Source organism: Molossus molossus, unplaced genomic scaffold (assembly GCF_014108415.1).
Source record: "Molossus molossus isolate mMolMol1 unplaced genomic scaffold, mMolMol1.p scaffold_m16_p_6, whole genome shotgun sequence".
NCBI lineage: Eukaryota > Metazoa > Chordata > Mammalia > Chiroptera > Molossidae > Molossus > Molossus molossus.
The window spans coordinates 73,210,572-73,498,502 of NW_023425399.1; the positions used below are offsets into that span (position 1 = coordinate 73,210,572).

Here is a 287,931-nt window from a genome sequence, read left to right on the forward strand (position 1 = left end):
CAGAATTGATGGAATTTGAGAGAAAGCAATATTCGAAGAATAAACAGTTGAGAATTTTCCAGAAGAGAGGCAAGACATGAGTTCTTACATTGAAAGTAAACTGCTGGTACCAAGCAGATAAATACAAACCACAGAATCTCAAGGATGAAGAGAAAATCCTAAGAACTTGTCAGAAAATACAAAGCAAAGGCAAAGAAATAGCAATTAGACTGATATCAAACTTCTTTTCAGCAACAATATATGTTAGAAGTTAAATTGTTGATAACTCCATCAATGGCAAAAAATTATAAATGATTTAGTATTCAACTCACAAGCCTGGAAAAACATAGTTAAACCAAAGAAAGAGAAAGAAGAAAGTAATAAAGGTAAGAGCAGATGCAGAATAGAGAAAGAAAACAAAAAAATATATAGATGAGTAATGCCAAAGCTGTTTCTCTGAATTAGGCAAACTTCTAGCAGATAGAAGGTACCAATAATACCAGGAATAAGAAGAGATATAAACACAGATGAATTTTTTTTTTTTTTTAAATCCTCACCGGAGGACATTTTCCCATTTTTTGTTCAGATAGAATGGGAGGGAAAGAGAGGAAGAGAGAGAGAGAGAAACATTGACGTGAAAGGGACACATCTAGTGGCTGCCTCCCGCACGATCCAACCAGGGCTGGGGACAAACTGCAACCAAGGTACGTGCCCTTAGCGGGAACCGAAACCGGGTCTCTCTGGACCGCAGGCGATGCTCTGTAACTGCTGAGCGAAACCGGCCAGGGCCAGAGATAAAATTTTTAAAAATCATAAGCGACTACTATGAACTTCATGCCAGTAAATTTGAAAGGGAAAGGTTTTGAAATATCTGTTAAGCAACTGTATATTTGTGTCTTGAACTTATAAAAGTCCAGTCTTGGAAGCAGAGGCGGTGGCAGAATTCTTAGTAGCATCATTATTTTGAAATAGGGCATATAAGTGGGAGGAGTCGCAATAAAGACAAAGAGTAAAGAGTGTCACAGTTAGTGGTAGAATCAGAGAGACCTGATGATACCTATCAGAAGGAGGAGAGATGATTGGACAGTTGAGGGGTCAACAGAAGAGAAGTTAGATGAATCAAGAAGGGAGTGCAAAGTACCCATTGAATTTGGAGGTTTGAATGGCTTAAATGACCTTTGTTATAGCAGGGCCAGCGCCACCGTGTGGCAGCAGACGTGTAGCGGATGTTTAAAGAGAAAATATGTCAGGCACTGCAAGCATAGAGGACTTCTGGAGCTTGGCTTTGATGAAGAGTGTAGGAAGTTAAACAGGAATCTACAGGGAGAGAGAGAAGGAAGAAAGAGAAGCAATCATAATAGATGGGGTGTGGTGTGAGAGTGGAGGAAGGCAGGATTTGAGAACAGGTGAAAGGGGAGCCCTGAATGGCAGATACGATACTGGGTCCTACAAAACCAGGGGGAAATGGTGAGGCCAGGTGCTGAGAGAGATAAGTTGCAGCGGGCACAGGAACAGGGGAGTGTGCAGGAACATGGAGGGGATTCCTGCCAGATAACCTCTGTTTTTCTGTAGAGAAGGAGATAAGGTCATCTGCTGAAGGCAAGAGAGTGAGTGTCAAGCAGGGTCTTTGAGAAAAAGGTCAGAAGTAGCTGCTAAAAAAGGGGGAAGAGGGGCTGCCCAGAGCATGTATGAAGATCTTGAGGGACTTGTTAGGTCCCAGCAGAGCAGTGATCTGTTCTGGGACCAGGACAGTTGTGGGCATTTTCTTTACAGCACATTAAAGTCTAGGATTCTAATATTTTGTAAAGACTTAATTAGTCATACTTTCTCCATAGAAGAGATTAAATAGAATTTAGTTATAAAATTCAGTCTCAACTTTTTCATTCAGCCAAACTGCAGTTATTGAAAAATCATATTTGATTTCAGATGTGCTTGTTTTGAATACATTCAATAGGAATCTTAATGGAAAATTATTCTTGATTGTCTTGGGCTTTAAAGTTGTGGAACTCTTCTGTGCTTTAGCTTCCATTATATGGAATATACTAAATATTTTTATTGTGTGTGATTGGAAAGCCACAACTTTTAAAATATATAGAGCTGATCAACTTAGTGGGCCATGTGAGAATTCACTACTGCATAGGAGCAATAAAAAATGAACAGTTTTCAAATTCAGAAAAAAAGTCTATGAAAATAGATCTTATTTAATAAATTATTTGTAGTTCTAGTGCTCTTTATTTTTTTATTTATTAATCCTCACCCGAGGGGATATGTTTATTGATTTTGGAGAGAGAGAGAGAGAGAGAGAGAGAGAGAGAGAGAGAGAGAGAGAGAGAAACATCACTCCGACTGGGGATTGAACCTGCAACATTTTTGGTGTATGGGACGATGCTCCAACCAGCTGAGCCACCCAGCCAAGGCCTGGTGCTCTTTACTTTTAAGTAAATATTTTAGGATATTGATGTACACTATTCATGTTTTATAAGAAAGCACATTCAAGGTAAAGAAAAATTTAAGCTCAAGAATAATGTATTGTCTCAATGAAAGGTATAAATAACTAAAGTGGAAAGAATGACTGGATCTTAACCTTAAATAAAAATGTAGTGTAAGTTATTTATAGGAGTCAAAAACTCCAATGAAAATGGCTAGTTATTTATAACAAGTAAGGAGTAAAATTAAATTCTGCCAGCTTTCAAAGACTATAATATCAACAGATAATACCACATAGGAATAAAACTGTACTGTGAAACCTCACCAATCTTGATCCACTTATTTGGAATTTGTAACAATTTTGACAAAAGCTTAACAGCAGTTTACCTTTTCACCATTATTAATCAAATTATAGTATAAACAATATTTATAAAGTTAATGTTTAAATTACTTTAGAGAACAAATTATGTTCAAGCACCATACTTAGTAACAATGTAAATGTGAATTATAAACATTTAAATTTATCCTTAAGGTAGTTTTCTTTATGATATCTACTATTTTTGTTCTTCTTTGCTTTTAAAAATAAAACTGTCTCTTTAAATTAATTTTACTACTCTTCCCTACCCAGCCAAATGGTTATTTCCAATAAAGTAATTGAAAAAAAAAATATTTTACCTATGTTCAATTTGGTCTTCTATTTTACTTTAAAAAGCAAAATATAAGATAATAAATTAACTAATTAGGAGAAAATTTTTACTGAGCGTCTTTTAAGTGACAGGTAATATGTGAGGTATTTTAAACTATCACCTCTAATCTCTCCCAAAATATTGTAAGATAGATATTTTTGCCCTCATTCCTCAGATGAAGAAATTGGTACTCAAAGCTAAGTGATTTTTCTGAAGTCTCAAGTATTTTCTGAACCTGATAAATAAGATAATGGGTATCAGGGCTAAGTTTAGGGTCTAGAACATAGAAAACAATAAGTGTCAGCTATTGCTATTCTTATTACTATAAAGAAGAGGCTCATTTTAAAGGTAGGTGAGAATTGATGGACACATTAAACAGCTCCTCTATCTTTTGGATTTGTTTCAATTGCATTTGAATATTCACTCATTTATTCATTCATCAAACATTTACTGAATGCTTACTATGTACCAGGAATCCAGCATGAAACAAAGACAAAGATGTATTTCTGAGGTAGATCAATATTTTTAAAAATGATCAACCACAAATATATATATTTGTCTGAATTTCCAACTTTCAGAGTGATCAGCTACAAATACATATATACAAAAATATATATGTATACAAAAATATATTTGTAACTGATCACTGATTTGTATATATACTTATATATATAAATGTATATTTATAACTAATCACTATGAAAGTTGAAAATTCAGACATAGCTCTATTCAAAATGTGTCTGAATTTCCAACGTCCACATTTTCTATATGTTTGTTCTGTACTCAAATAGTATTTATATGTATTTCATGTTAGAGATTTTGAGCTGAAAAAGACCTTGGAAATGATCTAGTCTAAAACTTTTCATTTTACAGCAAGAATACTTAGGTCTAGAGATGTTAGAAGCCTACCCTAAATCAAACAGATACCTAATAAGAGAGTCAGATTCTACTGATCACCAGACTGTGGCTTTGCTCACATCCACCCACTTCATTTTCACCAGAACAAATGAGTGAGGAGAAAAAGAAGATACATTAAACTAAAAAGCTTCTGCATAGCAAAAGAAACCAGCATCAAAATGAAAAGGGAACCCACTGTAGGGGGGGAAATATTTGCAAATGATATGTCAGATAAGGGGTTAATTTCCGAAATATATAAAGTACTCATACAGCTCAACAAAAGGAAGATATACAATCCAATTAAAAAATGAGAAGAGGGCCCTGGCCGGTTTGGCTCAGCGGTTAGAGGATCCACCTGTGGTCCGGAGAGACCCGGGTTCGGTTCCCGCTAAGGGTATGTACCTCGGTTGCAGTTTGTCCCTGGCCCTGGTTGGTCGTGCAGGTGGCAGCCACTCAATGTGCCCCTTTCACATCGATGTTTCCCTCTCTCTCTCTCTTCCTCTCTCTCCCTCCCACTCTGTGCAAAAAAATGGAAAAATGTCCTCGGGTGAGGATTAAAAAAAAAAAAATGGGCAGAGGACCTGAATAGACACTTCTCCAAAAAGGACATGCAAATGGCCAAGAAACATATAAAAAACGCTCAGTGTCACTAATCATCAGAGAGATGCAAATTAAAATGACTATGAGGCATCGCCTCACACCTGCCAGAATGGCTGCCATCAACAAATCATCAAACAACAAGTGCTGTTGAGGATGTAGAGAACAGGGGACTCTGGTACATTGCTGGTAGGAATGCAGACTGGTGCAGTCACTATGGAAAACAGTATGGTATTTCCTAAAAAAAAATGAAAAAAGGAACTGCCATTTGACCCAGTGATCCCACTTCTAGGAATATATCCTAAGAAGCCAGAAACAACAATCAGAAAGAATATACGCACCCCTATGTTCATAGTAGTACTATTTACAATAACTGAGATCTGGAAACAGCCCAAGTGTCCATCAGTAGATGAGTGGATAAAAAAGCTGTGGTACATTTACACCATGGAATTCTATGTAGCTGTAAGAAAGAAAGATCTCTTATTTTTATTTATTTTTTTTATCCTCACTCAAGGACATTTGGAAAAATGTCCATTTTTTGTTCAGATAGAGTGGGAGGGAGGGAGAGAGAGAGAGAGAGAGAGAGAGAGAGAGAAACATCAATGTGAAAGGAACACATCAAGTGGTTGCCACCTGCAGGATCCATCCAGGGCCGGGGACAAACTGCAACCTAAGTACGCGCCCTTAGTGGGAACCGAACCCTGGTCTCTCTGGACTGCAGGCCGACGCTCTAACTGCTGAGCCAAACTGGCCAGGGCAGATCTCTCATCTTTTGAGACAACACGGCGGGATCTAGATAGTATTATGGTATGTGACATAAGCCAATCAGGGAAAGACAAGTATCACATGATCTCACTTATTTGTGGAACAAAAGAAGCTGACGAACAAAATAGATCCAGAGACATGGAAGTAGGGAACAGACTGACGAGCCTCATAGGGAAGGGGTATTGGGGGTTGGGAAGAGATAATCCAAAGAATGTACATGCATAACCAATGGACACAAACAATAGTGTGGTGAAGGTAGGGGGGAGTGTCAGAAGCCTGCAGGAGGGTGTCAATCGCGGGGGGCGGGGTGTGCATTTGTAATATTTTCAACAATAAAGATAAATTTAAAAAACAACAAACAAATGAAAGATCACACCAAAGTAAATCTCTCTTATCTATGTTACTGCAAAAGACACACATTAAGGACAAAACTAAATCATAAAAACCTTTCAAATGTAGGTCAACAGTCTGAAATGTCCAGGTGTAATATATTGAAGCCTGATAGAAAAACAATCATGGACATTTTGGAGTTGGAACAGAACAACTGGTCATCTTCCCAGGTCATGATGGGAAATTTTTGGTTTACCCATTGACTTGCCCAGGTCCCCAGACTGAGACTCAGGGGCCACATCTCCATTTTTCTTGGCCCCTGCCTTTTCACTGACCTGAAGATGAGGCTCTAGAAACAGTCCTGAGGTTGGTGGCCTTGTAGTGGATGAGGGGGAAACAGTTTGGCACTCCAAAATATGCCTTTGGGGATACTGATTATTTTAAGCTAGTTATTTTTAAGAAAAGAAAGACTCAGGAAAAACCTTTGACCTTTCCTGTAACTGCCTAAAAGGAATTTAGATAGAGGACCTGCTGCCAGAAGGGATTTATCATCATAGATAACTATAGTATAATATGAAGTAATGTGTGATAGACAGGGAGGAACCTAGCAAGGCCCACTTGATCGAAGTTCTCTGTGTCCCGTTGTTAAAGATGGCCCAGCAAACATTAATTTACCATACATTTGCTCTTCTATCTCCATGTGACATGCCTTCCTGCTCTTTTAAGTTCCAAACCACAATCCCCTCCACCCCCCGCCCCCTCCTTAGCTCAAGAAGGCATATAAGCTTTAACTTCCCAATTTATTGCCAGGTCTCATATTCTTATAGAACCCCTGAATGTACATATATAAAACAATTTGGTTATTTTCTCCTGATAATCTGTCTTATATCAATTTGATTTTTAGTCTAGCCAGAAAAACTTAGAAAGGTGGAAGAAAATTTTATTTTCCCACCCCCACATGGACTAGAGGAGAAATTTCAGACTGATGCTCTGAATTGTGAAACATTAAATGGAATAAAATACTGGCGTTTGGGACAAACAAAAAAAGCAGCTCTCAATCAAGGACCTCTTTCAAAAAGTTTGTTTAAAAACTAAAGAAATAGAAACACTGACAAGACCTATCAGCTTTTAAAGACCTAAAAGCTATTTCTTTATCCAAAGCCAAAAACAAACCAAAAAAACCTCTTACAGCTCAGAGAATGGAGACATAGCACCTGGTGTCCATTACAAAACCATTAGTCTCGTTATGGGATCATAACATTTATTGGACTTGCTTAACAGCAATGGCTACTCTGGCAAAGCAGGTTTATTCTTTGTCAAGTATAGAAGAGAAGATGAAGTGACTCAGATGACCAAGCTGTAGAAGCCAATATCCTTCTCAAAAAACAAGTAGGTAGCCCTGGCCAGTTTGGCTCAGTGGTTAGAGCATAGGCCTGCGGTCCAGAGAGACCCGGGTTCGGTTCCCACTAAGGGCACATACCTCGGTTGCAGTTTGTCCCTGGCCCTGGTTGGGTCGTGCGGGCTGGTTGGGTCGTGCGGGCTGGTTGGGTCGTGCGGGCTGGTTGGGTCGTGCGGGCTGGTTGGGTCGTGCGGGTGGTAACCACTTGATGTGTCCCTTTCACGTCGATGTTTCTCTCTCTCATCCTCCCTCCCTCCCTCCCGCTCTATCTGAACAAAATATTGAAAAAATGTCCTTGGGTGAGGATTAAAAAAAAGCAAAAACACAAGTAGGCAAAGGCTTGATTTTCAGAGCACGGAGTATCATCTATGGATGGCTACCCTAAGGGAGTGTTCTGTTCTATGCATTTCACTTTCCCTACTCTGCATCTAGGCACTTCCCCCCGTTGTTAATCCAGTTTCCATTTATTCAGTCTTCCATTGAGTGTTACTTGCTAGAAGCTGTGGTTACAAAGATGAAGACAGTGTCCTTCTCTTAAGAAGCTCATAGTCTACTGTGATGATTTCCAAATTTAGTGAGCACAAAAATCAGCTGAGGAATCACCCCTGGCCTCTCCCTGAAAGATTCTGAGTTGGACCTCTGAGGTGAAGCCTAGCAATCTTCACTTTCTGAAGACACCCATGAGTGATTCTGATGTAAATGGCTCCCAGATCTCATTGTTCAACCCACTGGTCTGAAGGGAAAGCAAGCATTTCTCATGTTTATTGGAATCTCAAACATCCTTCAGGGCCCAGTCTGAATGAAGATTTCCACATTGCCTTAGTTAGAAGTCATCACCTTCTTTCCTTCTCTAGCACTTTATCTGTATCTCTCTTATTCCATCGTTATACATCCTCTCTGAAATGTCTTGTCTCACCTCCCAGACTCCTGGATGGAGAACTGTCTGACTCATTCTGTGGGTTGCCTTTTCACTCTGTTGATAGTGGCCATTCATGCACAAAAGTGTTTAATTTTTATGAAATCCAATGTGTCTATGTTTATCTTGTTGACTGTGTTTTTGGTGTCATATTTTTGGGTGGCAAACACTGCACCCCTTCAGGATTAGGACTGAGGGAAAGGGAGGAGGCAAGGGCAACTGGGCTTTCTCATCAGTAAAAAGGCAGTATTAGCACAGGGTAGGGGTGAGGATTAAATGAGACTATGCCTTCTCCAGGTTTAAAAGTGTAATGTGAATATTATTGACTATATTCCCTAGACTGTACTTTATATCCTCATGACCATTCTGTAATAAGCAATTTGTACGTTTTAACCCCTACACCTTTTTGCCCATCCTCCCAACTCCCCTCCGATCTGGCAACCAACAAAAAGTTCTCTGTATCTATGACTCTGTTTCTGTTCTGCTTGTACATTTTGTTTGTAGATTCCATTGTAGGCAATCACTTATTAAATTATGTAATGTCTGGTCACTGAAGTTACATCTGAAACTAATATAATGATGTATGTAAACTATAATTGAAAGTAAAAACGATTTTTGAAAAATAATGTGAACACAGGGCATGGCTCCTGTTGCTGGAACCCAGAGCTCTTGACCTGAGAAATTTTGGTTAGCTGATGATCTGCAAGTAACCACATCCTTCAGCCCTTGTATACTCCAGAGCTGGCTCAGAGGAGATGCCAGGCTGTTACCTATGGGAGTCACCTGTGGGGTTCAATCCACTCTGTGCTGAAGATGGTGGGGCTGGAGGGAGAAGGCAATTTTCCAGAAGTTCTCCATAGAATTGTTCTCTAAAGAGTTGTTGAGTCTGCTTTCTCATCAGCAGGTCTGTGAGTCTGGCTCATTAGAGCTACCATGATAGGTTTAGATTTTTGTGGGATTTTTTCCAACCTCATAATTCTTCAGTTAGAAAAAAATTTTTATTTTGTAAAATGCACATAACATAAAACTTATCATCCTAATAATTTTTTAAAAATATGTTTTAATCCTGGCTGGTGAGGCTCAACTGGTGGTTGAGTGTCGACCCATGCACCAAGAGGTTGCCGGTTTGATTCCCAGTCAGGGCACATGCCCAGGTTGTGGGTCCGATCCCCAGGAGGCGGCCAATCGATGTTCTCTCTCATTAATGTTTCTCTCTCTCCCCCCTCCCTTCCTCTCTCTCTCTATAAAAAAAAAAAAATCAATAAAAAAAAGTTTTAATTTTTTAGAGAGAGAGATAGAAACATCCATGTGAGAGAGAAACACTGATCAGCTGCCCCCACAGAGGACAGAGCCTGCAACCTGGGCATATGTCCTGACCAGGAATCAAACTGGTGACCTCTTGGTGCATGGGACGATGCTCAATCCACTGAGCCACATTGGCTGGGCCTAATCATTTTTAAGTGTGAAGTTCAGTGGCATTAAATACCTTCACATTATTGCACAACCATCAATACCATCCAGAACTCTTTTCATCTTGCAAACATGAAAATCTGTACCTATTAAACACTAACTTCCCATTCCCTCCTCCCCTCAGCCCCTGGCAACTACCATTGTACTGTCTGTCTTTATGAATTTGACTACTTTAGGTAACTCATATAAGTGGAATCATACAATATTGGTCCTTTTGTGATTGGCATATTTCACTAAGTATAATGCCTCCAAGGTCCATCTATGTTGTAACATGTGTCAGAATTGCCTTCCTTTTTAAGGTTTAATAATATTCCATTGTCACTATATGTAATACTTTGTTTATCCAATCATCCATTGGTGGACACTTTGGTTGTCTTCATCAACACATCTTCACCAACACATTATTTTCTGTGTTTTTTTAATTAAAAAAAATTTTTTTTATAACATTCTAGTGGGTGTGAAATGGTATCTCATTGTGGTTTCGATTTGCATTTCTCTAATGATTAGTGATGTTGAGCATTTTCTATATGCTTATTGGCCATTTATCTATCTTCTTTGGAGAAACGTCTATTTCAATCTTTCCCTGTGTTTGGATTGGGTTGTTTGTTTTGTTGTTGTTGAGTTGAGAAGTTCTTTATATATTCTAGATATTATCCTCTTATCAGATATATGGTTTGCAAATATCTTCTGTAGGTTTCTGGGAGTGTTTTCAAACCCCATTCTGTGGGTTGCCTTTTGACTCTGTTGATAGTATCCATTCATGCACAAAAGTTTTTAATTTTGGTAAAAATAGTGTTTTTTTTTTCTTTGTTGGCTGTATTTTTGGTGTAATGGCTATAATTTAGATGTTTTTAAATGATTTTTTTTTTTTCAATTCAAATACTGGAGCCAAAATTCACTCCATTTTTCAGTTGAAGAAACTATTAAAGAAACTGATGGACTTATTTCATCCCAATATTGGTTAGTAAGCTACAGACTGAGAATCTATATCCTAGGATCCCTTCAGGGAGTCTGCAAGGTTAGGCAGGTATCTTGGTGAGAGCTGGAGCAAGTATCCAGAGTAACCTTCGGGGACCCTGTGGTTTCATCAATGGCCAAAGTGAAGAAAAAGAAAAAAAAAAGTGCCAGTGTTTGTATTTTTCTTTGTCAGTCATATACAAGTTTACCCCTAATGTTAAAAAAAGAGAGTTTCTGGAATAGACAGTCTGTGAAATATTTTAGAATGTATTCATTTCTGGGCACTGCCTTTTACTAGAGCAAAGAGTTTCTTGTTTAGAATGAATCAATGTGTTGGTTACACTGCATTACCAAGTCCTCAGGGGAGGAAATCTGTAAAACTGTAGCCATGGCACAGCCAGAATTGTAGAGCTTTTGGTGAGCTAACTGGTCCGTGGTAACCTTTCATTTCTTTCATAGTTGTTGAAGAAAGTTCCTCTGAACCTCCCTTCTCTCAACTCCACTCACCACTTAGTTTATGTTTTAAAGCAATAAAGCAATGGATCTGCATAGGAAGTTTCTAAAAGAAAAGATAACACAGTGGGGCAGCATGATGGGCCACAATGAGAGGAATTTAGTGTAAAGCCAGTCCCCTTTCAGAGTAAAACACAGTCGACCTGATCCGGCGGTGGGTATAAGGGTGACTTTTCCAACCAAGGGGAGTGTGGTGCGTTTTTGGGTCTCTGCCTCTGTCCCTCTCCTGGAAGGTCCAAAAGTTGTAATTCTGCTCCGAGTGCTGCAGGCACAGCGTTTAATGGTGACTTCTGACTTAACGACAGCTCTTCCCAGGTGACAGTGAGCACGCTCCCTTGCTGCCACGTCTCCTTCGGGCGTCAACAAGTGCACTCGGGAAGCTTGGAACCCCGAAGACGTTCTCCAATTTAACTCTCCATGCCCCAAAGCCATTTGGGGAAGGGACAACCATACCCTGCCACCCCCCCACCCGACACTGTTGCTCCCCAACTATGTCACTCCACACTCTAGATTGGGGGTCTAGAAATAAGCTCAGAAGCAGCACCTTTCGCGCACACCGAGGGAGAACACTAGACCGCCCAGGAGACTTCGTTCCGCCGCAAGTCCAAAGGGAAAAAGAACCGGGCAGAGCGAGGGCGAGGAGAAGCAAGGCGAGAAAGCGACTGGGCAGGGGCGAACGCAGGCTCGAGGGCGGGGCGGGCGCGGGAGGGCGCGAGAGGGGCGCGGGCGCGGCGGCCGGCGCGCCCCGGCGGGCCAGGGGGAGGGGCGCTGGCGGGCGCGGCGCCTCCCGCCCCGGGTGAGCGGCGCGCGCGGCAGCCCCGCGGCACAGAGCGCGGAGCAAGGAGCGCGGGCCGGCAGCGGCGAGGGAGGGCTCGAGCGCAGACGGCCGACGCGCGGCTGCCATGGGCGCGCAGTGACCGCTGCTCAGCGCGAACTTCCTTGGCGGCGCGGAGCTCCCAGGCTGGCAGTGCGTACCCTCCGTCACCATGAAAGGTAGGGCAGCGGGGCGAGGCCGGGCGGGCTTCGAGGCGCGCGGGAAGGGGTGAAGGTGCGTTCCTGCGCGAACTTTCTCGGGGTGGGGGGGCCGGAGAAGAGCGGGGGTCGGGAAAGAGCGGGCGCCGGGTTCGTGCGTGCACACTTGGGGCGCTTCGGCCTCCGGGATTGGGGTTTGGAAGCGTGCAAGTATTCCCCTTCTCATCGTGTCTCTGCGAATTAGTTTGAAGCCCCAAGTCGTTGTTTATGGATTCCAGTTCCCAACTTTTTAATTGAAAAAAGATGCCGAGGAGAAGTGGAGGCATCATCATTCCCTAGAGTCCGCTTTCCGCTCTGCGGCGCTTCCGACTCTCCGGGGTCCGTTTTCCTCCCCAGTGTTGCCGTCTCTCCATCCTAGAAATCGATGTGCGGCGGGACGGGTGTTTTCTTCGTGACTCGGGGATGTTCTCCGTGCGCCCTCCCCACATCTGGCAATGATTAGGTGCCCGCGGAGTTCAGCTGGCTCGGGAAGTGCGTTTGGCATCTTTCTCCATTGGACCCACTGACTGGAAAGTAACTGCCCTCGGTTCCGCGTCTTTTCTATGTGCCCACTTGTAGAGTTCAGGAGTGACACAAAACATCCCGTTAATCGTCCCCTAGGCGGTGTCCCCTGCAGGACAGTTTAGCGAAGTGTCAGATGTGATGTACCTTTAATCACAAGGGACAAGGGCTTTGCCGCAGCCTTCAGTTTAGTAGGAATAAGATCTGTCAGCAGAACCCTGATTTATGTGTGAGGTAAATAATTTCAGCGGAGGCATCCCAGAGACTCGTTTGGAGTTAGGCCGGCGTGGTGTATACACAAGACTGGAGTTCCTGGTTTCGTGCTAGGATAACACGTTTCGGTCCCAACGCGGCCCTGGCTGGTGTGAGGGGGCTGGGTGCTAAATGCCATCTGACCCGGGTGACCGAGTTTCCAGCCGCCCGCGACCGCGCGATGCAATCGCTTTGACTTGCCAGGTTGCTGTCTCAGGGAGGCGCCCAGGGAGCCCCACGAGCTTCAAAAGTAACTTTTGGCTCTGAGTTTCTCTGAAAGGCAGTTCTTGCTAAACCCTCCAGAGCGGTGTGTCCTACCAATTACCTCTCCTTCTGTGGCGGTACGTCTCCACGTCAGGAGACCCTGGGAAGAGATTGGGGTAGGGGGAGGGGAGAACGACTGAACGCCAGGTAAAGAGTGGGCCGCCCGACGGAGAGGAAGAGAGACAAAAGATATGATATAATTTTCTGGCTAGAGAATTTCAAAACTCATTGTGTGTTCCTCCTCCCTCATCTCAGTTTCTCTTCTCTCATTTACATTTTAGGAAACACACAGTTTCCTTAGTTAGCACTGATTAAAGGATCATTCCAGGAAGGAAAGAGTACACATGGCTAAAAGTTACTCTAGGGTTCAGTTACTCTCATTTTAGCCGGAAGTTAGACTTTTCATTGCTGGTCACTCTTGGAAAGATAAACCAGCCACTCACTCCATCAGCTCCCATGTGGACTCCTAAACCCTGAAGACCATGTTATGCTTTTGACTGGGTAAATTACTTTTTGCTCTTTGGGTACTTTTCAGTGTAATTTCAAATCTGCAATAGAAAACACCTACAAAGTCTAGACATTTTTGTGAGATTTACAACGCATTCTGGATCAGCTTGCAAATCCCCTGGAGAAGGCTCATTGCTTACTACCTGTGGTCTGGGCATTGCCTAAACAGCCCTACTCACCTGCTGCCCCTTTGCAGGGAGGGTGATCAGAGGCTGGTGAATGCCTAGGTAGACTTGTCACTTTGAAACCCTCTTTTAAAATTAAATGTTCTGTAAGAGGCGTGCTTACCGACTATTGTCATATAGTTTACATTCATTTGTCTATTTGTTGAGGTGGGGAGCAGAGGGGACAATAATAGATTTTTAGTACCTAGGAAGTGCCAGATACTGTACATACCCTCTACAAGCACTCTGTTAACCAATCCTCTCAACAACCTTATGAGGTAGGTATTTTTAACTCCCACATTTTAGATGTGGAAACTGAGTCTAGAAGAAATAGGAACTGGCAATGAGAAGGATGGTAGTAGGCATCTAAAGACAAGCTTTTCCAGTTTCCCCTGTATTGCTTGGAAAGACCTAGAATACCAGATATGATAACCTCTGATGTAGACTAGAAGAGAATCTCAGACAACTAAACAGCCAAGTAACCCGAAATTGGTGCAGCAGCCAGGAAGGGGTAGAGCCAAGAAATTGGACACAAGCATTTAGAAGCCAAGCACAGAGTGCCTTTCTAGCCAAAAGGGAAAGCCACCTTTACCAAGTGGAATTATTTTGACAGTTTGCCATAGGTAAACAACCCAAAAAATTCCCTTTGGTTTGTGATTAATGTCACAACGCATAATTCTTAACTCATTATGCTCCAGAGAGGCAGTGTTTCCTTACACTTTGATTTGCCTAAATGATAGATGTCAATGACAAGCAAATTCTTAAAATTAAAGTTATTAATCTAAAATATTCTTTAGCCAAATAGAAAATTAGTGGGCACCTTAGAAATTATAGAAGTTTGTTTTCCAGAGCAAAAATTTAGTTCCTGTGTGAGTCCGATGCCTGTTTAAGGTACCTATTTGACTTTCTAATTCTGATGTTTAGACCTTAGACATGGCCTTTGTAGTAACCTAGGCTTCTGGAGTGTCCATCCATATGTTGCATTCAGCAAATATCTGTCTCTGTTCTATTTCCTCCATCCCTGGAGTCCCAAGTACCAAAATAATGACATCATTATGTATTTTCCAGAAGAAAATTACTTACCCCTTTGCTGCAATACTTGAAGTCTTCCAAACTGATTAAAACATGTAGTTGGTTTTAACTTACTTCCAATTTTATTTTCAATTAGCTGTACTGCACCATAAATCTCATAGTTTTGGATAAATATTCACATTTTTTATGAAGGAATCTGACTTCTCTGGAGTTAGGTGTGTCATTACTAAATCACATTTTTGGTTCTGAAAGTTGGGAATACTGGTGAGTTTCAGTGCAGCAGCACTTGTTGCCTAAGAGATGTCTGAAAACAACCACCAGCACACAGGACTACAGAAGTCCAAACCACTGTCATAATTTAACAGAGGGAAGAGGTTGGTGCCATCAAAATACAATGTTCAGTTGCTTATTTTTGTGCTTTTCATATAAAAATTTCTGAAACACAGTTTGGCAATAATATTTTTAAAATGCACTAGTAAGCAGTAGACTTCTGCTTCCTGTTGTTTTGGGGGACTCAACAGTCTCCTTGCTTTCCTAGTGTCTCTTTCTAAAATTAAAAAAAAAGTTACAGTTTACATTTAGTGTTCTTTTATATTAGTTTTAGGTATACAGCATAGTGGTTAGACAATCACATACTTTACAAAGTGATCCTCCCAATATTTCCAATACTCACCTGGCACCATACATTATTACAATATTATTTACTATATTCCCTATGCTGTACTTTACATCCCCGTGACTATTTTGTAACTACTAATTTGTACTTCTTAATCCTTTCACCTTTTCACTAACTCCCCCAACTTCCCTCCCTTCCCAGTGTCTCTTTAAGATTTCTTGTCCTTAATTGGGTTAAGCAAACAAGTGTGTAAGGGCTGACTGCATTTACTATGGAAAGATTCATGTTTTCTGAAGGGAAATGAAAACAAAATGAGGCCTTTCCCCCTTCACTGGTTGGGAATTGGGGCTGCCCTTCCTCTGGAAGGCAAATTTACAATCTAATTATACTTTTGACTTTTCATTAGCTTGGGGATGCTTGACATTCTTAATCTGAGGTTTAATTATTGCTAAGTATAGATTCTTTTCTGTGGTTTCCTATGCAGTTTCTCAAGATTGTTCCCATGCCCCCCTTCACCATGTGGCTCATCACTGATAATGGTGTGAATGGGAAAGCTAGCAGATGATAGCTTTCAAGCTATATCATAAGTAGGTGTCTAATTTTCTGATTAATGTTTATTCTCATTAAAATATTATTTTAAAACAGTTGATGCAACTACTGCCAAAGTAAGTTAAATGGTCCCTGAGTATTAATTTTCAAATGGGAAAATAGACATTTAAGTTTTGTGATAGAAAAAGTATGCTTTGCCTTGGGTCAAAAGTATGTTTTGCATGTGGGTAATCTCTCAGGAGGGCAAGTCTGACACACAGGCTCCCATGGTGAAAAGAAGGGGTGGAGCTCCAGGAGAGGAAGCCCAGAGTAGTGGCAGTGCCCAGCCTTCCTGCTGGCAATATATGGGGAGGATGCTCTGGAGCTTCAGCTGGTAAATAAGGCAGTTTGGGGGTAGGGGACAGCATTCTAGGTCTTTTAAGTAATCATTCGTGAAGAGTGTCTACTCCCATCGTGGGTTGGGCTCCACCAGGCTGGTCCTGCTCTTTCCATCTTTTTCTTTTAATCGTCACCTGAGGATATGTTTATTGCTTTTAGGGAGAAAGGAAGGGAGAGAGAGAAAAACATCAGTGTGAGAGAGAAACACTGATCGGTTGTCTTCCATACACGCCCTACTGGGGATTGAACCCAAAACCTAGGTATGTGCCCTGACCAGGAATCGAACCCTCAACATTTTTGTACAGGACGACACTCCAACCACTGAGCCACCTGGCCAGGGCTGCCATTTCCATCTTTTGCTAATCTGCCACTCAGAAGGCACAGCGTCTCTCAACTTCTGGAGTTCCTGTCTATGGCCTTTAGGCAGGGAACAGGGTCATGCGTTGGAAGATAAATGACAGGGATGAGGTTTATCTGTACCGTGGTTTGTGCTTACAAACAACTTTTTAGGTATGACTGATGGGCCACTTAATATCTACACTTATTATTTTTCCCTTTAATAATAGCTAACATTATTGAGTATTTGCCATGCCAGGCTTTATTATTTCCTCTATTTTACACATAGGAAAACTTAGGCTTAGAGAGGTTGAGTTACCTGTCTCAGAGCACCCAGCTAGTCAATAGGGAAATTGACAGTCTGAGTCCAGAATCCACATGTTACACCTCTAGACTAGCCTCCCTCTTAGCCATACCCTAATAATTCACTCAATCGACACATCGTTGCATATCTGCTGTTTGCCACACTCTGCTAGATACTGAGAGAACAAGATAGAGAAGCTCCAACTGTCTGGACTTCGACCTTTAGTAACCTTGCATCGAAGGTCTGAAGAAATTGATGTGCTCTTTAGCCAGTCACTAGATGAGACTTTCTAGATGGGAGTTCTTGCAAAGATAAAGCAGATTCCAGGGCTGCTGCTGGGTGTGTAGCATTAATCTTCTAGAAGGTTTTGTTTACGGCTGATTGAATGAATGTGGATGGCCCACTGAAGCCATCAGCTCTAAAAACAGCCCCTGTAGGACCCTTGCTGACAGGTTTACAATGAGACAAGAAACATTGTCAGAAGTGCCATTTTCAAGAACAGACTGTAACCACCAGTAGGTGATCAGTAAAATAAAATAAAATTAAATTAAATTAAAATAAAATAAATAATAATTATAAATAAATATCTTAAATAAGGGATAGGAAGGTATAGGCCTTCTTCATAAGAAGTCTTTATTTCTTTTTTCTTTTTTTTTTTTTTTATCCTTACCCGAGGACATTTTTCCATTTTTTGTTCGGATAGAGTGGGAGGGAGAGAGAGGAAGAAAGAGAGAGAGAGAGAGAGAAAAACATCGACGTGAAAAGGACACATCGAGTGGCTGCCTCCCGCCCGACCCAACTGGGGTTGGACAAACTGCAACTGGGGTACGTGCCCTTAGCGGGAACTGAACCTGGGTCTCACTGGACCACAGGCCAACGCTCTAACCGCTGAGCCACACCAGCCAGGAAAAAAGTATTTATTTCTTTACTGCTGACAACAATTTCTAAGCACAGCAACCATTCAAAGTTTACGGGAGATAACTGTTCATCAAGCAGTTATTTGATTTCTTTAAGAGAATGATATTTGAAGAACTCAAACCAATATAGTACCTTGAAAAGATCTTGCCAATTGCTTAAGGGAATTTCATAATTATATAGCAGTGAAAGCCAATGTAAACAGAAATTAGTAATCCCAAATTAAGATTTCAAAGAGATCCTAGGAGTTCTTTTAACCCCTGAATTTACCATAAATATTCAATCAACACTCTTAAAAATATATAAGAAATGTGTTTTTCAACATGGGAGAAGATTTAAAAATTTAATAAATTTATTCAACTTGGATATATTAAATATGACTTCCTATTATTCCTGAATGGTTTGGGACAATAGCCTGGTATCACATGAAGTCATATTCAGTAGCCTGAGAAATTGGACTTTTGACATTTTGTGTGAAAAACTAACTTGTCTTTGGTTCTATGGAAGTAGCCAAACTTTTCTGGGCCTCAGTCACTTCCTTGTGACATTGAAATGTTAGGATATTTATATAACAATTTATTATTCAAAGGTAAAAAAAAAAAAAAGCCCAATTTTATAGTTGAAAATATTACTTTAAAATATAACCATTTCATAAAATGTAATTATATGTACTGACCCCAGGAGTTGAATCTGATGATTTTAGTGTGATGGCAAGGAGTGTGGACTCTGAAACCAGAATGCATGGTGACCACATGTAAATTACTTAACCACAGGAGCCCCCAGTGTCCTCATCTGTCAAATGGGAGATAATAATGGCATCTACCAGATAGAATTGTTTGGGGGATTAAATAAGTTAGAGTAGATCAATCGTTTAGAATGGTATCTAGCACTTAATGAGAACTCAAGACATTTTAGTTGTTGTAATACTGTTATTATAACCTGCTGCTTCCTTCAGGCAGTAGTATAATTGCCAATTATGAACCATTTATGGTAAGTTAACCAAATGATATAGTTTATACAATGAAAGCAAAAGTTCAGTTTTGAAATGAAAGTAATTTTCAAATTACAAATGTGTTAAAACTGACCTCAGGGGTAGGAGGGAGCTCTGCTCTCAGTGGGGAACAGTGTTAAATTGGTCCATCTCCAGCTGCCATCACTGGTATTATTGTCATTTTTGTAATATAGTAAAAAATCAGCCCTACCGAAAACACAGGGACCATTTTATAGTTAAGTTTATAATTCTAGTGAAATGGTACAATGTTCTCATTTGTTATGATAGTGGTATAAAATTGGTAAATATGTGTGAATACATTTAATATAGCTAGGAGCACTAATTTTCCAGGAGCACTATTATTCAGGTGCCTACTGATAATGACATAATATTTTTAAAGATTTGTATGTCATACCTAGTGTCCAGTTTTATCCGGTAAGGATATGACATCAAGGAATTAAAACATAAAACAAATTTGTCTTAAATAAACTCTAGGCCAGATTTATGTATATGTATTTATTAACCACTTGACATCATGTCTATTTAGTTGGTAGTGTGAATTTTCCATTAAGCTGTCACATTTCTATTTTATTTATTATTCTTTTTTTTAATCTTTATTGTTGAATGTAAAATGTATTACAGATGTTCCACATTTTTCCCCCATTGACCCCCTCCTTCCCACTCCCGCCCCCCTCCCGCCTTTTCCCACACTATTGTCTGTGTCCATTGGTTATGCATATAAGTTCTTTGTTTTATTTCTTCCCACCCCCCCAACCCCTTTCCCTTTGAGGTTTTCAGTACCTCTTAATCTCTTCACCTTTTTCACCCATTCCCCCAACCCCCCTTCCATCTGGCAACCGACAAAATGTTCTCTGTATCTATGAGAATGTTTCTGTTCTACCTGTTCATTTTATTTGTAGATTCCATTGTCGATAGATATGTATTCATTGCCATTTTGTTTGTTCATATATTTTATCTTTTTCTTCAAAAAGACCCTTCATCATTTCATATAATAACGGTTTGATGAACTCCTTTAACTTTTTCTTGTCTGGGAAAGTCTTTATATGGCCATCGATTCTAAATGACAGCTTTGCAGGATAGAGTAATCTTGGTTGTAGGTTCTTTCTTTTCATCACTCTGAATATTTCTTGCCACTCCCTTCTGGCCTGCCAAGTTTCTTTTGAGAAATCAGCTGACAGCTTATGGGAACTCCCTTGTAGGTAACTAGCTGCCTTTTTCTTGCTGCTTTTAAGATTCTCTCTTTGTCTTGAAACTTTTGCATTTTGATGATGATGTGTCTTGGTGTGGATCTCTTTGGGTTCATCTTGTTTGGGACTCTCTGTGCTTCCTGGACTTGTATGTCTGTTTCCTTCACTAAGTTAGGAAAGTTTTCTGCCATTATTGTTTCAAACAGGTTTTCGATTTCTTGTTCTCGCTCTTCTCCTTCTGGCACCCCCAAGATGCGAATGTTGGCACACTTGAAGATGTCCCAGAGGCTCCTTACACTATTTTTTTTGGATTCTTTTTTCTTTTTGCTGTTCTGATTGGGCGGTTTTTGCTTCCTTGTATTCCAAATCGATGGTTTGCTTCTTGGATTTACGTACTCTACTATTGAAGCTGTGTAAATTATTCTTTATTTCAGTCAGTGCCTCCTTCAATTCTGACTGTGCATCCATCATTTCTGACTGGTCCTTTTTTATGCTCTTGAGGCCCTCACTAAGTTCATTGAGTATCCTTATAAGCAGTATTTTGAACTCAGCATCTGTTAGGTTGCTTATCTCCATTTCGCTTAGTTCTTTTCTTGGGGTTTGGTTCTGTTCTTTCATTTGGGACCTGTTTCTTTGTCTCCTCATTTTGGCTGCCTCCCTGTGTTTGTTTCTGTGTATTACTTAACGAGAGGTGTGGGGCTATCTGAGACCAGATGCTGCTCGTTTGAAAGAATTTAGGAAAAACCTGAAGCAGGATCCAAGACAGGCCAATCCTATGGTTAAGCAAGTGGCAACAGCTTGGGTGGGCCTGAAAGTTGGGTGGGCCTGAAAGTTGGGTGGGTGGGGCGGGGCCTCAGGGAGTCACCAGGACGGGGCTACCAGTATGAGCCAGGTTGCTGGAGTCCCAGAGATGGCGACTGTCTGCTGCCCCCCGGAAGGGCTCACCAAAGGAACAAAGGCCTCTGACAGCACTTTTGTCCCAGAGAAAGCCCCCGCTCCAGCCCTCGCTCCAGTGCTAAACAGCTCAGTTCTTCCCTGTATGTCTCTGGTGTCTCTGGAGCTGCCTCCCCTCCAAGCTTAGAGGGAGTGAGTCTGATAAGTTCGTGCGTGAGTCCGATAAGTTCGTGAGCGGGCCCTTTAAGGAGCTGCCTGGGGCTTCAGCCACTTCAGCTTCCTTTAGCCTCTGTTCCTGCTGGTTTTTCCAGCCAGAAGTTATGGGGACTTCTCTTCCTGGCACTGGAACCCTGAGCGGGGCACCAGGTGTGGGACAGGGACCCCTCAGTCCTCAGGAAGGACCTTCCCAGCCGAGGTGTCTGCCCCTCCGCCTATCCGCCCCTCCGCCCCTCTTACCAGTCTGGATGTGGCTGCTGCTTTAATTCCGTAGTTGTAGGACTTCCATTCAGGATGATTTCAGGCAGTTTTGAATGATGGTTGTTCTATAGTTTAGTTGTAACTTTGATGTGATTGTGGGCAGACGCGATACCGGTTACCTACGCCGCCTTCTTGACCAGAAGTCTATTTTATCATTTACAGTTGGGCCACTGAGCCCATCTAGCTTTCATTTATTCTTTATTTAGTATATTACGTAAGTATCTTCATGTGTTTAATATATGTATAGCTTCTGTCCTGAAAGGGCTTGCAGGCTGGTAGACAGGATAAGATTTTTGCATAAACAACTGGAATCCCCTATTTGAGGTTCAGACAAGTGTGACTGGAGGAACCAGGAGGAGAGAACAACCTTGCTGAAGACAGGGATATTTTGATTTGGAGGAGACATTTGAGCTGACTCATTAACTTGAATTATATTTCATTTTCAGGTTACATTAATAGTAATTTAATAATAGTCATTAAAGAGGCAAATGGTGCATCAGAGCCACACTGAAACTGTCAGGTATGACATTCAGCATGGGAAATGAGAGAAAATCCAATTCACCATTTTCTCAGACTTTGTCTCCTAAGCTCCATTTTGGTCTATCATTTGTAATTAATTACAGTATATTGCTCTGACATATTTGTTTGGATAAACTAAATGTTTACATGTTAAACTAAATGTTAAGTGATTTCAAAACAAAACAGATGTATAGGATTTTTGTTTTTTAACGAAGATCACTTATTTTTTTCTGTACCTCCAGAGAAATGGATGGCATTAATTTTCTTGCCAAATGACCCATGTATTTGAGTCCCTTCCAGGGCCCTTATAAAATTTGAGGTGGGCACTCAAATCCTTATCCTGATTCTCTTGTTATCAACTTGACCAACATGATTGGATGAGAAGGTCCTTCATTGAAGAAAGGGAGGCCCATTCATTATACATGAATGATGGTTGTGGGGGGACAAGGTTTTGAGTGTCATATTTGTTTCTTTTTAAGTTTTTAAGTTGGCTGCTGGGGGAAATCTGGTTTAATGCCCACTACCAATTTGGGAGTAAAAGTAACAAAACATTCTCCTCAATTTTGTGGACTGTAACAGAAAGAAAAAGGTAGTATATCTCTCTTTGTTCTAAAAGCAAGAATAGTCTATTTTTACAAGCATCAGAATTATAAATTGTGCCAGAGTATGGACTCAATTTATGTCTTTATAATTTTGACTTAAAAAAACTATAGCATTGAAGCAAAAAGCGATCCCATTATAAAACATGAAACTCAGAAAGAAGCTGAGTAATCAGAGTAAGTCTTTTGTAATATTTGGAATAATCTGTAAGTATTTAAATTGTTATAGATTCCTTTATCCCTTTGGGGTAGGGTAGGAGGAAGACCTGGAGCTGTTGAATGGCTGACAGATCTAATTACCCTATCAAAAATATCCTGAACCTCAGATATTTACATGCACTGAGATCATTCACTGGCTGAATACTTAACTATGGCCCAGAGATGCCAGTGGGGACACATGAGGTTTTATAATTGTAAAGCTGTAAAACCAGGGCTGATATTATCAGTACTGCTCTTAGGGTTAGATCAAGGTTAAAGTATGTCTGTTTTTAGTGTCTACAGACCCAAATACATTGAGGTACATTTTCCTCACTGTCAAATATATATTTCAGTGTCAGTTAGCTACCGCCCAAATTGAACCCACTCTACATATTTCTCTTCCCTGCTGTTGCATTCCCCCAAATGCTAATTTCAGACTGGGCTCTGTATCTTTTGAAACTAGATGATTAAAGTAGATCCACACAAACCTTACACTATCCTGTATTTCATGAACATTCAAGTCCTGGGATATTTATTTTGGACCTTAAAGTATAGTAGCTGCTATCCCTACCTCTGACCCCTTACTTAAAATAAATAAATAAATAAATAAATAAATAAATAAATAAATAAATCAAACTACAACCCTCATATTTATTAAGTGTCAGTATGTGCGAGGCACTTTTCCTTTACCAGTTCACTTTTCCCTCTCAACAATGTGTGATAGGAATTATCGGTCCTGTCTTATAGGAGACTGAAAGGTAGGTGTGATTTTATGTTGTCAGTACAAAATAGAGCCAATCTTCAAACCCCGGTCTTTCAGTTCCAAAGCCCAAGCTTTACTATTACATCAGCCTCAGGCCTTAGAGAAAAGTCCTCCAAAATAGCGCAGCAGCATCAAAGCAATCCCAAAATATTTAGCAACCTGGTGACACACTGTGGAGGACACAGTTCCTACAGACAGCCACCCAAAAGTGATTCAATGGAGGGTGGCTCTAGACTCAGAGGTCCAAATTACACTGGACATTTGGCCCCAGGGGTACAGGAGACCTGCTTACCTCCTCACCTACAGGCCTGCCACAATAAGTAGTGGTTGTGGAGACAGACAGGGGCAGCTTGCAGGATTGCTCATGGCAGAGGGTGTTCACTGGCTTGGTGGAAGCAGTTTGTTCTTGAGCAGTGGACGGGACTATACTGTTTTGTTCTAACAGTGATGACTATACAAGAGCTGGAAGTGCATCAAGGTAGAAACAGTATAGAGTAGCTGATGGATATGCTCACATGGATGGCAGCACTGAGCTCAGCTTGGAAGAGAAGTCTAAATTCAGTCTAACCTTTGTCCAGGGTCCTTTAGCCTGGATCTTGAAAAAGTCTGAACTTGTTCTGTTCAATTTGGCATTTGTCGGAACCTACTTTGTGCTTGATATTTAAGGCTGCACATCCCAACTTTCTATTCTGTTGCTTCAGGTTGAATTCTGCCCACTGGCCCTTTGGAGAGCAAGGGTGCCTTTTCTGGTCATCAGCATCTATTGGACTGGGTGCTTTTCTTTGTCTACCTCTACCTGACTCTTTTTTTTTTTTGTCTACCCGACTTTTATCTTTCATTTATATTCCTTTGTTTTGTTTGCTTTACTTTATTTTTTTATCAAAGTTAAAGAGATGCACATAGTTTAAAGGGTCAGATTTATTATGGAAAACAGCAGTTTCCTGCCCAGCCCACCATCATTTCATCATTTGCCATTCCCCAGAGACAACCTCTTGAGAACAACTTTAGCTTTTTTTTGGCATTTACTTCTCCTTCAGTTATCTATTGATGCCTAACAAACCATCCCCAAACCCTGTGGCTTAAAACAACAGCTGTTTATTTTTTCATGACTTTTCGATTAGGGTGAGGCTCAGTAACACAGCTGGTCTCTGTTCCCCAAGGCATTGGGCGGGCTGAACGCCTCACTCCCATGGCTGGAGCCATCAGTGGGGTGCACAGAATGACTGAAGGCTCACTAGTTTTTCTCGCGTTCCTTTAAAAGTCCCTCATCCTCCAGGGATCCTCTCTCTTCAGGTGGCTGCTAGCCCAGCAGGGTAGTTGGACCTTTCACATGACAGCTGCCTTTCAAGGGAGTGAAAACAGAAGCCAAAAGGCCACTAAGGCATAGGCTCCAAGGTTACCCACTTCTGGCACATTCTGTCAGCCAAAGCAAGTCACAGGGCCCTTCCAGATGGAAGAGGAGTAGAAAAGGACTTGCAGGTAGAGGGATGGGAAGAATTGTTGGTAGCCCTTTATGCAGACATTATCCCATGACCCATATCATGACCTATTTACCATTACATCATGACATGCTTATGGTACTCTTCCTTATTATTATTATTTGGTTTTAGGCATTATATATTGACTTCCCTTTAGAGAAGATGAGAATTTAGTGCTGTCATCCTCCATCTTAACAACCCTCATGGACACCTGTTGCCCTCCATTGTCCCACTATAGTTTTGTCACAGTCTTTTTTTTTTTTTTTATCCTCACCCGAGGACATTTTCCCATTTTTTTGTTCAGGTAGAGTGGGAGAGAGAGAGAGAGAAACATCGATGTGAAAGGAACACATCGAGTGGCTGCCACCCACACGACCGACCAGGGCCGGGGACAAACCGCAACCGAGGTACACGCCCTTAGCGGGAACCGAACCCGGGTCTCTCAGGACCGCAGGTCGACGCTCTAACTGCTGAGCCAAACCGGCCAGGGCTGTCACAGTCTTGATTAGAGCAATATTCAGTGTTTGCATTATTATAATGATGTAAATACTATTCACAGCTGACTCATATTTCTTTCTTGTGTAACTTTGTTTCCCCTGGAGTTAGTAATCCTCCTATTTTGTTTGCTTAGCTTCCTATGTATGTATATATCATCATTCATCCCCAAAGTCTCTTTCACTTTGCTAAATCTCTGTGCAATGTGTTCAAACATATTAGGTATTCTCTAATTTTCATCTTCTTGAAGAACTCTTTCCTGAAGCCTTCTCACCTCAGGATTAGGGTTAAGGTTAGGTTAGGGTGTATATGTGCATGCGCATGCACACACACACACACACACACACACACACACCCCTTTCTGGATTTGTTCCTATTTTAGTGGAATGCATTTTCCAACAACTTCCTGAAAACAGTGTACATGAGAGGTACATTTTTGGAGAATCTGTAAGCCTGAAAAGGTCTTTTTGTTACCTACTTATTTAATTGAGAGATTTTTATGTTGGAAATAAGTTAGCCTTGGACCTTTGAAGGCACTGATCTATTTTTTTTTTTTTTTTTTAGCTCCAGTTTATTGTTGAGCAGCAAGAAGCTATTCTTTTTGTTTATTTTTATTCTTGTGGCAATCTTTTCTTTTCTTTATTTCTGTCTGGAAGCTTTTAGGATTGTCTTTTCGTCCTCAGTGTTGTGAAATTTTACGATGAAGTGCCTTGGAGTAGATCTCTTTCCTTTTTTTGTGCTGGGAAGTGATGGGCCCTTTCATTCTGGAGACTCCTGTCCTTTAATACTGAAAGATGTTCGATTATTCCAGCGATGGTTTTCTCCCTCTGTTCTTTTTCCTGTTACTTGAATATAGCACCTCCGCCCCCCTGAATTGATTCTCTAATTTTTTCTTGTCTTTACTCTTTTTTATTTATTTGCCTTTTTTTCTACTTTCTGGAATATTTCAGCTTTATCTCCCAACTCTTCTATTTTTTATTTTTGTATTATATTTTTAATTTCTAAAAGTTTTTCTTTTTTTCTGAGAGTTTCTTTTTTATTTTTTAAATATGTTTTTATTGCTTTTTTAGAGAGAGGAAGGGAGAGAGATAGGAACATCGATGTGAGAGAGAAACATTGACCGGCTGTCTCCTGCACGCCCCCTACTGGAGATTGAGCCCGCAACCTGGGCATGTGCCCTTACTGGGAATCAAAACAGGACCTCTCAGTCCATGGGACGATCCTCAATCCACTGAACCACACTGGCCGGGCATCCTTTTTTATTTTTGAAATTAAATTTATTGGGTACATTACTTAGTAAGATTATATTGGTTTCAAGTGTACAGTTCTATGCTACGTCATCTGTATATTGTATTGTGTGCCCACCACCCAAAGTCAAAGATTCTTCTCTTATACGTGGAATATAAAACTGAAAGCAACAAATGAACAAACAAGATAAACAAAAAAGTAAAAACTCAAAAACACAAACAATGGTATGGTAGTTAACAGAAGGATGGGGGCTGGTGGGGATAGTAAAGGGTAGTAAATAGTGATGGATGATGATTCCTTTTTATAGCATCCTGTTATTATGTATATTTTATCTTCTCTTATCTCTATAAGGATATTAATGGTGAGTTTTTTTGAAAATTTTTATCATTCGACATAATGTACATTTCTTCCAAATTGCTTTGTCTGGTTTCTTTCTTTTCTTTTCTTTTTTTATTCTCACCCGAAATCATTTTTCCATTTTTTTTGTTCAGATAGAGTGGGAGGGAGAGAGAGGAAGAGAGAGAGAGAGAGAAACATCGACGTGAAAGGGACACATTGAGTGGCTGCCACCTGTACAACCCAACCAGGGCCAGGGACAAACTGCACCCGAGGTACATGCCCCTAGTGGGAACCGAACCCGAGTCTCTCCGGATCGCAGGCCGATGCTCTAACCGCTGAGCCAAACCAGCCAGGGCTGGTTTCTTTATTTTCATCTTTGTCTTTTCATGTTAGAGATTTTTTTTCTGATGCCTAGTAGTCCTTGGCTTTTTTCTCATATACAAGAGAGGGATATTATAAGGTTAATTAGAACCTCTTTGTTTTGGTGGCTTTTGTGAACTGTGACTGTCAGTGTAGGCTGATCTAGTAGGCCTGTTCCAATGGGGACCTCCTGTAATCAGGATCATTACTTTTTTCTTAACTGGTCGTATTTCCCAGGAAGAACCTTCCAATCTTTAGCATGGAAGGTAGAGTTTGAGTGGAAAAGTGGACCAACTATCTGAACATTCAGTTTGTAAACTTCTGCCTTTTCCCTATTTTTTTTTTTTAGTTTCCATCACCTCAGCTGTTCCTGATGTCCTCTAGATAAGAGACCTTTTGTTTTAACTTCTTTGAGTAATAAACCTTTGATCTTCTGCTGTGAAAAGGGAGGACAGTCACCCAACTCTATGGGGGACCTTGGAAATCCGACTGCTTTTTTTCTTTACATGCCACACAAATCACTCATTTAAAGTGTGCAATTCAGTATTTGTTTGTTTTTTGTATATTCACAGGTTTTTTAGTCATTATTACAGTCAACTTTAGAACAGTGTCATCACTCCAAAAAGAAACCCTATACCAATTAGCAGTCACTCCTCATTTTCTCCCCAAATCCCTAGCCTAGGAAACATTTAATCTGCTGTTGACTCTATGAATCTGCCTAATGTGGAGATTTCATATAAATGGAATCATCTAATATGTGGTCTCTTGTGACTGACCTCTTTCACTTAGCATAATGTTTCCAAGTGTCCTCTATGTTATAGCACATAACAGTATTCCATTCATTGCTAATTGTTGTATAATATTCCATTGTATGGATATATCACAATTAATTTATCCATTCATTAGTTCATGAGCATTTGGGTTGTTTCTACTTTTTTTACAGTTATGAATAATGCTGCTATAAATATTCATGTACAAGTTTTGGCATGAACATATGTTTTCATTTCTCTTTGATGTATACCCTGAAGTGGAGTTCCTGGATCATATGGTATCTCTGTGTTTAACCTTTATGAGGAACTTCCAGACTGTTTTCCAAAGTGGCTACACCATTTTGCATTCCCACAAAAAGCATTTGAGGGCTCTACTAATTTCTCATATCCTCACCAACACTTACCATCTATCTTTTGTTTATTATAGTCAATTCCTTCTTAAATATATGTTCAACCAGTCCTATTTTAGCCTCACTTTTATTCTCCTGTCAGAGTTACTTGGATCACAAATTCCTAAGCCTTTTCAGAATTTTGTGGTATAAATTATTGCTTCCTAGCTTTCTCTGTTGCTAGCAAAGGGTTCAGTTTCTTGGGTCTGTGTGGTCAGTTACCACCACTGTGTGGAGGGACCCACAGGCTGGGCTTCAGTCTTGGCCTGGCTACTCATAAACTGTAAGACCTTGGGTCAAATTATGTAACTTCTCTGGGCTTCAGTTTTCTCATCTGTCAAACAGAGAAACATAATGAATGGGAAGTACCTGACATTTAGTAGTTGTTGACTAAATAAAGTTCTCTTTTCTTCCCCAAACATGATGGACATTCAAAGAGAGAAAGAGTTAATCTCTTTCCATCAAGAATTCTTCAGTGGGAGAGAGTAACACAGGCATAATTCTAATCTGGTTAATTTTCATCAACTATTGATTGAGTGCCTATCATGTTCCATTAATTTATTAGTTGCTGAGGGTTACAATGTGACACATTTCCTGTTTTCAAATGGCTTTCCATCTGGTGGAGTCAAAACCAGAACTGGAATATAAGGCAGACATTAAGTGCTGTCACACTAATAGAAAGGAAGTGTAGGTAGGAGAAGGAGAGGTAATTTCTAACTGTAGGGATATCACACAGCATGGTCCACAGATTGATTAGAACATTTGCTATATATTACTCTCAACTCTCTAAGTCATCTAAACTTCACTTGAACTCATGCTATTCTGAAATAGCAAAGCTCAAAGAATAAATCAACAGCAGAATTCCATTCAATATTTTCTATCACAAAACCTCTGGTGGATGTGGCTTTGTGCCAGTTACCAAGGATAGTAAAAAGCAAAATAAAATGTTGAAATAGGCAAGCAAGAGACATTTGTAGCTCATTGGTTTTTAAGTGAAAATGCTGAAGTATAGCTGTGGAAGCCAAGAAAATTCGTGTTTGTAGATATAACTCAAATTACATACATTTTATTATTTAATATGTGAAGGTTACCTCTTCCCTATAGACAGACTGCTATCAGAGCAGGGATCAAGTTATGGCCATTGCAGAACTTGGAGGCTTCAAACCCAATCCTTGCTCACGTTGAAGTGTAGCAATTATGTGGGGTAGATTGTGTCAGAGACAGATTTTAAATAGTGGCAAGTTGCTAAAATGACTGTATATTCTCTAAGGAGAATATCCTTATTTGGGTATATCACTTTTGCAGGCACCTAATTGTATAAAGACAACCTGGAACACACATAGTGTGAAGAAAAAGGTTTCGAGAACAGAAAATAACATTGCACATAATATCCGGCTATTTGTCTTCCTCACACCTGTCTGTCAGCCTTTTTTGGGCCCTATCATCGCTTTTTGCCTTCTGAAATGTCCAGGCATTAGGAACATCTGACCTCGAATTCTCCCTCTTGTGGCTCTTGTAGCCTGATGTGGGTTCTCCACACAGTTGCAAGTCCCATCAGATCTTGCCTCTTCCTCATTCTCAGTTCCCTAAATGCCCAACTCCATCATCAGCCTGACTTGGCTGTTTATCAACTGAACAGCTGGGAAAATTTGGCAGCGGGGCTCTGGGGGACACCTGTGCTAATGAACTATTATACTAAGTGTTACCTCCCAGCTCTGCAGCTTTTAAGGGTATTAAAAAGGACTCTTAAGGTCAACTTTTGAAAGCATTAAGTAAAACAAAGTTAAACAAGTTTTGTTTCTCTCTCTCTCTCAGCACTTCTCAGAGTCTCTAGTAGTTCAAAATTCATTATGAATGTCTAAGAAAGTTGTAGAGTATGCAGTGTTTCCCAAATTATCTTTTGCTCCAAAGAAAAAATATTAAGAAAGACTGATTTAAGACACTTCTCAGTGAGACCTTCCCAAAAGTCCCAGTCAGACATTATTTGTGGTACTTTACTTGTACCCCTTATGTCTCATATAATTTTCTATCAAATTTTAGAGTTGGATGAGATAGAAACTTGTGTTCTTTTAGCAGCTGCCATAAGAATTCCTAATTCTTTTTGGATGAGGATTAAAACAAGAAGCAGAAGATCCTCCTTGAGTTCTATTAGGGGGTGCCTGTGAGGCCTTTGTTTTCTTGAACCCCCCCTAATGAGTTTGGGCATGTTAATTTGGAAGGCAGAGCTGGAATGCTTTAATAACAAAAATATGAGACATTTGAAGTTCCCAGGGAAATTTCAGGAAGGAGAGAGGAGTCAGTCAGACTAAATGCTGCATGGGAAAAAGATCAAAGAGGAAAAAGAAAACAAACAAACAAACAAACTAATGGTGGGCCTGCTGAAAAGAAGCTTTTGGGGAGAACAGAAATGGGAAATTTTAAGCTATTTTTATTGGGGATGCAGCATAAACTGCTCTTTTGTTTCCACTGTGAAATCTTTAGTGATGCCTCCTTGGCCCACACCGTGTGTGTGAGTAGATTCTTTTGCAGACTTGGCACTGCAGTGGAGGGGCTGAAGCTGGCAGGGGAAGCTGACTTCTGTGTGGCATCGTTACTTATGCTCATGTCATAGACTTCCCCAGGCTGTAAGCATTTATTGAATGAATGAATGAGTAAATGCATGTATTTCTCTAAGCAAATGTCTTTAACTGAGACTAGACCCAGTCACTCAGCCAAAAATATGATAGAATTACTTAGTAAAGCAGGCGCACAGTAGGGGACTAATATGTATTCGTTGAACGAACCAATTACTGAGTCAGGGAGAAAGGTACTATTCTGTTGGTTGTAAGCATGTCCTTCCATGTTAAAAAAACTAAGGTTTTAATCTTTGACATCAGAAGACTACTTTAATTATGAACATCTGGCTTTCTAAATTCCAAACAACATCTCTCCCCTGTTCTCTGAATAAGGAAACAATGGTAAAATACAAAGATATCACACTTCTCCATTCTCTGGTAGAAGTTAATTGCTCTTACATGTGTTTTCATAGCATTTTGTTTTATTTGTATTTATTTTTAACATTTTCCTTTTTTAAAAAAAATCCTCACCCAAGGATAGTTTTCCATTTATTTTTAGACAGAGTGGGAGGGAAGGAGGGAAGGAGGGAGAGAGGGAGAGGGAGAGGGAGAGGGGGAGAGGGGGAGAGAGAGAGAGAGAGAGAGAGAGAGAGAGAGAGAGAGAGAGAGAAACATTGATGTGAGAGAGACACATCAATTGGTTGCCTCCTGCATGACCCCGACCAGGGCCAGGGACTGAACTGCAGCCGAAGTACATGCCTTTGACCGGAGTCGAACGCAAGACTCTTTGGTCCAAGGGCCTACGCTCTAACCTCTGAGCCACACCAGCTAGGGCTATTTTCATAGCATTTTATAACAAACTAGTGTTTTGAGGTTTACCACATTGTATTACAGGTGTCATACATCTTTGGTTTCTCCATACCACTTAAAGGTTCAGATATAGCCGGGTCCTGTGTCATCTGGGGGCTGAAAAGATGATCACAAAGGCTTTATTTTCTCCCTACTTGCCTCTCTTCCTTGAAAGCTTATTCACTTCTTGATGGAAGGGACCATGTCTCACTCCTGAAGCCCCACTGCCTGGCAGTCTGTGGTTCATAGTAAGTGCCAAATCAGTGCTTTTGAACTGAATTGATGCTGTGTGCTGGTTCAGTAATAATTAGTTCTGGAAAGGCCTGGTCTTGACACCTTGTCGTCAAAGTGTCCTTTAATCGTACAAGTAATTGCCAGGACCCACATCTGGTGGAACTGTAAAATGAGACGTTCTTTATTGATGTGAGAAGGAATTGCATCATGTTCACTTTAGAAAGGGGGTTTAGGCTTCTTTGGTAGAAAGCTTGGCTGACATAACTTCTCTCTTGTTTCCACAGTACCTCTAAATTTAGGAATTCCCACAGCAAGTCTGTCTTTTGAAAGTCATTTACTGTGAAACCATTTGTCAGTCCCAGTTATCCAATGGAAGGAGAATAGAGAAGGATGTGGTTGTCATTGCAAGAGCCATGCTAGGCTCCTGAGATGCCACTGTTGGTGAAAGAGATGACCACCATACCCAGCATCTGAAAGGGAGGCTCAATCATGTGAAGATAATTTAACTCTTTGGCTAGTTAATTATTTAGTCATTCATTCAACAAAATTTATGAAGCCCCTGCTCTAATTGCAGAGGACTCATTCTTGAAGCAAGGCAGGAAAAGTGTCTGCTCACAGGACTCATGATCACACACACACACACACACACACACACACACATACATAAATGAAGGTATCAGAGAGTATTATTAAAATGGGGTTGTATGATGGAGTGTTTGGGTGGTGGTTGGGAAAGGCATCTCAAAAGCATCATAGTTTGCTTGAGACCTGAATTAGAAGGAGTTGCATAAAGAACAGGAGGAGGACACTATGGTCTTTCTCAGAAAGCATGGTGTGTTCCAGGAGCAGAAGGAAAGCCACTGTGAAGAAGGGGAGGTAGAGCGGTGCAGATCGCAGCAGCCAAGCCCTGCACTGACCCTGCACTTCTGGCCTCACCAGGGTTAACACTGTCTTTTCTTCTCCTGCAGACGACTTTGCAGAGGAGGAGGAGGTGCAGTCCTTCGGTTACAAGAGGTTTGGTGAGTTCTAACAAAGCTCTTTCCTTCTCCCTGCTTGATCTGGGATACAGTAACAAAACCACTGCCAGATCCTTGATACACATGAATGTGTGTGGCTCTGAGGCCCAGTTTTGGCTGGAAGTTGAGTTTTTGTGTAACAGGTGGATGATTTCTCACAGCGCTGAGGGCAGTGGAGCAGGAGCTGCCCTTAGGCATGGGATGCTTCTGGAGTTCGCTGAGCACAAACCAGAAGGTATAATGTGCAGAACATGGTGGGAGAGGTAATCCTGTGACAAGACAGGAACAAAAACACATGGGATTTCTCTGTTTGATACTTAGGAAACATCTTTCCTTTTTTCTTAGTCAATGTTAATAGACAGTGAGATTTTCTTCGAGAAACCCAACCAGACACAAGTGCTCTGTGGTAGGCTGGATAATGGCTCCCTAAAACGTCCAAGCCCTAATCTCTGGAACCTGAATATTACCTTGTATGGCAACAAGTGCTTGGCAGAAGTGATAAAGTTAAAGAACCTGAGATGGGGACATTATCCTGGGTTATCTGGGTGGACTCTAAATGTAATCACAAATGTCCTTATTAGAGAGATGGAGAGAGAATTTGATTACCTAGAGGAGAAGGCGATGTGGTGATGAAAGCAGAGATTGGAGTGATGTGCTCTGAAGTTGGAGGATGATGTCATAAGCCAAGAAACACCAGTGGCCACTAGAAGCTGAAAAAGGCAAGGAAATGGATTTTCTGTTCAGAGCCTCAGGAGAGAGCACAACCCTGTCAACATCTTCATTTCAGTCAACTGAAGCTGATTTCAGACTTGTGGTCTCTAAAATTGTAGGAGAAAAATTTGTGTTGTTTTAAGCCACCACAGTCCTGGTGATCTGTTGAAGCTGCTCTGGGGAACTAATACGTGCTCCTCTGCCTCCTAATCCGCTGCCACGGGCTCTTCTCTCTTTGACCACGCTTCCCATACTCTGCAACTCGGCTTTGAACTGCCTGTGAACACTGCAAAGTTCCAAAGATAGTTCAAGGGAACTGAAGATTTCTGTCCAACTTGTTTCTGTGCCTTGGCCAGAGAAAATGAAGAAGGAGAAGAAAAGAATGAGTGTGTGTGTGTGTGTGTGTGTGTGTGTGTGTGTGTGTGTGAGAGAGAGAGAGAAGAGAGAGAGAGAGAGAGAGAGAGAGGAGAGAAAGAATATGAAAGAGAATGAATCTACTTCCTGTTGCTTAAAAAACATCCTGGCTGGACTTTGATTAAAGTTAACAACCCCCAGCTGCTCTGGCTCCCGCATAGCTGTAGCATTTTTCCTCCTGGACACACATTTCTTTCTTGGAAAAAATAGGGCTTTAAAATGTGAGTGCAGTGATGCCAAGCCCATAGCTCCTGCATTCATGTGCTGGCAGAGAGGCCTTTGCCTGGTGCTCCCTCCCCTCCTCCACAGCACTGTTCTGCATCTACACAATTACGTGTTTCTGGATGGGTACCCAGTGTTCTGCTTTCTGATGGGGGGTTCACTGAAGGTGGTAGCAGGAGTGAAAATGAAACCAAGAATTACACACGAAAGGAAAACAAAAACAAAAAGGCAGAAATAGAGAGGAAAATCAGGCTTGGCAAAATAAATGTTGACATGCCTACATATTTTGGAAATCAGTAGATTTGAAATCTGCAGCTGGAAATCAGAAGTAAGAAGAACCAAGAGAAAGATTTGCTTTAAAAAGAGTGCCCTTTAGAAAAATTTTATTTAAAATGTGATGACCATCTAACTAGCTAAATGGGTGGGGATTTGGTAAACACACACACACACAAGAGTAAGTTGCTAAAAGAAGTTAATATGTGGTGGTTAAATTATGTGTGGGTGTCTCACAGTGATGACTCAGAGGACATGATAATAACTCACAAATACTGGACAGCAAAAACAGGGAGGAGTGAAGAGAAAGATATCAAGTGGTATCAGTTGGAGAAAGAGATGAAATTAAAATGGGAAACCTTGGGCTAGGCTGTGAAAGAGACGTTCTGATGTTGAGAATTCTTGGATTCAATTTTTAGGCAAAGTGATGGATGTACAGCCTAAGGGTAGAGTAGGATTTTGGAGATGGAAGAACCTTTGAGATGATTTAAATCAGCCTTTAATTTTACAGATAAGGAAGGTGAGGCCCAGAGAGATTAAGTTCTTCTCAAGCAGGCGAACTGGAGCTGGGGTTGGATGCTGGGTCTTCTAACTCCCAGGCTAGAGCAGTTTTGGGGAAGGGTCTAGCAGTAAGGTTGAGGTGACCTCTCAACTCTGTGTCCTGGAAGGGTCCCTGTAGTTTCAGGACTCTTAAAGTGGGCTGGACACCTAATCTGGCCCCACCAGGGAGGCCTTGTCACTTTTGCTGGACCTAGTACTCTGGACCTGGTTTTACAGAAGATAAATATGGGTTTTCAGTTCCTAAGAAGTGGCCAGAGCTGGTCATCAAAAGCAGCAGAACCCAAGAGCCCATTCCTTCAGGTATGGTGAACTCTTAACCATTAAAGGAGGACAAAGTTGGTGTGAGGGTGTGGTGGCAGGCATCCAGATGGGACAGCCCTGCAGGCCCTGCTCTGCTTACTCTCTGACTTGAAACCAGTCATTTCAACAGTGTGGGCCTCAGATGCTGCATATGCCCAGTAAGCAGTGATACCTGCCAAGGTCTACCTTGCAGGCCTTTGGTGAGACTAAAACAGATTCCAGGTGGACACGTGCTTTGAAGGCACAGCACTATTAAAAGAAAGGTGGCATGATCACTCTCCTGAAATTCGGGGCTGTCATCACTCTGGACATTTTGGTACAGCTACTGCTGAACATCAGAGTGTGACAGGTTTGAAACCTCATTCCTGAAGACATGTAAAGGTGTGGTTTACCTCTGAATATAGTAATATTGTTGGCTTTTATTTTTGCAAAAGTAGACTGGATAACGTATAGATTTAGTTATTGTCTCATGTTCAGTATGTCTTGTTTATGCAAATATGAAGACAACCTGAATTTAGGCTCCAGATGAACCAGATGTTAATTATCCATAGGACAAAGGGGCTGTTTTAGCAAGTTGTTACCTGGTGGCTTGTTTCCAAGGTTACTCGTATATAGTTATTTAGAAGCACTTACTACATAAAGTCAAGGATGTTTACATAATAATATTGTGCTTTTTCAAATTCACTACAATATTACAATAAAGAGCAAAACAGGTGATCTTCTACAGTGATCTAGTCTGGTGTGGGATTACTTTAGGACAGTCTTCATTTGTCTGTTCGGGGATTAATTATTGCACTTTGGTGTCAACCAGGTCTTCTCTTTTCCTTCAGCCTCTGTATATGTCATGCTTCTTAACCCCTTTTCCCAAGTTCTGGGCATGTGTCTGAAGAAGAGATAGAGTTAAATCTGATGGGTTTGTCACTTATTTTCTCCTCTGACCAAAGCTTTGATAAGGGGAGATTTTGAAAGGTTAATGAAGTGAGCATTTTCAACATTTAATGAGGCTCTGAGGGTCAGCATTTCTTGTCCTCAGTATGCAGAGCTAATTAATTTGGAATGTAACTATAGTTACAGTGTGGCTGGTGCAGTTCAGCCTCTGGAACATGAGGTGCCAGTGTATTAATTTTTATTTTCTGCAAATAGAATATGATATATACTACAATGATATCCTTCTGCTTATTTCCCAGTTACTGTTTTCTTCAAAATAGCACACATGACTCTGGAAGACTTTATTGTTATAGTTAGCAGGAGGAGAAAGAGAATTAGTTCACATTCTAAGGGATAAATATACATTTATAAAATTGGAACTTGTGATAAATTGACCCAAACATTTGCTGAAACCTTCTGATTAGTCCTATGATTAACATGAATACATTCAAGTTAAAAAAATTTTTATTAAAATGATAGGGAGTAGAAAATGTCATTTCAGTTCCAAGGCGTAAGTGCATCACAGTTCCACAGAAGGGGAAAAGTGTTGGAAGAGGGGTGAGGTCCAGGTTCTGCCCTTTAACCCACGTGGACATGATGATAGCAAATCCAGCTCACGTGTGTATATCACTTTTATCTTCTAAAGGACTTAGAAACGTATTTTTCCTTCACAACAACTCCATGAGGCCAGCAGGCCAGGTGTCATCTTTCCCACTTGACGGCTACTTCTCATCTTTTCGGGGGGCAGTGAGGTGCAGTGGGCTGTAGTGGTTAAGTGAGTGGATGCTGGAACCAGGTATGTGGTTTTGGCTCTGAGTTCCAACACTCAGCAACTCTGTGACCTTGGGCACATTGTTGTTTAAAATTGTAATGTCTCAGTTTCCTTGCTTGTAAAATTTGGGTCATAATAGTCCTACTCCATAGGAGTGTTTGGAATTAAGTGTGATACTGGATTAGCACAGGGCCTGGCACATGTGGGCATCCCATACATGTTGCTCATCCTTGGGTTCTTCCCTCTACAACTATTTGGTCCTGCTGCTCGAACATGTTGTCTAGGTTTTAGTAGGTCCCTAGAACCTTGTGATTTCCAGCAGCCTCATGGACTTTTATCACCTCCCCTGCTTTACTGCTAAGAACTGAGGGAGGCAAGAAGGCCTGGGGACAGTGGCTATCTGCTCCAGGCCCATGGCGGGCAGTGTTGGATATAATGACAAGCACCACCCTGGATGCTCTGGGCCCTCCCTCTGGACTCTCTGCTTTGCCCCTTCCAGTACTGAGGGGGTGGGAAGAGACCATCTTTGTTTCACTGGTCGCACTGGGGTTGGAATGATGGAGGAGCAGGTGATATGTGGTCCAGCCTTTGACAATCATGGGGAGATTTAAGGGTCGACAGTGAGCAACTAGAGGCAGCTGGAAACATTTGTTGTTTGTGTTTGACCAAGTCACTTCCTTGGGGCTCAGCTGTAGGGCGCATTTACAGCTAAGAGAGAAAAAAAGATCTGAAAAATTGCAAACTCTGAAACAGCAACAAAAAGTAAAAGGAAGCATTATCTATGGAGTAGAATTCTTTTTTTTTTTTTTGTAAAATCTAAGTAGGAAAATTGTAAGAGAACTACTAAAAATTTATTTAAGAGGTTACAGCCAGAAAAGGGGTATCCAGTGCCTTTTTCTAAGCATGTCTTTGAATAGTTTTGTTTACTCACAACTTCACAGACCTCCCTGAATCAATAGTTTCCAACAAGCTGGGCTTTTTCTTTTCTCTTTCTTCTGTTGGATAATAATTTCAGATTAGTAAGAATATTTTTCACAGTTTAACATGCACAGTGCTGGGCATATGGAAGCAGCCCGAGAAATCTGTGTGAGTAGAACCCAGCCCTGTTCCAGAACACTGTCCCCCACTACACACACACACACACACACACTCTCTCTCTCTCTCTCTCTCTCTCCTCCCTCTCTCTCTCTCTCTCTCTCTCTCTCTCTCTCTCTCTCTCTCTCTCTCTCTCTCTCTCTCCTTACCTTCTATCCCTTCCTTCCAAACCCATCTCCAAACCACCAACTAGGGTAAAATCATTGAGCTGTTTCTTGCAGAAAGATTTAGAAGAAGTGAATATCTAACAGTGTAGAGGACCACTTGGGCGTCTGAAAAGCAGCAGCACTGATATACTTAGCCAGATAGCCAGAAAGAGAAGTCCTTTGTGAGGCACATGGTGAGTTTCTGCTTTTAGTGCAGAGAGAATCGAAGAGTTTACCAAGAGGATGCTGACTGTCTTCGGGAAGCTGCTCAAGATAAACACTTGGATGCCTCAACTTGTAGTTGTTTGGGCTTGGGGACCAGGCTGCTTGTCTCTTCTCTCCCGGGACCCTTCCCAGAAGGCTGGCTTCATCTCTGGATTTGGATAAGGCGCCGCTTTGAAGTTATCCACCTCCAACTACAAAGGAGAGTTGCACGCATTCCTCTCACTACAGCCCTTCAAGACTGACACCAGCAGAGTTCACCCCTTTCTCTGATAAGAATGCCAGGAATTTCCATCATTTCCTGTGGGGAATGGCTAAGCCCAGCGTGAGGCTGTCCTTTCAGCAGCACCTTTTCCAAACATCTCTAGATGGAAAGGGTACAACGTCAGGCAAAGGACTGACCCTGGGCAGAGGGAGAAGCTAAAGGCAGGGAATGAGAGTCTGACTTGGTGTCCCAATGGGATTTCTTTGACATGTTCAAGCCATTTGCATCATTTAGTGGGAGGGGTTTGTTTATGTGGCTTTTCAAATGTTAATGGAATTGATGTTTCTGACTGTATAAGAATTTCATGTCAGATGGCATGCAGAGAAGTAGACACAAAAGAGATTCTCAGGCAGACTCACCTGGCAGGGGATTTGCAGAAAAGCTCATCTGGCCCCTCTACCCTCTGCTTCCAGTCAAGCAGGCAGGGTTCCTGGGACCTACGAAGGGAAGTTCTCAGCCATCACTTTCTTTTAAATAACTTGAGATTTCCTGATTTTTATCATTATAAATGCTAAAGTGATATTCACAACTTTCCTTGACAACAATGTTTGTTCCTGTTTCATTTTTTTCCTCCATCAAGAACATCTCACTGGTTAGGTCAGATAGTTCTCTGCGTAGTTTTTCTTGCTCATCATTAAAAATTTGTTCAAAACCACATTCCCATGTGATTATGATTTTTTTTTTTTTTTTTTTACTATTTTCATATGGAAGAAACCATTAAGCATCCTTTCTCTACTAGGCAGTTTCTCACTCATTAGTTCATTTCATTCTCCCAGAAATCCTTCAAGGTGGGAATTACCTGCAGTTTGCACGGAAGGGGACTGAAGCTGACCAGGCTAAGTGGCCTGGCCAACATCTGATCCAACTTCACCTCAGTCCCCATTGTTTTTTTCCCCTCAACTCATGACTAAGAAGCACACAGACATGTCCTTCCTCAGAGCTTCCCAAACGTTTGATGGGAAAATAAATGAGTATAGATGTATGTGGATTAACTCAGTAGTTATTTATACATAGTCTAATACTTTATTACTTGAAAATATGTATAGATTGGACACTTGAGCCCTGAATTTTCAACCATTTCAAATATAATCCCCACCCCCACCCCCTGCCTTCCCTGGCTTTTATTCAAGTATGAATCCTGGTAAGAGTTTGGGGAGGGAGAAGAAGGAAAATAGTTTGTTTTTCCTACAATTGGGTTAAACAATGTGGTTTGTTTTTATTTTTGAGAAAATTAAAGAAAAAAACCTCAGCCATCTTCTTGTGACAACAGCATGAAGACATTAGGTTGTTTCCAGCGTTTGGTTGCTGGAGGTAGGGTGGGAAAGAGTGATTCCTTTTGCTAGCAACTCCAAGCAAATTAAAACAGATGCACTTGGAAACTTTCCTTGAAAGAGTTGTTCATTTGGAGGGCCCTGGGAATGGGAAAGTTGTCCTAGAGCCGTGGGTTTTAAGGGAAGACCAGGGTCCTCGGCACAGTGGTAAACTAGAGTCTCCCTTTCTTTCTCACATTGCCTGTTGGTGCCCTTGATGTTAGGATGGTGGCTGGTCAGGAAGCAAGGCTTTGGAATTGGACAGTCCTGGTTCACATGCTGTCTTAGACCTTTACCAGCAAGATATCCATTGTCTCTAAGCTTCACTTTGCTCATCTGTGAAATGGGAATGGCAAGAATACCTTCTGTACAGGGTACATGGATTATAAAACCTATAAATAATATATATGAGGGGCCAGGAATATAGTAGGTCTGCACTAAACTGTGGCTCTCCTTAAACTGCTGACTACTCTCGCTCTTCTCTTCCCTTCCCCAGGCCTCGCATTCCTGGTTTGGTGTTGCCTCAGCTCTTCCTTTGTGAAGCCCACTAGGCCTCATGCTCTCTGATCCTTCCCACCTTTTGTCCTCCCTTCATCAAAATCTTACTGCCCTCACTCCTGTATTCTTTTTCCTGCATCCCGGCCATAATTTGCTCAGGGAATATCAAAGGAGTCTATTTTCTTTCAGGGTCCTCCCTCCTTTCCTTCCTTCCTTCCTTCCTTCCTTCCTTCCTTCCTTCCTTCCTTCCTTCCTTCCTTCCTTCCTTCCTTCCTTCCTTCCAGTTCAAAGTTTGGTGGCCACCAGCAAAAAATACATTTTAAGGAAGGTAGTACATACTGAGGGCTAAGAGCAGCTTTCATGGAGAAGTGGTATAGCATCCTCATAGCTAAGAGAATGTACCCTGAAGCGGGGCTGCCTGGGTTCAGTTTCCAGCTTTACCACTTACTGGCGAGATAGCCTTTAAACCTCTTGGTGCCTCAGTGTTCTCATCTAAAGGATGGGGGTAATTACCTACCTGTATGGATATTGTGAGAACTGAATGAGTTCATACTTAGAGCAGTCCCTTGCACACAGAAAGAACCAAATAAATGTATGTGTTATCAAAAGTGACATACATGCTCACAAGGTGGCTATAGCAGTCCCAGGTACACAAAAGACAGTTTTTGTTTCAGTGTTTTTTTGGGAGCAAGAAAATTTCCCAGAATGCCCTCAAAGGATTTTCCCTCACGTATCATTGGCCAACATTGAGCCTCTGTCTCTTCATAAAACAGTTATGGATAAAAGTTCTGGTTGGCTTGGGCTGTTTGGGGTAGAATATATGGTGAGGAATTAAGCACTCTGGTCACTATTATTATGTGTAATTTAATATCCATAATATATCATATAATATTATAAGTATATATTACATATAATATTATAATACACATATTTATAATTTAATGTTAAATTAAACAATGATTATTAATTAATCATTAAGTAGCAATGTAATTTAATTATAATCAGATATATTTATAATTTGTTCCACTGGTGAAATTATCATGGTTTATATAACATTGTTTATTTACACAATAGTTACAAGTTTACATTGAAATTATTTGTAATTTTGAACCCCTAGTATTTAGTTTTTGACAGTTTATAGAAAGAGAAGATTTCAAAAACAAGAAATCACTGTGATAGTGAAGGGGATGAATACATGAATGGACAAAAGTTATTTTGCTTTCTTGGAACTTAGTATTCTTAATAGTGTTAAGCAGATTTTGAAGAAACAACTTTTTTCAGAAGAGGAACTTAGGAAAAAATGCAGAAAGTCCCAAATCCTAGTGACTACAATTCTTGCTACAGGAAATATTGCAAAATTGGTCTCCTGTTCTGAGTCATAACTATGAACACTTTGCTTCTTCAGATATTTCATTTTTATCTTTTTTATGTTTTTGAAAACTGACATTTGGCCCTGATTGAAACAAGCTTCTCTTTTTATACACTAGGGTCATATTTTGGGGATGTGAGTGTCAATGTTTCTATACAGATCAATTCCTTTCACACACTGCAGAAGATGAGGGACTTTAGACTTGTCAGGAAAAGGAGAGAATGGAACTAGAAGTCTGTAAAATTTCTTTCAGAAATACAGACTGCATTCTTACTCTAAATGCCTAAGGATGCCCTCTGTTCTCTAATATTTGAAATAACCTTTCTAACACATTCTTTTTGTTGTATGAAACAGGAAAATGCATAAAATCATTGCTGACATTTTATTTATTTAGTTATTTTGCAATTGTTATTTATTTTTGTTACAGATGTTTCTCCCCCCCTCCCTTGACACCCTCCTCTGGATCCAGCCCCCCACCCAGCATTGTTGTCTATGTTCATTGGTTACGCATACATGCATATAAGTTCTTTGATTTCTCTCTTCCCTCCCTCATCCCCGTCCCCCTCTTCTGAGGTTTGTCAGTCTGTACCCTACTTCTATGTCTCTGGGTCTGTTTTGTTCTTCAGTTTGTATTGTTCATTATATTTTACAAATAAGTGAGATCATGTGATATTTGTCTTTTTCTGATTGGCTTATTTTGCTTTTATTGCTGACATTTTATTTTATTTTATTTATTATTATTATTTTTTTATTGCTGACATTTTAGAATTTGAGTCTTCAGTCTAAGCTCAGGCATTCAAAGAAGTATAGGTGAGAGAGAATCATATTCTTCCCCTTTGGGTTTTATTTTATTTTGTACTTGTGAGAGGAAGTCCTCATGATATCTCATTTTTAGTACTTTACTAGGACCATTTGATAAGGAATATCAAGATGTTATGATTTTTCTACCTCACATGTTACATAGAAGTCTTACCATTGAATTGCCTTTAGAAATAATTGAGGGGAAATAGGAATACTTACCATTCTGTGAGCCTTCACTGACTGCTTTCCATGTGCCATGAACTGGGTACAAAGATGAATAAAACAAGATCCTTGCTCTTGACTATTTTAATCTATTATTATTTTTATTTTATAAATCAGTTTTTAATATTTTTAGACAGAGAAGAAGGGAGAGATAGAAACATCGATGTGAGAGAGACATCGATTGGCTGCCTCCTGCACACCCTCCCACCAGGGATTGAGCCCACAACCCAGGCATGTGCCCTGACCAGGAAGTGAACTGGGACCTCTCAGTTTATGGGACAATGCTCAATACACTGAGCCACACTGGCTGGGCTTATAATTCATTTTTAAAATACTTCTTGGAAAACAAAGGTGTAAATATCTTTATGAAAAATTTTTTCCTAAAAATGTCCATACTAGGAATAGCCAAGTTCATAAGCCTAGTCAAAAGCTTCCTCAAAAGAGTCATAAAGTATATGTAGAATAGAGGGCTGACATTTTTTGGGGTGGAAGTGACACGAAATAGGGTGTCAGAGTCACATGTAAATTCTGCAGGTGGGAGTGGAAGAGAGTAAAACAGATGGAGAGTAGGGGGGAATTCCATTGGCCCAGGGAAAAGGTGAATGAAGCATTAATGGGAATTTGGGGAAGAGATTCAAGCAAAGAATACCAGCCTTAAATAGTACCTTTTTTTAGAAAATGTATATACTTTGTGAGATTTGCTGAGAAACAAGCAAGATTCATGGGAAAATGTCATTCTTAGTGCAATATGATGTGACATTTATTAACCATCCATAGTGTGTTGGATAACATGCACAATAAAGAAGGGAGGTGTGGCCTTTTGCCTTTGGAAATTTCAAATTTAATGAAAAGCAGACAGTTTTCCCACAGTGATGCATTTGCATAAAAGAAAAATATCAGCCAACCCAACAAATTGCTTCCCCTCCCACCCGCAGAATTTCAAAAGGCACAATAGAGGGCACCACTTGCCAGGTGGAATGTGAGCTGCTTCTTTCTGCCTCCTGTGTGTTGTTAAGTTCAGTATTGAAAAACTTCAATGGTTTTAGATAAGGTTGGGACTCTTCTTTGCACCCTCCTCTCCTGGTCTGTGCAAATGAAGAGGGCATAGATGCATTCCCTTTCCTTTGCCCCACAGAAAGGGTTCAGGATGAGGTGTGAGAATCTGTTTGATATAAGCCTGTGAAAAGAAGGTTGGAAGGTAATTTCCTTCTCCATATGCTGCACATGCTATCAACCACAGCTGTTACTAAACTGTGGCCATGTGAATCTGCTCTACTTATTAACAGCAGCTATGTTCATTTCAAACACAATTCAGAAAGTGTGTAACAAAATAATTTGGTTCAGAAGCCTTCACTCTTTGTTCCACTTTTGATAGACCAAAATGTACTTCCCATAAACAGTGAAGCCTGTCAGTGAGGATCTCGGAGGGCCCGAGTGACCTTAAACGTGTGCATTACACCACCAAGCCTTCATTTGTTTGTCGTGGAAAGACAGACAACAGGACCACCTCTATTATAGGGGCATTGTGAGGATGAATTCATGTAAGTGAAGTGCTTAGCACAGTGCCTGGCACTTAAAAGTACTCCATAAATGCTCATTATTAACCGAGAGAAAAAGATGAAGAAAGAGAACTAAGTTTTTTTTAAATTGAGTTTAGTACTTCATTTGAGCTCTTTACCTCCCTCTTTGACTATAGACACAGACACACATCTATGTGTGTGTATACTGTTTTTGTGGGTATCCCTTCAAACTGGAAGCGTGAAGATCAGAATTGTAGTCTTTCTTTTGCTACGTATTAACTGACTAGCAGTGTTAATTTTTTGTTGTTCTTAATCCTCACTCGAGGATATTTTTCCATTGATTTTTTAGACAGAGTGGAAGGGAGGGATGGAGGGAAAGAGAGAGAAACATTGATGTGAGAGAGACACACCAGTTGGTTGCCTCCTGCAAGACCCAACAGGGGCCAGGGATCAAACCAGAGACCATTCCGTCTGAGGGCTGATGCTCCAACCGCTGAGCCAAACTGGCCAGGGCAGGAAGCAATGTTAATTTTACAAAATGACATAAACTCTAGGTCTCAAAAAAGTTCTGCAAAATAAAGGCGTTAGAGTAGATTATTTCAAGGACTTCTTTAAGCCATGCAGTCTGTAATTTGATTCAAGGCTCTATTCTGCTACTACATTTAATTTTTTTTTTTTTAGTCCTCACACAAGGACATTTTTCCATCGTTGTTCAGATAGAGTGGGAGAGAGAGACAGACAGATTGACAGACAGACAGATGTCAATGTGAGAAGGACCAGGGCCAGGGACGAACCGCAACCAAGGTACATGTTCTTGACTGGAATCTAACCCACAACCTATCAGTTCGCAGGCCAACGCTGTAACTGACCCATCCCTCAGGTCGAGCAACGAGGACTCTAGAGGGGGAGTGAGGATGAGGAGGGACAAGAGACACGATAAATGGAGACAAGACAGGGCTCTGATCAAATCTCGTTTATTCAGGGGGAGTTCACATAATATATAGGGGGAAAACAGGTGAAACAGTTAATGAGTATCCCACCTGAAGCAAATTCCAGTAAATACCCCAGGTGGAACAAATGATAAGCAAAGAATGGAGTAAACAATTATCTAGAGGAATGCAGACACTGTATTCAGAGAGACCCCACCCTGGGGCTGGAGATGGCAGAGCAGACTGCAACAAAAGGGATGCCATGCAAAAGTGTCCCACATGTAACCACCGAGCCAAACTGGCCAAAGCTACTACATTCAATTTTTAAAAATATATATATTTTTTACTCTTTCTCTTACTCTAATAATTTAGAATAAATATTTCAATACCCTTGTTCCAGATATATTTTCCAGGTATCTGATACAAAATTTAGTTGGCAAAAATTGGCAGATGTGGCCCTGGTCAGTTTGGCTCAGCGGTTAGAGCGTCGGCCTGCGGTCCGGAGAGACCCGGGTTCGGTTCCCGCTAAGGGCACGTACTTTGGTTGCAGTTTGTCCCCGGCCCTGGTTGGTCGTGCGGGTGGCAGCCACTCGATGTGTTCCTTTCACATCGATGTTTCTCTCTCTCTCTCCCTTCCTCTCTCTCCCTCCCACTCTATCTGTACAAAAAATGGAAAAATATCCTCGGGTGAGGATAAAAAAAAAAAAAAAAATTGGCAGATGTGTCCGGCCAGTGTGGCTCAGTGGTTGAGCATCGACCCATGCGCCAAGAGGTTGCCAATTTGATTCCTGGTTAGGACACATGCCCAGGTTGTGGGCCTGATCCTTAGTGTGGTGCATGCAGGAGGCGGCCAATTGATGTTCTCTCTCATCGATGTTTCTCTCTCTCTTCCTCACACTTCCTCTCTCTCTAAAATCAGTAAAGAAAAAAAATTTTTTTTAAAAATTGGCAGATGTAAAATTCTCATTAGTTTTGTTCAAGATATTAATGATCTTGTGATTATTGGTTTTCCATTTGGTTATATGTATCTTTTTTCTTGTAACTTTAGAGGAATTGAATGAAGCATTTTCTGGGCTTAAGTGTTTTGAATTCACTTTATTCTAGATTTCTACACTCAAGTATGAAGATTCTGTTCCTTCCAAGCTTTATAAAATCAGTGGGTGATTATTCAAATACACATGTCTGAAAATTTAACAAAAAGCATAATGTTTCCATTAATAATCTCAAGAAAATTTGGCAGTTTCTCTCAATTCAGTGATCTGTTTATATTTATCAGATTATGAAACTTTTCTGTGTTTCTCATGTTAATGCAGGACATATTGAATAAAAATATAAATCCGCTTGTTATCAACAAAGGAAAAAATTACTTTAGCCATGCCCCTTATTGAGAAGACTCACTCATTGGGAGCTGTGATTTTCTCACCCTGGATTCGTTACCAAGTATTAGAATCTACAAAAGAAATAAAATGAAAGAGTACCTGGTGGTCTTCTTTCCTTCCTCCAAGATTGTGGTTATGACAGGTGTGAAGTGATACCTCATTGTTTTTTTTAATTTGCATCTCTCTGATGATTAGTGATGTTGAGCATTTCTTCATATGTCTCTTAGCCATTTGTATGTCCTATTTGGAGAGGTGTCTATTTAGTTCCTCTGCCCATTTTTTAATTGAGTTCTTTGTCTTCCTTTTGTTGAGTTGTATGAGCACTCTATATATTTTGGGGAATCAGTGGGGGGGAAAGGAGAAACATCTGTAACAAAAATAAATAAATTAATTTAAAAAAAAGATTGTAGTTATGTAAAGTGGGAACGCTTTGTTAGCTAGTCCTTTTCCCAGCTGGGAAATTATTAGGCAATTCCTTCCCTCTCTGCCTTTTTGTAAATAGTTAGCCTCACTTTGAAAATTGTGAATGAGTCAGCAGTAGATGAAGGGAAGACCAAAGGAAGGGAAGAAGGAAGAGTATTATGATCAATTGAAAGTTTTTTTTTTTCATCCCTTGCTGAGCACTTGAGTGGATTTAGGTACTCCCACAGTTGGAGAGAGCTGAAAATTTGGAGTTCCTTGGATGCAAAAGGAAGGAAGATGAAAGAAAATAAATAGGGGAGGGAAAGAGAAAGAAGACTGGAGGTGTGAGGCAATCGAATTTAGTTTTCTAGGGCTGGGGAGCACAGGAAGAAAGGCATGAGCAGACCCTTGCATCTTTATAACTACTTACTTTTTAAAAATGTATTTTTCCCTGCCATGGTATAAGTTCAATGCAGAGAGAGACAGTGTCAGTTTTGTTCACCTCTGTACCTAGGACAGTTCCTCAGCTCAACAAACGTTTGAGAAAGGAAGAGAATTATGTTTTGTGTGCTATAATGCCCATTGTCCTCAGGGTCTTTTCTTAAATCTTACCAAAGTTCACAATCTGGTCGGCCTCTCCCCAAAGACTCCTGTGTGTGGTTAAGACCATTTTCTGAAATTGAATTCAAGGGAGGCAGAGACCCAAGCTCCAAATCAGTTAATCAAAGCACAGACTGAAATTCAGGAAAAGTGGAAAAGGCAGGGGGTAGTTCTGAGAAGGAAGAAGATAAACTAGAGCCAACATTGGGGAGGGGGCAGTCCTTGAGAGTTTGCAGTGTGGTTGGTGGGGGGAGGCTAAAGGAGGCAAGGAGCTGCTCTGAAGCGCCTGAAAAATCAACCAGGGTAGGCCCAGGTGCCTGTTTGCTTCTTCAGAAAGACACTGGGAAGGTTTTTTTTTCCTGCTTCAGCTGAAATTACTTTATTTTGTGCTTAAACTTAAGATGATAGGGCTCCAGTGATGTGCAAATACACTAGGGAAGTTTTAGTGAGGATAGTGGTTATTAATAGTCATCTGTAACTCAGGGTGATCTATTTAACCAGATTGCTTCCCTCCTAAAATCTAGCTGCAATCAATGAAGTTGTTTTTAAGAGATTGCCTTTCAGAGATATAAAAGGTTGCCGGAACTGTGGACCTAAGGTACCTGAGATTGGGGAAGAAAAGTTCCTACATGTGGGGCAGGAGCGCAGAAAGGAGAGTGTAAAAAACACAAACTCCATAATTGACAATCTTGTTTAGGTCTGTTCCTCTCTCCCCTCTCTTCCCAGGAAGCAGGTAAGAAGGAGCCATCTTTAAAGGGCTGGAGGGAGAATTTGATCCCAGAGGAAACAGCCTCTAAATGTAGGTTCCCAGAGTAATAGGAGCCTCCAGAATCCTACTCTTAGAGCCAGAGGCTGGAGGGGTCCCGCTGGGCTAAGCCTCTACCCCTCACCTGCTGGGAAGAAGAACTCCTCAGCCACGTTCACTAGGGATAGAAAGTGAGTTATAATTTGTGTGAGCCCTTAGATGAGGGCTCATTGAATAAAATACAACATCTGTTATGAACATATTATATCATGCCCCTCTGCTAGACCCTGGGATTGGACATGACACCAGTATTTATGGTTCTCACAGATCTGACAGGGGTGGAGAGAAATCAACACACTCATACTGTAGTTTGAAAGATGCTTGAAGGAAATATAAGATAAACAGAGGACCAGAGTCTAAAGTCATGAATTCTGCAGAGTGGGGAGGAACCTATGATCTATAGAGAAGGATGAATGTTTAAGGGAGGGGCATTAAAATGAAGAGTCCCCAGGCAGTAAGTAGGCAAGAGCCTCAAGGCAGAAAGAAACAGAATGAAGGTACAGCCTTGGCATTAAGGAGCATGAAGTACCTGTCTTCATGGGGAAGTGGACTGGGGTATGTACCTGGGAGGGAAATGCACATACACCCACAAGCAGAGATGACACCCCAACTCTGGGATCCACTATCCAGTGAGAGTCATTAAATGCTGTGTCTGTTAGGCACCAATATGTGCTGGGTGCTGTGGAGGATTCAGAATAGTAAATCTGGTCCTTACTGTCAGGATGTTACAACCAAGTGAGATGACAGAAGTTACTCACATGAAACAATAGCAAACAATCCAAGTCAGTAGAGCTCTGTGGTGAAAACAAAAAGAAATCAGAGAAAAAAAGGGAAACCATTGAGTGGTATGGGGCTCTGGGTGAGGAGAGATAGAAAAAAGCTCAGAGTGCCTGTGGGGATGGAGAGAAAAGGCCCCCAGGGAAGGAGCCAGGAAACTTTCCCCCTGGAACTGGGGGTATAATGTTAAGTAGTGGGGTGTGAGGCCAGGTTAGGAAGCTGAGAGCTAGGCAAAAGAATTTAGACTTGATTTGATTAAAATAGCTGGTCTTTGAAAGTGTTTTAACAGCAGTCTGTGTGGCAAAGCAGTATTGAGAGCACCTGATGTGGTACAAAATAGTATTATACAGAAGTTAGGGAACAGGAGATGAGAGCTGTAGCTGTCACCAGTGAATAAGCTGATAATGGACTTGTGACAACAGAATGAAGTGAGAGAGATACTGTAATCTGTGACTCCAAGATGTCTCTGACTCTTACTGGGGTCACTGATAGCATCTGCCACTGAGATTCAGAGGTCAGCCAAGGAAGCAGCCGAGCCACAGCGTGGGCCCCTGGCAGCTCTCAGCACCACTGGGAGAGGACTCCTGGTGCACGAAGGTTTGCAACACATGCCTCTGACTTCATTGCATTGAGACTATTAGGCAACTAATTTTTTTTTCCTTTTCTTTTTAAACTTATTTTCACTGTTGAATGTATTATAGATATCCCCCCTTTTTTCTCCCATTTACCCTCTCCTCCCCGCTCCTGCCCCCCTCTCGCCTTCCTCACACTATTGTCTGTGTCCATTGGTCATGCATATATGCATTTGGTTTATCTCTCCCACCCTCCCTCCCCCTTTCCCTTTGAGGTTCATCAGTCTAACAACCAATTTGTACTTAATTCCTTCACCTTTTCACCCATCCCTCCAGCCCCCTCCTATCTGACAGACAACAAAAAATTATCTGTATCTTTGAGTCTGTTTGTGTTCTGCTTGCTCATTTTGTTTGTAGATTCAGTTGTTGGTAGATATGTATTTATTGCGATTTTATTGTTCATATTTTTGTTCTTCTTCTTCAAGAAGACCCGTCAACATTACATATAATACTGGTTTGGCGGTGATGAACTCCTTTAGCTGTTTCTTGTCTAGGAAACTCTTGATATGCCCATTGATTCTAAATGATTGCTTTGCAGGATAGAGTAATCTTGGTTGTAGGTTGTTGCTTTTCATCACTGTGGATATCTCTTGCCACTCCTTTCTGGCCTGCAATGTTTCTTTTGAGAAATCAGCTGACAGTCTTGTGGGAGCTCCTTTGTAGGTAATGAACTGCTCTTCTCTTGCTGCTTTTAAGATTCTCTCTTTGTCTTTAGCCTTTTGCATTTTGATGATGATGTGTCTTGGTGTGGACCTCTTTGGGTTCATCTTGTTTGGGACTCTCTGTGATTCCTGGACTTATCTGTTTCCTTCACCAAGTTAGGGAAGTTTTCTGTCTTTATTTTTCTCAAATGGGTTTTCAATTTCTTACTGTCTTTCTTCTCCTTCTGGTACCCTCATAATGCAAATGTTGGTATACTTGAAGTTGTCCCAGAGGTTCCTTATACTATCCTCATTTTTTTGGAGTCTTTGTTCTGATTGGGTGTTTTTTGCTTCCTTATATTCCAAATGGATGGTTTGCTTCTTAGCTTCACCTACTCTACTATTGATTCCCTGTAAATTATTCTAGGCAACTAATTATTTTTCTGTATGTGTGTGTGGTTAATTACTTTCTCGATTGTAATAGATCTTTTGGTTGTTGGTTATTGCCAAATGTCTTACACCACCGTGTATATAGTCAGGTACACAAAATAGGCACTTCTTACTAAGCAGTTGTCACTTCACAAGTGTGACAATGTGCTGTTGGAACCATTTTTGATTTGGGGGGAAACAAAACCACAACAATCCAAGCTTAAAACAAAACATTGTAAAAGAAGTATGAAACAACAACAAAAAAAATCAATGAGGATAGTACTCTGCCAAGGGTAGGTACATTGCTTCCTGAAAGAACTGATGCTGACAGCCGCTCTGTGGTTGGAAGCTCATTTGGGGAACCATGGAGGAGGAAGTGGTAAGCAGGGCAGTGGGATTGCAGGAGCGAGCGAGGCCTCTCAGTTTGAGCCTGTGCTTTTGCAAACATGCCACTGTCTCCCCAGACTAACTCTTGACCACCCATCCTCCTGAAAGCACAGTTATGGAAAGAGCTGGCTCCTCCACTCTTGCTAGGGAGGGCTTAAATCTGAGATGTTGCATTTTACTTTTCTTAATAAACTCTGGCTAGGGAGAAATTAACCTGGGGCTGCTTTACTTTGCCTTTTCAAATAGAGGAAACATGCAGGCTTCAACATTTCAACCACTATTTGTATATATTGGTTGAAAATGTATATATCCATGTATATGTGGTCACATGCTCAATCTTATATGATCGTTTGCTAAAATGTGTGTGGCATGAGGGTCCTCGGACATCAGACGAAAGTCTTCTCTGTTGTTTTTTTAAATAACAGTTTTATTGAGGTATAATTCACATATCATGCAATTCACCTATTTAAAATATACAATTTGATTAGTTTTTAGCATGTTCAGAGTTGTGCAACCATCACCACAATTAATTCTAGAACATTTTCACCACTCCAGAAAGAAACCTTGTACCCCTTAGCTGTCAATATTTCTTTCCAACTCCCGCTACCTCTCCCCCTTAGCAGTCACTAAGCTGACTTATGCCTTTATGGATTCCCTGTCCTGGACATTGCATATAAATGGAATTATATGACATGTGGTTTTTGTATCTGGCTTGTTTCACTTTGCATAATGTCTTCAGGGTTCATCCATGCTGTAGCATGCGTCAACACTTCATTCCTTTTTATTGCCAAATAATATTACATTGTATGGATATACCACATTTTATTTCTCCATTCATCATTTAATAGGCATTTGGGTTGTTTCTACTTTTGGGCTATTATACATAACACTGCTGTGAATGTTTATGTACCAGTTTTTGTGTGAATGTGTATTTGTACTTCTCTTGGGTATATATGTAGAAGTAGAATTGCTGAGTCATGTACAACTCTGTTTAATCTTTGTGGTACTGCTGGACTATATTCCAAAGTGACTGCACCTCTCCTTCATTATTGAGTGTCCCCATTTCCTTTATTTTAAAAGGGAAAAAAATCAGCTTGAATTATTTTGCTATTACATAAGGATAATGTGTATTAACTAAAAATAGAATTGAAATAACCTGAGAGTGGTTTTTGATATATTTCACTGCACTTCAGTTTGCTGTCATGTGGAAAAGAAGTCCTGGTTAACATTCCGATTCTTCCCCTTTCCCTAAGTTCCCATTTAAGTCAGTGAGTGTGTAGGGCATACTATACCTGGGTTTGCTCGTGTGGCAGCTTCCATCTGTACGTGGCTTCTGAGCCCTTGACAATGGGGCTAGTTCAAGTTGAGATGTGCTAGAAGTCTAAACTCCACTCAGATCTGGAAAACATAGTATGAAAGAAAGAATGTAAAATATCTCATAACAATTTTTATATTGATTACATGTTGAGATGACAGTATTTGAGGCCTATGGGTTAAATAAAATATACTCTTAAAAATAACTTCACGTGTTTTTTTAATGTGGCTGCTAGAAAATTTTAATTATGTATGTGGCTTATATATCTACTAGACAGTGCTGTTATATACTATCTTCAAGATTTGTATGTAGTTATTTGAACTACTGGGAAAGAAAAAATTTAAATGTCCTTTGGGTAAACTCAGATGATTATTATCAAATATTTTTATTTTTATTTTTATTTATTTATTTATTTTTATCCTCACCCGAGGACATTTTTCCATTTTTTGTTCAGGTAGAGTGGGAGGGAGAGAGAGGAACAGAGAGAGAGAAACATCGATGTGAAAGGAACACATCGAGTGGCTGCCACCCGCACAACCGACCAGGGCCGGGGACAAACTACAACCGAGGTATGCGCCCTTAGCAGGAACCAAACCCGGGTCTCTCAGGACCGCACGCCGACGCTCTAACCGCTGAACCAAACTGGCCAGGGCTCAAATATTTTTATAACTGAAGAAAGACACCTTGTTGAGAACAGTAAGTCAAATGAGTGCCAGTCAGCTTTTAGCATCAGGGCCTTGACTGACCAATCATCCTTCTTTCAGAATTAATTCATTACCTACCCAGCAAAATGAGACAAAGCCTTAACAGAAACATGACTGTAAAGACATTAAAGCAAAGGTTAGGGATAATTGGGTACAGGTTCACTGACCCACCAAGTAATGGGCTGGCCTGAGACAATGTCCCTCTCTGCTGTGTAACTTGTGAGAGTGACCAGAGAACACTGCAGACTAAAAAAGAAAAGATGATAGGACATTTGTGGCAAACTGTCTGGAACATGTTGGTGGAGGTTGGTCACTGGATTGTCCTTCAAATAATATGTGAATACAATTTAATCGTAAATAGAGAGAGGTGGCCTTGGGCATCTCACCTGCCCTTTATGTTGAAGGTCAGTGTTCAGGTTACCAGGAAAGCTAGATTGAAGGCATAGCATACTTGGTAATCCTCTTTTGTAAAACACACATTATGTACTGGTGTTTTTCATCTCAAATATCTGGAATTAAGGTTACCACTAGTGGTTTCATGATTCAAAACAGAACAGACCTGTGTTTTGGCAGCATCCCCAGGTAACATAATTTAGCTTGACTCTGGACCTTAAGAAAGATAAATTCCTGAATTCCACTCCAGTGGGAAGAAAACTTCTTTCCCTTTGGCTGAGGCTTTCACTGATGCATAAAATGAAACTTGGGGCAACATTGCGGGGAGCGGGGGAGGTTGGGGGAGAAGGGGAAGGAGCAGGATTCAAAAGGTGAGACAAAGTCCATAAAACCTCAGGGCATGTAGTGAATAAGGAATCCTGACCGCTCCTGTGGCCCATCCCAAGTGACCATAGAAGGAGAAGAATAAAAATAGGTAGGATACAGCCAGGATTTTATTCCCCGATGACAGCAGAGGGACTCTACTTGTGTTTAAATGACATTTCTTGTCAAAAACATTTTTCCTGTTTTACGGGTATTGCCTACTTGAGCTCACTGCCAAATCAAAATAGCTGAGTCTATTTTCTTCTTCTCTTGATGAGTTCTTAAGTAAAAGATTCAGCAGGCTAATCAGTCATCACTCATCACTTGACCATTTTAAAGAAGGAACCTCAGGACAGTCCTTCTGGGAAATACTGAGAGGTCATTATGGTTTACTGAACAACAGGATAATTAAGAGAGAACAATCCAACCAACTAATTTGTGTGTTGAACACGTGTTCTGTTGGATTTCCAGGATGATTTCAGGGCTAACCTTACAAGTAATGATTCTCTTCTGAGATGGTCCTCACATCCTTTTTCCTTCTTACCCTCTTACCTCATGGCTGAGGAACGGGGGACAGTAATGGAATTGTATCCTCCTGGCTCCACTTCCACCAAGAAGCTCCCAGCAGATGGAGAAAGGAGTGAACAAAATTGCCCCAGCACATAGACGATGCTTGGTGCCCTGGGAGTGCAAAGAAAGCTGGTCTGGAGTTTCCTGGCCTGCACCTGACCTTAGCGGAGTTCTAAGGTAGACCAATCTATCTTAAACACCCCTCATGTCTCCACTCAGGTTTTACATGCAGTGCCCCATCTGTCTCTTCCAGGCATCCAGCCCCTTAGCCCCCTTGAGCTCTTGCAGTGAGAAAGCTGTTTGATGTATGATTTCACTTATAAATTCACTCAGCACGTCTGTGCAAGGCATTGTGCATGCTCCCTCTTCCAGGTGGTCACTCATTCAAAAGTAGAGCTTTGAGAAAGGGCGCTGCTCAACCTCAGAGAACACACGAACAGTGACTTTCTAGACTTAGTGCAGCTTGACAGAGTTTTGTTGGCATCCTTCAAATCTCAAGATAAGAAGGAATTTTTTGCCCATACCTAAGAACCATCGTGTTCTTTGGGATGACCCAAGGCTATCGGCCAGTTATTTAGATAGCAAGTAAGCTCTCTGCCCACTGTGTGAAGTGAGAACTCCATCAGGTGCAGTGGAGGAGCAAAGAGAAAATTGGGAGAAATGGAGTCATCTGGAAAAGAGAAGTCTTGGGAATGATCATATGAGGAGAAAATCTGGGATCATAAATTCTGCTGCACAGGAAGTTAGATGGAAAAGGTCCAAAATAAGGAGGGGCTTTTTAACAGGTGGATCTGTCCAACAGTGGTCCAGGCCGTCCCATAAGGGAGTTATCATCAGCTCTGAGGTCCTGAACTGCCAGCCATTCACAGAAGTGAGGGCTTGCCTTGGGAAGTCAGTCTACGTGGTCAAGGAATGGTTGGTGCCTGTGGCTAGAGGAGAGGGTCCTCCTGGATAATTCCCCTCCCTGGACCACATTCACATCTTCTCAAATGTATGGATAATCCCGTAAGCTCAGGTGGAAACAGGAGAATTGCTCTAAATTACCAGAAATGTGTCTTTTTTTTTTTATCCTCACTCGAGGACATTTTTCCATTTTTTGTTCAGGTAGAGTGGGAGGGAGAGAGGAAGAGAGAGAGAGAGAAACATCGACGTGAAAGGGACACATCAAGTGCCTGCCACCCGCACGACCAACCAGGGCCAGGGACAAACTGCAACCGAGGCACGCGCCCTTAGTGGGAACTGAACCCGGGTCTCTCTGGACCACAGGCCGATGCTTTAACCGCTGAGCCAAACCGGCCAGGGCTGACCATTACTTTCTTAACATGAAATAACAAAAACTATGTCTTCAGCCCTGGCTGGTTTGGCTGAGCAGTTAGAGCACTGGCCCATGGACCAAGGTGCGCGGGTTCGATTCCCAGTCAAGGGCACATGCCTAGATTGTAGGTTGGATCCTGGCCCTGGTCAGGGTTGTGCAGGAGGTAACCGATCAATGTTTCTTCTTCTCTCCCACCCTCCCTCCATCCCTTCCACTCTCTTAAAAAAAAAAATGCCTTCAGCCGAATGTCTCAAGGATAAGTTAGGACACTGATGATGGGGTTTGGGTCCTGACAAGGTTGGTTTGGGGTCTTGCCAAGGTTGTCTGAGATCATTCTTTAAAATTATTCATTTTATAGATAAGGGAACTTAGAACAGTAAAATAACTGGACATGAGACACTCTGCCCCCCAAAAGAAGATCACATGTGAGCTGAACATTTTTCTCTTTTTTCAACTCTTAGGCTTGATGTTTATCTGGCATCCATAGTCCTCCTGTTGTCTGAACTCTTTTCTGGCAGGGTCCAGTGGTCTCTTTACCATGGAGAAAATGCAATACCTCTGGCAAATCCATATTTATGTAGCCTTAGACATATTTACATGACTCCGTCAGAAGAACTTTGAAAGATAAATTTTCAGTTCTGCAAACTTTACTGTAACTTTTGAAAAACGACCTATATCCTGCCAGTAAGATATGCCATCCCCTTAATCATAAGCTCTAGAGTCAAGGATCCCATTTTTGTTGGCAGGGATGTTTCAAAATGCTGAATGAGGGAGGCTTGTTTTCATTCTATTCCATTTGGTGTGGAGTGCTGAGAATAGCAAAAAGTAGGAAACAGCTGAGAAAGCCCGCAACTGTAGGGACTGGCAAGGTCTTCGTGAGGGGCCAGGTTGACTTCATTTACACCTTATTTTAAGTAAATAAACACCGGACTTTGTGGGCATCCATTTCCCCACAGTCCAGCAAACTCAACCAAAGGATTTTACAGATTCTAACAGTTGCCCCACCTTGATTTCATAGATGAGGACCTCTAAGCAACATCATTTTAGTCCACTTTCTGAATATGTATGCCTCAATTAAATACTGTACTCGGCTCCATCAGCTTGAGCATGTGACATGGACATTCTTCAAGGCAGGGTTTAAAACATCTGCAGCCTAGCAATCAGCAGAGTTCCCGGGGGGGGGGGGGGGGGAGTTAAATCCAGAGTGTGCTGACCTGTTTCCTGTCTTTGTTATGATTTCTTCCCTGTAACGGAATACCCTTTGGCGCTGCAGTGGCTGGGTGCTCTGGTGCAGCTGTGTCAGCAGGCCAAGGACCGTTGGCTTGGGGGCTCCATTTGCCTTTACATAGCTAGCTTCCATAATCCCAGTAAGGCCTATTAATTTACAGGGTAAGCCACTCCTTGTCTGCAGATCAGCAGGCCTCTGTGCAGCTCATGCTGTTAAATATAATCTAATTAAGGGTCATTAAGAGGAAGAGCAGTCACCTCACTGCACTGATCCTTGCCAAGAGAAAACTCTCGAGGATACTAGCAAACCACCATCCTAACAAAATGCCCATGAAAACACTGCTGAAAGCAGTGAAATATTCAGGAACTTGAATGCGTTTCCAGGCTCATCCTGGGAGAAGCAGAAGGACTAACCACTTGACCAGAGAGCGGGCGAGCTGCAGTCTCAGAATTGTGCTGTATGTAGGCATGCCCATGTCGTTCTTCCCTACCACCTGTATTTTATTTTTACTTTCTGGCTGGAAAGCTGATCTTGCCATCCAACAGCCTTTGATCCTCATGTGTGATCTCTCCAGAAGTAAAATAGTGAGCAGCTGAGGGGTGACCACTGGCCACAGCCCACAGCCCCGTCAGAATCTGCTTTGTTAGAAGAGAAAATGTGCCCTTTGGAAATCTTGAAGATTACATAGTTTATTCTCAAAACACTGCATAAGCCGCCAGTGGGTTTCCAGTAAGCTGTGAGAGCATTTAACCCAGAGTGGGTTTGTGACCTTCTTGAACTGAGGTGTGGGAAGGCTCCAGTGAAGTGTGGAGAACAGCTCATTGGTAACTCAGAAGTCATTCCACTGTTTCCAGCACTGAAAGGAGAGTCCGGGCAATACTGAGTATTTCTCCAGAGGAGGTTTCCGGGCAGCTTTCCTTTCCTTGTGCAAAGCTGTGTTGTGGGCCTGGCTTATAAGTACAAGTTGCTCACCATTGGTTCAAACTCCCCAGTGCTTTCTAGCTATCTTAAACCAGCAAGGGATTTGTGTTTTGTATGAAGAGTGTAGAATGAAATAGTATGCACTATGGAAGTCAATAATGTTTTATTTCATTAAGACTTGAACACAGTGTGACAAAACAGTGTAGTTCTGCATGGAAAATTGGAACTGAGCACAGCTGCACTGTGCCTGCTGTATTCTGATACTGTCATGCCCACCTCTAGGAGACGGGGTAAGTGTGGAAGTCAGATGTTTTTTCTCAATTCTGTGGCTAGTTCAATTCAGAAAAGCAGTAAAATACTCCAGACAATGTATTGCAAGGCCCGTCTTAACCCAGTCATCCTTCAGCCACGTGCTCTGTAATCCTACCTGAGGGCTGACATCTGGTCTCATTTCACACCCTGCATGGGTGTGCCTCATACACTTAAATATTGTGTCATTTAAAATAGTTTGCACAATTTTATAACATTATAGCATCACAGTGCTTTTCATTTCTATTTTTCTTCCATTGTAGCTACCACACAATCATGGAATGGGAAGCAATGATTTTCAACATTGTTTCTGCTGGCTCACAAACACCATCTGAAGGATGTGTAGTCTGTGATCATGAAAGGTAGCCCTGCTGGTTTCTTTATAATAGTGGAAAATGCTTATATACTTTGTAGTACAAGTCTGGCATTATTCTAAGCACTTTAGTCAATCCTTACAATAACCATATGTGGTGAGTATTTTTATTATTACCTTCATTTTTACAGATGGACAGATAAGTGACTTGTCCAAGGTCACATAGGTAGCAAATGTCAGAGATAGGAAATAGACCCAAATTGCCTAGTTCTAGAGGTTTTTTAAATCTTTATACTATATATACTCTTAAATAATATTAATTTAAACCTTAGCTATTGTGGATGAAATAACATACATTGTATGGTTATCTTAAAAAAATTCTAATATCAGTTTAGGGAAACTCTCTTAAGGATTATTTGAACACATTTTTTTCTTAGTTTTATAACATCTCATGTAAAATACTCATGACTTTACATTAATATTGTATTCCACTTTCCCTAGAGAGGAGTGGAACTCCTGTTAGTATATTTTTACACTTTGAACAGCTTTAGCATCTTTACCATGAAGCAAGACTTTATGATCCAACTTTGCTATAATTTATACAAACTAAGGATGGACAGTTACTTAATCACTAAACACTGATGTGGTTTATGTTGTAGTTTGATGGTTTTGTCTTCCAGTATCAATAAATCAATAAAGAGTATCTGAGTTTCTAACTCAAGGAAGTTGTAGTTTTGTTAGGTGGCAGCGGATATGACACTATACAATTGAGGTTTCTTCCCAGTACATTTGAGGTAGTTATAGTTGCTCACATATAACAGGAGTTCAGTGACTATTTGTGGAATTCCATTCAACTGAAAATCTGTTCAAGCATTTAATTCCTTTTTTATTGGTAAAAATTTTAAAGTCAATATGTGTAAAATTCAAATATATGATTGTGTAGTGGGAAAGAAAAGGTAGCCCTGCTGATGGGGAGAGGGAGGATGTTTAGACGTCAGTTAATCAGGAACATTAGTGATCTTCAAGAATGGTTCTAGCCAACATGGATCCTTCATTTCTTTGAAAATAAAGCTCAGAATTCTGGTTATAGGAAGCCCATTCTGGTCAATCTCAATGGCTTAACGTTTACTTATTCAGACATTTCTTGGATATCTGTAGTATGCCAGACTTTTTTAGGCTCTGGGAATACAGTGGCAAACAAGGCAGAAAGTACCTGCCCTCAGATAGGGGAGATAAATAATAAACTTTAAAACATTCTAATAGTAATAGATACTATGGAGAAAAACCAGGACAGGAGAGTAGGGAGTGATGGAGGAGCATGGCTGTGTTAGATAGGATGGATAGAAAGGCCTCTAGGAGGAAGTGACATTGGAACAGAGACAGGAATAAAGTGATGGATGCTGTGACTTGAAGGAAATATTATAACCCGAGGGTACGATAAGTAAAAAGTCCCTGAGTTGGGAATAGCCTGGAGTGTCCTAGGAACAGAACTAAGCCAAATGTTACTAGAATAGAGTGAAGGGGAGGAAATGGGATCAAGAATGGGAAGGGCTAGAACATGTTCAGGCCTGGGGTCCATGGGGAGGAATTTGGAGTCTATGGAAAGTTTTTGTAGGGTTCAAGTAGAGAAGTGCTCTACTTACATCTCTCAATGACTCCTCTATGGGAAAGTGATTATGGGGTATGGAGGGTGAGGAGGCTAGTGTTGAAGGGGGACCCGAAGGAGGCTGTGTCAGTGGACTAGATGGAAAGTGATGGTGTCTTTGACTAGAATGCTAGTCCTGGAGATGGTGAGAAGTAATAGGAGTCGGGGTGTAAGAAGCAGAGCTGACTGGGCCTACTGATATGGGTGTAAGGGGAAGAGTGGAGTCAAGGATGTTTAAGTCTTTGGTCTTAAGCATCTTGGTGAACAGTGGTACATTTACTGACATTGAGAAGCCTAAAGGGGGAGCATAGCTGGAATTTTTTATTAAACATGTCAAATTTTAGATACTTATTATACATCTAGGGGGGTATAGCTTGATGAGTCTGGAATGCAGTGGGGGTGTTGTGACTGCAGATAAAAATTGGGAGCCTTCAGTGTAAAGCCAAGTGATGAGACACAGTTATGCAAGGAAAAGAGCATAGATAGAGAAGATGAAGGCTAAGGACTGAACCCTGGAAATTATTTAGAGGTTGAGAAGATGAGGAAGAAGTTAGCGTTCTATTCTGCAAAGTTCAGCACTGACACTCCTAATACATACTTATTTCCTTATTACTGGCAGACAGCTCTGTGCCGTGTGTGTGTGTGTGTGTGTGTGTGTGTGTGTGTGTGTGTGTGTGTGTAGGGCGTGGAGGAGACAGGGCCTGACAATTTTCTGTGTCCTCCTTCTTACTAATCTTCCGAATTACCCTCTTCTTCCTCCCTCTTTCTTCTCCCTGCTTCCCCCTCCTCTTTCCTTTCTTGATCAATTCCCAAATTCTAGAGCTCCCCAATCTGGCCAGGAGCGGGTCCTATTCTTGTGTCTCTGAGCACATTCCTGCCTTTGCTGATCTCTAGATCAAGTGACATCGATCATATAACAGTAATTCAGAATTCTTGCTTGCAACATTCACTATCACTTCTTAGTAAGGGAAGTTGAACTGGTTGGGGGTGGGGGAGGAGAAAAATAAACCACCAAACCCCGGAAACCTCTTTGTTGTTCAGAAGTTCTGTGTATCAAATGGATTTGGCAGAGTATAATAAAAAAGAACTCTGGTGCCCTGCTGTTTTTCAGGATGATGTCTTTTGCTTACATTCTTTCAACTTGTAGAATATTAACTTCAAATTCCCGTGGGTTGGGACTTCTGACATTGTGTCCCTGTCTGGCAGTTTGGTGGGATAAAGGCAGCATCCTTACCTCCCTCTGCAGCAACCCCATTCTCTGGTTGGAAATGTGTGTTGTCAGGGCCCTTAGGGGCTCATAAGGCAGAAGGAATAGACATAAAGTTCAGTAGAAGAGAAATCCAAGGCAAAAAAAACAAAAACAAAAACCCCACACACACCAAAAAACATATTAGTTAAAACAGTAATTAAAAAAAAAAAAGCAAATCTGCAGGTCAGTCCTGGAGATCCAATCTTTGGGTCCTGGCTTGTATTGGGGAAATACTTGGTTTCATCAGGGGTAATGTTAGCTGGTCTTCTGCACTCCTACATAATTCTGCCAGAGCCAATACCTGGAAGCATAAGATTTTTAAGAAATGTTCTTTGATGGTGGTGGTTGTGAGGAGGAGGAGGAGCATGCTGAAGAGGAGGGTCCTAGAAGCTGTAACCAAAGCTTTAAAGGAATAGAAAATGATAATGATGATGATAATAACCACCACTTAGTGAGCACTTACATATGCCAGGTACTGTGCTATATTTTACCTGCCTACCTCGACTAATCCTTACTATAGTTCATTAAAGGAGGAACTAAAGGGAGGGGTCCAATTTGGTTGATGCGGAAGCTGAGGTTGCAAGAGGTTGTACAAATTGCCCAATGTTATAGGCTAGTAGATGGGAGAAATTTGAAACCAAGTCTGTCTGATTCGCCCAAGCTCCTAAATTAAGTCATATATTGAAAACAATAGTTCACAATTCAAATTATTTTCTAACAGCCTGTGTGAGTGTTGAGGCCAATGAAATTTATTCACTCAATAATATTTATTTTTAACACTATATTATGCATAGTGGAGATGATCAAAGATATGCGACATTATTCTTTTTCTTAAGCAACTTATAATGTAGGTGAGAGAAGACATAATCTTTTTAAAAACTAGAGAAGAGTATAAGGTAGTATGTAGTAAAGTACTTAATCAGATATATAGACAGATACTACAGATGCTCCAGGGAGAGTAAGACACCATGTGTTGCCAAGGTCAAGGTGATTTCTTTCTTATACAGTATAACTATCTTTTAAACTAATGGTGTATAAAACATTATCTTTAAAAAAAATTTGATTAAATTAGCTTTTTTTAATTGTTGAAAGTATTACAGATGTCCTCCTTTTTTCCTCGTTGACGCCCTCTTCCCCACTCCCACTACCCTCCTGCTTTCCCCAACCTAATGTCTATGTCCATTGGTTGTACAGGAGGGGTGGGAAGAGATAAACTAAAACATTATCTTAAGTAATATTTAAGATGTACCCTCTACCAGAATGAAAACGTTGTTGGTAAAATCCCATTCTCAGAAATACTCTTATAACATTTGTTTCAATAAGGAATTTATCTTTAAATCCCATAGAAGAACTCAATTGATAGTGTTTTGCTGTTATGTATATAATGCAATTTCTTGAATGAGTCCAGTAATTAATATTTACTGAGTATCTTCTACATGGCAGGCCATGTGTGAGGCCAGTGGGATTCCAAGATGAATGAGAAGAAGTTCATGTAGTTCAGGAGCTCAGAAAATAGGAGCACATATATGAGAAGGACAAGACTGGATGGTGGGAGACCAGTGAAGAGTCTATTACAGTAGCCCAGAGGATAAGGGCCTAAAGGCTTTAGCTGGAGAGATGGAGAGATTGCTGATAAAATCAATAAGGAGGTAAAATAAACAGGATTGAATGTTGATGGAGTTCAGAGGAAAGTGAAACATCAAAGTAACTCCAAAACTTAGGGGCTTTGCAGAGGATCCAGTTAAGATGAGGTTATTTGGGAAGGCCCTAATCCAATATGAATGCTGTCCTTATAAAGAGGAGAAATTTGGACACAGAGGCCACACACAGGGAGGCCATGTTAAGATGAAGGCAGAGATTGGAGTGATGCTGCAGAAGCCAAGGAATAGCGAAGATTGCCAGCAAACCACAGAAGCCAGGAGGTGAATGGAGGAGGTTCTCTATCACAGCAGTAGGAACCAACCTTGCAGACACTGATGGTGGACTTCTGGCTTCCAGAACTGTGAGAGCATGTTTCTGTTGCATAAGTCACTCAGATTTCGGTACTCTGTTACGGCAGTAGCCCCGGGAAACTAATACATATTTTGGTACCTGGAAGTGTGGTGTGCAGCAGCAAATACCTAAAAACGTGGAAGTGGCTTTGGAATAGGGGGATGGGCAGAGGCTGGAAGAGTTTGGAAGTGCATGCTAGAGAAAGCCTAGATTGCCTTGAGGAGAGCATTGGTAGAAATGCAGACATTAAAGGCAATTTTGGTGACAGCTCAGAAAAAAGAGAGGAGAGCAGCAGAGAAGGCTTCTATCATCTTAGAGAATACATATATCAGGCACAGAATGTTGCTAGACATTAGAATGTTAGAGGCTGTTCTGATGAGGTCTCAGACAGAAATGAGAAACATGCTATTTGAACTGGAGGAAAGGCGATCCTTGTAATGAAGTGGCAGAATTGGCTGACTGTATTCTTGTTGAATGGAAAGTAGAACTTGTAAGTGATAAACTTGGATATTTAGCTGATGAAATTTCTAAGAAAATGTTGAAAGCACAGCCTAGTTTCTCTTTGCTGCTTATAGTCAAATATAAGAGGACAGAAATAAATTGAAGAAAGAATTGTTATGCAAAAAAGAAACAGAACTTGAAGATTTGGGAAAGTGTCAGCCTGTCTACATTGCAAAAAAAGAGAAAGTGTACTCTGGAGAGAACCCCAAGAGTGTGGTTGGACAACTGTTTGCCAAGCACAGGCTTGGGGGTCAGGGCCAACTCCTCAGTTCCAGACGTCTTGGCCACCACTCTGGACTCAGAGAGTGGGCTGCCATCCTGGTGGTTCTGGAAGACAGAACATCAAGCCAAAGAAGATCCTTCCCAACCTTCCCAAGCCTTAAAATCTAATGGCGTTTGCTCTGCTTGCTGGGACACCTAATCTAGCCCCTCCCCCCCCCCCCCCCCGGAATTACTCCCTTTTGGAATAGGAATACCTATCCTATGCCGTTTCTTCCACTGTATTTTGTAAGGAGACAACCTGTTGTCCAGTTTCACAGTTGAAGAGGAATTTTGCTCCAGTATGAATCATATCCCCAGACTCAACCCTATCTGATTTGGATGTTTAAATGACAAGATTTGGGACTTTGAGCTGATGATGTTTAGATAAGATTTTGAATTTAGAGTTGATGCTGGAATAATTAAGACTTCTAGGGATGTAGTGGTGAGGTCAATGTATTTTTGCATGTGAGAAGGACATGAATTTGGGGGAGCCAGAGAATATATTGTTATGAGTTGTGTCCCCCAAAAGATATTGATGTCCTATTCTCCCAGTACCTGTGAATATGACCTTATTTGTAAATGGGGTCTTTGCAGATTAATTTGAAATGAAGTTATTAGGGTGGGCCCTTATCCAATATTACTGTTGTCCTTATAAAGGGGAAATTTGGACACCAAGGACACGCATGCAGGAAGGATGCCATGTAAAGAAGCGAAGTTCAGGGTGATGCAGCAGAGGCCAAGGAATGCCAGAGATTGCTGGAAAACCACCAGAAGCTAGGAGATGCATGGAGGAGATTCTCCATCAGAGCCCTCAGAAGAAACCAACCTTGCTAACACCTTGATCTAGACATCTAGCCTCCACAACCGTGTGAAAACGAATTTCTGTTGTTTGGGTTACCTAGTGTGTGATACTTTGTTATAGCAGCACTAGGAAATTAATGCAGCACTCAGTTTCCTGTGGCTGCTATAACAGAGTAATAAAGGACCATAACTTGGTGGCTTAAAACAACAGAAATTTAGTCTCTTACACTTCTGGAGTCCAGAAATCCAAAATTGGTTTCACTGAGCCAAAATCAAGGTGTCAGCAGGGCTGGTTCCTTAGGGAAGCTCTAGGAGAGAATCCATTGCTTGCCTCTTCCAGCTTCTGCTGGCAGCTGGCATTCCTTGGCTTTTGGCCACAACACTCCACTCTGTGCCCTTGTGGTCACATTGCCTCTCTGTGTTTGTCAGATTTCCTTATACTTCTCTCTCATAAGAACACCTGGGATTGTATTTAGGGGCCATCCAGACAATTCAGGATAATCTCATCTCAAAATCCTTATCTGAATCACCCCTGAAAAGACTCTTTTTCTTTTCTTTTAATTCCAATCCTTTGAATTTTGTTGAAACTTACTTTTTTAAAAAAAAATTTTATTAATTTATTTTTGTTACAGATGTTTCTCCTTTTTTACCCCATTGACACCATCCTCCCCATTCCCCTACCCAGTACCCAGCTCTGTTGTGCTAGTCCATCTGTTATGCATACATGCACATAAGTTCTGTGGTTTATCTCTTCCCTCCCCCCACCATCCCCTCTTCTGAGGGTTGTCAGTCTGTACCCTACTTCCACATCTCTGGGTCTACCCTATTCCTCAGACTGTTATGTTCATTATATTCTACAAATAAGTGAGATGATGTGATATTTGTCCTTCTCTGCTTGGCTTGTTTCACTTAGGATAATACTTTCCAGGACCCTCCTTGTTATCTCAAAAGACAAACTATATAATGGGAAAAAATATTTGCAAACCATATATCTGACAAAGAACTAGTAGAAAATATATATAAAAAATTTTCAAAAGCTCACCAGCAAAAAAGAAATAATCCAATTAGAACATGGGCAAAGACATGAAGGGGCACGGTGACAACAGGCATGCCTCTTTATCTCTTTGCCCATGTTCTAATTGGATCATTTGATAGACAGATGGCAAATAAGCAAATGAAAAGACACCTAACAGCATCAACCATTAGAGTAGTATAAATTAAAACCACTATTTGTAATACAAATAAACTAATTAATTATTTTAAAAAAACACTATACACCTATCAGAATAGCTGAAATAAAAATAGTAACACCACCAAATGCTGGTGAGGATTTGGAGAAACTAGATCACTCATACATTGCTAATGGGAATGTAAAACTGCAGCCACTCTGAAAAATAGTCTGGCAGTTTCTTTTTTTTTTAAATCCTCACCCAAGGACATCTTTGCATTTTTTGTTCAGACAGAGGGGGGGGAGAGAGAGGAAGAGAGAGAGAGAGAAACATCGATGTGAAGGGACACACCGAGTGGTTGCAACCCGCACGACCAACCAGGGCCGGGGACAAACTGCAACCGAGGTACGTACCCTTAGCGGGAACCGAACCCGGATCTCTCAGGACCGCAGGCCGACTCTCTAACCACTGAGCCAAACCGGCCAGGGCTAGTCTGGCAGTTTCTTAAACAACTAAACACAACTATTATATGCCCCAGCAATTGCAGTACTGGGCATTTATCCCAGAGAGGGAAATATATGTTCAAACAAAAATCTGTATACAAATGTTTATAGCAGCTTTACACATAATAGTCCCGAACTGGAAACAACCCAGATATCCTTCAATGGATGAATGGTGAAACAAATTGTGACATATCCATCCCATGCAATACTACTCATCAATAAAAAGGGATGCAGTACTGATACACTCAATCATCTTTTTTATTAATTATTTATTTTTGTTACACATGTTTCTCCTTTTTCCTCCACTGATTCCCCCCCCCCCCTCACTCCCCGCCCTGTCCCCAGCTTTGTTGTCCATGTCCATTGTTCATGCACACATGCATATAAGTTCTGTGGTTTATCTCTCCCCCACCACCCCTTCTTCTGGGGATTGTCAGTTTGTACCCCACTTCCACGTTTCTGGCTGTTATGTTCATTATATTCCACAAAGAAGTGAGATCATATGATACTTGTCTTTCTCTGTTTGGCTTGTTTCGCTTAGGATAATACTTTCCAGGTCCCTCCATGTCGTCTCAAAGGATAAGAGATCTTTCTTTATTACAGCTGCATAGTGCTCCATTGTGTATATGTACCACTGCTTTTTTGTCCATTCGTCTACTGATGGACACTTGAGCTGTTTCCAGATCTTAGCTATTGTAAATAGTGATGCTATGAACATGGGGTACATATATTCTTTTTTTTTTTCTTTTTTTTTTAACTCAGAGCGGGAAGGAGAGAGAGGAAGAGAGAGAAACATCGATGTGAAAGGGACACATCGAGTGGCCACCACCTGCACGACCCAACCAGGGCTGGGGACAAACTGCAGCCAAGCCACATGCCCTTAGCGGGAACCAAACCCGGGTCTCTGTGGACCGCAGGCTGACGCTCTAACCGCTGAGCCAAACCGGCCAGGGCCATATATTCTTTCTGATGGGTGTTTCAGGTTTCTTAGGGTATATTTCTAGAACTGGGATCACTGGGTCAAATGGAAGTTCAATTTTTAACTTTTTGAGGTAACACCATATTGTTTTCCATAGTGGCTGCACCAGTCTGCATTCCCACCAGCAGTGTACTAGAGTCCCCTTTTCTCCACACCCTCACCATGATTTGTTGATGGCGGCCATTCTGACAGGTGTGAGGTGATACCTCATTGTTGTTTTAATTTGCATCTCTCTGATGATTAGTGATGTTGAGCATTTCTTCATATGTCTCTTAGCCATTTGTATGTCCTGTTTGGAGAGGTGTCTATTTAGGTCCTCTGCCCATTTTTTTAATTGGGTTCTTTGTTTTCCTTTTGTTGAGCTGTATGAGCACTCTATATATTTTGGAAATTAACCCCTTATCTGATATATCATTGGCAATTATGCTCTCCCATACACTGGGTTGCCTTTCTATTTTGATTATTGTATCTTTCGCTGTGCAGCTTTTGAGTTTGATGTAGTCCCATGTGCTCATTTTCTCCTTTGTTTCTGTTGCCTTAGGTGATGTATCAGTGAAAATTCTGCTGCGTATTATGTTCGAAATTTTGTTGCCTACATTTTCTTCTAGGATTTTATGGATTCATGGGTCACATTTAAGTCTTTTATCCATTTTGAGTTTATTCTTGTGTAGGGTGTAAGTTGATGGTCTAGTTTCAACTTTTTGCATGTAGCTGTCCAATTTTCCCAACACCATTTATTAAAAGGCTGTCTTTACTCCATTGTATGCTCTTGCCTCCTTTGTCAAATATTAATTGAGCATAATGTCTTGCGTCCATTTTTGGGTTCTCTGTTCTGTTCCACTGGTCTATATGCCTGTTTTTATGACAGTACCAGGCTGTTTAGATTACAGTAGCTTTGTAGTATAACCTGATATCCAGTATTGTGATCCCACCTACTTTGTCCTTCTTTTTCAAGATTGCTGTGGCTATTCAGGGTCTTTTTTGGTTCCATATGAACTTTTGAAGTATTTATTCTAGTTCTGTGAAATATGTTGTTGGTATTTTGATGGGGATTGCATTGAATCTATAGTTTGCTTTGGGTAATATGGACATTTTAATGATGTCAGTTCTTCTAATCCATGAACAAGGTATGTGCTTCCACTTTTTTATATCTTCCTCTATTTTTTTTTCCAATGTCCTGTACTTTCCTGCAAATAGGTACTTTACTTCTTTGGTTAAGTTTATTCCTAGATATCTTAATTTTTTTGCCGCGATGGTAAGTGGGATTGTTTTTTACTTTCTCTTTCTGTGACTTCATCATTGGTGTATAAGAATGCTGTCAGCCCCAGCCAGATTGGCTCAGCGGTTGGAGTGTAGGCCTGTGGACCAGATAGTCCCAGGTTCGGTTCCCGCTAGGAAACACACATACCAAAAAAACCCAACAACAACAACAAAAAGAATGCTGTCAATTTCTTGATGTTAATTTTGTATCCTGCTACTTTGCCAAATTTATTTATTAAGTCGAGTGGATTTTTGATGGAGTCTTTAGGGTTTTCTATGTATAATATGTCATCTGCAAATAATGACAGTTTCACTTTCTCCTTTCCAATTTGGATCCCTTTTATTTTTTCTTCGTGTCTGATTACTGTGGCTAAGACTTCCAGTACTATGTTAAATAAGAGTGGCAAAAGTAGGCATCCCTGTCTTGTTCCTGTTCTTAAGGGAAATGCTTTTAGTTTCTGCTCATTGAGTTTGATGTTGGCTGTAGGTCTTTCCTATATGGCCTTTATTATGTCAAGATATGATCCCTCTATTCCCACATTACTGAGCGTTTTTATCAGAAGTGGGTGCTGGATTTCGTCAAATGCTTTTGCAGCATCTATTGATATGATTATGTGTTTTTTATTCTTCATTTTGTTTATGTGGTGTATTGCATTTATTGATGAGAATATTGTACCAGCCTTGCACCTCTGGGATGATTCCCACTTGGTCATGGTGAATAATTTTTTTGATATATTGCTGGATTCGATTTGCTAGTATTTTGTTCAATATATTGGCATCTATGTTCATCAGGGATATTGGCCTGTAATTTTCTTTCTTTGTAATATCTTTTTCCTGGTTTTGGAATTAGAATTATGCTGGCCTCAATAAACGAGTTTGGAAGTCTTCCTTTTTCTTGAATTTTTTGAAATAGTTTGAGGAGAATGTGTATCAGTTCTTCTTTGAATGTTTGGTAAAATTCCCCTGTGAAGTCATCCGGGCCTGGGTTTATGTTTGCTGGGAGAGTCTTGATTACATCTTCAATTTCCTTAGTTGTTATTAGTATGTTCAAATTTTCTGTCTCTTCCCAGTCCAGTTTTGGGAGACTGCGTGTTTCTAGAAATTTGTCCATTTCACTTAGATTGTCGAATTTGTTGCCATATAATTGTTTATAGTATTTGTTAATGATATTTTGTATTACTGTGGTGTCAGTTGTTACTTCTCCTCTTTCATTTCTGATTTTGTGTATTTGGGTTCTCTCTCTTTGTTTCTTGGTGAGTCTAGCTAAGGGTCCATCAATCTTGTTTATCTTTTTTAAAAACCAGCTCTTTGTTTCATTGATCCTTTGAATTGTTTTTTTGGTCTCTATGTCATTTATTTCTGCTCTGATCTTTACTATTTCCTTCCTTCTACTTGCTCTGGGTTTTTTTGTTGTTGTTGTTTGTTTGCTTTCTAGTTCTTTAAGTTGTGAAGTTAGATAGTCTATTAGAAATTTTTCTTCTTTCTTGAGGTAGGCCTGTAGTGCTATGAACTTCCCTCTCAGAACTGCTTTTGCTGCATCCCATAGATTTTGTGTTGTTTTGTGTTCATTTTCACTGGTTTCCAGGAAATTTTTAATTTCTTCCTTGATCTCCTCGGTAACCCATTCATTGTTTAATAACATGCTATTTAGCCTTCATGTGTTCCAGTATCTTTGCATGTTGTTGTTGCAATTGATTCCTAGTTTCATGCCATTGTGATCTGAGAAGATGCTTGATATGATTCCAATCTTCTTGAACTTGTAGAGACTTAGTTTGTGTCCTAACATGTGGTCTGTCTTTGAGAATGTCCCATGTGCACTTGAGAAGAATGTGAATTCTGCAGTTTGGGGGTGTAATTCTCTGTAGATATCTATTAAATACATTTGGTCTAGTGCTTCATTTAGAGTCTCTGTTTCCTTGCTAACTTTTTGTCTAGAGGAAATATCCAGTGATGTCAGCAGGGTGTTGAAGTCCCCTGCTATTATTGTATTGCTGTTGATTTCTCCTTTGAAGTCCTCCAGAAGATTTTTAGTATATGTTGGTGCTCCTTTATAAGGTGCATATATGTTTACCAAGGTTATATCTTTCTGTTGGATAGATCCTTTCAATATTATGTAGTGGCCTTTATTGTCTCTAGTTATGGCCTTCATTTTGAAATCTATTTTATCAGATAAGAGTATTGTTACACCAGCTTTTTTTTTTTTTTTTTCCTTTTGCCTGAAGATTTTTTTCCGTCCCTTCACTTTCAACCTATGTGAGTCTTTTGTTGTGAGGTGGGTCTCTTGTAAACAACATATATATTTGTCATGCTTTCTTATCCAATCAGCTACTCTGTCTTTTAATCGGAGCATTCAATCCATTTACCTTTATGGTGATTATTGATATGTACTTATTTATTGCCATTTTTGTTTAATGTGGTTCTATTTTTCTTCCTATTCTCCTACTAATTACAGGAATCCTTTTAACATTTCTTACAGTGCTGGTTTGGTGCTAATGTATTCCCTTAGCCTTTTTTTGTCTGGGAAGCTCTTTTATTTTTATTATTATTATTATTATTATTATTATTATTATTATTATTATTATTTTAATCCTCACCCGAGGACATTTTTTCAAATTTATTCAGTAGAGTGGGAGGGAGAGAGAGAGAGAAACATCGATGTGAAAGGGACACATTGAGTGGTTGCCACCCGCACAACCCAACCAGGGCCGGGGACAAACTGCAACCGAGGTACATGCCCTTAGCGGGAACTGAACCCATGTCTCTCTGGACCGCAGGCCGACACTCTAACCGTGAGCTAAACTGGCCAGGGCCTTGGAAGCTCTTTATTTGACCTTCTATTTTGAATGATAGCCTTGCTGGGTAGAGTAGTTTTGGATTCAGATCCTTGTTTTTCATGACCTTGATTACCTCATGCCATTCCCTTCTGGCCTGTAGCCAGAAGTCAGATGGTAGCATTATGGAGTTTCCTTTATAGGTAACCTGTTGCTTATCCTTTGCTGCCTTTAGGATTCTCTCCTTGTCTTTAATTTTTGGCATTTTAATTACTATGTGTGGTAGTAATTGGTGTGGGCCTGTTTGGGTTCTTCTTACTTGGGGCTCTCTATCCTTCTTGAACTTGAATGCCTTCTTTCTTCACCAAATTAGGGAAGATTTCTGTCACTATTTCTTCAAATATATTCTGTAACCCTTGCTCATTTTCTTCTTCTGGGACTCCTATGATGTGAATATTATTACATTTCCAGTTGTCTCACAGTTCTCGGAAGCTGTCTTCCTGTTTTTTTATTTTTTTCCTTCTGGTTTTCTGATTGGTTGATGTTTTTCTACCCTGTCTTCTAATTCACTAATCCAGTCCTCAGCTTCCTCTACTCTGCTGTTTAGACCTTCCAGTGTGTTCTTTCTTTCTGCTATGTCATCTTCATTTCTTCTTGATGGTTTTTAATTTTCAGTTGGTTGATTTTTATTGTTTCTATGTCTTTACTTAGGGTGTTGATGTTCTTTTCATGCTGTTGAGCTTCCTCAAGATCATGCTCTGAATTCTAGCTCTGTTAACTTGCTTAACTGCATTTCATTTATCTCATCTTCAGTAGAGGTCACTTGTTCTTTCATTTGAGATTTGTTTTTTTGTTTCACTATTTTGGTTATCTCAGTGGGTTTGGAGCCTGCCAAATTTTCCCTGTGGGTGTTGGTGTTCTGCTGTTTGTGGCTCCCTCTCCTGGGTTTGGATGAGCGAGGGAGGACCCATGTTAAACACCACTGTCATGACTTACTTTCCTGGGTAGAGTTACAAGCCCAGGAAAGGTTCAGTTATCCTCTAGCTTTTTGCCTGGAGGCTATTAGTCTCAGTTGCTTGAAGAGCCTTGGGTTCTCAGTTGAATAAAAAACTCCCTCAGGTGTTCAGCCTAAGGGGATTTCCTGAGGGTGGGGCAGATAGTGGTTAATGAGCCTCAATTTGCATTTCAATGGCCCACCTGGGTGGGGTTGAATCTCTGAGGGAGGGGCTGCCACCTCTCCCCAGGGAAGGAGTAATAAGACCACAGCCCTGCGTGGCTACAACTCAGCAAAGGCTCTGAGTGCCCTCCTGATCCCAAGTGTCTCCACAGAGTTCCAGTCCAGTCCGTCCTCCCTCTGCCAGAGCTCAAAGCGAGTGGCTGTGGCTATTTTAGCCCTCTGTCCTGCTCTCTGCGCTGTGGAGCGGGCTTGGGAGTTTAACCTCGAGGACACTGCTCACAGCTAAGACTGCTACTGTCTGTGGGCTCCCTACCCCCCTCTCACATCTCTGCAATCCGACCAGGATCAGTTCAATCCTACCAGGATCAATTTGGTGTCCCTGGTTATATGGTCCTTGCAAGCTGCTTTTCTGTTGCTTTTTCGTGAGGATTTGTCTTTATTTTATTTGTAATTCCAGTTTGGTCCTGGCAGATGGTCTGTGTAGCTTCCATTCACTCCACCGCCATTTTACAATCTCAAGACTGTTTTTCTAAGTAGGGTAACACAGGTGCTATGGATTAGGAACTGATATTTTTAAGGGCCATTATCGGCCTACCATAGGTTTCCTGATATCTAGGTGGAAATGTCCAGGGGTCAGTAAGATGTGAATCTGGAGTACACAGGAGGGGAAATGATGAGAACCTATGTGAGACAGGAAAACATGAGAGTGGATATGATCACCTACAGGGAACATGAGGGAGCCAAGGATGGAACTCTGGGGAATGTCCTCCTTAAAAAAGTGGATAGAAGATGATCCAGTGAAATGGGCTAAAGAGACATGTTCTAGAGGTGGTAAGAGAACCAGGAGAGTATGGTGTCATGCAAGCCAAGGGTGGAATTTAAAAAAAGATAAAATCCTTCATATGCTACAGAATAAGGAAACCTTGAGGACATTATGCTAAATGAAATAAGCCAGTCACAAAAGTACAAATTCTGTGTGATTCCACTTATATGAGAGTTATTTAGAGTAGTCAAATTCATGAAGACAGGGAGTAGAATGGTCATTGCCAGTGTCTGGGAAATGGAGATATAAGAAGTTATTGTCTAATGGATAGAGAGTTTCAGTTTTGCAAGATGAAGAGTTTTAGAGATTGATTGCACAACAATGTGAATGTATTTAATACTACTAAACTGTACACTTAAAAATGGCAAAGACAGTAAATTTTATGTGTATTTTACCATTATAATAAAACTGCTACCCGAATAAATCCAATGCTAAGAAGGAAAAAGAAGAAAAGAAAAAAGAGGACGTTCTTGTATTTTAAAATTTTTTTGTTTTGTCTTGTGTATTTTTTTGTTTTTTGGTGGTACGTGCCCCTAGCGGGAACCCAACCCTGGACTCTCTAGTCCGCAGGTCGATGCTCAACCACTGAGCCAAACTGGCCAGGGCTTTTAAAAAAAAAAATTTTTTTTTTGAAGTTCTTGTATTTTAATCAGTAATTTTGTTTAGTGTCATTGTGGTCCCTTCATGCAACTTAAGTGTCTACTAACACAAGGAAAGGCAATCTGCGCCTAATTTCTTTATTAAATAGTCTATTCATTAATGATTTAGCCCCATCTGGGTAGGATAGTTGGAGCATCATCCCGTACAGGGGGAAAAAATGTTGCAAGTTCAATTAGGTGTTGTGGCACTTATGGGAGGCAGCCAATCAATGTTTCTCTCTTATGTGGATCTCTCTCTCTCTCTCTCTCTCTCTCTCTCTCTTTCTCTCTCTCTCATCAGTAAATATAGCCTTGGGTGAAGATTAAAAATAAATAAATGAATAAATAAATACATACATACATTAAAAATAAATGAATACAGACATACAGACATACATAATTTACCTAGCACACATGATTGACATCAGAATAAAGGATGAGATAAAATTTTATAAGTGAAAGGGGTTTTGAAATTATAAGAAATATTTCCATGAAAGTTATTTTTTAATATTATTATAAATAACAATATTATTTTCAAAATGTTAGATAATTTCCAGGCATTTGATTTTTTAAAAAGAAGAACATTCCCTGTTTATAGCTAAACTGGAGTTAATATCAGGGTACTATGAACTACTTCACAGTAGAGAGAGGAAGCCAGGTCTGAGCAGGAGAGTGCAAGGTGATTTGATAAAGCGGCCTAGACATTCCCATTTAAAGATCTGTGTGTTTGCTAAGGGCATTCCAAAGCCAACCCATTTTCCCACAAGAATTGCGTTGGACCCCAGGTGGCTGCATTGGTTTGAGTCCTCCAGAAAGCAGGTGTGTATACAGAATTAGAAGTGCAGCATGAGAAATTTGTTGGTGGAAATGCATGATAAAGATAATAGGGTGAAGGAGCCAAAATAACCAGGGAAAGCCTTCAGACTGTGATGCAGGTCTCACACCTTCAAGAAGAGAAGAGGGAGGAAGGAGAATTGGGTAGTAAGAGCCTCACACCACAGTGCAGCCCTGAGATGGTCTCAATCAGGCTTTGGGGAGCCCCGATCAGACTGTGTTAGAAGTGGGCCATGTCAGGAAGATGTGACCTTAATCCAGTGCCCCTGCCATGCTTAGTCATTGACTGGGAACAGACCTGGGACAGCATGGCTTCAGCAGGAACACTGTGGCAGATTCCAAAGGAGCAGCAGCTGGAGGTCACAGTTTGTTCTCTCTTGAAGGGAAATCTGAGTGGTGCACCTCCAGCGGGGTGTAGTGGTTCTCTCCCCATTCTTCAAAAGCATGTTAGTATGGAAATCGCAGCAAAAGTTTGCTCAGGAAGCATCATTATGGTGGTTCATAGGACAACTAATAGCATTTCTGAATTTCTCTACGTGGCACTGCGGGTCACCTTCAAAACAAGTGCTGGTTCTTTTGATATTTGTCTCCATTTAGAGTATAAACAACAGTAGTAAGAAGAACCAACTCACAATGGAGTTATCATTATTGTCTTTTTTTTTTTATCCTCACCCGAGGACATTTTTCCATTTTTTTGTTTAGATAGAGTGGGAGAGAGAGAGAGAGAAACATCGACGTGAAAGGGATACATTGAGTGGCTGCCACCCGCACCACCAACCAGGGCCGGGGACAAACTGCAACTGAGGTACATGCCCTTAGCGGGAACCGAACCCCATCTCTCTGGACCGCAGGCTGACGCTCTAACCGCTGAACCAAACTGGCCAGGACATTATTGTCATTTTTTATTGATTTGAGAGGAGACATCGATTTGTTGTCCCACCTATTTGTGCATTCATTGGTTGATTCTTGTATGTGCCCTGACCAGGAATTGAACCCCAAACATTGAACCCCTTATTGGGATAACAGTCTAACCAACCAAGCTATCCGGCCAGGGTACACTGGAGTTACTGTTAACATTTTTTCTGATTACTGAAATAATACACAGTTGTAACAATTTAGGTATAGAAATGTATAACTTAGAAAGTTAAAGTTTGCTATAACATTCCACCATCAAAAGACAAAATAGTTTTTTTTAAGATGTATATTCTACATTTTAAAAAAATGTTAATGTTAATACAGGCTTCATTATGATTTCAGTGAAAGAGATGGATTCAAGTAAACAGTATTTATTCCTGCTCATTGGGAGCAGAAAAATGATGTCATTTTGTATATCTGGCCACTAATTCTTCCGATTGTTTGTGAATATACTGAATGTAAAATATTTCTTCAAAGAAAATAGATTTAAAAAAACTATAGAATTTATTCCTCTGTACAATATAATAAGAAGCATCACTTTATTTTTCATTAGGTTTAGGTACAGTATACCTAAATTACAATTAGATATTTTAAAAATCTTTTAAAGTCATTAAAAATGGTATTTGTTCTTATATAATATGAAACAGAATTTGTTAAAAAAGTTTCTTCCCACAAATTATTTTGGTTTTTATTTATCTAATTTTTGTAATTTATGATGATTTTTTGGCCACTAACAACCTAATTGGCCTCACAGACATCTCGTTTATTCAAAGTTCACCAGTAGTTGAGTAATTATCTCCCATTTGGATTTCATAGGAATTTGGACAATAATTGTGAATTTCTGGGCAGGGGAATAGGGGTTGTTGGGCTACCCATATAGTATGAAAAACATATAGAGAAGAGACATTATATTTCAAGTTAGTTTAGTTTTACGTAGCAGAGTCGGCACCTAAGCATTCATTCGCCACATACTCATTGAGGGTTTTAAGAAGTCAGTCTGTTTACACTGTATCTTAAATCACGGGTCCTATTTTTACACAAGGATTGACAAACCGAGTCACACTACAGCGGTGTTCTGCCCACACGAAGATAACAGGGTCAGGCCTTTGTGAGCACTCGTTTGAAAGACACTCGTGTGGGATCTAGACAACCCCCGTCTCCTCAGTTCATTTTGGAAACTTTATTGTGTTTATTCCATGATGACGACAAAGTGGTTAAAAGAAGAAGAAACAAAGGCATTGATACAGACAGGCTTTAGAGAAAGACAGACTTTGTGGCTACCGCTTGGGTGTTTGGAAGCAGCAGAGTTGCTGTTTCCAGTCAAGCACTGCTGCATCCCACACTGAGCCTTTTAGATGTGTATTTTTAGGCACATTATTTCTAAAAATCAGATTCTCCCTATCTGTTCAACCCAAAATTACAGTTTATTTTGACTACTGCCTATTTTTTAAAAGAGTTCTAAAAATACTTAATTATCAATAATGAAGGTTGGAGTTTTTCCTACCTATATGACTACATTATTGGTATCTTTTGCTGGAGGGAAAACAGGGTTCTGTTGCTTCATACTTAATAAAAATCAGAGAGTACAGGACCTGCAGGTATAGTTTTACCTGTGTGTTTACTATATATTAGTAAAAGATGCAAGCACTAGAAGCTGCTTCTTTGTAATGTCAAGTATATGTGGAGGGGTGAGTTTCACAAAAAGAGAAACTGGGAAGAGCCCCTCCCACTTTTGACAGTGGCTGATAAAGAGCAGTCTACCAGATTTTCAGCAGGCGGAGGTTATGGTCGGTTGTTTTTCCTGGAGTGCCTCTATGGTAGGTGGATCTCTTTCACTTGGTCTGGTGAAGTCATCAGATTCTATTAGAGAAGCCAGACTGGGTGGCCTTCATTCAGCATGCCCAGCAAGAACTGTGCGTGAATTTCCAGAAGTAGTAGGCTGCTCTGCTCTGCTTCTACCTCTATGAGAAATGGAGAAAGTTCATGCTGCCCCAGAGGAAGTTGAAGGCATAGCCGATTGCCTTCCGACGAAGTGAGATCCTGCTCAGAGGAGCAAGATCTCACCTCATATAGGAAGGTACCACAAATACAAGTGTCAGATGGTACCACCATGATGGACCCAGAATTATGTGTAGAAAAAGATTTACTAAAAGATACTTTTTTTGTTCTTTAACAAAGACTCTAAGCCAAGGAGAAGACCTGAATGTGTGTGTCATCTGCACAGCGTGAGCAGTTTTTCATAGGGAGGGATTCAGTATGTGATTTCTGACTTCAAGGCCATGTAATTTCCAGGAGAAAGTCACTTCCTCCAATCACATGAGTCGGAGGAATCAATAAATAATCAGCATCTTGAACATGGGAAGATGAACTAGTATAAATGATCAAGAATAACTATGAAGCCCTGGCCATTTTGGCTCAGCGGTTAGAGTGTCTGCCCGAGGACCAAAGGGTTGTGGGTTTGATTCTCAGTCAAGGACATGTACCTGGGTTGCAGGTTCGATCCCTAGCCCTGGTCAGGGTTGTGTGGGAGGCAACCAATCGATATGTCTCTCTTACATCGATGTTTCTCTCTCTCTCTCTCTTCCTCTCTCCCTCCCTCCCTCCTAATCTGTCTAAAGATAAATGGAAAAATATCCTCAGGTGAGGATTAAAAAAAAAAGATATATAATGAACAAAATAAGGTGATGAGCAAAATAGACCCAGAGACATAGAAATAGGGTTCAGAAGGACAAACTTCAGAGGAGGGGGTGGTGGGAAAGGGAAGAGATAAACCAAAGAACTTATGCATATAAGCATAACCAATGAACATAGACAGCAATGCTGAGGGTGGGGCACGGGAATGGGAGGAGGGTGTCAATGGGGGAAAAAGGAGAATCATCTGTAACAAAAATATATTAATTAAATTTTAAAAGAAAGAATAACTATGAAGGTAAACTGTCAAAGACTGACAGCTGTCAGAGGGGAGGGGCTTGGGGGTAGGTGGAGGTGGGCAAAGGGGGGCAAAATGGGAATGGAAAGAGACTTTGCTTGGGGTGAGGGGCGCATGATGCAGTGTGCAGAGAATGCACACTTTAAACCTGTGTGGTTTTGTGAACCAATGTCACCCCAATACATTCAATTTAAAAGAAGGTAAAAAAAAAAAGAACTAGGAAGATAAACTGTCAAAAATGAATGCATAATTTTTTCAGAAGCTTGCTGACGTGCTTATATGCTCTGGGACACTTAGATTCTGAAGATAAATGGGTGAGCCCTGGCCAGTTTGGCTCAGCGGTTAGAGCGTCGGCCTGCGGTCCGGAGAGACCCGGGTTCGGTTCCCGCTAAGGGCATGTACCTCGGTTGCAGTTTGTCCCCGGCCCTGGTTGGTTGTGCGGGTGGCAGCCACTTGATGGGTCCCTTCACGTCGATGTTTCTCTCTCTCTCTCCCTCCCACTCTATCTGTACAAAAAATGGAAAAGTATCCTCGGGTGAGGATAAAAAAATAATAATAATAATTCAGATGATTAAGGAGAAGTCAGATGGAATATGTGAATGAAATAAATGCCTTTCTGATTGTTTTTAGGGGTGTTCAATAATACAAATTAATGGTTGACACAATGTTGTAGTGTACATTAAGATCAACTGGACTTGGTCCGGCTGGTGTGGCTCAATGGTTGAGCATCGACCCATGTACCAAGAGGTCGCTGGTTCGATTCCTGGCATGGACACATGCCCAGGTTGTGGGCCCAATTCCCAGTGGAGGGCATGCAGGAGGCAGCCAGTCAATGTTCTCTCTCATGGATGTTTCTATCTCTCTCTCCCTTTCACTTCCTCTCTCTCTAAAATCAATAAAGGAAAAGACATTTTTTAAAAAATGATCAACTGGACTTGCTCAAACAAGACAGAATAATTTGTAATTAACAGTTTCTGCAGATAGTGCTAAAATTTTGAAAGGCTTGGAAGTTTTTAGAAAAGAGGTGAATATTTTCTTTTTTGCATTTGGCATTTGAATTTTTTCACAAAACTTGTTTACGTGGATAAGAAGATAAATGTCAGAATATTCTGGCAGTTCCTCAAAAGGTTGAACATAGAATTTCCACATGACCCAGCAATAGGTGTGAAATGAAAATGTGTCCACATAAAACTTGCACATGAAATGTCCATAGCAGCATTATTCATAATAGCCAAAAAGTGGAAACAACCCTTGTTATCAATTGATGAAATAGAAAAATAAAATGTAGTATAATCATAAAAAGCAATATTATTCAGCTATAAAAGAAAGTACTGGTGTATGCTTCAACATGGATGAACCTTGAAAGCATGCTAAATGAATGAAACCAAACACTAAATGATTCTATTATAGGAAATGTCAGAACAGGCAAATCTATAGAGACAGAAAGTAGATTAGTGGTTGCTAGGGGCTGGGAGGTACAGCAGCTGGAGGACTGCTAATGGGTGTTTGGTTTCTTCCTGGGGTGATGAAAGTGTCTCAAACTGACTATAGTGATGGCTGTACCACTCTGAATATACTAAACACCAACGAATTGAACACTTTAAATGGGTGAATTGTATGGTATGTGAATACATCTCCATAAAGCAGTTCTGTTAAAAAAAATAAATGTCAGAATTTTCATAAATGTGCATAATTGTCATTCAGATGAATAAGATTTTACAATATAATGAAAGTAGCATCTGAAAGTTAAAAGGATCAAGGTTGAGAAATGGTAGCTATAACTTAGGAGAGACTGATAATGTTTTTTCTAGGGTGCTCTGGAATCCGTCCTAAATGGAACCTGCCGAGGCGTGCTTTGTGCCACATGGAAGAACAAGTGCATGTTACTGTGCTGTCTGGCATGTGTTTCTTTCTGCTCTCCATATGAAAAGTATTGCTCCGGTCAGATTTGATTAGTTTATTATACGTTCACCTCAGAGTGCAAACATCATGTGGGAAAACCATTTCCAACTGGAAGAAATGAACCGTGAATGTCTAAAAAAGAGGGCATTGAGTCAGATTTGGCCTCCGTTTTAAAATAATAAGAACAAATATCTTAATAAACAAAAGCAGCTTAAACTGACAAAGTAAAAACAAAACATAAATCAAGAAGGGGGTATTTTCCTAGATGTGGAAAAGCGCTGTGCACGGTTCCCTTTGTCAAATCTTGCATGCCACTTAGAGAACTGCCGTCACCGTGGGTTTGAGACCCAGTGACAGAATTTCAGGGTATTGTTTCTGACAACTCTAAATTTCTTGCTTAAGTTAATATGGAAATGTTCTGTGTCGATCTCATTTATATATAGGTAAGTATTTTTTAAAATAAAAGTTGTTTTCCCATTGGGAAAATATAGTTTTCTTGTTTTTCATACCTATACTTATATTTTAACCTTTTCTTTCCCCTCTGTATCTCATTCCCCATCCCCATCCCCTCCACACAAAAAAAGAAAGAAACAAAAAATATTGCTCCAAAGAAAGTTGAGAATATTAGGATTGGAAGCCACTTCTCTGAATATCATGTCTCAAAAATAACTTAATTTTATATTAAAACTGCTTCTTACATTTTACATCAAATGTAAATATGGTCTAAAATGTTCTCTCTGCATGGCTTTATTAACTGTACAGATGGTATGTCATTTGTAGGTTTGGCTTCAATTATGTCAACACTTTCACCAGCCACAGCTTTTTCACTGGACCAGCCCCTGGCTGTAGATTCTAGAATCTACCCCAGTGATCTCCATAGTATAGTATAAACATGTTTGCTTGATTTTTATCTGAAAAAGTGAAAGACATTTCAGATATAATACCATTTAACATATGGATAAACACAATGTATATATCTAATTTAGAAATGAAATAACATATACTGAAGGATACGTATTACTTTTTCTTCTGATAAGTGTATTTGATCAAAAGGTTTGATGAGCCCTGGCCAGTGTTGCTCAGTGGTTAGAGCATCGACCCGTGCACTGAAGGGTCACAGATTTAATTTCCAGTCAAGTGGATGTACCTGGGTTGCAGGTTCTATCCCCTGGTCATGTGGAAGGCAACCAATCGATGTGTCTCTCTCACATTGATGTTTTTCTCCCCTCCTTCCCCACTTCCATCCACTCTCTCTAAAAATCAATCCTTGGTTGAGGATTAACAAATAAAAAAAAAAAAAAGGGTTGGCCCTGGCTGGTTTGGTTCAGCGGTTAGAGTGTCGGCCTGCAGTCCTGAGAGACCCGGATTCTGTTCCCGCTAGGGGCGCGTACCTCGGTTGCAGTTTGTCCCCGGCCCTAGTCTGTTGCGTGGGTGGCAGCCACTCGATGTGTTCCTTTCACATCGATGTTTCTCTCTCTCTCTCTGTCCCTCTCTCTCCCTCCCACTCTACCTGAACAAAAAATGGAAAAATGTCCTCGGGTGAGGATAAAAAAAAAAAAAAAAGGGTTGATGCGCACTCTCCTTTCTTCTTTGCCTTTTCTTTCCCATTATAGCCGTCATCCTTATGCTTGAGCTCTGTGATCCATTTTTACTGGCTCCCCTTCCCCTCACCCTGCATCATTAGGGTTAGGGAATACAGGCACATATCTGGAGCCATGGATACCTTAGGGTTCATGAGCAAACACGCATTCCCATGAAAACCTGTGAGGACAGCTACACTTCCCGACCCAACTATTCTTTTTTATAGCTTTTTTTTTTTTTTCTTTATTGATTTTAGAGAGAGAGCAAGGGAGAAGTAGGGAGAGATGGAAATATCGATGAGAGAGAACATCGATTGGCCGCCTCTTGTATGCCCCCTGCTGGGGATTTGGACCTCAACCTGGGCATGTGTGCTGACCAGGAATCGAACCAGCAGCTGTGATGCATAGGTCGACATTCAACCACTGAGCCACACCGGCTGGGCAGAGCCAACTATTCTTAACCACTATTTCAATAGAAGGCCCAAGAGGATATTTGAATAAAAAGTTAGAGTGGTTTCGCTTTACTAACCAAAAGACATGAAAATGAAATAAAAGATAATTGAGTTTCTTTTGGTTTGACCTTTGGTTTCTTTCAGCCATGAGAAAATTGATGTATCTCTTTTTCCAGATTTGGAGATTTTAATCAGTAATTTAACTTCAATCTGAAGATACGGAAAGTCAGTTAAATATTCTACAAGTACACACTATGTTATAGGTGCTATGGGGAAAAAAACAAATGTATTTGTTCTTCAAGAGCTTACAGGTCAATGATGAGAACTCATAAAAAAAGCTTACAAAGTAATTGGAATGAGAATATGCATATACAGAATACATGTACACACACATACATACAGGGTGAGCAAAAGCAGGTTTACAGCTGTTAGTACATGAAACAGTTTATTCTTGTAATATTTATCAATTACTGTATTATTCATATTACAACTGAAAAACCTACTTTTGTGCACCCCTGCATACACACACACACACACACACACACACACACACACACATAGAAAATCACTGAAAAATCAGGATTGTATATGAAAACCTCAATTTATTAGTAAAAAGATTTATTAGTAAAAAGAGATGACACTTCTGCTAGCGAATAATGACAACATGAACTCTTATAGTGACATTCAGCTTTCAGAGAGCTGGCTCTAGGATTGTGTGAAGGAGCTGGTAGTAAAGGTTCCTGGCTTGGAGAAAGCAGTGGTCACTCTGAGCTGGAGCGTTCAGAGAAAGTGTCACAAGCAAGATGAAATTTGAACTCACACAGGAGAAGCAGTATATGTGAAGAGCAGAGGGCAGGAACACACAGACTAGTGAGTAAGCCTTCCTTATTGGAGGGGGCTGAGTGCTGGGTCTGTGCTCAGCATTGGCATCAGTTTTCTCATTCAGTGCTTCCAGGCCTAGTTATTTGCCCAAGGTCATGGCAGTCAGGTCCCAGAGGCATACTCTCTGCCTGTACTCCTATCCATTATGCCAGGATTCTGTCCTTGATAGTGACAAGGGAGTTGCTGGACATCAGCCCAGAAGAAGTCTGGATGCTGTCACATAACAGAAGGCATACTACAACCTCTGTTTTAAGAGCATTCGCTCTGTTTCAATGTATAAAATGGATTCCTGATTCAAATCTCTGCTTCCATTTAATCCATTTTGTATTGAAAGAAAGGAAGGATTTGAATCAGGAATACTTGTGAGATGATCTATTGCTTTTACCTAGTTTGAGGTAAGCAGGGAGAGGTGATGATAAGATTTCCAAGTAGAAGTATCTACAAAGAGTTGGACTCATCTATAAGGAATTCAGGAGCGAAATCGACTGAAGATAAAGATTCAAATGCCTTTTGCATAGACATGATTAAAGATGTGAATTTATAACCCATCTCTAATGGAAATATGTAGAGATGGAAAATCAGGGAGCCACAGTATGAATACAGAAGAAAGAAATGTGAATTTATAACCCATCTCTGATGGAAATATGTAGAGATGGAAAATCAGGGAGCCACAGTATGAATACAGAAGAAAGAAAGTGGCAGCCTACATTTCACTTTGTAATCTTTTCTTCCCCTTCTGCCTCAGTCTCTGACTTACTCCTCAGACATCCCCAGCATTGACGAATACAGCATTGGCATACAGATTCAGAATCCCTTTTCATTCCCCAGTGAGGTCATCAGAAGCAGTAATTTTTAAATTAGATTCTAGAACTTCATTTTAAGAGAATGAAGTGGTAGAAGAAATTAGAATGCTATTGCTGGAAGAGACTTTAGACATTTAACCACTACTCATAGTTTAAGACTCTATTTAAGCATTACATTTCTCTCCCACTTTACCCTCCCTCCCCTACCTCCAGCGGATTTGTGCTCCAGTATTGCCTCCTTTTTGGTGCTCCAGTATCTCTCATTCCATTCTGGCATTCATTGTATCCCATTGTAATGTTTGTTATGCTTGTCTGTTCTGTAGACTCTGTACAATATGGGGGGAGAGATTTTGGTCTTGCTCTTCTTTATCCTCAGTACTTGACACAAAGTAGATGTTTAATAAATGCTTGTTAACTAATTGTTCTTTCAACTCCGTACTGTATTTTATTTTTCTTACACATCTGCATAAGGAACATCCCTAGTTTTAAAACCTGTTGACTGAAATACAGTTGTTTTTCTGAATCTGATATGATTTTTTAGAGCAGTTGACCAGTTACATTAGGCCAAGAGATATTGTTGGCTATTTCCTGTTAAGTTGGGTACAGTTACAGCTATATAAAGAAAAATGTTATTATTATTTGTCCCAAAGTGAGTTTGTATTGGGGCACACTCACTGGCAAAAGGAAAATAAAAACATGAGGAAGAGTAGATACCACTTTGGTTGGTATAGACATATGGGTAGTGTCCTCCTATGTCCATTGCCAGGAATGCCCTAAGCTATAGTCTGTACCCTGCAGAGGGCAAGGACCATGTCTCCTTTGCTCACTGTTATATATACAGAGTCATGTATGACAGACACTTCCAAATGAGCAGTGAATGACTAAGCCCAGTGCTTCCCGAAGTGTGTTCCTTCAAAATAGTCTCCAAAGATGGTCCTTGAAAAAATGCCCTCGATCAGGTCAGTGCAGGAAAATCTGCATGGCATAGCCTTCTGTGGAGATGTACAGCATGCATTGCACATGAACATGTGTGTAGCATTTTAAAATGAAGTCCCACTGTGGGAAGCCTGTTTAACTTGGTCTAACCCAGCATTCCCTAGAATCATATGTAATTGTGATTAGTTTAACATTTCTAAGACTCAGGTACCTGATACATACAATGGTGATGGTAAAATCTATGGTATGTAACTCAAAGAAATTTTGGAAAGATTCAATGCATTAATGTATGTGAAAATGCTTTTATGTAAAACTATTTAAATGAAGGTATTAGTACTGTTTCCTAATTATTATTAGGAACTACAATGTACTGTTCTCCAAAGATGAATGTATGCTATGTGAATTATATCTCAATTAAGATGATAGATAGATAGATAGATAGATAGATAGATAGATAGATAGATAGATAAAATTTGAAAAGTGAAGGAAAAAAAGAATTTATGCATGTGGAGACCATGAGGTTTAGAAAATTTGAATTGTTGTGGCTATTAGAGTATGATTCTCTCCTCTCTGTGTTCCAGGTTTTCTCTCCCTTACTGGCCTAGATACCTCTTTCTACTAATTTATTTATTCACTCATTTATCCAACAAATACTTATTAAGCATTGAAGATGATGTACCATTTTGATTATTATAGAACTATGAACAGTGAATTTGAAGAAAACAAAAAATCTCTTTGTTTTGAGGAAAAGGCAGACATGGAAACAAATAATTATGGAACAGTGAAGAATGTACCATTGTGGAAGTACATACAAAGAACGCTGAGTGAGGGTTACTTTCTCAGAGCAAGGGCATTGTCAGGGGAAGGTAGAGAAGTTTGATTGGGGTCTTGAAAAAGTTTCCCAGATAGACGAGGGTTAAGAGCAGCCAGTTCCTATCCAAAATTATTATTCTGCTTCCTTTATTATTCCTTTCTGCCAGTTGCTCCTTAACTTGCCATAATCATAGCTATATCCCCTAAGTTCAGGTCTGTTCTTTTTTCTTCTGTGGCTATTCAAAGAGATTCAATGAAAGTTTGTAGATGTGGGGTTATTGGGACTTTATGGAATGAGAACTTTTGATCTTCCATTGCATCTCCCTTTTTCCATAAAGTGCAGCTAAAGTTGATATATAAATCTTTAAAGTATTGAAAGTAAAATGACAAATGTTCACTTAAGATTTTAATATGTTTAAAAATAATAAATAGTTGACTGAAATGAAGAGTATATTAAAATTTGGAATGAATTTTAGCTCCATGATATAGTACCACTTTATATTTAGGGCTAAGCTATCAACTTAGAAGAAAAGTTAGGAAAAGTAAGTTATTAATTCATCTATCAGCCCAGGTTGTAATAGCATGAGGTTTCTGCTGGCACTCCAGCTTTACAACATCTGAAACCACTCATGTATGCTTTTTATATCCAATAGTATCTCTATGACCAAATTAATTCCTTTTTACATTTATTTAAGACTATGGCTCTTATATTACAATCTAGCACATATGTCATCTTATCCCCTTTATAATTGTTTTAAAAGTTAAACTCAAAATATATCCAAGAGTTCAAATCTAAAGTATAATTGACTATATACATGTAACATATGTATGTAGAGGATATTTCTTTAGACATATGTGTGCTATGGGATGACAGTTCAAGTTATAAATTCTACTTCTCTTAGTCTATTTTATTAGTCACCAGAGAAATATGGATTTTTAAAAACTCAATTTATAGCTCTAACAATTCGTTAGATGAATTAATAGATGCAGAAGATCTTAGAAAAGCGTCTGGCATCTGGTAAAGGCTCAGTAAATGCAAGCTATTGTCATTACTATTATTTTTACAAAGACTTTTTCTTTAACTCAAATAATGTCACATGAAGTATCACCATCTGGGTTGACTCAAGCCACTTATCCAAATCAGAATAAAACTTTTAGCCCTGGAGTCATTTCCTGTCCTTTCTAATTGTACTTGGGAATATACCAAAGACAGATAACTCAACCAGCTATCAGCTGAGCAAATGATAGCAAGTTCCTCATTCCATGTGTGTGTACATATATATACCACCATCACAATGAAAACCAACTTGAGCATATGAGAGAAAAGAGACTACGGAAATAGACTTGAAAAAGAATCCAATTTAAGTGGAGAGTCACGGGACAGGTCAAAATGGGCAGGGAAAAGAATTTTAGAGAAATGAAAATGCTGTGCAGGTGGCCACCCTGAAGCTAATTTAACTTGGGTCATCTATGATCTCTTCCAGCTGTGAACATGTGCATTGTGACCCAGTGGCCCAGATGTTCTCCCTTGGTCTTTATGTTGCATAGCACATAAATTGAAACAGGATTGGAATTTAATTCTAGGCCTTTCATAGTGTTATCATCAATATTTAATGGGGCTGTTCTCTGAAAATATAGAGTCCTGATAAGAGAGGCCCTGGTTTGGGCCAAGACAGCCTACTGTGTGCTCTGTTTTCTCTGAAGTGACTGCCATCTCCCTTCTTCCACTGCCCCCTAACCCCCATCTCTGATTTTATTCTCCTCAGAAAATTGCTTCTCACTTTAGAAGCTCCTAGGTCATGTAATTGTGTGATTGTTTCTAGTTATGAACTAGAAATCTCTGAAAAACACAAATGTTGTATCACTTACCTTTTTACACCAAAACTAATTGACAGATAGTTATTGAGTAATGTGCTAGGTAGGTCAACATTGGTGACTTTATCAGCATGTGATAAATACATGCTGATACATGTACAAATCAAATATAAAACATAGACTTTGGCCTCAAGAAACTTGCAGATTGTAGAGAAAAGGTGAACACATGCAGGATCATCAGAAAACAATACAAAACTCTTCTGTAGCTGTTTAGAGGAAAACAACATGCCTCCTTGTAATATCTACCTCTGATTGTGACTTTTGGTTCAGGTGACTCCAAGATAGGCTGGAAGTTAGGTCTGAAAAGCCCTGTGGTACACAGAGGAGACCTATGTAAATGTTTAGAGCAAAACTATATTTATAGTGTAGGATCCCATATCTAAATTCTTAAAAGACACCCATTCTTTTTTCCTTTATTACCTGCAAAATAAACATATCTAGTTGACAAAGACCTCTTTCTCTAGTTAGTCCCTGTTAAAGCAGAATTATAATCACTAAGTAGAGCTCTTTTATGCAGTGAAGTAACTTAACCAAGAAGCAGTGTTCTGAGAAAGAGTTGATGGCTAGCTGGAGGTTGCTTGTTTTCTAGCAATAGTCTGGGTGACATACTATCCACATTAGTCATGGATTCTGTCTTAAATTCCCTCCAGAGACAAAACAGACACATAGAAAACCAAAGGGGAAAGGTGAACAGTTATTAAGAATAACTGACTTCCAGAAATCAAATCAGTGTCTTTTGTGGACATTTGTTGTGAGTAGCAGATGAAGAGTCTAAATTTAAGTCCAAATTTCTATTATGTGGTATCAGAAATAAGAGTGGAAAGTTCCAGGAAATTCTTCAGGCAGAACCATCAAAATAATAGTCATTATATTTCAAGAATTTTTGCATTTTGAAAACAAATGAGTTTCTTCAACTTATGTGTTACTCAATATAAGCAATGTCCAGGTTTTGGATAGTTGGGAAGATTTCTCTTAAGTAGGATATATATATATATATATATATATATATATATATATATATATAAAATAAATGAATTTAATTTCTTATCCTTTCTCTAATTAGAAGTTCAGCTCAGCTACATTTTAGTGAACATTAATAGAGTGTTCATCATGTGTGAGAGAGTGTGCCAGGTGCTAGAATCCTTAAGAAGCTCAAAATCCAGCTAGGGAAGTATAAGTAAAGAGAATGATGATATCAGGAATAAGTGCTAAGTCAACATCAAAAAGCTGTTAGTTAAATCAAAACTATAATGAGATACCATCTCACATCTGTTAGAATGGCTGTTGTTCACAAGACAAGTAATAACAAGCGTTGGAGAGGTTGTGGAGAAAAAGGAGCCCTCATTCACTGCTGGTGGGAATGTAAATTGGCACAGCCACTGTGGAAAACAGTATGGAGGTTCCTCAAAAAATTAAGAATAGAGTCACCATATGACCCAGCAACCCTTCTTCTGGGTATCTACCTGAATTCGAAAACATTTATTTATAAAGGCATATGCACCCCTATGTTCATTGTAGTATTACTCACAGCGGCCAAGACATGGAGACAACCAAACTGTCCTTCAATAGAGGATTGGGTAAAGTAGATGTGGTACACATATACAATGGAATACTACTCAGCCATAAGGAAGGATGAAATACTGCCATTTGCAACAACATGGATGGACCTTGAGAATATCATCCTAAATGAAATGTCAGACAGAAAAGGTTAAGAACCATATGATTTCACTCATATGTGGATATAAAACTGAAAGCAACAAATAAACAAACAAGACAAACAAAAACTCATAGACACAGACAGCAGTATGGTGATTACCAGAGGGGAAAAGGGTAGGGTAGTACAGGATAAACGGGGTGAAATATATGGTGATGGAAGATGATTTGACTTTGGGTGTGGCCACACAATGCAATATACCAATCATGTATCATAGAAATGTACACTTGAAACCTATATGATCCTGTTAACCAAAATCACCCCAATAAATTTAATAAAAAGAAAAAGAACTATTTGATATCAGGGAAGTCGAAGAAATAGTAGGCTAGGATGAGGGGATTGGCATTCCAATCTGAGCAAATGATATGGGTACTGGCCTTGGAGGAGGAGCTATAAAGGCACTTCTGAGAGTGGCAAGTGTTTGGGCTCATTTTCGGGATGTGTAGATGGCTAGTATGAGAGATGAAGCAGGAAAACATGGTTTAGGCCAAGTCATAGGGGAGTAGTGGGGATGATATTTGCATTAAAAGCCATCTGTAGAAGTCTGCAGGGAAAGGGTAGCCCCTATGTGACTGTGGGGGACAGTGAGCTTCCAATATAAGCTTTGGGAAGATAATTCTGTTGGCAGTATGAGTAGGGAAGTGATTAGAGAGAGGAGGTATCTGAGATAGGGATTTGAGTTTGACAATACATTGCGTCATACTTGGCAGGAGATGGTGGCAGCTTGAGTTGATCAGGGCAGTGACAAAGACCTGTCTTGAGGTAGATGGCCAAAAGAGGCCTTGTGGAGGAAGAATGGGCCATGTGTGGCTGCTCAGATAATATAGGAACATGGGTAATAGAAACATGGACAGCAAGCCAGATCTAGTTTGTAGTTGATTGTGGAGATTTGTCATAAAAATACTGTGTACTACATTTATATTTCTGAATCATTATCAGCCATTATTGGTTTTCATTTTTTTAAATGTCTGCAATTTTAAATGTTGTGTATGTTCTTTGTTTCTTGCATTTTCAAATGATACTTTGAACCACTTTTCAGTTTTGCTATAATTCACAGTAGTTTGTTATCAGTAGAAAGCATATATTCTCATAATTTATATTTTTTTCTAGCCAATGAGTATAGCTTAATGCTTTATGGATAATATTTCAGTAGTGTTCTATTATTAGTAGTAATAATTATGGCCTCATATTTGTGTAATGACTCCTCTTGGGATATGAGTTTGATTTTTGTAGTAGAGTTTGCAGGGTACTTAACTCTCCTCTTCTTGTTTCTTTTCTCTCTCTCAATATTTAGGAGATTACCAGCTGTCATAAGCAATCTCTTCTTCAGCATTTAGTGAGCAAGACAGACCCAGATTCAGGATTTGACAATCAGACTAGGCTTGTAAAATCTTTTGTTGTCTTTTGTAAGTGGTGACTCCTAGAGCTGATTGGCTTCTGGGCTGAACAACAACTTGACTTCAGGGCCTCTTGGGGATGCCAGACTCTTTTAAGAAACCAAATGTTCAGTTACCACAGGAGTCTCAGGGGAGAAACTGTCAGCAACTCTCAAATAGCCTTCAAACTATATTAAGTTTCTTGGGCCCATATCAATCCTGCCTTAAATGAAGCCCCAAGTATCCTTGGTTGGGGTAGTAAACCAAAGGACAGCCTTTCTAGAGGGCTGAATTTCCAAGTACAAGGAAGAAGGTGATCTTCCCTGGTACTGAATGTTAAATTTGAAAATTATCTGAGTGAACTCAGTTCTGCTGTCATGCAACAAACAGCCTTCCTAATACCACCACACTGTGCAAAATCAAACCATGGGCTTGTGGGAAAAGGGGCATAAAACTCAAAAACGTTGCCAGTAACATGTTTTTATGAGGTTTTAATAAACATGTTGCACAGTTTTACACATGTTAAATGATTGAGCAATATATAAATACTACAATAAACATGGCACTTTACCTTGAAAAGTTTACCTGAGGAGAGAGGCACAGGAAGGGATGCAATTTGTGGGTTTTTGTGAAGGAATGGAAAGAAGGTTACATCTGAAATTAGATGGAAAGTTCTAAAACCAGAGTAGATGGGTGTGGCTCACAGCACACAGTGAACTGAAGTAGCTGGTTGATGATTAAAGAGCGTGTATATATGTGTGTGTGTGTGTGTGTCTTGTGTATTTCAGCATGGCTCAGTTCAGACAGATCAAATTTTCTGCATTCATCGTTTGTGATGGAAGAAATGGTACATAAGCAATAAGTGAAATTCACGTTATGCTCAAATTGTTCCTAATACATCAAATGGGTTGGAAAGAACTTATATTGTCAAAACAAGCAATATAGCAGAACTGACTGTAATCTTATCCTTTTTTTTTTTTTTAATTTATTTTTTTACCCTTTATTTACCCAAAAACCTTGAGACCCAGGCTAAATGAGGTTTGTTGCCAGCATAGTAGCTGAACTGAGCATGGATTCCTGGACACCAGTCTCCTCTTGCAATAGGAATGTCCACCATACTCTGCTGCCTCTTTCACTATATTTTATAAATCCCTGCTATTATTATTGCTATTGCTGATAACATTATTTAGTACTTAATTTTTTAAATATTTTAAAATTGATTTGAGAGAAAGAGAGAGAGAGAGAGAAACATCAATTTGTTATTCTACTTATGTATTCATTGATTGCTCCTTGTATGTGCCCTGACCAGGGATTGAACCCACAACCTTGGCATACCGGGACAACACTCTAACCAACTGAGCTACCAGGGCCAAGTACTTAATTGTTTTAATGTAGATTTCAGAACTAGCTCTTTAATGTAGATGCAAGCACTTAACATAGTATCTGGAACTGAATAAATATTTGTTAGTAAATGAATGAATAAATTAATAATGTTAGTGAATGGATATAATCAAGTCTAGGTTCACTATGGATCCAGTTCCAGATCTGAGTATAGATGGACATACAGAAAAGATATATATTTAATGCCACCCTTTCCTTATGCTCCTCAAGTCTTCTTGGGTTGGTTTGGATTTTAGTAAAATGATTAAGAGTATGGGCTTGTGACAGATCACAGGCAGGTTATCTAACCTCTCTATATAATTCTGGTATCTCATTGGGTTTTTGTAAGAGTTAGATGCACATATATACATACATACATACACACACACACACACACACACACACACACACACACATACACACATCCCCTTAGCACAGTGTCTGGCATATGGCAGTGGTTCAGTAAGTGTTAGCACATCACCATCACCACCACCACCACTACTATTGCTGCTGCTTTTCCCAACATACCCCTCTGTATATTGGAACCATAGACCAGTGAATGTGAAAGGAACTCTGGTACTTCCCTTGAGTTCTGGCTCAGTTTTCATAACCACTTGTTGGACATCTTCACCAAAGTATGTAATAAGACTTCAAATTCAACATGTCCAAAATCAAACTCATTGTCTTGCTCACATTGTGCTCCTCCTGAATTCCCACTGTCATCAATGCCATCACTATTTACCCAAGCTAGAAGCCTCACTTACTTATGTATTCATTGATTACTCTTTGTATGTGCCGACTGGGGATTGAACCCGCAACCTTGGCATATTCCATTCTTTACTTTGCTCTCTCCTTCCTCCTCCAAATTCCATGAGTCATTTATTTATTCAACTATGATTTTATTGAGAATCAACCATGTGCCAGGTAGTCTCCAAAGTGCTTCAAGAAATAAACAGACCTGGCCAGGTGGCTCACTTAGTTGAAGTGTCGTCCCATATACCAAAATGTTGCCAGTTTGATTTCCAGTCAGGGCACATACCTAGGTTGTGGATTCAGTTCCCATTCGGGCATGTGTGGAAGGCAACCAGTGGATGTTTCTTCGTCACATCAGTATTTAGCTCTCTTTCTGTTTCTCTCTCTCACTCTCTTCCTGTCTCCATTTCTTCCTTTCTCTTTCTAAAATCAGTAAAAATGTGTCCTCGGGTGATGATTTAAAAAAACAAACACATAAATAAGACATGATCCTTGTCCTGAATAATCTTCAGTGTATTATAAGACAGATGCAAACTGTGAAGCCACTGATCCCAATCACACATCAGTAGGCCAGTCACAATAAAATATGTTGATCAGCTATAAGAGGCCACATGATATGGCCATAGTCCTATATTCATAGTCCACTAAATTCAAAGTGGACAGCTATTTACATGCAAAATTGATGAAGGTTATAATTAATAGATTATTGTATATTTAAAAATATTTGGCCTCTTAGGTTAACAAAACATATTTGTCAGAAAACTAGTTTTATTACTCATTGTATTATTCATTTTGGGTCCTAAAAATATTCTCTCACATGATAATGACTTTACAGTAAAAGTGTTTCCTGTTTTTTAGAATAGTCCATCCTTCAGTTGGACTTATGTCTGTATGATGATTATTTTTGTAGCACTGTAAAAGTAGGTTGAAAATAATTTAAAATTGACTTTTCAGTTAAAAATTCTTTTTATAAATTTATAAATTTAGCCTAGTTCACTTATAATCATATCCTTAGCTGTTTGTGCAAACAAAACCATAGAGATTTTTTAATTCAGTTACATTTCAAATTTACCATATAAGTGAAAGAGAGGATTCTTTTTCAAAATATACTATTAATAATTAATTGTAATGACTAAATTAATAAAATTTTCATTTAAATACATTTATAATTAATTATAATAAATTTATAGTTAATAAATTAGGAAAGAGCTTTGGAAAATACAATTTTTCAAAATAGAGATAATTAATGGGCACAGTTATCTAGGTACAGAGTCTACAATTCTCCAAAGGATTTATTTATTCTTTCACCAAATATTTATTGAGCAACTTCCATGTGCCAGGCCCTATTCTAGAAGCTGGGGATGCAGCAGTGAGCAAAAAAGAGTCCAGCCCTGAGGCAGTTTCTATTCTACTGGGAGAGACAGAAAACAGAGGAATAAACAATAAACCTGTAATGTCAGGCAATGATAAGAACTTCGAATTAAAATTAGGGCAATAAGGATTCTGGAGTAAAGGGTGCTAGATTGGATAGATGGGGTGGCGGGAATCTCATATAGATTATACCGCTTCTGCCTTCTTGGTTCTTTATCAATATGTCATTAATTCAGCTCTGGCTGGTTTTGCTCAGTGGTTAGAGCGTCAGCCCACAGACCAAAGGGTCTTGGGTTCGATTCCGGTCAAGGGCACGTACCTCGTTGCAGTTTTTCCCAGCCCTGGCCAGGGTCGTGCGGGAGGCAACCAATCAATGTGTCTCTCTCACATCGATGTTTCTCTCTCCCTCTCCCTCCCACTCTATCTGAAGATAAATAGAAAAATGTCCTCAGTTGAGGATTAAAAATAAAAATAAAAAGATGTCATTAATTCACATAGAGCTGGAATTAGACATTGAAATCCACATCAACCATCATGCAGTCTGACCTTCCCTTTCACTCGGGTGCATCTTCTTTGCTGGCTGGTGTTAGTAATGAATTGCATGAGAAAATAGCTTGCATTGTTTACTATCAAATCAGCTAAGTATAGAGATGGACTACTATGGTACACATTGTTCTAACAATAATTAAAACTTTGACATCTGCATCATTACCATGGGGAAGGCAAAATGCTTTTGTTAAGAAAACACACGGACACATACAGAGCATATGGTTAACTAACAGCATCTTGACATGAGCAAATTTCTAGTCTCAAATTCTGTGGCTTCACAATCTCAGAGGGATTTTCCTCCTTACTGTTTAGGAAAAATTACTCCCCACTGCATTTTAAAGAATTAAAAGTCTCACTTGTATGTTAAGAATATTCACTCTGGCCTGTTAAAAAAAATTTATGATTACCTCCAAAAAGGAAGCTTTAATGACCTTTTACATTTTTAAAGTAAAGCTTTCCATCTGGTTAAAACATATCTTTAAAAAAATATATTTTACTGTGTTTGTGTTCCCTAGTAAATGTTGCATTTATTCCTTAGAGAATCTGTTCTAGTGTGAGTTCATTTTGGCCTGATGTAACTTAATCCAAAGGGTGAAAAACATTAAGTTAATGAAATCTTTTTTTTTTAAGTTGTTTTTATTGATTTTATAGAGAGAGATAGGAAGGGGGGAGAGAGAGACACATCTGTGTGAGAGAGAAACATCAATTGGCTGCTTCCTGCATGTCCCCCACTGGGGATCGAGGCCACAACCCAGGCATGTGCCCTGACCGGGAATCTAACCACAACCTCTCAGTTCATGGGACAACTCTCAATTTCACTGAGTCACACTGGCCAGGCAAGTTAATGAAATCTTAATGGAAAGCCATTATATTATATTTGGTATCTTACTTATTATTCTCTCAAATTATGTTGGTTTATAATTTTTAATTTAAGTCTCAAAAGTGATACAGTTTTTAATTATTTAATTAATGCAATGCTGCTTTATTTGGGGAATAATACTTTATTTAAAGTAATTTTAAACGAGTTCCATCAGACATGTGCCTATACATGTCAGTTGTATATAATTTCTAATCAGTTACTTTTTTAGCCATAAGAACAGATTGCTGAGTGATCCATTTGATTCAGTTAACCACTTACTTAGCACTGTAACAAAGAAGTCTGATTTCTCTATTCTCTGAAAATGGGAGATAGCACAGAATCTTATGGAAATCAACCTCTTTGACCATCATTTAACTTGTTCTGGAAAGATATGGAAGTTATGAATTTTATTACTTAGGTAATTTTTTATTTTTAAAATTTCATAGAAGATTTCTAATAATTTTAAAAAGTTTTATAGTGTAGTTTTAATTTTTTTCAGTTTTATTGAGGTATAATTGACAGAATTGTAAAGTATTTAGTATACAATGTGATGATTTGATATAAGTATACATTGAGAAAGGATTCCCCCATTGAGTTAATTAACACATCATCACCTCAAATATTTACCTTTATTTTTTAACTTGATGAGCACATTTAAGTTTTACTCTCTTAGCAAATTTCAGGTATGCAATACTGTATTATCAACTATAGTCACCATGTTTTACATTAGATCCTTAGGCCTTATTTATTCATTTTATAACTGAAAGCTTGTACCTTTTTACTAACCTCTCCCTGTTTCTCCCATTTCCCATGTCTGCTGTGTTTCTAAATTTGATTTTTTTTTTTTTTTTAGATAGAGAGACAGACAGAAACATAGATGTGAGAGAGAAACATTGATAGGTTGCCTCCCACACACATCCTGACCAGGGATCAAACCCAAAATCTGGGTATATGCCCTGACCAGGAATTGAACCCTCCTCCTTTTGGTATACAGGATGACACTTCAACCAACTGAGCCACACTGACCAGGACTGAATTTTACCGTTTTTTTTGTTTGTTTGTTTTTTATTAAGATTCTACATATAAGTGATATCATGCAGTATTTGTCTTTGTCTGGCTTATTTCACTCACCATACTCCCCTCCAGGTTTATCCATATTGTTGTAAATGCCTGGGTTTTCTTCATTTTTAAGGCTAAATAATATTTCATTGTATGTGTGTATATGTAGATATAGCTCATATTTGCTTTACCCAATCATTCATCAACAGACACGTAGGTTGTTTCCATACCTTGGCTCTTGTGAATAATGCCACAAAGAATATGGGAGTTGATATTTCTTTGAGATGATTTTGTTTCCTTTTTATATATACCCAGAAGTGGGATTGTTGGATCAAATAGTAGTTCTATTTTTAATTTCTTGAGAAACCTCCATACTGTTTTCCATAGTGCACCAATTTACACTCCCACCCACAGTGCACAAGGGTTTTCTTTTCTTTGCCAGCACTTATCTCATCTTTTTTATAATAGCCATCCTAGCATGTGTGAGGTGATATGTCACTGTGCCTTTGATTTGCATTTCCCTGATGATTAGTGATGTTGAACATCTTTGCATGTACTTGTTGGCCATTTGTATATTTTCTTTTGAAAAATACCTATTCAGGTCTTATGCCCATTTGTATACTGGGTTATTTTGCTCTTGAGTTGTATAGGCTCCTTGTGTATTTTTAATGTTAATCCCTTATTAGAAATGTGGTTTGCAAATATTTTTTCCCATTCCATAGATTGCCTTTTCATTTTGATGATTTTCTTTGCTGTGAAAAGCATTTTAGTTTGTTGCAGTCTCACTTGTTTATTTTTGTTCATGTTGCTTTTGATTTTGGTATCAAATACAAAAACAAATTATTGCAAAATTCAGCAGTTCTCAACCTGTGTGTGGGTCACAACCCCTTTAGGGGTCGAACGACCCTTTCACAGGGGTCACCTAAGACATAACAGTAGCAAAATTACAGTTATGAAGTAGCAACAAAAATAATTTTATGGTTGGGGGGTCACCGCAACATGAAGAACTGTATTAAAGGGTCACGGCCTTAGGAAGTTTGAGAACCACTGGTAGACCATTGTCAAGGACCTGACTATGTTTTCTTCTAGGAGTTTTATGGTTTCAGGTCTTACATTTAAGTTTTAATCCAATTTAAATTGAGTTTTGTGTGTGGTGTAAGATAGGGGTGATGTTTCATCCTTTAGCATGTAGCTGTCCATTTATACCAACATCATTTATTGAAGAGACTGTTCTTTTCCCCATTGTATATTCTTGATTTCTTTGTCATAAATTAACTGGCCACATATGCATGAGTTTATTTATTGGCTCTCTATTCTGTTTTATTGATCTGTGTGTCTGTTTTTACTTTTATTTTTTAACATATGTTTGTATTGATTTTAGAAAGGGAGGGAGGGAGAGAAACATCAATGCAAGAAACATCTATCTGCTGCCTCCTACATGCCCCCTACTGGGATTGAGCCTGCAACCCTGGCCTGTGCTCTGACCAGGAATTGAACCTGTGACCTTTCAGTGCATGGGACGATACTTAACCACTGAGCCCCATTGGGCAGGGCTATATGTCTGTTTTTTTTTTTTTTCCAGTCCTCACCAGAGGACATTTTTCCATTTTTTGTTCAGATAGAGTGGGAGGGAGAGAGAAGAAGAGAGAGAAACATCGATGTGAAAGGGACACATCAAGTGGCCACCACCCACACTACCCAACCAGGGCTGGGGACAAACTGTAACTGAGGTACATGCCCTTAGCGGGAACCGAGGTTTCTCTGGACCACAGGCCGATGCTCTAACTGCTGAGCCAAACCGGCCAGGGCTATGTGTCTGTTTTTATGCCAATACCATACTGATTTGATTGCTGTAGTGTTGTAATATAGTTTGAAATCAACAAGTATAATGTCTTCACTTTTGTTCTTCTTTTCTAATAGTGCTTTGGTTATTCAGGGTCTTTTGTAATTTCATACATATTTTAGAATTGTTTGTTCTGTTTTTATGAAAAATGTCATGGAATTTTGATAGGGATTGTACTGAATCTGTAGATTGCCTTGGGTAGTATGAACATTTTAACAATATTAATTCTTCTGATCCATGAATATTGTATATCTTTTCATTTATTTGTATCTTCAATTTTTTTCATCAATGCCTTTTTCTAGGTCTTTCGCCTCCTTGGTTAAATGTATTCCTAAGTGTTGTATTCTTTTTTGATGCTGTTTAAGTGAGATTGCTTTTTAAATTTATTTCTGATAGTTCATTATTAGTGGATAGAAGCACAACATATATTTGCACATTAATTCTGTATCCTGCAACTTTACTGAATGCTTATTAGTTTTAACAGTTTTTTGGTGGAGTCTTTAGGGTTTTCTATAAATAATTTAGTGTTAGATGCAAATACAGACAATTTCACTTTTTTCCAACTTGGTTGCCTTTTTTAAAAGTTTTTTTAATTTCATCTATCTTCTCCCACCACCCTGATTCACTGTAAAATGTAAATAAACTCTATGGGAGCAGACACTCTCTGTTTTAATCCAGTGCATAGAACAAGGCATAACCCATAGTAAACATGCAATTAATATTTTTTAGAAAAATCTCTTTGAATAGGATCTCCATGGGGGCAAATAACAGTGTGTGTTGAATTGCATGTTTTTCAAAGATGATAGGTAAACACCAAATGCAACTTTTCAAGGGAAGGGCAGCCAGAGAGGAGAGTGGAATCCAGGAGCATGTCTCACTGGACCATGAACAATGAGGGGTGGGCTTTTGGGGTTTTCTTCATCTGGGATAATGCTGAGTATATGGTAGATGCCCAATAGATGTTGGTTGTATTAATTATTTAACTAGTTAATGGACTTTTAGAAATTTTAATTTAGTACACATTTGAGGACTAGTTATAAGCTGTTGAAGCCACTGGAGAGAAACAAAGGTGAATAAAACAAGGTCTTTCTCCTCTGGGGATTAATAATTACATAGATAAGTTTGGTATCCTTTTAGCCCCAGTCATAGAGTTTTTTTGTTTTTTTAAATCTTTATTCTTGAAAGTATTACAGATGTCCCCCCCTTTTCCATCATTGACTCCCTTCGACCCTGCCCCCAGGCCTTCACTGCACTATTGTCTGTGTCCACAGGTTATGCACATATGCATATAAGTTCTTTGGTAAATCTCTTCCTGCCCAGACCCTTCCACTTCCCTCTGAGATTCATCAGTCTGTTCTATGCTTCCATGTCTGGATCTATTTTGTTCACCAGTTTATTTTGTTCATTATTGCATGTATAAGTGAGATCATGTAATACTTTCCTTTTTCTGACTGGCTTATTTCACATAGCATAATACTCTCCAAGTCCCTCCGTGCTATCTCAAAGCATAAGAGATCCTTCTTTTTTACAGCTGCATAGTATTCCATTGTGTAAATGTACCACAGCTTAATAATGGAACTACCTAAGTCTAGGAATATATCCTAAGAATCCCGAAACAGCAATCAGAAATCCTATGTTCATAGCAGCACTATTTTCAATAGCTAAGATCTGGAAACAGCCCAAGTGCCCATCAGTGGATGAGTGAATTAAAAACCAGCCATAGAGATTCAGTTTTCTTCCAAGAGGGCTTCTCAGGGATCCATTGAAAAATCTTCTAAAAGGCTGGGCCTGAGAGAACAAGGACAGTTTTGCCCAGCAGGGCAAGATGTAGAACACTTCCACCTGCATCTAGTGGATTCTTGCTTCTTTACCCATTTTAAAATGAGATCCTCCCCCAACAACCACCACCACCTCTTTGAGGCTCAGGTTTAATGACAGAGGGCAGGGACCCACATATGATGCTTACCTGTCTCATGCACATTGCCTTTGTTAGCATGTGGGCACAGCTGAATTTGTCCTCCTACTCACCCTTCTGTCCACCCAATCTTCCTCACTTTACAGATGAGAACCAGAAAGGTTAAGTGCCTAGGGTCACACTGTTTGTCAGTAGCTGTTAGCTGAACCAGGGCAAGAATGCATGCCTTATAACTGTGGAGCCAGTGCTGTTTCCAAAACACCATCTCTCCTTGACTTGCATTGTGTGGAAGACAGATAATATCAAGTTCACCCCAAATTGTCTTTCAGTGGGCTGTTGATCAACATGAGAAAGGGGAATGATTTAAACATCACAGTGCATGAACTGCAGACTGCCATCTACAGCTGCTTGAGAGGGGCTCACATGTCCATCTCTGTCAGGGACCTTGCTGCCCTAGTGGATTATTTAATTCCAGATAGCACAGACCCCAAGAAAAAAAATCAATAGCAATGGCCTCAGAGAAAAGCAAGAGAGAAGTGTTCCCTTCCTTACTGACTGTGGGACCTTGGGCAAGTTATTTAAATTTTCTGAATCTATTTTCTCATCTAGAAAATGGAGATAATAAGAATGCCTATCTTATGGCTGTGAAAATTAAATCTATGAGAAGCCCTTAGTCAAGGCTTGTAGTTAAGTGCCCAAGAAATGTTAGCTGTTGTTAAAGGATACTTATTTTAAAAGGTAAAATCATGACTATCATATGAATATCAAATGAACATGTGTCAAGGATTTATTTAACTCATAAGTTAATGAAAGAATCAGTAAGATGTTATAGCCAGTTCAAAGGAGAATCCAAAGGGCAGGCATAGACATAGGAAATCAGAAATGATGACTGAATTGGCTGATAAATGGAAAACTAGCTCCATCAACAGGGAGAAGAAAATCAATTGCACTTCCAGTGGACAAAATTCATTTGCTTGTCTATGAGCAAGAATACTTTAATTGCCCTCATATCTACAAATTACAACTTGCAAAATAGTTTGAAGACCATAAAATGCAAGACCTCAGAGAATCAGATAACCTAGAACAGGTGTGCTAAGCAATGACTTGTTTTTCATTGATAACTCCCATTGATCATTCTGATCCATTTTTTAAAATTTCACAATTATTTCCTACACAGTTTTTATTATTGATAATTCCTTATTTGCACCCTAAGAATGTTTTGAGGACCAATAAAATAATGCATATGAAAAATTGATCAAAATTACTATCTGATCTATGATGTATTTTCAAATAGTAGTTATAAGAGAAAGAGGTTAGGTCGTTGTGTCCTTCCTCTGATACTTTCTATATGACCTTAAACAAGTCACGTAACACATTTTGTCTCCATTTTCTTAGCTGTAAGTCACTGTATTTAAGATTCACTACACAAGGTTATTGTGAGATTTAGATGAGGAAATATGTAGAAAAGTACTTTGGAAAATAATAAATGCTATACCAAGATGAGATGTGATTATATTTATTGCTCTCAACTTAGATTTTGGTTCATTTTTCTTTAAGAAGAAACCATAGAAGGAGATGGAGTGGTGAGTTCTTTAACTCACCAGGTCATTATTACTCCAAGTTGTAAATCACGTGGAGACATCTTTAACTGAGTAACAGTGATTTATGGTATTACTGTTCATCCAAAAGCACTTCTCCAGAATTCACCCACATGTCCCGATGGCTCCAGAGAGAAGTGGTGTCAGGAATGGTAATGTTGACGACCATGGGGGCTTTGTGTTCCTAATTAAACCTTTAAGGACTGCATTTTACTCTCCTCAGTCTCTTCCCCCAGTGCTGTCATCCCAGAGTCTCCCCTCGGTTATCACGTAAAAAAAGACTCATTTAACCAGCCTGTGGAGACTCTAAGGAATTTTCAGGAATTGAGAAGGAAAATCTTTGGCCCAGCATACTCCTTTCCTGGCCCAGTTCTTGGTTTTGTAATTGAGAAGGGATAAGGAGGGTTTGGAGTGAATCCAGGACATGACAGGGAAGCACTGGGAGGAGATGAAGGCGCCCTGAGTAGGAGGGGCTGGGACCGCTGGTCTGGAAATGAGAATGCAGGGGCATGACTCTGAGTATGGACAGATGCCTCCACCAAGGCCCGATTTCCACTAAGGCTGGTACAGGAGGCAGTAACTTCAACAACAGCTCAAGGATTATGGTTATGGACACTGTCTTTCTGCATAAGGTGGTGAATATTATGACACATTGATGAAGGTTGCACTGAGTTCTTCTTTAGAGATTTTGAAGAACAGGAATGAGTCTCTTGCACTGGCCAGTGGTTAGAGCATCGGCCCACGAACCAAAGAGCTGCGGGTTCAATTCCGGGCAAGGGCACATACCTCAATTGTGGATCAGTCTCTGGCTCTGGTCGGGATTGTGTGGGAGGCAGCCAATTGATGTTCTGTCTCTCTCTCTCTCTGTCTCCCCCCCCCCCCTTACCACTCTATCTGAAGATGGAGAAATATCCTTGGGTGAGGAGTTAAAAAAATGTTTTTTTTTAGAGAATAGGTTTCTCTTAATCTGAAATATTAGATTTCACCCCTCAAGGGGTGGAGACCTGATTCTGATTTGAAGAAGGAAAAAAAAATTGAGAGGAGAGAACTACACATTGATTGTCTTACCTTGTTTGTTATGACTAAGAGAGCCCAAGTAACTGAACTGGCCCCCCTTTCACCTGCTTTCCTTCCCTGTGCCCTGTGAGGGGACTCCAGAATGCCCTGCCTATCTGTGACAGTATTTGTTATACTGTCTTCTAGTTGTTGGTTGATTTACTGCCTCTCCTTAGACTGAGCTCCTCAAAGACAGAGCCCTGGTTTTCATCTCCTTTCCCAGCCCCTGGCATAAGACCTGACACGTAGTAGGGCTCAACAGGTGTATGTTGAATGAGTACATTGATGGATGACTCCTTGACAGGCAGAGGTCAGGTCAACAGAATGCTGGAGACACTGACAGGAACCCCATTTAAAAGCTGGGTGAGCAGGCCAACATTTGGGTTTGAGCACTGTTGAACTGTTCACCGTAAAATAGTAAAGGAAGCCTAAGTCCAAATTTCAGCATTCATAGTGAGACTATTTTCAGCTTTCTCAGAGACAGCATCTGTAAATAATCAGGCAGAAGCCTTTTATAAAACAACATAGAAAAACCTCAAAGACTATTCTAAGGCTGCAACATTTAAACAAGATTTTTAACCCATGGGAAGGCCAAGATCAACATGGAGCTTCCTGCACATAAAAGCCTGGAATTTCATAGCAGTATGGGGGCAAAAGCTATGATCGCATTTCCCCCTTTCTGAATTATATACTGCTTAATGTTAATTTGAGCAGAGGGCTGGGATGAAGACGGGCCTGTGGGTTACGTAAGTCCTGCTACAACCTTCATTCCTTCTGTAATACAGTATCCATGGTGACATTGGTGGGGGGTGTCACCAAGCTGGCTGGACTGATGGAAGGCAGCAGGTCACTTGTAGGTCATGCCATGATTTAAGTATTCAATGTAATTTATAACTGGGCTTTCACTCAACATAGAAAAATGATCAGAGATGTTTGTTGTATAATTTTTCTCTCACCAGAAGATGCTGTTCTTAAAACTGAGTTAGTGGCAGCCATAAAAGCCCATCTGTAGCACATTCCAAAGTTGCTTTCTTTTTCTTCTCAATTGGAAAAAGGAGCAAGAGCATGTCTTCTACTAGGATGAGTGGAAAAGGGTGGCATTAAAGCTTGTTATCAAGTGAACTCCTCATCTCTCTCAACCTGCATAATTATCTCCTGGGGAGGAGAGATGGATCTCTCGATCACGTCTTCCCCTGCTCCTGAACCAGGGGCCACATCAGCACATTCTGACTGAGCCAGCCTCAATTATAAACAAGTGAGGAACGGAGTGCTTCCAAACTCTTCTTACATCAAGCCAGCCCTGTGTGTGTGTGGCCAGTATGATGTGAAAGCTTCCCAAAGTTTCTCAAGTTACTGGAAGAGTCACTTCTTAAGGTTCTTCCGGGGAGACATGTACTGATACTGAGTTGCCATGCCTTGTTACCTGGGAAGGCTAATATTTGAAAACTATTATGATAGCACCTGATAGTTTATACAGTTTAAAAAAAAACAAAAACATTTATAACCAAAAGGATTTTAGAAGTTATTTTCTACAGTAAAAGTTTTATTTGGAAAAATAGCACGTATGTTTATTTTAATCCTGTGTATTTTGGACTCAATGGTAAGACTACACCTTAATTTTTATATTTCTACTTAGCATAGTATCTGGAAGATGGTCTAGGCCCAATAATATTTTTTTGAATGAATGAGTGAGAAGAATATTTGCAAAGCAAATGCCTCCAGGATATCTTGCTATGTGTGCAGTGGTGTCTTCTTTCTGCAAACTCTGATAAATTTGTATAAACAAAAAGATCAGAGTGAGAATTTAAAAAGAACATGTAGTATAATTTTCAATAATTTATACTTCTTAACCCCATGAGTTCCCTATCTAAAATAGTACATGAACACACACACACACACCCCAACATCTTCATGTATACATGCTTAGAATGGAATGCATAGGCTGTGTGTGCACATATATATGCATTTTTATTTTTTTCAGCTATGGAAAATATAGATTAACAGTAGTTCTCTCTAGAGAAGAAAGTAAAATTGGAAAAGAAAGGGAGCTTTCACATTTTACCTTATATATTTCTCATTTTCTGAAATCTTATAATGAGTATACTTTGTAGCTCGTCTGGCACTTAGTGAACATCCAGTCAATGTTAAACACATAGGTGAATCAGTCAATAGAGTGGTGTAGAAGTTATACTCAAACATTTGTCTTTGAGAAAGTTAGAGGTGGGTTGATGATAAGGAAATTGAAGATTTACGACAAAGAACATCATCTGGGTCTGTCGCTAAAGAGGCCATCAGCAACAAAGGAACAGTTTTGGGTTGCCATTGCCAAACTGCATATTTTTCACTTTTGTTGCCTACCTGCTATTGGAAAATAACATAGTCCTAATCATAGGTGTTCCTGTGGGTGTAACTATTGCTTGATAAAAGGCCAGTGGCCTGGAAAGAAGGCCACTAACCCTGGTGACCTGCTTACCTGATAGGGCCGAACAGGCATATGGGCTGAAAGGCCTTTGTGCTCACAGTAATATTCAGGCAACAACTGGTTTTACTGGACCATCTGAAGAATTAATGAGACCATTCTGGGAAAGAGACAGAAACCTGGTGGCTCAACCACCAGTCAATTACTTTGGTTGACAAGATAAACTTTTCCTGTAGCTTGATGTCCAAAAATTGACACTGTGAGAGAGAACTTTAACCCCTGTCCAGCTGGTATGACTCAATGCATGAAACTTTTTCTTGGTCCCTTACTTAGGAAATGAGTTGACGATATTTAAAATGCCTGAATGGCAGCTTGAAGTTTATTTGAAGAAGCTGGTAGAAAGATCCCTATGGTCAAAATGTCTAAATAAGGGTACCACCAGTAGGCAATTGTAGGAATAACTTCAGTATTTTGATCAAGTGAAGAAAGTGCCACTCAGCTTCAGTCTGGGTGGCAGAGTCCTTTTAAATGTGGCCACAGCACAGACTTTCTGTGCATTACTCATGCTGTGAAGTAGGTGATTTAAGCCACTGACTTTCTAAATTAAAGGCACCAAGAGGCAGACATGTAATTCTTTTAATTACACCTCCAAATTTCTCCTACATTCCATTGAGTCATTCCTGTTTGCCTCCTGCTTCACCAGCCTTCCAGCAGGAGACAAACAAGATCTGTAAAGGGTGAAAGACCTCAGTTCCTTTGTTTTCACTATAACCTTTCTCAGAGGAAAATAAAGATATGAAATCTGATTTCTACTCATAGTAGAGAACAGTGAGTCAGTCATACCTTTGTATATTTTTAGCCATCTGCTTTCTACTAACATATGGGTGATTAATAAACCATATTTGGTTTATATCACCAGGCAAGAAAGTTGAATTTCATCTTGTATTTCTATTAAAGTATATGCTTATCACCTTAATTAATGTAGTTTAACTAACTTAGTAATAGAGACAGGCTTCATTTTCAATTTAAAGCCCTTTACAATTTAAAACTGTGTACAGCCCTGGCCAGTTTGGCTCAGCGGTTAGAGTGTCGGCCTGCGGTCCGGAGAGACCCGGGTTCGGTTCCCACTAAGGGCATGTACTTCAGTTGCAGTTTGTCCCCGGCCCTGGTTGGTCGTGCGGGTGGCAGCCACTCGATGTGTCCCTTCACATCGATGTTTCTCTCTCTCTCTCCCTTCCTCTCTCTCCCTCCCATTCTATCTGTACAAAAAATGGAAAAATACCCTCAGGTGAGGATTAAAAAAAATAAATAAATAAAACTGTGTACACTTTTGGAACCGACACAATCACCTAGATATTTTATTTATAAGAACTGATTGAAGTGGGTACTTAAGAAAGCCACACAACCTTTTTTTCTGCTAGACTACATGAGAAACTGAATTTTGGGATTAAGTAGCTGAGATTCTCTTTTCCTGTGCTTTTTCGCCTCTTTTCTTTTATAAGATGAGACATCACTTATTCTCCCTTCAGAGTACGGGTTTCCGGGTTGGTTTTCTAACCATGATGGGAGATATGCTGACCTCTGCACTTCCAAACCAGGCCTCACAGATATTATGGAGAGGCTTTTTCTCCATAATTCAGTGGTCCTTATACTAGCCTCACCTCACCCACCCCAAATCCCTACCAGCTACTCTTGACTTCAGCTAAGTCTTTGAACATATAACTGTTTGAATGATGTTCTAAGATGTCCATGTTGGATATGGTGTGGTAAAATAAGGCCACAGTCTTTACTGGGATTCCTTCAGGGAAAGGCAAGGCAGAATAGCTTAGGATTGACTAGTTTGAACAATTTCATAGGGCTTTGGTCTATAGGGGTGATCTCTAGTTGTCTGGTACCTGGTCTTGGGATAATAAAGGTAGAGAAATATTGCTTCCCGGGGCATAAGGGCCAGATAGAAGTTAGTTTGCATATCAAAGGCCTGCTCCCAGCAGGTCCCTTTGCTATCTAAGAATTGGCCAGCCCTAGGAGGGGCAGTCTCTCTCCAGCTATAAAGGTTTTTTTAGGATGTCAAAACATCATAATATACAGAAAATTAAAATTATATACAATACAAATGGATTTAACATATTTGTTTGTCTGAATCTTTTAAAATTATCTCATGGGGAGTAACACAATTATTTGCCATATGTGTCCTAGAAGTAATTTGTCTTTAGTGGTCTACATGATTTTGAATGAATGGTATAGTACTTATACCATCCTGAAGTTATCATCTATAATGAGTTTAATATTGACCTTGGGGGTAATCTAGAGCCCTCTTCGCCTTACCCCAAAACTTTTTGAGGGCTTTTATTAGACTTTTAGACTTTTTCTCTTTCTGTTGTATTTCTGCAGAGGAGATTTAACCTACATAGATTTTGTTGCTTTACAGAACTTAACGAGGCTTGTCCCTATTTCAGTGGACTTGGAAATACTGAGGAATCGTTCCAGTTTGCCATAATTTCTCAGACACCCCCTAGCAGCTAGCCATAGGAAAATGTTTTTCAATCCTAAGACTGAAGCAACTTTTGGGCTGAAATTTTATTTCAGTGACACATTCTTATAAATTGCCATAATATATTTTATCATTTCATGTTTGAGTGATTTCCCAGTTATTTATTATTGTGAAACCAACCACTCTAAAATGTAGTGGCTTAAAGCAATTTATTATTCTTATATCTCTGAACCTGTGGGTCAGGGATTCAGACAGTAAGTACAGCAGGTACAACTCACCTCTGCACTGCCATCCTGGAGGCTCAGCTGGAGTGACAGGAAGGGCTAAGAGCTAGAAGACCCTGGGGGTAGATAGGCAACTCTCTCTCTTATGGTCTCTGCAAATGATCAGCTTGGACTCCTTCACAGAATGGCAGCCTCAGGGTAGTCAGACTTCTTACATAGTGGCTCAGGGCTCCAAGAACAAATCTTCAAGAGTCAGGACATAGAAGCTACTAGTCTGTTAAGGTTTAACTTGGAAGTTGGCATGATAACTTCCTTCCCGCCATATTCTGTTGGCAATGTTTGCAGAGACGCCCTTACCCTGACCCTGCAGATTCAAGGGAAGGGAATATAGACTTCACCCCTCAATGGGAGGAATGCAAAGAATCTGCGGTCATCTTTAATCTACCACAGATAATAAATCAGTAATTCACGGCATTTAACATAGCTACAAAAAGGAGATTATTTTTATCTCAGTCTGTACCTTTCTTAAAAAGGTACACAACTGAAGTTCATTTCAGAGTTCTTTTGATATAAAGGTTGTTGATGTCAAACTTTTGATGGAAAATTTTTGACCTTCAACTCAAGTTATGACTCCATAATCATCTAAAATATATGCATATATCTATATATCTATATCTATATATATGGATATTCAAATGTATGGTCTTATATTTATTGGATATTTTCCAAAGAATTTAAGATAATTCATCCCTTGTTTCATTGCACTTCACTCTATTACGCTTCATGGATGTTGTGTTTTTTTACAAATTGAAGGCAAGACTCTCCGCCAAGAGAAAGATTACAACTGACTTTATTGCAATACTCGCTTTCTTGCAGTGCTCTGGAACCAAACCTACCATATCTCCGAGGTATGCCTATATATTATCCGATCCCTACATCAACTCTTGGGTATTATTATCATCTTCGTTTTGTCAGTGAGGAAGCTGAGGCTCTGATGGTTAAGTGTCCCAGATCACATGGCTACTAATGGTGGCAGAGCTTGGATCAGAATTAGATTAGCTGTGTATTTTCACAGATGGCCTCCGTGAACTCCTTAATATAAGGTAGAGTAAGCCAAAGACCATGATAAACATTTTAAATAAATATCATCTTGTTGCATGTTTATCTCCTAAAACGAAGAAAAGACCCTTTGCTTCTGGCAAATACTTGGTGTTTGTGTGGATCTTTTACTTGCAAGGTTCTTTCACACCTATTACTTTGTTCCACATGCTGATTTCATGAGAGAGTGGTATTGTTAATAGCACCATTTTTCAGATGGGGAAACAGAAAGAAGTACAGAGTTAAGTGAGTTGCTTAAGGATCACATGGCTAACTGGTATTGCTGGTGCCCAAGCCCAGAACTTGAAACTTTGAACCCTATAATTCTTGCTCTCTGACCCCCTCATTTCTTCACCCCTCCAACTCCCAGTTTCTTGGCCTTTGTAGGCTCAGAACAACATATAAATGGCTTAGTTATATAGGGCAGACCATCCTCTTGAGGGACAGAAATGGGAGGTCTGAGAAGATTAAGTAACCCAGAGTGGTTGAAGAAAGGGAAACGCATAGGGCAGCACCACTAGCATCATTAGAGGAAATGGGGAACACTAATCGCAGGCAGTTTCAGCTCTGTCTCCAGGGAGAACTAATATACTGTTATGTTTTCTCCTGATGCATGTGAAATCAGTTGCTACAGCAATGACCAGTGTTTCTTGGAACTTGCTGACAGCAACAGGCCTTAGAAATGAAATTTCTCCTTTCTTAATCATGCTTCTGATGCTGATAGTAACAAACTTGGCTCCAGCATTTCAGCACCTCTACCATGTTTGCTTTTTACTATCATTTCTTCCTGGCCAGAAGGTAGGGCAAGAGAGGTCTCTGCTCACGTCACTAGATAGACATGTTGACGATGGCCTTGGGAACATGGCTCATCTGTGGCCATGTTCTGGGGCAGGGGAGCCAGGCTGATAGTGAGGAGGACAGGCAGGAGTTTGGAACCCAGGTTTAAACCTATATTAGTGAATATTTTGGTAGATCGATATCCCACATCTATAGATGTCACAAAGAGACCAGGAAAAATAACTTGGAGTTTTGTTCAAGCTGAGGCCATATTAAGAAATGCCTCCATTTGTCTATTTAGATGTAAGCAGTATCTCTGAATGTTGGCTGTAGCTACAGGACACATTTCCTAGCTCCACATTCCTTCCCCACTGCTGCGCTGGCCCTCTTTCTCTTCTTAAGCTCCTTCTTGTATTAGAACCTTGGCACTAACTACTCTCTGTCCCCACTTGTCACTCAGATCTCCACTTAATAATCACCTCCTGACTTCCTTGAGGACCTATCTGAAAGCATCCACTTTGATGCTCTGTGTAGTACTAATCACTGTCTGATATTTTTACTTGTTTAGTGTATGTTTATTTGTTTAGTGTATGTCTCTTCCTTACCCCTTTATTTCTATCCCAGAGGTAAGTTCATAGGGGTAGGGACCTTGTCTGGGTTGGGTACCACTATAACCCTTAGAATAACACCTGACCTAAGTGATCAACAAATATATGTAAAAGTAATGAACCATTCCTAGTTACTGCCATTCTTCACCTGTCATGCTTTCCCACCCCCACCCCCACTCATTCTGGGCTTTCTGCCTGGAATGCCTCCCTCCTCTTTTTCTGTCCCCCGTCCCCCCATTAACTTGCCAGACTCCATCTCATGTTGTCCAGAATGCACAGTAAGACAGGTCTTCTAACTTTAATATATTTTTTTTAACTTTTAAGTACAGAGACCTATCAGCCCTCAATATCCTCTAGAGCTGGTGCTTCCTCATGATTCCTCTAAGAGAAGCACGTGAACAGTGGACCTGCCTTGTGAGGGAGCACAGTCGGGCATGTAAGAGTCTCAAAAGCTCATCATGTGGATGGAAAGTTGAACTTATGACCCTGCTCATAGTGGGATGGATTCGCCACCAGAGAGGAGACTCAGAAGCCACTTTCAATAAGTGGTGGAACTTCTCTAGGATATAATAACAAGACATTTAACCTAAGTATTGAGAGAACAGTTAGAGAGACCTATAACTCGTAGATGGCATGGCAGCGACTCTCCTACGGCATCTCTTCAGATCTGATTAATGTTTCTTTTCTTTCTTTCCTCCACATTAGATAATCTCATAGAACCAGTTCTGTTTAATGTTTCAATCACCTACAATAATCAGTATGTGATAAGTACTTCACTAGCTATTCCTGGCTAGTCTTTGCTGTTTTTAGTTTGTTCTTGCTTTTTGGTGGAACAATTCCCAAACTGAAATTTTTGTGGTTCAACATATGTAGCATCTCAGGCTTGAATTCTGATCTATTGGGCCTTTGGGTTTCTTTTAAAAAAAAAAAAAAGAAGAAGAAGAAGAAGAAAATAGGAACTGGAGAGTCCAGGCAAAAAGGTCTAAAAGTCATCTCTCCACCACACAAATATTTCACCCCCATCTACTAGCATGATGATAACTCATTGAGGGCAGTGAAATCAGTAGCCTGACCAGGAACTAATGCTATTGATTATCATTTCTCACTTATTTTTCTTCAGCCCAGTTTATTTTAGGCCTAACATATTTGACACCATAGTATTGAATAATTGAAGAAAGACAGAAATGAATTACATTGTAATAAGGTTCATATGTCACTGTGATAGGCAACTGAATAAACCTCATGTTACTGCACATTTAGTCAGAAAAGCTGTATCTTTATTCCATTTCTCTTAGTTCCTGAAGAGTCAGTTCCTTTTCTCTTGTGACACAAACCTGCTTGCCAGTGTCTTATAAGAACTTCTGGATGTCTAAATCCAGAAGCCTTTACATTTCAAAGAAATCATCAGAAAAGACAGCCCTAATGCATGTATAGGACAAGAGAGGCAACTTTTAAGATAAGTCTCCATGGATATCGGTTGTAGGGGATGCAAAGATTAGTACAAGACAGTCCTATAGATAATTTTTACTCATTTAGCCACAAAAAATAAGAGCATATTTGGTGGTGCAGAAAATTGTTAGGTTTAACTTTGGGTCTAGAAAGTGGAATTCACGTCTGGGAATTGTAATGATTTAGCTAGTATCTCATCTCTAGATCAACATCAGAATATCGCTACAATATGAGGAAAAGCCAGCAGTACTTGAAGATAGAAAATCTAGGTAGCAGCCCACTTTCTGCCATTTGCTTGTTTTCTGACTTTGGGTTGGTCATTTCGCTTCCTTGAGCCTTAGATGCCTTGTCCATAAAATGGAGATGGCAGTGATTCCCACATCACATAGTATAGTTGCTCTGATCAAGAGAAATAATGAAATATAAATGTTAATAAACTATATAGCTTCATGCCAGTGTCTATTGTCCTCACCTTGTTTCTGCAATATATGTTAATTCTAGAGAAATCATAAGTAATCACTTCATTCCAAGGTTGTACTTATCTTCAGATAGAGCAGGAAGGAGAGAGGGAGGAAGAGAGAGAGAGAAACATTGATATGAAAGACACACATCAAGTGGTTGCCACCTACATAACCCCAACCAGGGCTGGGGACAAATTGCAACCAAGATACACGCTCTTAGCGGGAACTGAACCCAGGTCACTCTGGTCCGTGGGCCTTCACTCTAATCGCTGAGCCAAACCAACCAGGGCCACAAATGCATTTTGAATGCAACCTTTGAAAAGGCTACTCCCTCATCTTTGTGACAATAACATTATTAGGTGCAAAGCAGTGAAATAATCCAAGTGAAACATTCTGTGCTCAGATAATAAAATAGTTCCTGCAGTCCCTCCTAGGGTGCTACAGGTTAGTACCTCTGTTTGCTGTGGCCTGCAGAACTATAGTACAATGCATTGGTAGAGTCAAGATACAAAAAAAAAATGTTATCTTATATAGGTAGTATCACTAATTTTTGTGCCCTACACCTTCTCTTTAATCTCTGGCAACTACTAATCTCTTGCCCATTTCCATCATTTTTGTCACTTAAGAATATTATACTGAGTCTATAGATTGCTTTGGGTAGTATGGATTTATGTGTGTGTGTGTGTGTGTATTTCCTTTATTGATTTTTAGAAAGAGAAGAAGGGAGAGGAAGAGAGAGATAGAAACATCGATGAGAGAGAACATTGATTGGCCATCTCCAGCATGTCCCCCAGTGGGGATTGGGCCCACAACCTGGGCATGTGCCCTGACTGGGGATGAAACCACAACCTCTTGGTACATGGGTCAACGCTCAACCACTGAGCCACACCGGCTAGGCCTAGTATGGATATTTTAATGATGTTAAATCTTCCAATCCACAAACATAGTATAGTTTTCCACTTGTTTAAAACATCTTCCTCTATCTCTTTCTTCAATGTCCTGTAGTTTTCCAAGTACAGGTCTTTTACCTCCTTGGTTAAGTTTATTCCTAAGTACCTTAATTTTTTTGTTGCAATGGTAAATGGGATTGTTGTTTTAGTTTCTCTTTCTGAGAGTTCATTATTGGTGTATAAATGCCATTGATTTCTGGATGTTGATTTTGTATCCTGCCACTTTCATTTATTGAATCTAGTAGTTTTTGGTGGAGTCTTTAGGGTTTTCTATGTACAATCTCATGTCATCTGCAAATAATGACAGTTTCCCTTCCTCCTTTCCAATTTTGATGCCTTTTCTTCTTGTCTCATTGTTGTGGCTAAGACTTCCAGTACTATGTTAAATAAGAGTGGTGAAGAAGGACATTACTGTCTTATTCCGGTTCTAAGGGAAACGCTTTTAGTTTTTGCCCATTGAGTATGATGTTGGCTATAGGTTTTTCACATATAGCCTTTATTATGTTGTCATCTGATCTCTCTATTCCCACTTTGCTGAGAGTTTTTATTAAAAATAGGTGCTGGATTTTGTCAAATGCTTTTTCTGCATCTATTGATATGATCATATGATTTTTATCTTTCATATTGTTTATGTGATGTATCGTATTTATTGATTTGCAAATATTGTACCAACCTTGCATCCCTGTGATAAAATCCCACTTGGTCTTGGTGAATAATCTTTTTAATATATTGTTGCATCTGATTTGCTAATATTTTGTTGAGGATTTTGGCATCTCTGTTCATCAGGGATATTGGCCTATAATTTTCTTTCACATAGTGCCTTTATCTAGTTTTGGAATTAGGATACTACTGGCCTCATAAAAAGAACTTGGAAGTCTTCCTGTCTTTTGAATTTTTTGGAATAGTTTCAGGAGGACAGGTATTAGTTCTTTTTTTGAATGTTTGGCAAAATTCCCCTGTAAAGCCATCCAGTCTAGGACTTTTGTTTGCTGGGAGTTATTTTATTACTGCTTCAATTTCATTAGTTGTTATTGGTCTATTTGAGTTTTCTGATTCTTCTTGATTCAGTTTTGGAATATTGTATGTTTCTAGGAATTTGTCCATTTTGTCCAGGTTGTTAATAGCATATTTCACAAATCTAGAACAAATACTCCAAAAAGTTATATGGAACCAAAAAAAAAAAAAAAAAAAAAGACCCCCTAATAGCCATAGCAATCTTGAGAAAGAAGAACAAAGTAGGAGGGATCATAATACCAGATATCAAGTTACACTACAAAGCCATTTTAGTCAAAACAGCCTGGTACTGGTACAAGAACAGGCATATAGATCAATGGAACAGAATAGAGACCCCAGAAATTGACCCGCGCCATTACGGTCAATTAGTATTTGACAAAAGAAGCAAGCACACGCAATGGAGTAAAAAAACAAAAACAGTCTCTTTAATAAATGATGTTAGGAAAATTGGACAGATACATGCAAAAAAATGAAATTAGACTACCAACTTACACTATACACAAAAATAAACTCAAAATGAATAAAAGACTCAAATGTAAGTTGTGAAAATCCTACAAGAATAAAAATCCTAGAAGAAACCGTAAGCAACAAAATTTCAGATATCTCACTTAGCAGAATTTTCACTGATATATATCACCTAGGGCAAGAGAAACAAAGGAAAAAATAAGCAAATGGGACTACATCCAACTAAAAAGCTTTGCACAGCAAAAGAAACCATCAACAAAATGAAAAGGGATACCATTGTATGGGAGAATATTTTTGCTAGTGATACATCTGATAAGGGGTTAATTTCCAAAATATATAAAGAACTCATACAACTTAACAAAAGGAAGACAAACAATCCAATTAAAAAATGGGTAAAGGACCTGGATAGACACTTCTCCAGAGAGGGCATACGTATGACCAAGAGACATATGAGAAGTTTTAAAATACAATGAGGTATCACCTCACACCTGCCAGAATAGCTACCATTTAAAAAATCAATAAATAACAAGTACTGGCGAGGATGTGGAGAAAAGGGAACCCTGCTACACTGCTGGTGGGAATGCAGACTTATGCAACCACTATGGAAAAAAATATGAAATTTCCTCAAAAAATTAAAAATGGAACTTTCATTTGATCCAGTGATCCCACTGGTTCCTGAAACACCAATCAGAAAGAATATATGCACCCCTATGGTCATAGGAGCACTATTACAATAGCTAAGACCTGGAAACAGCCCAAGTGCCCACCGGTAGATGAATTAGGATAAATGTGGTATATTTACACAATGGAATACTATGTAACTGTTAAAAAGAAGGATCTCTTACCCTTTGAGATGGAGGGACCTGGAGAGTATTATGCTAAGCAAAGTAAGCCAGTTAGAGAACGACAAGTATTACATGATCTCACTTATATGTGGAATCTAGTGAACAAAATAAACTGATGAACAAAATAGATCCAGAGACATGGAAGCATGGAACACACTGATGTATCTCAGAGGGAAGAGGAGAGGGTGGAAGCAGGAAGAGATTAACCAAAGAATTTATATGCATTTGTGCATAACCCATGGACACAGACAATAGTCTGGTGAAGGCCCGGAGGGCAGGGCAGGAATAGGGTGGAGGGGGTCAGTGGGGGAAAAAAAGAGGCCATCTGTAATACTTTCAAATATTAAAATTAAAAAATTTTAAAGAATGTATACATGAAATTTTACAATACATAACATTTCATGGTTGTCTTCCCCACCACACACACACACTGAATACAATTGTCTGGAGCTTCATTAAGATTGTTGAATGTGAAAAGGGAAGATAGTGGCAGGCAGGACCGGAGGGAGGGTGATTGTGTGAGAGAGTGTGAGTGGACGCGAAGGTGGATGACCAAACCCCAGGAGTGCAGAGACGAGGAGCATAAGGTTCCTATGCTGTGGACTGGAGCAGCCAGCTACCACAGTAAGCGGCCCTTCAGGGCGCTTCTCCCTGCTCCGCGGGGAGGTCCTACCATTTTGGAAGATCCCGGGTCTTCTCTGGGAGGAGGCAGTGGGAGCAGCTAGGGCCCAGCAACCTGAGCCCACCAGCTCACCTGGAACCATAGGACCAGTGGTCACTCTGGGTCAGCACAGACCAGTGCACAGTAGTGGAGCTCCCAAGGTGCCGGTCTCCGAAGCCGCAGACGGCCCAGAGCCCAGCACCATCGCCCATAGTAGCAGCCCGATCAGAGTCGAGATATGCCCCCAGCAACAGAGGCTGGGGAGCAGACATTCATCCCCAGGCAACAGAATCACATACCACCAGTTGAGACCCATCCCCAAAAACTACAACAAAAGCTGAGAAGGAATTGAGCCCCACAGGGCAGCAGCACTCCCCAGCCGCCAGAGGCAGGACCTGGGGCTCCACAGAGGCCTGTGCAGTCCAGTAGCTCACAAGAGCAGTGAGAAGCCTGAGCCCAAGAGAGACTGGTGCAGTCTATCTGCCTGCCCCATAGACCTGCAGGGTGCAGGGGCACCAGAGAGGCCTGTGCAACCCAGCAGAGACTGTGTGATCCTGTTACCCATGGGACCTGAGGGTTGCTGAAACACCAGAGAGGCCTGTGCGACCCAGCAGCCCATAACATAGTCATAGAGCCTGGTCCCCAAAGGGACTGTATGATCCAGTTACCCTCGGGACCTGCAGGGTGCTGGGGCACCAGGAAGGCCTGTGCGACCTAGCTGCACACAAGATAGGCATAGAGGATGTGAAAAACAGGCGGAGTGAATAGAAGCTACGCAGACGATCTCCCAGGACCAAACGGGAATTACAACTAAAATAAAGGCAAATCTTTGGAAAAAAGCAACAGAAAAGCAGCAGGACAGGACTATATAACCAGGGACACTGGTAGGATCTGCAGAGGCGCGAGAGGGTGGTGGGCTGGGAGCCCACAGACAGCAGCAGTCTTAGCTGTGAGCAGCACCCTTGCGGAATAAAGACCAAGCCCACTCCACAGCACAGAGAGCCTGGACAGAATGCTAAAATAGCCACAGCACTCACCTGGGGGCTACAGCAGAGGGAGGGTGGACTGGGCTAGAACTCTGTGGGGACACCTGGGATTTGGGGGGCACTCAGAGTTTTTGCTGAGTTACAGCCACAAAGGGCTGTGGCCAGTGTGCTCCTTCCCAGAGCTGTGGGGGAAAGCAGCAGCCCCCCACCCCCACCCCCAGAGATTCAGCCTTTCCCAAGTGAGGCAAAGAAATGCAAATTGAGGCTCATTAATAACAGCATCTATCCCACCCTCTGGAAATCCTCTTATGCAGAACAACAGGGCTACATTCCAAGGCACTGAGTAACTGAGACTACTAGCCACCAGGAAAAAGCTAGAGGATAACAGAACTTTCCTGGGCTTGAAGATCTACCCAGGATAGTAAGATTTGACAGTGGTGTTTAATGTGGGCCCACCCAGGCTCATCCAAACCCAGTAGAGGGAGCCACAAACAACAGAACACCAACACCCACAGGGAAAATTTGGCAGGCTCCAAAACCCACTGAGATAGCCAAAATGGTGAAACAAAGAAACAAATCTCAAATGAAAGAACAAGAGAACTCTATCAAAGATGAGAAAAATAAAATGCAGCTAAGCAAATTATCAGAGGTATAGTTCAGAGCCATGATCTTGAAGAAGCTCAACAGCATGAGTAAGGACATCAGCACCATGAGTAAAGATATAGAAACATTGAAAACCAACCAAGTGGAAATGAAGAATGACATAGCAGAAATTAAGAACACATTGGAAGGACTAACCAGCAGAGTAGAGGAAGCTGAGGACTGAATCACTGAATTAGAAGATAGGGTAGAAAAAAATCAACCAATCAGAAGACCCAAAGGAAAGAACAATTAAAAAACAGGAAGACAGCTTAAGAGAACTATGGGACAACTGAAATGTAATAACATTTGCATCATAGGAGTCCCCAAAGAGGAAGAAAATGGGCAAGGGTTAGAGAATATATTCAAAGAAATGGTGACAGAAAACTTTCCTGACTTGGTGAAGGAAGAAGGCATTCAAGTTCAAGAAGCACAGATAGATCCAAGTAAGAAGAACCCAAACAGGCCCACACCAAGACACATAGTAATCAAAGTGCTAAAAATTAAAGACAAAGAGAGAATCCTAAAGGCAGCAAGAGAAAAGCAACAGGTTACCTACAAAGGAACCTCCATAAGGCTCTCAGCTGACTTCTCACAAGAAACACTACAGGCCATAAGGGAGTGGCATGAAATAATCAAGGTCATGAAAAACAAGGTTCTGAATCTAGGACTACACTACCCAGCAAGGCTCTCATTCAAAATAGAAGGTCAAATAAAGAGCTTCCCAGACAAAGGGAATATATTAACAACAAACCAGCACTGCAAGATATGCTAAAAGGACTGATGTAATTAGTAGAAGAAATAGGAAGAAAAATATAACCACACTGTTTATATTTATATGGTTAAACAAATAACCATATATTTGTTTAAATATGGCAATAAATAAGTACATATCAATTATCAGCTTAAATGTGAATTTTGAATGCTCCGATAAAAAGACAAAGAGTAGCTGACTGGATAAGAGAGCATGACTCACATATATGTTGTTTACAAGAAACCCACCTCACAACAAAAGACTCACATAGGTTGAAAGTGAAGGGATAGAAAAAAAATCTTCCAAGCAAACGGAAAGGAAAAAAAAAAGCTGGGGTAGCAATACTCATATTTGACAAAGTAGATTTCAAAATGAACACCATAACTAGAGACAAAGAAGGCCACTACATAATATTGAAAAGATCTATCCAACAAAAAGATATAACCGCCCTGGCCAGTTTGGCTCAGCGGTTAGAGCGTTGGCATACGGTCCGGAGAAGATATAACCTTGGTAAACATATATGCACCTTATAAAGGAGCATCAACATATATTAAAAATCTTTTGGAGGACTTGAAAGGAGAAATCAACAGCAATACAATCATAGCAGGGAACTTCAATACCAACTTGACATCATTGTATAGATCTTCTAGAAAAAATTAAGGAAACACAAACTCTAAATGAAGTCAAGCGCTAAATGAAGCGCTAGATCAAATGGATTTAATAGATATCTACAGAGAATTACACCCCAAACTGCAGAATTCATATTCTTCTCAAGTGCACATGGGACGTTCTCAAAGATAGACCACATGTTAGGACACAAACTAAGTCTCTACAAGTTCAAGAAGATTGAAATCACGTCAAGCATCTTCTCAGATCACAATGGCATGCAACTAGAAATCAATTGCAACAAGAACATGCAAAGACATTTGAAAACATGGAGGCTAAATAGCATGTTATTGAACAGTGAATGGCTTACCGAGAAGATCAAGGAAGAAATTAAAAACTTCCTGGAAAGCAATGAAAATGAACACACAACAACACAATCTATGGGATGCAGCAAAAGCAGTTCTGAGAGGGAAGTTCATATCACTACAGGCCTACCTCAAGAAGCAGGAAATAATTTCTAACAGACTATCTAACCTCGCAACTTAAATAACTAGAGAGCAAACAAAAAGAAAACCCCAGAGCAAGTAGAAGGAAGGAAATAGTAAAGATCGAGCAGAAATAAATGACATGGAAACGAAAAAAATAAAAAATGATTCAAAGGATAAATGAAACAAAGATCTGGTTGTTTGAAGAGATAAACAAGATTGATGGGCCCTTAGCTAAACTTACCAAGAAACAAAGAGAGAGAACCCAAATCCACAAAATCAGAAATGAAAGAGGAGAAATAATAACTGACACCACAAAAATACAAAGGATTGTTAACAAATATTACGAACAATTATACGGCAACAAATTTGACCATCTAAGTGAAATGGACAAATTTCTAGAAACACACAGTCACCCAAAACTGGACCGGGAAGAGATAGAAAACTAGAACAGACCAATACCATCAAAAGAAATTGAAGAGTTAATCAACACTCTCCCAGCAAACAAAAGCCCAGGCCCAGACAGCTTCATGGAGGAATTTTACCGAATATTTGAAGAAGAACTAATACCCATTCCCCTCAAACAATTTCAAAAAATTCAAGAAGAAGGAAGACTTCCAAACTTGTTTTATGAGGCCAGCATAATTCTAATTTCAAAACCAGAAAACGACACTACAAAGAAAGAAAACCAATATCCCTGATGAACATAGATGCCAATATACTGAACAAAATACAAGCAAATTGAATCCAGCAATACATCAAAAAGATTATTCACCAGACCAACTGGGATTCATCTCAGGGATGCAAGGCGGGTACAATATTCACAAATCAATAAATGTGATACACCACATAAAAAAAATAAATGAAAGATAAAAATCGTACAATCATATCAATAAACACTGAAAAAGCATTGGACAAAATCTAGCATCCATTTCTGATAAAAACACTCAGCAATGTGGGAATGGAGGGATCATATCTCGAAACAACAAAGGCCATATATGAAAGACCTACAGCCAACATCATACTCAATGGGCAGAAACTAAAAGCATTTCCCTTAAGAACAGGAACAAAACAAGGATACCCACTTTTGCCACCCTTATTTAACAGTACTAGAAGTCTTAGCCACAGCAATCAGACAGGAAGAAAAAATAAAAGGGATCCAAATGGGAAAGGAGGAAGTGCAACTGTCATTATTTGCAGATTACATGATACTATACGTAGAAAACCTCAAAGACTCCATCAAAAATTTACTAGACTTAATAAATGAATTTGGCAAAATAACAGGATACAAAATTAACGTCAAAAAATCGATGGCATTCTTATACAATGATGAACGCACAGAAAGAGAAACTAAAAAAAACAATCCCATTTACCATCGTGGCAAAAAATTAAGATACCTAGGAATAAACTTAACCAAAGAAATAAAACACCTATTCACAGAAAACTACAGGTCATTGAAAAAAGAAATAGAGGAAAATATAAAAAAGTGGAACCACATATCTTGTTTATGGATTGGAAGAATTAACATCATTAAAATGTCCATATTACCCAAAGCAATCTATAGATTCAATGCAATCCCCATCAAAATACCAACGACATACTTCACAGAACTAGAACAAATTCTTCAAAAGTTCATATGGAACCAAAAAAGGCCTCAGATAGCTACAGCAATCTTGAAAAAGAAGAACAAAGTTGGAGGGATCACATTACCAGATTTCAGGTTATACTACAAAGCCACTGTAATCAAAACAGCCTGGTACTTGCACAAGAACCGGCAGATAGACCAGTGGAACAGAACAGAGAACCCAGAAATGAACCCAAGGCAATATGCTCAATTAATATTTGACAAAGGTGACAAGAGCATACAGTGAATTAAAGACAGCCTCTTTAATAAATGGTATTGGGAAAATTGGACAGCTACATGCAAAAAAAAAAAATGAAACTAGACTATCAACTTACACCCTACACAAGAATAAACTCAAAATGGATAAAAGACTTAAATGTGACCCATGAATCCATAAAAATCCTAGAAGAAACTATATGCAACAAAAGTTCAGTCATCTTGCGCCCCAGAATTTTCGCTGATGCATCCTCTAAGGCAACAGCAACAAAGGAGAAAATGAGCACATGCGACTACATCAAACTCAAAAGCTGCACAGCAAAAGATACAATAATCAAAATAGAAAGGCAACCCAGTGTACGGGAGAGCATAATTGCCAATGATATATCAGATAAGGGGTTAATTTCCAAAATATATAGAGTGCTGCTCATACAGCTCAACAAAAGAAAAACAAAGAACCCAATTAAAAAATGGGCAGAGGGCCCTGGCCGGTTTGGCTCAGCGGTTAGAGCATCGGCCTGCGGTCCTGAGAGACCCGGATTTGGTTCCCGCTAAGGGCGCGTACCTCGGTTGCAGTTTGTCCCCGGCCCTGGTCGGTTGTGCGGGTGGCAGCCACTCGATGTGTTCCTTTCACATCGATGTTTCTCTCTCTCTCTCTCTCTGTTCCTCTCTCTCCCTCCCACTCTACCTGAACAAAAAATGGAAAAATGTCCTTGGGTGAGGATAAAAAAAAAAAATGGGCAGAGGACCTAAATAGACACCTCTCCAAACAGGACATACAAATGGCTAAGAGACATATGAAGAAATGCTCAACATCACTAATCATCAGAGAGATGCAAATTAAAACAACAATGAGGTATCACCTCACACCTGCCAGAATGGCCGCCATCTACAAATCATGGCGAGGGTGTAGAGAAAAGGGGACTCTAGTACACTGCTGGTGGGAATGCAGACTGGTGCAGCCACTGTGGAAAACAATATGGTGTTACCTCAAAAAATTAAAAATTGAACTTCCATTTGACCCAGTGATCCCACTTCTAGGAATATACCCTAAGAAGCCTGAAACACCCATCAGAAAGAATATATGTACCCCATGTTCATAGCATCACTATTTATAATAGCTAAGATCTGGAAACAGCCCAAGTGTCCATCAGTAGACAAATGGATAAAAAAACAGTGGTACATATACACAATGGAGTACTATGCAGCTGTAAGAAAGAAAGATCTCTTATCCTTTGAGATGACATGGAGGGACCTGGAAAGTATTATCCTAAGCGAAACAAGCCATACTGAGAAAGACAAGTATCATATGATCTCACTTATTTGTGGAATATAATGAACATAACAGTCTGAGGAATCGGATAGTCCCAGAGATGTGGATGTAGGGTACAGACTGACAATCCCCAGAAATGGGGGTGGTGGGGGAGAGATAAACCACAGAACTTATATGCACATATGCATGAACAATGGACATGGACAACAAAGCTGGGGACAGGGCGGGGAGTGAGGGGGAGGGGGGAGTCAGTGGAGGAAAAAGGAGAAACATCTGTAACAAAAATAAATAATTAATAATAATAAAAAATAAGATGATTGAGTGTATCAGTACTGCTTCCCTTTTTATTGATGAGTAGTATTGCATGGGATGGATATTGCACAATTTGTTTCATCGTTCAACCATTGAAGGATGTCTGGGTTGTTTCCAGCTCGGGACTATTATGTATAAAGCTGCTATAAACATTTGTATACAGATTTTTGTTTGAACATATATTTTCCTCTCTCTGGGATAAATGCCCAGAACTGCAATTGCTGGGGCATATAATAGTTGTGTTTAGTAGTTTAAGAAACTGCCAGACTATTTTTCAGAGTGGCTGCAGTTTTACATTCCCATTAGCAATGTATGAGTGATATAGTTTCTCACCAGCATTTGGTGGTGTTACTATTTTTATTTCAGCTATTTTGATAGGTGTATAGTGTGTGTTTTTTTTAATTAATCAGTTTATTTGTATTACAAATAGTGGTTTGAATTTATATTACTCTGATGGTTGATGCTGTCAGATGTCTTTTCATTTGCTTATTTGCCATCTGTCTATCAAATGATCCAGTTAGAACATGGGCAAAGACATAAAGAGGCATGCCTGTTGTCACCGTGCCCCTTCATGTCTTTGCCCATGTTCTAACTGGATCATTTGTTTTTTGCTGGTGAGTTTTTGACAGTTTTATATATATTTTTTCTACTAGTTCTTTGTCAGATATATGGTTTGCAAATATTTTTCCCATTATATAGTTTGTCATTTCATCCTTTTAACAGTACTTTTTTCTAGATACAAAGTTTTTAATTTCCTTTTATGTACCATGCTTTTGATGTCAAGTTTAAGAACTCTCTGCCTAGCTGGAGTTCTTAAAGATGTTCTTCTATTTTTTCTAAAAGTTTTATGTTTTATATTTAAGTTTGTGATACATTTTGAATTGTTCTATATAAGGTGTGAAAATCGTCTGTGGATGTCCAATAACTCCAGCATCATTTGTTGACAATACTATCTTTGCTCCATTGAATGGCTTTTGCACCTTTGTCAACAATTTTTGCTTCACTATCAAACATAATTTAGAAAATTCAAGAAGAAAAGTCTATTCCACTTATCTATATTTTTGTTTACTGTGTTCTTTCTTTCCTGGCATTCATGTTTCTTTCTTTTCTCTAATGTTTAGATAACTTCTGTCAGAGTAAGTGTGCTAGGTACATCTTCTCTTGGTTTTTCTTCCTTTGAGAATGTTTTCATTTACCCCTTCATTCCTGAAGGATATTTTTGCTAGGTATAGGATTCTGAATTACCAGTTATTTTCCTTCAGCAGTTGAAAAGTATTATTTCCATTTCCACATTTTCTGATATGAAAGCCACTGTTGTTTGAATTGTTTCTCTCTGTAAGGTAAAATGTTGTCTCTCTCTTGCTGCCTTCAAGAGTTTTCTTTGGCTTTAGTTTTCAGAAGTTTAATTATGATATGTCTTGGCATGGATTTCTTTGGCTTTCCACTGTTTGGGGTCGTTCAGCTTTTGAATCTGTAGGTTTATGTCTGTTGCCAAATTTGGCAAGTTCTCATAGCCCTTATTTCTTCAAGCACTTTTCCAGCTCTCCTTTGTCCTCTTCTATTCCCATAATTCTAATGACAAAAATGTTAGATTTTTTTGTTTTGGTCCCGCAGTCCCTGGGGCTCATTTTTCTTTTAATCTATTTTCTCTCTATTGTACAGATTGGGTAATTTATACTGTACAGTCTTCCAGTTCACTGATTCTTTTCTCTGTTCCTGCCATTCTGTAGCTAAGTCCTTTCAATGAGCTTTTTATTTAGGTTATTGTATGTTTTTAGTTTTAAATTTCTGTTTGGTTCTTCTTTAGGTCATGTATTTCTCTGCTGAGACTTTCAATTTCTTTTCTGAGGGTTTTTTTTTTAAATTTTTTGAAACATATTCATATTTTCTCATTGAAACAATTTATCATTCTAAAATCCTTGTCAGGTAGGTAATCCTAAAATCTCTGCTATCATGATATTGACATTTATTGATTGTTGTTTGTCATTGAGTTTGAGATTTTTCTGTGTCTTGGTATGATGAATGCGTTTGATTAAAACTGGAATATTTTCATATAGTTTTATGAGACTCTGGATTATTGAAACCTGTTCTAAGCTGCTTTCTCTGATAGGACTTTGGCAGAGAAGGGGAGAGCACTACCTCATTACTGCTTTGGTGGAGGCAGAAGTCCAGGTCCCCTACTTGGCCTCCACTGACACTTGAGGGGTGTCATTATTGCTCATTATTATCATGCTTATTATTAAGGAGCATTGCTGACCAGCTGTCCATCTGGTCTCCTTTAACACCACAGTGGGGTTGGCCTTGTTACTGCTAGGTTGTGGTGAAAGTCCTGACTCTCCACTAGGAAGTGGGAGTATTGAGTCACCTCATTACAGCTTTATGAGGGTGGACTTCGAGGCTCCCCAACTCAGCTTTGCTGGCATGGGTAGAAGTTGGTTCACAATTTTTTTATGTGGTGTTTGGCTGTAGCACAGCATTTATTATTTAAAAGTTGACTATCTTGTTAGGCTTGAGAGAGCATGTTTTGGGGGGGATTTTTTTCATCTGTACTGTTTTGTCTGTACCCAGGTTGCTGACTTCTTCAACTCTAAGTATGGGATATATGAGACAAAAAGAAATAAGAACAACTCACCACTGTATTGTTCCATGGGTCCTGAGATCTCTAGCTAGTCTGCATTACTCTCTCCACCTTTTAGAGTCTTATGTTTGTTCTATATCTGACATCCAGGGTTTTAGTTATACTTAGCAAGAGAAATGGGGGAAAGTCTGTTCACTTCATCTTCTTGGAAATGGAAGTCCTGGAGCTTTAATTTTAATCAGCTTGGTTTTCTAAGTTCAATATTTCATGAACATGAGGCACCACTTAACCCAGAAGGACACCAAACCACCTGCAGGAAACATTTGTTTCTAGGATTTATGTAAGAGGAAAAGTGTCTACCATGTGCTTGGCACTTTATGCATAATTTCATCTAATCCTCAGAATAACATTACAGAGGGTGTTATTAACCCTGATTTACAGAGGTGAGAACTGAAGTTCAGAGAAATTAAGTAACTTGTTCCAGATCACACAGCTAGTAATTGGCAGAGCCAGGATTTGAAGCCAGTTGTGCCCACATTTCCCCACCACCACATGCCTCAGTCATCTTGTAAGCTCAGCTAGCACAGAGATGATCTTTTCTGCTTCCTGTACATGTTCATAACTAGTAAATCCCATGCCACCCCAAATCAATTTTCAGTCAGGCAAAACGTATTCATATTTTTCTAGTTATGTGTAGAAATGTAGTTATAACTGCATAGAGAGGAATCCTTACTTGCAGTAGGAAATTAATACATACCTCTAGGAGTAAATTAGTGAATGAGTCCACAATGTACACATGATCAGTATTCCGATACAAAGTGTGCCCACGATGTAATAGACTGATTTCATAAGTGAATAAATACCTACAAAATCATAAGTAAAGCAACTCATTGGCACTTTTTATAAGAACATTTCCATTTTAGGGGAAGGAGACGTTTCTTTTAGATCCTAAACATTTATCTGCAGGCATAATCCCAGATAATATTCATTCAGTTGTGAAAAACATTGATTCATTTAACATTAATAAGCTGATAATAACTATGGACCATAATCATTTCTTTTTTTTTTTCTTTTTTTTTTTCAGAAAGAAATAAAATTTTATTTTGTTTAATCAATTAATTTATTTTTGTTACAGATGTTTCTACATTTTCCCCCAATGAGTCACCCCTCCCCCTCCCTTCCCGCCCTGTCCCCAGCTTTGTTGTCCATGTCCACTGTTCATGCATGCATGCATATAAGTTCTGTAGTTTATCTCTCCCCCACCACCCCCTCTTCTGGGGATTGTCAGTCTGTACCCTACATCCACATCTCTGGGACTATCCGATTCCTCAGACTGTTATGTTCATTATATTCCACAAATAAGTGAGATCATATGATACTTGTCTTTCTCTGTTTGGATTGTTTCGCTTAGGATAATACTTTCCAGGTCCCTCCATGTCGTCTCAAAGGAGAAGAGATCTTTCTTTCTTACCGCTGCATAGTACTCCATTGTGTATATATGTACCACTGCTTTTTTATCCATTCGTCTACTGATGGACACTTGGGTTGTTTCCAGATCTTAGCTATTGTAAATAGTGATGCTATGAACATGGGGGTACATATAGTCTTCCTGATTGGTGTTTCTGGCTTCTTAGGGTATATTCCTAGAAGTGGGATCACTGGGTCAAATGAAAGTTCAATTTTTAATTTTTTGAGGTAACACCATATTGTTTTCCATAGTGGCTGCACCAGTCTGCATTCTCAACAGCAGTGTACTAGAGTCCTCTTTTCTCCACACCCTCGCCAACACTTGTTTGATGATTTGTTGATGGTGGCCATTCTGACAGGTGTGAGGTGATATCTCATTGTTGTTTTAATTTGCATCTCTCTGATGATTAGTGATGTTGAGCATTTCTTCATATTTCTCTTAGCCATTTATATGTCCTGTTTGGAGAGGTGTCTATTTAGGATCTCTGCCCATTTTTTAATTGGGTTCTTTGTTTTCCTTTTGTTGAGCTGTATGAGCACTCTATATATTTTGGAAATTAACCCCTTATCTGATATATCATTGGCAATTATGCTCTCCCGTACAGTGGGTAGCCTTTCCATTTTGATTATTGTATCTTTTGCTATGCAGAAACTTTTGAGTTTGATGTAGTCCCATGTGCTCATTTTCTCCTTTGTTGCTGTTGCCTTAGGGGATATACCAGTGAAAATTCTGGGGCGTATGATGACTGAACTTTTGTTGCCTACAGTTTCTTCTAGGATTTTTATGGATTCACGGGTCACATTTAAGTCTTTTATGCATTTTGAGTTTATTCTTGTGTAGGGTGAAGGTCTAGTTTCATTTTTTTTGCATGTAGCTGTCCAATTTTCCCAATACCATTTATTAAAGAGGCTGTCTTTAATTCACTGTATGCTCTTGCCACCTTTGTCAAATATTAATTGAGCATATTGCCTTGGGTTCATTTCTGGGTTCTCTGTTCTGTTCCACTGGTCTATCTGCCGGTTCTTGTGCAAGTACCAGGCTGTTTTGATTACAGTGGCTTTGTAGTATAACCTGAAATCTGGTAATGTGATCCCTCCAACTTTGTTCTTCTTTTTCAAGATTGCTGTAGCTATCCGAGGCCTTTTTTGGTTCCATATGAACTTTTGAAGAATTTGTTCTAGTTCTGTGAAGTATGTCGTTGGTATTTTGATGGGGATTGCATTGAATCTATAGATTGCTTTGGGTAATATGGACATTTTAATGATGTTAATTCTTCCAATCCATAAACAAGATATGTGGTTCCACTTTTTTATATTTTCCTCTATTTCTTTTTTCAATGACCTGTAGTTTTCTGTGAATAGGTGTTTTATTTCTTTGGTTAAGTTTATTCCTAGGTATCTTAATTTTTTGCCACGATGGTACATGGGATTGTTTTTTTAGTTTCTCTTTCTGTGAGTTCATCATTGGTATATAAGAATGCCATCGATTTTTTGACGTTAATTTTGTATCCTGTTATTTTGCCAAATTCATTTATTAAGTCTAGTAAATTTTTGATGGAGTCTTTGAGGTTTTCTACGTATAGGTCATGTCATCTGCGAATAATGACAGTTGCACTTCCTCCTTTCCAATTTGGATCCCTTTCATTTTTTTCTTTCTGTCTGATTGCTGTGGCTAAAACTTCCAGTACTATGTTAAATAAGAGTGGCGAAAGTGGGCATCCTTGCCTTGTTCCTGTTCTTAAGGGAAATGCTTTTAGTTTCTGCCCATTGAGTATGATGTTGACTGTAGGTCTTTCATATATGGCCTTTATTATGTCGAGAAATGATTCCTCTATTCCCACATTGCTGAGCGTTTTTATCAGAAATGGATGCTGGGTTTTGTCGAAGGCTTTTTCGGCATCTATTCATATGATCATGTGGTTTTTATTCTTCATTATATTTACATGGTGTATCACGTTTATTGATTTGCGAATATTGTATCAGCGTGCATTCCTGGGATGAATCCCACTTGATCATGGTGAATAATTTTTTGGTGTATTGCTGGATCTGATTTGCTAGTATTTTGTTCAGGATTTTGGCATCTACGTTCATCAGGGATATTGGCCTGTAGTTTTCTTTCTTTGTAGTGTCTTTTTCTGGTTTTGGAATTAGAATTATGCTGGCCTCATAAAACGAGTTTGGACGTCTTTCTTCTTCTTGAATTTTTTGAAATAATTTGAGGAGAATGGGTGTTAGTTCTTCTTTGAATGTTTGGTAAAACTTCCCCGTGAAGCTGTCTGGGCCTGGGCTTTTGTTTGCTGGGAGAGTCTTGATTACATCTTCAATTTCTTCTGTTGTTATTGGTCTGTTCAAGTTTTCTCTCTCTTCCCGGTCCAATTTTGGGAGACTATGTGTTTCTAGAAATTTGTCCATTTCGCTTAGATTGTTGAATTTGCTGCCATACAATTGTTCATAGTAGTTGTTAATGATCTTTTGTATTTCTGTGGTGTCAGTTGTTACTTCTCCTCTTTTATTTCTGATTTTGTGTATTCGGGTTTTCTCTCTCTTTCTTGGTGAGTCTAGCTAAGCGTCTGTCAATCTTGTTTATCTTTTCGAAAAACCAGCTCTTTGTTTCATTTATCCTTGGAATTGTTTTTTTGGACTCTATGTCATTTATTTCTGCTCTGATCTTTACTATTTCCTTCCTTCTACTTGCTCTGGGGTTTTCTTTTTGTTTGCTCTCTAGCTCTTTAAGTTGTGAGGTTAGATAGTCTATTAGAGATTTTTCTTGTTTCTTGAGGTAGGCCTGTAGTGCTATGAACTTCCCTCTCAGAACTGCTTTTGCTGCCTCCTATAGATTTTTGTTGTTGTGTCTTCCTTTTTATTGGATTCCAGGAAGTTTTTAATTTCTTCCTTGATCCCCTCGGTAACCCATTCATTGTTTAATAACATGCTATTTTGGTTCCATGTGTTCAAATGTCTTTTTATGTTCTTGTTGCAATTGATTTCTAGTTTCATGCCATTGTGATCTGAGAAGATGCTTGATATGATTTCAGTCTTCTTGAACTTGTAGAGACTCAGTTTGTGTCCTAACATGTGGTCTATCTTTGAGAATGTCCATGTGCGCTTGAGAAGAATGTGAATTCTGCAGTTTTGGGGTGTAATTCTCTCTAGATATCTATTGAATCCATTTGGCCTAGTGCTTCATTTAAAGTCTCTGTTTCCTTGCTAATTTTTTGTCTAGATGATCTATCCAGTGATGTCAGCAGGGTGTTGAAGTCCCCTGCTATGATTGTATTGCTGTCGATTTCTCCTTTGAAGTCCTCCAAAAGATTTTTAATATATTTTGGTGCTCCTATATTGGGTGCATATATGTTTATCAAGGTTATATCTTCCTGTTGGATAGAACCTTTCAATATTATGTAGTGGCCTTCTTTGTCTCTAGTTATGGCCTTCATTTTGAAATCTATTTTATCAGATATGAGTATTGCTACCCCAGCTTTTTTTTCCTTTCCGTTTGCTTGGAAGATTTTTTTTCTATCCCTTCACTTTCAGCCTATGTGAGTCTTTTATTGTGAGGTGGGTCTCTTTTAAATAACATATAGATAAGTCATGCTTTCTCATCCAGTCAGTTACTCTGTGTCTTTTTATGGGAGCATTCATTCCATTTACATTTAAGGTGATTATTGATATGTACTTATTTATTGCCATTTTTGTTTAGTGTGGTTATATTTTTTTTCTTCCTATTTCTCCTACTAATTATAGCAGTCCTTTTAATATTTCTTGCAGTGCTGGTTTGGTGCTAATGTATTCCCTTAGCCTTTTTTTTTTTTTTTTGTCTGGGAAGCTCTTTATTTGACCTTCTATTTTGAATGAGAGCCTTGCTGGGTAGAGTAGTCTTGGATTCAGATCCTTGTTTTTCATGACCTTGATTACCTCATGCCATTCCCTTGTGGCCTGTAGTGTTTCTTGTGAGAAGTCAGCTGAGAGCCTTATGGAGGTTCCTTTGTAGGTAATCTGTTGCTTCTCTCTTGCTGCTTTTAGGATTCTCTCTTTGTCTTTAATTTTTGGCACTTTGATTACTGTGTGTCTTGGTGTGGGCCTGTTTGGGTTCTTCTTACTTGGATCTATCTGTGCTTCTTGAACTTGAATGCCTTCTTACTTCACCAAATTAGGGAAGTTTTCTGTCACTATTTCTTCGAATATATTCTCTATCCCTTGCTTATTTTCTTCTTCTTTGGGGACTCCTATGATGTGAATGTTATTACGTTTCCAGTTGTCCCACAGTTCTCTTAAGCTGTCTTCCTGTTTTTTAATTGTTCTTTTCTTTGGGTCTTCTGATTGGTTGATTTTTTCTACCCTATCTTGTAATTCACTGATCCGGTCCTCAGCTTCCTCTACTCTGCTATTTAGACTTTCCAATGTGTTCTTTATTTCTGATATGTCATTCTTCATTTTTTCTTGCTGGTTTTTAATTTCCAGCTGGTTGATTTTCAGCATTTCTATGTCTTTACTCATGGTGCTCATGTCCTTACACATGCTGTTGAGCTTCCTCAAGATCATGGCTCTGAATTCTAGTTCTGTTAACTTGCTTAACTGCACCTCATTTATCTCATCTTTGGTAGAGGTCTCTTGTTCTTTCATTTGGCTTTTGTTTCTGTTTTTCACCATTTTGGCTATCACAGTGGGGTTTGGAGCCTGCCAAATTTTCCCTGTGGGTGTTGGTGTTCTGTTGTTTGTGGCTCCCTTTCCTGAGCCAGGGAGGACCCACGTTAAACACCACGGTCAAATCTTACTTTCCTGGTTAGAGTTGCTAGCCCAGGAGTGGTATAGTTATGCTCTAGCTTTTTGCATGGGGGCTATCAGTAGTGATTACCTGAAGAGCCTTGGCTTCTGATTTGAGTGAAAAACTCCCTCAGGTGCTCAGAGTAAGGGGATTTCCGGAGGTTGGGGCAGATGCTGGTTGTTAATGGGCCTCAATTAGTATTTTAATGGCCACTGAGTGGGGTTGAATCTCGAGGGAGGGGCCTCTACCTCTCCCCAGAGCCCTGGGAAGGAGTAAGATGACCACTGTCCTGTGTAGTCTCAACTCAGCAAAAGCTCTGAGCGCCCTCCAGATCCTGAGTTCCCCACACAGTTCCAGTCCAGTCTGCCCTCCCTCTGCCGGAGCCCAACGTGAGTGGCTGTGGCTATTTCAGCCTCTGTCCCAGCTTTGCGCTGTGGAGCCGCTTGGGACTTTAACCAGAGGGCGCCACTTCCAGCTCAGGCCGCTGCTCCCAGCTAAGGCCGCTGCTGACCAGCCCCCCTCTCGCATCACCGCAAGCCTACCAGGATTGAGTCAGTGTCCCTAGTTATGTGGTCTTCCAAGCTGCTTTTCTGTTGCTTTTTCCTGACGATTTGTCTTTATTTTTGTTGTAATTCCATTTTTGTCCTGGGAGACGGTCTGTGTAGCTTCCATTCACTCCACCGCCATTTTTTTCTCCCATAATCATTTCTTGAGTCAGGCATTTCAATCCTATTTTAGTGTGAAGGAAGTTGTAGCAAAATTATTTCTTAAGAATCTGTACACATGAATGAGTTTGGACCTACTGACTGCCTCTGAAATTTGATTTAACCATAAATCTCTTTCCTTCTTCCCTTTTACTTACCCCATTTTTTTTCTTTTTATTGATATTTGAGAATACTTGAATTCCTTGGAGATTTTCAACTTTGATACAGCTATGAATAATTCAAGGTTAATCCTGTAGAAACTCTTTTCCGTGTTTAAAATTTGACAACTTTTTTTCTGTTTATGAACTACATGAATTTTTGGTACAGGATAGTGATGGAAAAGAAAGACAGTTAAAGTAAGTTCAGCATGAGATGTATCATTTCTTGAAAACATACATAGGGTTAGGTATATAATGATAATGTTTCTGATTCTCACATTTTAATACTGCTTAATCCCTGCAGAATTTGAAGGAAGAGACTGATATTTGCTGGTATTCATCAGGGGTATGGCTGTACTGACCCTTCAATAATGTTGTCTCAGTGATCATTATTCCTGTTTTCCATTTGAGCAACTGGGGTGCCGAGAAGTTACGTAACTGTGATAGAGCTATGATTAAACCTAAGATCCTCAGGCCTGCGCTTGTCCTAGGACAGTTAACCTGCACCATGCTGAAAAACCCTCTTAAGCTGAAAACCAAAGAAATCAGCTTAACCTCTTGCATTCTGAAAAAGACCTATTAAAAATTCATTTCCTAGGTTAACAACAGCAGCTGATTCCTTCTATTCATCATTATTTGTGTGGACATCTGGAAATTTATGGTATTCTTTCCTCCTGGTCCAGAGCATTGCAATTCTAACGACACATCAGAATCATCTGAGGGGCTTTTAAAAAATTAGTCACGCCTTGGCCGGTTTGGCTCAGCAGTTAGAGCGTCGGCCCACGGACCGCAGAGTCCCCCATTTGGTTCCCGCTAAGGGCACGTACCTTGGTTGCAGTTTGTCCCTGGCCCCAGTTGGGGTTGTGTGGGTGGCAACCACTCGATGTGTCTCTCTCACATTGATGTTTCTCTCTCTTTCTTCCTCCCTCTTTCCCTCCCGCTCTATCTAAAGATAAATACAAAAATGTCCTCCAGTGAGAATAAAAAAATAATAATAATAAGTCAGGCTTCACCCCACAAATATTCTGATCATTGGCCTGGGATGGAGCCCAGAGAGCTATTTTTAAAGTCCCCAGCTGATTCTGATGTGCAGTGAGGATTGATACATTACAGTCTCATGGCTTCCTCTCATCTCTAACATCATTCCCTATGATGGTTAATTTTATGTGTCAACTTGACTAGGCCATGGGATGCCCAGACATTTGATCAAACATTATTATGGATGTGTTTGTGTGGGTATTTCTGGATGAGATTAACATGTAAATCAGTAGACTGGGTAAAAGCAGATCACCCTCCCTAATGTGAGTGGGTCTCCTAGAATTTGTTGAAGACCTGAAGAGAACAAAAAGGCTGACCCTCCCTTGAGTAAGGCCCTCCTGCTCCTGCCTGTTTTAGCTGGGACATTGGTCTTTTCCTGCCTTCAGACTCAAATGAAACATTGGCTCTTCTTGGGTCTCAAGCCTGCTGACTTTTGGACTAAAATCAAACTTTTGGCTCTTCTGGGTCTCCAGCTTGCCAACTGCAGATCTTGGGACTTCATCTCCAAAACTGTGTGAGCCAATTCCTATACATCCTATTGGTTTTGTCTCTCTGGAGAACTCAAACTAATATACTTTTTTAAATGAAGACTTCTAGAAACCATTTCTGTCTCTGACATTTTTCCTATTGTATGCCCCTAGAGACATTACAAGGAGAGCTCCTTTGAAAGGAAGTCTGGCTGGACATCTCTCTCAGATTGCACCTCAACATTAATGCAGGGCAGATGTGGCTCAGCCCCAAGAAGCTCACATTCCTGCCCCTAAGCTTCCCTCAGCCAGCTCAGGCCTGACTCTTGGCCTGTACTCCTGTGCCCATCCAACAGAAGCAGCTGTGAGATCAAGGAACACACTACGTTGCTACCAAGCCATAGCCTTCACTGAAGTGGTCCTGTCACAGGAAGAACAGTTTGGGAAGCAAAGGCTCCTTAATATTAGGTGCCCACTGTTAACTCACATTGTCCAGTCATCCCTCATGTTGGTCTGGGGTCAGTCCGCTCAGGGTGTTGGCCAGACGGCCAAAGCTAAATGAGGTCTAGAGTCCAGCACCGAGTAGGTCAGAGTAATTTAAACCTTGAAGGAGAAGTGAATGTAGATGACTCTGTCAGGAACATGGACACCATCAGAAACGTCCCGTGAAACACTTAGACCATCTCTCAAGCCGCTAACTCATGCCATGGCTGCTTAGTCAATTAGTGCCCAGTTTACATGCTTCCTACTTCTGTGCACATGCCTGACCCACCGAGAGGCTCCCAAACATATTCCTGAAAACAAGGAACAAACGTTCGCTGCCATCCAAGGTGGGTGTAGGATCATTATACCAGCCACAGAGATAGCCCTAATTCAACTACTGCTAAGACCTTTATTATGTGCAGGTTGAACATTTCCCAAGGCTAGACTTCTGGATCTTTCAGATCTCTGCCAGATGTCTTAACTGCAGTAGAAGGAATTGTCTCCTTACCTTACTTCTGGTTATCCTTGTGTCATCTGCCACAGTGAACTGTCATAAGTGCCCTCTTTCATGCTGTTATGTTGCGGTCTGCTAGGATACAGTTCTGAGTAGAGCAGAATTACAGAATCACACACATGAGAACCAGAGGGGTTCTGAAGGTTGTTGAATATACCCGCTCACCATACAGGAGAGGACACCGTCAACCCTGGTAATGCCACAGTTGGACTCAGAGTGCTTCACTGTGCCTTCCGGTGCACCGCTCTTTCTAATGTCTTCAAATGGAGGTCTTTGTCATAGCCACCTGTTAACCCCTCCCCTCTTCGGGGCCTCTGGGATCCTCTGAGTTCCAGGTTATCCTGTAGCACAGCTGGTTTTCAGCCTATCTGTCCCTGGACCCTGGGGCTTGAAGCCTGCTGTGAAGTCTCGTGTAACACATGTGGCCCCTGCCACATCCCTAAGAATTATATCAAAGCAAGTGTTTGAACATATTTCCCTGAGGTAGAGTAGATCCTCACTTAACATTGTCAGTAGGTTCTTGGAAACTGTGACTTTAAGCAAAACGATGTATAAAGAATCCAATTTTATTATAGGCTAATTGATAGAAACAAGAGTTCAGTAATGTAGCATATTTCTGGTCACAAAAGCATCACCAAAATTTTAAATAAAGACCCCAAACATTTCTAATATTAAACATTGAAATAAATATGAGCTGTACATACATTTAAGAAAGATTAAGAAGCCCTGGCCAGTTTGGCTCAGTGGTTAAAGCGTCGGCCTGCTGTCCTGAGAGACCCGGGTTCGGTTCCCGCTAAGGGCATGTACCTCGGTTGCAGTTTGTCCCCGGCCCTGGTCGGTTGTGCGGGTGGCAGTCACTCAATGTGTTCCTTTCACATCGATGTTTCTCTCTCTCTCTCTCTCTCTCTCTCTCTCTCTCTGTTCCTCTCTCTCCCTCCCACTCTACCTGAACAAAAAATGGAAAAATGTCCTCGGATGAGGATAAAAAAAAAGAAAGATTAAGAAAAACAAGTAAGATTATTATTTTCCAACCTGCTTATTGCAGTTCAGGCTCACAGATGGTAGGACCCTATTGTGGCAGCTCAGGGCACAAGAAGGAACCCACCCGGACAGGACACCATTCTGTCACAGGGCCATTGCCACACTGCCACACTCACTCAGACTGAGACAATATAGACTCACTAGTTAACCTCACCTGGGATGTAGGAGGAACGTGGAGTCCCTGGAGAAAGCCCCATGCAGACATGGGGAAAACATGCAAACTCCACACAAGCAGTGGCCCTGGCCAGGAATCAGTTTTTTTTTTCCTCATTAACAAAATAATGAAAATGATGTTGAACAAAGCAACCTTATTCGAGGACCTGCTGTACTTGGTAGAGTATCTGTAAGGGATAAGATAGCCCAACTTCTTAAACAAGAGTGTTGAGATGCCAGGAGGATGTGTTGTGAATCTCAGGCCAGTGCTGGCACTGGCCCTGCCTGTACACCCAGAGATTTTTAGTCCGAAACAATTACGAACACTGAGGACAGGTCCTTTGTGACAACTTGAAAGTATCTTTTTTGTTGATAATAACTGTACTTTCATGATCAACTAAGGAGCCAAAGGCTGTTTGGCTTTTTGAAAACCTAGTCTGTTTCCCTTGGAATTAGGGTTGAATCCCTGTAAGAAAGCCAAAGTAACTGCTTTGCTTTGAGTAACAGTTGCTGGAGATTTTACACAGGAATTATTTAAAAGACCAGCTCATATGAACCGTTACAGATCTGAGGCACTGTTATGCAAATAAAAAATATTTTATTTCACTCATGAATAACTAAATGGGCACCTAAATACTAAGAAGACTGAAGCCAGCCTGAATGCAGATAGTATTGAAAATAGTGTGTGCAGTTCCTAGGTGAGAATCGCTAGGTTATGATCAGAAGAGTTTTGTGTGCACGACAGTTACATTCCATTAGCCCTTCAGAGGCTCTAATGAGATTGCTGTTCCCATGTTGATGAGTCCCAGGGAAATAAAATTCCATTAACTAATCTAGTCTTGGTTTCACTAGGAGTAAAGAATGCATCTTAACAAAATAAGGAAGGAAAGTTTCTTTTTCAGGAAGCTCAAACCATATGTTTCCAGATGCTGCCTTGCTCTAAAACTAAGGGAAAGAAGGTTTGGGCTACTTCTTAAAAAAAAAAAAAATACTCAAATTATTATTTCTTAAAACAGAACAACAAACCCTCCAAAATAATAAATGTTACCAGAACAATAATAAATAATGGCACAAGTGCCCATCGTTAGGAACACAGTCAGTCATGTCTTACATTGCACAACTGACAGCCATGTGCTCAGGCATTTCTGTGATGATTGAAGACACATTCCAACAGTTATAAACATCCATCACAGATTCAAGTATGCATCTCAGGATTCCAGAACCACAGCCTGCCAGTTGTTGACAATTAGTGACATACCAAGTATTGCAGAGACCTCTGTGAGATCTCTGGGTTTGCACGATAACAGCTGAAATACTATTCAGTGTAAGAAAGTACCTGGGGTGAAATAACCCTTCAGGAAGCTTAATAAAGAAGAAAGGAAATGTGCCATTTAAAGCCAAAATTGCTTTCCTGAAGCATGGTCAAATCATACATGAAATACAATGGCCTTTCCATGCCGGAGGAGTAATAGCTCACTTCCCCTGCACTCCCTGGACCCTCTTTTCCCTTAAGTTTTATTACATGTTGAAGTATACATTACTGGTCATTCCAAGGGCATGAACTTATGACAGACAAAAAGGATCAATTTACCCTGTGAACTATTGAACACACAGTTGGCATGATTTAGACTGAATGTACGTTTAGAGAACACCAGCGCTTATTGATCTAGTACCCAGAGATTTTCCAGATGAGAATTTCCCTGAGCCTTTTCCGTCTTCTAGCTACCCACTAGTCACTGTTTGCTAGCAGTTTCATTTCTTACTAGCACTACCAACAGACCTGCACTGGGAACACAGTTGGAGATGAAAAGGGTGAGCTATTTATACTAAGGGAAAGCTGGAAATCCTTGCTAAAGCTGTGTCCTGGGTATGTCTATAGACTCTGGCACCCTTTAACAAGGGCTGTGTAAGAATTGAGCCAAGGATGGGGTCTGTTATAGGCCAGGCTAGTCCCAAGCAAACTGTGAGACAGATGGAAATTAATTTCCCTAGTGCTCCCCCATGAACCTCACCACACATCTGCCCTGATCTAGAGTGGGGACCAAATTCTTTCACTCAGCATCAGCCTGAAGTTAAAAATTCTACTTAACTCACTGCTGCTAACAGCACAAAGCACAGTTCCGCCCCACAGCATCTGTATTTTAACCAGAATTAAAACTCCAGCAAACAACCTGCCAGAGAGACTTAGAGAAAGCTCTAAATGAAGGTGGAGGCCATATGTGTTCAATTCATATGTATCCCCAGGGCCTGACCCTTAGGAGGAGTTCAATAAATATTTGCTAAATGGATGAACAAATTAGTGAATGACATGACATGGGATGGCAGTGTATGGCCTGCCATTGGGCTAGTTTGACAAGAAGGGACTCCAGCTAGCAGAAACAGCCCACACAGGGCTGCAGAATACCCCAGAGGGTGAGGAGACGTACCCTTCTGAGCAAGCCACTCTCCTGGCCACTTCTCTGCCCCACACACCCGGTCTCTAATGCTGGTGGTCCCCCTCTCCCCACCTGCCCGTCATCTGAAGATCAGTCCATCAGATAGCTGCTTGGTGTGAGACCAGCAAGGTAGAAAATGTTTTTCACCTCCGACTCCATGATACATTATCTGGATGGCATTTCAGGTTTGGGTTTTTTTGTTGTTGTGGTTTTTTTTGTTTTTGTTTTTTTTTTTTTATCCTCACCCGAGGACATTTTTCCATTTTTTGTACAGATAGAGTGGGAGGGAGAGAGAGAGAAAAAAAACATCGACGTGAAAAGGATACATCGAGTGGCTGCCACCTGCACGACCAACCAGGGCCGGGGACAAACTGCAACCGAAGTACGTGCCCTTAGCGGGAACCGAAACCGGGTCTCTCCGGACCGCAGGCCGACGCTCCAACCGCTGAGCCAAACCGGCCAGGGCTGCTGTTGTGTGTTTTTTACTGTTTTTTTGTTTGTTTGTTTGTTTTGTTTCTTAATTTATTGATTTTGGAGATGGGGAGGAAGGGAGAAAGAGAAACATTAATTTGTTGTTCCACTTATTTATGCATTCATTGGTTGATTCTTATATGTGCCCTGACCAGGGATTGAACCTGCAACCTTGGCATATGGGGACAATGATCTAACCAACTGAGCTACCTGGCCAGAACATTTTATGTTGTTTTGTTTGTTTGGTTTTGCTTTTTATAAACAGTGCCTTGAGTTGCTGATGAAGTAGCCTGGTGGCCCTGGGTGGCCCTGACATGCTGAAATGCTTGGCATTTTTTTGGACCTATTCTCTTGTCTTAAATTGGTAACAAGATCAGAGGAATTTGGATATGTTTAGGTTAGGATTTAGGTCTGGATACTACATATAGACGGGCTTCTAATTCCTTCTTTCCTTCTTGTATTATTTAAGGCCATGGGCACTTAGAATCAGTATATAAACACTTCTAAATAGCGCAAAAAGAGACAGCATGTGGGACTTCAAGTCAAAGCTGTTGGTCCACATATTCCTCCCCAGGAAACCTGGAGACTTCACATGTCTCAATCCATACTTTCAGCTGGCTTCAATGTGAGTTTTCTTCATGTTCTTTTTATAATTATTGACTTTGAATTTCATTGTGGATGCACTGAGTCAGATAGTTCAGTGTATAAATTAACTTAGAATTAATTTATGGTGAGCTAGCTCACCTAACTCTTGCACAGTTGGAATCTTCTTTTCCCACCATGAGATTTTCCTCTGCCTGGCCTAGCTATCCGCACTTTCTCCAGACCCCATTCCCAATATCAGGGCAACTGAATGTGCAGAGCTGCTTCTGCCCTCAGAAAGCAGCTCACACACAGGGAAGAGCTGGCACAGGAGGGCCGGTTGTTTTCAAGCACCGGAGAAAGTCTTTATTGGCAACATCTGAGAAATAGCTCATGTTGCATCTTTACCATGGATGTGGGTGGAAAGGGGAATTTGCTGCTAGTTCTTTTCATCTTGACGGTGGTTGCTTGTCTTGGATAAAGTAGCAACATTCCTCTAAAACTAGAAATGATGACCCTTGAGGTTGAAAATGTATGTAGCAGCTCTAATTTTCTCAAACCCAGAGTGGGGTGACAAAAACAATCTACTGGAGTGTTAAGATTGTGGATATTGCTGAGTGAGAGGCAGTGTGGGCTAGTGTCCCTCTCCCACGCAGAGTCCCCATGTTTTCCTGAAGTGCCTCTGGAGGAAAGAGGTGTGAAGACAGACTCTGCTTTTTTTTTTTAACTCTAAAAAGTGAGGTCATATACCTTCCCTGTTTGCCTTCAGAGGTATTTAAGACATTTGCACATATTAGTATCTGCAACTTCTCTTTTCTTGTTAGAAAGTGCTCTAACCCAGAAATGATGTAGACGTGGAATCAGCTGTGAAACTATCATTTTTCTGGCAGCCCCGAAACCCTCTGCATTTTTTCCTGATTGGGTAACATGATATTAACCCTAAATGAATGAATGGGTCAGTCTTTAGTCTTTTGTCTCCAAGGTCTCAAATTCAAAGGCAGAGAGTATTCTGTGTCTTGTTTCTTACACTGGTTAAGTGGGTTTACCAGTTGTGTTATCTACTTTTAACCTTCACAAAATGGACATGTGGCTTACAAAAACTCCTATAAAGAGCCTGGCTGGTGTGGCTCAGTGGTTGAGTATCGACCCATTGCACCAAGAGGTCGCCAGTTTGATTCCCAGTCAGGGCATATGCCCAGGTTGTGGGCCCGATCTCCCAGTTTGGGGCATGCAGGAGGTGGCCAGGCGATGTTCTCTCTCATCAATGTTTCTATCTCTCTCTCTCCCTCTCCCTTCCTCTCTCTCTAAAAAAAATCAATAAAGAATAAAAAAAAAAAAAAAAAGAAGGCTCCTATAAAGAAACCATGGATTAAAGATAGCGCTCTAATGATATAGTCCTCAAGAAAACCAAACAGACAAAAATGGAAGAGATAGCATATCTGCTATTCCTATGTAAAATGTTTGCCAACCACATTGCAAGATTAGTGTTACAAGGTAGAAACAGTAACAGTCTAATTTGATTTGCCAAGCATTTGCCCCCCCCCCCAAAAAAACCTGTAAAATGATTGAAATGTCATTGGGGAATATGGATGAAAATTTACATGTAAAATTGTTATGATCAATCTCACTCTATATTTTGTGCTTTGCACTACTAAGTCATGATAGTATCCTGTGTGGATAATATATATATATGTTAACAAAGAATAAATAAGGAAATTTGGGGATATATCTTCAAATGCTTGGAACTCACTGCTCTAGGAAATGGTATCTACTAAGGTTGATGGTCAAAGGTTTGTGGCATGTTCAAAGGTAGGGGGTGCCTCCGAGGACAGGCCTACATGCAAAGTCTGAGGAGTGACAGAGGCCAATGATGTGAAGTGAAGACCTTAGAGGACATACTGTAAAAATCAGGAGGAGGATGCTCGGAGTCTCCCTGTATTTTCAGAGATATGCAGAACTTAGGAAGTACCCATGGAAAGTGGGCATAAATTCACCAAAGGAACAAGTTTCATCTAGAAGCTGGTCTAGAGCAGTGTGAGTATTATAAGGTCATCTGGCCAGAGGCCTGTTGGGTATATAGATGACTTGTGCCAGGCTCTCCATGCAGCCTTCTTTGTGGTTCAGCCTTCAAAGAACACAGACAGAGGTGTATGGCAGGATTTGATTTGAAATTTTAATCTTTTGTATTTAATCATCCTAGTGTGGCCATTTCCCGTTAAGGTTAACAAACTTTAGTTTCCATTGCTTTTCAAGGTTTCTGGAAAGGAAGGCCTGTGAGCTCTTGCAAGGGCTGCAGTGTTCAGTTGTGTACATTCTGCTCTGTAGAAAGGCTCCCAGAAGGACGGATGCTACTGGAGGGGACACCTTTTACTAACTCACACAAAAGCACCTATGTTGACCCACCATTGCCATAGCGTGCTGTAAATCTTGGCAGAATAGAGCCCAAAGAAAAAAAGATCCAACAGACAAAATGCCAAGTCTGATGAATTCTCACTTTCGTCTGGGAGTGTGGCTTCATGTGGCCAGGTAAGGTAGGTTCATGTGCGTTCACTTTCACTGTTGTTAGAAAAACTGCTTGAAATCAGATTATGTGATGGAGAGAAGCCCAATGTGGATGTTATTTTGTAACCAAGACTTCTTGAGTTGTTGCACAAGTGCCATTTGTTTCCAGAAATTAACTAGCTGTATGTCTCTCATTCATTACTTGCTGTCACTCCTTCCCAATCACCTTGGTTTGGGGTTCTCACTCACCCTGACTGAAGAAGGAGATGCGTTAGTTGTGACTCAGGCTGGGAAGTGACAAGAGAGCTCACTGGATGCTGAAGGGGTGTCACTTCCCTTTGCAACGCTGGTAGCAAAGCAGTCAAACCAAGCAGCACCGGGAACCCAGACCAGCTCCTTGGCACTCACAGTCCTCTCCATCTCCCTGTGCTCTGGGCTGCAGAGGGCCCGTGAATTGCACGGTAATGGCTGGTTCCTCCACAGAAATAAACATGTGCTTTGAGTTTTCCAAATGAGTCAGACGCACGCTGTGAGATAAATGCTGATAGCAAGCAGATGTGACATATGCTTTTCAAGAGGGACAGACAGAGGGATCGTGTACTGGCATCTTCCACACTCTTCGAGATAGACTGACACTTAATGGGGTCTGGTCCCTTAACAAGAAACATTGGGTGGTGGGTGATTTCCCCCCCCCCCCCCGCCCCTCTTTCTTTCTGTAAGAGGAATCTACATTTTTAAGCCTTAAATGTAAACGTGTTCTGGCTCCAATTTGTCGGCTGACTCTAATCGCCTCAGAACTTATATAAACTCTAGGTGAGTAATTTCCCCAAGTACAGTGCCCCCTTGGAATGTGTGTGCTGTGAACTCAGATTAAACTTTTAACCTCACATTTTTCTGGGAAGGATTATTATCCGTGTTTTTATTGTTTAAAAAAGGCAATCAGAAACTGAAATATGTCTAGTGCTCTTTCCGTGGTTGAGTTGGTACATGCTCTCGTGAGCCTTTCCCTTGTGCTTGGGGATTATGGAACACTTGGCCCCCTAAAAATGGGATGTTGAGCCAGAATTGAAACTATAAGGCACCAACACTCTTGTCTTCCTTGTGACACTCCCAACTGAATTGTGAACTGTTTGTAGGGCCCTGTGTCCTCCCAGCTCAACTGCAGAAATCCTGAGTGTCTTTTTGTGGAAGCACGCCATGTCCCAGTTGCCAAGTGACATACATAACATGTTCGTCAGCAGAGCAGGAGGTCTGAGGCCTAGATTTCTGCTGCATTCTTCCACGCTTGGCTTTCATTCACCTCATCTTCTTCCAGCAATTGGATCAACAGATGCTAGGCTCTCTGAGAGTGTTTGCCGAACCAATCCCAGATGCCAAGCTTGAAGATAGAACATCTCTTTGCAACCTTATTCCCTGTACCCATTAATCACTGGCTCAGACCTTTAGCTGAGTTTGTTAGCCCTTCAATCAAGGTGTTATTGTTGTTGTTTTATTGAGTTGGCATCAATGTGGAAACTAGTGGATTAGCTTACCCTCCCAGGAGCTTCTGGTTGTTTGTACTAAGTTTGTTTGATGACTATGAAGAGGCAGCTGGCTTGGTCTCCTGGGAAGAACAGTGGGTTGGGAGTCAAGTATTGGTTCTGCTGCCAACTCATTGTGTAGCCTTGGGCAAGTCAGCAAATCAGACAGGGCCTCAGCTTATGCATTTGTAAAATTGAGGTGTTGGATTTAATGTTGAAACAATAATAGTCCCATTAGTTTTACAGGAAGGTTTCAAAGAAACACCAAGCCAAGAGGGAAAAATAGGAAACCTTCAAGGTAGAAAGTTATTGCTTACCATATTGAACATTGCCCTACAATGCCCTTTTAATATGTTTTGATGTGACATTCCACTGTAAACACTCTGATACTACTTTCATGTTTTATTTCATCATCTAATGGATATTTTGGATTCTTGGACAAATGTGAAAACACAGTGTTCTGGTGGTGAAAGAACAGGGGAGGCTGTGGTAGCATCATTTTCACTCCAGTGTTTGGGAAATTGATTGGACAGTTGGTTTCTGGTGTTAACTCTCCTCAGCACTTGTTTGCATGTTTATACTCTCTATGCCCCAGGACACCAGATGGCCTCCCCCAACTCCACTTTCTGGGTCCCTCTCCTCTGTCCTATGGAATCATAAAGCTGAATCAGGTGCACCTTTTTAGGTTTCTTGGGCAAGTCAGCGAATCAGACAGGGCCTCAGCTTATGCATTTGTAAAATGGAGGTGTTGGATTTCACTTGATTGCTTTTCTGGCATTGGCCTCATCTATGGCAAACAACTGGAACTGACCATGTATCAAATGCCATGGGCAAATGTTGGGAGTTGGGGGAACGTCTTAGTACCCCTGTCTTTAGAAGGAAGTCTAAGGATTGGGGTCTGCTCTGAGGAAGGACTGATATGGCCCAGTATCCCAAATGCTAGAAGACACTATCATCTGCACCTGTGCCTCCAGCAACCACCGCCAGGAAGCCCATGCAAATACTGAAATGCATTTTGTTATCAACTTTGGTAACAAGCACCCCAAGGGTCCCATGTGCTAGTGCTGTAACAGAAGTATTCATTTACTCATTACTTTTACAGACATTTGTTGAGCATCTATTGTATACATACCTAGAACTGTTGTTACGCACTGGAGATACAAAGATAAATGCAAATGGCATTGCCTTCAAGGAGTTTCTGATCTCGCAAAGGACACAGATGTGTGCAGTCTATTAGAATGTAAGTGCTACTGCACTAGTGATATGGATGAAGAGCTACATCGGAACAAAGAGAGGAACTGTTAGTTCTGCCAGGATTTCATTTGGCTAAGAGACAGGCAAAGGGTGTTCCAGGCAGAGGGACCTGCATAGGCTAATATAGAACAACAGAATCAAGGCATGATGAGGGTCAGTGTGGTTGACAGTAGTGTCACAGATTCATGGTAGAAACTGCCATAAGAGAAGGCTAGAAGGGCAGATTGGGATCCAGAAGAGCCTCATGCAGAGCTGATGAGTTAAATACACATTTGTTCTCAAAAAATTCAGGGGAGTTTACAACAACCCACAATATATCATGAAAAAACGGAAGTATAGGAAATATAAGGGGTGAAAAATAATATAAGACCATGAACAGTTTTTTTGTTCATATACAGTTTTTATGTATAGTTAGAAATGGGATGAAAAATGGACTCTGAGCTTACTAGATGCCAAGGCAAAAAGGCAAATGTGAACTTTGCTGTACCCAGGTGAAAAAAAAAAATAAGTTGCTCAGGAGAAATGGGTTTTTGCCGGAACTAAGAGCCAAGGGAAATCTCTCCATTGATTCTCATCAAAGGCTCAATGTGGGGATACAGTAGAGATATCAACAATATCCCTACACTAGCAATTTTTATAGGACTGTTTCTTGTAATGTCCCTCAGTGCAAGCCAATGGCATACTGCCAAGGTGTAATTCAGTAAAAGCAGCTCTACACGGGGCCAGAGCAATTCAGCCTAAGCCTGCTGCTTTTTTGATTGTTTGGCTTGATGTGCAGATACAATTTAGGCTATCTAGAGGAATAGAAGTTTTTCATATCTTTTAGGCAATCATCCATGAATATTATTTCTTACAATGGGACTCTTAAAAAATACTGGACAGCAGGCACTGAACTTGAGTTTCTATTCATTGGCAGATACTTCAGGAACAAAGGAGTTTGAACTTTGGGTTATGTAACAAAGAAAAAAAACTTTCCCAAACACTGTTATTCATGGGAGGAAACTAATTGGTCATTCTGGACTAATAGTGGAACCCCTTGGCTCAGATCAAACTGACCTGGAATTAGAGCTGGTTTGCTAAGGAGAGTTTCCTGACTTGACAGCGCTTGTCTTACCACAAACTCTAGTTTGAAGGTGGGTGCATAAAGAGCCCTCGCATTATACAAGTAAAACTGTGGGCTGAGCATCTTTGGAGATCTGGCCCTTCCCCTTCGCAGTGGAAGTGACTATGTGAAGCACACACCTAGGTCCAAAGTTTGGTGTATATGTGTGTCTGGTTTGGTTTGGTTTTTGTCTCAGAAGGCTTGTGGTATTCACCAAATAGCATCTAAGCGAAAGAAAGAGTGTAAATTTCATCAAATGTAAATAACAGATCTCACATATTTATACAAATTGCATGATTTATAAAATACATTCCCATATAATATCTAATATGAATTACATAGAAACCTTGAGCAGGACTGGTATGATTATTCCATCATACAGGTGAGTCCACTAAGGCTTGATCAAGTTGGCATGGACAGGGGGTGGGAGAACCAGGATCATAACCCAGGTCTTTTGATTTTAGTACAGTTATTTTCTATCTTTTCAGGCTCACCTGCCTTACCCAAAGAAATAGTGAATTGTAGGTCATTATAACCAGGCTCAGCAGCCACCAGACTATAGTAGTGCCTGTTGGGAAAAAGTCCAAACACTGCAGGTATGGAAGGCTCCCTGCAGTTCATTCAGGGAAAAAAAAATTAATTACTAGGCAGGAATGCTAATGTGATGCATCTGTGGGAAGACAAGCATTCTCTAGTTCCTGGACCCCATGGATGGCCCTAGTATACACTGGCCAGAAAAATCCAAGGATTTGTTCTTCCAACCTTCTGTTTACCAAATATATAAAGTGTGTTGCCACATATGAGTGTGTTGGCATGCAAGATTAGTTTCACAAACATTGTAGAAACTTCAAATAACCTTACCTGTTGATAGTTAATGACCAAGTCTTCCCAAAGGTACTTACTCAGTGTAAATATAAGGATAAACATAAACTCTGTATTTTGTAATAACTGCTTTTCTGAGTACTCTACTTAAGTAAAAATAAACTATTGCCGCCTCCTGCCTACATTTTTATTGAACATGTAACGTGCTTATTCATATCTAGTTACTTTGGTGTGCATTGAAGAATTTATGGGTATAGACTGTTTCTCTTGGTTCCCCCTGAAAATGTAAAGCTAGGAGGTAAAATTCAGACATCAGTGCCACCACTGGCACAATGCACTAAACTGTAAACTAGTGTTTCTAAAGACAGGACTCTCCTCCAGATCGAAAAGGGTACTTATAATCGTAGGTACAGGCGCTCAAAAGAGATGATCTCAACATACCACCACTATCCCCAGTTTATACCCAGGAAGGAGATTACAGATCTCAGTAAAGTAGGCAGACCTGGTAACTCAATACATGTTGCATATTCACTGAAAAACTGAGGTACTGTTGATGCAATTACTTGCCAGAGTAAAATGTTCCAGAATGTTCTTTCCTGTTCTCTTCTCTGGGTGCACACATTAACACTCACCCCTTTCCAGTTGGCACCTACACATACTCCTAAAATAAGAGAATGTCATAGTCTTGTCTGGTTCAAAAGATTGAGAGTTCACAGAGACTGGGTCTCTGAGATGAATGTTGCTGCACACCAAAGAGCCTTCTTTCCAACCTCCCCAATTGTTCGAGTTTATGTTAAGTCAGTGGGAACAAGATCCTCTGACAGTCAAACCTGGTACTGTTTGGAAAACCCATTGTTTAGAAATGGCTTTGCAATAAAACTGGAAATTGAAGTTTAAAAAAGAGTGAACCAGTTCCCTGTCAACCCATAGCTGCCCACAGCCACCTGCAATTACTTCCTGAGGAAAACAGGTTTGCTGCTGTGGGGACCATGTGTTCCCACCATTGTAGCAGGCAAGGAGTGTCTGATGTGACCTGCTGCGAAACTGTGACAAGGGCATTAGGAAAACTGGGCCTTCTTAATGGTTGGTGGTTACAGCATATGCACCAAAGGAGTCATGGCCTCTCATCTTTTTAATTTTTGAGCACAGAGTCATTTGCTGAGTGATTCTTAGTGCCTTGAAATACTCAACGGATCACCTTCAAAAACATCTGAGTCCCAGAGAGTAGTTTCTGCTCTGAAAGATTCTAGTTCAAGTTTCTTAACTTGCCTCTTTTTTAAAAATAGCTCATAGGTCCTGGCAGGTTTGGCTCAGCAGTTAGAGTGTTGGCCTGCAGACCAGAGTCCCGGGTTTGGTTCCCACTAAGGGCACGTACCTTGGTTGTAGTTTGTCCCCGGCCCTGGTTGGGGTTGTATGGGTGGCAACCACTCGATGTTTCTCTTTCTCTCTTCCTCCCTCCCACTCTATCTGAAGATAAAATGCAAAAGTGTCCTTGGGTGAGGATTTAAAAAAAAGCTCATAGGAGGAGAGTCGTAAGCCATCTCAGCTTGGTAACAAACCAACATTTGGGCAGCAAGACTGGCTTCCCTTTCCAGATTGTGGGAGCACCTGAGGCCCATTTTTGGGAAATGCAGATGTGATTGGGAGCAGCGTAGTCCATGCCTCTTAGCCCCCTGCTGGACAAAGCACTTATGGACCCTGGGAATGACTTCAGGTTGAGGTGGCATCTTGTGAACTATGAGTGTGACAGTGTGTTCACTCAATGTTTTATTTTTATTTGTGCTTTTAATGTTAAGGAAAAAATTTCAGCCATGGCTGGGCAGTTCACTTGGTTGGAGCATCATCCCATACACCAAAACGTTGTGGGTGTGATTCCCAGTAAGGGCACATACCTAGGTTGCCGATTCAATCCCCAGTCAGGGTGCATACGGGAGACAACCAATCGATGTTTCTCTCTTACATCAGTTTCTCTCTATCTTCCTTCTTTCCTCTCTCTAAAAATCAATAAAAACATATCTTTGGGTGAGGATTAAAAAATATTCCATCAGGATCTTATCTTTAGCCTTTCACTTAGAACAAAAGCCACTCCTTAAAAAACGCTCAACATGACTAATTATCAGAGAGCTGCAAATTAAAACAATAATGAGGTACTACCTTATACCTGCCAGAATGCTTACCATCAACAAACAAGTGCTGGCAAGGATGTGGAGAAAAAAGAACCCTAGTATACTGCTGGTGGGAATGCAGAATGGTGCAGCCACTATGGAAAACAGTGTGGAATTCCCTCAAAAAATTAAAAATAGAACTGCCATTTGACGCAGTGATCCCACTTCTAGGAATATATACTAAGAATCCCAAAACACCAATCAGAAAGAATATATGCACCCCTATGTTCATAGCAGTGCTATTTATATAGCTAAGATCTGGAAACAGCCGAAGTGCCCATCAGTAGATAAGTGGATAAATGTACATTTACACAATGCAATACTATGCAGCTGTAAAAAGGAAGAATTGTTTACCCTTTGAGATGACATGGAGGGACCTGGAGATGATTATGCTAAACGAAATAAGTCAGTCAGAGAAAGACAAATATCACATGATCTTACTTATATGTGGAATCTAATTAACACAAACTGATAGATAAATAGGAACAGAGGCATGGAAACATGGAACAGACTGACTAATCTCGGAAGGTGGTGGGGAAAGGATAAACCAAAGAACTTATATGCATATATGCATTGCCCATGGACACAGACAGTAGGGTGGTGAAGGCCTGGGATAGGGCAATAACTGGGGGGGGGGGGAAAGGGGAATAAAAAGGGGAGATATCTATAAAATTGTCAACAATAAAGAAAAAAAAAGCTGTAGATGAGGTTTGTAAATGCTATGGCGGAAAATGAATTTGCTTTTGTGGCCTGATCGGTGAGTGTGATTTTGACCACAAATAAGATTTCCACATCCATTGGTTGGATATGGGGATTAACAGTTTTTCAGAAGTGCTGTGCTCTATTCTTGTTTGAGTCGGTGGGTGGCACAGAGTGAGCTTGATTCTCTCAGGGAGCAGGGTGAAGGGAGGAGGTGATTATTCTGAATTAGTGGAGGAAGACCAAGGTTGACCTTATTTGTTACCTTGTGTTAGATTTAAGAAGCCCAAAAGGGGCTTACCGTTACAATATCTTAGAGAGTTACCATTTTATTATATATAGCACTATCTCATTTTTTTAAAATTGCTGCCTACTGTTCTATAGCATGGCTGTGTGTGTGACAGAGACATATGTATATATCTTGCCTTTCAAACATTCTTTCCTAATTCTGTCTGAAATAACTTCCTTTCCAAAGTTACATTGGACGAAACTCTATCAATGATAAATTCAATATCAATAAGCTCGTCTTTTCAGTTGTTAATACCCTTGGGGAAAGTTGGTGGTGAGTTGTTCCATCTTCACACTAAATTGTGACTGGTGCAGTCAGGTTGCTTTTCTTCTGACATCTGGCTTACACACTCTCCAGGAGATGGACTGTTTGCTGTAGGAGGAAGAAGTATTTGGAATCAAGGAGAATCGGGAAGGGGGGCACCAAGTAAGGAGCTTCAGTTAGCTGGCAGCTTATGGGCACAGCTGGGGCAGGGAAAGGGGTTGTTCGGGAGAAAAAGGAGCAAGAAATGGAGGCAGGAGGACTCCAAAGTTAGACTTCTCCCTCTGTTGAAAGTGTAAACAAAGTTGACCCTGGTTTAGGGAGGGAGGGCGTGTGCTCTCCCACGTGTTCCTTGTCCTGAAAGAAAGCGATGGTCGGTGAGAATTTTATAAGAACAGTTATTGCAATTGCTGATGTGTCCTCTTCAAGTGTCCCTGGGAATCAGATTTTGTGGCAGAAGCCGGCTTTAATGTCACATTAATTCGTTGGCACCACCTCGTTGCCAGGGATACCTTTGTTGTTTCCCCAATGATCTCTGATTAGTCCGAGTCCGTGACACGCTGGCTCCCAGACACCACGGCCACAGGGAGTTAATGAAATGGCCTCAGTGTATTAAAACTGGGGTTTACAAATTTCACTGGATGTGCGGTTGACATTTGGGGAGACCCACGAACACACGAACACTTGGACGGAATCTTTTCATGAAGAAGTGGGCGGATGATGCCTCTCCTGCTTGGAAGCCAGCGAGCACGCGGGAATGGTGGCGCCGCGCTAATTAAGACTAGCGCAGAGCCACTGCCGAGGATCCAATTAGGCAGATTTAGTTAGAGATTATACAGATAACTCTGGTTAAGACACCAATCTAGTTCAATTTTACAGACCTCTGTTTAAAATGAGGTGGTATTTGACTATAATAAAATAGTATAATATGTAGTTTACTGTGTCTTGCCATTGTGGAAGCTGAGGGCTACTAACAGCCTTAGGAATTACCATTTAAGTTTGATTTTTTCCAAGGTCCAATTATGTAAATGGATTATTACCAAGTTCTTTTTGTTCCTTATCCCTCCTGCTGTTCAGTTGAGACTGCTTTACAGTTCATTAGCCCCTTGACTATAAATGGGATAAGGTGAGACGTACATCTGTCTGCCTCGCAGCAGACCTGGTAAACTATTTTGTGAGGAAGATACTGAAACTATTGGCAGAGACAGACCTGGGTGTTCCTCATGGACTAAATTTGCCTTTGCTTTCCCTAGATCCCCAATATTGGAAAGAGCTGAACTGAATACTTCTTGATAGTGTAAAAAAGTAAAGTTACAGGATCCTGCTTTATATGACATTGTATTTATCGCATGTAAGGAAAACACTGATAAACCTGACAAGTTACTGAAGCTTTTTAAAACTACATACGGTTAATAGAGTGATTACATTCATCAAAACATTTTATTTAACTGTAAATGCTGTAACAAAGATTCTGAATTTTCCTAGAGAATATTACTTTTAAGAGCTATGAAAATACAGTCATATAGGTTGTCTGAAGTGATGACTGTACTATGAGAGATTGACCAGTTCTCAGATATTACATAGGAAAGCATCACTGAGGGATTGCATTGTGGCACAGAAGCCTCAAACATTTCTTAGGAGAAGGAAATTATAATATTTTACTGGTGGAAGTTTCAGCATGAGGCTTACACTAGAGGCAGAAGTTTCTGTGCCTCTTATGTTGAATCATGGGTTGGGGGTGGGGGGGATGAGAAAGAGGGGATGAGAGGATAAAAAAGGCAAGATAAATGGCAAATATAAGGGCTCTGTAGCCTTGCTAATTTTTGCTTTTTCTAAGGCACTGCTAGTCACTGCCTATATAATAAATTCCTCAGTGGGATCTTCACTTTCTTGTTCTGACGCAAGAGAACACCAGCTTAATGCAGGACATACCTTATTCCCGTTGGAAGAAGAAATAACAAGTAATTAAGGCCACTGCTCACAGGGACCCAAGTTTATTGGCAATAAAAGGCAGCTGTGCTGACAACTTGACCAATTAATCTGCCAAAAGTGAGCATGTCACTGTTAGAAAGCAGGACTGGAAACATCCAGGGATCTATATAAAGCAGAGACAAGAGTCTTAGAGAACATGGGCAGCAACATGGAACCACTCTTCAGCACATGAAGTAGACGTCTACATTCTTTGCCCAACAAAACTCCTTACCACGTGGAGAAACTCTCAGGCTCTGCCCCACTGGAAAATGCCAGTAGGAACAGAAAAAAAAGGGGGGATGTTAAATATTTTGAGCACCTCAGGCACTTTCAGGATGTTATTTCACTGAATCTTCACAATTACACTGCAAGGGAAGTACAAACTTCTTAGTTTCCACAGGTGAAGAAACAGGCACAGAGCTTCCACATTCAGGTGTCCCCGGTTCCCATATCTATTCTTTTCCCACAACAACATGTATTTCCACATGAAGCATGAAGAAATATTTGTTCAAGACCTGGCGCTCATGAATTTATGGTATGACTTTGAACAAGTCACTTAACTTCTCTGGACCTCAGCTTTGTATCTGAAAAATGAGAGGTTTTTCTTTCAAAACTAAACATACTCTTACCCTAACATCCAGCAATTGGCTCCTTGATAGCGACCCAAAGGAGCTGAAAATTTATGTCCGTACAAAAACCTGCACACAGATGTTCATGGCTTTATTCAGAATTGCCAAAACTTGGAAGCAACAAATATGTCTTTCAATAAGTGAATAAATAAACTGTAGTACATCCATCCAGACAATGGAATATTATTCAACACCAAAAAGAAATGAGCCATCAAACCATAAAAAGGTAGGGGGGAACCTTAAATGCGTGTTACTCAGTAAAAGAAGCCAATCAGAAAAGGTTTCATCCTGTATGATTCTGACTATATTACATTCTGTAAAAGGCAAAACTATGTGGGCAGTATAAAGGTCAGTGGTTGTCAAGGGTTATGAGGGAGGGAGGGATTGAACAGTCAGAGCACAGAGGGTTTTTAGGGCCGTGAAACTACTCTGTATGATACTGTAATGGTGGATATACATCATATATTCATCCAAACCCATAGAATGTACAACACCAAGAATGAAATCGAATGGGAACCAGGGACTTTGGGTGATTACAATGTAGGTTCATCAGTTACAAGAAAGGCACCACTCTGGTGAGGGATTTTGATAGTGGGGGCCATGAATCGGTTGGGGCAGGAAATACATGAGAAGTCTTTGTGTCTTCCCCTCAATTTTGCCATGAACCTAAAAATTCTCTTTAAAAATTGTCTTAATTTAATTTGTTTTTAAATAAGGGGATAGAAACTCTAAGGTCTCTATCGAAGTACTTCTCTAACCTTAGCGAGCATAGGAATCACCCACCTGAGGATCATGTTAAAATGCAGATTCTGATTCAGTAGGTCTGGGGAGAGGCCTGAGGCATCTAACAGGCTTCCAGTTGATGCTGATGCTGCTGGTGCACAGACAGCACTTTGAGTATGGAGATCTTACAGCATTATCATTCTGGGATTCCAGCATGGCAGCAACCACATCCTAGCCTTCCAGTCATCGCTATATTGATGAGGAGCCTGGCATAGCTGGTACTCAATAGTGTTAAATACACTGGATCTGGTTAGTACAGAACAAGTGGCTCAAAGGGACATGGTGGAAGGGAAGTTTGTAACTCTAGCTGCTCAATGATTCTGCAGTTCCCCGAAGGAATGGGCCTTCTCCTATACCCTCAACCACAACAGGGTCCCTGGTAATCTTAATGTTCTCCACTGGTGGGCTTATCCACTCTAGCTTTAGCCCTAGCTCACTCTGACGACCCAAAATGAGATTAGCCTTAAAGGGTGTTTGGTAAATACGACTAGGAAGCAGGTTACTCTTCCAAAGATTTTATTTATTTTGCAGATTAAATCACATCCTCCCAGTTACCTTATGACATATAAAGTTTCTTCCTCCACTCCAACACCCCTCTTTGTTCTGGTAACCAATACCAGCACTTTATTAGCTGACTGCGGTAGCCCCATGCATATTTCCTAGGGCAGTGGAAGTTACTACTCTTAGGAATGGTTGCAGAGGCCAGGGGCCAGATTTTCATTATCTCTATGGAGAAACATATTCATAAACCCAGACAAAAATAGGGCATGAATTCAAAATTTATTTTCTTTCTGTATTATGTTTTAATCCCATTTTAAGCCACTTGTTTAGAGTTGGGTCTAATTAGAGTATTTCAGAAATAAGGGCTTACTGTGTTGTACCTATAAAGAAGTGGATGCTATTTTTTTAACCTGATCTTTCTTACAATGCCCAAAAGGACAACACTATGTATTTTTGTACAACTGTCGAGGGACAAAGGCAACTCCAAATATTTGACCTAGATAAACAGATTACCATTCACTTCATCTGAAAATATAGGGATAATTAACTTGGACAACCATATAAACAGCAGGGGTCTCCTCCAGAGTGTCTGCCTTCTTAAATCAGCAGATAGCCTCCTAGAGAGCTGCCACAGCGAGGCCATTCACTATAGTTGCCTTTTATTGCTGTATTTTGAATTGTTCTAATGAACTGTGTGGTGCTGTGGAAAGAACTTTTGGGCATTTCAGTCTTCTTGGGTTTATTCCTGTGTCCAAACCCACTCATGTTTGTCCATTTGGTAAAGTTTATAATGGATTTGTTCTCCTGAGTTAAACAAAATGTTTTCTTCATTGTGCAAAGCTGGTAATTTAGTCCATTAGCCCCTGGAATCAAAGACACCTGGCATCACAGAGTTATACCAGACCTGAAAGGTCATCCAGCCTAATCCCCTGACTGATGCCTGATTTTCCTTTACACACTCTCTGCCCAACGGGCCTCACGCTAGTCGGTGCTCACATACGTTCAGCTATGGGTGTTAAGTTCCCTGAAGGCCTCCTAGTCTTTGAAGAGTTCTTCTTATAAGAAAATTCTTTCTAAGATTGAGTGGATATCTATTTCTCTCTAGTTCCCACCCTTTGATATCAATGCAGGGAAAACAATTTCCTCTTACACATGACAGAGCTTCAGACATTTTAAGTACCAATTATACTCCCGAGTCTCCTCTTCCCTAGATTCTTTGCCGGTGTCCTTATGTCAGAGACCAGACTCTTCACTATCCTGGGCACTCTTCTTTGAACAGGCTCCTACCTCTCTGCAACCTTCCTCAGGTTTGTGGGCCAGAGCTTGTGCCCCATCCAGGGTGGCATGGAACTAGCCTCCTGGAGCAGTCGTTCTCAACCTTGGCTGCACATTGCAATCGCCTGGATGATGCCTGGGCCCCACATTCAGAGATTCTGATTTCATTGACCTGGGGTGTGGTCTGATCACCAAGTACTTTAAAACTTCTAGGCTATCTCAAATGAAGCTGAGGTTGAGAAGCACTGTTCCTCTACCAATCAGAGGCATTGCTGGCTGCATGAGCTCAGGGTAGAGAAGGAACGAGAGTAGGGAGGAGAAGGTACAACCTGTGGTTGAATTGGAAGATCTCTCCATAAGCTGGAGCTTATACTTGTTTCTTGGGTTTTAGGTTTTAATCTTGAATTTTTTTTATGTTGATACAAAACTAATAGAATCATAATTTAAGCTTCACAGCTGAGTTAGCTGAGTTCATGCTATGTTTTATGTTTTATCATATTTCTGGCAGATATCTTATTTTGCTCTCTGAGATGTATGATGAGGCATTCAGGGAGTTGGGATGTGGAGAGATACACATGTCTCTCCTGAGATACCACTCCCCTCCCCACCCCCATCACACTGCATATTACACATTGAGTTACAGATTACTAACTCAAATTGAGTTTGCTACTCAAACTCCTACCTCTTTTTCCCTCATGCTACTACTAAGCCATTACTGCCATTGTACACAGGGGTGGGCAAGAGTAGGTTTACAGTTGTTTGTATGGAAAATAATACAGTAATTAATAAATAATAATACAAAAATAAACTGTTTTGCATACTCACAACTGTAAACCTTCTTTTGCCTACTCCTGTATTTTGCCCATTGCTTTTTTTTTTTTTAATTACAAAACTCACCTTTAATACTGATAAAGGCTGGTTGGGAGGATGTGAATTAGGTGTGCCACCACAATAAGCTTTCCAGTCAACTTCAGAATTAGCTGAATATTCCCACAAGTTCACAGGCAGTACTGGAAAACTATTGTTCCCATGTGGAGACTGTTTTGTAAATCATAAGTGTATTCTGTGTCTTCCCGCAGACACACCCAAAAAGGAATTGCATTTTAAAAGCAGAGAAAAAGAAGGAACTATAATATATTGATTGGCCCAATATGTGCCACATTCACTGTATTCATTGTAAATGTGTGATCTCATTTAACTTATACAATAATCCTGTCATGTGTGTGTAATTATGCCCAAAGTACAGATGAGAAAACTGAGATTCAGAGGGACTAAGCACTAATAAGTGAGGTGTCAGGATGGAAATGTAGGTCATTCTTTTTCCGCCACTTCATAGTACTAAGGCAAGGAAAGCCCTTCATCCGTTTGGATTTTATCGTATTGAGTTCACTCCCAAGTTCCAGGCTTTCAAAGTCTTTGTGAATCCTGTATCTGCATGTGATGCATTTGCTAGGTGAGGAAAACCTATCCATTTTGATGAGATGCAGAACACTTAGACATTCTTCCTTCCTTTGAGCAATTTGCTATATAAAGTAGTGAGTCAGACCATACACTTGTGAAACTAATTGATCCTATATTCTCGACTCTGTGCATGAATAGTAGAAAGAAAAAGGGATTTTCTTTTTCGTCAGTGTGTCTGAATGATTTATACACACAGTCCCTAACTTGGAACAGAAAAGGTGATTTGTAAGGCAGATGTTTGATCATTGTAAAGACATATTTTGCCCTAGAAATAATTTATCTTCTGGCCATCTGCAATGCCTATTTAACCCATAGTGTAGCTGGAATGTGGTAATGGCAATACTATTCCAACTTCATTGTGAGTATGTTATAGATTATTGTAGCTGTGCATTTCTAATTCTTAGAAAGACTCCTGTCTCTGCCATGGTGGCAGTAGCTTTTTTTAGATCGCTAAAAGATTACAGACCTAGCACGTTCGTTTAACATGCCCAGATCATGAGTTCTTGACATTTGTAACTCCAGCAATTATTTTCCTGATAAGTGGTGAACTGTTTTAATGGAACACAAACTACACCAAATTTCAGAACTGTACAACGTTTGAGATTTAGGTATCCCTTTCTCCTCCTGTCAGTTTTGAGCCAGACTTACTGAGAGCAGAATTATGTCTCAATACAATGGACTGTTTCAAAAACTCTCTCACACATAAATAAATACCCACTTTTGCACTTTTCTGCACACGCTTTGAAATGCAAGGGGGCCCTTCCTTGCACTTACCTGACTTGCTCTGAGTCTGGTTTCTCTGGCTTTGATATTTATAAAAGTCTCAACTCCTTATCCCAGCACCTTTGACATTCTGTAGCTCTTTGGGAAAGGGTTAATTTAAAATGGAATTTAAATGGATGAAAATAATGTATGACTTTTTATATACAACCACGTGGCAGGGGCCATTTTCCTGGGAGGCTGGAAGGGGACCGGGTGTGAGACTGCACCAGACCCTGAACCTTTCTCTGCTCTTACTCACTTTGACTTACGCTCCTCTCTCATGCAAACAAATATTTTGCCTGAGTTGAAAGCTGAGGCCTGTGCATTACGCTAAGCATTTGAAGCCATTCATTTCCAAGTTTCAAACTTGATTTCTGATACACCATTCACTTCGTTCCATCACATTTGTCCCAGCCTTGGGACCCTAGTTAGGAACTTTTCATCAGGGTCCACACTAGCACCCACAACCCTAGAGATGCAGGAGAGAGAGAGAGAGAGAGAGAGGTGTATACATGTAGAATTCAAATGAATGCTACCTGAATAGTCTTCATATGTTTGGGGTACTTCTTGTGTGCCAAGTACTGGTGACAAACAGATGAGAAGATATAGTTCTAGTCTCTATTATGAAAGATAATTCACGTAATGGGATGGCGTGCAAGTGCAGTGGGCATCTAGGAGAAGGAACCCCTTAGAAGTCAGGCTTCACAGAGGAGCTAGAGTTTTGAAGTGGTATGTGGAAGATGAGTAAAATTTGGGTGGGCATGCAAGCAAGCAGGGGAAGGTGTTCCAGGCAGAGGGAAAGCACATACGGGAAAAAGTGAGACAGGATAATGTGCTCTGGACGATGCCAGCACTCTGAAGTGTGCTCTGAGGGATGCAGGAGGAAGACAAGGAGAGGAGTTAGGTGAGGGTCCCATCCTAAAGGCATCAGTGCCACGCTGTGGAGTTTTTGTTTTGTACTCTAGGCAGTTGGAAGTTACTGAAAAATTTCAGGCTGGGGAAGAGACGTGGCCAGACATGTTGAGCATCAAAGAGGAGTCATGTATGCTAAAAATAATCCAAATCAGAGGGAAGTAGGATTTTTTTCTTCATCAGTGGAAAATAAATAAATAAAGTTCTTACCTCAGCTTTGGGTAGAAGTCTTTGCTTTTTCTTCCGGAAATATAGCTCCATCTTCTCCTTTGTGGTTTCTGTGCTGGTGCTTTCTTAATCTGGTCTTGCAAGCAAAGCTACCAGATGGCTCCCGTCCGGTCCTGGGCGCTGTCACAGGCATGCCCGCCTGTCGGGGTTGATGAATGAACTCCTCCCTTGGACGTCTGACCTTTGCATCGCCACCTTCCCACTGTGCGACCCGAGACTCTCTCGATGGAACCGTCATGCACGGAGATTCACGAGCCCCCTTGGGAGGAGACCACTTCTCTTAAATCACTTGTCAGAGGCACTGAGAGGCTGCTACTTAGTGGAACATTAGAAACAGTTTTAGTATTTTGAACTTTGACCTGAATAAATTGCAGTCACTCTGAAGTTGAGTCCTTCTCTTAGCCCTTTGTTTCATTTATTTCTTCCTTTCCCCTCTTGTTGTCCTCTATTTCCTTCACTTTTCCAAAAATTTTAGGTTGCATGGACCTGGTCAGGAGTAAGTGAACTTTTCTGCTTGTTACGACTTTTTCTAATGAAGATCGAGTGTTGTGACGAAAAGGTTAAACAATCCATCCAGCTCTAGTTTACCAAACACAGTGACCCCTGGGTTGGGGAGTTTCCATTGTGTCCCACTCAGTAGTCACTCAGGCGCATTCTGGGTTCTATCTGGCGCCTTCAAGGTAAACTTCGTGAGGCACTGGTGGAAAGAAAGAACTGAGAGAAAGAAGTAGAACCACTAAGAATGAAAGGGACAGCAGAGGAGAGCAGGCATGTGGGGAAAGAAGGAAAGAGACAAAGGTGAGAATTGAGAGGGTAGCAATCTAGGAGTGCAAAGGGAAAATCTCTCGGGAAGACGTACACACTGTCAGAAGTCGTGAAAGAGCAAGACAAAATGTTCTCTTCGTATATTCTTTGGGACTCAGAATTTCCCCATAGAGAGCAGTGCCGACTGTGCCTGGGAAGGAGAGTGTCATCTACAACTTCGCAATCACTGCAAAGACTTCAGTTATAAGTTCCTGGAGGGCAGGAACTGGGTGCCATTGGCCTTGTTCTTCCTCCCCGACGCCCTTCTGGCTTGATATTGGTTGTCTGGCTGAAGGACCAGTGGCAGTTGCCTCTGAGTGTTTTGGTTCACAAAGCAGTAGTGCATGTGGGGTTTCTACATTTCTTCACTGGAATGGAAGAATATTCTCCAGGCCCTGGCACTTGTCCCTGCAACTACTTTCCCTAAACAGTGGAGCAACTTAAAATAGCCATTCTACTTTTATAGCAGTTTTGTTTTTGATTCAGAACTGGGCGTGTAGTCCATCTCCCGATGTCCCCTGCGCTCCCTGTGCCAGGCTGCGCGGAGCAGGGTGCCCCCCAGGGAGAGCGCCAGGCAGTGAAAGCCCTGTGTCAACAGTGGAAGGTGTTGGATGTTCCACCCACATGGAACGGCTGTAGTATTTTTAAATGTTTCTGTCGGGATATAGGCAGGGCTGATGCTCAGCTGGGGAACATCATGGTATATCCATCCTGATTGATCAGTGCTCCCACCAGAGCATTTATTAAATATTTGGAATATCACCCCTGGATAGGGGGTTTGGGCTGAAGTTGTACACAATCATATATTCTCTTTTTGGCTCAACAGATATTTGGGATATGGGATGTTTTCACATCTAAATTAAACCACAGACCTCTCAGCAGAGGAATACAGACCCCACCCACCCACTCACCCACTTTTCCCCAGCCCCAACCCACCCACTCACCCACTTTTCCCCAGCCCCACTCCTCGTCAGGCTAGGATATGCCCAGATTGGAGTACCCCCTAGACCTCATCCTCCTCCCTCCCCCCCCCACCCCAGTGCTGCTCACTGGCTTTCCAGTCTTCCTTTGGAAGGCAAGTGCTCCAAGTTCAGGCTCTAACTAGACACAAAATTGAAGGCTTTTGAAATAAAAAAAAAGGTCTTCAAAGCAGTGGCCAAGGATTCCCTCCACTACTACATGAGTCCAAAAAACCCAGCCCAGCACACGTCTCCAAGATGCTTTGGGAAGCTCATTTCCTTTGTGCAACAAGGCCTGTGCTGTCTGTGGATCTCATACTTGGATGCTGAGGAGCAAGATTAGCTGGAGGGGGGAGGAGGTGGCTTCCGTGCAGAGGGAGATGCTGAAGAACACAGGGGTATACACGTTACTGGAATAAGGCAGCACGCATTGTCGCTTCAGCTGGGGCATCCAAGTTTGCTGGGGTCTGGTTCTAACTCACATGGGCTCTTTATGAGTTTGGGCCACCAGCCCGACGGATGGGCATCAGACCCCTTGGGCTCCCATGTGCCGAGTGCATCATGTGCTGGTTGCTCTCCTGCCATCTGGAATCCATTAGCACTGACATGGTTTCAAGCACTTGCTGTGCTCTCGGTGTTGCAGGAGGCCAGCCCAGCACAGCCCCGGTCCTAGGAGCCAGGAGCATTTTGCTTCCTATAGGATTTCCAGTTTAAAACCCAGTGAAGCCCTGCCTTCCAGGCTGCCACTGGGTCCCCTTCTCCCCCTGGCCATTCCTCCCCCTTTGGACCCTAAGAGCAATGAAACTTGCAGGGAGATCCTGGCACCTCCCCTTGTTCCATTTCTTGCCCACTTTGTAGGTTTGAAGGGAAGGAGTTGCAGATAAGTTACTTTTATTAAAGTCCCCAGGAATGGATTTTTATTTTACATTCTCTGCTCTGTGCATTTTGTAAAATGGAATGTCTCAGGAGAGCCCTCGGGGGAAATCAGGACTCAAGCCTCTAGCCCAACAGTTTTCAACTGGTGTGCCACAAGAATTTTTAAAATATGCAATACCTGACTATTTAGTCAGGGCACTGACCTCTTTTCCTTTAGATTGTCAAATAAAAATAAAAAAAATGACAGCAGCCAACATAACAATAGCCGTCTGGTGTGGATGAATCAAAATTAGGCCTATTTTTTTATTATGTCGGCAAAAAATAGATTTTTTTGGTGTGCCGCAGAATTTTAATAATTAGTTTATATGTGCCATGAGACAAAAAAGGTTGAATATCACTGCTCTAGCCACCTAAAGTCGTGATAACTACACCGCAGTAGTAGCAGCTATTGGTACCTGGGAATGTGCTAGGAGAAGTATTGGCCTTACTCCAAGCCTTGTAACAGCCCTGCAAACAAGGAGCCTGAGTCTTGGCGAGTTCAGCAGCAGATGAAGGAAGCACTGGATTCTAACTGAGGTCTTCCCAGTTCCAGAGCCCACACTCTGTCTGCCCTATAAGCCCGTGCCCCAATTTAGGCCTAGGTAGGGTGGAAGCCCCAGGACGACAGAGGAACAAAGGAGGAACAAACATCTGCCGTTCACACTAGATAGTCCAGTCATGGGTTTTTCTAAGGAAGCAAAATGATCTTTTGAAAGGAAACTCACGCAGTCTGTCAGCTTCTTGCCAACTCCACTGCAGTACAACCTGCCAAAAACAGCCAAACCTTGTTTTGGGTATGAAAGCAGCTGTTATAATAAACTCCTCTGCTCTACCTCTTTTTCCTGTTATGGTGGAATGACTGTTTAAAATAAATGTCACCAATATACAGATTTTCTGGGGTCATGAAAACATTTTTTAATTGGCAGGCTCTATTACATTTTTTGGTGAAGTTAGGAAGTAAACAGAATGCCACATGCCGTTTCAGATTTATGCAGTATAAAGGTCCCTGGATTCTGGAGACTTTATTCCCTACCCCTCACCCCTTGGGCCCAAGCCTTTTTGGGCTTTGAGCTTGTTCCAGAATGAATGGATTCCTGCCTCTTCTATCCCAGGACTTCCAAAGCAGAGTGAGGGGACTGACTGTGCAGAACATAGAATCAGATCTGGGTTTGAATCCTGGTTCTTCTGACCACTAATGTTATAACCTCAAGTAAGTTACTGTGAGCCTCAGTCTCCTAATCTGTAAAGTTGGTATAGTAACTACTCATTAGGTTTGTCATGAAGCTTAAAACAAAAAATTTAAAATAACAAATATTTAAATACTTTGTATTATATGCCATGTGCTGTTAAGTGTTTTACTTGTATTAACTCATTTAGTCCCCTCAACAACCCTGTGTAGTAGGTATTAATATCTAGCCCCTGGGGATACAGTAGTGTGCTATAAAAATCTCTGCCTGCATGAAACTTACATTCTTGTTGATAGAGACCAAAAGATAAGTAAAATATATTAAATGCTGATAAGTGCTATGAAGAAAAATAAAACAAGAAAGTAGGATGGATAATGGGAGGGAGTTGTTACATTTTTCAAAAGAATGATCAGAGAAAGCATCTTTGACCGGGTGACATTTGAGTAAAAATCTGGAAAAAAGTGAGGGAGGGAGCCATGAAAATATCTAGAAGAGAGAGACCTAGGTAGAGGAAGTAGCAAATGCAAAGGTCCTGTGGCCTTGTGTCTGTCATGTTCAAAGGTACAGCAAGGAGGCTAGTGTAGCTGGAGTGGAAGGAGCAAAGGGAAGAGAAGATGAGGTCAGGGTTGGGGGGCAGACCATGTAAGGCTCTTTGTCTCAGTGAGATGAGAAGCTACCAGAAGAGCTTGAGCAGAGAAGGGGCATATTCAAGATGAAGCCAAATGTGTAGAAAGGACACTCTGATCTGTTCACTACAGCTGCTGCTCCTGCTGTTGGTTCCCACAAAAAGTTGCCAACTTTTTGAGACTGTTTAAGTAGGACATTTCTTAATGGGACATCTGGGCCTTCACTGTCAACATTGTACTTGTTGATTTTAACAACAGATGAACTTTTCCCAACTTCCCCTGTCTCTGTGTCCAGCCTCCCTTCTGGATGAGTCTGTCCATTGCTGCCTCTCTGAATTGGATTGTCTTGATGATGCTACTTAACTAGCTGTGCAGGTGACTGTGCTCTACACACATGATTCATAATGTTGTTGTGTGGTTATTTACTGGGACCAGGGATTAACAGATAAATATTGCTTGGTCCAGGCAACCAATGGAGAGGAAGAGTGATGGATGAGGTGTTTGTCAGTGGATTTGCCCCCTCAGTGTGTCCGACAACCAGAGAACTTACTAGTACCTATAAATTCCTTTGGGAAAGGATTATGATGTCTTTATAGTTCCTGTGAGAGGCCAGGCATCATGAACTCTGAGCCTCAGGTCTATGAGTGGCTTCTAGAGCCCATGGATCTCCTGAAATCATGTCCAAATGTATGTCTGGTTTTTGTTGGTTTTTTTTTGAGAGACGTCATATTTTATGTTGCTTGCTTCTTTAATGGCCTTATCACAAGTACATATTTGCAACACTGAATAACCTATGTGCAAGCATGTGAAAATGTACACATTTAAAAAAGAGATTTAAGGGATCTTTTAGTTTCCAAATATTAAGAATCTGTAATATCTATATTTGATAAATATTATTGCGTGCCCAAGATAGAAATATAAATTACGGTCTTTTAGAAGGTGTAGGGTGTATTTTTGAGTACATCAAGGTGTACTATCACTCAAGGTCTGTTTTGCCTCCTTGTTCTGTGTCTAAATCACAAGAAATTCACCTACTGTATTAGATCATTTATTCTCATATGCTCCTCATTGCCTTTGAAATGCCACCAATTCTAGCAATGCTTTAAGACATGCACATAAGCCAAGTGGTTTAAAACGACAGCCTAGGCCTTAGGTATGTGGAAGCCCCCCATAGCCCCTTGGATCCTTCAGGGAACAGGGCCCACATGCAAGACGAGGTCCAGGCTCAGAAGGGGAATGAAGAGAAGAATTTAACAGGGAAGTGTAGTGACCTCCCAGGAGTACAGTGATAGGAACACACGTTCCTTAAAGTCATGCTGACATCTTCTGGTCCTGGAGGCATGGTGAGCCCCGGGGTACTGGTTGGTTGGTGCTCACCTGCAGATGTACCATGAAGCACACCAGGCCGAAGGTGGGGGTGCCGCTTCCCTGGGCACTAGAACTCTGCACAGGAGTCACCTCCACGCCCTTCAGAGAAGCCTTCAGGGGTTTTTAGCTGGGACTTGGAGAAATCAACAAAAGGATTTCCCGAGAATGACTGATCCTACGCCCTGGAATGCAAACCCTGCACAGTTTATGGTACATAATTATATACAATAAACTATAAAGGACATACAGTGGGTTTTGATATCAGGTTCCAGTTCCTCCTCACTAAGGAACTGGTGAAAACCCTTCATCAGTGCGGCTAAGGAAAGAGTTCTGGTCCTGTCTGAATCTGTTGCCATATGTCCACACTGCCCTTCCCTACTGTTTAGTCTCAGGGGAGATGTCTGCACAGTCACAAGCATCTACATGCCCCCTTATTTATCACTGTGGAGAGGAAAGTGTCACCGTCAAAAACATGATAAAAGTTCATATTTGATGAGTGGATAAGCTCAGCAGTATAATTGTGAAACAGAAATCTCCTCATTTATTCTTCAGTTGCATAAAACTTTGTGCTTGTCTTCAAGATGGAATTGTAAAAAGAGGGAAACTATGGGAAGTGCCCTTGCTACTGATTCAGTCTGTGTTCCTGTCCAACCACCACTGTCAACATTTCAGTTTTGTCCTGTTCACAGGGAAGCCGTAGTCTGTGTTCCTCTCTGACTTGATATACTCTTAGAAGATAAACTGAGGCATATTAAGAATTTTGAGTTTGTTTTGAGCAAAAATCCATTTCAATCTGGCAGCGGGTAAACTGGAAGTGGTTAGGAGCTCTCTGCCAACAGGAGCCAAGGGAAAGATTTCTACAGAGAAAATGTAGAAGCAAAGAAAGGAAGTATTGATTGGCTATACTAAAGCCTAGTTGGCTATTTCTGATAGGTTGTCCTTAAGTTTAGATTTGTGACCTTGAAGCATTTGCAGGCTCGGGTTTTGGTTTGCTTATATAGGCCTCCAAGGCATTAGAGCCACCTGAGTCCAAGGGCCTCCTTGTTTAATTAATTTAACAATAACAGTCTCCCAGAGGGATTCATTATCTTTTTCTACAGAGCTGTAAACTCTGTGTCTTTTAAAGATGGGAGGAAGTTTAACCTCTTTTGCCAGAGTCTTTTCCTGCCAGAAGAAGAGACTAAAAAATGGATCCTCTACTCATGAGGCATCAACATATTTCCTATGTCACATTAAATGTCCCCTTGGGCCCTGACCAGTTTGGCTCAGTGGTAGAGCACGGGCCCGCAGACCAATGAGTCACAGGTTCGATTCTGGCCAAGTCCCTCGGGTACGGTTCATCTCCGGCCATGGTCGGGGTCATGTGAGAGGCAGCCGGTCGATGTGTCCCTCTCACATCGATGTTTCTTTCTCTCTCCCTCTTTCTCCCTCCTCCCCCTTTCTCCCTCCTCCCCCTTTATCTAAAGATAAATAGAAAAATATACTCAGGTGAGGATTAAAAAGTAAATAAATGTTCTTTTGGCAAAAAGTAACTGCCCAACATTGTGTGAATGTATTAGCCAGTGTCAGTAAATAACACATTCAAGTGCACCTTACACAATGATAAAGGTAGGGAACTATTTTGCACCTCCTTCTGCACCAACTTAAGGGTATACAGAGTCTGCTCCCAGCTGTGGCTCAGGGACTTCAGAACCATGGCACTTGACTTAATAGAAATGAGAGTGTGCAGTAAAAATAAACAGTCAGTTTGGTATCTTCAATTTATTACCTGTTTTTTTTTCCATGAGGGTGGGTAGAGGGAAGGGAGTTGAGATTGGGGAAAAACTCTGAAATACATCTACCAAAGAAAAACTCTTTCATTGTTTAGACAAACTGCCCCAAGTGGGTGGGTGTCTGATGGATGGGTGGAGCTGCAGTGTTTGGTTCCCAGTTTTGGTGCCACCCGAAGGCACCTGGCCACGGGGTGTGGAGAGGAGAAGGACGGGAGCCGAAGTCCTGTCCTCTGAGGACCAAGTGTGCAGATACAAAACCTTACTATTGGAAGCAGATTGGCCATTCAGGAAATAGGAATCACTGCATCTTAACAGTGGAGGTTAGATTAGTACCCATTCCTTTACCTGACATACTTGCTTGATTTTTGCTAGATGTCTAGGTCATTTTATATGACTGTTGTGCTCCAGTTTGTTTTCCCTTTACTCTCTAAAAAAAATTTATTTTATCCTCACCTGAGGACATTTTTGCATTTATCTTCAGATAGAGCAGGAGGGAGAGTAGGAAGAAGAGAGAGAGAGAAACATCGATGTGAGAGAGAGACATCGACTGGTTGCCACCCATACAACCCTAACCGGGGCTGGGGACAAACTGCAACCGAGGTACATGCCCTTAGCAGAAACTGAACCTGGAACTCTCTGGTCTGCAGGCCGATGCTCTAACCACTGAGCAAAACTGGCCAGGGCTCCCTTTACTCTCTAAAACCTCTCTTTTTTAAGCTTTTTAAAAAGCTTTATTGAAGAATAATCAAAATATAATAAACTACTCATATATAATTTGATAAGTTTTGACATACGTACTCACTTATGAAACCATCGTTACAATCAAGATACTGTACTGTATACATATCTGTTACTCCAAAAGTTTCCTAGTGCCCCTTTCTAATTCTTCCCTCCTGCCCCTCCCTGTCCTTTGGCCATCCCAGGAAATAATCGATTTGCTTTCAGTCGCTATAGATTAGTAAAAGAAGTCATTCAGTTTGTACTCTTTTTATCTGTTTTCTTTCACTAAGCATAATTATGTTGAAATTCATCTATGTGGGTTCATGTAGCAATGGTTCAATTTTTTTAATGGCGAACTGTATTCCATTGTATAGATATACCACAATATGTTTATCCATTCAATTGTTGATGGATATTTAGGTTGCTTTTCATTTGGAGCTGTTACAAATAATCTGCTATGAACGTTCATATACAATCCTTTCTATGCTCTTATTTCTCTTGGGTAAGTGCCCTGATGTAGAATGGCTGGCTCATATGGTAGGTGTATATCTAATTTTAAAACCTGCTCTTTAATACTAACAGAAATGACCCACATCATATGTGTCCCAGGAAACAAAGCACAGACACTCCTCCTTGGACCCCCCTCACTTGTTAGGACACAAATGACTCAGTGGCAGGAACCTTGCTTGTCGGCTATTTCATGAGGCCTGCTGTTTATTTTCATTTCCCTTTTGCCACAGCTCTCTCCTTTCTCCTATTCTTTCTAGATAATCACAAGTGCTTGCTCTTTTTCTCAAAAACATGCTGTTGTTGTTTCTGTCCCCTGCTCTGTGATCCTTTCCATCCTACCCTGGCCTGTACAGCAGAAGCCTTTGAAAGAAGGAGCCCTCCCTGAGCCCCAGGGCCCACCCAGAGCCCCTGCCTTTCCAGCTCCACTTACATAAACATTTCTTTTAGAAGATTTGTGCCCAGTTGTGATGTCTGTCTGGGAAGTAAGCAGGGGTGGAACTAGACAGCTCTTCCCACCAAGCTCAAAGCCAAGAGGATTTACCTCTATGCAATTAGTCCTATAGATAAAATTTAGTAAATATATAATCACACAGTCACTTGGGGCTGTACCCTAATAAATTAGTGCTTCTAATTTTATAAGCACTGTCATAACCACAGTTGTAAGTGGGATTTTTCCTTTTACTGTAGTGTATGTTCCTTTGCTTTACTAGGTGTTGTTTATTAGGTGTTGTTTCCCCTAAGTGCTGTATAAAGTGACAGATTGTTTCAGGGCAACCAGTAGGTTGTATTTACAGGTGGTTGGTTGCCTTTACTAGCGTTGTTGCTGCAACACAACTGCTTTCTGGCAGGAAGGACCATTGCATAGTAACGAGCTATAAAGTCCAGACTTCATTTTATTCCTCATTTAGGAACAGACATTTTATGAATCACTGAATCCTTTTTTCAGTTCCTCTTCGGAGCATGCACAATGGGAGGGTAATGAAACAGCACTTTCTTTATGTTTTCAAACAACACTGCTGGCCTGTCATCGGTAGGACCTGAGCTTCGAGTGGCTTTTCCAGCAGCAGGGTTGGGAAGTTTTGCTGCCCCGGGAAGAAAGTGCCCTCCTCAGGCCCCATTATAGAAAGGGTGTTTGTCCTTGGTCTGCACACCGACCAAGGTCTGCTGGCATCCTGCTGAGTAGTGGCCACTCAGGACAAGTACTTCTTCTTAACTGGGAGAGGCTACAGGATATTTTAAAGAATAGTAATCAGTAAACTCGCAGTATATTCTAAACTATACACAGTATACTAAGAATTAATGTAAACAAATATGTATGCAAATTAAAAATACAATGTATGAATGACTCCCATTAGGATGATTTTGGTACTAATTCCAAATTCTACATTCACTGGGTCAGTGTCGAAAACCCGGGGCCAGGTGTGGATTAGACGACGTTGTTAAGAACTTGTCCTAAGCCTCTTCTTTCAGCCTCTTTTAACCAGTTTATAATCCTAATTAGGAGCTGTTTGGCCATTTGGAAATAAAATTAACCCTAAGAATTTCATATCAGGTGAAATTGTGTATATATTTTCTGCGTCTCTGATCTCCGTTGAGTAATAGGCCATTGCTAATGTGGCCCAGACCAAATTTTGCAATTCTGTGCTATAGAAGTGGAGTTCGGAAGGCATTCTGCCTCCACTGGTTGCAGCTCAGCTGGTGTGTTTCTCACATTCTCCTCTGTTTCTGGGTCTGATTGTAGCTGTCACAGACATTCATGTACCTCCGGAACATGCAGAGGTTTCCTTGCTCCTTTGGGCTCTTAGATTTTTTTCTGCCTAGCAGGTGGGATTTAAATTCCTGCATGATTTTAGGAGGCAAAGAAATGTCTTCCAGGCTGAGGGGTGTCATTCGAAATCCCTTCCTCTATGGTGATTCCTCCATCTGAAGCCAAATGTATCCTTTACAACTTCCTGTCCTTAGGCCAGTTCACCTGTGCCCCACCTCTTACCTTTGTCACAGTAATTTCAGTTGGAGGACAGACCAGGCCAGTCCTTCTATAAGTTGCCTCCATATGAGAAGGAAATTCACTTTCTAGGTGGTTGGCCAGAGTTAAGTCAAATCTGTATCCATGGTACGAAGTGAACAGGCAGGTGTGAATTGAACCCTAACCATCGTCAGCTTCACTGGGAATCCAAGATTATTTCACCCCACAGAGATTATGAATTTGAAATTTATTAAGCTTCCATGAAAGTTTTGCATTCAAAATATCTATGTGCACAAATATCACCAATATGAAGCATATAAGATCTCTATAATCTCTATAGGGGAGAGAGGAACAAAAGTTTGTATAATATCCACCACATCCAGTGATCCTGAACTTCTCAAGTGATTACTCCATACGGACAACCACCTAGAGCAGTTTTTTGATTTATTTAAATGTCTGGGTCAGCCTGGCCAGTGTGGCTGACTTGATTGAACATCACCCCATGCACCAAGAGATCACAGGTTTGATTCCCAGTCAGGGCACATGTCCAGATTGCGCGCTCCATCCCCAGTAGGGGGTGTGCAAGAGGCAGCCAAATGATGTCTCTGTCTCTCTGTCTCTCTGTCTCTCTCTCTCTCTCATATTGATGTTTCTATCTCTCCCTCTCTCTTAAAAATAAACCAATAAAAAACATATTTAAATGGTCTGGGTCAGTTGCACCAGATTGTAAAGTCACTGAACATGAGGCTGTGAAGAAATATAAATGATTGTCTCTCACCAGTCAGTGTAGGCCCCAGCACACCCCTGAGAAATCTATGGGAAATTGGCAATTTGAATTTTGACTTAGAAATCCTTTTCTAAAAAACATCTCTACTTTCTGAATAAAGTCACTATGTTTGTGTCTGCAAGTGTATGTACTTACCCCTCTTTTTATCTAGTTGTCTCCATTTTTAGCAATTTTCTAAATTTAACTGTCATTTATGAACTGTTTACAGAGGCATGGAAAATTTAATATGCAAATATTTTCTTATTTACTTTACATTCTGTTATAATTCATTGCATTGCATGCCTTCTGACTTTTTTATGTAGTAGTTTTCCATTTTTCTTTTCCAGTATCATTTCTTTGACTTTTACAACCATAGCTCTCTGCCCCATAAAGTGATTTCTCTCTGTTCTTTGTCTAGTTTTAATAACAAATATGAGTAACAAGTTCGTGAACAGGCTGCCCTTCCCTGAATCTGAGGGCCATGCTCTCACTACTGGGCCAGTAGTCTGTAAAATAGAGTCCATCCATTTCTCTTATTATTTATTTGACAACTTTTCCTTATTTGGGTCACTTCACGTCGATTGACTCATGTCTTATCAAGATTCAGAACTGAGGCTACATTCAGCACAGAATAGTTAATTCCTTTTAAACACCAACAATAAAATCTGTCGCTCTATCTTGGCTCACTTTTCTCTTAATTTAAGTGTCCTCAGAGTAGTCTTCACTTGATGAAAGTGAAAAACACCTACTTATAAAGGAATGAGGAATGCCTGTTGGGCTGATTGATATTTTCATTTACATTGAGGCTCTCCTTTTTTTCATGAAAACACTAATTCTATTGGTTTTTTAAAAATCAAGTAGGTATGTGAGAGAAAGTGGGTTTAGTCTTTTTTGCTAACACCTGTTCCTCTGCATAATTTCTGCATGCCCTGACAACTGTTTCACTGATAAACAAATACACTATCATTAACTGAGACGCACCCACCCTGCTCAGCTCGGTACGGTTCCCATCATCATCATATTAGCTGCCCCCAATGATACTTTCTAAAGCAACAACACTCAAGGTAAATGTTGGATTGTGGGCTTGCTTTCCTCAGTTTTGCACTAACATATAGCTTTATGAGTGCTGAGGATCACAAAATGTAGAATGCTATTGTGCTGCTTCAGATTTGGGGTTCAGTGCAGTCTGGGACTAAAGGACTGCTTTGTATTCCTTTGATTAGTAAATCCCACTGCATTCCCCACCTCCTGTGTTGAAAACTCTTCCCTTTCAGCTCTGGGTTCCTGATTGTTTGGGAGGAAGGTGTTCTGAGTGTCTGTATTTTTACTGAGGTCACTGAGCCGAATGCCTCTCCCAGGACGTCTACACCCTGGCCTGCAGCACAGTGAAATCAGCATGTCACTTGTCACCTAGAGAGCTGGACACAAAAGTGTGAGAGAAGGTTGTGAAGTCCCTGCACCTAAGAGGTGGGGATGCTCCTGCTTCCAATTTGTGTGAGGGGGATTCACTGAGGGAGTGACAGAGTCTGCTTTCCCACCACTAGGGTCTGCACTCCAGTCAGATATTTGTTAAACTGCATGATGTACAGAGTATTAGAGCTCTGGTTTGTTTAGAGAAATGCAAAAGTGCCCTGGCCGGTTTGGCTCAGCGGTTAGAGCGTCGGCCTGCGGTCTGGAGAGAACCGGGTTCTGTTCACATTAAGGGCACATACCTCGGTTGCAGTTTGTCCCCGGCCCTGGTTGGTCGTGCGGGTGGCAGCCACTCGATGTGTCCCTTTCACATCGATGTTTCTCTCTCTCTCCCTCCTGCTCTATCTGAACAAAGAATGAAAAAGTGTCCTCGGGTGAGGATAAAAAAAAAAAAAAAAAAAAGTTAATTTAGGAGAAATGCAAAAGTAATACTGCAGAAAAATTAAATTCCCATACCTATAAGGGGTAGGAGCCATGAAGATGGCATTTAAATTACCTGAAAACATACAATTTATGCAGTGCAAACCACAAAGGTGCTGAAGGCATTCAGGCCCAGCTGGACGGGGATGAAGCCAGCCGGTTCATTGAGGGGAAAATTTGTAAGGTTGGTTTTTCTTTTTTAATTGAGGTAACACTGGCTAATAACATATAAATTTCATGTGTACAACATAATACTTAGATATCTCTATACTCTATTGCGTGCTCACCACCAAAAGTCTAGTATCCATCTGTTACTATATATTTGACCCCCTTTACCCATTTCATCCTCTCTGAACCACTTTCCCACTGGTAACTACCATTCTGTTATCTATATCTGTGAGTTTGTTTCTGTTCTTCTTATTTGTTTACTTTGTTTTTTAGATTAAATTGTTGAGATATATTTATTGCCATTTTATTGTTCATATTTTTTATCTTTTTTCTTTTCTTCTTTGTCTTCTTAAAGAAGACCCTTTAACATTTCATGTAATACTGGTTTGGTGGTGATGAACTCCTTTAACTTTTTCTTGTCTGGGAAACTCATTATCTGTCCTTCAATTCTAAATTATTGCTTTGTTGGGTAGAGTAAGCTTGGTTGTAAGTCCTTCCTTTTCATCACTTTAAATATTTTTTTCCAGTCCCTTCTGGTCTGCAAAATTTCTGTTGAGAAATCAGTTAACAGTCTTATGGGAGCTCCCTTGTAGGTAACTAACTGTTTTCTCTTGCTGCTTTTAAGATTCTCTGTTTGTCTTTAACCTTTTGCATTTTAATTATGATATGTCCTGGTGTGGGCCTCTTTGGGTTTATCTTGTTTAGGACTCTCTGTGCTTCCTGGACTTATATGTCTGTTTACTTCACCAGGTTAGGGAAGCTTTCTGTCACTATTTTTTTAAGTAGGTTTTTAATTTCTTGCTCTCTCTTTTATCCTTCTGGCACCATAATGCAAATATTGGTACACTTGAAGTTGTCCTAGAGGCTCCTATATACTATTCTTATTTTTTAAGATTCTTTTTTATTTTTGCTGTTCTGATATGGTATTTTTGCTTCCTTATATTTCAAACCACTGTTTTGAGTCTCAGCATCATCTACTGTACTATTTATTCCCTGTAAATTATTCTTCATTTCAGTTAGTGTATCATTCATTTCTGATTGGTTCTTTTTTATGGTTTCCATGTCCCTTTTTATCTGCCGAAGTTCTAAGTTTATCTTCTCTTACTCTAAGTTCATTGAGCAGTCTTATAACCAGTGTTTTGAACTCTGCATCTAGTACATTGCTTGTCTCCATTTTGTTTGGTTATTTTTCTGGAGTTTTGTTCTGTTCTTGCATTTGAGACATGTTTCTTTGTCTCCTCATTTTGGAAGCCTCCCTGTGTTTGTTTTTATGTATTAGGCAGAGATGCTAGGTCTACTTGACTTGGTAAAGTGGCCTAATGTAGTAGGTGTCCTATAGGGTCCAGTGGCACAGCCTCCTTGCTCACCCAAGCCAAGCATTCCAGGTGTGCCCCCTCCCTTCTGTGGGCTATGTACAATCTCCTGTTGTAGTTGAGCCTTGATTGCTGTTGGCATGTCAATAGCAGGGATTTACCCTCAAGCCAACTGGCTGCAAGGACAGGAAGATCAGTTGTGCAGGGGCCCACCCCACAGATCAGGACTTACTTCAGCAGGATTCTGGTGCCTGCTGAGTCCACCCTTTGAGTGTGTCACTTGTGGGGGAGTGTTTGGGTAGTGCTTTGGTGTGATCTGAAGCTGTCCACCAGTTGGTTTTTCAGCTTCCCAGGAGGTGGTGGCCAAGGTCACTGGCCACCTGTGTTCTTCCCAGAGCCACCTAGCATGAGCCACAAAGTGATCTTTAGGTGGCTGCTACTTGTGCTGGGCTTGGAGGTACCCAGGAGAGGTCAAGTTGTGAACCAAGGCTGATTGCTTCTAGTGCTAGGCAAGTAGCCACTTAGCAAGTGGTACAGGGCATGATAAGGCCAGATGCTGCTTATTTGAAAGATTTTAGGAAAGTCTGAAGTATGAACCAAGACAGGACACTCGTATGGAAAAGTCATTGGAAACAACTTGGGTGGGCCTATGAGTTGGTGGGGTAGGGTCTCAGGGAATCACCAGGGTGGGGTGAATAGTGATAGCTAGGTTGATGGACACAGATATGACACCTGCCTGTGGGGGAAGTGCTCAGAATAGGAGCAATGGCCTATGCCAGCACTTCTTTCTGGGGGAAAGCTGCCCCTCCAGCTCTTACCCTGATGCCAGACAATTCAGTTCCTCCTTGTATGTCTCTGGTGCCTTTCAAGCTGCTGTCCCAGTGCTGGGACTCAGAGGGAGTGAGTTTGAGTATGTCTATGCATAGGCTCTTTAAGAGGAATGCCTGGGACTCTAGAAGCCCTTCATGTCACTCAGCCACGATCCCTGCTGGTTTTTATAGCCAGAAGTTATGGGGACTTCTCTTCCTGGCATTGGAACCCTAGGCTATGTAGCCTGTTATGAAGCTGGGACCCCTCACTCCTCAGGGGTAACCTCTGCAGGCAAGATATCCCTCCCAATTTTTATCACACATGGGTGTGGGACCAGCTCTTTCGTGTCTTCACCCCTCCTACCAGTCGCAATGTGGCTCCTTTATATCCTTAGTTATAGGACTTCCATTCAGCTAGATTTCAGGTGGTTCTGAATGATTGTTGTTCTGTATTTTACTTGTATTTTCACATGGTTATGGAAGGATGTGAGTACCGCATTTACCTATGCTGCCATCTTGACTAGATTCATATTTTACTATTTTGTTTTATATTTTACATATGAGTGAAATCATGCAGTTCTGGTCCTTTTCTGTCTGGCTTATTTCACTTAGCATTAATACCCCCAAGATCCATCTTTGTTGTTAGAAATGTTAATATTTTATCTTTTTTATGGCTGAGGAGTATTCCAGTGTGTGTGTGTGATTTTCCTTATCCATTCATTTGTTGATGGACACATCAAAAATACAAGAGATAACAAGTGTTGGCAAGGCTGTGGATAAAAAAGAACCCTTGTACACTGTTGGTGGGAATGTAAGTGGTGCAACCAACTATGGAAATCAGTATGGAGCTTTCTCAAAAAATTAAGACTAGAACTACAATATGATCCAGCCATTCTTTTTCTGTATATTTATCTTAAGAATATGAAAACACTAATTCAAAAAGATATATGTACCCCTATGTTCATTGCAGCATTATTTACAGTAGTCAAGATATGGAAACAACCTAAGTGTGACTAAGGTTTGAAAAGAAGTCACTTGGTAGAGGGGAACAGTATTACAGGGAGAAGGAAGGCAAATCTCAAGACCTGGGGAGGGGAGTACTATGCAGCTGTAAGAAGGAAATATCTCTTATCCTGTGAGACGACATGGAGGGACCTGGAAAGAATTATCCTAAGTGAAACAAGCCAAGCAGAAAAAAACAAATACCACATGATCTCACTTATTTATGGAATATAATGAACATAACAGTCTGAGGAATAGCGTAGACCCAGAAACATGGAAGTAGGGTACAGACTGACAATCCCCAGAAGCGGGGGGGGGGGGGGGGGAGATAAACCACAGAACTTATATGCAGGTATGCATAACCAATGGACATGGACAACAAAGCTGGGGACGGGGTAGGGGGGATGGGGAGGAGGGTGTCAATAGGGTAAAAAAGGAGAAACACCTGTAACAAAAATAAAATCTAACAAATAAAATAAAATATTTTTCTGAAATTAACTTCATTTCAGAGGCTAGTACTGTATTAAAAGTTGTTAGAGTCTTGTAAAAAAAAAAAAAAAAAAAAAAAACCTGGGGAGGGAATGAGTGGACCTGTTGGTGAGTGCAGTGAGCCCTCTGCCCTGCCCAGGGACTCAGTGCTCTTACCCACACTCCTTCACTATTTTGCTCAAATGTTATTCCTCTGTGAACCCACCTCTGACCACCCTATTTAAGATGCCATCAGTCTCTCCCCTATGCCTTTTCCCCACTCCTTGCTTTTTTTTCCCCATAGCATTTATCACCTCCTAACATATTAAAATATCCTCCTTCTGGAGTATAAGTTCCATAAGGGCAAAGATTTTTGTCTGTTTTGTTCAGCATTATATGTAATGCCTGGTACATAGTAGGTTCTCCATACTTATTTCTTGCATAAATGAATAAATGGGATGTAGCAAGAAAGAAGCATAGTAAAGTGGGCAGTGTTTGGGGTCTAAATAACTCTAGTGGAGAATCCAGAAACCTGAGTCTTCAAACCAGGGCTAGCCCAGGTGTGAGTGGGTGCATGATAGGGTACATTGGGCTACGTTTCCTCACTGGGGAGATAGATATTGGCAGAGATGACAGTTGATACTCCTCCTGGTCCTGAGGTTCTGAGAGCCTGCATGGTCAGAGGATGCTAGCTGTTGAGCACCTCGGAATCTACTTTGAGCCACTGAGAGCTGTTACTGTGGCTGTGGAGAATTACTATGGATTTCTACACCATGGGTCAAGTTGATATTTGTAAAAAGAATCAGTTTTGCCAATGTACTCCAAAGAGACTTTTTTAAAAGAGGGTAGAGACAAATTAATGTTTTATTACCATTTAATCAGTCCTTCTTTCATGTTCTTCCTTTCCACTAACTAATCTCACCCAACTCCTGCAGGCTTGATCCACCAGCAATTGTTTGGGTCCATTGATGGATGAACAATTAGAGACTGGCTTTTGAGGCTCCTATTTCAGTTTACTAGAACTTCAGAGGAAAACTCAGTAGGGTCAACCAACTGGTTTTGGTTTCAAGCTTACAGTGAGCAAGGCCCCTGTATGTCCCATAGTTGCCTTGAAATTATAAAGCTACCTTCTTTTCCCAGCCTATCCCATTCCAAAAATTCCATCACCATTGGGGATGATTTCCCTGAGGAACTCGAAGGCCTTACCAGCCAAATCTCCCAGCCAGTCCTGACCTCTCAGAGATAATGAGCATTTATTTAGGGTGGAATTAACTTTCTGTGAAAATATGTCACTGTAGAATAGTAAGAAATTACAGCCTGTAGTAATAGTTAACTTACTAGTAACTGAATTTTACTGTTCTTTTCTGTCAACATTTGAAATAATTTTCCTGCACTCCTTTATTTTGACAGAACAGTTCTATAAGTCTAACCTGTCAGCTTTCTGCAGTTTATCATGTTAGGCATCCTTAACCTTGCTTTGTTTTGCTTTCCACTTCTGGAAGTCAGTAAGCTTGGAGAAGCAACATGTGATAAATCTGGGTCCAACTCCCAGCTCAGCCGCTCACTGACTCGAGTACTCAACTTCTTTGACCATTACTCTCCTAAAATCTATAAAATCAGGGTTAGTTTCTACTTTGCAGGATTGTTACAAGAATTGTAAGTAACCAGAAGGGGGTGCCTAGCACGTATCAGATCCAGTAATGGCAGCCTTCCTCAGCAATTCCTCTTTGCATTCATAGTAATAGGAAACTCTCACCCACTAACCAAATGTCTATTGGCCTTCCTCCAAATACCTGCAAAGTACAAGTGTCCTGCTCAATTATACAACAGACTCTGATGGCCTGAGCTGGAGCTGAAGGGTCATGAGTCCTTTTAATTAAAAGGTTCAGTGCCTAATCATAGAAGGATATTGTTTGGCAGCGCCAGATAATGAAGTGGTCAGGGTTGCTGAAATGTATCATCAGGCTTGTGAGAGTTCCTATGTGCCCATAGAAATAACAGGAATAGGATGAGAACCAAGAGGAAGGGGCCAGCGAGAAGAGACAAATATGAGGGATGTGATGGTTCAGCTCCCCAATGAGCAAGATTTCTTTCCTCAGAATTGAAAGCATTTGTGTACAGTGCATATAATAAAGGATTCATTATTATAAAAACCACAAAGAGAAAATAATGGCATTCTTCTGAGACAGTATATATCCTGGCAGACACTATCCATTCTGAGGGGCATCATTACATCTGGCTCCTGCCTACAATTCTTTTTTAATAGACAGGGTACGAATTATAAATTTTAAACAAATAAAACACACTTTTTTTTACGTTAAAACCAAGCCAGAAACAACTTCGTGTGTGTGTGTATGAAATTCTTTAATGAAAAAAAAACTATACCCTTGGTACATGTGCACTATATTAATATAAACTCAGAATAAATGCTGAAGATTTCAAACTCATAAAATTCTCTTCTAAATAATTTTTTCTGATTTGAGAACATCTCTCTGAATACAGAGATGCTGTGAGGCTTTATTTTATTTTTTTTTGCACAGCAAGTTATTTTATCAACAATTCTTATCCTGCTTTCATTTTTATGATTGTTCACACTGTTAGGTAAACTTGGCACAATGAGGTGTCCAGAGCTGGGATTTGTATTTGGGGAACTAAATGACTCAATAGTAAAAAAAAAAATTTTAACTAAATTCATATCCCATCACTCAGTAAATGGCCTTTATAATAAGGAAAAACGTAATAAAGTGTTTTATGTATTTAACTTTTGTTCTAGTGCTATTGCATAACATCCAAATAACTAACCAGGATGTTAACTTTTACTGTTTTGTTGCTTATGAGGGCATCCTAATTATAGGAATTTATTTGAATCATCAGCTTTACTGTTAGAGCCAAATCATTCTCATGGGCTTATGGGAATACATGTAACCAGGCAGTAGATTAATAACTCTTAAAAAACCACATGAAAAGGTCACTGGAAATCTCAGATCAAAACCTGTGGTTTTCTGGATTTTGTAGTCTACCAGCTTTTTGGAGCTTCTCTTTGGTAACATGATCTTTGTGGCAACATCACTGAGCCCTAGACACTTGTGATAATTCAGACAGCCCAGAAGTGCCCCACACAAGCTCCTAGTGCCAGCCTTAACCCAATGAGCATGTGTCCGTTTTAATAGACAAGCCTTCCTTCGGTGATGTACATGGCAGAAAAAGATGACAGTGAACGAAACTCTTTTGTTCTCTTAAAAGACTGGAAAAACAGACTGGATTGGAGCCTGAACCACAGCACTTGGGAGGGCTCTTTATGGAGAACCACAGCAGAAAGGAATTCTCCTTGCTGGTGAATTCTTCTGGCCAGCTGCACTGTCATTCCTTCAGTGTTTCAATTATTCTCTCTAACCAGCTAACCACCCCTGATTGGTGGCCCCTCCCAACTCCCACTCTTCTTGCTTTAAACATGTGTTTGAAACAGGGCAACCCAGGGAACTTTGAGTTTGGGCACTAGGGACCATACTGTCAACTATTCTGAACTTCCGTAAGATACTCAGAGAGTTAACCAGAGTGATTTTGGCTTCACTTGGCCCCCGAACTTTTATTGTATAATAAAGACTTGGACACAGGGAAATACATTCAGAATGTGAGCCAAGAATTAAGTTCAGTGGGAGGTAGTTCAAGAGGGATAACCAATGGAAAGGCATGGAACCTTCAGGCACATTCTGTCTGTGGCCTTCTGAATTATAAATGTGCTGTTTGGGCCAGGTTTTTTGATAAGCTAGATCTCTTGGTGGTAAGGGGCAAAACTGCTTCACTTCCTGTGAATCTCTTATCCACAGCCTTCTGCAGATCCATTCGCTTGCCCTTCCTACCCCAACCCCTCCAATGGGAACAGCGTCCCCAGTCTCTGGAAAGTAATGCTAAGAAAACAAACACTACAAAGGCTGCTAACAGGGGGATATCTCTCTTGAATGTTTTTTGTGACCATCTAGGTTCAAGGAGGAAGGGTCCCCCAGCTACGTGAGTCAGCAGGGTCTCTTTGTAGTAGGCATTCCTATGTCCTCCCAGCGGAGGGCAGAGAGGGAAAGATAAAACAGAATTCTTATTAAAAATAAGTCTAAGAGGAGAGAGAAAAAACAAGACAGAAAAAGTGTGTCAAGTGGAAAGGGAGGTCAGGTGGTGCCATCTGATATTGATTAAATGCGGATATAGTCGGCAGTGAGAAATGCACATTGTGAGGAAGTGATTGTTCCTCAGAATGTGAGTCAGTGACAACTGTCTGGGATCCGCACAAATGCCCCATGTACAAGATGCCCAGTGGCAAACACAGAGCCTACACACACAGCCAGCATGAGAGGAAGAGACCCCTGCATTGGGGGTCAGGATGGCAGCTCCTGATTCTACTTTACCTCACCAGCCTCACTGTCCCCACTAGTAACACAATAACACTTGACCAGATGACTTCTAAGCAACCTTCTTTCTAGTCCCAGATTTTATTATCTAGCATAATCTCTGCTCTGATAAAATCTTCTGAGATTCTCCTAGAATGTAAGAAATAGCCCTGGAAAGGCATAAAGAGCCCACCATGGTCCTAAAATCCAAAAGAAATGAAACATCCCCTCACCCCCATCCTGCCATCAACCATAAAAGTATCGCCGAGCCTTTCCAGAGGAGGTGGTCAGTGTCCCTACATCTGTTATCCTTCTGTTTTACAGTTGCTACCAAAGCAAGTTATTGTTTCTGAACATGAAATGTGGTATGTTTGTGGATCTGCCTTTACTTCTCCCTCTCCCAATTCCAAAAGTATTCTTACTCTGACTGGATGTGAGGAGTCTTTGTTTCATTTTAAACTGCCAGATTATGACGATCCTGAGCGCTGATGGGCTTGTGTGCATGTAATTCATCCCATAGTTCAGGGTAAGCTGTTGAGAGTCTTTTCGTTTGTTTGCTTTTTACTTTTTGGCCTTGTCATGAGGATAGCAGTAATTTAGTACAGGGTGAGGTTGGATTCCAGTGGGAATGAAAGAAGAAGCTTCAGCTGAGATTAAAGAATCTCACACTAGGATGGTGGCAGGGGAAATGGAGAGGAAAGAATGACCAGAGAGAGGCACCATAGCCTTGTGGAGAGATCATGGGTTTTGGAGTCAGACAGACCCAGGTTTGAATCCTGGCTGTGATGTCTATGGAATATCATTTCAGCTCTCACTACCATTCCTCCTTGAAGGGTTATTATATGGATTAAAGATGCTGTGTGTTAAGTACCTGCTACAATGTAAGCAGTATGTGAACATCAGTAAACTGTACATGAGGTGATCGTGATAAAACTATCTGATAGAAAGATTAGCAGAGCCTGATGACTGAGTGAATTAGAGATTAAGTACAAGAGAAGACTTCAGGGTGTCTTCAAGTTGAAGCCCCTTGGGGATTAGGAGAATAGTAGTTTTTAGCCTGAATGGAAATAAGAAAGTAGGGTGAAAGTTTGAGATCTGGTTTGGAAGGGCTAGTACCAAGCTCGGTTTTGGACATGAGATGTGGTGCTGACGAGGTGGCAATTAAAAGAGGATGGAAGGGAAAGGGAATAAAAGAAATGGGAAAACTCTGATGCTGATTTATTCCGGGTCTGTTTGAGCAATGAGTCTGATTGTACAGCTTCACCTTCAAGGAATCTGCTAACCAAAGGTTGATCCAGCATCATGTTCTTCTAAACTAGATCTTTGCTCCTCACAGTGTGTTTCTCTGACCAGGCATCACCTGGATCTTATGTAGAATCTTACCTCCTCCTCAGACCTGCTGAATCAGATCTGCATTGGAACAATGGGATTTGTACACACCTTGCAGTTGGACTGAGAAGCACTGTTCTAAAGTATGGTCCCCAGACTAGCAGTATCAGCATCCCTTGGGAATGTGTTAGATAGAAGTCCAGATTCTCAGGTGCCTTCTCAGACCTCCTGAATTAGAAACGCTGTGTTTAACGAACCCCTCAAGTGAGTCTTATGCACCCCAGAGTTTGAGAACCATTTCTCTGAGTCATGGGACAGATTGAGCTCCCTCCTGTTGGGTCTCTGGCCCAGAACAACAGAGGGATTGGTTAAATACTGAAAGTTAAATTTGAGTCATTGTTCTGTGCTGTTTCTCTCATCATTTTGCATTAAACACAGCTGAAGAACTCTTTTCATTGAAGCTGGGCACTATGGTTGAAATTACAAACCCTGGGAGAGAAAATTTGGCTGTGGCCAAATCCTCACAACCTACCCATCAGAAGTTATTGAGCACAGTTATGGAAGATGAGCCCTTTATGTGCTGTTAGTAAGACACATAGGGAAACAGGTCGGGGAAAGAAGGAATCTCCTGATACTCTTTACAATGTGATTTTCACATTAAAATGTCCAGTCTTTGTTTTCTGTGTTTCTAATAAATCCAATGGAAAGTTCCCTTTAATGGGTTAGTTTCTAGAGTCACTTGCAGAAATGACGATGGCTTATTATTTTGATTAGAATACGTTTCAAAATGTTGAACTGAGAGCAGTAAAATTTACCTCTTCTCATCAAAAGATCTGATTTTTCTAGTTTTTCTAGAATTCTTATTTAAATAACTTAAATAAGGGTCAGTGTCTGTTTTCTGTATATATGTAAAAATGTTATATGTTAAGCATTTTAATAATAAAGTTACCTATATTTTCTGCTATAGGTTATAGTACATTTATAGCTAGTGGCATGCTAGTGCACCAGTTCAAGGACAGGGGTGGGATCATAATTTTTAGTGCCTGCCAACTTCCATGGTGTAAATATTCCCTCCAGGACTGATTTCAAGCTACCAACAGCTTAACAATCAGCTCCCCAAAGTCCTAAAAATTCAGCAATAGACTCTTGGACCAGTAGGAACTAGCTCTACAGCCACTGAAACAGAAATCAAAGAACAAGTCACAGTTTTTTTGGTTGGTTGTGTTTGATTTTGCTATGAGTTCAGTAATAACTGAAACAAGTAGATTTGGGTATTTTTAGCCTTTTGTCATGTAGAGATTTTTATTGAAATTATAATGAAATTAGAGTGGAATTTGGTTCAAAACCATTCTATAAGATAAAGTTATTTTCAAGTCATATTAAGTACAGTTATAACAACCTGATAATATTTAAAGTGCTTGTATTGTTAAAGTGGTATGCTTAATTTTAAAATACCACTCATCCTGTAATAAGGCATATGTAAAAAAAAACTATTCTTAATCATAATATTTGAACCAAAATTCAAAAGGATACTTTTCTAAATGATGTTTTTGGTCACTATTATTAAAATTTGACTTCTCTTACAGGTATTCAGGAAGGAACACAATGTACCAAATGTAAAAATAACTGGGCACTGAAGTTTTCTATCATATTATTATACATTTTGTGTGCCTTGCTAACAATCACAGTAGCCATTCTGGGATACAAAGGTAAGTACTCTTTCCTTTTTCCTTCCAAATGGCAAGTTTCCCTTCATTAACATGATTTAAAAAACTGTGTTTACCAGTATGAAGTAGTTAATGATTACAACTCAGATGCAAAACTAAGCAACATCCTAAGCTCCATCTTTGTGTCTTCAGCTTCTTAGAGCTGTGGGATCTGGAAGGCAAGAGGAGCAATTCCTTTTGAATAATAATAGTAATAACAATAATAATGGCCCTCTCTGAGTTATAGAGATTTTTCCTCCTTGTTTTTTCCTATTTCCAGCTACTCCTGCTTCCTCTGTCGTTTTCATCTTATCTCTCAGTCCTGTGGGAACCCTGGAGTCAGCACACAGAAAACTAGATTGAAGAGAAGCCAAAAATGGTCTCCAGAGATATGACTTATTTCACCCAGGGACTGGCCAGCTAATCCCCCTTTTTTCTCTTCAGCACATTTACTGTGGTCATTGTTGTTTATATAGCGCCATAAAAATATTGCCCTGTAGAAATTAAACACAGAGACAGCACCACAACCTCAATTATACTTTATGGGACGTTAGACATTCTTTCATTGTGCCTGATTTAAGGTCAGTGGAGGATTTTTGCCTGAATCCGCCAGACTTGCAGACAGAGTGGGTTCCCCCTTCCCCAAGTCCCATACCCGTTCCAGACACCACAGGTAGAAGGTGTCATGATGCAGAATCACGAACTACATAAACCCTTTTATAGAAAACAGCCATGGAAGCCTTCCTGTCAAAGACACATGAGGAAGATGTGTCATCTGGCTTCAGCAAGAGGCAGACATGGGGTCTGCTGATCTTCAAAACTTTCACTCAGCCACCATCTCAGCTGCCTTCCCTCAGAAGTGACAGGTTAACAGTGGAGAATCCCACACATTCCGTCTCGTCTCCTTGGCTTGTAGATTTGGCCTAGGAAGAGAAAGGTTCAATGTGAATTCCTTCCAACTTGTAACTCCTCCAACCTCTCTGCCAGTGTTTAGTGGTTTCCTGAGGAAACGGTGTATTGGAACAAGAATGGGTTTTGGAGCCAAGATGGTCCTAGATCAGTGATTGATTCTGCCACTTCTAATACAATTGTGAGAGTTTATTAAGTGCTTGCTGGTGTGCCAACATCATGCTAAGTCCTCTGCATGGCTAAATAACCAAGGTATGAATCATAACCTCTTAGAGTTTCCGATTTCTTATCTGTAAAACGGCAATTATAATGCCACTTTTCAAGATGATTGGGATGAGCAAAGATGATGTAATTAAACCACCTGTCCTATAGTTGGTCCCTATAGGTAGGTGGCTATATTTCTCTTTCCTTCCTTCTTTATAACTGCATTTATACAGCTGTGGCCATTAGAATGGTAAAATATGTTTAAAAGACTGAGTATAGTCGAGGTTTGTGAAATCCCACCTCCAGGGCCATATGCACAGAAGAGCTGGGTGCTTCCTGTAGTATGTTTGACTGATGAATTTGAGCAACAGAAATTTGGAAAATTACCAGGTAATCTTATCCACTTGTGATGAGTTACTCTAACCTAGGGTTAACAAAGTGATTAAGAAAGGCTGTCTAATCCATGCAAGGGCTGGACAGAGGAGGGGAGGGAAGCCAGTAGGAGAAAGGAGGGTTTTTATGTTCTAGGCAATTCAGACTGTCCTCCTTTACTAGGTTATTTAGGTCATTACTCCCTTCTCCATCACTTTTCCTAGCAAACCCAGATAGAGGAGAAACGTGGAATGAAACAGCCATTTAATAAATATCGTTAGGGCTCAGTACTGTGTGATGTCATGAAAGTAAACATTTACTACTGAAAGAAGCGAGAAAGGTTTGAAGAGCGTACCACCATATGATATTTTGTAATTTTTACTTTTGTAAGGAAATAAGGTCTAGGATCTTTATGCCTTCAGAATTATACAGAAAAATCCAAAGAAGAGGATTTTGGTTGGTTGTTTGTTTGTTTTTAAAGCACAGATATTGCCTTGGCTAGTTTGGCTCAGCGGTTAGAGCATCAGCCCTTGGACCAAAGGGTCAGGGGTTCAGTTCCGGTCAAGGGCATGTACCTGGGTTGCAGGTTCAATCCCTGGCCCTGGTCATTGTGTTTCTCTCTCGTTGATGTTTCTATCTCTCTCTCCCTCTCCCTTTCTCTCTCTCTAAAATCAATAAAAGATAAATAAAATTTTTAAAAGCACAGATATTTTTTTCATTATATCATTGGAAAGCCCTTCTCAGTTCTGGCTTGCTTTGTGTGTGCTGGTCCGTTTGCCTGGAAAATCTTTTCTCTGCTCCCCACCTAAAGGACTCCTTCTTTCCCTTCATGTCCCACAGGTCCTGCAAGGAGCCCCTGAAGGGCTGAGCTAAGTGCCCTCCTGTTTGTTCCCATAGCACCTGTTACTGACTTCTGGCCCTTGTCACACTGCATCATCATGGCCAGTGGGCTTGTCTCTCTTACCACCCAAACAATAAATTCCACAAAGACAAGAGACTATCTTTTATTTGGGATATCTTGCACTAGCACCTAGCCTCATGGTACTTAACAGATACCCAATAAAGTTTACTGAATGAATGAAAGAGAAGATGGATGGGTGGATGAATTATGGATTAGGGCTAACTTCTGGAAAGGCAATCAGTCAATGCCTAGAGACCTCTAAGCCAATCTACTCTTAGGGACTTGCAGCAACTTAGAGCCCTACCTAGAAATCTGAAATCCTGGGGATCAGCTTGGCCTGCTCTGAGTGTGGTCTGACCAGGACGAAGTGGGGAAAGGACTGAGGGAGCAAGACGAGTGGGGCCTTGCCCGTCTCTCCCCTCTTCGGGGTGCCCATCCCTCAGGCCTCTACTGACAATAAGATAATACAAAATGCAGTTTTGGTTTACAAACACAGCCTTAATGAACTAAGATGTTGATATTTTCCAGATGTATTTTCTCTTGTACAGTGAGTCCACTTTCTTGCTGATAAAATGCTGGTGACTCCACATTGTAACAGGCAGAAAGATAAGACTTAGTTTTCCTTTCACACAGACTCCCTTTGAAGTCTAGAGAAACTCCATTAAAAAGGAAAGAAAAAAATGTTCAGTGAAAGAAGATATGTCTCTGGAGGAGGCCTTGAAAGGAAATAAAATAGAAACTCCTTATTTATTGGAGTTAGCAAGGGCAACTCCATGTATTTCCTTAGAATGTTCTTTATGTCTTGTTATGTCACTTGCACAGCTACCAGTTAGGTCACTAAAGTTGCTTCTAGAGAATCTTCTGAACAAGTCAGAGGACTCCTGAGTCACCCAGACAGGCCTGTGACCAGGAGGCTTGTCAGCTGCTTTCCAGAAAGCATGTTCTTGGACAGTCACAGCTTGGTGTAGCCTCTGCCCTGGGCTTTTCATCATCTGTCCGTGGAGCTTCTGTGGCAGAAAGAGGCAGGACCTCTTCAGTGCACAGGTCATGTATCCTTCAGAACATCCCTGAATCCTGCTCCTCTGTGCTGCCCAGCAGGCATCCATCTTAAGGTGACTAGGATAAAGAAGGACAGAAATCTGAGTCTTTCTCAGTAAGGCTCTCCTTTAACTCAACATTCCCAGTCATGGAATGTCTACCTTGCTGCTAAGCTCTGCTCAAGTAGCAATGACAGCATAGACTTTCAAAATGTGTATCAGATGTGCGTAAAATGTACACACTCCGTAGCTGTTGTTAGAGCCTAGGATAACACCCTACAAGCAGATCTGCTGCCTTTTTATAATGAAATCTGAAATGGTGTTCAAAATAGAAATGTCTTTATTTGCATTCCAGGGGAGTGTAGTTTGTATTACTGGTAAGTCACAGGTACAAGTAGGGGTGGGGGGGTCCCCTTCAGTACCACAATCTGTCTGGTATAGATACTTATGAGAACCAGGGAGGAGCTGTGCTCTGCTCTTGTTCCCTATCCTCAAAGACTGGGCCATGAGCTTGTTCTCTATGTCTGAATCTATGTCACATATTTCGCGGATGCTTAGTAAACATCCAAGGATGATGTCTGTAAAGAGAAGACATGACCCTTCCCCTCAAGGGATTTTTATTGGAGAAAACCATATTTAGGAAAAATAAATACTAGATGAGAGGCAATGTGGACTTAAAGATAAAGCATGGATTGTGGAGTCAGATCTCCTGGTCACTTAGTCACAAGCTGTGTGATTCTGGGCAAGTTACTGAAGATCTCTGAACCTCAATTTCTTCATTTGGAAATGAGTTGTGAGGATTAACTGCAGAGACGGTGCAGTCCCTCTTGCAAAGAGTGGGCACTCAATAAATGGAGGCTGTAATTACTGCCATTCAGATAAAAGTTCAGTTGATGTGGTGTGGAATCAAATGACCAGGGAAGGCTTAGCACAATGGGGTGACAAGATTCAGAGTGGCCCTTAAAAGATGGGTGAAATCAAGACAAGGGAGGAAGAGGTTAGTTAGTGGCCCAGGCCAAGGGATGATACCAAAATCCTTTTGTAGAAAAGGTATTATTGTCAGATTATCCTAGAGAATTACGCTCTGAGTATTTGAAGAGGGACAACTCTTCAGGTATAATACCTAAAACACTGGTGATCTGAAGACAAATTCTGTCAAGAAACAGTCTCCAGCCCTGGCCAGTTTGGCTCAGCGGTTAGAGCGTCAGCCTGCAGACCAGAGAGTCCAGGGTTCAGTTCCCGCTAAGGGCACGTACCTGGGTGGGCACGTACCTGGGTTGCAGTTTGTTCCCACCCCAGTTGGGAACATGTGGGTGGCAACCAGTCTATGTGTCTTTCTCACATCGATGTTTCTCTCCCCCCCCCCGCCCCCGCTCTATCTGAAAAAAAAAAAAAAATCTCCAATAAAGGGGAGCCCATGAAAAATCAGACTGCTAGTAACCCTTCTGTGTTTCGTGTGTTTTTTTTCCTCATATGAGAATGACCTGCAAACTAAGGTCTGTATCTGTAGACTGGGAGTTTCTAGGGTAAGAAAGGATGGCTCTGATGTTCTTAGAATCTGTGCTAGTAAGTTAAGAATAAAAACCAACAAAAATGCTATGTGCTGTTACAGCAAGTGTTGGTTCTGGATCTCCATCAGCATAGTCTTTTTATGCAGAACCTAGCTGCCAGCTTTGCAACTCTAAAGTTTGTAGCTTTTAAACATAAACACATGCCCAGTGCATGGGACCAGTTCATTAGCACTTGTGGGCAGGGCAAATCACTTCCTTGCTGCACTAAAGAGAAAATTAACAGGTATGTGTTTTTTAATGAGTATATTTATTCCTTTTATTCTACAGAAATCTGAATTATCTGTCTGTAACAATTCTGTGTTTTTAAAACTAAAATGGAAGAAAAATTGGAGAGGCTAGAAAATGACTGCCTGTCAGCATATTTAGAGGTGTCTTTGGCTTCCAGGAAAAAAAGGCAGGACTTAAGATTTTGTGTGTGGTTTGAGGACAGACGGAGGCATATGTTTTGATTTGAGGATCAGAACTGAACCTAAACTTATAAACATTCCCTAATTTATTTTTTTAAAAGTTTAGCCTTGCTAAAATGCCAATGAAACATTTTATTTTCAGAGTTTCCAGGGATTAGGAGTATTTATACCCATCAAACAACCCTAAGGTGCAGATTATCATAACTATGCCTTTCTGTCTATATAGTCATTCAAAAAGTAATAATAATTATTATTCAACTAGATGTCATACTCATTGCCAGTGCTGGGGCTTCCCAACCTTGGTTGGTTTGTACATTAGTTTGCATGACTTCCAGCTCAGCTGATTTTTCACAGGCCTTAGCAGTCAGCAGGCAGACTCTCATTTATTTAAGTAAATGGCATAAGTAAATATGTGTTAAACACCTATAAGTACCACACATTGAGCTTAAGAGCTGGAGCTAAAACTGAATACAAATTTTCCTGCCTTCAAGGATCTCACAGTAAACAAGCCATGACAACACAGCCAAGTAAGTTCTGAAATATAGGAGGGATTACTTGCAAAAGAGAATTCTGCGAGATGTAGGTCAGCAAAGATCAGGAAGTGATGAGCTGAGTCTGAAAGAGCAAGTGGGTCTTATCTTGGTGAAGAGGCCAGGGAAGAGCATTCTAGGTGGAAAGAAGAACACGTGGAAGGGTGAGGGTGAGAAGGAGCATTTTGGTGCAATGCACACATGTCATTATGGCCAGACTGTGGAAGCTTAAGGGGGAGCATGACAGGCTTCTCCAGGGAAGGTGTCAGGAGCCAGGGAGCTGGTTCACTTTAGGTCATTCACACACATGGGACCGTACTTTACTTCCTGATAGACACCAGGAGAATCTTCTCACACAATCGTGTGTGGGTGGAACACCTGATGAATAAAGTGAACTGGATCCATTGTCACACAGTTAATATAAAAAGGTATAGTCATGTTTAGAAAAAATAAAGTCATTATTTTAAAAAGCTGTTGAGAGCAAGAGCAACTTCACCCCAAGTTGCTCAATGTTGGATCTCACAGGTCTCACTTTCAGAGAAATACTCTCTTATTAGACATTTTAGAAAGATAAACTTATGTTCATAACCATAGAATTACTGCCTCCCAAGAATGAATAATAACAGAAGCTTTTATTTAACACTGCATCACTAACTTTCCCTATCATGTGTAACCGAGAGAATGCTTTTTTCTTAATTTACTTTATTGTTGAAAGTATTACAGATGTCCCCAGAATACTTTTTTAAAAGTCTTCTTTGTAAATGTGGGCCTCTAATTGGAAGCTGATAAAGTACAGATTTACTCATCACTAAGGAGAGGCAGATTTTCAGGCCTCAGTGGTGGAACTTGAGACAGAAAGTGGCAAACACTCTTGATTTTGCATAGCTTCTACAAAGACTGTGTATAGATGCGCTAGGTGTTCTTTGCCATGAAATCTCCTGCTAGATGAGTTCTGCCTGCCAGGGATGGTTGGGAACGTGATGAGTGATGGGACTTTGGGAATTATTTCAGTGTCATGACTCCATCTTTGGAAATTAATACAGATGCTCCTCAACTCAGGTTACATCCCTAAAAACCCATCAAGAGTCAGAAATGCGTTTAATACACCTAACCTACTTTAAATGTGCTCAGAGCACTTACATCAACCTACAGTTGAGTAAAATCATCTAACACAATGAATACACTGTAGAGTGTTGGTTGTTTACCCTAGTGATTGTGTGGCTGACTAGTAGTTGCAGCAGCCAATGAGAGAGTATCTTACCACATATTGCTAGCCCAGGATAGATCAAAAGTCAAAGTACAGTTTCTACTGAATGCATATCACTTGCACCATCATAGAGTCAGAGACCATCTGTATAGAAAACAAGGCAGATTGAGCATTTATATAATACATAAAAACTTAAAAATCAGTTTCAAACAGTTTCTAAAACATCTAAGCAATACTGAATCATGAGAAGAATTAAAGTCATACAATTCTCAAGCTTACAAGTAAACTGCCCCTGGGTTTTGAGACAAGTTAACTATTTTTCTGCATGGCTTTTTCCCCATACAGTACTTGATTTCATTTATATTCTTTGTTTCAATTTGTTTGCTTTATTCTGTAATGAAATGATCTCTTATTGCAACTGAAAAATAAAATGTGAGCAGGTGTGTGTATTAATGAATTGATTTCCAAATCATCTTAGTTGTAGAGAAAATGGACAATGTTACAGGTGGCATGGAGACATCTCGCCAAACCTATGATGACAAGATCACAGCAGTGGAAAGCGACCTGAAAAAATTAGGTAATCTGTTTGAGAGTGAACCACAGAGTTGAACCCCTGACTCTACTTTGTGTAAATGACCACAACTTTTAAGTATTATATTGCTATAAACTCACATTTACCCAAAAGGTCATGAAATTTTTGTGTTAAAAATTTAATTTTTGTGTGCTAAATTTTTCCTCATGATTTAATTCAAAGACTTTTAATTTTAAAAATAAGGGCCAATTTTGGAGTCAACTCCCCTCAACAACACTATTATATGCCCAAAATATCTGAAGACCAGTCCTGATCAAAAAGAACCACAAATGCCCTTTATTGAAAGCTCATTTATAAAATGCTCAGTAAATGCATTTTTTAATTACAGAGGAATCTCTGCATAGAAGAATTTTAGAGATTAAGTTTAAAAATAAATGATTCTAGCCTATTCTATCCTTTGACTTCTGTGTTTTTTTTTTAATGGAATTTTGGTGAATTTAACAAATAATAGGTTATTCCCTTCTTGACACCCTGTCTGATGCTTTAGAATCAAGTAAATACTCATCCCTTCTTTGAGAAAAGAAGTTAGTCAGTCCTGGTACTCAGCACCCTTTCCAGTTCCCTAAGACCCTGTTTTAATATATATGTGGTTATACTTGAAACTTATATAATTTTATTAACCACTGTCACCCCAATAAATTTAATTTAAAAATAGATATGTGGATTTTATTAATGCAGAGCAGTCTGCATATACCACAGATTTAACTCTAAAACACAGGGCATACTAGTTAAGTCTGTTTGGGATCTTTGACCTCACCTGAACACTTCTTTGTATCGCCAACTAAGTAACAAACATATCTTATTCCAGGAGACCAAACTGGGAAGAAAGCTATAAGCACCAATTCAGAACTCTCCACCTTCAGATCAGACATTCTGGACCTTAGACAACAACTTCGTGAGATTACAGAAAAGACCAGCAAGAACAAAGATACGCTGGAGAAGTTACAGGCAAGTGGGGATGCACTGGTAGACAGGCAGAGCCAACTGAAAGAAACTTTGGAGAATAATTCTTTCTTCATCACCACCGTCAACAAAACCCTCCAGGCATATAATGGCTATGTCACAAATCTGCAACAAGATACCAGCGTGCTGCAGGGAAATCTGCAGAGCCAAATGTATTCTCATAATGTGGTCATTATGAACCTCAACAACCTGAACCTAACCCAGGTGCAGCAGAGGAACCTCATCACTAACCTGCAGCGGTCCGTGGATGACACGAGCCAGGCTATCCAGCGAATCAAGAATGACTTCCAAAATCTGCAGCAAGTTTTCCTTCAAGCCAAGAAGGACACTGATTGGCTAAAGGAGAAAGTCCAGAGCTTGCAGACGCTGGCTGCCAATAACTCTGCCTTGGCCAAAGCCAACAATGACACCCTGGAGGATATGAACAGCCAACTCAGTTCATTCACAGGTCAGATGGACAACATCACCACTGCCTCACAAGCCAATGAGCAGAACCTGAAAGACCTACAGGACATACACAAGGACGCGGAGAACAGAACAGCTATCAAGTTCAGCCAGCTGGAGGAACGCTTCCAGCTTTTTGAGACAGATATTGTAAATATCATTAGCAACATCAGTTACACAGCCCACCACCTGCGGACGCTGACCAGCAATCTGAATGAAGTCAGGACCACTTGCACAGATACCCTGACTAAACACACAGATGATCTGACCTCCTTGAATAACACGCTGGCCAATATTCGTTTGGATTCTGTTTCTCTCAGGATGCAACAAGATATGATGAGATCGAGATTAGACACTGAAGTAGCAAATTTATCAGTGATTATGGAAGAAATGAAGCTAGTGGACTCCAAGCATGGTCAGCTCATCAAGAATTTTACAATACTACAAGGTGAGTAAAAATTCTGAATTTATTTAGGTATTCGTTATCTATTGCTGTATAACAAATTACTCGAAAACTTGGCAATTTAAAACAATGAACATTTATCTTCTCATAGTTTCTGAGGATCAGGAACTCAGGAGCAGCTTAGCTGGCTGGTTCTGGCTCAGTTGAGGTTGTAGTCAAGATGTTGGCCAGGGCTGCAGTTGTCTGGAGTCTTAACTGAGCCTGGAGGACCTGCTTCTAAGATGGCTCATCCACATGGCTCTTGGCAGGAGGCCTCTCAGTTCCTCACCATGTGAAATTGCTTAAGTGTCCTCACAACATGGTAGCTGGTTACCTCTAGAGCAAGTGATCCAAGAGAAAAGGCAAAAGAAGGCCACATGCTTTTTATGGTCTAGCCTCAGAAGTCACATACCATTCACTTCTCTCAGATTCTGTTCTTTAGAAATGAGTGGCTCAGTCCAACCCACACTCAAAGGGGAGGGGAATTAAATTCCATGTCTTGAGAAGAGGTATGACTGAGAGCTTGTGGACAGTGCTCAAAGGCACTCCATTAAATGATTGTTGAATAGAAGATTGGTTAATTTGGACTTTCTCAGTGCCTAGCTATTTCAACTCCATTATAAATTGGGCTTCTTTGGAAGCAGGATAAATTCTTTTAGGTCACGGAGTTACCATTAAGAGATTCCTGTTTCCAAGTGTCATGAACATGGATGGATGGCCCTCCCAAGAAAGATTTGAGAAGAAATTATTAAAAGGATAATTTATGAGCTTTCAGGGAAGCAGCCATCATCAGAATGAGATCACTAAAAAGAAGGCAGGTGAACCTAACATTTCTTCACATTAACAGACTTATTTGCTTGATTAAATTAGTAGAATGAAAACTAGCATGTCTAAATTTCACCAAGGCATTTGACAGTGATACCCTTAGGAACAAGATGGAGGTGCCAGCTTTCTCTATGGAGCATCTCTGCACCTTTCCCCACACCCTTCCCCCAGGTGCGTTTTCCTTGCCCCCCACCTCCTCTCCTAAGCTCCAAGGGCCTTTCTTTTGCCTCCGTAACTTGTTTCCTGAGCCCATTTATTCTACAGCTCACTTCTTTTACCTCTAAAAAGAACAAGATGAAGAAATAGGTGCTGGATTATAGCACAGTTAGATGAATTTATTGTTTTTACTAGTTTTCTGTGCTGCATAGCAACTTACTACAAACTCAGCAGCTTATAACACCCATTTCTTATCTCAGTTTCCATGGGTTAGGTGTCTGGTTAGGTGGGTTCTTTGCTTAGGGTCTCACCAGGCTGCAGTCTCATAGAGGGACTATAGTTTCATCCGGGGCTTGACTGGGGAAAGATCCATTTCCACACTCCCTCGGGTTCTTGGCAGAAGTTGTCTCCTTGGGACTGTAAGATTGTGGTCCCTGTTCTCTTTCTGGCTGTCAGCCAGAGACTGCTGTCAGCTCCTGGAGGCCACCCACATCCATGTGACCACCTTAAAACATTGCAGTTTCTTCAGAGTCTGTCTCCCTCCAGTCTGCTCAGATGGAGTTTTATATCATGTAACCTAGTCAGGGGAGTGGCATACCACCACCTTTGCCATATTCTGTTCATTAAAAGCAAGTCACAGGTTCCACATTCAAGGGGGAGGGATTACACAAGGGCAAGAGTCATTGGGGGTCACCCTATGGTGTGTCTGCCACACTGGTTGAATGAGTATAAAGAGTGGTAGTTAATGAGTCCCCATGTGCCAGAGGCAGGTCTGGATGGCAGATGGCAGGGTCCTGCTTAACAGCTTTGTCAGTGACTAGCTTGGGGATATGGATGATCTGGTAATCCAATACTTGTGTGACATGAAACTGTATATATTAACTAATGGATGATAGAATCATAATTCAAAATGATCTGGAGAGGCTGAAACAGTAAAACAGTACCAGCAAAATGAAATAGATAGGGAACACGTGTCAAGTCCTGCTTGTGGATGGAAAAGACCATATACAACTGTTAATGGGTGGGCATGGCTTGGAGGAAATATGCATGAAAATCATGGGGGTTTCAGTCGACAGTAAGCAACTAAATGTGTCTGCCAGGGAAGCTAATGTGATCTTTGACTACACTGATGAAAATGTAATAGCCAAAATGAGGGAAGTGAAACTCCATTCAGTATGGCAAGACCACCCCGGGAGGACAGTGTATACTGTGGAGAGCCCCTTTCCAGAGGGACACTCATAGACCAGCATGTTTAGAAAAGGAGCCATGCATTGTGAGGAGGGTTGAAGGACCTGGGAACTTGAACCTATAGGAGAGATTGCCTGATGGGGAACAAGGCAGCTGTCTACATGATTTAAAAGGCTATCGTGTGCCCTGGCTGGATTGGCTCAGCGGTTAGAGCATTGGCCTGCAGTCCAGAGAGACCCGGGTCCGGTTGCCGCTAAGAGTGCGTACCTCAGTTGCAGTTTGTCCCTGGCCCTGGTTGGGTCGTGTGGGTGGCAGCCACTCGATGTGTCCCTTTCACGTCAATGTTTCTCTCTCTCTCTCTCTCCCTCCCACTCTATCTGAAAAAAAAATGGAAAAATGTCCTTGGGTGAGGATAAAAAAAAAAGGCTATCCTGTGGAAGAGATTTTAAACGACATCTGAGGAGCTCCAGAGGGTAAAATAAGGAAGTGTAGGAAAGCCCATAGTTGAAGAGTCAGACCCTAGCTTTAGATTACGTAATGTTTTCATTATTCTGAGTATTTTTATCAGCTGATATTGAGTATGAGTATTGAATATCAAGTGCTTTTTACAAACCATCCCAGTGAGTCTTCACAACTCTATAAGTCAGGTACTTATAAAATCATCGCCAGTGTATAAATGAGGAAACTATGAGGCTTAAAGAAATTTAAGGCACTTGCTCAAATTTATAGAAATAATAAGTAGCTAATCAGGATCTAAACCCAGATTGTCTGGTGCCAAAGCCCATGCTGCTAACCCCATTGATAGTCACTGAAAATACATGTCCCTCCTGCACTCCCTGCAGGAGTCTGTGAGGCAGGGAGTTAGGATTTCATGCTAAGTGCAAAGACGAGGTTTTAAGCAAGGTGGTGATATAACTTGATTTATAGCTTTGAGAGGCTGTTGAGGGGCTGGGGGAAAGTAGATTATGGGAGAGCGAGTATGGAGAGGGGAACCATTGAGAGGCTATGGACCAGGTATAGGTGACCTGGAGCAGGATGGCAGAAGTGGAGATGAAAGACACGGGTGTCCTCATTCAGGAGTCTCCTCCCCGCTCCCCGGACAAAAGGGCCCTGTTGTAGAAGTCCCAAACTGGCTCAGGTGCTGTGAGTGTTCAGAGCCAACGTCAACCAGTTCTGGTCCCTGTTTGGTGCCAAGGACCCTGGAATTCTTTACCCAAAGTGTCTCAAGCCCAAAGGAACAGCCAAGAGGCACTTGTGTGTTGTAGGGGTTAGGGGCTGGTGTATATGGCTAGACAAGGCTGGATTGGCTGTGGGGAGTGAGGGAAAAGAGAACAGGGTATCTCCTCCGTTTTTAGCTTGAGCAGCTAGGTAGATGGTAGTACAGATCAGGGAGGTGCAGAGAAAGAGAGGCCCATTTAGATATATTGAGTTGGAGATGTTTGTTAGAATGAGGTTTCTGACCATGATTCTGAAATACCTCAGAGTTTGGCTTCTGAATATTTTCTTTTTTACATATGCCATCTCATAGTACATTTATCCTTGGTTTTATTATCACCTGCCCTTTCTGCAAGTTGACCTCAGAAACTGCTCAAGCCAGCCAAGCAACCCCCTTTCTATTCAATCTGTTCACCTTTCTCCAAAACAGAAATGCCAACCAGGTATTCCAAGAGAACAAGAGACGGGTGAAAGAATTCCATTTCTGAGTGCAAGTATTTCCTTCCACATTTCATTTCCAGTGCCTTTCCTTTTCCTTTCTAAACAGATCTAGTCCCTGAGGATGAGGGAAAGGGGGTAAAACAGGATGGAGCAGGATTGGATTAGCATTGGCTTATGTTGGGCTTGCCTCTGCAAGATTCACAATACTCTGATGCTTTCCAGGAAATTCTCGGTGACTTGCACTTGAAGAACACTCATGCTCATGGTACAATACAGTTCAGCCACATGAGACATTTACCTCATTGAGAAGTAGAAGCTGAAGCTGACTGATGATATGAAAGTTAGATGATAATGTAGAGATAGATATTAAATCACATGTTGAATCTTGACAGTTATTTCTACATCCATGAACCAAAAACCTTGTTAAGAAAGCCTTGATTTTTTAAAATAAATAATGTGAAGACCTTAACCCTAATTGTGTACACAGAGGACTTCATTTCGCACAATGCACACTTTTGGGTGGGAAGTTCACCTCACATCCTGAGCCATTCCTCTGCAAGCTGTGGAGAGTGTAAGTTGCATCCTCCTAGTACAATCAGAGGCTCCTTTCATCTGCTCTTCTGAGAGAGGCATGAGATCTAATGAGTAAGAACAAGAGCTCTGGAATCGAATAGACCTGGATATAAGTGCCAAGCTCATCCTCTCTGTGCTTCTATTTCCCCATCTGCGTCTACCCTTTAGAGTCATCAGGACTTAATGAGATACTGTAAATTAAGCACTTTGAGCAGCACCTGGCAGGGAGTTAGCTAATACCCATACCCAAGTTCAGCTCCTATCTAAGATTCCCCTTCTTCTGTAGTGCCAGCCAACACATCACAGCAGGAAACAGTAGCTTTATATGCACCAGGAATAAAATTGTACAGACAGGGTTACAACTGATTTAGGTCCAAAGTACTTACTGCTGGCTTCCTGGTGCCCAGCCCTGGAATCAGTCTCAGGTGTCACCAACAGCTAGCTTTCACTCATTTTTAAATCCACATTTATTGAGTGTCTGTGATATGCCAGTCACGCTGCTGAGCACTTGGATAAATTGTCAACTTTCATTGTGACATCTCTTTAAGGTACGAATTATCAGCACTCCCTATTGCAGGGGAGGGAATGGAGGCCCAGAGAGCCTGAGTAACTTACCCAAAGTCAAGCAGCTAGTACATGGCAGACAGTGCTAAACTCGGGTCTGTCTAGTTCCCGAATCCTTGCCTCCAATGGCACCCTGCTGCCCTGTGATGACTCTGAACAGAGGACATATTCAGGGAGGTTGCGATGCAAGAGAGTTTATTTTCAGGAGAACACTTGGTAACGGATTCAATAAGGGATTGACATTTGAGCCGGACCTTGAAAGATACACTGGAAGGCTGAAAGGATGGGGGAAAGAAAGACAGGGGGAAAGCAAGACGGGGGACAAAGCAAAGTGGATCAGGCAGGAGGCCTCAGTTCCTCATGGCCGACCCCACCCCTTCTTGATACACTGCCTCAGAAGACTACTTGTCTGGGATCCTGGGCAGTAGGCATTTGAAGACAAGAAGCAGACTGGCCAGGTGGTGAGAAACAGTGGTTTAAATATCCCTCTTCTATAGACAGCGAGCCTCCCCAGCTCTCCAGAAGCCTGTCTTAAACATGAGGTTGAGAATCAAATTATTCTTCAGAATGATTGCCAAATAACATCTATTAAATTTCCTTTTAATTTGTACATTCCTTTTCACCTCAGTGAAGCAGAATGGCTTTTTCATGTTGTAGGTGTTTAATAAATGTTTGATTAATTTAATCGCAAAGTAGATTTTTAAATGAAAAGAAACATCAGACTATGTCACTATTTTTCTCTGTTCTTCTACCCTTACAACTCATGGTTCTAAAATCAAGTCCCAGGATTTTGGATGGCACTAAGAACTAAGGTGGTTTCTCTTCCTTCTGTTAAGCACCAGCAGTCTTGTTGGAAAACAAACTGGAAAGTTATCTCAGGAGTAGGACATGGGGCTGGGCCCTTCTCAAGGCCTGCAGTTTGGTTGCCAAAGCAGAAACAGCACAGTGATTCAGAGTCTTTCATCCTGTTTGAACTGCTTGGTTGGAGGATTCAGGTGTTCCAGTCTCCCAGCTCTGGGGTCTGGGGAACCCAAGGAGGCTTTGCTGGCAGTGCAAACACAGGCTGCTCAGAGTTCATATTCGAGCTTTACCAGCCACATGGGTATCCTGGCATTTCAGATCCTGAGCCAGGCAGCCACCCAATTGACCCTAAAAGCAGATCTCAGATTTGCTTCTGTATGGGACATCACATGTGCCTCCACATGTAGCGTGACCATTCTCTCAACTGAACTCCAGTTGTTACTGCACAAGCTCATAAATACTCCCACATCATTTATCCCAATGTTTTCAGTTTTAAGGCATTAAAGGTAGCTTGTATTTTATTTCATTTTATTTTCACTTCAACAGCCACCCAATAAAAGATTCAAGTAAGACCTAAAAGCCTGGGATCATCCAGATGCTAATAAAACGATACTAGCGTCCCAGGTCCTGGAGGAAGATATACCCCTGGCATTAATAATCTACATTTTATGGGGATCCAGTGCTGATGTCTAACATGGTTTTGGCTCTTTTTCTCAATCAGTTTTTTAAACGAAATATCAAATTTTTAATTTTTAATGAGCAAAGTATTGTCATAACAAGCAAAATATATGAACACCTGACTCCCCTTACGTATGGGACACCTAGCGTACATTTTCACATGGCCCAGCCTCTGACGGCAGAGAGCCAGCTTCCTGATGTAGCTCCATGATGGGTTTCCCAAAGCTGGAGCAGCTGTGGATGGAGACATTGGTAACTGTGTGCATGCTAGGATTTTATCCACAGCCATAAATATTGAGCCTTATCTTAGAGAAACAAGTAACCTATTTGTGATGGATATAGTGCTTCACATGAAAAAATCAATTTTTATGCTAACCCAGCTGGGAAATCCATCACAAGAACAATTTTAGGCCTTTATGAAAGGCAAAAACTTGTATCTTCTCCCAATGTCTATTCCCTTCCTTCACAAGATCTGGAAATTAGCATCTGCTGACTGTGAGATCCATGTTTTATGCCTTTTTTAAACTAAGCCACAACTTCTGTGTGGAGTAAGTAGAGACATTTCAAGAAGCACTTCCAGTCCAGGGGGAACTAGCTGAACACCATAAACTACCCTTCCCCAGAAACAAAGATTAATGAAAAGCCACCCAGATAAGGGAGGTCTTGATTTTATGTCCAGAGAGGAAGAGAGTTGTGTGTCCCTGGAATTCTGACAGAAAACAGGGGAAGGTGTTCTGGAAGAAATACAGCTCCCTGCCACATCAGTCTGTCCGACTGGGGAGACAAGCCTCTGAACAGTCACTATTTCATAGGCTCAGGTAAAGTCTTTCCCATAACTTGCAAGTATAGCACCAACCCCAGATGTGAGTGAACGAGAAACACTGATTATTGGCAAAACTCTTAACTTAACGATAAAAAACTTCTAAAGCACTTGAGTTTGCCAACAGGCCTTCTTCACTATTTGAATTTCTTAAGGCTAAACAGAATATAATAAGACAGAAATAGCTGAGAAGAAAAGTTACTTTTATTTTTGCTGTTATTTTTGTTGAATATTCTGGACCAAATGGAAATCAGAATTATGTGTAAGGAAGACAAATGTGGGGAAATGGAGAGTGGAATGAATGGATAGACAGGAATCAGAGGTAAAAAGAGCAATTAAGAGGTGATCATAAAAATCTACCAAAATGACAGAGAGGGTCAGGAATGAGAGAGAGAACACCCACACTAGGGTCGTGACAAGTAACAGAAAGGAAGTCGGTTGTGATGATGTGGTGGGATAAAAAGTGATAGAAGGAGGACTTAAACAGCAAAGAGGTGATATGGTCACTTTTAGACATGCCAAGTTGGAGGTGCTGGCAGACATCCCGAAGAAAATGGATAGAAATAAGGGATCCAGAGCTTAGGAAAGCTAAAAATAAGAAGGAGCTGGTGGGCAGAAACCAATGAGTCAGGTTGAAGGAGAGGGTTCTTCATCTCAAAGTCTCCTAAAGTTTCCCACTTACGGAGCAGAAAACCCTTGAAGGAATGCATTGAAGTTCATCCTAGCCATTAGCATAAACTCTATTACAGCTCAGCAGAGGATCCTGCAGTAAATCCGTGCGTGACATCGTGGTAGCCTTAAATTTCAGGAAAGCTGAGTCCAGGGCCTAGGTGCCTGCTAAGGGAGAGCAATGACAGGTGGGTTGGACTTGGGGCCATGGACAGCATGAGGATGCAGTGATGTCCATCAGGGCCTAGGGTGGGAGAGGGACAGAGAGAGTGCCTTACAGAGGTGGGAAGGGCTGGTGGGGAGTGGTGGCGTAGGGGATAAAGAAAACTTGGGGTGGGAGGCTACTCACCCTCCATCTCCCTGGCACCTCCACCCTTCCAGCCTAAGAGGCTTTCTGCATCTTTAGAAAGAGTGAGTGTGGGCCTCTCTTACTCCTTCATGTAGAATAGAGAGATCTTAGCAACTCTAACATTCTGGAGAGAATATTTGAGAACAGTGCCCTCTTAGACACATTCATCTCAACATGAGAAGACCTGATTCCTGTTCCAGCTCCACTACTTAATTGGGGTTGCCCGTGTCATATCCCCCTGGGTGAACAGCTTAGCTACTCAGGTATATCTGCCCTGAGGAGCTGAGTAACTTGATTTGAACAAAGAGTGTGGCATCTCTGGCCCTGAGCGTCCTCAAATGTGCTGTGGGAGTATTATGTCATAGACCAGAGTCAGGTGACATAACAGATGTGGAAGCACCTCGAAAACTGTCATTCACTACACAGAATCCAGGTGTATTTGTGTGAAGTTCTCTGTCAGCCTTGAGAGTTTAAGAAAGCAGTCCTGTTACATGAGCTGGTTTATGGGATGAGCAGAGATGAGCAGATATTTGCCTCTCCAACCTGCCCCTCTGCCTTTTTCAGGGAGAACTGTTTTCTTTTCCAGTGGAAAATGGTGTCTTTGCCCTGGCCAATGTGAGTCAGTGGTTAGAGCGTCAGCCCTCGAACCAGTGGGTCTCAGGTTTGATTCATGATCAAGGGCATATACCTGGGTTGCAGGTTCAATCCCGGGCCCTGGTCGGGGTGCATGTGGGAGGCAGTCAATCAGTATATCTCTCTACCCTCTCCCTTCCACTCTGAAAATCAGTGGAAAAATATCCTCAGGTGAGATTTTAAAAAAGAAAATGGTGTCTTTTTTTTTTTATCCTCACCCAGGGTCATTTTTCCATTTTTTGTTCAGATAGAGTGGGAGGGACAAAGAGGAAGAGAGAGAGAGAGAAACATCGACGTGAAAAGAACACATTGAGCGGTTGCCACCCGCACAACTAACCAGGGCCGGGGACAACGTGTAACTGAGGTATGTGCCCGTAGCAGGAACCGAACCTGGGTCTCTCTGGACCATAGGCTGACACTCTAACCACTGAGAAAAACTGGCCAGGGCGAAAATGGTGTCTTTTTTTTTCTCCCCTGCCAATTCAATGATCCATCTATTTTTCCCCTCTAATCCACCTTCCCTATTTGCATTATTAGACTAACAAACTGGAAAAAGTGAAAATGACCCTCCCAGCCCAGGCCAGAGAGCACTTTCCCACCAAGACCTCCTGTCCCTATGAGCTGGTCCACCATGAGCAAGGCTCAGTGCTAAGGACAGTAGCGTCCCCGCAGCACTGTGGAAGGGACAGGAATGCCAGGTGGGATGCAGCCAACAGGAAGAGGCCCCTCTGGTGTGGTTAACAGGACAGTGCCCCTAAACACCTGATAGCATTTTTTTTTTTTTTGGTCTAATTTAACTCTTTAAGTATCCCACAACACATATATGGTGCTCGTCACATAACAGGTCATTAATAAATATTTGTCACATTAGGGGGGGGAAAGGAAGTAAGTAGAAGGGAATCTTGATGCCAACCTGCACGGTTTTGCTGGGGACAGAACAGTCCCAGCTGACTAGGAGAACGTGGCCCGTGGCGGCGTCCTGTTGCTGCTGCTGCAGTACCAGCATGAAGGGTCCCTTCCCTGAAACACCAGTGGGAACTAGAAAGCTGTGTGCCATTAAGGTCCGTTCTAAATGCTTGGAGCGGAAGGGGTGAGCTTAGTAAATAAACATTTTTGTTAAAAGGAGAAACATACTGTCAACAATAGTATGGTAAAACAGTAAGCAATCCTTAATGTATATATTTTGTATGTCTAGATTTTTTAAATTGGAAGATTTATAAGAGGATAAATTTTTCACTATCACTTACGATGGATTTCATGTTATACCATGTGTATTTTTATGTTTTAGGTCCTCCTGGCCCCAGGGGTCCGAAAGGTGACAGAGGACAGCAGGGCCCCCCTGGTCCCACTGGCAACAAGGGACAGAAAGGAGAGAAGGGGGAGCCTGGGCCACCGGGCCCTGCCGGTGAGAGGGGCCCAGTTGGGCCGGTCGGCCCCCCTGGAGAGCGAGGCAGCAAAGGCTCCAAAGGCTCTCAGGGCACCAAAGGCTCCCGCGGGTCCCCAGGGAAGCCTGGCCCTCAGGGACCCAGTGGGGACCCAGGCCCCCCAGGCCCACCCGGCAAGGACGGACTCCTCGGCCCCCAGGGCCCTCCCGGCTTCCAGGGACTACAGGGCACTGTGGGGGAGCCGGGGGTGCCTGGACCACGGGGGCTGCCAGGCTTGCCTGGGGTGCCAGGCATGCCAGGCCCCAAGGGCCCCCCGGGTCCTCCAGGCCCATCAGGAGCAGCAGTGCCCCTGGCCCTCCAGAACGAGCCAACCACAGCACCTGAGGCCAATGGTAAGTCTGAGCACCAGGGCACAGGGGCAGGGTGTATGCTGTGGCTGGGCTGGCCCCTCCTGTGCAGCTCCATGCCCCCCACACCCCATCTTACCTGGTAGCAAAGGCTCCATGTGGGAGAGGCACCAGGCCCTGCTGCTCTCAGGTGGAGTCTCTCAGGCACATGTGTTTCTCTCTAAACACAGTCAGGTTCCCTAGCATTTGTTTGTTTAACTGAGTCAGGCCTTCAGGGACGAACATGTCCCTAGACATTTCCTTCATGAAAGTCCAAGGCTGGCCACTCCCAACCCTCCTGTCTTCGCTTTATGCCCTTCACCTGAGGACAGACATCCGTCACTTAACACACAAGTGTAACTTTCTGTTACTGAAACCCAGGCTTCATGTCTTTTGAGAAGGTACTCTAGATCGTTCATATTAAACCTTGGTAAAAACCCTAAATGCTGGGTTTGCAACCGAGCCTGTTTTTCTCTCCTTTGACCCACATCTGATTCCACTTGATTTCCTTCAGTACAACTCAGATCACCCTTCCGTTCTGGGAGCCCGACTGGGTTCTGGGTTCTCCATGCAGTTGTCTAGAGGTTCCATGAGTCCAGACCGACACTGACCATCTGTACACTCACTGCCTTCTGCTGTGGTTCCTGTTCTCTGCCATTGTAGAGACTAATCCAGATGCAGAGCCACAAAGTCCCAGCACAGACTTTTTTCAGATTATGTCGTTTTAACTGTGTGCCCTTCAGTTCCCTGTACTTGTCCTTGTTCCCAGCGTGTCCATGAGCACCAGTCACAGGCTCGGCACATGGACACGGGGGCTGCTCCTGCCCTGCAAGGGAAGCAGGGCCATGGCCACGGCCTCTTAAACACAGCTGAGGGAGGCAGGGTGCTTTGGATGTTTTGTTTTTAATCAGTGTTGTAAACCTTTGCCTTCCTAGGCTGCCCTCCTCACTGGAAGAACTTCACAGACAAATGCTACTATTTTTCGGTTGAGAAAGAAATTTTTGAGGATGCAAAACTTTTCTGTGAAGACAAGTCTTCACATCTCGTTTTTATAAACACAAGAGAGGAACAGGTATGTTTGCAGCATACTTAGAGTTGGGGAAAACTATAATTTAGGGATAGTTTACATCTGGAAATTGCATGCTTACTGGGGAGTCAAAGATATCAAGAATGCATGGTCACATAAACACAGAAGGCTGCATTATGGAGATTTGGGTTTTATCCAGTGACAAGAAGCATTCCTGGCATGGGAATTACAGCCTCTCGCTTCCACCTGGAAGATTGCTGTCAGGCCTGGAGAAGTGTGGCTCCTCCGGTGGCTGTCAAAAGCAGTAATGCAGAAGAGACGCCTGCGGGCTGGCACCAGGCACCTGAGGAGAGAGGCAAAGAGGCATGAGCACCATTGGGGTGGAGTGAGGTATAAGGGACCAGACATGTGGCCCCAGCAGGGTCAGGAAGAGTAGAAAAGGCCATAGAGCCCACAAGGGATAACAGTGGTTATCACTTACAAGGCCCTTATTATGTGCCAGGCACCGTGGAAGGCATTTTCTCTGTTAAACCTCACAACAACCCTAGTAGGGATGTTATTATCCCCACTTACAGATAAGAAAACTGAGACCCCACAAGGTTTAAATGATTCATTCCTAGGATGACAAATAAATGCAGAGCTGGGCCTGAAAGTGAGGTCCATGTAGCAGCAATGCTGATGCTCTTTTTCCAGTGCCACCCGGTTCCAGTGGCCTCCTTCCTTTTCCCTACATGTCTCCAGCAAACACAACCCTGAAAACAGAAGCTTCCCACAGAGACTGACTGGGAATGAGCCTACAGTGAGTTACTGGGGTTTAGGATACACAGAGCTGGGCCCAATCCCAGCTCTGCCTTATCTTTATTATGTAGGTTGTTGTAAGGTTTAAAGACATGTTCCATGTGACACACAGGACACCTGGACGTGGCAGCTGGCCCAGGGGAAGAGCTTGATGATGCCAGGGCTGCTGCTATTGTAGAACTCAGGAGGGATGGGTAGGAGGGGATGGAGCTGGTTGAATTCACTGAGTGCTCTGGGTGATTTATTTTTTATTTATTCTCCTTTTTTAATACTTAATTTAGTAATACTTTTATTACAAATGTCCCTCCTTTTTCCCCCTTTGATATCCTCCTCCCCGCTCCTGCGCCACCCCCACCTTCACTGTACTGTAGTCTGTGACCATTAGTTATGCATATAAGTTCTTTGGTTTATCTCTTCCTGCCCCCGCTACCTCCCTCCCCTCTGGGGTTTGTTAGTCTGTTCCCTACTTCCCTCTGGTTTTGTTTTGTTCATCAGCTTATTTTGTCCATTATATTCCACAAATAAGTGAGATCTTGTGATATTTGTCTTTCTCTAATTGGTTTTTATTTCACTCAGCATAATACTATTCAGGTCGAGTGGTCTGGGTGATGTAGAGGAGGAAGGGTATCACTGAAATATCACTTATGAGTTTTTGAAAGGAAAACTGTCAAAGCCCCAAAACCATGCAAAACAAAACAAGTACAATAAAAAAAAAAGGACAGCAGCCCTGACTGGTGTGGTTCAGTGGTTAAGGCGTCAGCCTGTGCACCAAAGGACCATGGGTTCGATTCCCAGTCAAGGGCACATACCTGGTTGCAGGTTCAATCCACCTCATGTGGGAGGCAGCCAATCAATGTGTCTCTCACATCGATGTTTCTCTCTCCCTCTTCCTCCCTCCATTCCTTCCACTCTCTCTAAAACTCAATGGAAAAAATATCCTCTGATGAGGATTAACAACAACAAAAAAGAGTACAGCAAAAGCAGTGTAATGAACTAACAAACATTCTCTTTAAAATTGTCCTTTTCGCCTATATGTTGGGGGGAAGCCCCACAGACATCTGTTCCAAGAAATACTAATGCAGCATCTCTGGTTTATTGTTCAGCAATGGATAAAAAAGCAGATGGTAGGGAGAGACAGCCACTGGATCGGCCTCACGGACTCGGAGCAGGAAAGCGAATGGAAGTGGCTGGACGGGACGTCTCCAGAGTATACGTGAGTGCTCAGGAACTTCCACGTGGGTGGTCAGAATCTATTGTTCTGTTTTTCACCTTTTGCCTGACCCCCTACAATTTCTTCCTTAACAACTTTATGTCCTAGACTCTCCTCACACTGAGGTTCCTGGTACCAGTTGTGTATTTCTATGAAGGGAAATTGTGGTCGGGATTCTACATGCTATAAAAAGTATAAAAAGTAGGGGTTTTCTTTTTGTGGAGTGAATTTTTTTATTTCTGTGAAAACACACGCACACACATCAAATTCATAAAAACCACACTTGTGGCCGAAACATTTTCTTTAAATGCTGCTGTGATGGAGAAGGAGGCCTGGATGACCTCAGGCATGTTCATAGTACACCCCAGCCATGTTTCTGACAAGGGCTGGGGAGCTCCCTTCAGGATAACACCATCTGTGCCCCTAACCCGGTTGGGCTTCTGTCCAGAGCGTGATTATGAACTTCAAATTCACATGGGAAGTTCAAGTGCACCACAACCAAAGGTGTTTGTGGGATAACCATCTCCTACGGGCTTGAAGATTCCCGGTGTGGTCTGATGTGGCCTGAGTTCTCTAAAGGCAGCAACGAAGAGTGGAAGCATGTCACAGCACCTTCTCAGAAGGGGCCCCGAAGTCTCCTCAAGCTTCCTTCTACCCTGGGGTCCACCCTGATCCTACCCAAGGTCTGACTGAAGATGATTAAATTGTGCCAATTTAAATTTCACTTCTTCCTACTCCTGCTTTGCCTCTAATGGATGTGAAAATAGGCAATAAACTGTAGCAAATGGAGCTGAATTTATAAAAACCCACCTCTGAATCCTTTCCTTTGCTGGAGACAGAGAAGACAGGGCCTGCAGAGGTGCCCATAGGTGTGAGGGCATCTCAGCTTCGGGAGCATGTCCGGAGCATGGAGGAGACTGCAGTATCCATGGCACCAGGAGAGGAGAAAGCAAGGGCATTCCAGGTCTCAGCCGGTGTCACGAGCATTAAGGCCGGGCCTGTAGGAGCCAAGGAGCAGGAGTGGGTCAGAGGCGGTGGGGAGGCCACAGCTACACAGGTTGACAGAGAGGCTTCTCTGTACTTGTAAATGCTCCATGTGAAAAGAATGATTAGAAGATATAAACATCTGTAATACTTTCAACGATAAAGATTTAAGAAAGAAAAGAAGAAAAAGATACAGGTGGACCAGAATAAGGCCATTTCTTTTTTCTTTTTTTTTTTTTAAGCGACCAAAAGTCAAGGTGGAACATTTGAAGATTTTAGGTCTGCTGAAGGTGAGCCTCAGCCTGGCCCTAGGGCAAGTAGATATCAGCATGCTGGCCTAGCAGATATCCCGCCTGCTCCCCTCTGCGCCTGTCCTTGAGGAGAGGAAATGACACCACGCCCTGGTTCGGGACGTGGCGCTCAGCCAGAGGAGAGTGCCCGTCATGGCAGAGGTGCACGCCAGGAGGCTCAAAGCAGTTGAGAGCTGGCACCTAGAATCGGAGCAGTGGAGGATTGGAGGGGGTGTGAGAGGCAGAGATGATTAAAGGAAAGGATAAATCTATGACTTTGACAGTTAAGAATGCCAAAATCTTTTTTTTAAGGGAGTCAGAGGGGAGCTGAAAAATCAGTCTCCTCCACTTTTCTCACAGCCATAAATGCAAAAAGGTCTGGGTTAGACTCACTAAGAAATTCAATCTTAAGCCTTCCTCCAAGAAAAAAAAGTGGATTGGCCCATATGGAATGGATTGAGGAGAAACATTACTGTCTACGCCAGCTCTCCCAAGGTGGAAATTTTCTCCTCTTCCCCAGGCTCCAGCAAGAACTATATGATTTGAAAGGAGAGCACCAGCACCGGTACCTGGGACCTGAGAAGGATTACATCATCAGACACCTTCCCAGGGACTCTGTCCCCGGCCACAGCCACCCTGGAGCCTCCTGCGAGCTTTGGCTTCTGCACCGAGTCACAGTACAGACTGTGCTTCTCAAATTCCACCCAAAGGAATACCCCCAGGATCAAATTTTAAAAGCAAGAATAAATTAGGCAGACATATTATGAGGCCTCAATAACTGAAGGCTAATTTAACTTGACAGAGAATAATAAACATCGCACAAACTAGAAAGAGAGCCAGTGCAGCGAGGGGAGAGAGCACGTGCCCTGGAGTCAACGGTCTGGGTTCCAGACCTTGACCAAGCACTCAACAGCTAAATGACCTTGTGAGAGTTACTCAATGAAGTGAATTCCTCCATGTCCTCCTACAGAAATGAGTGTCACGAAAGGACCTACATCGGTGTTGCGACTATTAAATGAGAAAATATATATAAAGTATTTAGTACAGTACTTGGCCTACGGGAAATGCTCAAGAAATGTCACCTGCTAGTGTTGGTATTGTTAATACTATTATTGTCATAATTCTAAGTATTTTCATACTAATCAGTAATTGCAGAAAAATACTACCTAGCATTTATATATTATACAGTATCCCGATTGAGACACCACACAGTATCCCAGATATCATAGTAAGTTTGTAGAGAAGACAAGAATGTTCTCTGCCATGCCTTGGCGTAGGGACTGGGTGTCAGGCTCTAGGAGTCTCCTACCAGAATGAGTCTCCCCAAACACTTCTCCATCTGTTCAGACTCACCTTTATCCTCTTCTTTGCTTCTGTGGCCTCTAGGCACTGGCTCTCTGCTTCCCTTTCCCTTGCCACAGATTGCCTCTTACCCCTTTTACACACACTCACCCTCACACGCCCTTTTGAAACTGTTTCAGGGTTTTGCAGTTCCTGTCAAAGAGGAAATAGACAAGGGACAAAAGGCTCTCTCCTCTGCCTCTTGCAACCTCTCCATTTTTTATGCTGATATCTGATTAAGAAAGACAGTGCTGGAATAAACAGAGGGCAACAGTCACCTAGACTGGATGCCAAAGGCTGAGGGCACACACAGATCTGAACTGAAGTTTATTTCCCATAAAGCATATGACCTGACTCACTGACTCTTAGGACTAATTACTGAGGAAAAGAAACTGTCTGCAATGTCTCAAAACAGTGCCCAAGACAGGGTCCCAGATGCTTTGGGTCCACATGCCAATAAAATTCAAAAACAAAGACCGGAGGGCTGACATACATTGCCAAAGTTTTATTTGCCAACTATGAACATGGGTTTTAAAAATCACCTATCAACAGATCTCAACACTAAAAATAAACAAACAGACAAACAAACCCTACAATCCTTTTCAAGAAAAGACAGCTGATCATCACACACACACATTAACACACATTGTCCTTACTTTTCTCCTTTCACCACAGATCTATGAAAACTTCATTCCTGGCCAGCACCCCTCCCCACCAGCTTGGGATCCACTGGCCCCCAGTCCTGTGGTAATAGTCAGGGGTTATCCCAGAGCACCCACTGTGAGCCAGCCTCCATGCTGGTCCGGCATCTTCTCCAGACTGTGTGGGCAGCAGTATGAGCAAGAGGTGGTATTCTTCCATTTATGTAAGAAAATCTGATTTCCAGGACCATAATCCAGAAGACATATTTACCAACCCTAAATGTGGACATAGAAAACAGCAGGGCTTCAAAGGAGATTTCAACATTCTCCTCTCAGTCAGTAACTGGTAGAAAAAATAGAAAAACCAGAAGGGATATAGTAGACACTACCAACTCACCAACTAACTTGACTTTATGCACATTATGGAACATCTCACCCAACAACTATAAAAAGAAAAGAAGAAAAAGATATAGGTGGACCAGAATAAGGCCATTTCTTTTTTAAGTGACCAAAAGTCAGGGTGGAACATTTGAAGATTTTAGGTCTGCTGAAGGTGAGCCTCAGCCTGGCCCTAGGGTTCCAGTACACACTCCTTTTAAGTACATATGATATGTTCACCAAGATAAACTGTACACTGGGCCCTCAAACAAATCTCAATAAATGTAAAAGCAATGGAATTATACAGAGTATGTTCTCTGACAAAAATTGAAGTTAGAAACCAAGAACAAAAAAAATAGCTATAAAATCCCTAAATATTTAGAAATTAAAGAACACACTTCTAAATAACCCATGGGTCAAAGAAGAAATCACAAAGGAAATTTGGAAATGTTTTAAACAACATGGAAACATAACATACCAACTTTTGGGTGGGGGCGGGTGCAGCTAAACCAGTGTTTTAATGGGCAATTATAACTTTAAAACATTTAGAAAAAAATTTTAAGTTGGAAATCAATGATCTATGAAAGAAGGGCAAATTAACCCCACAGTAAATAGAAGGAAGGAAACAAGACTGGAAGGAATGAAAAGGAAACAGACAAACCAGAGAAGATCCGTGAGCCAGGAGCATGTTCAAGCTAATCTTTCTACTCTTGATGGAATACATACAGGTACATCTTTTGACAGGTTGTCACTGTTAACAGAGGCTGTGTTAGCGAATCAGATACAAGTGGGATGTGTAGACTCTGCCCACTGGGTCAGAGTAGAACTGTGAGGTAACATTTTAAGGCCTTGCCTGCTTACAGTTGCCCACCTTGGATCACCAGAAATGTGATATTCTTCCTGAGCATTTCCCAAAACACACTGAATCTCCTTTATTCTTGCCCACTTCTTGGTCCCCTGCACAGGACATCACTTGGTGGGAGTATGCTGTCAAGTTATGAGTGACAGCTTTCATCTCTACATCTCAAAGATAAAACATGGGTCGCCCTTCTGTCCATGCAGACTGCTCCATATATTATATAATAGAGAACCATAGAATGGTGGGGACCAGAAGGGAACCCTCATTGTCATCTAACTCAGTAATAACTCACTCTGGTCCATGCTTTATGTTTCTATCAGAGTGGCACTGGCTTAAGCCACTAGACAGAAATCTTCCACTGTACAGACCCTTCTAGCAGGAGAAAATTCTACAGTAAAGAAATACTTCTCACTAGTAAGATTTTCCTATTTTGAAGCCAGGCTCTTACCAGCAGAAGTTTTTTGGCCTGGAAGCCTCAGTCAATTTTGTGGTCGATGAGAAAGTTACTAAATTGTGAAGTTGGAAGGGGTGATTCCCAAGATTGAGACTTTGTGTTCTGTCTCCACTAAGGTCAGCCCAGAATCCTGAGTGAGGGTCACACCCGCAAGCTGATGTGCTTGTGCGTCTCCAGTTCACTGGAGCAGAGAGTCCGAGTGCTTCAAGCTCTCTTAACTACACACGTGTGTTGCTACCCAACCACTCCTGAGATCTGTGTATCATAATACGGGATTCAGGGATTTTCAGCCTAGGCCTCTGTCATTCTTTTCCAAAAATCAATCCATGAATGAGGCTGTGCTATTCAAGCTGAATTTTGTTTCCAAAATATGTACATTGTGTTTATCAAACATGTTCTGTTCTGTTTTATGACAAGCGTGCAGACTGAGAGGGTTTGCCACAAATCCCTCCATGTGATTTTAGCTTTTTCAAAGAGATGCTTTGAGACTCTGGGTGCTCAGTCTGAAGGACAGACTGCCCCTCCCTGCAGCCTGGCGTCAGGCTGCCCCACTACCCACCCACACTGGTCCCACCTCAGTCACTCCACTCACCTCCACAGAACTGCATTCCATTTTCAGTCCTGAAGGAAAACCTTGAGCCCTTTATGTGAGGAATTCCAATGACCTGGGAAAACAAATGGAGAATGATGATAAAAATTATTTTTCTTATCAGTCAATTATCTTTTTGTCTGGTCTGTGAATCCCTTTTATCTAATTAAAATTATAAGGAAATGCAAGGGGAAAATATTAAGCAGGTCCTCTATCAGAAACCATATTTATACAATTTCCCAATTAACTGAAAAATAAAGAATATCAAATGTCCCATCATTATACAGTCAGGAATCACAGATCTCAAATTCAATAAGCAAAATTGGAATTGAGCCCCCTCACAATACTGACAGAAATAAACAAAATGTACATTAACAAGAGCACACTACTCAAGCATCATTGACATTTCCAGAGGGTTTCTACAAGGTGGACAGAAATTACAAAAAAGTATCCATGTGCCCAGCCCAAGTGGCTCCATTGGCTGAGCACTGTCCTGTGCACCAAAAGGTTGCCAGTCTAATTCCCAGTCCAATACCTGGTCAGGGCACATGCCTGGGTTGCAAGTTCGGTCCCAGCCAGGGCACGTGCAGAAGGCAACCAATTGACGTTTCTCTCTCACGTCGATGTTTTCCTCTCTCTCTCTCTCTCTCTCCCCTCCCACCTCCCCCCCATTCCCTCTCCTTTCCTCTCTCTCTCTCTGCATGAGGATTTTTTTTTAAAAAAGCATCCATGTGAAAGTAAACTATTTTTCCTTCCAACTTCATCTCTTTCTGGTATCACTGTGGCAGTCTGAGATTTTTAATTCATTTGTTTCTTGCCTGCTATTTTCTATAAGGGCTGGGGCTCTGTCTATTCTCCATTCTGCTGTGTTGCCATCACGTAGAATTATCCCTGACCCATAGTAAGTGCTCTGAGGATATCTGTTGTGTGAAAGTGTGAATGAATTAGTATTTTTAACTCTCCCTCCTAACTATCACCCTGTTTTTTCTCTCATCAGTTGACAGTTTCATCTAAATTGCCTTTTCATCACTAGATTTATTTAAATAAGGTCACTCATCTTTTTTTTTTTTAATCCCAAAATATACATTTGGTGTGGGAGAGTCTATTCTACTTTTTGCTCCACCCTTTAACTATAAATTTCAACTGATTTTGCTGGTTTTATTGTCAAAAGATACAAAACAGTTGGGCTCTTTCCTGGGCTGGTCCTAGGGCACTATGGCTGATGGGATGATGAGTCATAGTTTATGGGAAGCACCTCCTGCTGCAGATGTTCTTTCAGACTCTGAGGCAAGCTTGTCCTCTCAGGCGGTAACCACAGGCTTCTGTGCAAGACCTGCTTCTTACAGAAACTTTAGTTTTCCAGTTTTGAGTCTTGAAAGTACATCTAACTTATTGAATGAAAACAGAATCAAGAACAGCAAACTCTGGCCCTGGCTGGTGTGGCTCACAGGTTTGATTCCCAGTCAAGGGCATGTATCTGGGTTGCAGGTTTGTTCCATTAAGGGCCATGCAGAGGGCAGCCAATTGCTGTGTCTCTCTCACATCCATGTTTCTCTCTTTCTCTCCCTCCCTCCCTTCCACACTATCTAAAAAATAAAAAAATCAATGGAAAAATGTCCTTGGATGAGGATTAACAACAACAAAAAAAGAAAAGCAAACCCTGGCAAAGTGGTGATTTGAGCAGCAGCATCCAAGTTAACAAGCCCCAAGTGAAATCATCCTAAACAAAACGTGTTTTTAGGACTCTGTCTTCCAAAAAAGGCAGTGAAATGTATGAGTCATTTCCAGTAAGATTAAATTACTATTTCTTTCTAAAGCAATCAACCATCTACAATTTAGCCAGACAACCATAACCAAGTGTTTGTAATTGTAGGTTCTTGTAAATGTATATCAAGGGTCTCTCACTTTCTCTGCCTGACTCTGACTTGTTAGAGAAGCAAGGTATCAAAATGTACACCGGTCCCTAGGTTTTCACAAGAGAGTGTATGTATCATATTCTCAGAGTGCATATAAATTCCACACAAATATTTACACACATGCCCAGAAGTCAGCATTGCAGTACACATGAGAACATTTTCATTCGTCTATGTTGAAGGATTTACTCCCTCAGCATTGTGATGAAGCAGCTCAATTAGTTGATTTCATTGTGACAAAGAAAACAATCTTGTAGGGAGATGCTGGAATGCATACTGTATTCCACTGCAATAAGTGAGTCATAATCTTTTTGCGAGTAGAGGGTCTTACCTTCAATTTGTATAAAACAACATCTGTGAAGCGTAACAAAACAAAGCACCATAAAATAAGATATAGCTGTATTCTTCAAAACAGCTGGTTCTTATTCTGAATAAGAACATGCATGGGCCCTCGCCAGGTGGCTCAGTTGGTTGGAGCATTGCCCTGTGCACCAAAAAAGGTTGTGAGTTCAGTTCCTGGTCAGGGCACATTCCTAGGTTGAGGGTTTGATCCCAGTTGGGGAGCATACGGGAGGCAACCAATCAATGTTTCTTTTACATCAATGTCTCTCTCTCTCTGTGTCCCCCCTTCCCCTTTCTCTATCTCTTAAAAAAAAATCAATAAACATATACTCGGGTGAGGATAAAAAAAAGAGTATGCATGGATTTCTTTTTTATGTTAATAGTTTAATTCCCTTTTTTCCCTCCAATTTTTATTAATTTATTTTTGTATGCATGGATTTTTAAACAATGCATTTTTATTCTAGGACAAATGACATGCTTCAGTTTTTGGTTGTGTTTATTTTTATATTTCTTACTGCTTTTGGGTAAAGAAAACGTCTACGTGACTTTAAAATAACACTGAATTTCTGTTTTGTTAAAGAAATTGGAAAGCTGGACAGCCAGATAACTGGGGCCAGGGCCATGGGCCAGGAGAAGACTGTGCTGGGCTGATTTATGCTGGGCAGTGGAACGATTTCCAGTGTGAAGACATCAATAACTTCATATGCGAAAAAGACAGGGAGACAGGTAAGCAGCAGAGAGGATTTAAGAGGGAGCTGCAGAGCTTATATCCTATTAAAGGATAAGAGAGCTCTGAATCCAGTCCTGGTTCTGACACTTACTAGCTGGATAGGTTATTAACTTCAGGGGAATAATAATAGAATCCTCTTAATGAGGTTGTTGTGAGGACACAATAATACAGTGATACCTCGGTTCTCGAACGCCTCGGATTTCGACCAAATCGGTATTCGACCAGGAGATTCGAGAAACTTTTGTCTTGGAATCCGAACAAATATTTGGAACTCGAACTTCCGAGATGAGCCGAGTTGAGCCGAATGGCGTTCATTCGGCCCAGCGCGCCTTGCTTGCGTCATCAGTGTGAGTGCAGAGAGAGAGTCACGCTTTGTGGAGAGAGTCACGCTTTACACTGAATTTAACCCTTAGACATACTGTACACTTTTATTTCTTGTTGAGACTTATGTTTTTCTACATGTTATATACAAATTAGGCCAGTAAATAGGCATTTTCTGGGGCTTGGAACGAATTAATCCAGTTTCCATTATTTCCTATTGGGTTTCATTGCTTCGGTTCTCGAACAATTTGGTTCTCGACCGTCCTCCTGGAACGAATTATGTTCGAGAACCGAGGTATCACTGTAAATGTGCCTAACGTATAGGAAGTGCTCAATAAATGTTAGACTTACTGGCCTAATAAACCAAAAAGGCTTTTGGAGATTTTTTCCATTTCAAAAGTACTTGTCTAAAGCTTCATTAACATATGACCTTCTTAGAATGTGGTCTGTTAGTTTTGGTCATCAGAACTAGATTTAAAAGTTTGTAGGGAGAAGGAGTGCATACTAATAGGTATGGGATTTCTTTTGGGGTGATGAACATGTTCTAAAATATGATTAGATAGTTCCAAGTTATACAGCTTTGTATTATAAAAACCACTTTAATTATATACTTTAAATGATATGTGAATTATATCTTATTAATAAGCCTTTTTTTCAAAAGTTGGTAAGAAACCTTGGAGAGCAGACGCTGTCTTTGCACTCTCCCTCTGCCATGCTGCAGAGTGCCCAGGGGACATCCCTTAACACCAGTTCTAGGGGCAGCAGAGCTTGCATTCCTGAGTCCCATGGGGCTGTAACAGAACAGTTCTTGGCCAGCTACCACCCCCAGGCCATAGCACACACAACAGAACGAATTACAACCCAAGTCTTTCTGTGAAAGAAGGCTATTTGATTGTCCTGGAGCTTCAGCAAGGGGGGCAGGCTTCTGGTTTGGCACACATCTATGGGACTACTGAGGCCAGTGGACACTTTGTACACTTTGTACACTTCCTCTGCCTCGTTCCAGGTCATCAGCTTCTCCCAAAAAGAAGCTTGTATACTTATCTGGTACCCTGATCATTGAAGCAACTGCTCAGGAGGCACTTCTAGGTCACCCGGCTCTGGTGGCCAGTGGGAAATACATTTGTGGTCCCACAGGACTGTATATATTTGCATATTTTAAAAGCTGCTGCCCGAAGATCTGGCTTCCAGTCAGTCTGAATCTGGATGCTGACAGATCCTCTTCTTTGGAACACTGACAGGTCTTGGAACTGCCTCACCTACCGGGGGTGTCACTATATAACATAAAATGCTTGGAAAATCACAAAGATTTGAGAGACAACCAAGAGCTAGGGCAGGGTTCAGTGATAAGTTTCATCCCCTACACAAGGCTACTCCCTCAAGACTGAGAAAGGCGGCTCTTTTATCTAATTTATAGAACCCAACATAGAGAATCAGGGTGAACAAAGAAAGAGAAATATGTTTCAAACAAAAGTACACGATAAAAACCTCAAAAAGTCCTTAATGAAATGTGGGTAAGTAATTTACCTGATAGAGAGTTCAAAATAATAGTCATTAAGATGCTCACCAAACTTAGGAGAAGAATGGATGAACATACTGAGAACTTCAACAAAGAACCAGAAAATATAAGAAAGTACCAAATAGAAGTCTCAGAATTGAAGAATACAATAACTGCAATGAAAAATATACTAGTGGGATTCAACACTATACTAGATGAAGCAGAGGAAAGGATTGGTGAACTCAAAAAGAGGGCAGTGGAACTCATCTATTCAATCAGCAAAAAAGAAAAAAGAATTTTTAAAAAGTGAAGGTAGCTTAAAGGCTTATGAGATATCCAGTGGACCAACATTTGCATTAAAAGGGGTCCCAGAAGGAAAATCGAAAGAGAAAAAGACAGAATCTTATTTGAAGAAATAATGGTTGAAAATGTCCATAACCTAGGGAAGAAAACAGACATCCAATCCAGGAAACCCAGAGAGTTCCAAATAAAAGGAATCCAAAGAGACCCACAGCAAGATCATTATAATTAAAATGGTAAAAGTTAAAGGAGACTATATTACAATTAGCAAGACAAAAACTATTTGTTACATACAAGGAAACTCCTATGAGACTATCAGCAGATTTTTTCAGCAGAAACTTGGCAGGCCAGAAGAGAGTGGTACAATACATTCAGGTGCTGAAATAAAAAACATCCAACCAAGAATACTCTACTCGGAAAAATTGTCCTTCAGAATTAAAAAAAAAAAAAGATTAAAAATATTTCCAGAGAAGCAAAAGCTAAAGGAGTTCATCATCACTAGAATAGTCTTACAAAAAATGTTAAAGGGACTTCTTTTTTTTTTTTATCCTCACCCAAGGACACTTGCATTTATCTTCAGATAGAGCAGGAGGGAGAGAGAGAGAAAGAAACATCAATGTTTCTTTGAGTGGTTGCCACCCACACGATCTTAACCAGGGCCAGGGACAAACTACAACTGAGGTATGTGCCCTTAGCAGGAACCAAACTCAGGACTCTGTGGTCCAGAGACCGACGCTCTAACCACTGAACCAAACTGGCCAGGGCTTTTTTTTTTTTTAATATGTTTTTATTGATATTTTAGAAAGAGAGGAAGGGAGAGAGATAGAAACATTGATGTGAGAGAGAAATATCAATTAGCTGCCTCCTGCCTGCCCCCTACTGGGGATCGAGCCTGAAACCCAGGCATGTGCCCTGACCAGGAATCAAACTGGGACCTCTCAGTCCCTGGGACGATGTTTAATCTACTGAGCCACACTGGCTGGGCAAGACTTCTTTAAGCTGAAAAGATAGGGAGCTAATTAGTAACAGGGAAACATGAGCATGTAAATTTCACTGGTAAAGTAAATATATAGTAAAATTCAGAATAGTCTCATGTTGTAAAGATGGTAGATTAATCGCTTATAGAGCTAGTATGAAGGTTGAAAGACAACAGTAGTAAAAATAACTAACTGTGGTAATTTGTTAAGGGATACACAGTAGAAAAAGATGTTAATTGTGATATCAAAAACATAAAAAGTGGTGGAGGAATAATAAAAGTATAGAGCTTTAGAATGTGATCAAACTTAAGTTGTAATTAACTTAAAATAGACTGTGCCCTGGCCAGTTTTGCTCAGTGGTTAGAGCATCGGCCCACGGACCAAAAAGTTGTGGGTTCGATTCTGGTCAAGGCATGTACGTCAGTTGCGGTTCATTCCTGGCCCTGGACCGGGTTGTGCAGGAGGCATCCAGTCAATGTGTCCCTCTCAATGTCAATGTTTATTTCTCTCTCTCTCTCTATCTTCTCTCCCTCCCTCTCTCTCTCTTTCCTTCCCTCCCACCCTATCTGAAGATAAAACAGAAAAATATCCTCGGGTAAGGATTAAAAAAAAAAACAAGTTGTTATATGTAAGTGTCATGGTAACCACAAAGCAAAAATCTATATAGTAGGTACACAGAAAATTAAGTGAAAAGAATCTAAGCGTACCTAATGAAAAATCATCAAATCACAAGGAAGAACACAAGAAAAGAAGAAAGAAACAGGAATTACAAAACCACCAGAAGATTAACAAATGGCAATAAGTACATACTTACCAATAATTACTTTAAATGTAAATGGACTAAATTCTCCATCCAAAAGACATAGAGTGGCTTGGTGGATAAAAATGTAATCTGTATGCTACCTACAAGATATTTATTTCAATGAAGGACACATACAGACTGAAAGTGAAGAGATGGAAAAAGATATTCCATGCAAATGGAAACTGAAAGAAAGTTAGGGTTCCTATATGTATAGCAGGAAAAAATAGACTTAAAATACTTTTTCAGTTGATTTTTAGAGAAAGAGGAAGGTGTGGCTCAGTGGACTGAGCATCATCCCATGGACTGAGAGGTCCCAGTTCGATTCCTGATCAGGACACATGCCCAGTTTGTGGGCTTGATCCCCAGTAGGGGACATGCAGGAGGCAGCTGATCAGTGTTTCTCTCTCCCTTCCTCTCTTTCTAAAAAAAAAATCGAGAGAGAGAGGAAGGGAGAGGGAGAGAGAGAAACAGTGATGTGAGAGCAAAGCATGGATTGGATGCCTCCTGCACTCCCCCTACCAGAGATGGAGCCCACAACTTGGGCACAGATGACATCCAACCAATTGAGCCACACTGGCCAGGGCAGGCAAAATAGACTTTAAAACAAAGACTGTAATAAGACAAGGTCATTACATAATGATAAAGGAGCCAATCCAACAGGAGGGTATAACGTGTAGAAGTGTATGCACCCAACACAGAAGCAACAAAATATATAGAGCAAATATTAACAGAACTAAAGAGATAAATAGATTGAAATACAGTAATAGTAGAGGACTTTAATGGATGTATCAGACAGATAATCAGAAAGAAAACATTGGCCTTAAACAACACATTAGATCAGATGGACTTACCAGATACGGACTTAACATTAACATTCCATACAAAAGCAAAAGAATACATATTCTTCTCAAGTACACATAGAACATTGCCCATGATATAGCATATGTTAGGCCACAAAACAAGTCTTACTAAATTTAAGAAGACTGAAATCATATCAAGCATCTCTTCTGACCACAAGGGAATGAAACTAGAAATGAGTTACAAGAGGAAAACTGGAAAATTCACATATATGTGGAGATTAAACAGTATGCTAATGAGCAACCAATGGGTCAAAGAAGAAATAAAAAAATACTTTGAGACAAATGAAAATGGACATACCAAAACTTATGAGATGCAGCAAAAACAGTTTTAAGAGGGAATTTCATAGCAATAAATGCCTACCTCAAGGGGAAAACAACACCTCAAATAACTTAATTTTACACCTTCAGAAACTAGAAAAAGAAGTACAAACGAAGCCCCAAATTAGTAGAAGAACATAAAGAGCAGAAATAAATGAAATAGAGACTAAAAAGTCAATAGAAAAGATTGATGAAACTAAGAGCTTGTATTTTAAAATACTTTTTTAAATGACAAACCTTTAGCTACATTCACCAAGAAAAAAAAGATGGCCTCAAATAAATAAAATCAGAAAATGAAAGTGGGGACATTACAACTGATACCAGAGAAATAAAAAGTATCATAAGAGACTACTATGAACAGTTATACACCAACAAATTGGACAACTTAGAAACATACAACCTACCAAAACGGAAGCATGAAAAAATAGAAAATCTGAACAGATCAATTAGTAAGGAGATTGAATCAATATTCAAAAACCTCCCAACAAATAAAAGTCCAGGATCAGATGGCTTCACTGATAAATCTCACCAGACATTTAAAGATGAATTATGCCCTGGCCGGTTTGGCTCAGTGGTTGGAGGGTCGGCCTGCAGACCAGAGAGTCCTGGGTTTGGTTCCCACTAGGGGTACGTACCAAAATAAATAAATAAATAAATAAATAAATAAATAAATAAATAAATAAATAAGAAAGAAAGAAAGAAGAATTAATACCATTCCCTCTCAGACTCTTCCAAAAAAATAGAAGAAGAGGAGGGAACACTTCCAAACCCATTTTATGAGGCTGGCATTATCCTGATACCAAAGCCAGACAAGGACACCACAAGAAAATAAAAATACAGTCCCATATCCCTGATGAACATAAATGCAAAAATCCTCAATAAAATATTAGCAAACCAACTTCAACAATAAATTAAAAGAATTATACACCCAATCAAGTGAGATTTATTCCATGAATGCAAGGATGATTTAATATCTGCAAATCAATCAGTGTGATATACTACATTAACAAAATTATGTGATCATCTCAATAGATGCAGAAAAAGCATTTGACACAATTCAACATCTGTTTATGATAAAAACTCTCAACAAAGTGGGTGTATAGGAATATACCTTAAAAATAATAAAGGCCATATATGACAAGCCCACAGTTAACATCATATGTAGTGGTGAAAAGCTTAATTCTTTTCCTCAAAGATTGGAAACAAGACAAAAATTCCCATTCTTGCTACTTACATTCAACACAGTATTAGAATAAAATTCCAATTGTCCTAGCCAGAGCAATTAGGTGAGAGAGAAAAAAAGAAAAAAAAAGCATCAGTAACTATTTGCAGATGACATGGTATTATATAAAGAAAACCCTAAAGACTCCACCCAAAAACTGTTAGAACTAATAAATTCAGTAAAGTTGTAGGATATAAAATCAACAAACAAAATCCATTGGGTTTTTCTACACTATAACAAACTGTGATAAGGAGAAATTAGGAAAACAATCTTGTTTATAATTACATCAAAGAGAATAAAATGCCTAGGAATAAATTTAACCAAGAAGGTGAAAGACCGATACACTGAAAACTATAAGACACTGATGAAAGAAATTGAAGAAGACACAAATAAATGGCAAGATATTCCATGAGATGGACTGGAAGAATTAATACTGTTAAATTGTCCATACAACCCAAAGTAATCTACAGATTTAGTGTAATTTCCATCAAAATCCCAATGGCATTTTTCACAAAAATACAACAAACAATCCTAAGATTTGTATAGAGCCACAAAAGACCTCAAGTAGCCAAAGCAATCCTGTGAAAGAAGAAAAAAGCTGGAGGCATCATACTTCCCGATTTAAAATTATTTTACAAAGCTATAGTAATCAAAACAGTATGGTGTTGGCATAAAAACAGACAGATCAATGGAACAGAATAGAGAACCCAGAAATAAATCCATGTGTTGATGGTCAATTAATTTATGACAAAGGAACCAAGAATATACAGTGGGGAAAGGACCATCTCTTCAATAAATGGTGCAGAAAACTTGACAGCCATATGCAAAAGAATAAAACTGGACTACTATCTCACAGCATACACAAAAATTAGCTCAAAATGGCTTAAGGACTTGACTATAAGACCTAAAACCATAAAACTCCTAGAAAAACAAACAAGTAATAAGCTCTTTGACATCTGTCTTGGCAATAACTTTTTTGATTTTACACCAAAAGAAAAGGCAACAAAAGCAAAAATAAACAAGTGGGACTATATCAAACTAAAAAGCTTCTACATAGCAAAGGACACCATCAACAAAATGAAAATGCAACCTACTGAATGGGAGAAAATTTTGCAAATCATAGATCTGGTTGGGGACTAATATCCAAAATATATAAAGAACAACTCTAGCAAAAAAAAAAAAAAAATCCAAATTAAAAATGGGCAACTGATCTGAAAGATACTTTCCCAAAGACATACAGATGGCCAACGAGTACATTAAAAGATACTCAACATCAGTAATCAAAAGGGAAATGTAAGTCAAAACCATAATAACACCTCACACCTATTAGAATGGTCATTATAAAAAAAAGAAAGAAAGAAAAAAATAGTTAAGTGCTGGTGAGTATGTGAACAAAAGGAAGCCCTTGTGCACTATTGGGAGACTATAAATTGGTTCAATCATTACAGGAAGCAGTAAGCAGATTCCTCAAGAAGTTAAAAATATAACTACCATCTGATCCAACAATTCCACTTCTGGGTAGTTATCTAAAGAAAATTAAGCACTAACTCAAAAAGATATATGCACCCCCATGTTCACTGCAGTATTATTTACAATAGCCAAGAAATGGAAGCAACACAAGTGCCTGTTGATGGATGAATGAATAAAGGTAATACACACACACACATATATGTATACATATATATATTCAGCCATAAAAAAGAAAAATCTTGCCACTTGTGACAACATGAATGGACCTTAAATGTATTATGCTAGGTGAAATAAGTCAGAAAGAGAAAGACAAATACGATATGATTTCATATGTGGAATCTAGGGTGAGGGAACAGAACTCATAGATACAGAGAACAGATAGGTGTTTGCCAGAGGCAGGGATGAGAGGTGGGCAAAATGGGTGAAAGGGGTCAAAAGGTACAAACTTCCATTTATAAAATAAATAAGTCATGGGGATGTACAATACAGCATGATGACTATAGTTGATAACACTGTATTATATATTTGAAAATTGCTAAAAGAGAACATCTTAAAGGTTCTCATTACATGAAAAAGACTTTTTTTTTTTATCCTCACCCGAGGACATTTTTCCATTTTTTTGTACAGATAGAGTGGGAGGGAGAGAGAGGAAGAGAGAGAGTGAGAGAGAAACATCGACGTGAAAGGGACACATCGAGTGGCTACCACCCACACGACCAACCAGGGCCAGGGACAAACTGCAACCGAGGTATATGCCCTCAGTGGGAACCGAACCCGGGTCTCTCTAGACCGCAGGCCGACACTCTAACCACTGAGCCAAACTGGCCAGGGCGAAAAAGACATTTTTTATAATAACATGACAATAAGTTATCTGTGTTTATTCAACAATTATTTCTTCCTTAGTACATTGTTTTATCCCTTTTAAATTATTTTTATAGATTTATTAATGTATAATTAACAAATAAAAATTGTATATATTTAAGGTATACAATGTGAAATCACCACCACAATCAAGCTAATTAATATATCCATCATTTCACATAGTTACCATTTCCATTTTTTTTAATGGTGAGAAAACTTAAGTTTTACCCTCTTAGCAAACTTCTAGTATATAATATAATATTAGTTATAGTTACATTGCTATGTATTTTATCTAAGAAAAAAATACTTTTTTTTTCTAAATCCTCACCCGAGGACACTTTTCCATTGATTTTTTCAGACAGTGGGAAGGAGGGAGAGAGAGAGAGAGAAACATTGATGTGAGAGAGACACAATGGTTGCTTCCCGCACTACCACTACTGAGATACGTGCCCTTGACCAGAATTGAACCTGCGACCCGGTGGTCCGCGGGCCGACACTCTAACCACTGAACAAAACTGGCCAGGACAAGAAAAAAATACTTTTAACTGTACTAATGGATGTTAATTAGACTTATTGTGGTGATTGTTTTGCAATGCAGTTGACCCTTGAACAACATGGGTTTGAACTGCAAGGGTCCGCTTTATACACAGATATTTCTCAATAAATATATAGTCAGCCCTCCATCTCCCCAGGTTTCACATCTACAGATTCAAGTAACCATGGATAGAGAACAGTATTTGTATGGAAAACTGTATTTTCAGTACGCAGTTGGGAATCCACAAATGTGGAGGGGCTGACCATATACATTGTTCTGTACCATTTTATATTAGAGACCTGAGTATCCATGGATTTTGGTATCCACAAGGATACCAATCCCCCATGGATAGAGAGAGACAACTGAAGTTTTAGGGTAGTCAAAGTTATATGTGGATTTTTGACTCCATGGAGGGTCAGCATCCCTATGTTGTTCAAGGGTAGGCTATATATACAAATATCATCAAATCATTGTTTTTACACCTGAAAGTAATATAATGTTATATGTCAATTGTATTTCAGTTTTTTTGTTGGTGGTAAACATAAATCGCAAATATATTTTGTTCAAATTATTTTTTTATAGTAACTGGGGCACAAAGTATGTATATATCCACTCAACACACATATATTGAATACCTTTGATATATCAGGCACTGGTCCAAGTGTAGAGGTCCTCAAGAACCATAAGAAACTCCCAGCATGGTCAGTTGCAGGGGAGGAACACAAATATCTAAATAAGAGATTACAGTAGAGAGTGACAAGTTACCCAGATTTGCCATTTGTTTCCCTTGTTTAGTCATTTGGGATTTTAGTTGGGACTAGGCTTCCCCAAATAGGCTTCTTCAGGATGAAACGTACCTTATACTTAATCTGAAGACTGTCTTGGCATTTCTTTGATAAAATAAACATTATTGAATGAAGTATTTTGGAATCTTTTCTATAAAAAATACATGTTCCTTTTTTTAAATTGTACATTAACGTTATTCTCTTTTTAAAAATTAACACCCATCCTTTTTCTTCTCTTTTAGTACTATCATCTTCATTATAATGGACTGTGATGAAATAACTTGAGCAAATTTTCGGACAGTTCTCAAAAGCAAAGGATACTTCCTTCTGATTGCATCACCTACTCACCAGATTGAAAAAAAGCACTGAAAACCAATTACTGAAAAAAATTGACAGCTAATGTTCTTTACCATCTGCCATTACTCAAGAACTTTGGAACAAAGATGTTCCCCCAGTATAAGATATTGATTTTCAGTATGCAAATGGACTGAATCACATAGATTTTTCAGCCAGTAACTGTACAGTTATGCAAATCATATCTTCCAAAGTGTGGAATACTCTGATCATAAAAAGATTATCATTGGTTGTTGAGCTTTAGGGAGAACTTACACATATACTGTGTGAACAGTACCTTACGTTTCTAAAATCCCAAAGGTAGGAAAAATATGCAGACATAAAGATATATAGGCCAACTCTTAATAATATGAAATATACTTAAAGAGCTTTTAAAACTGTATTTTTGTACAAAATATTTGCCTTTTTACAATTTTTTCCTTTTTTTTTGGTCATTTTACCAATATAATACATGGAGCCAAAGAAAACAATATGGTACTAATAAAAACTCATAGGATTTCTTGTCAGATTTAATTTTACCCAATGGCAAAGAATTTTTTTAGTTGTGGTTTAAAAAAAAATTAAATGTGTGTGTGTACATATATATTTTTTAATGTATCATTTCCTCAGAGGAACCAATCATGTGAAATGTCTAGAAATACCCTTACAAATTTTGCCAGTGTAGGTCAAGCGTGAGCATATCACAGGGCTCAGTCAAGTGGGCTGTGCACTGAGCTCATCACCAACCAACACCCTTGCTGTGTGCCTGGCCAGGCCCAGAGTTTATCTCAGGATGTGTGTCTCCTCATTTTGGTGGAGCCAGAGGTGGTGGAGAGGCATCTGTTGGGAAGAGTAGAGCACCTGAATCTGGCTATCTAGAAGGTCCTATTTTATGGCTGAGATATGAATATACCAGAACTGATACTGTCAAGGAAGTATGGCATCACATCAGCCAAAGGCAGAGTTGCTAGAAAGATGGGGACAGCTATGTGCTACCTGGAAAGTTTGTTTTCTTAAGTCAGTTTCTAAAAGAAAAAAAAACACCGTAATTCCAAGGCACATACATGATGAAATGCAAGAATAAACTTTTGACCATGTTGTTGAACTTTTGCAAAGAACCTTTCCTTTGAGCCCATCTTCCTTCTACTCCTTGATTTGCCATTGAAAAATCTAACATGAACTGTGTTGAAAATAAACACTAGATATAACCGATGCTCAAAGGTAAGATTTCCATCCAACAGATTCCCTTTCCTCCCCTCCTAAGCTCCCCAGGCAGTGCTGCTACCCATTCCAAATAAAATGGTTAAAGAATAAAGACAGAGCTTGACTTTCACACCTGCAGCCGTGTGGACTGTGTTGCCTTGTTCCTGGTCACCATTCATGCTGTCTCTGCAGCATAGGAATGGCCATCACCTCAGCACCTTTATACCCACTGTCCTGTCCATGTGGCCTGCTCAGGCTGGCAGGACAACCATCATCTGGGCCCTGCAACACAAAGCAGGCACTGTACTCGGGTACCTCTTGAGGCTCAAGACCCTTTATAGACTAAACTTAATCCTCTTTTTCATCCTCTCTCTGTTTTTTTAGTGTCAATTAAGATTCATGGACATCTGTAATAGTATCAACAATAAAAAAAAGATCCATGTGCAGAAGCAACTTGAAATTAAATGTCTAATGCCATCATCAGAAAAGAATACTGCTAGTTCCCACAGCTGAGATGGTTCTTCTCCCAGCCCTAATAATAACTTACCGAGTGCTTATCATTTGTCAAGCACCATATGGAGGGCTTCAGGTCATCCTCCCAGCAGCCCTATGAAACAGGACTTACTACATTCCCCATTTTGCAGAGAAAGGAGGGGCTCCAGGAAGTGATGTGATTTGCTAGGTAACATCATCACCAAGGAGTGATGCAAGCTTCAAACACGAGCTTTGAAAATGTCCTCATTTTCTTTAAGTACCAGAGTCCTCCTTAATAACACACTGAATAAAATCAGATGAGCCCTGGCCGGTTTGGCTCAGCGGTTGGAGCGTCGGCCTGCGGTCCGGAGAGACCTGGGTTTGGTTCCCGCTAAGGGCATGTATGTCGGTTGCAGTTTGTCCCCGGCCCTGGTCAGTCGTGCGGGTGGCAGCCATTCGATGTGTCCCTTTCACATCGATGTTTCTCTCTCTCTCTCTCTCTCTCTCTCTCTCTCTCTCTCTCTCTCTCTCTCTCTCTCTCTCTTCCTCTCTCTCCCTCCCACTCTACCTAAACAAAAAATGGAAAAATGTCCTCAGGTGAGGATAAAAAAAATAAAATAAAATCAGATGAATATCACACATTGTAAGATGCTTCCTGTACTCCTTTGTGCATTTAGGTATTTAGACACCAGGTTTCTATTCACCTACTCACAATCCTCTTTTGGGAGGAGAGTTGTTTAAATATGATGAGGTCTTCAGGCACTGGACTTGCTATATGCTATGAGCAGATGGCTCTTGAAAAAATGAATGCACAACCAGAGAGGAAAATACCTTTTTTTTTTCCTCTTCGATAATCAATGTTCACCAACTCTCTCCCTATCCTTCCGAGTTTAAGCTAAAGCAGACAACAAATAGTAATAGCTGCTCCTATTAAAAACAATAACAACAGGACTTCCGGTCAAGATGGTGGCGTAGGTAAACGCGGTATCGCGTCCTCCCACAACCACATCAAAGTTACAACTAAACTACAGAACAACCATCATTCAAAACTGCCTGAAATCAAGCTGAATGGAAGTTGTACAACTATGGAACTAAGGAAAAAAAAAAAAGCAGCTACATCCAGACCGGTAGGAGGGGCGGCGGCGCGAGGGGGGGCGGCGGCGCAGCGGGCAGAGCGCGCAGCGGGGAGACGGGCTGGTCCCACACCCAAGCGTGGTGGATAAAAATCAGGAGGATCCCGCGGCTGGGAAGGTCCATCCTGAGGACTGAGGGGTCCCCGTCCCACACCAGGTGTCCCGTTCAGGATTCCAGTGCCAGGAAGAGAAGTCCCCATAACTTCTGGCTGGAAAAACCAGCGGAAACAGAGGCTCAGGGAAGCTGAATCGGCTGGAGCCCCAGGCAGCTCCTTAAAGGGCCCGTGCACGGACTTATCGGACTCTCTCCCTCTAAGCTCGGAAGGGAGGCAGCTCGAGGGGCACCAGAGACACACAGGGAAGAACTGAGCTGTTTGGCACTGGAGCGAGAGCTGGAGAGGGGGCTTCCTTGGGGACAAACGTGCTGTCAGAGGCCTTTGTTCCTTTGGTGAGCCCTTCCCTGGGGCGGCAGACAGAAGCCATATCTGGGACTCCAGCAACCTGGCTCACACTCCTAGCCCCGCCCTGCTGACTCCCTGAGGCCTCGCCCCGCCCCACACAACTTTCAAGCTGTTGCCACTTGCTTAACCATAGGATTGGCCGGTCTTGGATCCTGCTTCAGGTTTTTCCTAAATTCTTTCAAACGAGCAGCACCGGGTCTCAGCGAGCCCCATACCTCTCATTAATACACAGAAACAAACACAGGGAGGCAGCCAAAATGAGCATACAAAGAAACAGGTCCCAAATGAAAGAACAGAACAAAACCCCAATAAAAGAACTAAGTGAAAGGGAGATAAGCAACCTAACAGATACTGAGTTCAAAATACTGCTTATAAGGATGCTCAATGAACTTAGTGAGAACCTCAGTGAACTTAGGGAGGGCATCAAGAGCATAAAAAAAGGCCCTGGCCGTTTTGGCTCAGCGGTTAGAGCGTCGGCCTGCGGTCCGGAGAGACCCGGGTTCGGTTCCCGCTAAGGGCACGTACTTCGGTTGCAGTTTGTCCCCGGCCCTGGTTGGTCGTGCGGGTGGCAGCCACTCGATGTGTCCCTTCATGTCGATGTTTCTCTCTCTCTCTCCCTTCCTCTCTCTCCCTCCCACTCTATCTGAACAAAAAATGGAAAAATGTCCTCGGGTGAGGATAAAAAAAAAAAAAAGCATAAAAAAGTACCAGTTAGAAATCATGGATACACAGTTAGAATTAAAGGAGGCATTAACTGAAATAAAGAATAATTTACACAGCTTCAATAATAGAGTATGTAGATCCAAGGAGCAAACCATCGATTTGGAATATAAGGAAGCAAAAAATCCCCAATCAGAAGATTAAAAAGAAAAAAGAATCCAAAAAAATGAGGATACAGTAAGGAGCCTCTGGGATAACTTCAAGCGTGCCAACATTCGCATCTTGGGGGTGCCCGAAGGAGAAGAGAGAGAACAAGAAATCGAAAACCTGTTTGAAACAATAATGGCAGAAAACTTTCCTAACTTGGTGAAGGAAACAGACATACAAGTCCAGGAAGCACAGAGAGTCCCAAACAAGATGAACCCCAAGAGGCCCACACCAAGACACATCATCATCAAAATGCAAAAGGTTCAAGACAAAGAGAGAATATTAAAAGCAGCAAGAGAAAGGCAGCTAGTTACCTACAAGGGAGTACCCATTAGGCTGTCAGCTGATTTCTCAAAAGAAACTTTGCAGGCCAGAAGGGAGTGGCAAGAAATATTCAGAGTGATGAAAACCAAGAACCTACAACCAAAATTACTCTATCCTGCAAAGCTGTCATTTAGAATCGATGGACATACAAAAACTTTCCCAGACAAGAAAAAGTTAAAGGAGTTCATCACCACCAAACTGTTATTATATGAAATGATGAAGGGTCTTTTTGAAGAAAAAGATAAAATGTATGAACAAACAAAATGGCAATGAATACATATCTATCAACAATGGAATCTACAAACAAAATTAACAGGTAGAACAGAAACATTCTCATAGATACAGAGAACATTTTATTGGTTGCCAGTTGGGAAGGGGGTTGGGGGAATGGGTGAAAAAGGTGAAGGGATTAAGAAGCACAAACTCATTGCTAGACTGACAAATCTCAAAGGGAAAGGGGTTGGGGGGGTGGGAAGAAATAAACCAAAGAACTTATATGCATAACCAATGGACACAGACAATAGTGTGGGAAAAGGTGGGAGGGGGACTGGAGTGGGGAGGAGGGGGTCAATGGGGGAAAAATGTGGAACATCTGTAATACATTTTACATCCAACAATAAAGATTTGGAAAAAAAAATTAAAAAATAAAAACAATAACAACAAACAGCCCTGGACAGTTAGGCTCATAGGCATGAATGGAGAACCTTTTTTCCGCCAAGGGCCATTTGGACATTTATAACATCATTCGAGGATCATACAAAATTATCAACTTAAAAATTAGCCTGCTATGTTTGGTCAGGCTAATTTTGTGAGGCTTGTGATGTTAAGTTGGTATTGACTTCCAGGCCTGATATGGCCCTTGGGCCAGACATTCCCCACCACTGGCAGTCGGCCCAAGACCAAAGGGTCACAGGCTTGATTTCCGGTCACGGGCACATACCTACCTGGGTTGCAGGTTTGTTTGATCCCTGACCCTGGGGTCATGTGGAAGCAACCAACCAATGTATCTCTCTCACATCAATGTTTCTCTCTCTCTCTCTCTCTCTCTCTCTCTCTCCCCCTCCCTCCTCCTCCCTCCCTTTTCCCCTCCCTCCCTTCACTCTATCTAAAAAAATCAATGGAAAAACATCCTTGGGTGAGAATTAAAAAAAAATAACTAAAAAACAACAAACAGATGTTTAAGGAAGTAGAAAGATAGCTATATAAATCAGGTACCAATACAAGCATGTTTATTTTGCCTCAGATTACAAAAATGATCTCTTTTTAAAAAGTAAGCATGTTAACTCATTTATGACTCCCACAAAAATAATATTAGCTTAAATATATTTAGCACATTCACATACATTATCTCTTCTAACCGTGGTGCAAAACCTATCATCACTACTCTGGAAAATGAGGAAACAGGCTAATTTGAAGATTTGCCTGTTGCCCACACAATTTTGAAAATAACTATGACAGCAAATCCAATCAGGTTCCTCATTCTTACATCCCTAAATCCAAGTCCATCCTACCCCAGACCCCTAACCTATAATCTTCCAAAGGATCTGAGTTGCCTGCAGGACATATATGCAGGGGCCATATGGCCCTTGGTGACTAGGTTCCCAACCACACTTCCCACCTTTTCCCTAGCTGCAACCCCACCTGCCCTCATCATGCACCAGAATAGCTTTACAAACCACCTACACTTTCCTCCATGCTCTTTCTTACCCTATACCCTACCTGGATTTCCTTTCTGACTTTTTTTTTTTTACCTGGAAAGTACCTCCTTTAAGACTGAGTTCAAACATCACTTCTTGTCTGAATCTTTTCCTAACAAATGCACCCCGAAGGTAGAGCTGGTTCCTTCTTCCAGGCCAAATGCTATGCACAAATGCTCTGGGTAATATGGAAGAAAACTCTTCTCTGTATTAGATAATCTACAGGTTAGTTGAGAAGCCTAACAATTACTGAATTAAGAAAAGTGAATGTGGGCAGTCAACTATGAAATCTTAAAAGAACTGAACAACGAGAAAAGCCAAACAGTAGAAATGAAGGAATTCATGTTGATAACAATTGGTTGTTATGTATCCAATATATTGAATGTATGTATAATATACATATTACTCCATCAAAATGAATGGAAGAGTGAGTGAAAAGAATTAGGTGGTAAAACAGATTAATTCTATTTACCAGCATATGGCCAAGTCAGGGAGAAGCTCTAGAGACTGTTTCTAAATGGCAGGGGGTTGGAATACCTCTTGTCTTACTGTTATACTCAACAGTTTTAGAAGTACAGTCAAGCTTTTCAATCTTTTTAACAAGATGTTCCTTTATACAATAGCAGCATTTTACTGGGAAGAATCCTTTAATGGCATGGCATCGCATCATATTTATTTTATAAATCACAAAGCAGATGTTGAAAAGTTTTTGCTCCACTTGTTCTTCCTTTTTCCTCTCCTAGATATCCTTGTTCGAATAAGTACACAGCATGCCTGGGTTACACTACATAGGCAAAAATCCAGAAAAAAAAACAGGCTTTGGAAAAGTAAAGTTAATTCGCCAGAGGCAGAGCCCTTGGTTTTCAAATTTTTCAATGAATGAGTCTTTGAATGAGCTATCTCAGTCCAGTCTTGCCTGCCATGGCCAGGATTTTGTCCCAGTCTCCATCCTTCCTCCAAGGACTTATTAGCCCTAAATTTGCAAAGCAAGGATAACCTGTGCAACTTAGGCAGGAGTCAGCTGCCAGTGAGAAGACTCCTGCCAACAGCTCGTCCAGCCAGGTCATTAAGTGGGCTTTACCAAAGGATCTTCATTTAGTCCCCTTGGCCAGGAATGGAGGATTGTCCTTTGGCCAGTCTTCCAACCTTTGGTGCCAGAGTTTGCCGTATTCTTTAATCATTGTTCATTGCCATGACCCAAAAAATCACACCTGGAAGCTGCAGAGAATTATAAGATTCTTAAAATCAAGTACTGTGCCCTGGAGCAAAGGAACTAGGCCAAGCCCCATGAAAACAAGCACAAAGTGCTGACTGAATAGTAGCCATGAGAGCACCTACTATGGGATAGGAACGTTACATATACTATCTCCAATCCCTATTTAAAGAAACTAAAAACTAGACAGGTTAAGTATCCTCCCAAGAACTGAGATTTGAACCCATGGCCACCTAACTCCCATCCTACCATGCTGTCTCCTATGCTCTAACAGTGACCTTCCTGTTAGCCTGGTCTTTTTGCATTGTACATTGTTCTTTGCCACAAGAAATCGGTCAAGCCACCAAGATTACCTCTCTCCTTCTAACAGAATCAGGGAGATAATGGGGGAATCCCAATTTTCACACTTTAGATAAAATTATTAGATTAAACCCTTTGTTGTCAATGAGCAAAGAGGCCAATGTCAACTTGGCGCCCAGTGCCATGGAAGTCCAAAGAGATCTAGTTTGCAGAAACCACCTTAGATTCTAAAGAAGCTGGACCTCTCACAGAGTTATCTGATATAATTAGTGCGGAATAAGAAATGGGCTTTGGAACCAAACTGGCCCAGGTTTGAATCCTGCTTCCTAGATCTGAGATGTATTCAACTATGGACAAAAGCTCTCTCTTCTCATCTCTCTTTTCCCACCAGGCTCTCTGCTCACATACAGAACCAGCCCTGATGTTGCTTGTTCTGATATCATTAGGGAAACTGCATTGACAATTAGCTCACTAATAATGCTTCCTTTCAAAATACTGGATGGGGGCAACATGGCAAACAACTAAAATTGGGATATCTATTCTCCCTTAGACCAATAAATACTGAAAAATTTAATATGTAGCTCTTTGTTTTATCCCTTCTATTAGGTATCAGAGTAGAGATGCCTATCAATTTCTACTAATTACAGATTTGGCTGCTGAAATAAAGACTCCAAACAATGGCAGCCTAAATAAGATAGAGGCTTCTTTTCCTCACACCTACTATGTGCATAAACACCACAGGGAGCCACCCTTCTAGTGTCTCCTTGCTCTGCCACCCCAAAGTTATCACCCTCATTTGCAAGAGGGCTCAGCACCATACCCACAGTCCAGGAAGCAAGCATGAGGGAGAGATGGAGAAGGAAATGAATCCCTTTAAGAGCAGAAATTGTATACATCATTTCCATTCACATCTCTTTAGCCAGAACTTAGTGGAATAGCCTCCCTCAATTGCAAGGGAGGCTGGAAAATATAGTCTTTAGCTGAGAAATAAAGTCACATGCCAAGCTAACAATTCTATTATGATAAAAGGAAGGGAGACTGGATATGAGTGAGAGGGAGTACAAATAGTAGTGGCACCATCCAAATTTGCCCACACTAACTCCCCTCTATACAACATATTTTCACCTTGCTCTCCTATGGAGACTAGTGGATTGAATAACTGCCTCCAATTTTTCATACATCCCTGTATCCACCCCTTTGCCATGCAACCTGGCAATCTCTTCATCTCTCTAGGAGGCAATAACTTTCTGCATCTTGTCTTGGGCTCAGCTGTGTGATTTATTTTGGCCGGTATTGGTGGATGTGACATGACCAAAGTCTTGAGAAGTGCTAGGGTAATGGGGTTTGCCTTCTTGCACATCTACCATCACCATGAGGAGGGCTTCCCTTGGGTAGCTGCTGCCCCTGTGGCCTGGGTTCTAGAATGAACACACATGGAGCAAAGCTACTCCAGACAAGGCAGACCTGGGGCAAGAAGCAGAGGCAGCACAGCCTTCAGAGCCTGCAGCAGAGCCACTGGCCAAGCCCAGTCAGATCAGCCAACCCACAGACATGTGAGGATAAATGCTTAATGCTATATGAGTTCCACTGGGATTTGGGGTTGTTTATTACATAGCATTAGTGGAACAACACCTAATTGATAAACGTCCTTGGGCTCTAACCCAATAGCTCTCTATGTGGTTTTTCTATTTGTTCCTCCAGATCACTTCAACTCAGTCCTCTGAGCTTTGGGAGGTAAATCTTTATGGGCTCCCTTGGCCTCTGGCTTCCAACTGGGTTGGACAATGAGAGGCATTGGCAGAAGAGAGAAAGTAAAGTAAGGATATTTATTTCCCTGGCTTCCCCCCGGAAGGTCACCAAGGATGGATTGCACCCTTCTACCAAAGGCTATATCTCCTCTCTGTGGTGGTCCAGCTCTCTCTCTTGGTCCAAGGGTGGAAGCTCCTTCTTGTCCCTACTAATGACTAGCAGCTGTCACTAGCCCCAAGATTCTGCACTATCCTTTATTATTTTCCCTAATCCCTGTCACATCGTTGTCAAGTGCCCCATTATTTTCTTCTCAATTACCTAACTTGAAAATGCCATCTTTTTCTGGTTGGATAGATCCTACCTGCACCCCACCTCCACCTCCAGGGCCTTTGCTCATCCTGGCCTCTACGCTGCCACAAAGTGTGTCTTCCTCCTGTTCATGGGTCCAAATGTGACTCCTCTTTCAAGATGCTTCCTCCAAAGTGTCTAGCCCCCAGTGAGCTCTCTCTTCCTGTAATTTCCCCAAGATCCACCACCTGCACCACATCATCAACTCTTTGCTTCACACCAAAGCACAGCAGTCTGTAAACTGTGCTGTGGGAGCCCAGGAATCCCATGAAGGTGCCACTGTAGTTGGTTGGAAGGAGAGCATGTGGAACTCCAGATCACTATCCATGTGGCTACATATTTCTCATATATAAGGTTTCATGCACTGTTTTTTAAAAACCTTGAAAACTCTGATGAAGTACAATAGTCTTAAATTTTTGTGCATAAAGATCTGATCAATCCAAAATAAGTAAGATGAATTCAAAGATCTCCAAAATCAAAGGATTGACTTGTATTCTCCCTTTGTTATAGGGACAGATGAGTGATATACAGATGGAAGAATGGATGGATAGGTAAGTGGATGTATGGATGGGTGGATGGATAGATGGATCAACTCATGGATAAATGGATGGATGGAAAAAGGAAGGACACAGATGGGTACAGAGATACACAGAATGGAAGAGAGAGGGAGATTGAGGATCAGCTTGGAGAAAACTTGCTTTTTTTTTTTAACCCAGAGCCCATTTGAAGAAGTTTTTTTCCATGGAAAAAGCACTGCCCTTAAAAGTCCACCGAAGTCCTCCACACACCTCTGACACTCACTTTTCAACTCTGTAGCTATAAAGTTTAGAAATTATAGAGCCCCATAAATTACCTTTTCCTGTTTTTATTTTCCATCTCAGGCAACAGGATCACGCACATTGCATTTTTCACAGTCTGCTGTATGAATTCCACCTTGGTCAACTGGCCCTGGCATTTGGGATTGCTGCTTTCCTCCTCTTGTGGGGACAATTCCCTCCTTCTGTAATTCAGATCACTGACATGCATCCTGGAACAATGGGCACCTAGTGAGACCAGAGCTGAGGAAGCCAGGAACCCAGTATGTTATCTAAATCCAGGTTGGAAATGAACCTCCCCAGGAGCAGATCTGCCAGTGGAAGCCTGGTCCCTGCCATCTGAAACCCCCATAGGAAGACACCTGGCACCAGTGAAAAGCAGGCAAGGTTGATCTTCTGTCTGAACATTTGAATAAACTATGGAGTCTCAGCCTTTCTGATCTAGCCCCTTGTTATTTCTGAGAAATAATCTCATACTTAGTGTTAGAGATTATGTTAAGAAAATACCAATTCTCATTAAAAAATAAACCAATCCCCAAGATTAGCACTTAATGTCCTGGACCACACAGCCTGATATGACCCCCACTGATCCCTGCTGATCCTTCAACACTCACACCAAATATGGACCAGATTCCTTCCTTTCATTCTCCATGTTAGAAGGTCTGAAGAAGGCTTTACACCGAAAATTAGGGCATAACAAAAGACAAATAGTCACAGAGACCATCCAATTCCTATACAACCATGAACGATTCCAGGGAAGACAGGTCCCACCTGGACTACTTCTTACTCCAGGTAGCCACCAGATCACCTTTAAAACCCTTCGTCCAGGAGCACCTCTTGGCATCTAGCCCCCTGAAGTTGCCCTCTCCTGCCTATAGAGGTTCATGGGTCCACCCTGAGAGACACCTGTCTCAGGTCTTTAACACAAAGACAGTCTTCAGCCTCCAGGCAAGATTCCAGCCTTTCCCGACAGGGGTTACACCACAATAACTAAATCTCAATAAAATCCCAATGTCATTAATACAAGAGACAGAGGCAGGGATAGGGGAAGAGAACAAACCTCAGTAAAAAGGCTGGAAAGGTTAAATACTTCACCCAAAGAAGCATGTCTCCAAAGGTGGTCTCAGTCATTGTGGGGAGGAATTTGAGGATAGAAAGTAAAAAGGGCATGACATTATATATGGACCATGATATTTTCCCCTTATCTTTACTGATGTTACCTTTTTTAGAGGATCTTTAGATTTATGGAAAAACTGATCAGAAAGTACAGCAAGTTCCCACATATCCCCTCTCCTTCCTCCTCCCTCACACACTCAATTTCCCCTATTATTTACATCTTATATTGGTGTGGTACCTTTGTTACAGTTGATGAACCAATATAGATACATTATTACTAACTAAGACCCAGAGTTTACTTTAAGATTCCCTTTGTGTTGTAGAATCTATGGATTTTTTTTTTCCATTTTTTTTTGTACAGATAGAGTGGGAGGGAGAGAGAGGAAGGGAGAGAGAGTGAGAAACATCGACGTGAAGGGACACATCGAGTGGCTGCCACCCGCACGACCAACCAGGGCCGGGGACAAACTGCAACCGAGGTACGTGCCCTTAGCGGGAACCGAACCCGGGTCTCTCCGGACCGCAGGCCGACGCTCTAACCGCTGAGCCAAACTGGCCAGGGCGAATCTATGGATTTTTGACAAACATATCATGATGTGCCCATCATCACTGGATCATACAGAATTGTTTCACTACCCTAAAAATCCCCTATATTCCACCTAGAAGTAGACCATGTTTGATGAACAAAATATCAGAATAGGAGAGCTGACAAAGTCTTCTGCTAAAATTTGTAAATATGTACTTTTTTAACAGCTTTAGAAGATCACACCCACCCCCATCACATTTGGTAAATTAATTTCCTTTTCATTGGTGAGACTGACAGTACACAAACCCTGAACTCTCAAGGAAAGCCCAGGTCCACGTGGTTGCTCCATGACCCATCCTCACACTTAAAGCCAGTCCTGGGGAGGGTCCAGCTCGCATCTCAAGCATATCTCAGATGGGGTGAGAAGGGGAGAAGAGGGCAGCCAGGGGAGAGAAGAAGCCCCAAAGCAGCTGAGACAGAAGCCATCAGCCTCATATTTCTCCCCTCCCATTACCTCTTTCCCTAAGCCAAACAGGTCTCCAAAATCTCACCAGCAGAAACAAAGAAAGAACATAGTCAATAATATTGTGATAAATTTGCATGGTGACAGATTACTAGGATTAATGGGGTGATCACATTGAAAGGTATAAAAATGTCAACTCACTATATTGTATAGTTGAAACTCATATAATATAATATTGTATACCAACTGTACCTAAATAAAAAATTAAAATAAAAAATCCAAAACCATAAAAAATAAAATAATAACCTGAGGTGATTTTTAGCAACATTTTGCTATTTCCTGATTCAATCCTAAACAAGCCACCAGATTCAGAGATACCAGCTTGTGATTAAAAGTAACCCCCACCGTCTGATGAATCCCACAACCATGTTAATTTGATCCCAAAACATATGGGCAAGGAATTGAAATTCCCCACAGCCAAGTCAATTGTGATGCTATCATCTTGTTCCCCTATCTAGGACAGACAGCCCTTGGTTTTCCTCACACTGGGCACTCCGGCAGGACAAGCAGGGAAATGAAAGGGCTCAAGGCTCTGAGGTGGCCTTGCCAAACTTTTCTTAGAATTGCACTCGGTCTAAGGAGTTGCCATGTAAACTTGCTTCTTTCCCCAGGAGATTATTCGTGCACTGCAGCCTGATGGCTCTCTCAGCCTCACCCAGCTTCCTCTCCATTTTCTGACAGGTATTTTTCTCTAATAAATTTCTTACATGTTTTATTTTTATTTTCTAAATTTCACATTATGTATTATCATGTGGTAGCTTTCTCTGAGGATCTGCCTTTACCAAGGAAAAGTTGAATATGAAGCTGGTGGAAACAGAACAGACTACAAGGAAGAACTGTGGCTGGGAGCTGGGGGAGGGAAGAGATATTGCCTTCGTGATAGGGGTTTAGGTTCCTAGTGTAATACTTTTCAGAGCTTTTGGATTAATTGCTTATCCTATGTATATGTAGGCCACCACACAAGTTCTTAAATCGGATATCTTTATGTCACAACTTTCCAAATGGAGGATGAAAGAAACCTCGATACTAGTTTGCTTATACATGCACTCCCCCCCACACAGACTCATACACGAAGCCAAGCTGAGTGGGTCCCATGCATGTGCAGTGTCTGAACCCGCCTGCCACCAAGCACTGCTCAGCACTCACTCTACCCCTTTTCACTCCCTGTGATATTTCCTGCACTGGCTGTTAGGCATTTCTCCTGTATGCCTCAAGCCTTCATTCTTCCCTGTATTAGTCTGCTAGGGCTGCTGGGTGACTTAAACAACAGAAATTAAATCTCTCACAAGTCTGGAGGGTAGAAATCTGAGGTGCGGTGTTGGCAGGTTTGTGCTTCTCAAGAGGCCTCTCCTCAGCTTGGAGATGGCCATCTTCTTGCTGTGACACCACATGGCCTTCTCTCTGTGTGTGTCTGCATCCTAATCTCCTCTTCTTATGGGTTCACTGGTCACATTGAATTAGGGCCCACCTTAATAACCTTGTTTTAACTGAATTATCTTTTTAAAAACACTGTCCTCAAATACAGTCACATTCTGAGTACTGTGGGTTAGTATTTCAACAGATGAATTCAGGGGGTGGGGGGAAAATTCAGCCTGTAACACTCCCCATGCCTCCTTCTCTCCTAGTAAAGAGTTTCTCACACCTAATTAAAAACTGTTCAGTCCAACCAAAGGGCACTCTTCAAACTTCCTCCTACCTATTTTACTAGCTCCGCACCTCTACCTATTCAACCCCACTTTGTTAAGGGAGAAGTCCCTCTCACCTGGGCCATAGCCCTCTCAGCTCTCTGTGGCCCCTGACCCCATCCATGCCTGTGCCCGGAACCAACTCACCACAGCACTGGGGGGCACTATCACATGACCTCCCCAAGAACATGCCACTTCAAGGAACCCTTCTCTTGTATCTTCAGCCTGTCCCCGGCTACTTGTTCCTTCCCTTCTCCTCAGTTTATCTCATACCAGAAAATAAAATATATTTTAATAAAAGGGAAGATATAAAAAAAAGAACTTACGCCCTGGCCAGTGGTTAGAGCATCAGCCCTGGGACCAAAGAGTCTCAGGTTCAATTCCCAATCAAGGGCACTTACCTTGGTTGCAGGTTCTATCCCTGGCCCCAGTTGGGGTCGTGGGAGAGGCAACTAGTTGATGTGACTCTCTCACGTCAATGTTTCTCTCTCTCTCCTCCTCCCATGCTATCTAAAAAAATTAATTAATTTTTTTAAAAAAGAAATTTCTTTCTCTCTCTTAAACTGCTACCCTTTCTCTCCCACTTCCTGCCCTTGACACCCTCCTTAGAATGGCCTAGACCTGCAGCCTCCACTCCCTCTGACTTCTCACTCCCTCACCCCTTGCATCACTGGCTCCCACTCCCACTTTCCTCTGGAAAAAATGCTTTCCAAGGTCATCAGTGACCCCTCAGTTTCTGTGGGGATTAAATTAGAAACTACAGGTAAGGCCTTTAGAGCCCAGAATCTGCCCCATGCAAGTAAGTGCTCCCACCTGTTCTTACTCATCCACCATCCCGCCCTGGCCCTGCTTCCGCCTGTCACCCTGACCGTGCCTTCGTGTCTCCACCTGTGGCAATGTACCCAGGGACAGGGCCACCTCCACTTGCAGATAGAGCCCAAATGTCCAATCCTGAGAGCCTCAGGATTCAATTTATGTACCAAATGGCCCTTCCCATATGAGCCCATTGACTAATGAGACAGTGTCTAGGCCAAGACACAGAAGCACAGTGCTGCACATACAGCTCTGCTCCGATCCCTCAAATCTGCTCCCTCCTGACACATCTGCAGTGCAGAGCCCCTCTCTTTTCTAACTCTGGTTGTCCCTTCTTTATAGTCTATCGAGGTCGAGTCACCTGTCCTTCCTCTACATGCAGTCTGTTCTGCCCACCTTCTCTATGCCCCTTGACCCTATTTCTTATCTTTTCCCCAAGGCCAACTTTTCTCCATCTTCCCAGGAAAGCATTTTTTGTTTATTTCCATATTCAAAGTGGCTGTAAACTTTATATAATAACTGAAGTCTCAGGCAGTACTGGGAGGAAAAGCAGAGAAACAAAGTGGGATTTGTTTCTAATACCAAGTGGTCTGGGGTCCACAGTGGGGCAAGATGTCCAGAATTTCAATATCCTTGGCTGGCCTCCCCAAGTGGAATACTCGTTAGCCACATCTCTACCCAATGAAATTGAGCCCTCCTTATAAATCCTGCCTCAAATGCTACATCCTTCAGAAGACCCAAACCAAAAATAATTGTTAAACGCTTTCATGCCCCCTTTCTTCCTCTCTTAAGGCAGTGACCTTCCACCTGGTGTTAGAGTTACCTGAATATTTGTCAGCCCCACCCCTCACAAGGTGCCAGGAACTGGGACTTCCCATTTCACATTTCCATTGCCACCTGCCACAGTACCTGGCACATAGAAGTCACTCAATACACAGGATTTAAATTGAATTAAGATACAAACATGGGAAGAGGGGAGAATGGGAAATTACTAATGAAAGGGCATAAAGTGTCAGTTAGGCAAGATGAAGTAAGTTCTAGAGATCTGTTGAATAACATTGTGCCAATAGTCAACAATACTGTACTGTGCACTTTTAAAAAGTGAAGAGGTGGTGATGGATGTTAACTAAACTTATTGTGGTAATCAGTTTGTAAAATATATATTGTTTATACATCATTATTATGTATATCTAAAATATACAATGTTATGTTAAATATACCTCAATTAAAAACATGTTAAAAGGGTAGATCTCATGTTAATGGTTCTTCCTATAATAAATTAAAATTTTTTTAAATAAATAAAAGTTTGCCCTGGCCAGTTAGGCTCAGCAGGAGAGCATCAGCCCTCGAACCAAGAGTCCGGGGTTTGATTCCAGTCAGGGGCATATACCTCAGTTGCAGTTCAGTCCCCGGCCCCGGTCAGGGTCGTGCAGGAGGCAACCAATCTACATGTCTCTCTCTCACATGGATGTTTCTCTCTCTCTCTCTTAATCCCCCCCTCCCTCCCGTCGCCCTGGTCTGGAGATAAATGGAAAAATATCCTCAGGTGAGGATTTTAAAATAAATAAATAAGCTATGTGCAAAAAAATGAAACTAGACCATCAACTTACACCATACACCAGAATAAACTCAAAATAGATAAAAGACTTAAATGTGACTCATGAATCCAGAAAAATCCCAGAAGAAAATGTAGGCAACAAAATTTCAGACATCATGCACAGCAGAATTTTCACTGATACACCACCTAAGGCAACAGAAACAAAGGAAAAAATAAACACATGGGACTACATCAAACTAAAAAGCTTCTGCACAGCAAAAGAAACAAACATCAAAATGGAAAGGGAAGCCACTGCATGGGAGAGCATGTTTGCCAATGGTACAGTAGATAAGGGGTCAATTTCCAAAATATATACAGTATTCATACAACTCAACAAAAGGAAGACAAAGAACCTAATTAAAAAATGGGCAGAGGACCTAAATAGACACCTCTCCAAAAAGGAAATACAAATGGCCAAAAGACATATGAAGAAATGCTGAATGTCACTAATCATCAGAGAGATGCAAACTAAAACAACTATAAGGTATTACCTCACACCTGCCAGAATGGCTGCATCAACAAATCATCAAACAACAAGTGCTGGCGAGGGTGTGGAGAAAAGGGGACTCTAGTACACTGCTGGTGGGAATGCAGACTGGTGCAGCCACTATGAAAAGAAGTATGGTGTTTCCTCAAAAAATTAAAAATTGAATTGCCATTTGACCCAGTGATCCCACTTCTAGGAATATATCCTTAGAAGCCTGAAACACCAATCAGAAAGAATATATGTACTCCTATGTTCATAGCGGCCCTATTTACAATCACTAAGATCTGGAAGCAGCCCAAGTGTCCATCAATAGATGAGTGGATAAAGAAGCTGCGGTACATATATACAATGGAATACTATGCAGCTGTAAGAAAGAAAGATCTCTTATCCTTTGAGACAGCATGGAGGAACCTCAAGAGTATTATGCTAAGTGAAATAAGTCAATCAAAGAAAGACAATACCACATGATCTCACTTATTTGTGGAATATAATGAACAAGGTGGGCTGATGAATGAAATAGACCCAGAGACATAGAAAGGAGTATGGTTCAGACTGACAAACCTCAGAGTAGGGGGGCGAGGGGGATGGATGAGATGAACCAAAGAACTTGTATGCATATATGCATAACCAATGGACATAGACAACAATGCTACGTGTCGGGGGGTGGGGGAGGTGGCGGGGAGGAGGGTATCTATGGGGGAAAAGGAGAAACATCTGCAACAAACGTAAATTAATTAAAATTGGGAAAATAAATAAAAAGTTTAATAAGGAACAAAATAAACAGAATCTCAAACTAATCTTTATTTAATCTTAATTTAAGCTTTTCATAATGTTTGTTTCTAGAAGAAATAAAACAACCAAGGGTTTGGTACAACAGTGGAGGCCAGCCTTCCCTCACAGGCTGCTCTCCCTGCCAGGCACATGCCATTCTTTCCCTCCCAGCCCTGTGTTCATTACTTACACAGGATGAGACCATAAAGCCAACTGAAACTGCATAGGTGGAGTGAGATGCATCAGAGAGGCCCTTGAGGGACAGATCTCTGTGAAGCCCTAAGCCTTGGAAACATAGCTGTCACATGGTATTGAGGAGGCAGTTCTAGAAAAAATAAAAAAGAAAGAAAAAAATCTGACCTAGATGAAGGCAGCAGTCAGCCCTCCCAGGGTAAGATAACAAAGATTGTTCGCTTAGCACACAGCTAGGAAGGATCTGCAAACGAACACCACTTATTTGGGGAAAAAAATAATTCCTTCATGGATGACCACTGTTAGCCTGTCTTCAGAGTGTGTAGGTAGCCTTTTCATCTGTGGTTCTTCTCTTTTGTGGGTACTTCTCACTATGGGAGTTTGGGAGCACCCTCACACCCTCACTTCAACACCTTCCTTTTCCTATTTCCTTCAAATCAGTACCTTCCTCTACCCAGGTATCTCATTTAATGTCAAGTACTGTATATTCTTGCTGACCATGCTAGTCTTTAGAACCTTTGTTCTATTGGACACCCAGGATGGAATGTGGAAGGACGCTCTGCTCCTGGGGAGCTCCTAACAATCAGCAAAATCCCCGTGGTGCCTCTGGCCTCGGGTTTAGGACTTCTGAGTGTTGGGCAGAGTGCAGCCCGGTCAGAGGTGACCCATGAGCCTCTCATCTGAAAATCTGTCTTTATTCTTATCTGTCTGGGCCTCTCTGCAGCATTTGAAACTACTGAAACTGTAAACTCCTTTTGCCATCCCAGTGTTTGTATTAGAGTCAGGCAGACCTGGATGCCCACCCAGCCAGGAGCCCTGAGTCCTTCACTTTCCCTAGTGTGGTGTTGGACCAGCTGGTCAACCTCTCAGGGCCTCAGCTTCCTCATAGATGAGGATGCATAGATGATATTTTAGAGATGCTATCCAAGGTTTCTCCTTCTGAATCCTTGTGCCCTTTCACTTGCCTTCATCCTCTCTTTAGACAAAGAAACAAACAGCATCCTAAATTGATCTGTATTAAATCCAATCTAAAGCTATTCATAATGTTTCTTTCTAGAGGGAAAATAATGAACAAACAAAATGAAAGCAGTTCTTCATATATACTGTTCTTAGAGGGGAGGCAAATATGCTGAAATCAAATAATTTCTCACCTGTGAGTTTTTAAATTAGACTTTTTGGAGCCTAGAACAGAGACAATATATTGAAAACAAAGGTTTTTTGCTGCAGCAGGCAGGGATTTGAAAGCGAAAAATGACTGAGAGAGACAATGTTAAACTCCTGTGGGACTAGGATCCTGGAAGATTCTGCAGAGCTTATACTATGAGCTAAAAAACAGGGAAAAACTGTAGGATGACATAAACAGATTTTTCTCCACTTAAAATAAAGATGAGTTCAATGACTGTGAGAAGAAGGGACAGCAGGGCTATAGCGAACATTTAGGTCCCAAAGAAGTGCCCTCTCCATGGATCAAAAACCTGGGACAGAAGGGGAGAGAGAAATCCCAGATAACCTTACAGGGTCTCCAGAGCCAAACAGACCATTGCCTGGCTTCCCAAGCTGCAACCCAGAGAATTCAAGTTTCATGAAGAAGCCTCATGTCCAACATGACCCCAGAGGAGCAGCCTAACAATGGCTGAGGGAATTTCCTGGTCAGGCGACCCTCAGGGCAGCCTCATGGAACCATAAGCAAAAGGTTCCTATGAGCTCTGGACAAACAGGAAAGTGACTGAGCACAAGTCACAGTCCCAAAGCAGCCATGGGTTTAGACAAGAAGGAGGAAGAGTATATGATCCTCACAGATAGGACAGGAAATCATGAGGAGAACAAAGACTGAAAAAGACAAACTTCTCAGGAAAATACAGCAAGACAGAAACCAGCATCTGCCTCTCCCCTCAGGACAGTACATGAGCCAATGCCTTGGAAGCTTAGCTCACCTCCAGTGACAAGGGGTGAAGGAAAGGAGTGGGGAGAAACTTGCATTAATTGAGTTTCAAACTGTACTAGTACATTTAAGTCCAGATGTAACTGAGTTACGTTGAGTTGACAGGATTAAACTTTCTGCTCTCTGTGGAAATTCGAATGTCATGACTTCAGAAGAAATGTACATCTATGGAAACTGAATATTCTAACTACAAAATTTAAACTTGCCAAATGTAAATGGGTGTACGAATACCTATCTCACAGAATCACAGCCAGTTTTAAGTGAGTTCAATATAAAAAGCACCTAGCACAGTGTCTGGCTCATAAGATGCAGGGAAAGATCTTAAGTCCTTTTCCTTCCTGCAGTTCTCTGTTTCAATTCTCTGGTTCAGTGAAGGAAATAACAGGGTTTTGGTCACCCCAGACACTTAATAATATGGCCCAAGAAATTAGGTGCATAGTTTTATGGATAGACAAAAGTGGTAGTTACTACAGAAGCAGGGTTGGCTCCATCCACAGGGAAGATGGGACTCTGTGCAGAAAGCAGGGAAGTAGTTGTGTTTTTTTAAAAAGCTGGGCTGAGCCCAGCCAGTGTGGCTCAGTAGATTGAGCGCCATACCATGGATTGAGAGGTCCCAGGTTGTGTGTTCGATCCCCAGTGGGGATCATGCAGGAGGCAGCTAATTGATGTTTCTCTCTCACATCAATGTTTTTTTCTCTCTCTCTCTTCCTCTCTCTCTAAAAAAGTCAATAAAAACATATAAATAAATAAATACAATAAAAAACTGGGCTGATAAGTAACTTAACCCACCTAGGGATCTTGTAGTCCTGGATAGACATAGTAAATTACGAAATGTCCCCTCCAGCACTGTATTTGGAAGAGATTTCAGGAAGAAGGGAGCAGAGAGGGGTTTATGTCTTTCCACATTTATTCTAGACAAGGAGTCAGCACACTACAACCTGTGGGCCAAATACGGCCCACTGTCTGTTTTTATAAGTAAAGTTTTACTGGAACACAGTTGTGCTCATTGGTTTAAGTGCTGTCTGTGGCTGCTTTTGAACTGCAAGGGCAGAGTTGAATAGCTGCAACAGAGACCACATAGCCTACAAAACTGAAAATATTTGCTATCTGTTTCTTTACAGAAGAAATTTGCCAACCCCTGTACTATACAATAATAACTTATCCTTCTATAGTGTTTAGAAAGCATTTCATACATATAATTTCATATATTTCAGACAAACATCTCAGTGGATGAGGATACTTTAACAGTCACAGTATCACTGTGTTGCTGTATTGGTTCCTATTTTACAAAACAAAGAAGCTGAGGCTCAAGGTGTTAATAGACTTGGCACTGAATAGTAGAAGGGTCCTCAAATCCAGCACTTTTTCCATCCCACTCTCCTTACAATAACAATGTCCTTACAGTGACCTGATAGAAGTCTTAAGAAAACATAGAATATCTTGAGGAGCTTTAAAAGCAAAGTAGCACTTTCAACAACCTCTCTTGTAAGAGGTCTCCAACAATAGCACCACTCATAAGAAATGTTCCCCTGGGGTTACCCTTAGAAGTACTCACCCATCCAAGGCCACATCAAGGTCCATGACTGAGGAAATAAGGTTGGTGGCCACAACTTTGAGGTCATGCAACATGTCTCCCAAGCCGCAAAAGGAATACCTTGCTTACATCACCCCAGAGACATGTATAAAAATAGCATGTCAAGGTATGGTTGTCAAAAGGTTAAAACATAACTCTCATAGAAATATATAGTGGGCACATGTTGTTAGTGAAGAAACTAGGAGGATGGAAAAACTAGTTCAAAGAAGTACACAAGTCATGAATGTACATGTAGTCATTTTTTTAAAAACGGTTGTTGGCATGAATGTTTATAGCAGCTTTATTCATAATTCCAAAAACTGGAAGAAACCAAGATGTCCTTCAGTAAGTGAATGGATAAATAAGCTGTAATACATCCATGCATGGAATATTATTCAGCAACAAAAAATGAGCTATCAAGCCCCACACAACACAGAGGAAACTTAAATGCATATTGCTAAGTAAAAGATTACATACTATATGATTCCAATTATATGACATTCTGAAGAAGACAAAACTGCAGAGACAGTTAAAAGATCAGTGGATCCCAGGAGAGAGGGGAGACAGGTGAATAGGTGAAGTATTCTTAGGATAGTAAAACTGTTTGAAACTGTAATGGTAGATACATGGCATTACACATTTGTCAAAACCCATAAAACTTTATAGCACAGAGTGAACCTTAATGTGTGCAAAATTTTAAAAAATCATTTAGGAGGTTGGTGGATCCCAGGAAGGAAAGCAGGCTATGACGTGAGAACCTGTACTACAAATATATGGAACAGCCTCACTGAAGAGGGAAGGGACGGGCGCTAACCTAAGTAGCTCTGAAAACGAGTAAAGTCTATGATACTGAAGGCAAAAGGAGTCAGATATAAGCACTGTACTCTAGCAGATAATGTGGTTTCCCATCTGGGCACGGATAAACAATTCTGATACTGCTCTACATGTATCCTGGAACTGAACAATTAAGTAAGTGGATAGTGGCTGGTGGGAGACAGATTTCTCACTCTTTCTTTCTTTCTTTCTTTCTTTCTTTCTTTCTTTCTTTCTTTCTTTCTTTCTTTCTTTCATTCTTTCTTTCTTTATTTATTTATTTATTTTTAGAGAGAGAAGAAGGGAGAGGGAGAGAGAGGTAGAAACAGTAGAAACATCGATGAAAGAGAACTTTAGTCACCTCCTGCATGCCCCCCACTAGGGATTTGGCCCAGAACCTGTGCATGTGCCCTGACCAGAAATTGAACCAGCGACCTCTTGGTGCATGGGTGGATGCTCAACCACTGAGCAACATCAGCCAGGCAGATTTCTCACTCTTAAAGTGAGAATGTATAAGTAAGCAAGGGGAGGAGGCCAGAATAATCCATGTGGTTAGAGTTGGAGACATCAGTAAGAATTTGTGTTTATCTTAATATAGGTACAGATGGTTACATATAGAACTATTCATAGACATGTGTATACACACAAGGGTTAATATATACACATATATTTCTGTGCTGTCTGCTAAGAGGGCCTAAGAGAAACATCACCCAACTAGAAACAAGTATACCCAGCGTCCAGTATCCATGAGTCCATATAAATATGATACACATAAATGATTGGATTAATTGATAAGTGGGGGAGAAGAGATAAATCTCCCGTGAAGAATCCCAAATAATTTATGTGGATCCTCCACCCCCAATATGGGGAAGCAAAACTCCTTGGGAATGTGCTGCACACGGTGACATCCTCTCAAAGAGAAAAGAGTGAAAAGGAAGGAAAAAAAAGTAAGTTTACACTGGAGAAACCCAATAAATGCTGCCTCAGCCAGGTGATCAAGACCAACATTAATAGTTATTGATCACGTTGATAGCATGTACCCTTCTAATACAATATAATGAAAATAGGATTTTACTTTTGGGGTTTTTCTCTCAAGAGCCCATAAAGGCAGTCTAATCATACAGAACGCCTCAGACACACTCCCTTAGAAGGATATCCTACAAAATATCTGACCAGCACTCATCAAGATCATCAAAAACAAAGAAAAACTGCTATAGCCAAGAGTAACATAAGAGACCTGACCATTACATATAATGTGGTATTATTGTGGATGGGATCCTGGGACAGAAAAAGGACATTAGTTCAAAACTAAGGGAATCTACCTCGTTGGTGTGGCTCAGTGGTTGAGCATTGACCCATGCACCAAGAGGTCACCAGTTTGATTCCTGGTCAGGGCACATGCCCAGGTTGTGGGCCAAATCCCCAGTGGGAGGCATGCAAGAGGCGGCCAGTTGATGTTCTTTCTCATGGATGTTTCTATCTCTCTCTCCTTCTCCCTTCCTCTCTGTCTAAAACCAATACAGAAAAAAAAGTTTAAAAAGAAAGATGAAACAGAGATGACATAATAACAACATAGAGCTATACACAACTTACTATGAGGGAGTAAAATGTCTATTTTTATCAGGCCAATACCAAAGGCAATTTTTATGCTCATTTAAACAAGTGCATCAGCCCTGGACAGTTTTGCTCAGCAGTTAGAACGTCGGCCTGCAGACCGGAGAGTCCCGGGTTCGGTTCCTGCTAAGGGCATGTACCTCAGTTACGGTTTGTCCCTGGCCCCGGTTGGGGTTGTGTGGGTGGCAACCAATGTGTCTCTTTCACGTTGATGTTCCTCACTCTCTCCCTCTCTTCCTCCTTCTCTCCCTCCTGCTCTATGTGAAGATAAATGCAAAAAAAAACAAAAACTGAGCGCGTGCGTGAAAGGCCAGGGCGGTGATAAGGTTGTCTCAAACAAAACATGGGCCTGAAAAGCTGTTAAGTGAATGAGGCAATTACCATGCATGCTTTCATAGGCACCATGAAAAGGTGTTAAACCCTAGCAGTGATCACATGATAATTTATCACTTACTTCTTTAACTGTTGTTTTGAGTAGTTCAATCTCTGCAAGTATGCCATAAAAATTCTAGCATACAAGAATGGGCTAGAAACTTAAGAGTTGAAAGTCACTGAGCCAGACTGTCAAAATGTCAAAACTAAGAGAAAGCAAATAATAAGAAAATGAGACCAGAGCGAAAGACTGATAGCTTTCTGACCCTATCTGCAAAGCCTCTGCTTTCATGATTAGACTCTAGGCAAAAAAAAACCACAAATAAACAAATAAACCACTTCTAGGCCTGTCCAGGCCTGTGATTACATTTCAAGAAGATAGCTCATCTGTCAGAAAATTTATCTCCCACCAGCTGATCCCAGGAGAGAGAAAAGAAGGGGCGCAGGAGCCCTGGCTGGTGTGACTCAGTCACATGTGCAGGGGGCAACCAATGGACATTCCTCTTTCACAATGATGTTTCTCTCTCTTCCTTCCTCTGCCTAAAAATCAGCTTTTAAAAATATTTTAAAAGAAGGGGTGGAAGAAAATCCTTTTTTTTTTTTTAGCTGAGTTTTAGACTACTGTCAATGCTGTAATTATATTACCCCTGCTGTTTATTTTTATAATTTACAGGGGAAAGGTACATGGGATAATTTATTTATTTATTTTGTTGTTGTTAATCCTCACCCAAGGACATTTTTCCATTGACTGTCTACATAGAGTGGAAGGGAGGGAGAGAGAGAAACATTGATGTGAGAGAGAGACATTGATTGGTTGCCTCCTGCACAACTCAGGCCAAGGATCAAACTTGTAACACAGGTATGTGCCCTTGACCAGGAATTAAAACCGAGACCCTTCAGTCCACAGGCCAACATTCTAACCGCTGAGCCAAAATGGCCAAGTCAGTACATGGGATAATTTAAAAACTTAATTCATTCAGTCACTTACAAAAACATTCAACTGGCTTATGTGTGGAGCAATAAAGTGTGAAAGTCACTTGGCATCCAAATTGTAGCCAGGTGTGACTTGACTTTTTCATTTGGGGGAAAGAAAATGGTTAAGCCTTAAGTGATTGTATTTCTCTCTGTCGCTCTCACTCTGAGGGAATAATGAGTTCCTGCTGGTGACACAGTGGCTTGGGGAGTCAAACAGAGAAGTGGTTTGGTGTATTTCCAAAGCTGTGTGTGTGCCTTTACCACAAGACCCTGATTCTGTGTGAGGGATAGTGAGTGAGCGTTGCTGAAACGGGCTGGGAGTGCCACGTGTTAACATACAGATTTCTCCCTCAGATCCCTAAGCTCTTCTCAAATATGAATTAACTCGAGCACCTTTACTACAGAGCACAGGGCATAGCTCTGCATTCATGTATTCATCAAAGATTCATATAGCCAACCACATAGGGCCTCCCTACTATGTTCTAGATCCTGTGCCAGGTGCTAAGGATCTTTCTTGAGTTCCTTGGAAAGCAGATTCCAAGATAAAGGATTCATTTCCTTCCTCCACCACCCATTCTACATTTTATTCACCCTTGGCCAGTACTCCAGGGAGCCGAGACTGCCTGCCTGATGGGCTGATGAAAAACCTCAGCCCTGAGTCTTTAGCTATCTTGGCCTCATCAAGCCATAGCTGTTGGAGTTGCCCATTTACCATTATCGCTGGCTTGGAAGCACCAAGAGACACCAGGAGACGCCTAAGAGAGTCCTCTGGGCTCCAGTCAACTCCTCCATGCTTTCATTATGAAGAACAACCCTACTTCTCATGGTAATTATGGTCAATTTTATTCACCAATGTAGTAATTCTTTTCTTTGCCAGTTCTTCCACTGACATGAGAAGCCTAAAATGACCTGGCAGTAGTCACAGCTTCAAGTTCAATGACTGCCTGGTGTTTCCCTTGTAGGAACCAGGACCTTTAATATGGCAGAGCCTAAAGTTGCAAGCTTGAGAAGCAGTTATTGTGAGAGGATCCATACCAACTTCTACCCCTTGGTTCCTGTACCTGTGAATTCTAGTTATTGGGAACACAGCGACATAGCCACTGATTCCGTGCATATACTATACACTGAAGGACAGCACCCCAACACTAAAGGTTATTGCCCCAAGGCTAGCACCCTAGCTGAGCCTTCAATAGTCTTCCCACTGCCCCACTAGACTAAGCTACCTCTGGTTGATCAGATTCTGGTGAGACCAGTGGCTCTCATGGTCATGTGCCCATTGCCAAATAGGATGCCACTTCAGTAGATCAGGAATTCTGTGGGCCCTTGGATGTTGGCACTGACAGAGACATGTGGACAGGGCACAAAGCGTTCATATCAATCTATATCTCAGGCCACTTTTCCCTGTTTATAAAATGAGGCACCAATTATGCTGTTTGCATCTCTGTTCACTGGAAGAATTACCCTCACTAATTCTGTCAAGGTCACCCTGAGAAAGGCTATAATGTGGCAGCTGTTTTCAGCCAGCGCCAACATTCCATGATCTTTGTCTTCCACTGTGCTGATAAATGGATGGTAGGTGGCTGATTAGCTTTCCTGCTGTGGTACATTTAGGACAAAGATGTGATATGAGTGAGGCTCTCTGGTACTAAGTCTTGAGTTTTTCCTTATGACTCCCCCTGCCAAACCATAGGATAGTGCTGGGCTAAAGAATGCATAGTTTCTCTCATAAGTTCTTTGCCCAGTGGGTGGTCACTATTACTCTAACAAAGAGCCAGAACATGACACCCTCTGCAGAGCAGGTCAGAAAAATATCTGTGTGCCAGAACCCACTCTGCCCTCTGTTAGGGGGCACACTTTAGGCTGTGGGTATTATTACCAGTTTGAATGCCATGCTATAGAAAAATGAAAAACCACAATTTGGTTTGGGCCAATCCTCCCTCACAAATTGTGTTCCAGCCCTCTGAGAGTTTGGCATTCCTAGGAGAATAGTAAAGTTAAGAAATCTGCAAGAGGTTTGCCTTGTGTTGATTTTTTTCAGGGATTTAGAAGTTGCTGGATACTTTGACGTATTGAGTGACTAATTTCCCTTCCTTTTTCTAAAAGCTCACATGGTAAGCATTTATTTCCTGAAAACATGCCAAAAGGGTAATGTTTTTCAGAGTTGGAGTATTATTTTAAAATGTAAAATAACGTCCCAATAACAAATATTATCAATGTAGGTGCTTGAATCTACATAGAGCAACTTAAGAAGTATTACCTTCTTTTGGTTTCAGGCTTTGGAAGTTAAAGAGAGAGAGAAAGAAAGAATTCCCCAATGTTTCTGAAGTGCTTAGTTTTCTCTGAGATTCCATTTTGCTTACTGGATGAGAACGGTCAATCCAGGACAGTTGGCAACTCCAGGTAAAAATGTGCCTACGATTTGTTTTTAGTTGTGTTATTACACCTTGCAAGCCAAGGTTTCAGATTGGCAGTGCCCTGGAGAAGGGAGAGAACTGGATACCACCCACACATCCCCTTGAGGGAGGCCTCCATCTGAGCCTGGAGCAGGGCCACACTGGAACTGACCCAAGCTAGGCCTCCCTGTGCTGCCCTGAGTCAGAGCAGCACCCTCAAAACCCGTCTTCACTTGAGCCCACTCTGGATAGGCCTGTCTAGAAGCAAACACATATTTGCTAAATGGGTGTTTGTTTGTATCCTAAGAGGTGTCACTGTCTAATTCATAATTTAGGTTGTAGGGTGGTAATAAAACAGTATGAGAACCACTACCTGTTTTTGCCATCTAGTAAAGGTATAAGCCTTTTTATTCCAGAAAAGTGCTGATCGAAAGTAAGGCATTCTGTCTCAAGAAGTAGGTGTGTAGTTAACCTGAAATTTAAAAATAATTTCCAAAAGTAACAATAAAGTGTATTTTAAGAGAACTAGTTAAGTACCTTGTGTATTAGGAAATTCCTTTGATTAGTAAGTTATATTATTTATGGACTGTTGGAAGACCAACCTCTCACTGTACAAACTGCCAATTGATCATTTGGGAAAGGAACCAAAGGGTCAGGAAGAGCTCTTTATCATACTAATGCATAAAGACACACAAAGCATGACCCAGATATAAAAAGGGGCCAGCACTTTTAGCAGATGCCATTCATGGCTGAGCTGAGAAGGCTGCTGCTTGGGAGCTCTAATAACAAAGAAAATAATGGAGAAGGGGTGGGGGGAAACACTTCCCAGGGTGAAACACAATGGGAGACAAGGAGGATATGGGAGAAGTTTGGCTTCAGGAACAAAATAAAACAAAACAAAAACCAGGATGTAAAAAGATTCCATTTTTCTAGCTTCTTCCCCATCGTGCCTTCCTAAAAATTTGAATGCAACAACATATTTGATTGCAAAAAATCTACATTTCCCATGTCTTCCATTATGGTTATAGTTACAAGAGTGTATTAATTGGGATAATACTAGGTACTATAATAAACAGCCCCTGAAAAAAGTACATAATGGCTCAAAGACTATAAAAGTTTATCTCTTCCCCATAATTCAGTGCAAGACTCTCTTCCTCATGGTGAGTCAGGAACCCAGACTTCATCTGTTTTGTGGCTGTGTCATTTCCAAGGATCTTGTCATCTTCTACATTGAACCATTGGGAGGGGGACAAGTATAAAGAGGGCACAACTGCCTCTTAAAAACCCTGGCTCAAAAGTGCCATGCAAAATTCTACTTATAAATCATTGGCTAGAAGAAATCATTGGCACGGTTACAGTCTATGCCTACCTGTAAGGGTGCAAAAAAGGTAGTAGTCTACCTGTGTGCCCAAGAAAAGAAGAAATGGGTTTTTTGGTGAATGGCTAGCCATCTGCTTAAAAGCAGATAAATGCTTTATTCATCTTAGCATGAGTCCCCTACTGTGCATGGCAGGGTCTGTGGTAAGTAAACATCAGTGAAACAAACAAATGCTTGAGTGACTACTGAAATCATTGTAATAGCAATAGTAATAATGATGATGATGATGATGATGATAATGATAATTTATTGAGAGCTTACTATATACATTTTCCTGAATTACTTACACATAATATCTCATTTAATCCTCAAAGTTTTGTGTGCTTTGACAGATAAGGAAATTGAGGCACAGAGATTAAGCAATTTACTGAAAGTCATATAGCTGTTAAGTGGCAAAGCTGGATTCAGAATTCAGATTCCTCATTCTTACTACCTCTCAGAGTGTAACTTTTAATCACAACTTTCATTCATGCACATAAGAAACCAGCTTTCACAACCCAAAGTTTAGCATGACATAGTATAGTGTATCTCAAATTGGATTCCTAGATGGGGTTCATTGAGATCACTATGACAGTTTTAAAGTTTTAAGTTTCCACTTTAATGATAACCTTTAAAAAAAAATACCATGCCATAGAAGGTATGCAAATTTATGTATGGAAAAAATATATTACTTAATTCTCTGTAATTAAACTTAATTTCTAACTTAGAGTCAACCATTCCACCAGGAGGACAACCTCAGATCTCCTAACTCCCTCACCCCACATCTCCAGGGTTCTGGTCACAACTCCATGACCTTTCACAGAGCCCAAAGCATGGGGGCTCTATGGGAGGAAGGCCATCTGTCCAAACAAGTAGCCATGGAGATATGCCCCACCCCATCTCATACCACTGCCTCCCTCTGGCCAAATCCAAGCAGAACCCAAAAGGCAAGAGGCTGGATAATACAATTCATATGATCATCCTATGAGGGCACAGATTAGGATTGAGAAGAATGAAGGGTATAGATGGAAGATAAGCAGCACATTGAGGAAAAGTATACTCAGAAATGGCTTTCCTCTGGAAGCTCAGGGAATACAAATTAAGAAAGCTTGCAGGAAGGAAAAATGGCGGCGGAGTGAACGGAGCTACACAGACCGTCTCCCAGAACCAAACTGGAATTACAACTATAACACAGACAAATCGACGGGAAAAACCAACAGAAAAGCAGCTTGCGAGGACCATACAACGAGGGACACTGACTCCATCCCGGTAGGCTTGCGAAGGCGCGAGACGGGGCTGGGAGCGCACGGTCGGCAGCTCGGCAGCGGCCTAGGCTATAAGCGGCGCCCGCGGGTTACACTGCCAGGCGGCCCCACAGCGCAGGCGGGACAGAGGCTGAAACAGCCACAGCCACTCACCTTGGGCTCCGGCGGAGGGAGGGCGGACTGGACTGGAGCTGTGTCGGGACACTCGGGGTTTGGAGGCGCTCAGAGCTTTGGCTGAGTGCAGCCACCCAGGACGGTGGTCACATTGCTCCTTCCCAGGGCTCTGAGAGAGGCAGCAGCCCCTCCCTCGGAGATCCAACCCCACCCTGTGGGCCATTGAAGTGCTAATTGAGGCTCACTAACAACCAGCATCCGCCCCACCCTCGTGAAAGCCCCTTGGCTGAGCACCAGAGGGAGTTTTTCAATCAACTGACAACCCAAAACTCATCAATTAACCTAGACTGCTAGCCTCCAGGCAAAAAGCTAGAGGATAACAGTACGTTTCCTGGGCTGGCAACTTTAACCAGGAAAGTAAGACTTGACAGTGGTGTTCAACGCGGGTCCTCCCTCGCTCATCTAAACACAGGAGAGGGAGCCACAAACAGCAGAACACCAACACCCACAGGGAGAACTTGACAGGCTCCAAAGCCCACAGTGATAGCTAAAATGGTGAAACACAGAAACAGAAGCCAAATGAAAGAGCAAGACACCTCCACCGAAGATGAGATCAATGTGGAGCAATTAGGCATGTTAACAGAGCTAGAATTCAGAGCCATGATCTTGAGGAAGCTGAACAGCATGAGTAAGGACATAGAGACACTGAAAATAAGCCAAATGGAAATTAAAAACCAACAAGAAGTGATAAAAAATGACATATCTGAAATGAAAAACACATTGGAAGGTTTAAAAAGCAGAGTAGGGGAAGCTGAGGACTGGATCAGTGAATTAGAAGACAGGGTAGAAAAAATCAACCAATCAGAAAAACAAAAGGAAAAAACTATTAAAAAACAGGAAGACAGCTTAAGAGAACTATGGGACAACTGGAAACGTAATAATATTCGCATTATAGGAGTCCCCGAAGAAGAAGAAAAGGAGCAAGGGATAGAGAATATATTCAAAAAAATAGTGACAGAAAACTTCCCTAATTTGGTGAAGGAAGAAGGCATTCAAGTTCAAGAAGCACAGAGAGTCCCAAGTAAGAGGAACCCAAACAGGCCCACACCAAGACACATAGTAATTAAAATGCCACAAATTAAAGACAAAGAGAGAATCCTAAAAGCAGCAAGAGATAAGCAGCAGGTTACCTACAAAGGGAACCCCATAAGGCTCTCAGCTGACTTCTCACAAGAAACACTACAGGCCAGAAGAGAATGGCATGAAGTAATCAAGGTCATGAAAAACAAGAATCTGAATCCAAGACTACTCTACCCAGCAAGGCTATCATTCAAAATAGAAGATCAAATAAAGAGCTTCCCAGACAAAAAAAAGCTAAGGGAATACATTAGCACCAAACCAGCACTGCAAGAAATGTTAAAAGGACTGCTGTAATTAGCAGTAGAAATGGGAAGAAAAATAGAACCACACTAAACAAAAATGGAAATAAATAAGTACATATCAATAATCACCTTAAACGTAAATGGATTGAATGCTCCCATAAAGAGACACAGAGTAGCTGATTGGATAAGAAAGCATGACTCATCTATATGTTGTTTACAAGAGACCCACCTCTCAACAAAAGACTCACATAGGTTGAAAGTGAAGGGATGGAAAAAAATTTTCCAAGCAAATGGAAAGCAAAAAAAAGCTGGGGTAGCAATTCTCATATCTGATAAAATAGATTTCAAAATGAAGACCATAACTAGAGACAAAGACGGCCACTACATAATATTGAAAGGATCTATCCAACAGGAAGATATAACCTTGATAAACATATATGCACCCAATATAGGAGCACCAAAATATATTAAAATCTTCTGGAGGACTTCCAAGGAGAAATCGACAACAATACAATCATAGCAGGGGACTTCAACACCCCGTTGACAGCACTGGATAGATCCTCTAGGCAAAAAATTAGCAAGGAAACAGAGACTCTCAATGAAGCACTAGACCAAATGGATTTAATAGATATCTACAGAGAATTACACCCCAAAACTACAGAATACACATTCTTCTCAAGTGCACATGGGACATTCTCAAAGATAGACCACATGATAGGACACAAACTAAATCTCTACAAGTTCAAGAAGATTGAAATCATATCAAGCATCTTCTCAGATCACAATGGCATGAAACTAGAAATCAATTGCAACAAGAACATGCAAAGACATTTCAACACATGGAGGCTAAATAGCATGTTATTAAACAATGAATGGGTCACCGAGGAGATCAAGGAAGAAATTAAAAACTTCCTGGAAACCAATGAAAATGAACACACAACAACACAAAATCTATGGGATGCAGCGAAAGCAGTTCTGAGAGGGAAGTTCATAGCACTACAGGCCTACCTCAAAAAACAAGAAAAATTTCTAATTGACTGTCTAACCTCACAACTTAAAGAATTAGAAAGCAAACAAAAAGAAAACCCCAGAGCAAGTAGAAGGAAGGAAATAGTAAAGATCAGAGCAGAAATAAATGACATAGAGACCAAAAAAACAATTCAAAGGATCAATGAAACAAAGAGCTGGTTTTTCGAAAAGATAAACAAGATAGATGGACCCTTAGCTAGACTCACCAAGAAACAAAGAGAGAGAACCCAAATACACAAAATCAGAAATGAAAGAGGAGAAGTAACAACCAACACCACGGAAATACAAAAGATCGTTAACAACTACTATGAACAACTATATGGCAACAAATTCGACAATCTCAGCGAAATGGACAAATTTCTAGAAACACACAGTCTCCCTAAACTATTCCCGGAAGAGATAGAAAACTTGAACAGACCAATAACAACTAAGGAAATTGAAGAGGTAATCAAGACTCTCCCAGCAAACAAAAGCCCAGGCCCAGATGGTTTCACGGGGGAGTTTTACCGAACATTCAAAAAAGAACTAACACCCATTCTCCTCAAACTATTTCAAAAAATTCAAGAAGAAGGAAGACTTCCAAACACGTTCTATGAGGCCAGCATAATTCTAATTCCAAAACCAGAAAAAGACACTACGAAGAAAGAAAACTACAGGCCAATATCCCTGATGAACATAGATGCCAAAATCCTGAACAAAATACTAGCAAATCGGATCCAGAAATACATCAAAAAAATTATTCACCATGACCAAGTGGGATTCATTCCAGGGATGCAAGGCTGGTACAATATTCGCAAATCAATAAACGTGATACACCACATAAACAAAATGAAGAATAAAAACCACATGATCATATCAATAGATGCTGAAAAAGCATTCGACAAAATCCAGCATCCATTTCTGATAAAAACGCTCAGCAATGTAGGAATAGAGGGATCATATCTCAACATAATAAAGGCCATATATGAAAGACCTACAGCCAACATCATACTCAATGGACAGAAACTAAAAACATTCCCATTAAGAACAGGAACAAGACAGGGATGTCCACTTTCGCCACTCTTATTTAACATTGTACTGGAAGTCTTAGCCACAGCAATCAGACATGAAGAAAAAATAAAAGGGATCCAAATTGGAAAGGAGGAAGTGAAACTGTCATTATTTGCAGATGACATGATATTGTACATAGAAAACCCTAAAGACTCCATCAAAAATCTATTAGACTTAATAAATGAATTTGGCAAAGTAGCAGGATACAAAATTAACGTCAAGAAATCGACGGCATTCTTGTACATCAATGATGAACTCACAGAAAGAGAAACTGAAAAAACAATCCCATTTACCATCGCTCCAAAAAAATTACGATACCTAGGAATAAACTTAACCAAAGAAGTAAAGGACCTATTTGCAGAAAACTACAGGTCATTGAAAAAAGAAATAGAGGAAGATATAAAAAAGTGGAAGCACATACCCTGTTCATGGATTGGAAGAATTAACATAATTAAAATGTCCATACTACCCAAAGCAATCTATAGATTCAATGCAATCCCTATCAAAATACCAACAACATATTTCATAGAACTAGAACAAATACTTCAAAAGTTCATATGGAACCAAAAAAGACCCCGAATAGCCACAGCAATCTTGAAAAAGAAGAACAAAGTTGGAGGGATCACAATACCAGATATCAGGTTATACTACAAAGCGACTGTAACCAAAACAGCCTGGTACTGGCACAAGAACAGGCATATAGACCAGTGGAACAGAACTGAAAACCCAGAAATGGACCCAAGGCAATACGCTCAATTAATATTTGACAAAGGTGGCAAGAGCATACAGTGGAGTAAAGACAGCCTCTTTAATAAATGGTGTTGGGAAAATTGGACAGCTACATGCAAAAAAATGAAACTAGACCATCAACTTACACCATACACAAAAATAAACTCAAAATGGATAAAAGACTTAAATGTGACCCGTGAATCCATAAAAATTCTAGAAGAAAATGTAGGCAACAAAATTTCGGACATCATACGGAGCAGAATTTTCACTGATACATCACCTAAGGCAACAGAAATAAAGGAGAAAATGAACACATGGGACTACATCAAACTAAAAAGCTTCTGCACAGCAAAAGAAACAATCATCAAAATGGAAAGGCAACCCACTGTATGGGAGAACATCATTGCCAATGATGTATCAGATAAGGGGTTAATTTCCAATATATACAGAGTGCTCATACAACTCCACAAAAGAAAGACAAAGAACCCAATTCAAAAATGGGCAGAGGAGTTGAATAGACACCTCTCCAAACAGGACATACAAATGGCCAAGAGACATATGAAGAAATGCTCAACATCACTAATCATCAGAGAGATGCAAATTAAAACAACAATGAGGTATCACCTCACACCTGTCAGAATGGCCGCCATCAACAATCATCAAACAACAAGTGTTGGCGAGGGTGTGGAGAAAAGGGGACTCTAATACACTGCTGGTGGGAATGCAGACTGGTGCAGCCGCTATGGAAAACAATATGGTGCTACCTCAAAAAATTAAAAATTGAACTTCCATTTGACCCAGTGATCCCACTGCTGGGAATATACCCTAAGAAGCCTGAAACACCAATCAGGAAGAATATATGTACCCCCATGTTCATAGCAGCACTATTTATAATAGCTAAGATCTGGAAACAGCCCAAGTGTCCACCAGTAGACGAATGGATCAAAAAGCTGTGGTACATATACACAATGGAATACTATGCAGCGGTAAGAAAGAAAGATCTCTTATCCTTTGAGACGACATGGAGGGACCTGGAAAGTATTATCCTAAGTGAAAGAAGCCAAGCAGAAAAAGACAAATACCACATGATCTCACTTATATACGGAATATAATGAACATAACAGTCTGAGGAATACAGTAGACCCAGACACATGGAAGTAGGGCACAGACTGACATCCCTCAGAAGAGGGGATGGGGGGGGGTGGGAAGAGATTAACCACAGAACTCATATGCATGTATGCATGACCAATGGACATGGACAACTAAGCCGGGGACAGGGTGGAGGGGGGGTGGGGTGGGGGGTGCCAATGGGGTAAAAAGGTAAAATATCTGTAACAAAAAAAAAAAAAAAAAAGAAAGCTTGCAAACAATCTCTGCTTTTCTGACCAATCAGATCTCTCCCTCAAGGTCATAAGCTTAGAGCCAAAGAACCCTTTCTGGGTAGAAAGAAAGGGTAGAGTTGGAGAGGGCCAACCCAGGGAGAAATCAATATATAATATCTGGAAATATCTTCTCAGCAATATAAGCTCACTGTGAATAATCTGGATGACCACCCTATAATCTATTATTGCTACAGAATTCCATGGCCTGCATTTATATTTAAAAATGTATTAACCCCCAAGTATTTCTTCATTCATTAACTTCTACATTCAACAAACATTTATTGAGCACCTACTATGTGCCAGGCAGTGTTCTAGACACCAAGAATACAACAGTGAAAAAGGCAGACAAAGGGCCCACCCTCGAGTAGACATTCTGGTAATACAGTTCATTTTTACTGTCATGAGCTAATGAACAGAGGTGGATTTCATAACAAAATAATCATTTGGCCAAGAAAAGTCTAAATTGTATCACAATATGCTGTGCAAATCTAGTATTTTCACAGCTATTCAAAGAGAAAACAGTAATGTGAAAATGAAATCATCACATAGCAGTTAGAAATACCAAACTAAAAAGAATCTGCACCATAAGAATCAATAGTATTTATATTGCAAGCCTCAGTTTTATTTCAACAAAGTCATACTAATTGTCCATTATTAATGTTATTTGAGGTTTTGTTTCTATTTAATTTGTGTATTTGCTTTTAATTCTGTAGTCATATAAACATCATAAAGCATGCTTATGTTCACTTAAGAAACATTAAAATAATTTTAGTCAACACAAGAGATCTATAGAAATGTTTACCTTTATTTTTTTATTTTTTATCCTTACCCAAGGACATTTTTGCACTTATCTTCAGATAGAACAGGAGGGAGAGGGGGGGAAGAGCGAGAGATAAACATCTCACATCGACTGGTTGCCACCCACAGGACACTGGGGACAAACTGCAACCGAACTGAACTGCAATCGAGGTACATGCCCATAGCAGAAACCAAACCCGGAACTCTCTGGTCCACAGGCTGATGCTCTAACCGCTGAACCAAACTGGCCACCACAGAAATGTTTACCTTTAAAAAGGGAGCATATTCTTCATTCAGATTTGGGAGACCCTAGAGTAGTGGAATGGGACTTCCCCACTTAGCAGCAGGTATTTAATCTCTATCATTCTCTATCTCTGCCTCTATGAAATAGTGAAGATATTAACACATCATACAGACTACGTTGGTAATTAAATGAGATAATGTGAAAGATTCTCTGGCACTTAGTATATGCTTAGTAAATGGTAAGGCCCTTCCCTTTCTCATAACATTTTGAGAATGGGTGATAAAAAGAAAATGCTTGAAATGGAAAACTAATAAGGCCATAACTTTAAAGAACTCCTTTCTCTCAAGAAAATGGAACCACAATTTAGCTTGGAAATTTGCAGTCTCATCAACTGGGTGGCTCAGCTGCTTGGAGCATTGTCCCATGCACCAAAAGATTGAGGGTTCAATTCCCAGTCAGAGCACATACCTGGGTTGCATGCTGGTTCAATCCCCAGTCAGGGTGCATGCGGGAGGCAACCAATGGGTGTTTCTCTCTTTCTCTTCCTCTCTCTCTAAAATCAATAAAGACATGTCTTTAGGTGAGGATTTTTTTTTTTTTTTTTAAAAAGGCAGTGCTCATGCTACAAATGTAAGTGAAGACTCTAGCTCCCAGTTTTGAGAAAGGAAATGTTGAAGATATAAGCCCTCAAATTTTCTGTTCCCACACAGTATGCTCAGACAGCAATAAGCTACCTTAAGAAAAGAATTTTAAGAAAGGAATGATGCTTCTCTTTTATTTGCCCATCCTGAGTACCCAAATCCTCCCTATAGCGTCTTGGGCGGGGGTTGTTGCTCCTTACTTCCAAGGGACCTTCAATCTCTACATTTGCAAAGACTGAAAGTTAATTTCAAGTCTCCCCTTTAAATATAGCTGCCTATTTGATTTGTTAACCCAGGTAATGGTTTTCTGCTCTCTTGGTCCTGCAACTCCCTCTAACTTGGGAACACTGTCTTGAAATTTTAGTTACTGCTTCAATCAGTTCTCTCTCTCTCTCTCTCTCTCTCTCTCTCTCTCTCTCTCTCTCTCCTGCTAACTTATCCTGGAGTCAAAGGAGATGGGTTTATTTTGTTCCCTTTGGAAGGAAGAATCACTTCCTTATTGGTGTTCAAGCTGAAGATGGATTTCTGCCCTGTATAGAGCAATGATTCTTCCGGTATAGCATCAGCAATTACCTGCCCACACACACATTCTAAGAAAAACTACTCAGGACTATGACCCTGTAACTCCAAGCAGGGGCAACCACACAACTACACAGATCAGGGAGGGTCAACCACACACAGCAGATGATGACTAAGCTGAGACTTAAACACAAGGAGGATTTGACCAGTTAGAGCAAGTGAGAAAGGCATTTCAGAAGCAAAAATGTATGTAAAAGTTATAAGACATAAAAGGAACGGAGAGTAGCTCATTGTAACTGCAGAGTGTGTAGTTATGAGAAGAGGCAAGATGAGAGAAGTGTAATATATAGCTATGATTTTGGAATCAAATACATTCAAGTTCAAATCCCGGTTGTATAAAGATTTTTTTAAGTTCTCTGAGTCTTGGTTTCTTCATTTGCATACAATATTTCAAAAAGTAAGGAATAAATGAGGTAATGTATATAAAGACAATTATGATATAGAATGTATGCTTAGTATATAGCAGCTAGTTTTAATATGAATATATTAATATATAAGGCTGGCAAGGTAGTCAGGGCTATATTATGAATGTTTTAGAACATGGAGCTAATTCAATTAAGTCTTGAAAGCTACTTGAAGCCACTGAAGGATATTTAGCTGGGAACAGATTGATCAGGTTTCTGTTTTCATTAAGGCAGACAGTCACGTACAAGGCAGTGTGCAAAGGACTGTGGGGAAGATATCGGAATAAAAATGCTCTCTTAGTCTCCCAGTCTCATTGCCATCAACACTGACAATTAAGTGTAGGTCTGGTGCTGACTTCAAAACAGGAAACTCTTCACTACTTTCCATTTACAAAGTGGGTGGAGGGAAGCTGGAGTTGGGTAAAGAAACATTGTAGTGGAAAGTCTAACCAGAACCAAGTGGCAGAGCTTTCTTCTAGCCCTGAGAGCAAAGTACTTCATTTTCCTCTTAAGAGTATTAAAATAATACATGCTAAGTGAGGGTCACAAAACCTCATGAAATAATCATAACTAGAAATTCTCCATAATGTAAGTATGTATCACTTATTTTTTAAACTGATATAAACAGCTGAGGAACTCCTTAAAATAAAAACACCATCACACTGAAAAACCTTAGAGGGAAGGGGGTGGAGTGGGGGAAGAGATAAACCAAAGAACTTATATGCATATATGTATATCCAACGGACACAGACAACAATACAGTGAAGGTGATGGGGGTAAGGGAGGGGCAGTGGGAGCAGGGTGCAGTATGTCAAAGGAAAGGAGGGACAACTGTAATAGAAAAAATTAACAAATTAAGTATTAAAAAAGAAACAGCCCTGGCTGCTTTGGCTCAGTGGTTACGGACCAATGAGTCTCAGGTTCAATTCCGACCAAGGGCAGGTACCTGGGTTGCAGTTCGTCCCAGCCCTGGTGGGGTCATGTGGGAGGCAACCAGTCGATGTGTCCCTCTCAGTCGATGTTTCTCTCTCCCTTTCTCTCCCTCCCACTCTATCTGAAGATAAGTAGAAAACTATCCTCCGGTGAGGATTTTAAAAAATAAAAAGAAAGAAAAACACCACCAAAGACAGTATGAGCATTCTTGCCTTCTGCAGCACGGAGCTAATGAAAATGAAGTATTCTAACACAGCCCTATATATACCATTTTCTGTAGTAACTAACTTAAAATTTGCATTGACGAAGGCAGTTGAAGGTCAGTACCAGAATCCAAATCAGACAGGAATACATTCAAACATGAATAGATCACTTTGTGTTTTCCACTGTGCTACTTTACAGGAAATATTTCCATGTAAATGCTGACCTCTTGTGGTAAGAACCAATTACTTCAAGAAGCTATCGTTTTCAATGAAATTTAAGGTAATTTTGTTACGGATAGAAACTAAATGATCATATTTTAATGAAGAACAAAAAACTTCATTCACATGCTTTCTCCTTGGCAATTCCCAAAACTTTCTCTCTTTCCTCCACAAGATTTTATATTCCTTTTGGAAATTATAAATCATGTTCACTTCAACCAGTGAAAGATTTATTCCCACTGAAAAAAAGTACATCTAGTTCTTTCATTTGCACTCCCTTACACATTCATCAATTGAATATTTAAAACTATATTCATCAATTAATTGGCTGGAATTTGGCATTTCTAATTACCAACAGTACTGAAATAAACATTAAGAAATCCTCTTGTGTTTATACCTAAAGTAGAATTATTGAACTTAAACAGTGTTATACATCTTCAACCTTACTAGAATTCCAAATTCTTTTCCCAAATGGCTGTACCAGATTACATTTCCATTGGCTTAGTATACAAACTTCACCTCTTCACCAACATTCATTCATCAGGCTTTTTAACTCATGCCAATCTGATAGATGAGCATTGTTTAATGCATTTCCCTGATTGCTTGAGATTAGGCATCTTTGTTTCCTCTTCTGTATGAATTTCCTGTTTATGTCTTTTGCCATTGTTATTTTAGGGTGGGGTGGGTTTTTTTTGCCATTTTTAACTGATTTATAAAAGTGTTTAATATATTCTAGATGCTAATCACTGGTTATGAGTTGCAAATATCTTCTACCACTCTGAATCTCATCTTTCCATTTTTATTGTCTTTTAATGAGCTAAAGTTAATTTTAATGTAGCCAAAATTATCTATATTTTCGTGTTCTGTTTTGTTTTTAAGATTTTTTTTATTGATCTTTGAGAGAGAGAGGAGAAACATCCATGTGAGAACAAAACATTAATCAGCTGCCTCCTGCATGCCCCCCACTGAGGATTGAACCCACAACCCGGGCACATGCCCTGACCAGGAATCGAACCAGCAACCCTTCAATGCACAGGACAATGCCCAACCAACTGAGCCACACCAGCCAGGGCTCCTTTATGTTTGTTGTTATTTTTTAATTTTTGTTTCAGAAATCCCTCCCTATTGCAAGGTAATTAAGCTATAATTTAGTGTTGCATTTCATACTGTCTTTAATCCTCCTGGAATTTTTTTATATGAAGGATCCATTATTTTTTCCACATTTAGGATAACCCATTTTCCTATTAACTGTGAGTCACAATGTCTTACATGATACAATGAAATATAAAGTTTCTACATAGTGTGTGGGTCTTTTGTGGGGGCTTCCTATCTCTTTTATTAGTCTATCTTTCCCTAAAACATAACTATAGCATCTTAATTGCTGTTGTTGTTTTTATCTGGTAGGGCAAATTTAAATTTTTTTCCAGTGTCGAGGTATAACTGACAAACAAAAGTTGTATATATTTAAGGTGTATGATGTAATGTTTTGATACACAAATACATTGTGAAATTATTAACATAAACTAATTAACATATCACCCCACACAGTTACTTTGTGTGTGATGAGAACACTTAAGGGGTCCTCTCTATTAGCAAATTTCAAGAACACAATACAGTATTATTGTTTTTCAAATTTTTTTCTTTATTGATTTTAGAGAGAGAGGAAGTGTGAGGAAGAGAGATAGAAACATCGATGAGAGAGAACATCGATTGGCCACCTCCCGCATGCCCCACACTGGGGATCAGGCCACATCAGGGCATGTGTCCCGACTGGGAATCGAATCGGTGACCTCTTGGTGCACGGGTCGATGCTAAACCACTGAGCCACACCAGCCGGACCACAATACAGTATTATTAACTATAGTCACCATGCTGAATAAAGTTCTGATCCTCAGAACTTACTCATCATATAACTAAGTTTGTACCTTTTGACTAGTATCTCTCCATTTCCCCCACCCCATAGCTCCTAGCAACTGCCATCCTACTTGCTCTTATGAGTTCAACCTTTTTAGATTCCATATGTACAAGAGATGATGCAGTATTTGTCTTTCTGTGTCTGGCTTATTTTACTTAGCATAATGTTCTCCAGTTTCATCCATGTTTAAGGCTCAATAATATTCCTGTGTGTGTGTGTATTTATAGTGTGTGTGTGTGTGTGTGTGTGTGTGTGTATTTACTTCATTCATCCATCAATGGACACGAGTTATTTCCATATCTTGGCTACTGTGAATAGTGCTGCAATGAACATGAAAGTGCAGATATCTCTTTGAGATACTGATTTCGTTTTCTTTGGATATATACACAAAGGTGGGGCTGCTGGATCACATGGTAGTTCAATTTTTAACTTTTTGAGGAACCTCCATATTGTTTTCCATAGTCGCTGCAGCATTTTGCATTTTCCCCAACAGTATACAAGGGGTCCCTTTTCTCCACGTCCTCACAAACATTTGCTATCTTCTCTTTTTGATAACAGCCATTCAGTGTGAGCTGATATCCCATTGTGGTTTTGATTTGCATTTACCTGATGACTAGTGATTGAATACCTTTCTTATACCTATTGGCCACTGTACATCTTCTTAACTCTTTTGTTTCCTTTGCTATGCAGAAATTTTATGTTGATGGACTCCCCCTTGTCTATTTTTGTTTTTATTACCTATTTTCTAACTCTGTTCTATGAACTGTATGTTTTTCTTATTTTCTTAGTGATCTTGGAGGTGTACATATTATTTTAGGTTCTACAAATAGTTATCATTTATGTTTTTAAAATCTATATACTTATTTTTAATTGACTAAGACCCAACTAAACAATTTATTTTAGACCCCATTACATAAGATACAGCACATCCTCCCCCCTACTCCTTATGTCGAACATCTCTTAGCCCTGCTTCCCATCCTCTGGACCCACTTTTATTCTAGCCACTGCTATGACAGCCAAGTCCACACAGGTGAAACTGAAAGCACTTCATCTCAGCTGCATCTGCATCTTTTGTTTTTCTGCCCCAGGGTTTCTTTAATATTATACAATTGCATAGAACCCCTGTGAAAGTTTTTTATGTATTTACACATGAACAACAGCAATGTCCCGTAAGTCAGCCTTAGATGAATGGGGATTAGATGTCAATGGATAAATGCTTTCCCCCTTTCTTTGGGCAGGCAGTTTTGACACACATTATATCAGCTTCTCAAGACTGCAGCAAAACTGAGTGCCAGTCAATCCATAGCAGTTACCAATAATGTACTTTGCAATGGCTTTTCCACCTGTTTCTTTCTCCCTAGTTCCACTGCTTCTTTGGATCACTTTTCAAATAAATTACCTAGACACAAGTCTTTGATTCTATTTTGGGAGGTAACCCAGATTTTAAAACACATTTCCACCCCTTTCTAAAACTTCCAAGCTCTATTGACATAATTTGAGGTCTTAGAGTCATCATTACTACAGAAAAGAGATCCTACTTACCAGATATCTTCCAGTCATATAATGACAGGCTCATATTAATATCTACAGCACTCAAGTCACCCCTCACCTAAGAGGAGGCACACCTGCTACCTTCCTATGCATCCAAAAAAAGATCCACCACTGCTCAGAGGTAGAATCCAACTACAGACTTCCCCTGGGTCATGGGAAGTAACAGAGGTGTGCAAAACCACTAGACCAAAATCTCTAGCACAACAGGTCATTTGAAAGTCAACCCACTCCATTCAGAACTTTATAGGAGTGGCCCAGCATCCTCTTTAGGGCATTGAGAAATGAAAAGGAAACTAAACAATAACTCACAAAATTGTAGATGAAACCCGCCTCAATTCCTGCATTAATTTTGACTTTACGATGGCAAATTAATGAAACCCCAACACCAAATAGCATTAAGCTACCAAAAGGGATTTAATGGTTCATGTAACTTAGAGAATAATAGATGTGTCATCTGACATGAAAAAGCCCAGAGTTCAAAATAATCTGCAATTAACCTCTCTTCCCACCACTTTCCCCCCTCACTCTCTCTCTCCCCCTACATCTCTCCTCCTCACCAAACATCTTTCTCTTCCTCTCTTTTCTTTGCCTACAGCCCATCTTTCAGTTGTTTCTATGGATTGGCTTCATTTTTTTCTTTCTGTAGACTGGCTTTCTCCAAGTGATACAGAAGACAACAACATTAGCTCAATTTTTACCACAACCCCTAAGGTAACAGAAATTTGCACAGGACAACCAACTACTGGCTGCTCAGCATCCAAATACCCTTTCCAATAGAAGGGAACTCCCAAAATAGGGCTCTGGAGCTCACAACAGAAGCTGAAGGAGGAAGGACACACATAACTTGCTCTGTTCTCTGGAACCCAGGGCACAAGCACAAGACCTGATTGTGACCATTCAGATACTCCCAGCCAAGACCCTGAATCTAAAGGAAATAGTGGGAAGGTCTGAAAGCTGGAGATGATGCAGGATAGCTGTAGCAGCACAGTGTGGTGGTGACCATTCAATGACATGGTCACAAGTGTCTAGGAGCCACAGAGTCCAGGAGCAGAGCCAAACCATTAGAGGTGGTATTAGCAGGGACATCTAAAGACTGAAACTATGCACTGGCCAGTTTGGCTCAGCGGTTAGAGCATCAGCCCGCAGTCCAGAGAAACCTGGGTTTGGTTCCCGCTAAGGGCGTGTACCTCGATTGCAGTTTGTCCCCGGCCCTGGTTGGTCATGTGGGTGGCAGCCACTTGATGTGTCCCTTTCACGTGGATGTTTCTCTCTCTCTCTCTCTCTCTCTCTCTCTCTCTCTCTCTCTCTCTCTCTCTTCCTCTCTCTCCCTCCCACCCTATCTGAACAAAAAATGGAAAGGTGTCCTCGGGTGAGGATAAAAAAAAAAGAGAGAGAGACTGAAACTGTATCTTGTTTCCTTTGAGCCCAAGCTTTATTTCCAGCTTTCCACTTGCTTGTCTGAACTTCCTGATACCTTCCCAATAACTTACTTCTCAAAATGCTAACCAAAGCAGGTTTCTATTGTTTATAAAAACAAATTCTAGTAAGTACAGCAGCCACATTTTTGAGCTGTAGAAAAAATATTTCAGAGACTTATTGCTGGCCAGATCTGGTCAAGTGCCCACAACTGTTTTGTCTATTATAAGAATGGGTAAAAAAGAAGAACAAAGTTGGAGGGATCAAAATTCCAGATATCAGGTTATACTACAAAGCCATTATAATCAAAACAGCCTGATACTGGCACAAGAACAGGAATATAGATCAATGGAACAGAACAGAGAACCCAGAAATCAACCCAACACAATATGCTCAATTAATATTTTACAAAGGTGGCAAGAGCATACAATGGAGTAAAGACAGTCTCTTCAATAAATGGTGCTGGGAAAATTGGACAGCTAAATGCAAAAAATTGAAACTACACCACCAACTTACACAGTGCACAAGAATAAATTCAAAATGGATAAAAGACTTAAATGTCACTCATGAAACCATAAAAATCCTAAAAGAAAATGTAGGCAGTAAAATCTGAGACATTACATGTAGCAGAATTTTCACCAATACATCACCTAGGGCAAGAGAAACAAAGGAAAATTTTAATCCTCACCAGAGGACATTTTTCCGTTTTTTATTCAGATAGAGCGGGAGGGAGAGAGAGGAAGAGAGAGAGAGAGAAACATCGATGTGAAAGGGCCACATCGAGTGGCCGCCACCCACACAACCCAACCAGGGCCGGGGACAAACTGCAGCCAAGGTACATGCCCTTAGCGGGAACCGAACCCGGGTCTCTGTGGACCGCAGGCTGACGCTCTAACCGCTGAGCCAAACCGGCCAGGGCACAAAGGAAAATTTTAATAAATGGGACTAAATCAAACTAAAAGGCTTCTGCATGGCAAAAAACAAAAAACAAAAAAAAAAACCAGTGTCAAAATGAAAAGGGAGCCCTGGCCAGTTTTGCTCAGTGGTTAGAGCGTCGGCCTATGGACCAGAGAGGCCCCAGTTCAGTTCCCACTAAGGGCAAATACCTAGGTTGCAATTTGTCCCCGGCCCCGGTTGGGGTCGTGTGGGTGGCAACCACTCAATGTGTTTCTCTCACATCGATGTTTCTCTCTCTCTTTTCCTCCCTCTCTCCCTCCAGCTCTGTCTGAGGATAAATGCAAAAATGTCTTCCCGTGAGGATAAGAAAAAACAAAAAATGCATTCTCTGGGAGAACATATTTGCCAATGATACATTGGATAAGGGGTTAATTTCCAAAATATATAGAATACTCATACAACTCAACAAAAGAGAGACAAAGAATCCAATTTAAATACGGCAGAGGACCTGAATAGACACTTCTCCAAATAGGACATTACAAATGGCCAAGAGATGTGAAAAAATGCTCAGTGTCACTAATTATCAGAGAGATGCAAATTAAAACAACTATGAAGTATCACCTCACACCTGCCAGAATGGCTACCATCAACAAATCCTCAAACAACAAGTGCTGGTGAGGATGTGGAGAAAAGGGGACTCTAGCACACTGCTGGTAAGAATACAGACTGGTACAGCCACTATGGAAAACAATATGGTGTTTTGACCCAGTAATTCACTTTTAGGAATATAACCTAAGCCCAAAACACCAATCAGAAAGAATATGGGCACCCCTTTGTTCATAACAGCACTATTTACAATAGCTAAAATCTGGAAAAAGCCCAAGTGTCCATCAGTAGATGAGTGGATAAAAAGCTGTGGTACATTTACCCAATCAAATACTATGCGCTGTAAGAAAGAAAGATCTCTTGCCCTGGCTGGTTTGGCTCAGCAGTTAGAGCATCGGCCTGAGGACCAAAGAGTCCTGGGTTTGATTCCAGTCAAGGGCATGTACCTCAGTTTCAGTTTGTCCGTTGGGGTCATGTGGATAGCAACCAGTTGATGTGTCTCTCTCACATCAATGTTTCTCTCTTTCTCCCTCCCTGTCTGAAGATAAATGTAAAAATATCCTTGGGTAAGGATTAAAGTATATATATATGTATTCGTTAAAAAAAAAGAGAGAGATCTCTTACCCTTTGAGACAACATGAAGGGCCTAGAGAGTATCATGCTAAGCGAAATAAGCCAATCAGCGAAAAACAAATATCAAGTGATCTCACTTATTTATATGAACAAAATAAACTGACGATCAAAATAGGTCCAGAACCTGGCCGGTGTGGCTCAGTGCTTGAGCATTGACCCATGCACCAAGAGGTCACCGGTTCGATTCCCAGTCAAGGCACATGCCTAGGTTGTGGGCCAGGTACCCAGTGGGGGCATGCAGGAGGCAGCCAATCGATGTTCTCTCTCATCGATGTTTCTATCTCTCTCTCCCTCTCCCTTCCTTTCTCTCTAAAATCAATAAAGAAAAAGAAATAGACCCAGAACCAAAGAACTTATGCATATAAGTATAACTATTGGACATAGACAACAATGATGGGAGGGGGGGATGAAAGGAGGGTGTCAATAGGGGAAAAGGAGAAACATCTGTAACAAAAATTAATTAATTAAAAACAAATAGACCCAAAGACAGGGAAGTAGAAAAAAGACTGACAAATCTCTGAGAGTGGGGAGTGGGAGGGTGGAAAAAGATAAACCAAAGACCTTGTATGCACATATGCATAATCAATTGACACAGACAACAATAATGTGAAGTGGAGGGGACAGGAGTGGGGAGGAGAGTGTTACTAGGAGGAAAAGGAGGAACATCTGTACCCAAAAAACATTAATTTAAAAAAAAAAAGGATGGAGTGAAAGAAGGGTGGGAATGGCAAGTGAGGAGTGGGAGATGTACTGAGCAGCTCCTGCAACAACTATTAGGACTAAACAATCTTAACCTTCGTTTATAAACATGAACATGTAATGAAAAATCACCAGTCATATGAAGGAAATCAGATGCTCCACAGAGTGGAAGCCAGGTGCCAATGAAAGTAAATGACTCTCCTCTGAAATAGTTTATGTAAAAAGTAGAGAACTTTTAAAAACAAACTTTGTGTTCCATGAGATTCCAGCAGACAGTAGTGTGTAGCAGTGTACCTCCAGAGAGGTACAAGAACCTAAATAATCTGGCCCTGTCCTTTTTTCCAACTTCATTTTCCACTGTACTCCATCTTGCTCACGATGGCCTCCTTTCAGTTCTCAAATCCTAACACAAGTCATTGTACATGCTGTTCTGTCTACTTGGAATGTTCTTTCTTGTCTTCCCCTACCAAAACTCAAAAATAGACAACTACCAGTCAAGATCGCGGCAAGGTAAACGCAGTATTGCCTCCTCCCATAACCACATCAAAATTACAACAAAACTGTAACACAACCATCATTTAGAACCACCTGAAATTGAACTGAATGGAAGTCCTACAATTATGGAATTAAAGAAGCAGCCACACTGACACTGGTAGGAGGGGCGGAGGTGAGAACGAGCTGGTCCCACACCCACGTGTGGTGGATAAAAATCAGGAGGGACACCTCCACTGGGAAGGTCCTCCATGAGGACTGAGGGGTCCCTGACCTACACCAGGCCTCCAGCTCAGGGTTCCAGTGCCAGGAAGAGAATCCTCATAACTTCTGGCTGTAAAACCAGTGGGAACTGAGGCTGAGGCTGCTGAAACCCAGGCAGCTCCTCTTAAAGGGCCCGCACACAGGCTTACTTGGACTTGCTCCCTCTGAGCTCAGAGGGGAGGCAGCCCGAAGGGCACCAGACAACAGGAAAGAACTGAGCTGTCTGGCCTCTGGACAAGGGATAGAGGGGAAGCTTTCTTCTGGACAGATGTGCTGGCAGAGGCCATTCTTCTTTTGGTGAGCCCTTCCCTGGGGCGGCAGACAGCCACCATATCTGGGACTCCAGCAACCTGGCTCACACTATTGGCGCCAGCCTGGTGATTCCCTGAGGCCCCGCCCTACCCAACTTTCGGGCCCACCCAAGCTGTTTCCAAAGGCTTTACCATAGGATTGGCCTGTCTTGGATCCTGCGTTAGTTTCCTAAAATCTCTCAAACAAGCTGCATCTGGTCTCAGTGAGCCTTGGTTCACAACTTGGCTTTTCCTGGACCCTCCCAAGCCCAGCACAAGCAGCAGCCATCTGCACATCACTTTGTAGCTTATGCTGGGTGGAACACAGGCAGTGGCTGACCTTGCCCCAGAAACAGCACACCCAGTAGACAGTTTCAGGCCACATCGAAACACCACCACCCAACCACCTCCACAAGTCACACTCAATGAGTGGACTCAGTGAGTACCAGAGCCCTGATGAAGTAAGTCTTACTCTGTGTGGTGGGTCCCTATACAACTGATCCTCCAAGGTAGTCAGAGGCCAGTGGCTAGTGGGCACAGCCAGTCCTTGCAGCTGATCAGCCTGAGTAAATCCCTCTCACTGATGTGCCAACAGCAATCAAGACTCAAATACAACAGAAGTGTGTACAGTCCACACTAGGTGTGCACCTCAAGGGCCCAGCTAGGGTGATAAGGAAGACTGTGCCACTGGGTCCTACAGGACCCTACAACAGTAGGCCACCCTACGAAGCCTAGGAGACATAGCAACTCTGCCTAAATATAGAAACAATCACAGGGAAGCAACCAAAATGAGGAGACAAAGAAACATGTTCCAAATGAAAGAACAGAACAAAACTCCAGGAAAAGAACTAAACAAAATGGAAATACGCAATCAATCGGATGCAGAGCTCAAAACACAGGTTATAAGGTTGCTCAAGGAACTTGGTGAGACATTCAAGGGACTTAGTGAGACCTTCAAGGAACTTAAGGATATCTCTGAGGAACTTAGTGAGAACATCAACGACATAAAAAAGGACTAGTCAGAAATTAAGAATGCACTAACTGGAATAATGAATAATTTACAGGGAATCAATAGTAGAGTTGGTAAAGCCAAGAAGCAAACCATCGATTTGGAATATAAGGAAGCAGAAAACACCCAACCAGAACAGCAAAAAGAAAAAAGAATCCAAAATAATGAGGAGAGTGTATGGAGCCTCTGGGACAACTTCAAGTGTGTCAACATTCACATAATGGGGGTGCTAGAAGAAGAGAGAGAGAAATTGAAAACCTATTTGAAACAATGACAGAAAACTTCCCTAACTTGGTGAAGGAAACAGACATACAAGTCCAGGAAGCACAGAGTCCCAAACAAACTGAATCCAAAGAGGTCCCGCGAAGACATATCATCATCAAAATGCCAAAGGTTAAATACAAAGAGAGAATCTTAAAAGCAGCAAGAGAAAAGCAGTCTGTTACCTACAAAGGAGTTCCCATAAGACTGTCATCTGATTTCTCAAAAGAAACTTTGCAGGCCAGAAAGAAGTGGCAAGAGATATTCAAGGTGATGAAAAGCAATAACCTCCAACCAAGACTACTCTACCCTGCAAAGCTATCATTTAGAATCGATGGACATATCAAGAGTTTCCCAGACAAAAAAAAGCTAAAAAAATTAATCACCACCAAACTAGTATTACATGAAATGTTGAAGGGTCTTCTTGAAGGCAAAGAACAAAAAATATGAACGATAAAATGGCAATTAATATATATCTATCAACAATTGAATCTACAAACAAAATGAGCAATCAGAACAGAAACAGACTCATAGTTATAGAGAACTTTTTGTTGCTTGCCAGATGAGTGGGGGCTGGGGGGATGGGTGAAAAAGATGAAGGATTAAGAAGTACAAGTTGGTTGTTAGACTGATGAACCTCAAAGGGAAGGGGGGAGAGAGGGCAGGATGAGATAAGCCAAAGAACTTCTATGCATATATGCATAACCAATGGAACCAGCAAGTGTGGGGAAAGCAGGAGGGAGGCGGGATTGGGGAGTAGGGGGTAAATGGGGGAAAAAGGGAGAAACATCTGTAATACATTCAACAATAGAGTTAAAAAACAAAAAACAAAAACGCCCTGGCCGGTTTGGCTCAGCGGTTGGAGCGTTGGCCTGCGGTACAGAGAGACCCGGGTTCGGTTCCCGCTAAGGGCACGTACCTCGGTTGCAGTTTGTCCCCGGCCCTGGTTGGTCGTGCGGGTGGCAGCCACTCGATGTGTCCCTTCACATCGATGTTTCTCTCTCTCTCTCTTCCTCTCTCTCCCTCCCGCTCTATCTGAACAAAAAATGTCCTCGGGTGAGGATTAAAAAAAAAACACACAACTAATTCCCTTTCCATTCTTTAAGTTTTCACTTAAATAGCACTTCCTCAGTGTCTTTCCTGCGAGATAGGAACTCATGGATGCAGAGAACAGACTCACGGTTATTGGGTAGGAGGGAGATTGGGAGACTGGATGAAAAAGGTGGAGGGATTAGGAAGTGTAAAAGGGCAGTTTTGGGTTTTGTTTTTGTTTTTGTTTTTACATCACAGGGATGTAAACACAGTTTCTTATTCCTTCTATTTTGAATGATCTTGGGGCTCAGTTACTTAAGCACTGTTTACCTCAAGTTCTTCTGAAAACTGGAAATAAAAAGTACCTACCTCATAAGGTTGCTGGGAAGATTAAATGAATTCACATATGTAAAGCACTTAGAATTCGAGCACCGAATAGCACTCAATAGATGTTCACTATTATTTCCGTCATAGCATTTATCACATAGTAAAATTCTTTTGCTTTTACTTTTTAAAAAATCTTTATTGTTTACAGTATTTCAGATATCCACCCCCTTTCCCCCAATTGACTTCCTCCTCCACAGTCCCACCTCATGTACCAATGCTCTAACCACTAAGCGAAACCAGCCAGGACGAGATTGTTTTTTTAGTTTCCCTTTCTGAGTGTTTAATATTGGTGTATAAGAATGCCATTGATTTCTAGATATTAATTTTGTATCCTGCTACATTACTGAATTCATTTATTAAATCCAGATTTCTGATGGAGTCTTTAGGGTTTTCTATGTACAATATCATGTCATCTGTGAATAATGACAGTTCCACATCCTCATTTCCAACGTGGATGCCTTCTATTTTTCCTTCTTGTCTAATCGCTGTGGCTAAGACTTCCAGTACTATGAGGAATAAGAATAGTGGAAGCAGACATCCCTGTCTTGTTCTTGTTCTTAAGGGAAATGCTTTTAGTTTTTTCCCATTGAGTAGGTTTGTCATATATGGCCTTTATTATGTTGAGATATAATCCCTCTATTTCCATCTTGCTGAATGTTTTTATCAGAAATGGGTGTTAGATTTTGTCAAATGCTGCCCTGGCCGGTTTGGCTCAGCGGTTAGAGCATCGGCTTGCGGGCCGGAGACTTTGTCAAATGCTTTTTCAGCATCTATTGATATGATCACATGATTTTTATCTTTCATTTTGTTTATGTGATGTATCACATTTATTGATTTGTGAATATTGTACCAGCCTTGCATCCCTGGAATGAATCCCACTTGGTCATGGTGAGTAATTCTTTTTAAATGTATTGCTAGATCCTTTTTGCTAATATTTTGTTGAGGATTTTGGCATCTATATTCATCAGGGATATTGGCCTGTAGTTTTCTTTCTTTTAATGTCTTTATTTGGTTTTGGAATTAGGATTATGCTAGCCTCATAAAAAGAGCTTGGAAGTCTTCCTTCTTAAATTTTTTGAAACAGTTTGAGAAGAATAGGTGTTAGTTCTTCTTTGAATGTTTGGTAAAATTCTCCTGTGAAGCCGTCTGAACCCAGGCTTTTGTTTGCTTTTGTTTACTGATTACAGCTTCAATTTCCTTAGTTGTTAATAGTCTGTTCAAGTTTTCTGACTCTTCTCTGTTCAGTTTTGGGAGACTGTGTAACTCTAGGAATTTGTCTATTTTACCTAGGTTGTCCAGTTTGTTGGTATATAATTGTTTGTGGTATTTTCTTTGTATTTCTGTGGTACCAGTTATTACTTCTCTTTCATTTCTGATTTTATTTGGGTCCTCTCTTTTTGTTTCTTGGTGAGTCTGGCTAAATGTTCATCAATCTTGTTTATCTTTTCAAATAACCAGCTCTTGGTTTCATCAATCTTTTTATTTTTTTATTTTATTTTTTTTAGTCTCTATGTCATTTATTTCCACTCTGACCTTTATTATTTCTTTCCTTTTACTTACTCTGGGTTTTTCTTTTTGTTTACTTTCTAGTTCTTTAAGTTGTAGGGCTAGATAGTATATTAGATACTTTTATTGTTTCTTGAGGTAGGCCTGTAATGCTATAAACTTCCTTCTCAGGACTGCTTTTGCTTCATCCCGTAGATTTTGTGTTGTTGTGTGTTCATTTTCATTGATTTCCAGGAAGTTTTTTATTCTTTCTTGATCTTCTTGGTAACCCATTCATTGTTCAATAATATGCTATTTAGTCTCCATGTGTTTGAATGTTTTTGAGTGCTTTTATTGTAATTAATTTCTAGTTTCATGCCACTGTGATCTGAGAAAATGCTTGATATGATTTCGAACTTGTAGAGACTTAGTTTGTGTCCTAACATATGGTCTTGAGAAGAATGTATATTCTGCAGTTTGGGGGTGTAAGTCTCTGTAAATGTCCATTAAATTCATCTGATCTAGTGTGTTGTTTAGGGTCTCTGTTTTTTTGTTGTTGTTAATTTTTTGTCTAGAGGATCTATCCAGTGGTATCAGTGGGGTGTTGAAGTCCCCTATTGTGATTGTATTTCTGTCAATTTCTCCCTTGAAGTCCTCCAGAAGTTTTTAAATATATTTTGGTGCTCCTATATTGGGTTCATAAATGTCTACAAAGGTTATATCTTCCTGTTGCATCCTTCCTTTCAATATTATGTATTGGCTTTCTTTGTCTCTTGTCATGGGCTTCATTTTGAAGTCTATTTTATCAGATATGAGTATTGCTAGCTCAGCTTTTATTTCACTTGCATTAGCTTGGAAAAAGTTTCCCATCCCTTCACTTTCACTTGTGTGAGTCTTTTGTTCTGAAGTGGATCTTTGGTAGACAACATATATATGGATCATGCTTTCTTATCCATTCAGCTACTCTGTCTTTTGATTGGCACATTTAATCCATTTACATTTATTACTGATATGTACTTATTTATTGCCATTCTATTTATTATGTCCATGTTTCTCTATTTCTTCTGCTTATTACAGCAGTCTTTAACATTTCTTGCAGTTCTGGTTTAGTGGTAATATATTCCCTTAGCTTTTTTGGGGGGGGGGGAGTCTGGAAAGCTCTTTATTTCACTTTCTATTTTGAATGATAGTCTTGCTGGATAAAGTAGTCTTGTATTCAGATCCTTGTTTTTCATAACTTTGAATACTTCATGCCATTCCTTTCTGGCCTGTAGTGATTCTGTTGAGAAATCAGCTGACAGCCTTATGGGAGCTCCTTTGTCAGTAACCTGTTGCTTTTCTCTTACTGCCTTTAAGATTCTCTCTTTGTCTTTAATTTTTGGCATTTTAATTATGATGTGTCTTGGCGTGGATTTCTTTGGTTTCTTCTTGCTTGGGACTCTCTGTGCTTCTGAACTTGTATAACTTTTTTCCTTCACCAATTTAAGGAAATTTTCGGCCACTATTTCTTCAAACAGATTCTCTAATCTTTGCGCACTTTCTTCTTCTTCTGGTACTCCTGTGATGCGGATGTTGTTACATTTCATGTTATCCCACAACTCTATTAAACTGTCCTCCAGTTTTTTCTTTCTGGTTCGCTGATTGAGTGATTTTTTTTTCTTTTCTACCCTGTCTTCTAATTTGCTGATCTGATCCTTGGCTTCCTCTAATCTGCTAGTTATTCCTTCCAATGTGTTCTTTATATCTGCTATGTCATTCTTGATTTCTGATTGGTCATTTTTCACTGTTTCTGTCTTTTCTCATGCTGTTGCACATCCTCATAATCATTACTCTGTCCTCTATATCTGATAACTTGCTTATCTCCTTTCCATTTAACTCTTCTTCTGGAGAATTCTCTTGTTCTTTCATTTGGGATTTGTTTCTTTGTTTCACCATTTGGGTTGTCTCAGCAGGGTTTGGAGCCTCACAAAATATCCCCATGGGTATCAATGTTCTGAAGAGTGTGGCTCCCACTGCTGGGTTTGGATGTATATGGAAGGGACCAAGCGAAACACCAATGTCTGGTCTTACTGAACTGGGTAGAGCTGTAGGCCAGGCAAAGATTCAAGCACCCCAGAAATCTGCCTCTGTCTTCAGGCTGATTGTTAGTCTCAGTCACTTAATGAGCCTCTGGTTGTAGCCCTCGGGTGAATAAAAACGCCCTCAAGTGGGCAGGGTAAGAGGATTTCCAACGGGTGAGGTCATTGCTTCCCCCCAGGCTAAAGCTGCTTTGAAAGAAAAACTCTGCCTGAAGAAAATGGTTTCTGCAGCGTGGGTTAATGACTCACACAGGGGCCCAGGCAGCCACCTTCACATTTGAACCCCAGAGCCTCAAAACTCAATGACCGTGAATTGGGCCCAAGGCTCAAAGCACCCAGAGACTCGTCTCCGCCTATAGGGATGGCTAGTAGTTTCTGACAGTTAATCTATTTACCTTTTTAAAATAAAAAAAATAAAAAATCTGCTCTCCCACAGACTAAAAGCTGCATGAGCACAGTAACTCTTCTGGTTTGGTCACAGTGCCAGGTTCATATATATATTTATTGAGAATAAACAAACCAAGAAAATATTTGTGGTAGCCATGAAAATGCTTCCCTTAGATCTTTTGCTATGGGCAGCAAAACTGAAAGCATAGCTATTGTTCTCTGGATCAATCACATTTGCACTTAGCCCAGGCTTTCTAAGGCTGCTTCTGATCAATGACTGAGGATGGCAGAGATAGCAGACCCATTCTGGCAAACTGCAATATTCTTGCAACTAGGAAGTTTGACCTGAGGACTCCCAAATGGCCAAGTCAAACCTTTCTTGGAGCTGCATTTCATGCAAACGTCTTACCTGACCATCCTTTCTTTCAGAAGTGTCGGCTGCATTGTGGTCTGCAAGCTCTCCTTGCCTGCCCCTGCTCCTCCATAATAAACCTCTTGCACATCTAATCTTGTATTGGTGTCTACTCCTTGGTGTAGCCAAACTAACACAATCAAGATCTCCAGCCCTGGCCGGTTTGGCTCAGCGGTTAGAGCGTCCGCCTGCGGTCCGGAGAGACCCGGGTTCGGTTCCCGCTAAGGGCATGTACCTTGGTTGCAGTTTGTCCCCGGCCCTGGTTGGTCGTGCGGGTGGCAGTCACTCGATGTGTCCCTTTCACATCGATGTTTCCCTCTCTCTCTCTCTTCCTCTCTCTCCCTCTCACTCTATCTGTACAAAAAATGGAAAAATGTCCTCGGGTGAGGATAAAAAAAAAAAAGATCTCCAGAAACAAACCTGGAGGTCGAGGTGAGAAGTTATGAGCAAATGACTTATTAAGGTGCTCTCAAAAGAAACCAGTAAGGGAAAGAGAGAAACAGGACAGGAAATGGGAACAAGCCAAGCAACGGTACAATTTCAGGCAAAATCTCTGCCTAATCCTGCAGGAAAGCTAGACTTACCAGGGCAAGAAGTCATGCACTATTCTATTTCTCACCTTGAATTATGCTCAGTTTTCCAATCAAGCTCATCAAACAGGATTTTATCATGTATACTAGATTATGAGATAGATAGATGATAGATAGATAGATAGATAGATAGATACACACACATATATATATATCATTTACAATTTAATAAAATAATAATACTGCATATATAATCCAAATTGTACCAGTGACTGGCAAATAATAGGCACTCAATAAATATGTGTTGAATGAATATAAAATGCTTGAAAATTGTCACCATTCTATAAAAATACAGCACCTATAGTTTTCATCCATTTCCTCTTTTTCCACAAAAATATTCACAAAGTACCATCCCTCTCCCATTATTATTCTTCCCAGTTCCATTCTTTTCCCAGTGAAGGAGTCTCATTCTTTTTGCTTAGCTTTTCCACTCAAACACCACTTCCCTGTCAATATAATTCTTTCAATCCACTCAAATTACAAAGAGAGAGAAAGAAAAAGATGGCAAAGGCCCAGAACCTGAACCAACAAAAGCTGCAATTCAACATCCTAATGTGGTTGACTGGTGAGCTTGGAGCAAAGTCTTCTTTTGCCTGGGCTAGAGGACATAGACTAGAATAAAAGCAAACTAAGCTGCCCCCTTCCTCATATTCTCCTAGGGCTCATCACTCCAATAGTAACTTGAATTCAACTAAGATCACACCAAGGAAAAGAAGAGAAATAAAAATGTGAATGCTTAGAACTGATCTAAACCACCCAGCCTAGAACTTTCCATGGAGGGTATTTCTTAACAGAGAAGTATCCTACCTTCACTTACCCTCACTAGTATAAGAGGAAAAACAAGTGTGCAATAAATTTAAGTGATTTGTCCATCTTACCTTCACTAGTATAAGAGGAAAAACAAGTGTGCAATAAATCTAAGTGAAGAGGTTACTTATTACTGGATGTCTGTCCTTTGATTATTATTACATACTTTTAAAAAACTCATGTGTTATTGATGATACTACGATCCTTAACATTACCCACGTATAAGCCAATGGGTTAGTAAAGATTCAAGAGTAAAGACCAAATACAGGCTTTGGAATCAGAGCCAGGCTCAAATCCCAAGCTAGTTTTCTCTAGCCATGTGACCTAGGAAAAAGAAGCCTATTTTTTCACTGATATATAATTATGTACAATGTTGTTGTAAGAAGTAGAACTAGTACAAGAAAAGTGTCTGGCTCACAAAAGGTGCTCAATAAAACTTAACCATTACAACAGTAAAACAGTGTAAAGAGCACAAAATCTGGGATCAAAACCCCTGAGTAATCTCATTTTGCCAATTACATCTATCAGGAACCTCATCTCTTTGAGTTTGCTTCCTCATGGGTAAAATGGGCCTAACAGTTGTATTACCCACCTCAAAATATCACTTAGAGGATGAAATGAAGTATTATATGTTAAGTGCATTGGAAATTATAAAGCATTTATTAAAGTGATTTAAATGTTAAAGTATTTTCACTATGGTGACTTTTGATGGGCATCTTTTTTATTTTTTTATTTTCTTCATTGATTTTTAGAGAGGGAGAGCAAGAGATAGAAAAATCGATGAAAGAGAACATCAATCGGCTGCCTCCTGCATGCCCATCACTGAGGATTTGGCTCACAACCTGGGCATGTGCCCTAACCGGGAATTGAACCAGCGACCTCCTCGTGCATGGGTCAATGCTCAGCCACTGAGTACACTGACTGGGCAGTGGGCATCTTTTTTAAATGCATTACCTACTGCTTCCTGGCTTTTTAAAATATCATTTTACCTTGAGGTCTCAAATCATACTGATATCTGTGATATCTTTCCCCTTTTAAAGCTATCGAAATCAGATTGCTGCTTTCTTTAAAGGTTTTTTTTTTTTTTACTTTGTACATAAAATTTAGCATTTTAGCCATTTTCAATCATTTTAAGTGTACAATTCAGTGGCATTAAGTATATTCACATTGTTGTGCAACCATCACCACTATCCATCTCCAGAACTTCATTATCTCACGCCAAAACCTGTACCCATTAAACAATAACACTTCATTATCCCTTGAAGATGGCTGCTTTATTTCCTACTGTTTATCTGGTATTTCTTCACTCAGCAGCAGAATAGTTCATTTCTCTCCTTTCCCCCAAATATACTGCCAGCTATAACTTGGCAGGAACTGTAAAAGCCATTTTAAAACCCATAACATTATTTTACCTCAATCTGGTTCCAACTTGACTATTCAGCCCTCTTTCTGTTTGGAATTCAATGTTAAAGTAAACAACTTTCTTTCACTATGCTTTCTCCTTTCCACACCTCTGCTCATACCATTCTCTCCACTGGGAATGCCTTTCCTATTCACCTTTTCCCACTACCTATGTCTATTGGAGTCTTCTGGGTCCAGGTCATATTCTATCTTCTCCATGAAGGCTCCTTGACCACCTCAAAAGCGATTTGTCTCTTTTTTTGTTTCTTTGAAATGGATGAGAAACAGATTGTTCAATATTTTTTCTTTGTTGATTTTAGACAGAGAGGAAGGGAGAAGGAGAGATAGAAACATCCATGAGAGAGAATATCGATTGGCCAACTCCTGCATGCCCCCCCACTAGGGATTGGGCCCACAGCTTGGGCATGTGCCCTGACCAGGAATCGAACTGGCAACCTCTTGGTGCATGGGTCAACCCTCAACCACTGAGCCACACCAGCTGGGCAGATTTCTCTCTTTTGATCTCTTAACCACAACTCTTATCTAAATTACTTATGATAGAAATTGTATACACACTGTAATTCCTTGTTTCTTTTATGTCAACCAAACTCAGAGCTCCTCAAAAAAGGAGCTAAGTTTTATTATTTTGTTCATTTGTTCATATTTTTTTTCAACAAGTACTGTCCACTATGTACAATGTACCCAACAAATGTTTGCTGAATAATAGAATTCTAAGTGACTGGGCTTTGATGGATTAAGTCAATAAACTCTAGCTCTTCTTATGTTTGGATTTTTGTAAACAAAAATAATTGTTTTTCTCCCTCAGGTCTTAGTTGTGCTCTAGATAGTTAATAATCATCTGTAATATGATAATCCTCCTACAACAGCTTATCTATTAAATCAGTTAATACCAGTTTATTTTGCCCATTTTGAGATCTGTTATACAATCAAACCTGAATGCTTCTGTTGATTCTAAAAAAGACTACAGTGCTCCAGGTAACCATCATTGTTCACAATTCCCACTTACAGGTAACAGTATGCAAAGTTATCTTTTTGTTGGCTTCCTGTATTTTCGTTGGATGCCAATGAAGCTTAGGTAAAGCACACCTAACTTTCTTCTTTTAGGTACACGAGGAAGGGAAGAACTGGCAGAAAGTTCTTCGCGTTCAGGTCAATAACATAATTTCTTTACCCACTGATAATTCGAACTAAGAAAGTAACTGCTACTTGGCTTCTCCTTGGACATGCCTCTCCAGTAAGAGGAGACAAGAGAGGAAACTGATGAGCCAGGGTTTTGCAAGGCATGCCTCTACCCTGGACGCGGAGCCACCCAGTTCCTATCAGCGCGGAACACTGCAGTCCTCCTCTTTCTCGTTCTGCACAGTTAACTGATTCCAAGATATTAATAATAATTCTTATATTGCTACACAAGCCACACTTGCATTATTTTATTGGCGCTTTTCAATAGCCCTGTGACATAGGCATTATTTACATTTCATAGAAAAGTGAACTGCTGATGAGCTACAGGGTCCATGAA

General features: G+C 40.8%; 1 protein-coding gene across 1 annotated transcript; it reads left to right on the forward strand.

Annotated features, from left to right (window-relative positions):
* The first annotated feature begins 11,740 nt into the window (after window positions 1–11,740).
* COLEC12 (collectin subfamily member 12) lies at window positions 11,741–228,805 on the forward strand. Its single transcript, XM_036245806.1, has 10 exons — window positions 11,741–11,929; window positions 33,121–33,171; window positions 185,258–185,380; window positions 192,994–193,092; window positions 193,916–194,962; window positions 205,157–205,645; window positions 206,575–206,711; window positions 208,568–208,677; window positions 217,046–217,191; window positions 227,387–228,805. The coding sequence occupies exons 1-10, from the start codon at window positions 11,923–11,925 to the stop codon at window positions 227,404–227,406; spliced, it is 2,229 nt and encodes a 742-aa protein (XP_036101699.1). The 5' UTR covers window positions 11,741–11,922; the 3' UTR covers window positions 227,407–228,805.
* Window positions 228,806–287,931: the final 59,126 nt, after the last annotated feature.

Coding starts and splice junctions, on each gene's coding strand:
- COLEC12 (XM_036245806.1), top strand. Junction 185,381..192,993: donor AGCCATTCTGGGATACAAAG/GTAAGTACTCTT, acceptor AAATCATCTTAG/TTGTAGAGAAAATGGACAAT. Junction 193,093..193,915: donor AAGCGACCTGAAAAAATTAG/GTAATCTGTTTG, acceptor ATCTTATTCCAG/GAGACCAAACTGGGAAGAAA.